At 44.2% G+C, this 265,946-nt stretch overlaps 1 protein-coding gene across 1 annotated transcript; it reads right to left on the bottom strand.

Annotated features, from left to right (window-relative positions):
* Positions 1 to 75,138: 75,138 nt before the first annotated feature.
* SVEP1 (sushi, von Willebrand factor type A, EGF and pentraxin domain containing 1) lies at positions 75,139 to 245,701 on the bottom strand. Its single transcript, XM_073345600.1, has 50 exons — positions 245,447 to 245,701; positions 228,787 to 229,042; positions 227,374 to 227,550; positions 195,880 to 196,038; positions 195,417 to 195,596; positions 190,561 to 190,740; positions 185,369 to 185,566; positions 179,280 to 179,398; positions 176,900 to 177,029; positions 174,472 to 174,579; positions 172,813 to 172,944; positions 170,624 to 170,818; positions 168,938 to 169,059; positions 165,220 to 165,328; positions 163,845 to 164,036; positions 163,275 to 163,508; positions 162,300 to 162,461; positions 161,225 to 161,386; positions 160,229 to 160,390; positions 159,558 to 159,649; positions 158,044 to 158,140; positions 157,191 to 157,304; positions 156,130 to 156,243; positions 154,440 to 154,641; positions 153,521 to 153,678; positions 146,240 to 146,441; positions 145,342 to 145,517; positions 143,727 to 143,851; positions 138,500 to 138,623; positions 137,794 to 137,964; positions 136,112 to 136,285; positions 133,934 to 134,053; positions 133,021 to 133,197; positions 127,956 to 128,040; positions 126,078 to 126,269; positions 123,907 to 124,074; positions 119,987 to 120,659; positions 115,494 to 118,279; positions 113,769 to 113,994; positions 112,443 to 112,598; positions 108,116 to 108,179; positions 104,477 to 104,671; positions 103,422 to 103,595; positions 100,787 to 100,960; positions 99,385 to 99,561; positions 98,627 to 98,797; positions 89,203 to 89,298; positions 83,173 to 83,268; positions 78,914 to 79,007; positions 75,139 to 78,441 (listed from the first exon to the last, which is right to left on the bottom strand). The coding sequence occupies exons 2-50, from the start codon at positions 228,872 to 228,874 to the stop codon at positions 78,411 to 78,413; spliced, it is 10,413 nt and encodes a 3,470-aa protein (XP_073201701.1). The 5' UTR covers positions 228,875 to 229,042; positions 245,447 to 245,701; the 3' UTR covers positions 75,139 to 78,410.
* Positions 245,702 to 265,946: the final 20,245 nt, after the last annotated feature.

The following is a 265,946-nucleotide window of genomic DNA, read 5'->3' as shown; positions in this document are numbered from 1 at the left end:
CAGCAACCAATATGTCAGAAATAAATAAATGTAAGATGTTCTTCTCTCTGTCCCTCTATTGGGAGTTGGCATTTTGGATGAAAATTTCAAAGCTGCCTAGGGGATGGAGACATTAATTTTAACGGGAAACAAGAAAATTCCTTTAGGCAACTTTGAAAATCTCAGCCTAAAAATTCAAACCTATGTTGGATTTGTAAAGTTTTTTGGTAAAGTGGATGAGCTCTGACCATAATGACTTATACTCTGTTGGCTAAGTTGTCTCACCTTGCTCATGCTGAGCAGTAGCATCTTTCTCTGGGAATAGTCCCACCAGGGAGGTGCTACTCGAGATATGCAAGGGTGTCAGAATCTGACCCCATGATTTTACATTTTAGATACTCACTGTGGTTCTTGTTGTAGGGCAGATCATATCCGTATGTGGAAATATCCATGTAGGCGGCAGGAAACGCTGAGCCAGATCCTGAGTTGGTGTCACTTTCTAAAACCCTATTAATCAGTTTACACCAGCTGCGGATCTGGCCCTCTAAGGTTTTCAGTGTGGATTATTTTCTTCATTCTTGCACTGGGGGAAGATAGGGAGGGTCTCCCCTCACTCCCTTGGAAGAAACTGAGCATGGCTTAGTGCAGGGAGCTGTCTGTGCACATGCTCTGTGTCTCTGGATCAGCTCTGGACCTTGCTGCTGAGCTCTCACTTCTTGACAGTCTGGCTCCATTGGAGCCCTCTTGCCATGGACTCCCCTGGGTGCAGGACCTGCCTGATGGGGGATCCCTACCATGGAGCTACAGATTGGCCGGGAGTCTACTGGAATCGGCATCAATCTCCTGGTGACTATTGAAAGCAATCCGGGAGATTTTAATAGGCCGCTAAAAGTCTGGTTGGCAATGCAGTGGGGCTAAGGCAGGCTCCCTACCTACCCTGGCTCTGCGTGACTCCCGGAAGCGGCTGGCATGTCAAGCTCCTAGGCGCAGGGGCGGCCAGGGGGTCTCCATGCACTGTCCCCACCCCGAGCACTGACTCCGCAGCTCCCATTGGCAGGGGACCGCGGCCAATGGGAGCTGCAGTGGCAGTGCCTGCAGGCTGGGGCAATGTGTGGAGCCACCTGGCTGCCCCTGAGTCGAGGAGCCGGAGGGACATGCCGGTCACTTCTGGGAGCTGCCTGAGGTACGTGTCGCCTGGCCAGAGCCCGCACCCCGAATCCCCTCCCGCACTCCAACTCCAGCCCTGAGCCCCCTCCTGCACCCCAAACCCCTCATCCCTGGCCCCACCCCAGAGTCTGCACCCCCCAGCCAGAGCCCTCATCTCCTCATGCACCCCAACCCCCTGCCCCAGCCTGAAGCCCCCTCCCACACCCTGAACCCCTCATTTCTGGCCCCACCCCAGAGCCTGACCCCCCAGCTGGAGCCCTCACCCCCTCCCGCACCCCAACTCCCTGCCCCAGCCCGGTGAAAGTGAGTGAGGGTGGGGAAGAGCGAGTGACCGAGGGAGGGGGGATGGAGTGAGAGGGGGCAGGGGCTCGGAGAAGGGGCAGGGGCGGGGCAAGGGTATTTGGGTTTGTGTGATTAGAAAGTTGGCAACCCTAGGTAGAGAATACAGCAATACAGGCACCTTAGAATAACCAAGGAGAACACTACTGAGGAGCACAGGAAGGGAGAAAAGATGAGGTTTAAAGTGAGATGGGCGGGGGGAGGTTGCACTGTATGTAAGAGATCAGTATGACTGCTCAGAGCTCAAGTATGAAACTGCAGAAAAACCTGAGAGTCTCTGGATTAAGTTTAGAAGTGTGAGCAACAAGGGTGATGTCGTGGGGGAGTCTACTATAGACCACCGGACCAGGGGGATGAGGTGGACAGAGCTCTCTTCCGGCAACTCACAGAAACTACTAGATTGCACACCCTGGTTCTCATGGGAGACTTCAATCACCCTGATATCTGCTGGGAGAGCAACACAGCGGTGCACAGACAATCCAGGAAGTTTTTGGAAAGGGTAGGGGACAATTTCCTGGTGCAAGGGCTGGAGGAACCAACTAGGGGCAGAGCTCTTCTTGACCTGCTGCTCACTAACTGGGAAGAATTAGTAGGGGAAGCTAAAGTGGATGGGAACCTGGGAAGCAGTGACCATGAGATGGTTGAGTTCAGGATCCTGACACAAGGAAGAAAGGAGAGCAGCAGAATACGGACCCTGGACTTCAGAAAAGCAGACTTTGACTCCCTCAGAGAACTGATGGGCAAGATCCCCTGGGAGAATAACATGAGGGGGAAAGGAGTCCAGGAGAGTTGGCTGTATTTTAAAGAATCCCTATTGAGGTTACAGGGACAAACCATCCTGATGTGTAGAAAGAATAGTAAATATGGCAGGTGACCAGCTTGGCTTCACAGTGAAATCCTTGCTGATCTTAAATACAAAAAAGAAGCTTACAAGAAGTGGAAGATTGGACAAATGACCAGGGATGAGTATAAAAATATTGCTCGGGCATGTAGGAGTGATATCAGGAAGGCCAAATCACACCTGGAGTTGCAGCTAGCAAGAGATGTTAAGAGTAACAAGAAGGGTTTCTTCAGGTATGTTAGCAACAAGAAGAAAGTCAAGGAAAGTGTGGGCCCCTTACTGAATGAGGGAGGCAACCTAGTGACAGAGGATGTGGAAAAAGCTAATGTACTTAATGCTTTTTTTGCCTCTGTCTTCACGAACAAGGTCAGCTCCCAGACTACTGCACTAGGCAGCACAGCATGGGGGGGAAGTGATCAGCCATCTGTGGAGAAAGATGTGGTTCGGGACTATTTAGAAAAGCTGGACATGCACAAGTCCATGGGGCCAGATGCATTGCATCCGAGAGTGCTAAAGGAGTTGGCGGATGTGATTGCAGAGCTATTGGCCATTATCTTTGAAAACTCATGACGATCGGGGGAAGTCCCGGACGACTGGAAAAGGCTAACGTAGTGCCCATCTTTAAAAAAGGGAAGAAGGAGGATCCTGGGAACTACAGGCCAGTCAGCCTCACCTCAGTCCCTGGAAAAATCAAGGAGCGGGTCCTCAAGGAATCAATTCTGAAGCACTTAGAGGAGAGGAAAGTGATCAGGAACAGTCAGCATGGATTCACCAAAGGCAAGTCATGCCTGACTAATCTAATTGCCTTCTATGACGAGATAACTGGTTCTGTGCATGAAGGGAAAGCAGTGGACGTGTTGTTCCTTGACTTTAGCAAAGCTTTTGACACTGTCTCCCACAGTATTCTTGTCAGCAAGTTAAGGAAGTATGGGCTGGATGAATGCACTATAAGGTGGGTAGAAAGCTGGCTAGATTGTCGGGCTCAGCGGGTAGTGATCAATGGCTCCATGTCTAGTTGGCAGCCGGTGTCAAGTGGAGTGCCCCTAGGGTCGGTCCTGGGGCCGGTTTTGTTCAATATCTTCATAAATGATCTGGAGGATGGTGTGGATTGCACCCTCAGCAAGTTTGCAGATGACACTAAACTGGGAGGAGAGGTAGATACGCTGGAGGGTAGGGATAGGATACAGAGGGACCTAGACAAATTGGAGGATTGGGCCAAAAGAAATCTGATGAGGTTCAACGAGGACAAGTGCAGAGTCCTGCACTTAGGATGGAAGAATCCCATGCACCGCTATAGACTAGGGACCGAATGGCTAGGCAGCAGTTCTGCAGAAAAGGACCTAGGGGTTACAGTGGACAAGAAGCTGGATATGAGTCAACAGTGTGCCCTTGTTGTCAAGAAGGCCAATGGCATTTTGGGATATATAAGTAGGGGCATTGCCAGCAGATCGAGGGACGTGATCGTTCCCCTCTATTCGTCACTGGTGAAGCCTCATCTGGAGTACTGTGTCCAGTTTTGGGCCCCACACTACAAGAAGGATGTGGATAAATTGGAAAGAGTCCAGCGGAGGGCAGCAAAAATGATTAGGGGACTGGAGCACATGAGTTATGAGGAGAGGCTGAGGGAACTGGGGATGTTTAGTCTATGGAAGAGAAGAATGAGAGGGGATTTGATAGCTGCTTTCAACTACCTGAAAGGGGGTTCCAAAGAGGATGGATCTAGACTGTTCTCAGTGGTAGCAGATGACAGAACAAGGGGTAATGGTCTCAAGTTGCAGTGGGGGAGGTTTAGGTTGGATATTAGGAAAAACTTTTTCACTAGGAGGGTGGTGAAACACTGGAATGCGTTACCTAGGGAGGTGATGGAATCTCCTTCCTTAGAAGTTTTTAAGGTCAGGCTTGACAAAGCCCTGGCTGGGATGATTTAATTGGGGATCGGTCCTGCTTTGAGCAGGGGGTTGGACTAGATGACCTCCTGAGGTCCCTTCCAACCCTGATATTCTATGATTCTATGAGATTTGAACAGAGGGAGCTGATGAAGCAGAGAGACTGGAAAAGCCAGATGGCAGAAGTCTCACATCAGCAGTGGCAAGACTGACTATGTCTACACTACAATGTTAAGTCGACTTAAGTTACATCACCGATCATCCACCACTGTAGTGAAACTGTTTTTGCACGTCCACACATAGCTTCTTGTGATGTCCACAGCTGGTGCTCTTGCATCGACAGAGAGAGCAGTGCACTGTAGGTAGCTATCCCACTGTGCAACTCACCACCATCTGCCATGGGATATACAGGGGAAGGGATCGGAGTGCCTCAGGGGGGTGGGCTCACCGTCCTATGATGCAGTTTTCTCTATCCCATCATTCCATGGGCTTCCGACCACGTTTCACACCACTTTTCAACACCCTCTCCCCCTCTCCCACTGAAACAGCTACTGCCGCTGGTTGGAGGTGGTTTACCTATGTCAAGGGGAGAGCTCTCTCCCATCAACATAGAACGGCTATACGAGCAGTCTTACAGCGGCACAGGGAGGGGAGGTCTGTTTGGGACTTGCTAATGCTGCTTATCTAGAAAACATGCTGATTCATAAACTTTATGTATAGGCTTCTGTCTTGTGCTTCTCATTGTAAAATCTGGGCCCCGCACAGTACCCCCGGGAGGCACTGAAGTGTTATTAACCCCCTTGTACAGATGAGGAAACTGGGGGATTAAGGGCCAGATTTTTACAGAAGTGCTCAATACCCATCGATGGGGCCAGGTTTTTAAACTCCCATTTCGGCACCGGAATAAATGGCTGCTTTTCCAAAGAGCTCAGCCCAGCAGGTATTGCTTAGGTATCACATTGGGAGCTGCTGTTTCCTTCCTGGGACATCCTCTTCCAACTGATTGAATTGAAGACCAGGTTTTCTAAAGAACTCAACTTCCACTTAGGCACCATTTATGCCAGATTGTTAACGAGTGGCCAGCAGCCAATGTGCTTTTTTGCAAAACTGGCCCCAATTTGGAACGCTGAGCACTTGCGAATTAGCCCCCCAGCTCTTTAGAAAATCTGGCTCTAAGTGACATGCCCCAGGTTACATAAAGGGTGGATTCTCACCCCACTGAAGTCAGTGGGAGCCAGGATTTCACGCAGAAAGTCTGTGGCAGAGCTAGGGTTGCCAACTTTCTGATTGCAGAAAACCAAACACCCTTGCCTCACCCCCTGCCCCAAGGCCCCACCCCGACTTGCCCCTTCTCCAAGGCCCTGCCCCCCACTCACTCCATGCTGCATCGTTCGCTCTTCCCCTCCCTTCGTTGCTCACTCATTTTCACTGGGCTGGGGCAGGAGGCGGTGAGGGCTCTGGTTCGGAGTGTGGGAGGGGACTCCGCGCTGCGGTAGGGGTTGTGGTGTGGGAGGGGGTATGGGCTCTGGGCTGGGCATGTGGGCTCCAGGGTGGGGCTAGAAATGAAGGGTCCAGGATGCGGGAGGGGACTCCAGGCTGGGGGTTAGGGTTCAGGTGGGAGCTCTGAGCTAGGGCCAAGGGGGCTCAGGGCTGGGGCAGGGGGTTGAGGATGCAGGCTCTGGGTGGGAATTTGAGTGTGAGAGGGAGCTCAGGGTGCGGGGGGTGGTGGTGAGGGCTCCAGCTGGGGGTGTGGGCTCTGGGCTGGGGCCGGGGATGAAGGGTTTGGGGTGCAGGAGGGGGCTCAGGTCTGGGGCCAAGAGGTTGGGGCATGGGAGGGGGTGCAGGCTTCTGGAGGGAGCTCAGGGATGAGGATGGGGTGCAGGAGTGGATGTGGAGTGTGGGCTCCAGGAGGGAGTTTGGGTGCAGGAGGGGGCTCAGGGCTGGGGCAGGGGGTTGGGGTGTGAGAGGGGGTGAGGGGTGCAGGTGCCGGGTGGCGCTTACCTCTGGTGGCTCCCGGAAGTGGCCAGCATGTCCCTCTGGCTCCTAGGTGGAGATATGGCCAGGGGGCTCCGTGCTACGCGCTGCTCCTGCCCTCAGGCGCTGTCCCACAGCTCTCATTGGCTGCAGGCTCCTGGCCAATGGGAGCTGTGGAGTCAGCACTCGGGCTAGCACATGGAGCTCCCTCACCACCCTTACATCTAGGAGCCGGAGGGACATGCTGGCCACTTCTGGGAGCCACTTGGAGTTGGGTAGAGAGCCTGCCACCACAGCGCCAACCGGACTTTTAATGGCCCGGTCAGCAGGACACTGGGCAACCCTAGGCAACTGTAGGCAGAGCCAAGAATGAACCCAGATCTCCTGAGTCCCATTCCTGTGCCTTAACCACACGATTCTCCTTCCTGTACAGGTGAGAATCTTTATACATTTTGATGCATCATTTCTGAAAAACTGTGTTGAAGGAAAATAGACACATGCGAGACTGCAAAAGGTGGATTTTACTGGAACTTCTGTTTTTGTTTTCTGCAGGAACTACATTAGTTCTTCAATCTTTGCTTCCAACTTCCCTGTGTCAGTACCAGTAATTTCCCAAATCTAGTTACAAATAAACAGACAAAACAAAACAACAAAAAAAGAAGGTTTATTTTTGCACAAACTTCTGATTTGATAAAGCAGTAAGTTGCAATTTAGAAAGTTCCTTTTTAAAAAAATGTTTGGGATAAAGAATAAAATTTCATAAGAATTGCATACTAAAGCTCTGATTCTGCAAACACTTACACACCTGCATAACCTTACACATGGGGAGATTCATATGCAAGGATTGTTCTAACACAGAGACAGATATTTGGGACTCCTTCTCTTACGCCCTGATTCAGCAAAGCATTTAAACATGTGCTTAACTTTAAACACATGCTTAAGTCCCATTGACTTTGAGGGAAAATAAGCACATCCTTAAATGTTTTGCTGAATCAGGCCCCTAAAAGCAAAACTACCTTGTCTTCACTTCTAGGAGGCCTGTCCATTGATCAGGACATATATCATATATATATATCACATATATCAGGATATATATCATTGATATATTTTTTCAGTCATCTGTAAATAAATGAAGTTATTTTATAAGTATTCAGTGAGTCTGATGCTTTACCTTTCACAAGAACACTTATATGAGCTCTCAGACCATTTTCAACCTAGCTGTGACAGTCCATCACATAAGGTTTTGCTGACTAAGCAAGTCAACTTACTAGTTCTTTTTACAAAGTTAAAGGGAAAGGGAAATAAGGGGGTAGGAGGAGATCTGTGGATTAAAAAGTGGACTGTATTTAATGCCACCTGTAAAGCAAGTCATTTTGGTTCTTTTTTAATAGTATTCAGTCTTCTAACAGAGGGGTCCACAACACAAAAGGATGTTACATAGACTACTAATAGGACAAACCATTGTGATGGGGATATTAGAAATAGACCAAACCTTGGCTGAACACGTGAATGGATGTGAACTATTTTGTGCATTACTTGTACTACAGTATAGTACATTGTAGCCCCAAAGGCAAATAATGTGTATGTTATATCACCTGGTATTCGGTGGGACCCTGAGGTAGAGCTCGTTGGGGTAATCTTCTGTGAGAAACTTAGCTCTAAGGGTACTGGAATCCCCAAACTGTACCGTGCATTCCCTGCAAGTCACCTACAGACTGTCCTCGTGCCTGTGATCACACCCAAATCACCACATCCAACCACTAGCATCTCGGAATAGCACTATGACATTTGGAGCAGATCAGTCGGAATTGCCATACAAGGACAGAGCATGATGCAGAAGGATGAAAGGACAAAATGGTCCATCTTGTTGGGGATCCTGTTTCTTATGGTCATCATAGAACTGGATGTTTCAGAAGAAAGTAAACACCTCCTTCCCCACACACACATATTTCATCTAGCTAATTGTGCAGTAATTTACCATGGATACAGATACAATTTCTCTGGTAAGCAGTTTATGCATTGTCAGGATATCATTGTGGCTTATTCACGTGAGCATATCACTATGCTATTTGCGTCACTAATATCCTGTGGCAGCAGTGTGTTCGACAGGTTAAAAGGATGAAAAAAGAATTCCCTTTTATACACTTCAAATGTGTTGCCTTTTTAGCCCAATTGTCTAAAGCTGCCTCAAAAGTATGCCCATAGTTTTTTGCAACCAAGTTTTTCCATGTTCATCCTTGCACCTAAGATTTGCATGTGCAAATTGCAACTGGTCTCACAAAATGGATAATTGCATATCTAGCTACTGCCCATCTGTCTCATGAGCCAAAGCCCACTGAAGTCAATGGGAGTCTTTCGAGTGACTTCAGTGGCCTTTGGATCAACCCTGTGTGCAAAAATGCAGTGTGCACACGTAACTGAGCATCTGTCCACACAAAATTTGGAGTGCAATTGCAAAGGGTAGGTTTGGCACTTTATTTCATTGATTGATCCCTTGACCCTGTATTTTATGACTGGAGCAAGAGAAGCACTCTAGTAGCCTTCACTCTACTCTTCATTATTTTCAATACTTCTAGCCTATCTTGTTTTATCAATGCCAACGCTAGTGTTTTGGCTGCCCTAAGCAAACAGGATTGAAAGGCAGCTTGTGAACTTTCCACTGGGCTGCGTAGTGCAGTGATTTAACCCACGCTACAGCCTCTCATTGCCATAGACCTGGCTTCTTTGCCTGTCTCAAAATCCGCGTAGGTTTGTGCTCTCCTTGTAGCTCCTCGACCTGTGCACGTTTTTCGAGGCTATAAGACCACCACACAATTCAACACAATTCTTCACAGTGCCTTCTGCATTGGAGAGAGACCCATGACCAGCAAAATGGGGATGCTGAATGCCAGGACTGCAGTGGCAGACCACAGTACTTGATGACTGTCCTAGGGCAGTCCCACTTGGAGCGCCCTCCCGCGGCAGGCACTGACATGACGTGTGCACCGTCTCAGATTAGCCTTTCAGAGTCCCCAGTCACTTCACTTTAGGCTCAAAGTGACAGAATAATACCCTGATTGCTTTATAATATACCAGTTCGATTATGCAAATGGTCCCAAGCAAGTTCCCATCCCAGGCGTGGTCTATTTCTCAGCCCAGTGCAAGTAGTCATTAAAACTTAAGGCATTTCATCGTTCGATGCCCCACACAGCACACAGTGGCACCTCTGATCCACACCTGGAGTCTCTGTCCATCCTCTCCTGTCCTTGTCCCAGGACAGCCACCACAGCGGATTTAAATCCCGCTCTTCCCAGCAAGAACCCCCTACAGTCTCTCTGCTGGGGAGCATTCTTGTTTGAGGTGCATCCTCACTTCCCCCGGGCCCTCTTCTGGTTCCTCTGGGTCCCTCGCCTTCTGAGCTCTCCAGCCCTGGACTGGGGATGCTCTCTTTGCATTCAGCCTTCCTGCAGGAAGTACCTTTGGCTTCCTCTGGGACCTCCTCCAGTGCTCCTGGTATCTGTCAGCTTTTGCCTACCCCTGACTGAATCCGACAACTCTGACTCCCTCCTATTGGGTCTCTCCTTGATCCTTTATAGACCTCAGCTGCTGCCCTGTTCTTTTAAGTGGCCAAATTGGGAGCACCTATTCTGGTACAGAGGAACAGGACCTGCTTCATTCACAGGGACCAGTCACCCTGTGACAATGACCCACTGGTCTGATCTAGAGATGGACCCAGAATAAAAACCCCACCTGGTTCTGAAATCTGCAGATGTTTGGTTCTAGATCCAAACTCTTTAATGGGTTGTATCAATACTCTGGAACGCAACGTCCCCAGATTTTTGGGAAATCAAGACTTAAACTTTGTGGCTCAAATCCCACAGCTGAGTTTTTTCTTTTGCAAAAGGTCTTATTTTCTTAGGCACTTGTTTCACACAAAAGCCTGAAATATTTAAAAATAGAAGCCTTTTTACACAGTGCAATTGTCATGGAGTGTGGCGGAGTCAGGACCTTGCACCCCCCACTTCCTGCGATTCACCATGACTCTCAGCCAGCCAGTGAAACAGAAGGTTTATTAGACAACAGGAACACAGTCTAAAACAGAGCTTGTAAGTACAGAAAACAGGACCCCTTAGTCAGGTCTATCTTGGGGGCTAGGGAGCCCAGACCCAGATTCTGGGCCTCCCTCTGTTTCCCCAGCCAGCTCCAAACTGGCACTCTCTCCAGCCCCTCCTCTGGCCTTTTGTAACTTTCCCGGGCCAGAAGGCCACCTGATCTCTTTGTTCTCCAACATCTTCAGTTGGCACCTTGCAGAGGAGGGCCCCAAGCCATCAGTTGCCAGGAGACAGGGTGTCGGCCATTCTCTGTGCAGACAGCATCACACCTGCCCTTTAGGGCTCTGCAACAATCACACACCCTTATCTCACCACCTAGATACTTAAGAAATGCATAGGGGAAACCGAGGCACCCACACAGTATTCAGAGACAACATTAAGAACATTCCCACCTCGTCACAGCAATGTGGGCAGGAGTTTCGGAGAAATCCTTCTGAACCAGGCCTAGTTGTCATTAGGGAGGGATACAGCAAGTTATTAGCCTTTGCTGCCATACTAATAAAACAAAGACCCACAATTACCATTTTATGTCACTAGCTATACAATACCTTTTCCGTTTTCTTGTACATCTGGAATGTCGGCATGGCTATAATTTTACAAGAATTAGCCACGTCCTAGAAAAGTCAGAAAAAATCACCTGTCATACTAGAGCTAGAACCATTCATTAAGATCCAGGGGCCTGCTTTCAGGCAAATAGCTATAATAATTATAAAGAATGAGCCATGAGAAATACAGGAAATTTACCTGTAAGATAGAAACCAGAAAAGCTGTTTGCACAGTACCATCGAGCTATTATATGGCAAGATAAAATCATAACACAGAGTACACAGAATTATTACTCACGAGAATGCCTTACAAAGCATTCAGCAAGGTGTCGTCACTGCTCGTCATTCGCACTGAATTGAGTCAGCGAGAGCTTTTGCACTCCTGTGCTGCTTGTACAACCTCTATAAGAACTTCATTATTCACAGTTTTACCTTGCCACTTGATATATTGCACAATAGCTTGAAGGTGCTGTTGAGATTTTTCTAGCTCTTTGATATGCTGATGTGAAAATGTCCATATTGCACAGCTGTAGACAAAGGTAGAGATTGCTATGGCATGGCAAAGAAAATGTCAGCTCCTTAAAAAGAGGCAATGGAATGTCCAGCTAATCCTTTATGGCTACTTGGTATCTCTGCTATTAGCTGGAGATCCTACGCTACTTGTAGTAAAATGATATGGACTTTGTTTGCTTTGGCTGCTAGGGTGACCAGAGGTCCCGATTTTATAGGGACAGTCCTGATATTTGAGGCTTTGTCTTATATAGGCACCAATTCCCCCCCTCACCCACTCCCCGTCCTGATTTTTCACACTTGCTATATGGTCACCCTATTGGCTGTACAGCGCCAGATTTGTAGCTGGTGTAAACTGGCAAAGTGCCATTAAGTTCAGCAGAACTATGCTGAACAACAGCTGCTGAGGCTATGACACTGCACGATCCAGCGCAAGTGACAGGGGTTGCTCTAAATTTAAGCACAACTGAGAATTAAAAATCCCAGGACAAAGATTGGTGAAAATTCAAAAAGCAGGCAGCTTGTTATCTCTTTACTATCTAAATCCGTATGGGTGACTCACAGTATCTGTATCAGGGATTTGGCCCTGAATCTGATCTAAATGACACCCATGTAAACCAGAAGTAATTGCATTGAAGTCAATGCCTGGTATGTCCTTCCAAAACCAGGACCTATTTGTACTGCTATGTTTGACAAAGCTGTGTTTGGGGTTGGCTTTTCAAAACAGGATCAATCAGGTTTTTGATTTGGCAAAGATCAAAACCAAAGGTGATTTGAATCTGGTTCCATTTTATATGAATGATCAACATTTGGGGAGTAGGCAGCCATTTCACACGGTTTTGGCTCATTTCTAATCTATATTAAATCACTAGCTACTAATGTCCTCTGTGGAAATGGATTGTGTTTTGATATTATCTGATTTCTTGAAAAAAGGGACATGGAAGGTAAGATCTTGCAATCTCTTGCAGTCAGTGAGACTTACTTCTTAGGTGAGTACTACTCACGTAGGGGCTACTTATTAAATGCACAGATCAAGGTCTAACATTAAAGACAGTGAAGTGTTTTGAGAGCTTCTGATGATAAAAGCCAGGTATTTATTAATTATTATTATACATTAACATGATTTCAATAGCATGATTTCAACTAACATGGTGTCAATAGCTTACCTCTGCCCGATCGATATCCACACTACAGAACATCACATTGTCATACCGAACAGCCAGGTCCTTTAGGAATAAATGGAATAAATACACTTGTTTGCGGAAGTAACATTAATAAGCATAACAATATGTCAGCATTACATCTCCAGTACAGAAGCTACATTATTAAAAATAGCTGGAGTTTCGTATTAAACCACAGATCTAGAAATAGCCAGAGAAGGCCTGTCGGATTCTCTCCAGATATGGTGTGTTCTGATGGAATGAGCATTCTGCTGAGATTACCCACTGGGTGCCCCTAATTGGTTTTATTTTCTGCTTTGGGCTGGGAACTGAACTCTGCTTGCACCGCTAGATCCCTCCAGATGTGATGCCTCCAGGTCATTGCTGAAGCAAATTGGCAGGGCAGCATTGGGAAGCTTCCTTAGCTGCTGCTGGTGCTGTACTTGTTATGGGGTAGGGAAGTTCAGGGGTCCAGGGCTGGCTTCTCTCACAAGCACTAGATTCAAGTCAGCAGCCTACCGTTTACCCAGAAATTCTGGGAAAATATTGGAAGAGATTCGAGGGGAGCCAGAACCAAACCCCGGGCCTTTAGGGATTTGCTCCCAGATCTAAATGTCACATTTGGCCACTAATTTTATACAAGGGTCCAGATCCAAACACCCCCATGCATGCTGGCTCACAGTAAGAGTCCATCTGTACACGAGATGTACACAGTCCTGAGATTAACAGAGACAGGACTGGGGCAAGTCCTGGCCCAGCAGCACACAGTCAGCACCATGTGCTGTGGATTTTTCTCCAGACTCTGGAGCCACTCCTCAGCCACTAGTGCGTTATTAGGGTTGAAGTTGCTTCCGCTGTGCCCCACTCCCCCACTTCCATCTGTCGGACTGTCCAGTATGGCCATGAAGTCACACAGCCATTGGTCACATCCGCACCCCTTCCCTGGCTCAGCCCCCTCTCACCCTAAACCCAACCCCTGCACTGGGAACACAGGGATCTTCTGTGGAGCAATCCACTACGTAGACTTCTGGGATCCTGCCTCTCCTCTGTGCAGAGGAACCAGAACAGAGGCATGAAGTCCAGGCACAGTGGGATGAAGAACAGTGTTTGCCTCTTAGCATTCATATGGTGTTTTACATCTCCTGAGCACCATCTAATCAATGGACTCGCCCTCCTCTTCTGTCTTTTTAGACCTCTGACAGGAGTGATAGGCTCTAGCTTTGCTCCATTGTCAACAACAGCACGACACCAGCAAAAAGCTGGAGTAAGGCAATGCTGCATCAGGCCCTCCATTTCCCAGGAAATACTAGAAGGTTCCAGGGAAACAGAGTCCCTGCAGGGGCTCTCTCATGTTATTAGCTACTCATTCTATGCTAATAGCTTGTGGGTCAAGCCTCTCATTAGACTCTGCCTGATTAAAACAGTTGCTGAGCAACAAATGAGCATGGCTGCAACACAGCACCTATCCGCAGGGAGCCAATTAGAACAACAGTTGTAGGGTGTGTGTGTGTTCTTAATTCTCCATCATGTGACATTTGCCTGCTGTCTTCCTAACAGGCACCACCAGATTCATCCTTCTTTAACCCTCCTTCCACGGGCAGTGATCCTGCCTGACAGGTCACAGACAGCAGCTTTCAAAGCAGTGTCCTTATGTTTTTCACTTGAAAGACACTGAGTCATCGGAACAAGTCCTGACACTGATTTTAACATAAGCCTATATCACTTGCTCACTCAGTTGTTTGTAATGCTGTGAAGGTGTCTCTTGCTTTCCCTTTTATGGAAAATCAGGAGCAACAGCATTGCCCTGTGTGAAGGTGAAAGATGGCAAGAAAATCCCCATTGTTTCAAAATACATTCTGCAGCTACCCTAGTCAGCTCTAGGGAAGCTGGAAATCCCTGACCCTGCATGGGAAGGGGAGATCAGGTGTCAGGGATCCTAGTTAATAAAGGGCTAGTGAGCTGTGTAAACCAGATTTATACTTCTTTGCATCGCTGAAGTGGTGCAAAGCAGCCAGAACACATGGGTGAATCTGCTCCCACCTGTTTGCAACTCATTTTGGGCCAGACTCTGATACACCAAGTCACGTTGAGTAGCCCCTCCCATCACAAGCAGGCCCCATGAAGCCAATGTGACTATTCGTAGTGAGAATAAGGATCAGAATAGACCCATTGTCAAACCAGAATCCATCAGCATTTTAATTCCAAGGGGATGACATGAGATAAAGCATTCTCCAAAGAATTCCCCATTGAAATCCCCAAAGAACATTGTTTTCATCCCTGTGCTAGCCGCACGGGTGAATCCATTTTCTTCAGTATTCACTGAAGAGTAAAATCCTGTCCTCAGGCTTGTGCATACTGAAAAAGTGGAATCTAAAACAAATATCCTGGCCTTCCCTGGGCAGACCTCAGTCCTGGCTATACTAGACAATTGCTGATAGTCCCTTTAGTGGGGTGGCTGCCCCACTCCTATCCTAGATGGGGCTTCAGCAGGCCAAGGAGGTGGTGCAGGTGAATGGCCAATCAGAGAAGGCCTGCTAGGGAGCCAATCAGAGGCTGAGTTAGAGACAGCCAATCAGAGCCAGACTCAGCCATATATAAAGGCTGCCCAGGAATGGAGTGGGCACTCTCTCCCTGGTGGTCAAGGGAGGAGGGCTGGCTCCTGGGCTGAAAGATAGCACCTTGGACAGAGAAGTGCTGGGGAAGGCCAGAAAGCCCTGGGGAGCTCCGACCAAGGAAAACCCCAGGCTGCTGGCCTAGGCGAGGCAGGGGCATAGGGCAGAAGGGGAAGTGGCCCAAGGACAATAGCAGGGCAAGGGGAGAGAAGGAGGTTAGAGAGGCTGCCGCTAGAGGGTCCCTGGGTCGGGACCCAGAGTAGCGGGTGGGCCTGGGTCCCCCCTTCCCCTTGTGCTACACCTGGCTGAAGAGGAGAGTGGCCTGATCCAGGCTGTGGCTGTTCCCTGCGATAAGGGGCTAGACTTAGAGGCTGCAGGCGGCTACTACAATAGGTGCAGATTGTGGACTGCTGGTAACACCAAACCCCCAGAAGGGGGTGAGACCGGAGCAGTGGGCACTGCCAGAGGGCAGTGTCCTGAAGAGGACGCTGCCGAGCGGGGAGCAATGAGGGTCCCCGAAGCAGCAGAGCAGACAAAGGGCAAGGCACCACGTGAAAAAGGTGCTCCATGACTGGATAGAGCTAATTCCCGGAGCAACCAGGGGGAGGCGCCAGCGGTGGTGGGTCCTAACCCTCTCACAGTCCCCAACAGCAAGTCTCTCAGCAGCAGTCCTGGCATGGATGCTTAGCCTGAAAAAGATATGTTTTGTTCCTGACCTCTGTGCAGTGGAGTACCCGAAATAGACCAGACTGGCCACCTATGCAGTAACTAGTGCACAGTGGGATAGTAGTGGAAAGACTCTCATCACCCCCTTTTATCTACAGAACAAGTACAGCATGGGCAGTGGCAGTGAAAGCTTCTATACTCTGACTTGCCAATGGCCCTGAGTGACCACTTCTAGGGCAGAGCACAGAATCAGAGAGGAGGGAGAAGCCTTATTAGATCCTCCTGTCCATTTCCCTGGCAATGTAGGACTCCTTTACAGGGAGGTATTGCAGAATCCTGCAGAAATGGCCTGCAGCGCGCTATGGTGATCATTTAGAGGCTATCATTGGAGAAAACAAAGTAAAGGAAGAGTTGTTCACTCTAGTACATTTCCCAGTGTTTTCTGGAGACTAGTATTAAAAGACCAAAGTGATGGGGCTTTTATAATTGCCCTTGCTGGAAACTATTCAACAATTTGATAGATCTCACTGTCCCAAGTTTGTTCAGGATAAGTTTTTCCTTAATCCCATGCCATCAGTCTTCGGGCATGTCCACACAGCAGCCGAGTGGTGAGATTCCCAACTCCTGCAGACACGTATACGTTAGCTTTCGTCGAGCTAGCCCCTAAACACAGCAGTGTGGCCATGGTGGCATGAGCAGCAGCTTGGGCTAGCTACCTGAGTACTTGCATAGGGTCTCCGCCAGGCTCAGACTTGGGGCAGCTAGCCCCTCCCACTAGCCACCGCCAGTACACGAGCTTGACTAGAGAGGGAATGTGTAAGTCTACATGAGCTTGGACTCACACCTCCCAACTGCTGTGTAGACATATCCATCGTCCATTCCCTGTGTAATTCTGTCTTCGTGCTGAATCAGTACGTCGCCTATCTTCTGAGAGACAGCAACGGTGCACGTGCAGTGATGGTCTTTGTGAAGGCTGGCAAGGAAAAGTTGGTCCGAGTGCAGGAAAAGCAGATGCTCAAGACCCCTTTCATGCACTGGCACAGTGATGTTTTTGTGCTTCCCAGTTGCGATATTCCTGACACCCAGCAGCAATGCAGCATAGTTGGAGGCTCCTTTGTCTGTCTGCTGAGCCCCAACTAATATCACAGCTGCATGCTCATCTGGGAGGGTCTTGCAAGGTGCACGCCTACTCATTGAGAACTGGACTGAGACTCTCGGCTCTTTCACACAGGGCACCAGCAGATGGGAATAAATATCAGTGACTGACCCCTTGGCTGAAATTTGAACCGTTGACCTGAGAGTGAGCATTCCTCTGTTCATTTTCATCTCACAGGCTGGCAAGGTGCAAAAGAGTGAAGGGTTGTCTTTTGGAAAAGTTTATGCTTCTCAGTCCCATAATTGTTTACATCATTGTTTTTTAAACATTAGCACATCTTGCAGCAAAACCACCAATGGGGCCTGATTTTGATTCATTAAGATGTTTCCATGCAGGGTGTCAGTTTAAGAGCTTTGCTAAAAGCCTGTTGTCTCTAATGGATTGAAACATTCTCCATCTAACTGTTACTGATTTCCAGTATTAGACATTTTCACTGTAGGTTATTATGAGCCCTTGGGTTCCTGGAGTCCTTAATGCACTTTCCAGTTGCTCTAAGTGATAAGAGTACTACACAGCTAAAACCAAGAGATTGATACAAGTGAGGGCCAAGTTCTTGCAATCAAATCTGTGTGAGAGGACGCCTGAACCAGTCTGTTGACTTCAGTGGGACTCTGCACAAGCACAGGGGTCTGCCTCTGCGGATCCTTTTGCAGAATCAGGGCATAGGATCAGAACAATTATATAGCACTGAAATGTAAATGTCACTAGAATAATATTACTATCTAGGATTTCATTTTCTGAGTTCTTGGTAAGCTCTGGTTAATTAATCCTCCCAGCACCCCAGAGAGATAGGCAAGTATGATTATCCCTGTTTGCCAGAGAAAGGGGTCCATGTCTCAACTGGATGTGGAACTCAGGAGTTCATAGATTTTTAAGGCCAGAAGGCACCAGGATGATTATCTAGTCTGACCTCCTGCATAGCACGGACCATACAATTCCACCCTGCATCAGGCCCACAACTTCCTGCCTTCCAGGTCTGCGCCTCTCTCTCATATTAAGGGCTATAAGCTACAACGTGCAGAAGGGTGTGTGCAAAGGTGCCCAGCTCCTGAAGGCATTGTGTCTGCAGGAGGCGTAGTACCTCTCCTCGGGGGGGAGGGGGGCACACAGCAGTGGTGGCTGCTGCTACACTCTTTTACCGTCTGACGCCATCCCAGCTGCGCTGGTCAGGACAGCAGGTGGGAGGTTCTACCTTTGTCCCACGATCCCTTACGGGATTTCTAGCACTGCTGTAGGCATTCAATTCCCCAGTCCTTGCTTGCACCGTGGGAACACAAGGCCAGAGACTGCACTTTGTCCCCATGCAGGGGCACAAGGAAAGTCAGGTTCATTTTGCACGCTTTCCCCATGTGTCGCCTATGCAGAACTAGGCACAATCTATCCCTAAGTGTTCCCTGGAAGAGAATTCCCCATGAATTCCGGTGGGAGACAGGGAATGCTGGTTCAAATTCAGAAATGGAGAGGACCCGGGAAGACAGTGAGGAGTGAGGATAGCAGCAGGTCTAGCCCCACTGCCCAAGTTTGACAGGACATAGTTTGAAGGAGAGCCAATCTTTTTACTTCCAGAAAGCAAGGTGGTTGTGCCTTTTCTCCTTATAAAAATTACTTGAAGACTCGGAGCATGTGTTTTATGTCCAAAGGATAATATAGGTGTCCCCTCCCCTGGATGTAGATCGTATATCCAGGATGCAATGGGGTGGCTAATGCCTTCCTTTCTAATTCAACACCTGGCCATTTCTGCAAAGAAAAGTAAAAGGGACACTCTATGAACTAGAGTTTCAGCTACACAGGTGTAAATCTTGAGTAACTTCATTAACCTCAATAGAATTGTTCTGGATTTACATTATTGTAACAAAGATCAGACTCTGACCTTGTGGGTTTTCCCCCATGCAATGTCAATTCCAGCACCCCATTCTGGGAGTGGCATGGGATGGCAACACTGTACTTACATGAATGACAGGACTGATCGTTTTGCAAGGTCCGCACCATTTTGCTGAAAAGTCAACAACAACGAGTTTGGAGCCTGCGGCCTTCAAAAAGTCATCAAATTCACTCTGAAATGAACACATTTGCGTGAAAAGGAAGAGTTCATGCATAGGCAGTGGCTAACATTTTAACAGCCTGAATATTGTTGGCAAATGCATGACAAACAAATATTTGCTCTACTGGAATCTTCTACTGTTTCACGAGAGAACTACACTTCAGCCCTGATTAACTTTAATTTGTGTTAAATTAAATTGAATAAATATATAAATACGGGAAGCGTCACAACAACACACTACATAATATGGTCGTGATAATCATAGAAACGCCTTTGTTTTCACAGACCATGGTGCAATGGTACAAGCTATGCTAATATAGATTGCAAACCATTATAAGAATTGGATGTTAGAAAGCCCCACTCATAGCAATGACATCACTGTTCCCATAGTAACTAGTACACTCCAAAGAGGAAAAAGCAGAGGGGGACTGCAAAAGAGGAAAAATATGAATGAAATAAGGCACATACAGCATGAAAATAAAAAGACATGATGGTCTGGGGTATTGCCAAGCTTTCATTGCCACATGTCTGGAAAAATCTATCTAACTTATTCAAAGCTCTTCCCTGTACACATGGCAATAAAGGCATTTTAGCTTTCCATAACCTCAACCAAGGAAAGAACCATATTCTCTGCTAGGGCAAACTGGTGCAATTCCAAAGATTCCAGCACAATTTACATCGGCAGAGAAATTGACTCAAAATCAATATATTAACAATGCATTACATTTTGCATTTCCGAACCATAGTAGGAACATTAACTGATTCAGTCCCACCACATTCATACAGTAAGATGAATCAAGCATTTTTATTCCCCGGAAATTTGGACAGAATGTTTAAGTGCTTTGATGAAGGTCATGCAACACAGCAGCAGCAGAAATTGGATGAGAACCTAGAAGAGCCTTGTCCCATGCCTCAATCTGCATCCCAATTACCAGTGGTCACAAAAAGATCATTTATTAAAGGGGTGGGTCATATGCCTGTTAAAGTCGGTGTTATTTTGCCATGCAAACTACAAATGGACAAACAAAATGGTACTGAACAGTAATATGCAAGTCAAGTTGGTTTTGGGGGGACTATCTCAATAAAAAACAGTTACTCATCTCTTGTAACTGTTGTTCTTCAAGATGAGTTGTTCATGTCCATTCCAATTAGGTGTGTGTGCGCCGCATGCATGGTCGTCGGAAAGTTTTTCCCCTAGCAGCACCCGTTGGGGTTGGCTGTGGAGCCCCCTGGAATGGTGCCTTCATGGCACTCAGTATATGACCCTGCTGACCTGGTGCCCCCTCAGTTCCTTCTTGCTGGTTACTCTGACAGAGGGGAAGGAGGGCAGGTTTGGAATGGGTATGAGCAACGCATCTTGAAGAACAACAGTTATGAGAGGTGAGTAACCGTTTTTTCTTCTTCGAGTGATCGCTCGTATCGATTCCAGTTAGGCGACTCCCAAGCCTTACCTAGGTGGAGGGGTGGGAGTTAAGGAAACGCTGATTGCAGTACTAGTCTGCAGAAAGCCGTGTCGTCTCTGGCGTGCTAGACGATGGTGTAGTACGAGGTGAAGGTATGCACCGAGGACCAAGTTGCTGCCCTGCAGATTTCTTGGATCAGGACTTGGGCCAGGAATGCTGCTGACAAGACCCAGGCCCTCGTGGAGTGTGCCATAAGAGCTGAGACCGGTACTTTGGCCAGCTCATAGCACGTGTGGATGCATGACGTGATCCAGGAGGATATTCTTTGAGATGAGACTGGGATGAGATGAGCCCACCGCTATGAACAACTGGTTCAATTTTCTGAACGGCTTAGAGTGCTCGATGTGGAAAGCTAGTGCTCGCCAAACATCGAGGGAGTGCAGCCTCTGCTCCCAGTTACTGGCATGAGGCTTAGGGTAAAAGACAGGCAGGAAAATGTCCTGGCTGGTGTGGAAGTGCGACACCACCTTGGGGAGAAAGGCTGGGTGTGGCCTGAGTTGCACCTTATTCTTGTGGAAAACCGTGTAAGGTGGATCAGAGGTCAGGGCCTTTAGCTCAGACACCCTCCCGCAGACGTAATGGCGATCAGGAAATCTACCTTCCAAGACAGATACAGGAGGGAGCAAGTTGCCAGTGGTTCAAATGGGGCTCCATGAGCCTGGAGAGGACGAGGTTAAGGTCCCACACAGGGACAGGCTGCTGGATCTGGGGATGTATGCAGTCCAGACCTTTGAGGAAGCAACCAAACCATAGGGTTGGCAAAGACGGATCTACCAGATGCTCCTGGGTGGAAGGCTGAGATAGAAACAAGGTGAACCCTTATGGAGGATGCTGCCAGGCTTTGCAGTTTCAGGTGTAGGAGGTACTCCAAAATGAGGGGTACTGGTGCCTGAGGGGGTGTGTGTATGATGCTGGTCACACCAGCACAAAAATCTCTTCCACTTTGCCAGATATGTGGCTCTAGTGGAGGGCTTCCTGCTGCCGCGGAGGACTTCCTTTACTTTACTTGTTCTGAGCACAGACGTTCCATGGGGTTCAGCCATGAAGCTTCCAAGCCGTGAGGTGGAGGAACCACAGGTTGGGGTGATGCAGGCAACCATGGTCCTGAGTGAGTAAGTTGGGGAGGAGAGGTAACGTGACCGGTCCATCCACCGACAGCTCCAGTAGGGTGGTGTACCAGTGCTGTCGAGGCCACACTGGAGCTATCAGAATTTGCCTACTTTGCCTTTGCCCACTCCCAGTGGACCTTGAGCAGGACCTTGTGCACGAGAGAGAATGGGGGAAAGGCGTAGAGCAGGCGACCTCTCCAGGGTAGCAGGAATGCGTCCGTGAGCGACTGGGCCTGTGACCCTGGAAGGAGCAGATCACTGGGCACTTCCTGTTGCATCAGGTGGCAAATAGGTCGACCTGGGGAAACCCACACCTTTGGAAAATGAGATGTATGACATCCGGCCGGATGGAGCACTCTTGTGTGTGGAAGGACCTGCTGAGGTGGTCTGCCAGCATGTTCTGAACTCCTGGTAGAAAGGATGCTTCCAGGTGAATGGAGTGGGCTCTGCAGAACTCCCACATAGGGGAGAGGAATGGGCTCCACCCTGCTTGTTGTTGTAAAACATGGCGGTGGCGTTGTCCATTAGAACTGCTATGCACTGGGCTTGTAGTCAGGCCTGGCAGGCTAGGCACACTGCCCTCAACTCCTTGATGTTGATATGTAAGGATATCTCATCTTGCAACCACAGGCCCTGTGTCTGGAGGTCCCCTAGATGCGCACGCCATCCCAGAGCCAATGCGTCAGTAACCAGGGACAAGGAAGGTTGAGGGTTGTGGAAGGGGACACCTCTGCACACCACTTGAGGGTTGAGCCACCAGAGGGAAGAGAGGACCTGCCCCGGCACCATGACTACTGAATTCAATCTGTTGTGTCCCGGGCGGTAGGCTGAGGCGAGCCATGCCTGCAAAGATCTGAGCTGCACCCTCGCATGCTGGGTCAAGTATGTGCAAGTAGCCATGTGGCCAAGGAGATTCAGGCACGCCCTTTCTGTTGTGGTTGGGAATTGTGGAGGCTTTGAATTATGTCCACGATGGCTTGGAATCGGGTCTCTGGCAGAAGAGCTCGTGCCTGAACTGAGTTTAACACTGCCCCAATGAATTCTATTCTTCGGGTTGGTTCCAAGGTTGACTTCCCCAAGTTGAGGAGGAGACCCGAACGTTCACCTGACCAAACGGCTTTGGGACTGCACCTGCCCGCTGGTGCGGCCCCTGAGCAGCCAGTTGTCGAGATAGGGGTATACTTGCACCTGCTGTCGATGGAGGAAAGCACCCACTACCAACATGCACTTGGGGGCTATTGGGAGGCTGAATGGTAGGACAGTGAATTGGTAATGCTTGTGGGTGACCACGAAGCATAGGAAGCGCCGGTGTACAGGACAAATCGCTATATGGAAGTACGCATCCTTCATGTTGAGGGCGGTGTACCAGTCTCCTGGATCCAGGGAGGGGATAATAGTGCCTGGGGAGACCATGCAGAATGTCAACTTTACCATGAATTTGTTGAGCCCATGCAGGTCAGGGATGGGTCTGAGACCCCCCTTGGCCTTGGGGATTAGGAAGTACTGGGAATAGAATCTCTTGCCCCTTAACTCCTTAGGAACCTCCTCCACCGCTCCCATGGTGAGGAGCACCTGCACCTCCTGGATAAGGAGTTGCTTGTGAGAGGGGTCGCTAAAGAGGGATGGGGAGGGTAGGAGCAGAACTAGAGAGAATATCCCACTTCCACCTTGCAGAAGACCCAGCGGTCTGAAATTATTTGGGACCAAGCACGGTAGAAGTGGGACAGATGATTAAAAAAAGACGGGGAAGGATCCGGAATCAAGGCTGGTGCACCATCCTTGGGTTCCCCCCCATCAAAAGGCCTGCTTGGAACCTGAAGATGGTTTAGTTGGGTCCTGGCCCTGTCTAGAAGCGGGCGTTGGAAGGCTTCCTTCTGGTGTTCCTGCCACTTCTCCTGTAGAAGTCCTGCCTTGGCCGAGGATAGGAGCGCTGCTGCTGTTGTTGGGGTTTGAAATGTTTGCGTTGGGTTGCCGGGGAGTGCATACCCAAGGATTTCATAGTAGCCCTTGAGTCTTTTAGGCTATGTAGCTGAGAGTCAGTCTGCTCCGTGAACAGGCCTGCTCCATCAAAAGGCGGGTCCTGCATTGTCTGTTGAACCTCAGGCGGAAGGCCTGAGGCCTGCAGCCATGAGCTATGCCTCATGGAGATACCAGAGGACAAGGTGCGCACTGCCACGTCCACAGCATCCAGTGAGGCCTGTTAAGAGGTCCGTGCCACCACTTTGCCCTCCTCCACTATGGCTCCAAACTCCTCCCTGGTCTTGATCAGGACCGCGATGGCCAGGGCGGTGCCGAGTGGAGCTATTGTGACGCCAGAGAGCGGTGCCATGAGGCTGGAGAGTGGTGCCATGACTTGGAGCGGTACTGCCATGTGGAGCTGCATGGGGTGGCTGAGAGGCGCCAGGACCGGTGCTGGGAGCGGGACCTGCTGAGCGACGGGGATTGACGGGCGGATTGGCGTCACGAGCAGGAGCCCTGGTGTGACCTTGAGCGGTGCCATGATTGCGAGTGGTGCTGGAACTCCAAGTGGTGCCGGGATGCTGAGTGGTGCCGCGATTCTATCAGCAGTGCCGAGGGACAGAGCATCGCCAGTTTGCCTTGAGATGGTGCCACACGATGCGGTACCGGAGGCTTGGCGTGAAGGGTGGGTGCCCTCAGCGCTGTCATGGTGATGAGGTCCCTCGCGGCCTCAAAGGTGTCCGGGGTGGATGGCAGTTCCACCTCCTCGATTACCTGGTCTGGGGAGTCCAATGACACGACGGTTCCCTTTGCGGGGGACGAAGTCAACAGTGCCATCTCCGCAGATTTGGGCGCATGGTGCTCCTCTCAAAGACGCGCCCAATTGGCCGGCTCCAGAGCGGTGGACCTCTGGGACAGAGAGCTACTTCTCCCTTGCTTCTGTGCCAGAGAGTGGGAGCGGTGCCAGGTTGATCCCACTGTTTTCAGCACCGGGGAGCGTCAGTACCGCGGGTCTCTGCCAGAGTCCTTCTGCAGTGCCGCTTCCACCACTGTCACCGGGGCACTACGCACCGATGAACTCGGGGCCGGGTCTTGCCACGCCGGCAGAGGCTGAGGTCTAAGGAGCTGCCTGAGGCGAAAGTCTCGCTCCTTTTTGGTTCTGGGGCGAAACCGCTTACAATTCCTGCACTGATCGACTTGGTGAGCCTCCCCCAGACACTTCAGACACGTGTCGTGGGGGTCGACTGTTGGCATGGGCTTGCTACAGGACTTGAACCCTTGGGACTTGGGCATGAAAGCCCTCCCAAGAAAAAGCGGTTGGGATGGAGGGTAAACCCCCCAGCCCGACTGCTAACTACCAACTACCAACTAAGAACTAACTAATAAGTAAAGAGAACGCAAACAAACGAAGCTCGGGAAATGTGGTAGAACTTGCTGAGCAAGACGCCACAGTTCCAACGACCGTCACTGGCGGTCAGAAGGGACTGAGGATGTGCCTGGGTCGGCAGGGTCATATACTCAGCGCCATGAAGGCGCCACTCCAGGGAACTCCACAGCTGCCCCGACCGGCGCTGCTAGGGAGAAAACTTTCCGACAGTTGTGTATGCGGTGCGTACACACCGAATTGGAGTCGACATGAGCAACACATTGTGAAGAAGAATCTGTAATTCTGCTGGGGCTGAAAGAAATCGTGACCTCTATTGGAAGTCCATTTAGTTTTTGTTTAGAAAAAACACATGGTGTTAAGCTGTTTCTTTCCATTTTGCCTCTTTGGAATGTACTAATAAACTTGCAAGCCATTGGTTAATCCTCTGTAACCTTATAAAGGACCCTACAGGCAATTAATGGCCTGATCCAGCTACCATTAAAATGAATGGGAGTCTTTCCAGTGACTAAAATGGGAGTTGGATCGAGTCATTAAGACACTGCTGTAGCCCACAAAAGCTTATGCTCTAATAAATGTGTTAGTCTCTAAGGTGCCACAAGTCCTCCTGTTCTTTTTGTGGATACAGACTAACACGGCTGCTACTCTGAAACCTGCTTCTTATTTAAGGGCTCGCTCCAGCTCCCACTGAAACTGGCTAAAAAACTCCCATGGACGAAGTGGGAGCAGGATTATACAATGCTTTGTTCGAAAGACGCCATATAAACATGCATGGTGGCTTGTGTTATATTTGTTTGATTAGTCCTTCTCTTTTTCATGAGGTCTTCTATTCTCTCCATGAACCAGCTGCAGCCATACAGGTCAGATGTGGAATAAGCAACCTATCAGACTAGCTGCAGATATGATCTGTTATTAGGAGCTGTGTAAAGGTACATGATGTTTGACAAAGACATAGGGCCAAATTATGCTCTCATTTACTCTGGATTTACACCAGTATAACCCTATTGGAGTTACTCTGGATTTACATCCGTGCAACAAAGCAGAATATGTTTCATGTACCCAATTTACTACAAACAGAGATGAAACAACCGCCTAGCAATTCAAACACAAATTGATTAGGGGACATCATTGGTGTCGAGATCAAACTGAGACGGGATCGGAAAAGAAATGGGTTTTGTGAGTGGTATCTTCCCATAATTCCAGCAATGCTCTCCCACCAGTCCAGAGATTTGCAGTACAATCACCCGACAGTGTGACCAGAAAATCAAACTGTCCTGTTGCCCTGAGAAGAAAGGTTTTACCTGCTGAAAGCCATGGCTGAGGAGTGATTAGGGTGACCAGCTGTCCCAATTTTATAGGGACAGTCCCGCTTTTGGGGGCTTTTTCTTATATAGGCACCTATTACCCCACACCCCGATTTTTTACACTTGCTGTCTGGTCAACCTAATAGGGATATTTCTTTATTTGGGTTATGGGTTTTTTTAGCTCTAATGAAAGCCCTGGAGAATTTTGACCTTGAGACCACCACTAAACCCCTCACTTGTGGAGTCCCACAAGGATCAATTTTCTCTACTCCTATTCAACATTTACACACAGCCCCTAGATTGGGGTGGGCAAACTACAGACTGTGAGCTGGATCTGCCCCGTGAGCCGTTTTAAGCTGGCCAGTGAGCTCTTGCTGGGGAGTGGGGTCTCGGGCTTGCCCTGCTCCAGCCAGGGCGCAGGGTCTGGGGCTGCACCATGCGGCTCCCGGAAGCTGCGGCATGGCCCCGCTCCGGCTCCTATGCGCTCCAATGGCCCCCTTAAGTGCTCCAGTGGGAGCTGCAGGGGTGGTGCCTGCAGACGGGGCAGAATGTAGAACTGCCTGGCTGTGCCTCAGCAAAGGAGCCAGAGAAGGGACATGCCACTGCTTCCGGGAGCCGCTTGAGGTAAGCGCCGCTCAGAGCCTGCTCCCCGAGCCTCTCCCCATGCCCCAACTCCCTGCCCCAGCCCTGATCCCCCTCCCGCCCTCCAAACCCCTCGATCCCAGCCCAGAGCACTCTCCTGCACCCCAAAACCTCTCATCCCCAGCCCCACCCCAGAGCCCGCACCCCCAACAGGAACCTGCACCCCTTCCCACACCCCTGCCCCAGCCCTGATCCCCCTCCCACCCTCCAAACCCCTTGCTCCCAGCCCAGAGCACCCTCCTAAACCCAAACTCCTCATCCCCAGCCCCACCCCAGAGTCTTCACCCCCTCCTGCACCCCAACCCCAATTCTATGAGCATTCATGGCCTGCCGTACAATTTCTATTCCCCGATGTGGCCCTCGGGCCAAAAAGTTTGCCCACCCCTGCCCTAGATGAACTGGTCAGATGACATAGACTCAAGTGCCAGCAATATGCGGAGGACATACGGCTCTACTTATTCTTCACCACATATGGTCATACCAGTACCACCAAGATGGCCCAGTGCTTGGAGTAGATCAGCCCATGCATAAAGAACAGTGGGTTGAGCTGAACCTGAGCAAGACAGATGTGACACTGGTGGGCAGGGGAAAGCATTTTGAAAAGTCCTCAGCGGCAATTCAGTCTCCTCTGGTTGAAGGCATACACTGAAAATGGATCAATTCAGTGGGAGTTTAGGGGCCCTGCTATATTCCACACTGATGCTAAGCTCTAACATAGCAGCACCCACTAGTAATGCCTTCTACTGTCCCCGTTTGGCTAGGCGACTCTGTAACATCACGACACATGATGAGCTGACCTCAGTTATTCATGGCTTTGTCACCTTTCAGCAGGACTATAGCAAAGCAAAACACCCGGGCACGAAGCTTTCAGTAGCTTACGAAATTCCGACAAGTTCAGAACTACAGTGCTTCTCCTCAGCAACACTGACTACCATGAGTACGTCACAGCTGTCCTCTGCTCGCTACACGGGCTCCCCATAGAAGATAGAATCAAGTTCAAGTTCTCGGTCCTTATCTTCAAGGTACTCAATGGCTGGGGCCCAGTGTCTCTAAAAGATTGACTAAAGCGCCAGGGTGAAGACCGTAGTCGTCAACTCTGTTCCTCTGGCACAATGGAGCTCCCAATAATAAGAGTAAAGTTAATCCATACAGGAGGTTGAGCTTTCTGGTCCGAGACTGTGGAACGAACTCCCCCGGGAACTGTAAGCCATCACAAACCTCACCACCTTCCGCTCCAAGTGCATGGAGCACTTCTTCGCCTTGCCCTCTCTAACATGAACACATAGCAACATGTATATTAATCAGAAAACCAAAAAACCCCACAAAAGCAAAACACTCTACTGCACACACAATTCTCTCCCTGGGGAGAGGATGAGAACAGACCACACGTGAGAGCTGTTAGTCACAATGCTTGATACCTGTCTGGGAGGCACTCAGTTACTACAGAGCATGGTATAAGAACCTATATAGAACAGAACAGAATAGAATAGAATAATCGTGCATTCAGAGAACAGGCAGTACTTATCCTTTATGCTACGTCAGCTATGTGCCTTGACCCAGAGGTAGAGTCCTTCCTACCAGGACTGAAGGGTTATTTCTACTCTTCTCCTCTCCTGAGATTACCCACCAAGTGGTGGTTTGTGTGAGGTGGACACTTGTCCACTAGGAACTGAACTTAACCCACCCAAGGTCGTGCTATTCAGGGGAAAAAGAAATGGCCAGGCCAACAGCTGGTGGAAATGGGTAGCTTTCATAAAAGCAAATGGAGCAACACTGATTCATATCAGCGGAGGATCTGGCCCAAAGGGTTTTAAAAAGAAGCGCTCCTGGCTTTAGCTTCCTACAGCACTTTGCCTTCCTCTTTAAGCCCTTAGCTACTTGCCTGATTTTGTATAGTCTGCAGCATAATGCATGGAAGTGCCTGGGAACCACTGTGGAAAACAAGCTTCAGGTTCCTGCTAGCATCTTCTCTCTTCCCTGCCCCACACAAGATTGTGCAGCTCTGGCCATGATGCTAGGGAGGCTTTGTGACATAGTGAAATGAGTCATCTGAGCTAGGAACAATTTTTATTAACTTATTTCATTTCCCCAGGGGGAGGAGCAGGGATCTTATATTACTTGCTTCATCAGGGAGCGCTGTTTGCCTTCTGCCATGCTGATTGTTGTGATGGGAAACAGCCTCTCACTGCCCCAAGGTCCATCCCTCTGTTTCCTTCAGATTCTCTTTAAAGCATTCGTCTGCCAGGAACCCTATGTTCTTTCCTTATTCTCCTCACTCTGCCTTCCAGTTGACCCACATCTTTGTCTTGTCTACACCAGAAGCCCTTTGGAGCGGAGAACATGTCTTTCTTATAGGGTTTGATTCTGATCTCACATGTGCTGGAGTGAAGCTAGAGTAAGCCTACTGATCTCAAGGCAATCACACTGGTATAAAATTGGTCAGAGATCAGAATTGGAGCCTTGGAGCTCCAATCCTGCAAGCTACTCGACACAGGCAGCTCCCTGGTCCTGTCTGGGTCTCCAATAAAGTCAATGCTGGATTATACTGGCAAAAGATTGGGGGATGGATTTTGGTCTCAGAACAACTTTACTTACGGTAACTTCTTTGACTTCAGTGCAGCTACTCCTCCTTTACACCTGTGTAAGTGAGACCAGAATCATGCCCTGCATAAACACAGAGGGGGATTTTATATGTGTGTGCATGCGAGATTAAGAAACAATATATAACAAATAGCATATGCAGAACATTTCCCTTGGCTTTATATTCTGTGGAAATATTGTGTCACAGAATGTTTTATCCAATTGTATCATTCCACATGAGCACCAGTAAGAGAGATTCAAGATCTGTGATTATCAGAAGGCTTAAAGGCAGCTGAATCCTTTCACACACTGTTTTGCAGCATCTCAGAAAACGTACCCAGGAGCAAGTTCACGTTAACTGCATTTTTCACAAAAAGTATTTTTGTCTTTGTGTTTTTATGAGAACCTTGGGAGTCAAATCTTGCAGCACTTATGCAGGCAAACTGCCACTGAAGAGAAGGCAGTGTGGCTAAGGAAGAAGTGCGTAAAAACAGAGTAAAATCTGACAGCAGGATTTAGCCCAGTGAATGGAAACTCTGTGATCTCTTACTTTCAGCACAGGTGAGATTTTTTATGACCACAGTCTCCCAAATCTTCTTGTTCCAATAGTGAATGCCAGGGGTGAAAGTAACTTAAAGGACTTACCGGTACGCCAGAGTCCTGAGCATGGGGACTGGGCCTCAACCGTAAGGGGGCGGGGCCTCAACCAGAAGAGGCGGGGCCTTTAAAGTGAGATTTAAAGGGCCTGGGGCTCCGGCTGCGGTAGTGGTGGCTGGGAGCCTCGGACCCTTTAAATCACCGCGGGAGCCCCATGGTAGCTGTAGCTGCAGTAGCGGCTGGGAGCCCCAGGGCTCGGACGGCAATTTAAAGGGCCTGGGGCTCCGGCCACTGCTACCGCAGCGGAGCCCTGGGCCCTTTAAATCGCTGGCCTGGGGAAGCTGTCCCCTGCTGATATGGTCGGCTGTGTACCAGCTCTTGCCAGTACGCCGTACCGGTGGTACCTGCTTTCATTGGCCTCTGGTGAATGCTCATATCTCTCTCTCCTTGTGTGTGTAGCACAAATATTTGGTAAGTAACAAGATAAAAAGAAAACATTGGACTAACATGGGGTGGGGGGAAGAGAAGAGAGAGAGAGAGAACAAGTCTTGTGAATGGCCTCTATTGAGCATAGTATAATCATGGCTCAAATGTGGCATCTCTGGGCCTGTCATTGAGTCAATGGAAAAACTTCCATTTACTTTATTGGAATTTGGATCAGGCTCTTGAGGTGCATAAAACTCCTCTTGCCTTGTGTGCGAGTTACATGTGTGAGGCAAGACCAGTCCCTGAGCTTGTTTTTGATGCCTTTTACTAAGCATTTCAATAGAACCAGAAAGGGACCTGAATCAGTGCCTTAGATAATTTCTAATCAGTAATGATACCATCTTCTAAAAGATCAGCTATCTGGATAACAGCCTATTCATTGCTTGCTTCCAGGCTTCTACTTTTCCCTGAATGGACAAACTTCATTTTCATTTAAATCTTTTCTTATGTTCCACCCAAAAAATAGATAAGTATCCATAGATGAAAAATGATGCTAGTTGATAAAAATGAGCCTGTATTAGTCACAGGGACTGATCTGAACTGCAGAGATGTGAGTTCTGGGGGGGGGGGGGGTAGGAAAAAACAAGGGGAAATAGGTTACCTTGCATAATGACTTAGCCACTCCCAGTCTCTATTCAAGCCTAAGTTAATTGTATCCAATTTGCAAATGAATTCCAATTCAGCAGTCTCTCGCTGGAGTCTGGATTTGAAGTTTTTTTGTTGTAATATCACAACTTTCATGTCTGTAATTGCGTGACCAGAGAGATTGAAGTGTTCTCCGACTGGTTTATGAATGTTATAATTCTTGACATCTGATTTGTGTCCATTTATTCTTTTACGTAGAGACTGTCCAGTTTGACCAATGTACATGGCAGAGGGGCATTGCTGCCACATGATGGCATATATCACATCGGTGGATGTGCAGGTGAACGAGCCTCTGATAGTGTGGCTGATGTTATTAGGCCCTGTGACGGTGTCCCCTGAATAGATATGTGGGCACAGTTGGCAACGGGCTTTGTTGCAAGGATAGGTTCCTGGGTTAGTGGTTCTGTTGTGTGGTATGTGGTTGCTGGTGAGTATTTGCTTCAGGCTTGGGGGCTGTCTGTAGGCAAGGACTGGCCTGTCTCCCAAGATTTGTGAGAGTGTCAGGTCATCCTTCAGGATAGGTTGTAGATCCTTAATAATGCGTTGGAGGGGTTTTAGTTGGGGGCTGAAGGTGACGGCTAGTGGCGTTCTGTTATTTTGTTTGTTAGGCCTGTCCTGTAGTAGGTGACTTCTGGGAATCTTCTGGCTCTATCAATCTGTTTCTTCACTTCCGCAGGTAGAGAGTGATCACTTTAGATAAGCTATTACCAGCAGGAGAGTGGGGTGGGGGGAGGTATTTTTTCATGCTTTGTGTGTATAAAAAGATCTTCTACACTTTCCACAGTATGCATCTGATGAAGTGAGCTCTAGCTCACGAAAGCTTATGCTCAAATAAATTGGTTAGTCTCTAAGGTGCCACAAGTACTCCTTTTCTTTTTGTGAATACAGACTAACACGGCTGTTACTCTGAAACCTGTCATTATGCAAGGCACTGCATTTAGCCGTATGGAGTGGAAATCTATCAACTGCATGAAAAAACTTGTACAGATACAGACAGACATCATCATCCTTTCCAAATGCAAACAGATGGACATCGTACCAAAAGGATTGAAGGTAAAAAATCCATTACAATCTACATACCACACAGACTATGCTGACAGCTTGTGCGACACGCTCTCAAAGAAACTGCGGAACCACCTGATCAACATCCTCTACAGCAAACAGGGAAAGATAAAGAATGAGCTCTCAAAACTGGATACTCTCATAAAAAACCAACCTTCCACACAAACTTCCTCATGGCTGGACTTTACTAAAACTAGACAAGCCATTTACAACACATACTTTGCTTCTCTACAAAAGAAAAAGGACACTAAACTTTCTAAACTACTACATGCCACAAGGGGCCACAGCAATGGTTCCCTCAACCCACCCAGCAATATTGTTAACCTATCCAACTATACTCTTAGCCCAGCAGAAGCAGCTGTCCTATCTCGGGGCCTCTCCTTCTGCCCCTCCACCCCCACGAACATGATACAGTTCTGTGGTGACCTAGAATCCTATTTTCAACATCTCCGACTCAAGGAATATTTCCAGCATACCTCTGAACAACATACTAATCCACAGAGACCTCCCTACTAACACTACAAAAAGAAGGATGCTAGGTGGACTCCTCCTGAAGGTCGAGACAGCAGACTGGACTTCTACATCGAGTGCTTCCGCTGACGTGAACGGGCTGAAATTGTGGAAAAGCAGCATCACTTGTCCCATAACCTCAGCCGTGCGGAACACAATGCCATCCACAGCCTCAGAAACAACTCTGACATCATAATCAAAAAGGCTGACAAAGGAGGTGCTGTTGTCATCATGAATAGGTCGGAATATGAACAAGAGGCTGCTTGGCAGCTCTCCAACACCACTTTCTACAAGCCATTACCCTCTGATCCCTCTGAGAGTTACCAAAAGAAACTGCAGCATTTGCTCAAGAAACTCCCTGAAAAAGCACAAGATCAAATCCGCACAGACACACCCCTGGAACCCCGACCTGGGATATTCTGTCTACTACCTAAGATCCATAAACCTGGAAATCCTGGGCGCCCCATCATCTCAGGCATTGGCACCCTGACAGCAGGATTGTCTGGCTATGTAGACTCCCTCCTCAGGCCCTACGCTACCAGCACTCCCAGCTACCTTCAAGACACCACTGACCTCCTGAGGAAACTACAATCCATCGGTGAGCTTCCTGATAACACCATCCTGGCCACTATGGATGTAGAAGCCCTCTACACCAACATTCCACACAAAGATGGACTACAAGCCGTCAAGAACACTATCCCCGATAATGTCACGGCTAACCTGGTGGCTGAACTTTGTGACTTTGTCCTTACCCATAACTATTTTACATTTGGGGACAATGTATACCTTAAAATCAGCAGCACTGCTATGGGTACCCGCATGGCCCCACAGTATGCCAACATTTTTATGGCTGTCTTAGAACAACACTTCCTCAGCTCTCGTCCCCTAACGTCCCTACTCTACTTGCACTATATTGATGACATCTTCATCATCTGGACCCATGGAAAAGAAGCCCTTGAGGAATTCCACCATGATTTCAACAATTTCCATCCCACCATCAACCTCAGCCTGGTTCAGTCCACACAAGAGATCCACTTCCTGGACACTACAGTGTTAATAAATGATGGTCACATAAACACCACCCTATACCGGAAACCTACTGACTGCTATTCCTACCTACATGCCTCCAGCTTTCACCCTGACCACACCACACGATCCATCATCTACAGCCAAGCTCTGCGATACAACCGCATTTGCTCCAACCCCTCAGACAGAGACAAACACCTACAAGATCTCTGTCAAGCTTTCTTACAACTACAATACCCACCTGTGGAAGTGAAGAAACAGATTGATAGAGCCAGAAGAGTTCCCGGAAATCACCTACTACAGGACAGGCCTAACAAAGAAAACAACAGAACGCCACTAGCCGTCACCTTCAGCCCCCAACTAAAACCCCTCCAACGCATTATTAAGGATCTACAACCTATCCTGAAGGATGACCCAACACTCTCACAAATCTTGGGAGACAGGCCAGTCCTTGCCTACAGACAGCCCCCCAGCCTGAAGCAAATACTCACCAGCAACCACATACCACACAACAGAACCACTAACCCAGGAACCTATCCTTGCAACAAAGCCCGTTGCCAACTGTGCCCACATATCTATTCAGGGGACACCGTCACAGGGCCTAATAACATCAGCCACACTATCAGAGGCTCGTTCACCTGCACATCCACCGATGTGATATATGCCATCATGTGGCAGCAATGCCCCTCTGCCATGTACATTGGTCAAACTGGACAGTCTCTACGTAAAAGAATAAATGGACACAAATCAGATGTCAAGAATTATAACATTCATAAACCAGTCGGAGAACACTTCAATCTCTCTGGTCACGCGATTACAGACATGAAAGTTGTGATATTACAACAAAAAAACTTCAAATCCAGACTCCAGCGAGAGACTGCTGAATTGGAATTCATTTGCAAATTGGATACAATTAACTTAGGCTTGAATAGAGACTGGGAGTGACTAAGTCATTATGCAAGGTAACCTATTTCCCCTTGTTTTTTCCTATCCCCCCCCCCAGACGTTCTTGTTAAACCCTGGATTTGTGCTGGAAATGGCCCACCTTGATTATCATACACATTGTAAGGAGAGTGGTCACTTTAGATAAGCTATTACCAACAGGAGAGTGGGTTTGTGTGTGGGGGCGGGGGTGGGGGGAAGAAAACCTGGATTTGTGCTGGAAATGGCCCAACTTGATTATCATACACATTGTAAGAAGAGTGATCACTTTAGATAAGCTATTACCAGCAGGAGAGTGGAGTGGGGGGAGGTATTTTTTCATGCTTTGTGTGTATAAAAAGATCTTCTACACTTTCCACAATATGCATCCGATGAAGTGAGCTGTAGGTCACGAAAGCTTATGCTCAAATAAATTGGTTAGTCCCTAAGGTGCCACAAGTACTCCTTTTCTTTTTGTGAATACAGACTAAAACGGCTGTTACTCTGAAACCTGAGAGCACAGTCAACTCCATGTACACAGATAATGAGAGAGAATGCCATGTGTTTGTTTTCAAAGCTAGAACTTCTTGGATTCTCAGGCCTATTATGAATGTAAAGAGATTAGAGCGAGGGACTCTTACATAGAAAACTCCTGGGCTAATACTTCTCTTCACGCGTTCCCAACAAGTTCAATGATAGCTACCCACAAACAGCCCTGGGAAGAATCTGACCCTTAGAATTTACACTGGGCAATTCAGCTTGCTCCACAAAGGTTCCTCACCGCTGACTCACATCCACAATAAGCCAAATAACCACTTCTCTAACTTCAGCTAATCTAAAATGGAAAGACACAGACAGTGTCTCTCTGCAGGAAGCTTTGATTAGTATCAGATGTATTCGGGATCTAGCCGACTTAATCACCAACAAATTAAACTGTCTCAGACGGATCCATGTAGAATTCCTGGAACTTTCCTTTCTGCTAGCAGGGACAGCCCGGGCCTACCAGGGTTTTGGTAACTGTCTTTCTCAGTCACATTTATTAATTCACACAGTGAAATATACTGGAGATAAGCCTAGTCAAAGATGTGGAAATGAGCTTTCTCAAAGCTTGGGGCTGCAGGTGCAGATCTGCAGGTTCAGTTCAGATTTAATCTAATTATAACATGATCATGAATATAAGAATAATATATTCGAGCTGGGTCTATGAAATATTCCACAAATATTCACTTGAATTTAAAAATTTATTGGTTTCATGCCCCTTTTGTATTTAATTTCTCTAAATATTGAGGCAACAGAGTTTTACTCACACAAACAGAAGAGGACAACAGGAGTTTCTGAGGAAGTGAAGGAGCTAGTCCCTAGATACAGATCTACTTACCCAGCTGTGATGGGCAGTGATAGACCAGTTATTGCAGCCCACAAAGGATGTGTCATGATCTATTTCTTGCCCAAAAAGAAAAGGAGTACTAGTGGCACCTTAGAGACTAGCCAATTTATTTGAGCATAAGCTTTCGTGAGCTACAGCTCACTTCATCGGATGCATTCAGTGGAAAATACAGTGAGGAGATTTATATACACACAGAACATGAAAAAATGGGTGTTACCATACACACTGTAAGGAGAGTGATTACTTAAGATGAGCTATTACCAGCAGGAGAGCGGGGGGGAGAAAACCTTCTTCCCATGAATGAAGTGCAAATTGACGGCTGCATTGGAGAAAAGGTTTTAGATCTTGAAGGGCTGCTATTGATCCTGCACAGCATCAGAGAGACTGAAGAGTATTTGGACAGCCAGACTTGGGTAGCACCACCACAGACCCAGCCAGAGAAGGAATTGATTTCAAGAGAACAAAAGAGAATAGAAATCAGAGAAGGACTGGCAATCTGTGACAGAGCAAAGAAAGAGAAGCAGAAGACAACCCCGCAACCTCACAATCACATAAGAAGGTATCTGTATTTTAAAAAGCCATCCTGGTTAAGAGGGGAAGTGGAAGTAGCAATTAAAAACAATATATAAGAAATGGAAAAATGGGGACATTGATAGGAAATACAGACAACTGATAAGGGAAACCAAATACATTAATAAAAAAATCTATAGCTAATAGGCATAAGGACAATAAGAAAGAATTATTTAAATATGCCAGGAACAAATGAATTCCTAACAATAGTATGGGTCTGATTCTAGATAAGGATGGTAAAATTGCCAATCGTGATTTAGAAATGACAGAAGTATGCACTACATATTTCTGTTCTCTATTTAGAAAGAAGCTGGATGATATATTTGTATCTTACAGAGATAAGGAAATATTTTCTATTCCAGCAGTAACATGGGAGGATGTTAAACAGCAACTACAAAAATTAAGCAGGGATATATCAAGTCAGAAGACTGAAGTGGTATTACCTCTGTCTACACCAACAGTGTGACATTCCCTTCTGGCGTTGTCTGGACCAGTGATCTGCTAGGTCATGCCAATCCTTGACTCTGGGAGTCAGCCTTACCCTGCTCTGCTATGAGAACCCCCACTCCTGTGCTGTTCACGCACAGCCTCTGGCATGTAAGCTGCTCCTAGCTACTTGCAAGAGAATGACACTAGCCAATATCTCCAGTCCCAGACACAACCCTAGGAACCTCCATCTTACAGTGTCCAGTTATGCCCGCTGGATGCTGCAAGCTTATATGAGTTCGTCAATTTAACAAAGAAATTGATATGTACCAGGCTTGTTCTCCCAAGGGGAGTCTCTGACACACTTCAAACCAAATGCATTGCTTCATGTAGAATAAACAAACAGATGTATTAACTAGATTTTAAGTGCTTGTAAGTGAAAGCATAACAAGTCAGATTTGGTCAAATGAAATAAAAGCAAAATGCATTCTAAGCTGATCTTAACACTTTCAATGCCCATACAAACGTAGATGTTTCTCACCACAGGCTGGCTGGTTGCTCTTCAGCCAGGCTCTCCCCTTTGATCAGTGCTTCAGTTGCTTGGTGGTGATGTCTGTAGATGGAGGTGGAAGAGAGAGGAAGAGCATGGCAAATGTCTTTCCCTTTTATCATGTCCTTTCTTCTCTCTTGGCTTTGTCGTCGTCCCCTCCCCGCATTCAGAGTCAGGTGAACATTACCTAATCACAGTTCCAAACTGGCCAAAGGAAGGGGGGTGACTCCTTCGAGAGTCCAACCGATTCTTTTGTTGCTGTCTAGGCAAACGTCCTTTGTTCCTGTGAGGCTGGGCTGGGTTTGTCCCATACATGCCCTGATGAGGTGTGAACTGCCTCTCAGCTCTTGGAGAGTTTTTGCCTGGGCTTATTTTAAGCCGTGAGGATAAATTTTCAGCCTCATAACTACATACATGAAATTATAACCTATAACCTTACTATAATATTACTGTAACCACAATGCTCAGTGCATCATGAGCCTTCCGAAGACACCCAACATGACAAACTTTGCATTGGATACCACACAATCATTTTACAAGGATGAACATGGGGGCGCTGGGTGTTCCTCTGAGGTACAGAGCATCACAATCAGTAAGCCTATTACTGGAATGCTGAGTCCAGTTTTGGTGTCCACATATCAAAAGCGATGTTGAAACATTGGAAAGGGTTCAGAAAAGAGCTACATAAATGACTTGAGGTCTGGAAAACATGACCAATTTACGAAGGACGATTTGAGCTTTGGAAAACATGAAAAAGTGAGTTTAGTTTACCCAAGAGTGGGTTAAGAGGAGACTAGATCATGTTCCACAAGTACTTACACAGGGAAGAGATTTTTAATCTAGTTTGCAGAAAAAGACACAATGAAATCCAGTGGTTGGAAACTGAAGCTAGACAAATTCAGACTAGAAATAAGGAGCAATTTTTTAACAGTGAGGGTAGTTAACCATTGGAAAGACTTACCTAGAGATGTGCTGAATTCTCCATTACTTGGAGTCTTTACATAAAGACTGGATATCTTCTGAAAGATCTGCTGTAGCTCACATAGAAGTTACTGGAAATTAGTGAGTGACATTCTGTGACCTATGTCATGTAGCTGGTCAGACTAGATGATTCTGGGCTCCAAATCTTTTAATCTATGGACATGCTCATGGAAAGGAAATGTTAAACTCGTACACATGAGATCGTACATTTTATGTGGGCTGAGACGCACTGTAGTATTATAGAGAGACACATGGTGAACAAACCCTCTAAGCAGCTCCCTGGCACAGGGACAATTCAGTGAGCCAGGCCAGGAACTGATCATGCCTTTCACAGCCAGGTCTGCACATGCTCGTGCAATTGCTGCATCTGTGGGTGTGGTGACAGGAATTAAATTACAGAGCAAGAAATACTATTGATGTCTATAGGATGAGACACCGCTTATTAACACAGCTGGAGGGCAGGGCCTCTGAAGCCTCCCCACTAGAACCCTGACCCAAAAGGGAAGAGATTTATTCCCCAGGTTGGTCCCCCCCGCAAGGCTGCTCCATTGCTCTGCAGAAATGGAAGATTGGGACAGGATCCAAACAAGTCATCACCCAGGTCAGCAGGTGGAGAGTTAATTTGTGGGTGCTTCCCACCTTTGTCAGTAGCCAGCCTTCCCAGGTCTGACCACCCTCAGGATTAGTTGGGCTGGCATGGAACCCCACCCAAAGGAGTAAATGGCTAACCTCTTGCTTGCTTTTGCATTCAAGAAGGAAACGATTGGCCCTGTGGTAAGACGATGTCCCTTGTGTTTCTAAAGCAGCAAGTAAAATCATACGACAGTTGTACAAATACTCTTTTAATTATTTAACTGCGTTTATCGTGGCTTCAGCAATTACATTCATTACATTAAAAAGGTCTACTGCATTGTATGCACTGTACTGAAATATTCATAACTGCACCCACTGATGCTGTAAAAGGCAAGGCTACATTTCACAGCGGTGTTGAAGGGAACAAAAATAAACTGCTTGGAAACTGGGACTTTTCCAGCTGACAGTAGCGAGCTCATTGCTGTCATGCCCATCTCTAGAGCAGATGAAGGCACTGTAATCAGGAGGAATCAGGTCTGTATTCTCAATTACAGTCATCACCCACTGGCTACATTGTGGCTGGCCCTGCCCTACCCAGAACCCTCATTGCACAACTGAAGAATCTAAGCTTTAATTTAAAAGCCAAACCACATTTCCAAACCTCATGGTTGTGGCGAAATGTGAACTGATGCAGTGATGTCCCCCAGAGTCTGCAAACAAACAGCTCAAAACAATAGCTCAGAGACCTGCCCTTCTGGTTGTAATTCTAAAGCCTAATGAAGATGCTTTAAAAGGCAACTTTATTTCACCGTTGATCATGTTAGTAGGTGAGATGAAGAAGGGGATGGGAGTGAAGAACTGAGAGTTGCTACAGGAATGGAAATATAGAAGGGAGAAAAGCAGGAAAATCACAAAGACAGGAAGGAGGAAGAAACAGAGAAAGCAGGATAATAAAGGAAGAAAAGCAAAGGGCAGTGATGGGCCTAAAGGGGAGAGGGCTTTCCCACGGATTGACAGTGGGTGAGACAATAGCAAATAACAGCATAGGGCCTAAATGGATTTGTAGAAGCTGAGCACCTGCAGGTCCTGAGGACTTTGGCTGAAGTCGTGGTCCTCAGCATCACAAAATCAGACCCTTACAAGTTAAATTATTACACAAGGGTGTGCAAATCTCCCATTGGAGATATGCTCTGGGTTGAGAGGAATATGTAGCCTTGAAAGTACATTTCAACCCACAGTTCATAGTTGAGCAGAATTTAGCCCCTTCCACAGAATGAGGTTGACACCCCTGTCCGATACAATCTATATATTCCCAGCATAAAGCCCTCCTGGGAAGGCTGATGCACACGGTTAATGCAACATCCTCCCTAGGGAAGCTGTAGGCTTACGCTGGCAGGCCTCAATGACTAACTCTGTTTTATGAATGGCAATATAATGGTTAATTTTAAGTATAATTTGGCAGGATGGGAAGGTGAATGGAATTTTGGACTTCAGTCAGTTCTGGGCACTAAGGAAGTAGGTGGCGTCATAAATTGTTCCCGATAAAGCTCCAGGTCTCAGGGCAAGTAATTATTTTGACAGGTGAATAAAACCTCATTAGTCTGGAATTATCATCAGCATCGTGGTGAAGGGCAGGCAAGTTATTTCTGGGGTAAATTTGCATGGCAATTTTTCCAAGACTGTGCTAAAATGGCATTGGCTTGCATATGTCTCAAGCCACCTATTTTTCCAGGGGAAACCGCCTGTGCTTTGTGCTGTAATAACAATTAGGTTGTGGTGAGCCAGGAGCTCTGATCAGTGCTATCAGACGTAGCACGTTTAGCACACAAGCTACCCGAGTGCACGACAGGAGAACGAGGCCCAGGGTTGAACCTATATCATGTGTTTCCTCTTCCTAGTTTCCTTTGGCAGTTATTTAGACTTATGTACATTTTTATACTTAACAAACGTCCTTGGTGCATATCTAATAGCACCTTTCATCCCTGGATCTCAAACTGCTACACATTGTCTCCATTTACACAGGCTCAGAAAGGTGACGCATCCTCTCTTATTATTACTCCTCATTTGTATTACAGCAGTGCCTGGGAGCCCCAGTTGTGGACTAGGACCCCATGTGCCAGGTGCTGTACAAACCCAGAACAAATCTGTTAATGATACGGTTGAAACTAGAGTTGGGTGAATACTGCAAAAACATTCTGTGAATTTCTGATTTTTTTAAATGAATTTGGTTTGAGGCAGGCACATGCCCCCTTTTATGGTCACTTCTGAGCAATCCATTTTGATTGCCATGAAGATTTGCAGAAAGTGAACCTTGGAGTCCGGTGAATGAGTAGCCAGAGGAAATCAAATTGGAAATGCGTATTCATAGAATCATAGAATATCAGAGTTGGAAGGGACCGCAGGAGGTCATCTAGTCCAATCCCAAGTATTCTGCCAGAATGGCTTGCTCACTCATCCAGTCAGGGCATATAAACAATGCCATGTGCTCTGTGTGACCCATCACAAGTAAACAACACAGCCTGCCTAGTGGATACTAGCAGATAATCCCTTACAATCAATCTGCAGGGCCATACCAAAATTCACAGATTAATGTTGACCAACAAGTAAATCTCAGGAAACACCAGTCTGCTCCTGGATAGCCTGAGCGCAGAAAGAGAAGCTGAATTCATTGAAAAAAAAAATGATTTGTAAGTAATTACTCACTCAGCTGCACCAGAAACGGTCATAGCAACAACTGTATTTAAACATGATTGTTGTTGGTAGGTTTCTCCCTGGTCACTTTATGTTTGGCCCCAACATTGAACTTTCTCTTTTCCTTGTATATTAAGAGAGCAGGGCTGAGGTTTTCAATTCACCTAGAGGATTTAGACTAACAATTCCCATTTAAACTATTGGGTTTTGGTATCTAATGCTCCTAGCCAGCTTTGAAAATCTCAGCACACTTCTATGTCTCTCCTGCAGGGGCAAATTTCCTCCCATTGTCACCGATGCAGTCCTTGGGCTTTGATTTCTTCCATGCGAGGACCAAGAAGTGCTTCACAGGCATTCACAAATTAAATCAGACAGCATCCCTGTCAGACAGGGATAGATTATCCCCATTTACCCCGAGGAGCGGGGCACAGTGATCCACACACTTGTTGCCTTCCAGCTGGGTTACTGTAATCCTCTGTATCTGAAACTGAATGTGAACACACTTCACAGGCTCTGGTACACTCCCTCCACCCCCACCAGGGTTTAGGCCTCTGTGAGCACATCAAGCTTGTGCCCCCACTTCTCCACTGGCTCCCAGTCAGCTTCCGCTACCATTTAAAGGCCTTAGTATTAATCTTCAAAGCAATTCATGGATCTAGCCCTGCTACATGAAAGACGGAGAGTCAATCTATGGACCACTGACAATCTGCTTCTCTGGGACAATACAGTCACAAAGCTGAGACTGAAACATGGTTTTAGCTTGGAAAGAAGTTATTGACTATTGCTTGGAAAGGAGCAAAGTGAAAAGGGAGAATGCAATGGGTCTGGCGCAGTGCGATCATGGATGAATTGTCTCCATTGCTGAGAAAGGTAAGACAGAAGAGAACACAGCATCCTATCGCTATTCCATAGTTATTCTGAGCAATCACATATTAGTGTTGCTACACCCACAGTCTGGAATATTCCTCCAATTCCCTGCAACCTGGGGTCCAGATCCCCTTCCTACTCCTGATTCCTCTCTCTTCCTCCCCTTTTATCTTTCTACCCACAATGTCTGTGAACTCCTGTGTTCCTCTCCACTTGTGCTCCCTCCTTATAGGAATGCTCTGTAGCTGTGCATAGTCACATCAGTTCTCACCAGCTCTCACTTTCTGCTGAAAGAAAAGGAGTACTTGTGGCACCTTAAACTAACAAATTTATTTGAGCATAAGCTTTCGTGAGCTACAGCTCACTTCATTGGATGCATTCCTTTCTGCTGGTATTTCCTGCACCTCCAGCCTAACCTCTGGGGGTTTTCCAGCTCCCCAGCCTGGATTCCTGGCTAGAGGCAGGAGTCATAAAAGGCAATCAGAAGCGGTTGTTTAAATACATTAGCAGCAAGAGAAAGCCCAAGGAAAGCATAGGTCCTCTACCCAGAGGGAAAGGAGAGCTGGTATCTGATGACTTCAAGGCGTGAGGTGTTTAATGCCTATTTTGCTTCAGTCTTCACTATAAAGGTTAATAATGATGTCATAAATATAAAGGGAAGGGTAAACCCCTTTGAAATCCCTCCTGGCCAGGGGAAAGCTCCTCTCACCTGTAAAGGGTTAAGAAGCTAAAGGTAACCTCGCTGGCACCTGACCAAAATGACCAATGAGGAGACAACATACTTTCAAAAGCTGGGAGGAGGGAGAGAAACAAAGGGTCTGTGTGTCTGTCTATATGCTGGTTTTCTGCCGGGGATAGACCAGGAATGGAGTCTTAGAACTTTTAGTAAGTAATCTAGCTAGGTATGTGTTAGATTATGATTTCTTTAAATGGCTGAGAAAAGAATTGTGCTGAATAGAATAACTATTTCTGTCTGTGTATCTTTTTTGTAACTTAAGGTTTTGCCTAGAGGGGTTCTCTATGTTTTTGAATCTAATTACCCTGTAAGATATCTACCATCCTGATTTTACAGGGGGGATTTCTTTATTTCTATTTACTTCTATTTTTATTAAAAGTCTTCTTGTAAGAAACTGAATGCTTTTTCTTTGTTCTCAGATCCAAGGGTTTGGGTCTGTGGTCACCTATGCAAATTGGTGAGGCTTTTTATCCAACATTTCCCAGGAAAGGGGAGGTGCAAGTGTTGGGAGGATTATTCATTGTTCTTAAGATCCAAGGGTCTGGGTCTGTAGCCACCTAGGCAAATTGGTAAGGCTTTTTACCAAACCTTGTCCAGGAAGTGGGGTGCAAGGTTTTGGGAAGTATTTTGGGGGGAAAGACGCGTCCAAACAACTCTTCCCCAGTAACCAGTATTAGTTTGGTGGTGGTAGCGGCCAATCCAAGGACAACGGGTGGAATATTTTGTACCTTGGGGAAGTTTTGACCTAAGCTGGTAAAGATAAGCTTAGGAGGTTTTTCATGCAGGTCCCCACATCTGTACCCTAGAGTTCAGAGTGGGGGAGGAACCTTGACAAATGATGACCAAATACTCATCACAATATTAAGAACAAGGGGGAAGAAACACTAGCCAGGATAGGGAAAGAACAGGTTAAAGAATTTAGATAAGTTAGATGTATTCAAGTTGGCAGGGGATTTACTCCTCAAGTATTTAAGGACCTAACTGAAGCAATCTCAGATCCGTTAGTGATTATCTTTGAGAACTCATGGAGGACAGGAGAGGTCCCAGAAGACTGGAGAAGGGCAAATATCGTACCTGTCTTTAAAAGGGGGAACAAAGAGGACCCAGGGAAGTATAGACCAATCAGCTTAACTTTGATACCTGGAAAGATACTGGAACAAATTATAAAACAATCAATTTGTGAGCATCTAGAGGATAATAGTGTTATAAGTGAATAGCCAGCATGGAGTTGTCAGAAACAAATCATGCCAAACCATTCTAATTTCCTTCTTTGACAGGATTACTGGTCTAATGGATGGGGGGGGGGGGGGGGGGAGGGAAGCAGGAGGTGGGATATATCTTGATTTTAATAAGGCTTTTGATATACTTCCATATGACATTCTCATAACCAAATTAGGGAAATGTGGTCTAGATTAAATTACTATAAGGTGGGTGCACAACTGGCTGAAAGGTTGTACTCAAAGAGTATCCATCAATGGTTCACTGTCAAACTAGGAAGGGTATAGCGATTGGTGTTCCACAGGGGTCAGTCTACTAGTCAACATTTTCATTAATGACTTGGAGAAGGCAGTGGAAAGTATGCTTATAAAATGTGTGGATGACACCATGCTGGAAGGGGCAGCAAGCATTTTGGAGGATGGGATTAGAATTCAAAATGCCCTTGACAAACTGGAGAATTGGTCTGAAATCAACAAGATGAAATTTTAAAAAGGCAAGTGCTTCATTTAGGAAGGAAAAATCAAATACAGAACTATAAAATGGGGAATAACTGGCTAGGTGGTGGTACTGCTGAACAGGGTCTGGGGGCTATAGCAGATCACAAACTGATGTAGATGTGAAAAAAGCTAATATCATCCGGGGCTGCATTAACATGAGCATTATATGTAAGAGACAGGAGGTAATTGTCCCACTTTACTCAGTACTGGTGAGACCTCAGCTGGAGTACTGTGTCCACAATTTAGGAAAGATGTGGGCAAATTGGAGAGAGTTCAGATGAGAGCAACACAAATGATCAAAGGCTTAGAAAACCTGAGCTATGAGGAAAGGCTGAAAGAATTGGGTATGTTTAGTTTAGAGACGAGACAGCTGAGGGGGAACATGACAACATCTTCAAATATGTAAAAGGCATTATAAAGATGGTGACCAATTGTTCTCTATGTCCATCGATGGTAGGACAAGATGTAACTGGGTTAGTTTGCAGCAAGGGAGATTTATGCTGGTTATTAGGAAAAACTTTCCAACTATATGGATCATAAAGCACAGGCATAGTTTACCTAGGAAGGTTGTGGAATCCCCGTCATCAAAGGTTTTTAAGAACAGGTTAGACAACATCTGTTAGGGATGGTCTAGATATACTTGGTTCTGCCTAAGTGTAGGGGGCTGGACTAGATGTCATTTTGACGTCCCTTCCAGCCCGACATGTCTATGGTTCTATGAAACTGCACCCTTATACAAACACATTTCACAAGACTTTCTTGAGCCTTGTGCAACCAAAGTGTACATTTAAGGAGTAAGAAAGGGCAGGCAGCATATTTTGGGAATGACTAGCTATAGAATGCCTCAGGCCTGGTGCACGTTCTCTTTTGTCCTTCCCATTTTATTTAAGGGTCAGCTGTATGCCAAGGAGAGATCCACTTTTGGTGGGAGTCATTCAAAAGAAATCGTTTCCCTGAATTGTCCGCATGTCACTTGGGCTATTGCTATAGACAGCACTAAATTCATCCACTGACATTTCAATGGGAACTCTTATGTTCAAGAAACACACAGAAGACTCATTAGATGACTAATGAGCAATTAAAAAACTGTACTGATAGGGGAAAAAACCCTTTAAAATAAAGTTTCTTGCTTTTTAATGCAAACAAGTAAATAAATAAATGCCCCCCTCCCCCCAGAGCTGTGTCCAATCGTGCTCCCATTGAAATCACTTGCAAACTTCCCTCCCCTCATTGATTCCAATAGGAGGATTGGACCCATCTGTCACCATCTCACTTGCCACCCCCGGTGATCAAGGCTCAGGCAACAATAGCGCATCAATAAAATAAAACTGCTGGTGAACAATATTGTGGAGTGGCCTGGGGAGATGGGGGAGTCTTGGGCCCTCTCTCTTCTAGCCACCGGGGGAGCTGTATGGGGACCTGCTTTTCCTACTGGTCTTGGAGATGACTAGGGTGACCAGACAGCAAGTATGAAAAATTGGGATGGGGGTGGGGTGTAATAGGTGCCTATATAGCACAAGCCCCAAATATCAGGACTGTCCCTATAAAATCGGGACATCTGGTAACCCTCGAGATGACCCCAGCGAATGGAACATGCTGGTCTCCCTCTGCTCAGAGAGATCACTGCCACAGATGAACAGGGCTCATCAGAGTCCATGTTCATCCATGTAAAAAATTTCACAGACCACTGCCCATTTATCTCTGAACACTTCTCTCCTTTGCCAGTCTGTGAGCTGTTCCAGGAACAGATGGGCTTCTATTAATATGGCCTCAACAGACAGCGTGGGAGCTGTTTGTTGCCTATTGATGTAAATTGCTCTTTATTTTCTTGGGCAAAACAAGTAAAAACAAAGAAAGGTCAGGTTTGAGAATGTCCTCTCCCCTCTCTGGCATTTTCCTAGCATGTAGGGAGGAAGAGGGGAAAAAAAAACAGAAACAGAGAAAGGAGAAGGGAAAATATTGCATGGGAATTTTAAAGAGACGTGTGAGAATGTGATGGTGACGAAGCTTAGTTAGAAGAAAGCTAGAAGAGAGACAGTGGGGGAATGTTTTAAAGGCTGGCAAATTGGTGTCACTGCCTGGAGGGGAGGGAGAAGGCAGTTCATGGAACCACAGTGAAAATCCTACCTGTACCCAGCAGCAAGAACCAGCAGAGGAGCATCCACTGTCTCAACCCGCCCGCCCCGCCTGTTTTCCCAGGGAAAAAAACACCTGTGCTTTGTGCTGTAATAACAATTAGGCTGTGGTGAGCCAGGAGCTCTGATCAGTGCTATCAGACGTAGCACGTTTAGGCTATGGGGGAACGACTGAGTACGGTTCTCAAAGAGCCAAAAGTCACTAGACAATCTGAACAGGAAGGACGGTTGGTTGGCTAAAGCCCTGGGGCCCAGGCAAGCTAGTTGTATCACCTGGCCCTGCCCCAGATGCTCTGTGAGACTTCAGGCAAGTCTCATTTTGCTTCTTTGTATGTAAAATGGGGATACTAATTGTGATGGGTTCTGTCACAGAGACCCCCTTGGGACTGTCACCTGATGTGCTGAGACTTCCTCGGAGCCCATTTTCCTTGCCAGCTTGGGACTCCAGAACCCTGCCTTGTTGAGCCAGACACGCTAGCCTGCTGCAACACAGACCCAGGGTCTGAACCACGTCTCCAAAGCTGCAGATTTAACTGAAAACAGCTTAAGAAGTGTTCCTGTCTCCAGCACCCAAACACTTAGCTCCCAATGGGATCCAAACCCCCAAAAAATCCACTTTACTCTGTATAAAGCTTATACAGGGTAAACTGATAAATTGTCCACACTCTATAACACTGATAGAGAGATATGTGTTTGCTCCCCCAGGTATTACTCTGGGTTAATTAATAAATAGAAGTGATTTTATTGAGTATAAAAAGTAGGATTTAAGTGGTTTCAAGTAATAACAGACAGAAGAAAGTAGGTCACCAAGTAAAATAAAGCAAAAACACGCAAGTCTAAGCCTAATACATTAGGAAACTGAATACGGGTAAATCTCACCCTCAGAGATGTTCCAATAAACTTCTTTCACAGACTAGAGTCATTCTTAGTCTGGGCCAAATCCTTTCCCCGATACAGTCCTCATTCCAGCTCAGGTGGTAGCAAGGGGATTTCTCATGACTGCCACCCCTTTGTTCTGTTCCACCCCCTTTTATAGCTTTGGCCTGGTCTACACTACGGGGTTAGGTCAAATTTAGGCACATTAGGTCAATTTAAAAATGACTGTGTCCACACAACCAACCCCGTTCCGTCAACCTAAAGGGCTCTTAAAATCTACTTCTGTACTCTTCCCCGACAAGGGGAGTAGCGCTAAAATTGACCTTGCTGGATCGAATCTGGGGTAGTGCGGACGCAAATCAACGGTATTGGCCTCCGGGAGCTATCCCAGAGTGCTCCATTGTGACCGGTCTGGACAGCACTTTGAACTCAGATGCACTAGCCAAGTACACAGGAAAAGCCTCGGAAACTTTTGAATTTCATTTCCTGTTTGGTCAGCGTGGCGAACTCAGCAGCACAGGTGATCATGCAGTCCTCCCAGAATCACAAACGAGCTCCAGCATGGACCAAAAGGGAGACACTGGATCTGATTGCTGTATGGGGAGAAGCATCTGTGCAGGCTGAACTCTGATCAAAAAGAAGAAATGCAAGTATATTTGCCAAAATCTCACAGGGCATGATGGAGAGAGGCTACACCAGGGACACACAGCAGTGTCGCATGAAAGTTAAGGAGCTCAGGCAAGCCTACCAAAAGACAAAGGAGGCAAATGGTTGCTCTGGGTCAGAGCCCTATACATGCTGCTTCTATGATCAGCTGCATGGCATTCAAGGCAGGGACCCTACCACTACCCCACCACTGTCCATGGACACCTGCAATGGGGGTGTCTCACACAATATGGAGGAGGATTGTGTGGATGAGGAAGAGGAAAAGGAGGAGGAGGAGAATGCGCAGCAGGCAAGCAGTGAATCCATTCTCCCTGGCAGCCACGACCTTTTCATCACCCTGGAGCCAATACCCTCCCAAGATGGGATCCCCGACCCTGAAGCTGGAAAAGGCACCTCTGGTGAGTGCACATTTGTAACTAGAGTACAGGGTTTAAAATCAATTGTGTTTAATGTTTGATTTGCCCTGAAGAATTGGGATGCTCTCCTGGAGGTACTCTGAAAGACTTTGCAGAAGGTTTCTGGGGAGGGCTGCCTTATTTCGTCCTCCACGGTAGGACACTTAACGTAGCTATGATGGATCCAGGAACCTTTACCTGCAAAGGAGTGGTGGCAGATGTTGGGAGTAATGTTTGTGGCTGTAAGGCATTGTTGGTATTTATACTTGCCTACAAGCACAGGTTCCAGCCTCTGGAATAAACCCACCCCACCACTTTACTTCACATTCCCAAGAATACATTTTGCAACTTTTTTTCTGCCAGTGTACAATGCTCCGTCTTTGCCATCAAGGCCAATTCTCAGTGTCTTTTGCAGTCAGGAATCCTTGGATTTTGGTAGTTTTAGCAGAGCAGGCGTTTCTTCTTTTTTTTTTTTTGGGAACAGTCATGGTTTTGCATTATACAGGGGAGAGGTTACTAGCACGTCACCCTGTAGTGCTTTGTTTTTTTTTTTTTTTTTAGCAAATACTGAATGCAGGTTAGCTTTGTCAGTGGACAAGGGAGAGGTTACTAGCACTTCACCTTGGTTTTTTTTTTTTTGCTGTTCAAAAGGAGGAAAGAAAAAAAAAAACCCAGAAGGAGGGACAGGCTGATCAGTAGTCGAAGTGAAGTCATCTCGAGGTGGAGGGGTCTTTTTGCAGTAAGAAGCATGGGTCTAGGCAGTTAGTCCTTGGCACTTCACAGCGGTGTTGGTAGTTAGCAGGACTTAATAAGGGCCTTTTCAGCATGGGGCCAGAGTAGTCTTTTGTTGATGGACCTTTATGTAGACCCAGTCACCTGGTTTTAACAAATGGCAGGTTTGCTCAGGATTCTTGAAGCAGGACTTCTTTTACCTGTAAATACAGAGACCTAACACATTTCATTAATGTCTGGCAGTGTGTTGCAGATCTCACAGCTGCTTGGGCACATTTAAGCCCCCCTCTTTCTTGGCTATTAGCCAAATCCTAGCTGTGAGTGGTGTCCTTGGGCTGGCCAGTGTCTTATCTTTGGACCGAGCCTGCCAGCTACAGCTTTGAATTAGCTTGTCCTCCGTTTTATTTTTTTTTCCTTCTTGGCTTTTATTAACCTGCAAAGGAAACTTTTACTTTTTACTTATACACCTTTGTTTAAAAAGGAGCACATGTACATTGCCCATTATACAGCACTTTAGTCTTATTGTATAATGTATGCCACATACACCCTTTTAGGAAAATGACTTTATTACAGAGCTTTGGAGCAACAAACCAGGACAAGCACACCCACTTTTGAGGAGTCCACTTGGTACAACCTCTGGTGTTCAATAGCTTTCTTCCCTTCCCAGCCCTCTGGCTAGAAATGTGAGGTAGCCAGAAGGATCTCATGTATAATATGGGGAGTGGGTTAACCTTTCATGTCCTTGCTTTCAAAGACTGTTGGTGTGCAAATTTTAACAACAACTTTTTCAATTAAAAGATCTGGCCAATGAAATTTTTTTTTTTACTTAAGCAAATGTATTAAAATTTTAGTATATCACATTTTTTGATATTATCCAAACACTTTGTATTCCAAGTTGAATAAAACAAGTATCTGCATTTTGATTTAACCCTTCTATTTAGTTTTAAACTAAACTGTTCTATGAAAAATTAAACACAGCAATTTTGGCCACAAGACAAACACCACAAGACAGGACATAGAACACAGAACAGAATTCCTATTGTGCCAGTAAATTCATGAGATGTTGAATTGCTTTTCAGCTGGCATCAGTTTTTTTTGATTTTCTGAAAGACAAAAAAAACCAAAAAACACAGATCTACCCCTTTTGGGCAGCCAGTCATTGCTTAAAATATTTCCGTTTTATACAAATACCTTTGTTAATTGCAGGCAAAACAGAGGAATTACCCATATTTTCTTGTATTTGTTTTATAGGCAGCCCAGGTTTCAGTGGCCTCTAGCTTATCAGTTAGGTAATTTACATTAAAACAAATGCTTTCTGGCTTGCTTTTGGATTCACAGATTAAAGATTCTTACTTTAAAAAGGGCACAATAAACTTTACCAGACTTTTGATTGCCTTTTACTTTTAACTCCTACTGTCAAACACACAGCGACCTGAAAAGGAAGACACCACCTATTGTAGCCCCTGGGAACCTAATAAGATATTAATTAAGTAGCACTGTATAATTGCATTTCTTTGGAAAAGGGCCCATTTTTTTTCCAAAATGGCTGCAAAGAAACCAAGAATTCTTTTTCTTTCCAGTATTTCACAAAGTTCAACTGCTTAATTCTTTCCAGCAACTAAAGAGTTAACTTCTTACTTTCCTTTCTTAAATCACTTGCTTATTTCCCAAAACGACACCCAATTAACTTAGATTTTACCATTTCAAGTATTATTCCGGGATTTACGTTTTCCATTCCTGTAATTATTTACTCCTCTTTTTTTACTATGACCTTCAAGTTTCCAACCTGTTTTCCAATCTCTTTATCTGTTGCCTGCCCGCTTGGGCCCGATTCTGTTTTTTTTTCTCTGAACTGTCCCTTCCATGAGCACCGGCTTTGTTTCACTACCAAATTAACAAGGAGGGTGGGCTTCTTAACTAACCCCCAGCCCTCCTGGTCTCTTTTCTTAAATATTTTCACTTACAAGGGCTACCTGAGTCCTCCCCACATGAGGCTTGTCACCTGGACAGAAAGCATGGCTAATTGGCAAGCAAGGAGGTGACGGGCATAAGTCAGAAAGCCAAGGGTAAGCCGGAGGAGGGGCAGAAGCAGGCATAGCACAGAGCGGGGCTGGAGACCCCTGAGATGAATAAGAAAAGGAGGAGGAAAGAGGATGTCCTTTCGCATGCGCATAAGCCCAGTTGTCCCATACATACCAATAATCCATCTGGGCTGGAGCTTTGTCCTCCAGCCTCCTTCTAAGCACTGTTAATGTATCCCCAGCAAAGGACCCATCCGGTGGCCATTTAACAGATGTTTGAGTTGTTAGTGCTGGCCACTCAACCTTACATAAAATAACAGCTTTCTTCCTACCTAACCCATGGGTGCCAGAAATATTCCCCCAATTCTTGAGAATTTCAGCCAAAGGGGTCCCCTTACTTACACTCTGCCCAGAACCCATAATGGGCTACCAAAAGAACACAAAATGTGCCACCTTATCGCCTAAGCGATGGCTCATCCCCCCCGCCCTCGGAGTTCTCAAAGGTGAACTCACCCTGTGCCGGCTGGAGCTGTCCAAAAGGAGGAGTGTAGTCTCGCTTGTTGGGGCGAGCCTAGAGTCCCTTCGTGGTCGCCAAAACTGTTACGAATTACACCTGGTAGGACACGCATACAACTGCTGCGAATTATACCTTGTAGGACACGCACACAAATGCTACAAATTACACCTGGTAGGACACGCACACAAATGCTACGAATTACACCTGGTAGGACAAGCACACCAGTGCTATGAATTACACCTGATAGGACACGCACACCAATGCTACGAATTACACCTGATAGGACACGCACAGTTCGAATCTAGGCTGAGGCACAGAAACAAAGTCCACAACTGCAGAGTTCCCAAAAGACACTAAGTTTATTATGCTCGAGCGTGGTGCCCCCCTGCTAGCCAGGGGGAGACCCTGAATACAGATTATACAAAGGTTATATACTTTTTAGCAAAGCATGTTGCCCTCGTGCATCAGAAACCTTAGCCAATAAACAAACCCTTGTCTTATCTACCACCTATCCCTGCTTGGTGCATTCCTCGTGCTATACCAGTATGTTAATTACACAGCATGGTCCTAAAGCCATGCATCAGTAACTTTTATTATCAGAATGGGAGGCCTCACATCAAGGCCAAGAGACAGGGAGTTAGAGACTGACAAAAACCAGATACTGGGAGTCAAGGCAGGCTGGAGACAAGGAGGAGGATTTTCACAGGGATTCAGTATCTAAGAATCACTCCTCCTGGTGTATGATGTGCTGGCATTTAAACAATGGTGGGCCCCAAACCAAAATGGAGTCACATGTGCTAACTTTTCCTTAACAATGCCCAAGAACATGGAGGGGGAGGCTCCGGGCATCCAGCCACTCCACTCCAGAGGATGGCCCAATCAACAGAAGGCTGTCATTCAAACAGTTTGATTTTTAGTGTGGCTACAATAAACAATGTGGCCTTGTCCTTTCCTCCTCCCCCACCCCACCTGGGCTACCTTGTCCATTATCTCATTTTTTTTTAATTAATAAAGAAAGAATGCATGGTTTCAAAACAACAGTTACTTTATTTTGAAGGGGGGAGGGTGGTTGGCTTACAGGCAATTAAAATCAACAAAAGGGGCAGGTTTGCATAAAGGAGAAACAGACGCAACTGTCACACCAAAGCCTGGCCAGTCATGAAACTGGTTTTCAAAGCCTCTCTGACGCGCAGCACGCCTTGCTGTGCTCTTCTAATTGCCCTGGTGTCTAGTTGCTCAAAATCGGATGCCAGGTGATTTGCCTCAACCTCCCACCCAGCCATAAACGTCTCCCCCTTACTCTCACAGATATTATGGAGCACACTGCAAGCAGCAATAACAATGGGAATGTTGGCTGTGCTGAGGTCTGACCTAGTCAGCAAGCAGCACCAGCGAGCTTTTAAACATCCAAATGCACATACTACCACCATTCTGCACTTGCTCAGCCTATAGTTGAACTGCTCCTTATTTACTGCCTGTGTAAGGCTTCATGAATCATGGGAGCAAGGGGTAGGCTGGGTCCCCAAGGATAACTATTGGCATTTCAGCATCCCCTATAGTAATTTTCTGGTCTGGGAAGTAAGTCCCTTCTTGCAGCTGCTTGAACAGGCCAGAGTTCCTAAATATGCGAATGTCATGCACCTTTCCTGGCCATCCCACATTGATGTCGGTGAAACGTCCCTTGTGACCCACCGGTGCTTGCAGCACCATTGAGAAGTACCGCTTGTGATTCACATACTGGTTGGCAAGGTGGTCCGGTGCCAAGATGGGGATATGCATTCTGTCTATCGCCCCTCCACAGTTAGGGAACCCCACTGCAGCAAAGCCATCCACTATGACCTGCACATTTCCCAGAGTCACTACCCTTGATAACAGAATGTCAATGATTGCATTGGCTGCTTGGATCACAGCAGCCCCCACAGTAGACTTGCCCACTCCAAACTGATTCCTGACTGACCGGTAGTCAAGCACTGCAAGCTTCCACAGGGCTATCACCACTCACTTCTCAACTGTCAGGGCAGCTCTCATCTTGGTATTCCTGCACTTCAGGGTGGGGGAAAGCAACTCGCAGAGTTCCAGGGAAGTGGCTTTATGCATGGAAAAGTTTTGCAGCCACTGTGACTCATTCCATACCTGCAACACTATGCAGTCCCACCAGTCTGTGCTTGTTTGCCTGGCCCAGAATCGGTGTTCCACTGTATCAACCAGCCCCACTGCCACCATGATGTCCCAATTGCCACAGCCCGTGCTTTCAGGAATGTCTGTGTCCATGTCCTCATCAAAATCCTCCTCATGCTGGCATCTCTTAGCCCGGTTCTGCATATGCTCCAGGATAATGCGTGAGGTGTTTACAATGCTCACAACAGCAGTGGTGTCGGTGAGCTGAGTGGGCTCCATGCTTGCTGTGGTATGGCGTTTGCATGGGTAACCCAGGAAAAAAGGCGCGAAACGATTGTCTGCCGTTGCTTTCACAGAGGGAGGGGCAACTGACGACATGTACCCGAAACCACCCGTGACAATATTTTTCACCCATCAGGCATTGGGAGCTTAATCCAGAATTCCAATGGGCAGTGAAGACTGTGGGAACTGTGGGATAGCTACCCACAGTGCACCACTCTGTAAGTCGATGCTAGCCACAGTAGTGAGGATGCACTCTGCCGGCTTAATGAGCTTAATGGGGACATATGCAATTGACTGTATAAAATCAATTTCTAAAAATCGACTTCTATAAAATTGACCTAATTTCGAGGTGTAGACATACCCTTTGGCGAGAATCCTTTGTCTCCCTCTGGGTTCTCCCCCCTACTTCTTAATGGAAAAGCACCAGGTTAAAGATGGATTCCAATTCAGGTGACATGATCACATGTCCTGTGAGACTTCATTACCCACTCACTGGCACACATGTATACAGGAAGTCTTACAAGTAACCAGAGCCATTTACAATCAGTTGTCCTGGTTAATGGGAGCCATCAAGAGTCCAAACCACCATTAACGGCTCACACTTTGCATAATTACAATAGGACCTCAGAGTTATATTTCATATTCCTAGTTTCAGATAAAAGAATGATACATTCACACAAATAGGATGACCACACTCAGTAGATTATAAGCTTTGTAATGATACCTTACAAGTGTCAAAGTTTGACTCAGACTCACAATTTATCAGACCACTCTGTTTTATTAGCAAAGCTGCTCTGCTAATACATTTAGAAGTGAGCCCCACGAGTGGGGCTTGTGTCTTTTAATTTATACAGTTTTTGGAGAACAAGTTACAGAGAAGTTACAGACAAAAGAAGAAAAAGATTTTAGTCACCACTCTTCGAGATCCCTGAGACCAGTCACGTATCTTCAATTACCTGCCACCCTTAACAATCTCCTTTAACAGCTTCCAGTTAACTTAACTAATTGCCCTTCACACCTTCCATTCTGATGCCTGCTTCTTAGACGTGCTGGCTCTATCTTAATTGCTTCTCCATTCAAAAGCTAACTGTCCCTACGTGTGCTCCCTCAGATACTTTGTAACATGTTTTGGCATGCCCTCTCATATACAATGTATCCAGCATGTCCCCTTATACAGTGTTATACTTCCACAATCCCCCCTTTTGGTCAAGGCTACGCCCATGACCAATGATTTACTGGATTCCATACATCAATTGTTCTTTTTCATTACTTTCACTGGTGACATTTAACAACATTAGATTAGCACTCTGGTTAGGGGTAACCTGATGGATACAACAAGAAATCAATTGAAAACACACAAAGATTATTAGAATTCCAAATAGGATAGTCAGGATTCCTTGAAACAACCAGTTTCCCAGACTAGAGAAATTGAATAAGTTACTTATCCATTTCCACAAAGAACTTGGTTCTTCGTGGGGAAGGTATGCAATTTGCTCCAGATGGCTAGCACGATTTATTACCTCATTAGTATTATCAGGTATTACACAGCATTCTGTTCCAATTAGAGCACAGGTCCCTCCTTTGGCTGTCAGTATTATATCTAATGTCTGACGGTTTTGGAGGGCCACTTGTCGGACCGCTCCTGCTTCTTTGGCTAGAGCTTTTAAGCTCTCTCCTGTTTCATTGGCCATGATCTCAACCACCGCTTGTAACCTTAAAAGCCTTTTTGCATGGTGGATTACCCCCCCTACTGGGACTAAAGAAATGCCAACAGCTTCTTCCCAAGTTAGGGGGCTTATGTTATCCACATACCATTTAGCATCTGGCAAGTCCCTCCTTTTTCGCCTGAAATTACGGAGGCGATTTCATGGGAGGGATTGAAGCACCCGGAATTGTGGGAAAAGCTGAGCAGGATAACAGATACCTGACCAATTTGTTGGTAACACAGTGTAAGCATTTTCCCCACAAACCCAATGATGTCCCATTAAAGCTGGGAAGGGTTGACTGCAACCCTTTGACATGTAAGAATTTACAAAGGAGGAATAGTATCCCCCAAAGGGCACAGGATGATTTTCACTGGGAGAAGAGGTAGCATTCACATGACATTTGTAGATGGTGCTGTTTTTCTCAGGGAGGCTGTAGGGGGAGCAAGAGATTGAATCTTTGGTTTGATCCCAGGCTGAGAGGAAGTTTATCTTTCCATACCTGGTTCGCCATTCTCCAACCTTGTTTGAATAGTCCCATACACCATGGGACACGATGTATTGGAGACAGCTGCTCCTCCCTAGATTCAGCCCTGTCCCATTACACACCCAGCACCAGTGGCCCTTTCCTTTCACCACACTTATAAGTTTAGGAACATATGTTTTTTCCCAGCCCCCAAGTGTCATTTTCCTTCCATGTCCTTTTAAGTGGATAGGGTTCTCCAGCAAGCTCTGAGGAATTCAAAGGGATTGCCATGGTGGGGATACTAGCTTGTGAGTGAGCTGGGATGTGGCTGCAGACTCAGCAATTAGAAATATTCAGGATCTGGGCTATCTGCACCTGTTGTTGGATGAAAGAATTGTCACTGTCACTCTGGATTCCCCAGACCCTCAGGACATAGTAGCTGAGGATTAAGCTTCTCAAAGGACACATGTTGGAAGCAGGACCCTTTCTGGTTCCGACAACCCCTTTCGAGGGAACCGCAGTCACGGTTTTACGTCCACCAGGCAGCAGGCGCTCGGCTCACTACTGCTTCTTGTTTGTTGGGTCCTGCTGTCTGCTTACCCTCTGCTTCTGGCAACCCTTATGAGAGCGCAGATTGTGAGGTATTGCAGGCTGTTCCTCTTTGTCTTCTGGGGTTGAAGCTGGTTCTGCGTGGTCTTGCAGAGGTGCTTGGTCCCCTTGAGGTGGCGTTGGCTTACACTGCGAGGCGTGGATCCAAGCAGCGATGCCGGATAATTTCACTGCTGTCTGGGTGGTGAGCAGTACCTGGTATGGACCCTCCCACCGGGGTTCCAAGGCGTGCTTCCGAAGGTGGTGCCGCAGGCAGACCCACTCACCAGGCTCAGGGGTGTGACAGGCAGCAGAGGTGGGTTCCGTCGGCCAAGCTGCTCGCACCTGCGAACGGAAGGAGCTCACAGCTTGCATTAACCCTTTGCAGTACTGGAGGAGCGTGCTGTGAGTTAGGTTTAGGTCTGGGGCTGGGGTAATAGTAGCCATTGTTCACATAGGGCATCCCATGATGATTTCAAGTGGACTCAATTTGTGTCTCTGGATGGGGATGACCGAATTTTCATAAGGGCCGGTGGTAAAGCAGCTGGCCAGTTTAACCCTGTGGAACTACAGATTTTTGCCAGCTTATTTTTAAGCACACCATTTCACCTTTCAACTGCCCCTGCACTCTGTGGATGGTAAGGGCAGTGCAACAGGTGGGTGACATGTAACACCTGGTTTAGATGTTGAACAATTTTTCCAGTAAAATGTGTTCCCCGGTCACTAGACAAAGTGGCAGGAATTCCCTTGGTAGGGATAATGTGGTTTAACAGACATTTTGCAACGGACAATGAATCAGCTTTGCGACAGGGAAAGGCTTCAATCCAACCCGAAAACAGACATATTATAACTAAAATGAATTCATATTTCTGACACTTTGGCATTTGTACAAAATCAAGTTGCCAGTGTAGGAAAGGTGCTTGAGGCAAACCCCGGAACCCTTGTGTTACTTTTACAGATTTGCCTACATTGTGGCTTTGACAAGTAACACAAGCGGCACAGTGGCGGGTTGTAAAGGAGCTGAAATGGGGAGCCCACCACCCCGCCTTACTCATAGCAGAGACCATCCCCTCCTTGCCGACATGCGAAACACCATGTAGCAGGGCGGCTAGAGACGGGTAGAGTGAGAGGGGGGCTACAAAGGTACCGGTGGGCGATCGCCAAAGGGAATCAGAATGCAAAGAGCAACCCAAAGCACTCCAGGAGTCTCTCTCTGTTTCTGGGGCAGAATCCTGGAGCTGAGTGAGATGAGACAGGGATGGTGGCATTACAGAGACAGAGAGGGGACCAAGAAACACTTCTGGTGAAGGTTTTATAGTGGCGGCATGTTTTGCAGCAGCATCAGCAAGTGCATTACCTTTTGCCACCTTGGTGTCTGCTGCTGAGTGGACAGTACACTTAACAATTGCCAAGGCAGACAGTAGTAAAACTGCATACAGGAGGGCGGCAATGTAGGGGCCATTCTTGATAGGGGTACCAGTAGAGGTAAGAAAATCTTGAGCTTGCCAGAGGGTGCCAAAGTCATGCACAACCCCAAAGGCATACCGAGAATCAGTAAAAATAGTGGCAGAGAGCCCCTCGGCTAGAAAGCAGGCACGGGTTAGAGCAATCAGTTCAGCCACCTGGGCAGAGGTCACAGAGGGTAAGGGTGCAGCTTCTATGGTCTCAGAGAGAGAGAGACCACAGCGTACCCTGCAAGAAGGTGGCCTTGGTCATTTCTATAACAGGACCCATCAGTGAATAATACCAGCTCAGAGTTAGGGAGAGGTACATCTGAAAGGTCGGGGCGCAGGACAGTGATAGCGGAGACAGTTGCAAGGCAGTAAGGAACCTGAGAGATTAGGTGCTCTAGGGACGGAGTTAAGGGACAGCAAGGGACTGGAGTGGAGAGGGAAGTTTCAGACAGCAGGGAGGCTACAGAATCACATAAGGAAGACTGAGGGATTTGCAGATAGACACCATCTGGGGAGCAGTAAATAGAACAGTCAAGTTTGCATAGCAAGTCCCGTCCCAGAAGGTTTGCAGGGATGGAATCAGAGAGGAGGAATGCATGCTCCTCAGAGAGGGGACCGACCTGAACAGACAAAGGTTTTGAGAGGGGAAAAGAGGTAGGGATCCCTGTAATGCCAACAGCAGACACAGATTTTCCAGATCGGGGAACCTCAGGCAAGTCAGTGGTGCGGATTGTAGAAAGAGAAGCTCCAGTATCAACAAGGAAAGGGAGAGAGAGATCATTTACAGTCAGGACACATTCTCCAGTAGGGGACAGAGGTAATAAGGGAGCTAAAACTTTGTGAGGTTCCCCAGCATCCCATCATTGTTGGGGTGAAAAATAGGGTTGGGGATCAGCTGGAGGAACCAGCGGGGGGTTCACTTGATTTCCCATACAATTATTAGGTCGTCTTGGACACTCTTTTTTCCAATGTCCAGGCTGTTTACAGTAGTTACAAACCCCAGTTAATCCAGCCCCCCGCCCCCTTCCGCAACCCCGTCCCTGTCCCCGGTGTGGTCTGCTTAGTCCTGAATAATGCTGTATCTGCAGAGCCATTAACTTTTGGGAGGACTGTTCCTCCTTTCCTTTTAAAGTGCGGTGGCAATGCTCTGCTACTGCCAGCAATTTGTCCATGGTTTCAGTCTCCCATCCCACACTTATTCGTTTTAACATGCTGCCTGTGGCAGGGAGAAGACCATCAACAAATGCATGTGCCAAGGCCCCCTGCCCATTTACATCAGGCTCTTGTATTCCTGAATGTTGTAGGAAAATATCAGTTAGCCGGGACCTAGAGTTGCCTGGGCTTTCTCCTTGCCCTTGCTTACAGCAACGTATTGCTGTCCAGTTTGTTTTAGGAGACCACACTTTGGGAATGGCTTGATGCAGGTGCTTCCAAAGAGCCATACACCGGTATCTGTATGCCGAATCTGGGCCAGTACTTTTTATGGTTGAGTGGCGTGCCTCAGCTGGCCAGTCTGTGGCAGCCAACCATTTTTCATAATAACTGGCAGGAGCTAACAATTTACACAGTTGGAGGAGATCTGTCTCAGAGGGTTCATAGGTTTCACAGATTAACAGAAACTCCTCAGCAAATTTGACAGAGTTTTCCTGTGGTTTGGGAAAACTTTTAACTATAGATAAAAGTTCCGTATGAGTCCAGGGCTTATAATCCCATATGAACTCACTTTCTCCCATTTTAAGGACTCGTAAGGGTGCCACAACAGTTTGATCAGAGTCTCTCATTAACCTCCCATCAGGTTCTCTTTTCCAAGAAGAGATGTCAATAGAATCTTTGCAGTCTGCTTTGGATTTCTTCTTCATAATATTTTGCAGAGCTGCGAGGCCAATGAGGGTATCTTCTTCACTTTCATTATCTGTAGTCACTGAAGATTTTTCCTTTTCTGATTTCTTATTTGCGCAGGAGTATGGTGGGGGTCGGGTTTGATCCGGATCATTGCACAGGACTGGGCAAAGGGGAGCGCTCAGACTAGTGGTGGGAGAGACTGCATCCAATTGAACTGTTAGTTTTTTGATAGAATTTTTAAGAGAGGTGAGTTTTGACTCAGTCCATCTACGATTTGCCTCTTCCCACCACTGCATGAAGCAGTCTACTTCTCCTCTCTCCAATTTGGTTTTTGGGAGGAGGAGTTTGCTTTTTAAAGCATCCACTCGATCCTTGTCCCAAGAACCTAACAGTGGCCACTGTAATTTGGGGTTCTCTAGAGCTAATTTGGACCATTTTTCAAGAAACCTACAAGAGTCCGGACCCCTCCTAAAATACATAAAATAAGCTGGAGTTCCCTTAGGGAACTGTTCTACCTTAGACTTCTGATTACCCATCCAGGAGGACTTCACATAGCACTCACACAAGAAGGAAATTCGGGCTCAGCAGAGCGGTACCCGGTGCAACTCACAGAAAGGAGCCCACAGGCTACTGCCTCAACTGCCCTTGCTTTCACACCAGGGGTTATACCCAAGGCGTGGTGCGGCTGCAGCTGTGCAGATTCCACTTATTCAGACTGTGGGGATGGGGACCCCTTGGTCAGCCAGTCTCCGGACAGAGATGGCTCCCAGATTCACACACACACCACGGGGAAGACGGATAGACACAAAGACAAGACAGTCCTCAAACCGGTTAAAGCACAAAAATAATAATTACCTGAGACGTCTGATTCCAGAAGCTGGATCCAAAGACCCCTACCCGAACAGAGTGGGAACCAACAAGTTCAATGGTGTAGACTGCGCTGCTGCTGTGTACCTTTGTGTCTTGTGGAGGATCGCTTGGACTAAGCGTCCAGGCGCCGGCTGCCACGATCGTCCTGCAAGGCAGTCAGGGATCACACAGCCTCAGTGAAGCCACTTGCCATCTCGGTGGAACCTCCAAATTGTCAAAGTTTGACTCAGACTCACAATTTATCAGACCACTCTGTTTTATTAGCAAAGCTGCTCTGCTAATACATTTAGAAGTGAGCCCCACGAGTGGGGCTTGTGTCTTTTAATTTATACAGTTTTTGGAGAACAAGTTACAGAGAAGTTACAGACAAAAGAAGAAAAAGATTTTAGTCACCACTCTTCGAGATCCCTGAGACCAGTCACGTATCTTCAATTACCTGCCACCCTTAACAATCTCCTTTAACAGCTTCCAGTTAACTTAACTAATTGCCCTTCACACCTTCCATTCTGATGCCTGCTTCTTAGACGTGCTGGCTCTATCTTAATTGCTTCTCCATTCAAAAGCTAACTGTCCCTACGTGTGCTCCCTCAGATACTTTGTAACATGTTTTGGCATGCCCTCTCGTATACAATGTATCCAGCATGTCCCCTTATACAATGTTATACTTCCACACAAGAGACCTTTTGCATAAAGCATATTCCAGTAACATCATAGCCACACTGATAAACATATTTGTATAAAAATATGGAGTGCAACGTCACACTAATATTTCCCCCATCCTCCAAGTCATGTGGTTAAACTCAAGGATGCTGAGCCCCTCTGAGGGAAGGTGTTCTTGGGGGTTGAGGGAATTGCTGTGATCACTACTTTCCCTTCCTGTTAATAGAATGGTGTGTCTGTGCTCAACGTGGGTAGGCAATGAATCCTGGCAGCTATTCCACAGGGCCTTGGCAGGAGACAGAGTGCCCGGAGGACACACACGCGGAGCAATGCTCAACAACACGTGAAGCACTGCAGTCTGGGATGACTACCTGAACAGCTCTAGTTCAAAGTTGTCACGCTGGCTGGGTCACAGGGCCAGCATGCTGCTGGCACGTGGATTATTGTCTAAATTCTGGTTTGTCCAGCTATGAGGCCAGCTGTCCCAGAATTCCCTTGTTTTATCACCATATATAAACCCCACCATTTTGCTGTGGAAAGCAAGGGGACTTTCACTTCTTCCTCACAATGGAAGTTTTGCAGGCAGGGTCCTGGGGGAGAAAGGAAATGGGCTTTTGGGCCTGGATCCTGTCCCACTGAAGTCAGAGGCAAAACTCCCACTGACTTCAACAGGTGCAGAAGCAGGGCCTCTAAGGAACGTTCGGCACAGGACAGCGAGAAGGCAATTTGAAATCTCACCTCTTCACTGCCCCGAGAGCCAAGTTTGATGGTGGACCGGCGTGGCAGGTGCCTGTGTGCTTTGTCTGTTGCTGCAAACATCCCGGGGGAGCTGGGTATTTGAGACAGCTGCCATGGAGATTCAGGCTTCCCAGGTGCTGAGGAATTAAACAGAAGGTTTAGACTTAGACCTAGGGGTTGATGCAAGAGATTGTAACTCCAGCTGAGCATCTCAGAGGGGACTTGGTTAAAATAGCAACAACCAAATAATAATAATACAATGTCACTGTAATACGAGAGCAAGGATCCCAGCAGGAATCCTCCCGGTGCCAACCCGCAAAGCCCTTTGTCAGGCTAACGTGAGCCCCTGTAGCACCAAGCTGCCAGCTTACAGCACAAAGCCAAGTCCCCACCTCTGCACAAGTACAGTGCTGGTTCAGTCAGAGATGAGGCCACATGCAAAGCCATCTGACTGGGCCCTGGCTGCAAGGCCCCCCACCCCCCCAGGATTCAGCGGACAATCTTCTCTCCTTGCCCCAAGCTGTTCTCCATGCTAGATGGGGAAGGCCAGTCTAATGGGCCATAACAGGAAGCATATGATGTGCCCCAGCCAGGGCAGTGATAAATGGGAAGTTAGCTAGATTCTCTTTGGGGACTCAATTGCGTATCACTCCACTGCTCAGCCACCATGGAGCAGCTTGTCCTCCAAAGCACGTGGGAGAGGTGCATGAGCAGTACACTTCACAGTGGCCCTTCAGGCCGTCCTGGGTGGGCTGGCGCCCTATGGATTGGGGGGACATGCCACTGCACGGTTGGGTGTATTGGCTCCATCAGCCCTGCAGCAGGACAAATGAGCTGCACCTACCATGTGAGTTTGAATGTAACCTTGCACCAGAATCACGCTATTGACGTCAGCGGGGTTAGTCCTGATCTATAAACTGACTTAAGTGAGCTTACATTTGGGCCCATATTTGTTGGAAGCCAGTGGATCAGCAGCCAGTTTAATGACACAACTCATGCTGTGCACCTTGCGGTCTCCTGCCTGCTGTCACATGGGAGTGTAGCATTATAGCTAGAGATGAGTGGAGAAAGACAGGTTTGGACTGGGATCCAGATTAGGATTAGGTTTGGAGTCAGGGTTAGGGTCCAGAATCCAGGGCACCGAAATTTCATAAATTTGTCTCCTTTGGTCAAATTTGACCAAATGGTCAAAATCCTGCAGGATCAGCTGGTCTCCAGAGATTTCCACCATCCATAAATTAGAGAAAGCCTACAGTGCCCAGTGTAATTAGCTAGCAACCATTGGTGTGTTGTGTGACTGGGGGTTGTGTCACAGGGGATGCAGAGCAGCACCGTCAGTGAGAGCTCCAAAAGTCATCATGCTACGGAGGCACTATTTCTCCCTGAACTCCCTGGTGCGCGGGGTAGCAGAGTACTTGCTGCATGCTCTTTGGATGGCCAGCCCCATAGACTTGTGCAGAGAGGGTAGGGCGATGGTCTCATGGTTTCCTTGCACTTGGGTGAGTGTGAGGACTATACACGTGACTGGCATCCTTGGGGATGCACAAGAAAACTCCTGGTGTCCTTCCCTGCTTGTGCACTGGCCACTTAGCAAATGTCCTGCTAAAACATGGACCAGGTTGTAAGTGGGGAAAATCAGAGGGCATCTAATGAAGCTTGAGGGCAGGGGAGAGAGAATGTGACCAGCTTCTTCTAACATGGGTGCCTAAAGTTAGGCAGCTCACTCCATATTTTGGACACCTAAATAAATGACAATGGTCAGAGGTGCTAAGCTTTCAGGAACCAGATGTACAAATTTTGCCCTGTGTCACCTCTATTTCGGATACTTAATGTGTGTTCTGTGGCTCAGGGGATTAATAAGAGGAAAAAAGGGCCTTTTACCTCCAGTCATTGCTTTGACTGTGGTGCAGGTTGGTTGTTAGTAAATGTTGTTACCATCTGAGTCTTCATGTGGCTAGGTGGGAGGAAGTGGGTTTAGTCTGACAAGGACATCTTCTCTGAAAAGGAGGGCACAAGGCATCTGATATAGGTTCTGTGTTGTCTGGAATGACCTATTGAAACAAACCTAGAAAGACTTTAAAGACTGGTTTCTCCAGCAGCTGTCTTCTCTAGCAGTGGTTACCAAGTTTCCTTGATTGTGATTCTTCCCTTCAGGTTGCAGCAGCATCACAAAACCAGCACACAGTGTGGCCGACTCAGCATGTCAAGGGAATGCTGAAGTGTGTAACATTTGGGCGTTGGCGGGCACTTCATGTCGTTCCGACCAGTTTTTTGAGCAGGTTGTTGCATGTTTTGACCTCAGTTGCTGTCTTTGTAAGATGGTTATGATATGTGAGAGTTCTATCCAATGTGATGCCTAGATCGACCGGGTGTGAATCATGCTTTATTCACTGATCATTGAGAACTAAGTTCAGTTCTCTGACCACTTGCGCATGATGTAAGTGGAAGACTTGCAACGACATGGTCTTACTTCCACTTGGTATTGGGTACCACCAACAACAATAATTGGCCATAGCTGCCATATCTGTGTTCAGAACACTATCAAGTGTGTCAAAGGAGTGTGATTGGGTGCCGAGGCATATGTCATCTGCATAAACAAACTTGTGAGACCCAGTATATGGTAGGTGATTGGAATATAAATTGAATAACATTGGAGATAATAGTGATCCTTGCATGAGGCCGTTTTTCTGGTGCCTCCAAACACTTGTTCTATCACCAATATGCACACGGAAATGGCAATTTCTCAAAAACAGAGCATTTGCACATACTAATCAACTTGGCAGAGTTCTAGATAATTTCACCAAAAGGCCTGTGTGCCAAACCATATTGTATGTCACGGTCAGGTCAAGGAAAATGGAACCAGTCTTCAAATTATGGTGCAATCCATTTTCGATGGAAGTTGTAAGTGCCTTTACTTGATCACATGCAGCAAAAACCAGCGTGCTCTGGTGCCAGCATGCCTTCCACCAGTGGTGAAATTCTTTGTGAAATCAGATGCTCAAGCACCTTAAAGCAGATGCTTAGAAGTGAAATTGGTCTGTAGCTTGAAGGCAAGTGTGGGTCTTTCCCAGGTTTCAGCAGGCAATGACCTTCGCTTGGAGCCAGATTCTAGGCAGTCTGGATTCCCGCAGAACTCCATTGAAAAACTGAAAGAGCCATTCCCGAGCACAAGAACCCAGATGTTTAATGAATTCCGGTGCAATTCTATCATATCTGGGAGCTGTACCCATTTTTAAATCATTTGGCACTTCATCCAATTCCAGATTAGTGAATGGCTCCACTCTGCTCAGGAAATGCGGCCACTCCCCAAGTACCTGTTGTTTGACAATGGCAGCAGGAACTTTGGCAACCTTCAACGGATGACTGGCAATCTGATTTGGAATAACTGCCAGGCTGCTTTGTGCGCATGGACATTGAACCACACCTAGTTGAAGAGTTAAGGAAGTATTTGGGAGGAGAGGCTTGAAAGCTCCCACCTATGGCTGCAGCCTTTGAAGCTTTGCCCTGAAGGGAGGACCTTTTGTCTGGGTGATTACCTGTTACCAGAGTGACTCACATCATCACGAGTGTGCTTGTTCTATGGAATTATGACCACAGGAAAACACCTTGGCTGGGGTTTGAAGGACTGTTCACCAGCCAGATCTCTGGTAAGCTTAGTCGTGTGTGGTCAGTTCTTTTATTGTTTTCTCTGTTGTGGTTTTACCATAAGACAAAATGTGCTTGTAATCTAAAAGCATGGGCAATCACAACAGTGTGTAACCTCTGATGAGAAAGCAAAGGGATGCTGGCCTGTTTAGGCAGTCTGACTCGCTAGGGAATAATACAGTGTGGGCAGGGAACTGTTCAACCTGGAAAAACCCCTGTCAGGAGGGAGAGAGATGTGGGTCTCCCCCAAGAGAGGGGACAGGGGTGGAGCCGGGAGCCTAGGGTGGATGCCCTTGCTAGACCGTGGAGGGAGAATACAGGTGCAGTTGCTCTGAGCTGTGACAAATGGAGTTCTTTCCTTCCTGTCCAATTATAGGGAACCTTGCTTATGTTCTCTGTGCCCTGGGGATGTAATGGCTGTGCAAGTGCCAATAAAGGAAATCAATCAAACCCATCAGTTGGAATGCAGATAATTAAGCACTCGTGGGGCTGAGGCCAACTCCCTTAGAGGATGTCTGCACAGCAAAGAAAACTCCTGGCCCGTGCCAGCTGGGCTCGTGGGGCGTGGGCTGCGGGGCTTTTTCATTGCTGTGTAGACTTCTGGGCTGGGGCTGGAATCCAGGCTCTGAGACCTCCTACCCTGCAGGGTCCTAGAGCCCAGGCTAAGTAGCCAGCACTCGGTTGACAGAAGAATTCTTCTGTCAACTTAGCTACCACCTACTGGGTAGGTGGATTACCTCCTCTGATCGCAGAATCCCTCCTGTAACATAATGCTGCTGTAACATTTTAAGTGTAGGTAAGCCCTGAAACGTTACTAAAATCACAAAGGTCTAAGCCAAAATCTCAGCTCTGAATACCCACTAACTCTGGAATGGTTTGGACCCAGTTCTGGATCTGAATGTAGTAATCAGAACCTTCCTGATGACAGGCCCAAAGCAAAACACCAAGTCTGATCAGTTTTTAACCGTGAGAAAGTTCTGATCCAGTTTTGGATCAGAACTGAAGTCTCGGGCCAGCACTAGTAAAATCAAGATAAAGTATAAATCTAGTTCGCTCAATTTCTCCTTTTACTTGTACCCATACTGTACATGAATCCCAATTCCTGACTTCCGCATGATCGCAGGGGAAGAGAGGCTGCAGCTACTTCTCATCCTATGCACAAGAACTGCCTTTAAAAAGATGGCACTGCCCAGAGTGACACCAATGGAGCTAGTCAAAACTCGGATTTTCCATTTTGCGGGAAATGTCGCCATTTCATAATTTCCTCTTGTTCCGATTCAGAACGAAAACAGATTTTCAGCAGTTCCCATGAAATGGAATATCCAACAAAAAAAGGTAACTCACCTTCTCGTCACTGTTGTTCTTCGAGCTGTGTTGTTCGTGTTCATTCCAAGCACACCCGCCAGAAGATTTTTCCCTTAGCAGCATCGGTAGGGTCGGCCTGGGTGCCCCCTGGAGTCGCACCTTCATGGCGCCCAATATAGCGCCCTGCCGACCTGCTACCCCCTCAGTTCCTTCTTGCCAGCTGCTCTGACAGAGGGGTAGGAGGGTGGGTATTGGAATGGACATGAACAACACATCTCGAAGAACAGTTACGAGAAGGTGAATAACCGTTTTTTCTTCTTCGAGTGCTTGTTCATGTCCATTCCAATCAGGTGACTCACAAGCCCAAGTTCAGGAGGTGGGGTTGGAGCTGTCCACCGATTAGAGCACAGCTCTTCTGAAGGCTGCATCATCTCTGGCCTGCTGGGTAATTGCATAGTGCGCATGGAAGTATGTATTGTGGACCACGTTGTTGCTTTGCAGATTTCCTGGGTGGGAACCTGTGGCAGGAATGCTGCTGAGGAGGCCCGAGTCCTGATGGAGCGTGTGGTGATCGGTGGACCGGGCACCTTTGCCAAGTTGTAGCACTCCCGAAGGCATGGCGTGATCCATGACGAGATACATTGGAGAGGAGACAGGAAGACCTTTCATTCTGTCTGCCACTGCCACAAATAACTGGACAGACTTTCGGAACGTCTTCGTTCTCTTGATATAGAAGGCTAGCGCCCTGCAGATATCCAATGAGTGAAGCCTTTGCTCCCTGGAGCGTGGCTGGAGTGAGGCTTAGGGTAGAATACCGGTAGGAAGATGTCCTGGTTGATGTGAAATTGGGAGACAACCTTTGGGAGAAAAGCTGAGTGAGGCCTGAGTTGAACCTTGGCTTTATGGACTATGGTGTAAGGGGGCTCTGATGTGAGGGCCCTGAGCTCAGACCCCCTCCTAGCTGAGGTTATTGCTACCAGAAACGTCACCTTGTATGAGAGATAGAGCAGGGAGCATGTCGCCAAAGGCTCAAATGGTGATCCTGTAAACCTGGAAAGGACCAGATTGAGGTTCCAAGCCGGGATAGGCTGTTGGACCTGCAGGTATAGCCTGTCGAGACCTTTAAGGAAACAGCTGACCATCGGATTCGCAAAGATCAAGCAGCCCTCTGCGCTGGGGTGGAAGGCGGAGATGGCGGCCAAGTGAACCCTGATTAACAACATGGACAGCCCCTGCTGCTTGAGATGGAGAAGATAGTCCAGTGTAAGTGGCACTGAGGAAAGCGTCGGGGATGGGAGGTGCTGCTCCGACCAGATTGAAAATCTCTTCTACTTGGCAAGGTATGTAGCTCTTGTGGGGGGTTTCCTGCTGCCAAGGAGAACTTGTCAGAGCAAGAGAGCAGCACTGCATTCAGCCACGGAGCTTCCACACTATGAGGTGGAGCGACATGAGGTTCGGATGCCAGAGGTGGCCATGATCCTGCATTATTAAGTCTGGGAAGACTGGCAGGGTGACTGGGGTTTCCATGGACATGTCCAGAAGTGATGTGTACCAGTGCTGGTGTGGCCAGGCCGGAGCTATCAATATCACCAAAGCTCGCTCCCTGCGAATCTTGAGGAGCACCTTGTGAACGAGAGGAACTGTCGGGAACACGTACAGGAGATGGCCTCCCCATGGGAGGAGGAATGCATCCACCATGGAGCCCGGGCTGTGACTCAGGAAGGAGCAGAATCGCTGACACTTCCTGTTGTGTTGTGTGGCAACCTAGTCTATTTGGGGAAAGCCCCAGTGTTGGAAGATTGAGTTTACTACGTCCGGGCGAAGAGACCACTCGTGGCTGTGAAAAGACCTGCTGAGATGGTCCGCCAGCTCGTTCTGTACCCCAGGGAGGTATGATGCCTGCAGGTGTATCGCGTGCTCTGCACAGAAGCCTCACTGCATGAGGAAAAGGAGGACTTGTGGCACCTTAGAGACTAACAAATTTATTTGAGCATGAGCTTTCGTGAGCTACAGCTCACTTCATCGGACGCATGTGTAACCCTTCTGCCTGTCAGAGTTGGCAGCAACAAGGGCCGGTTCAGTATCTAGGGGTTCCATTCCAATAACACAATGCAAACCGGCTCGAGCCCCCACCCAGTGACCTGGGACAAATATATACCACCCCCGCTGGGCGCCTCCAAGAGGCAATACTTCCCCTCTCGCAAGCACCTAGTCTGAGTGTAACAAAAAGCCTTTTAATAACAGAGAGAAACAATGTGGCATTATGTTGGGGAAACACCACCAACAGGATTCATAACACAACCCATGAGCAAAAGCCCACCCCAAGCAAATTGGGGCATGTCCTTTCCCTTTGGTTCTTGAGTCCAGCAACCCAAAATCACCCAAAGTCCCAAAAGTCTAACGACCCAAAAGTCTCTGTCCCTGATCAGGGCAGCCCCAGAGTCCAAAAGTTTATCTGCAGAGTTTTACTCCCCAGTCTGGATAAAAATGTGCCTGTGGGGAGAGGGGAAGAGGTAAGGGGCACCTTACGTGACCTGAAGCTGACTACCCCACAGCTCCACAGGGCTCCGCTCCGCTGTCTCACGAACGGCTTCGCTCCGCTCCACTCCGCTCCACACGGGATGGCTCTGCTCTCTCACGAACGGCTCTGCTCGCCGTCCCACGAACAGCTCCGCTCTGCTCCGCTCGCCGTCCCGCACACTGCCCCACCATATATTTCCAGGCTCCCCCACTACTTAACACAACACTCAGTGATTTCAGCTCTTAGTCAGTTCATGTATGTTGGTGAATTCAGCTCGTAGTAGGGGAGCCTCAATGCTGGTGCACCCTTAGCCCAAAAAGAAAAGGAGTACTTGTGGCACCTTAGAGACTAACCAATTTATTTGAGCATGAGCTTTCGTGAGCTACAGCTCACTTCATCAGATGTTTACCGTGGAAACTGCAGCAGACTTTATATACACACAGAAATCATGAAACAATACCTCCTCCCACCCCACTGTCCTGCTGGTAATAGCTTATCTAAAGTGATCAACAGGTGGGCCATTTCCAGCACAAATCCAGGTTTTCTCACCCTCCACCCCCCCACACAAATTCACTCTCCTGCTGGTGCTAGCCCATCCAAAGTGACAACTCTTTACATAATCAAGTCGGGCTATTTCTTGCATAGATCAAGGTTTTCTCACATCCCCCCCACCCCCATACACACACAAACTCACTCTCCTGCTGGTAATAGCTCATCTAAACTGACCATTCTCCAGGTTTAAATCCAAGTTAAACCAGAACATCTGGGGGGGGGGGGTAGGAAAAAACAAGAGGAAACAGGCTACCTTGCATAATGACTTAGCCACTCCCAGTCTCTATTTAAGCCTAAATTAATAGTATCCAATTTGCAAATGAATTCCAATTCAGCAGTTTCTCGCTGGAGTCTGGATTTGAAGTTTTTTTGTTTTAAGATAGCGACCTTCATGTCTGTGATTGCGTGACCAGAGAGATTGAAGTGTTCTCCGACTGGTTTATGAATGTTATAATTCTTGACATCTGATTTGTGTCCATTTATTCTTTTACGTAGAGACTGTCCAGTTTGACCAATGTACATGGCAGAGGGGCATTGCTGGCACATGATGGCATAGATCACATTGGTGGATGTGCAGGTGAACGAGCCTCTGATAGTGTGGCTGATGTTATTAGGCCCTGTGATGGTGTCTCCTGAATAGATATGTGGGCACAATTGGCAACGGGCTTTGTTGCAAGGATAAGTTCCTGGGTTAGTGGTTCTGTTGTGTGGTATGTGGTTGTTGGTGAGTATTTGCTTCAGGTTGCGGGGCTGTCTGTAGGCAAGGACTGGCCTGTCTCCCAAGACTTGTGAGAGTGTTGGGTCATCCTTTAGGATAGGTTGTAGATCCTTAATAATGCGTTGGAGGGGTTTTAGTTGGGGGCTGAAGGTGACGGCTAGTGGCGTTCTGTTATTTTCTTTGTTAGGCCTGTCCTGTAGTAGGTAACTTCTGGGAACTCTTCTGGCTCTATCAATCTGTTTCTTTACTTCTGCAGGTGGGTATTGTAGTTGTAAGAAAGCTTGACAGTGAGCTCAGCAGCCTGTAACTAGACTCCTAATGAAATCAAAATTAGCTCTGATATTCCACAGTGGAGAGAGGAGGAAGTGCAATTAGCATATAAGGCCCTCACCAGGGGGCCCATGCCACCAAGTATTAATACTTGTCCCCAGCCTCTCTCCATTCACAGAGTTTTGGAACCCATGTCCCTTGCCTAGATGTGCGAAAGAGATGACGAGAGAGCGTCTCGCTCTCGTGGTCATCTTAACGAACAGGGCAGGTGCTCAGAAACCACCTGGCGGGGTGCAGAGAGAGAACCTAGGCAGGAAGTGTAGCTAACAGAGGAACATTCATCTCAGTTACCTGCTCTGTAAAGCAGAGATGACAATGCAGAGGTCAGATAGGCGGCTACTGCCCACCAGTCCTTGAGGCTGCTGTGACACAGGCAGCATGACCTGGGTTCTGTTCTCATTGTGGCCGCAGGTGACTTTGGGCAAGTCATTTCCCAGCTCCCTTGCCTCAGTTTCCCCATCTGTAAAACAAGGACATATGATACTGGCCTTTGCAAAGTGATTTGAGATCCCTGGATGGAAAGTGCTATACAAGACCTGTTATGTTCTTGCAACCACAAGCTACAGACACTTCTACATATGCAGCAGCCCTGTAAAATCAGAAGTAAAAGTACGGGCAGTATGCAGGAGCTCACACAATCTGCATGATTCTTTCTGCAGATAAGAAGGTGATATAAAATTCCAGGGCTGTTGATTTAGCAGCTCATACCAGCGTTACATTCTCTAAAATCTAAAGGGAAAAAAACCTATAGGAAACAGCACCGGATTAAGGCACTGATGCTGTAAATCCATACCTGAAGAATCAGCTGCTGGAGTCATGTGATTACATCCACATCTCAGCTTTCATTTAAAAACAAGTCGGTGTTTATCCCTTGTGTTTGCATGAGGCAAATTAATGGATGGCTCTAAGTCTGCAGACAAGCTGAAACTCTTGCCCTGGTAGGGGTGACCTGCACCCCATGCACCTCGAGGAGTGCTAACTCCCCCTCCTCTGGGGGCCACCTGCAACACTACCTACCTCAGGACTCTTTGTCAGGAGGAGGAGAGTGTTGCAAGCCCAGCCCCTGCGCAGATACATCCCAGCTGCTGGGGTAAGTATTGGGGGTTCCCCTTGCTCCTGGTAGAGTTGGGGGAGAAGATGGCCCCCATGCTGCTTCCCCAGCCATCACCACTCCAAGTGGGGGTGGGGACGTAGATTGCCTGATGGGACATAACATTATGCATGGATGATATGAAAAGCACTATGGGACCCTCCCTCAGGGGCCCTGCTCCTGTTACTTTCCATGGAAGCAGGATCAGGCCCTCTCCTGTAGTAGCATCCCACTGTAAGAACATGAACAAGCAGATCCTAGAGTTCAAGTAGGGAACGGATTTGAGAACAGTGCACTGACCGGGAGGAGAGAGTTGCAATTGCTTTTGACACCCTGCAGTAAAAATTCAAAGGGCAGAAGGGTGAATCTAGGTGGGGCTGGTAACAGAAGGGTCAGGGCAGATGGCTCCTATTGCGAAGAAAGATGAATAGCCAGATGGGAATGGCAATGTTGTGCGTGGGTGGAGGGGTGTGCGTGTGTATGAAAAGGTTAATCGTCATCAAGGACACAGTCCTCTAGGCGAAATGGTGACCTTTCACTTTCAGTGTGGAAATGGTCTCTCTCTGGATGCTTTGGCCAATCCTCCCATTTAGTAATAATACTTCACTCATACTCTCATTTCCACCTGCAGAGCTCAAAACACTTCACAAAAGGAGGTTCGGCTCATTATCCTGGTTTTACAGATGGGGTTGCAAAGAGATGAAGGAACTTGCTCCAATCACCCAGCACTAGAATTCCAGGCTCTAGATAAAAAAGGGATGCAAAAGTGACCATACCCAGGAAGTTTAACAGCAAGGGTTGCCAGAAAACCTGCCGCAAACAAGCGCGATTGGTCTAAAAACGGATGGAAAAGGCAAGAAATAAGTGGGGAAAGGGATTGTATCTGTAGGTCATGCCACAGGGCACAGTTTGTGTCACAAGGCCATGTGGCTGGGCAGAGTTTGCATCACGATGCCATGCTGCTGGGTGGAGTTTGAGGAAAAAAAAACAGCATAGGGCATAATCCCCTTCCCCCCTAAAAAGCAGACTCCAGAGACAAGCAGAAAAAAACAGGCCACCACTGCATGAAAACAGCCGCTCAATACCACCAAACAAGCCAAATAATAAGCCCCATAATAAGCTTTCATCAAATCCAGTGCAATTTCTCATGTGACCTGCAACCAGTGGTGTGGTTTGCAAAAGATCGTTTGGCTGACCTGTTCTATACTTCCCTTGCATGGAATAGTGGTAACATCGGTTGTTGGGAATATCTTCTATTCTATCATATCTTCCATAATTTACTGGGATTTTCAAGAGAGTCTAAGGGAGTTTAGCTCCCAGCTCCCCTTCACTAGGGACCTGGATATCTTTGAAAATCCCCTCAGGGCTCCTCTGAAAATTATGCACTTACTCTCAGTGCATAATGCAAGGAGTCCAGATGAGCAGTTTGGGACAAATCCAGCTTGGTCACACGTAGCAAAGAGCAGATGTTGACTTTAATAGAGTTGTACTTGTTTACACCAGGCCTGAGTTTGGCCCACTCGCTTTTAACGTATCTTCAACCAGAGGAGAGGATTTTAAAAACACTGCTAATTGCACCTGCATCTAAAGCATGAAGTTTGGATGTACTGGATTAGTCCTTCAGAATGATTATTAATTATTTAAGTGGAGATCCACGTCTCTTAACAACCTGAAATCCTACATCAGGCCATGAAGAGCTGGGAGGAAACACAGGAAGCTGTTGTCAGGCATTAATGAAAGAGCGCAAAATTGTATTTACAGGTACTAAATAGGGTGCAACTTTATTTACAGTGTAAAGTGCATCACACAGAAGTCATTTAATACACACAACAAGCAGTGACATAAATGACAATACAGTATTTGCAAAAAGATTGTTCATCTGAGACTATATTATTGTAAATAGCAAAAGATCATTAACTAGAACAGCCTTTGTGCCTTGCCAGCAGCTCTGCTAATGACATGTTTTTTCCAGACTGGTCTTTGAGTCTTGTCTAACTCTTCATCCATGTGAATTTCCAGTGCTAGAGGCAGGCCATGTGGCTGTGCGGCTCCTCTTAAGCAGTCTCTTATCAACACAGAGTGCCTCCATACACAACATTGTTCTACTCCAAAGAGAGCATCAGGGCAAGACAGAATCAGGGCATCACGAGGAGAGAAAGTGCACACACTATACAGACACAGTAGAAAAGATACGGTTTGGTTTTTGTAAAGAAACAAGAACAATATATATATATATGTATGTATGTGTGTGTATATATATATGTGTGTGTGTATATATAAAAAGATAGCTCGGTTTTCTCCATCTACCCACTCCCTCTCCTGCAGTTTCTTGGTGGTGTACTGAAAACAGGTCATATGGACCAGAAAGCCTCCAGTAACACTCTGTGTGGGACAGCTAAGGCCCTTTGTTTTCAGTTTTACCAGATTTTTACTGAAAAATTCTTGGGTTTTAAAAAAGCAATTGTTCAGTTTTTACTGCTTTTCACCCAAATTTTGGACTCTCAAGTCCATGAAAATACGGATTGTGTTAAGCAAACCCAAGACATGACATTAGGTAGATGTGTTTATGTTAATAATGTTTGTCTAAGTGTAAATGTTAGGCTGCCTGTTAAAATAAGGTAACGTAGTGGAAGATACACTCATATGCAGATATGTAAGTGTTATTAATGTACAGTTCATGAAATTAACCACAGCATCAAAAAGCGTTTACTCTTCTCTATTTGTTGCTTTTTTCCTCCTATCCTCCCATCCCTCAGTATTTACCCACACAATTGTGAAGTTAATTTGTTGCACTGATTTTTACCAGTTTTTAAATGTTTGTAATAAACACTGCTAAATTCCCAGGACATTTTAAACAAAATAAAAAATGAAAATGAAGAGTTTTGCTGATAGCAAAGAGAAAGGCAAATTAAATGCGTATTGATAAATGGTGGTGACTCATTCCCCAGGACAGTATTTATTGACAGCATGCGCGCAACTATTTGGTGCAAACCTCTCCCAGACCTAAATTGCTATATCATTATTTCTTTCTGGGGAATTATAGTTCAGCACAATGTTATCATATTCTGATATTTTAGCAGTAATGATTAAATCAAAATGGTAAAGGAAACTCACTGTAGTGGAGTTGGGTGCTACAGTATAGTTGCCCTGTACTACCTCAGCTTGATAGGAAGAGAAGCTCCTTAACTCTTCTAATTGCTTTTGTTCAATTATAGCATGCTACAATCTGAATGGAAATCTCTATCAATTGGTTGCTGTGGTTGCAGGCTGAAGGCTGGAATTGAATTTGCATTAGAACTGAGATAAGAAAAGAAGACTCCGTTTTACAAAATTCCCTCCTTTTCTTCTCCAAGCCATGTTTTTTTTTTTAAATAGACAGTTGCTACCCTTACAGAATCCACTTGTCATTTTTCTCTGCCTCTATAGTTGGCACCATAATAATCAGATGTTTTCCTTTCACTGGTGCCCACAGCACACACATCATTAACTCCTCTTTGTTTCTGACTACATTTCCCTGGATGCGTTCCTAAGGGATACCTAAACATACAAGGGAAGGGTGGGGAACCAGAGTGTGCACACAGAGTGGTTTAAGAGTAAATAAAGCTCCATGAAATAAATTATTTCCTTCCTCTTCTTTCCTGACATTGATATTAATTTTACTTTATTACGTGAGCATTTTAACCTAGCAAGCACAGTGTTTGTAGAAAGGCGTGTCAGATAAGGTTTCTAAGCCAAATTCTTATACAGTAACTCCTTTCATACATCAGACGTTTGCTCTCTAATGCTAATACCAAACACACTCCGTCCCCCCCAAACATTCCTTTCACCCCCTGCTTTTACTTAGCAAGAGGTAAGCATCAGTGTCTTGAATCCCTAGTGTAAAATACTGAGGGGCATTTTTAACAAGGGCACTCAGGTGCATGTTTCGTAAGACGCTAATAAGTTCAGCAATAGGCGTGTCTGAGAGCACGCAACAGACTTTACGCATGACTTGGAATAGCTCACTCCTATGCAGATTGTGCACTTTGTAAGTTCTTAGTTGGCAAGGTGTATGTGTGTGAGAGCGACTATTTTTCTGGTTCACCGATGGTTCTGCATACTACAAATATCACCTGTTTCCATGGATGTGGCTACTGGAGTTGTCTGTCTATTTCATTCTGAGCTACACAACATTCTCCCACCTAGTCTACACTTTTGACTATTTCCCAAGTAAATCTATGGTAAATTTAACACAAACACCCTCTCAATAAAACATTTTCAAAGAAAATTAATTCCTTAGGGCAAAAACTATAGGGCTTGATTCTCCTCCTTCACCAGTTTGACACTGGTATAACTCCATTTTAGCAGAGCGTCAGCAGGTTGAGATTGATGTTAGTCAAATTACTCCCAGTTCTCATAGGTGTAAGTGAGATCAGGTGCAAAGTATCATGGAATGCTTCACAGCTCAGTTTAGCCTGCAGTAACTATTGTCTACAGTCTAATTGCTGAATTACAAAAAGAAAAGGAGTACTTGTGGCACCTTAGAGACTAACCAATTTATTAGAGCATAAGCTTTCGTGAGCTACAGCTCACTTCCTCAGACCAAGTACTCCTTTTCTTTTTGCAAATACAGACTAACACGGCTGTTACTCTGAAACCTGCTGAATTACAGTAAGGCTTTGGCAACTAGTACCCAGAAGTGCAACATCCTGTTTACTCTTGACTGGCAGTAAAGTGTATTTTAATTAACCAGTTGTATTCAAGGAATGGCAAGGACCAAAATGTACACAAGCTATTTCCTCACTGGACAGCAGAATTTGTAAATTTGTGTGTGTGTAGCAGCATATATTTGTTATACTTTTGTATATGAAAAAATACAGATGGTTTCTTTAAAAATGGAAAAGTAGAGGAAAAATATATCACAAAATAAAATACAAAGCAAAAACATCCTCCAGGGGAATAAAAGCACAGGGTTTGATTTACAATGCATTAGGTTTCAAGCCCCAGTGGCTATGCTGACGAAATATTTTCTTCTTATAAAATGGTTCCTCTGCTGTTAAAAGGGATAGAATCCAGCCTTCCTTTTCCTGCATTTACAAACAAACAAAACAACATTAGTGTTCTAGAATATGCAGAATGAACCAGCAGGGTGAGGCATCTCAAAATGAAAGCAGAAGTGATTACAGCCAGCAGGGCCGTCCCTAGACATTGTGGTGCCCTACGCAGCTCCCACAGGCTTCTGCAGGGAGTGGTGGGGGGTGTCTTTGCCCAAGGTCTGTGGGGGGCAGGCCAGGAGCAGGCTTGGGGCAAAACCGCCCCCCAGCACAAGCCGGTGGAGAGGAGCGCGTTAGAGCCGGGTCGTTCCACGTCCTGCTGCCCCATGAGTGCAGGGCGCGCCTGACCCCTGTCGCAGTCCCCTGGGCCGTAGCTCAGGGGAAGGGGTGGAGTGGGGGCGGGGTGCGAGCAGGGGCAGCTTTTTATTTAACTTTACCTTCCATTTAATGAGATCGTTAGAGTCAGACACAAACCTGATGTGAAAGATGGTTTGCCAGCACTTACCTCGTGCAGTCATGTCCAGTCCATGATGCGGGGCAATGGCACCGATTTGGTCGTATACATTTCCCACCATTTAAGCAGGGAGACTGGCACACAGCTGCATTCAAATACACACATGTATACATATGTACTCCAGTAGGGCTAGAATAGTTTTCATCTGGGAGATTAAGTTTTGAAAATCCATTTAGCCCTGTATGTATCATTCTGTTAGTCACAGAATGAGCCCAGTTAACCCCACCCAGCCATACTGAACCCAATAACCTGGTTTAGACAAAAGTACTAAAGCTCTTAGGAGACTAACCTCTTGTGTGCCACGGGCAGAGAACAGGAGGGGCCAAGGTGTTACATTTCCTTTTCTTAAAACCATAACATGAACCCCCACACAACCCTGAAAATGTGTTTGGATATGATTTGCTCTGGAAAGAATAAGCTCAGAAGTGGATCTTTGCTAAGTGTGAAGCCACCCTCTTCGCTATTTTTGCTAGCTGCTGTGATATGCCTAGCAGCATGAAACAGTCAATGAAATACTTTATGTTGGCTTTAAAACATGCGTTACTGCTCCAAGCTCAGGCAAGCAAAGTGGAAAGCAAATATAAGCAGTAGGAGGAGTTAACGTAGCACATCAAAGAGATCAATAGGAAAGAAGGCCTCATTTTCAGAGATGAAACAAGAGGTTTGCTCGGAATGGGAGACACAAACAACATCCAGAACTGAGTGTAGAAAAGCAGAAACTCAACATGGTCAGAAGTGGGGAAATACACCCGATGAAAAGGAGAAAGTGATGACAAAAGAGCCACTTAAAAACTAACTTCTGATGAGGAGTAATTCTCGGTAAAGCAACAGCTGAACATGGAAACAGGGGGGAAGCAGAGAATGACAACAGCTTCCTGAAAGAAACTTCACAGCCATGAGGTGTGTAAGTGAACGACACAGGGCACTTCAAGTCGTGAAGAAACACCAAGCCTATTTGGTGGAGTAGTGTCAGGACAGCATGATGCAGCTGCAGTTACTCTGCTGTGTCAGCCAAATGGACATCAGGCAAACAGAGAGAAAAAGACAAAACCCCAAGTCTTCCTGTCCACCCTGAGGCCATGAGATGAAGGGCGATACGATTACTAGGGTAGACTAGAAGACACAGTTAATGAGCTTCGTCTAATGGAAGAAATTTATAGCACAGGACAGCTGCAAAATGTGAAGTCTCTTAGGCAGGCGATACAGTCTTGGTGAGGAAAAGCAAACCACAGGGAGCAAGACAGCAGCTGGGGACAATACTTAGGCACCAAGAATGCCCCCCTATTCAGAAACCGATTAAAAAATGGAGCCACAGAAGACAGAAAGGGACTGCTTGGCAGGAATCGGCAAAAGCAGCTGGTGTTACACTACCCCAGTCCATTTAAAGGGAGGGATGGGGGTCAATACAGCACCAAAATTATGTCAGATGGTCACAGAAATGGACCATTCTCGGCACATTAAATATCATGAATGACATCACGCTGAAAACTACTTTAGATTCTTTAAAAAAATCCATGTAACTGTATTTAATTCTCTCTTTATCCACAGCACAGGTACAGTCAGGGCAGCGGTGGTACATACCGCCCCACACCTGACCTCACGTCACCCATGTGCCTCAAAACTCCAACCTTAACAGACTACTGAAAAGTGAGAGGCGAGTTCCGTATCTCCATAACGAATCTAACACTGGCCTTTCTGCTGAAAATGCCAATGAGGATGCCAGTTCTGATGATGGACTTTGTGATGGGCAGACCTGTCCACTAAAAATGACATATGGGTTGCAGAACAACCATTAGGTGATAACAATTTTGGGTTATTTCCAATCTGGCATGGATTCAAATGGCTGAAGAGAAATGCTGTGTATCCTGTCTCCAATCTCCTGAGTCATCCAGACATAACAGCAATAATTCCCACTGTGCTTTGTAAACTATCAGAGGGAATATTACTGCATACTGTCATACACAAATATCTCTTCAGAAAACATTACTTTTTTTTACTCTTAGATGTGTTGGAAATTTTTTACTTTAGCATCTTGATTTTCAGAAGAATGCTTAGGCCTGCAGCATATCACACGGCAATTCCCTCATATTTGCTGACCTGCTCTATTTATTAATTAATGGCGAAACACTGACTCTGACTTCCACCAGCACAAATTAGAGTAATGCTACTGCAGTCAGTCCAATTAACTGGTGTAACTATGTGGGGGCAGAATCAGGCCCTCTACTCCATTAAACTGTGTCACACTTAAGATTCCATTTAAAACCGTTTATAAAGGGATAAGTCATGATTAATACATCTTTTATTACAGGGCTAGTTGAGTGTTATCCAGTCCATCAAGTTACTTATAACCATCTATTACACCTTAAACTGATGATACTATAAACATTTACAACACATTCTGCTCACGTCTGCATTGTGTTCATGACAGCTCTCGTTTATTAAGCTTGGATAAATCATTTGTAAATAGAACATTCATATAAAGTGTGATCAACATGGCTATACAAACTGGGCCTGATTCTCCTTTCACTTACACTATTGGGTAACTCCACTGAAGTCTGAGTAATTATATCTAATTTACACCAGAGGGAGGGGATCGTCAGACTCACAATTCTTTAAAGTATTTCAAAAGTAGCAGTGCAGCTCAGTGAATCCAAGACATAGATTCCCCACCCCCTGAGCCGTTTGGAGGTTTAAAAATAGGGCCACTATTCTGTCCTTCGGATTGTCTAAACTAGATATTATGGGCTGGGATTCCGGGTATCCCTGCATGGGCACAAGCAAGGAGAGAAGCTGCAGGCGATGCTGCCTTCCTCTTGACACTCGCACAGGGCAGCCAGGATGGTAGCACGTATGCTCCTTGGATGACAGCGCAGGGGAGAGTGAGCAAGACCTGAGCTGCTGCACTCTAGAAGTACTCCAGAAGGCAAAGCTGGGGATATGGCCTGGTCCCAATACCATCCAAGCACCTCACTAGTGGCACAAGCTGAGGGGAGCTCATACTACATCATTTTAAAGAGGGCAGTTGTAGAGGTTTGTGCATATTGCTCCTCTGGGAAGGACTCTGACCTGAGCACCTAGCACACTGTTTGCATAATGAATAATAATTCAGTCTGCCTCTCTCCTCTGCCTTCCGAAGACAGAATGCCTCTGGCAACGTGCTGGACCTCTGCAGAGCACCGTTCGCTATCACAGCCAGAACACTGCTAAACATACCTTGGCCTACATACAGAACATGTAGTTAACACAGCTTACACCGAGAGGTGGGGATGGATGCTCAAGTATTCCAAAGGAATAAATAAACAAGAAGCAATAAGTATTGAAGGTCTGAGCTCTCTACTAATGTATTGTACACAAGGCACAAACTGCATCACTTGTGTTTAGAGTGTCTAACATACTAAGACACCCATCTCTTTTTCCCCAGACTCTTCTCCATGCTGTTAGTAGTCACCCACAAGTGACTACTGAATACTAAGTAACATGAAGGTCTTTAAAGGACCGAAACAACGAGGAGTCCGGTGGCACCTTAAAGACTAACAGATTTATTTGGGCATAAGCTTTCGTGGGTAAAACCTCACTTCTTCAGATGCAAAAATCTGTTAGTCTTTAAGGTGCCACCGGACTCCTCGTTGTTTTTGTGGATACAGACTAACACGGCGACCCCTCTGATTTAAAGGGCAGGTTCAAATTCTGCTCATAATTATTTGTTCTAGGTACAGTTTTCCTCACAAATGAACACTGGGCAGTGGGATAAATCAAAGTGACAAACACAAATGCAAAGGTTGGTGTTCACACAGATGTCTCAGCTAAAAGAGACGTGGAACACCAGCAGCCCCACGGAAGTCAGCGTGACCTGTGGATGCTCAGCAACTCTTACGCTCAGGCAATAGTTCAGATGCATGCTTTCTGCTCGTTCCTCGCTTGGGTGATATTGTAATATTACTTTCCTTGGAAATGGGCCGTGGGAATCCTCTCTTTTATCTGCATGTCCTTAACAGAAAGCTCCCTTGATAATGCTACATAATACTTTACGGGAGCAGGCTGCTTTGCAGACTAATCAAGAATAAGATTACTCTGAAAATGGCCGGCAGCAGTGGAGATCAAACCCTCCAGGAATATTAAGTAATTTTGTTTTTCCTGAGCCAGTCAGTGATTACCATAGAGCCCTGGGTAATGCCTCTATATTGCCTTGCTTGGCGCTGATGACAACAAACTCTGGAAAAGGAAACATAGGTGAGTAAAAGTAGTTTTACCCGTATGACAGCGTGATCCAGTCCACCCAGTTGGGCAATCACATTGGTATGGGGCCACACAGCGACCTCCGTTCAGGCAAGGCAGGATGCATATCGCTAAGAAAAAATAAAGGGAGAGGAAGGACAAAGAAGAAAACCATCAGTGCCAGAGAAGGAGGGAGGGAAGTTGCGATGAGCTGAACAAAACCTTCATTCCACCAAAAGCTCAGCTCATCTATTGTTTTGTACCCGCTATCAGGAGGTTTGCGTGTGGTCTGCTTACAAGGAGAATAAAACTCATCCATTGGCGGCAAATCTGCATTTGGCCTAACAGTGGGGAGTAAATCAAATACATCAGACCTATACTGGATCTTTCTTATCCTGTCCCCGCTGCAGGTTGCATTTGTGCACTGTGCACGGGAGGCCAAACGGAGTCAAAGAAATGTCGGACTGGAAGGGACCTCAGGAGGTCATCTAGTCCAGTCCCCTACGCTGAGGCAGGACCAAGTATTATCTAGACCATCCCTGACAGGTGTTTGTTTAACCCAGGGCTGGGCAAACTTTTTGGCCCGAGGGCCACATCTCAGTATGGAAATTGTATGGAGGGCTGGCTGGGGCAGGGGCGCGGGGGAGAAGGGGCATGAGGGCTCCGGCTGGGGCTGCAGACTCTGAGGTGGAGCTGGGGATGAGGGGTTTGGGGTGCAGGAGGGTGCTCTGGGCTGGGATCCCAGCCAATGGACGCTGCAGAGCTGGAGCTTGGGGCAGGGGCAGCATGCGTAACCCCGACTGCCCCTGCTTCTGGGAACTGCATGGAGTGAAGCACGGCAAGCCCCTGATCCCGCTCCCCGGTTGAAGCACCGGAGTGGGGAAAGCTCCTAACCCCGCTCCCTGGCAGGAGTTTGAGAGCTGGATTAAAAGGTCCAATGGGTGGATGCAGCCCGCGGGCAGTAGTTTGCCCACACCTGGTCTAACCCGTTCTTAAAAACCTCCAGTGATGGGGATTCCACAACCTCCCTAGGCAAGTACTTCCAGTGCTTAACTGCCCTTACTGTTAGGAAGTTTTCCCTAATGCCTAACCTAAATCTCCCTTGTTGTAATTTAAGCCCCTTGCTTCTTGTCCTGTCCTCAGTGGATAAGCTGAACAATTTATCACACTTCTCTTTATGTACCTTTTACATACTTGAAGACTATTACGTACAAGGGGAAGTGGGGAGAAGATGAGAGTGGAGGAGGAAGAGTAAAGGAGAAGGAAAAAACCTGAAGTAACAGTGGATAGATTAAAACAACAGATAGAGAGTGCTTTATGGAAAAACCTTTTGGTGATCAAGAGACACTGTATCTACACCTGCATACCACGGTGATAAGAAATAGATGATCGATCTATTATTGATCATCTATCCATTATCTTTTGAATGGTAGGTTGGTAGAAAGATACTGTCTGACATTATATCTATATACATATATCTACATCTATATGCAAGGGAAATTGCGGAAAATAATATGTACTTGTAACCATATACATATTAATAAAATATACACAATACAAGCTCCAAACCATAAAACAACAAACTAACCTGAAACCCCCAGTTTGGTTCAAGGGGAGTACACTCTAACAGCTGTCAGTGTGGTTTAAATCTCAGTTTGCTTGCTAATATCATGAGAGTAATATGAATGTCAGCAGAAGCAATTCAAGATGATGACTTTTAGGCAAAACCTGTGTTTGTTTGCAGTTGTCCAAAAAACGTTTTGCAAAAACGTGTTTGTTGCAGTTGTCCAAATAAGACACAGCAGAGAGCTGTATTTTGATGACAAATAGTCTGAATCCTTGGAGTGTGCATTAAAAACCGGACTGGATTCCCTGCCCCACTACTGTAAGCAAGTCTGCCGCTGTTGTGCCAACTTTTACTCACACCGCCAAGCACTTACGCACATGAGTAATGCCATTACAATCCTTGCACGAGTGCTCACCAACGGGGTAAAGACTATAATGAGGCCCCAAATAAAGTCCTGCTCTACAGACCCCTTGAGGAGGAGAGCTCTGCAAAATGTCCCTAACAATGGGAATTCCTGTGTCCTAACTGGGTGAAGATTGGAACTCAGCAAACGCTGGTCAGAGATTTTACGAAAAGAAAGATTTAAGGCACATTTTCAGAGATTCAGCAGGCGATGCATGTTTATGGGCACTGGAGGGGAAAGCTGATGGCAGAAGAACACGAGGCAGCAAAAGAAGATCTTGGATGGATGATGTGGATCAAAAGGACTACTCATACACAAAGAGATTAGCAGAGGATTGTAGAGAATGGACTACCATGCTTGCAAACCTCCACTAATGGAGATGCCACAAGAGAAGAAGAACTGGGTGAAACCTGGTGGGCTTGGCTGCTGTAAGGCTTCTCAGTTGGTTCGGACGACAAACCCAGTGAAACTCTGTGGTGGACACTTAATTGTAACACATTGAAATTAACAGGTCAAATTCAGCAGTTCTTCAGCTTTGGTGGCATTCTCAACTGGGTGCCATCCCTGAAGAGGGAGCCAAGTGCCCTATCTGGGGGCTGAAAGGTCTGATCCCGTGTCCTTTACTGCATAGCAGAAGCAAAGCTGAAAATAGGCATGAGAAGGAATGGGAATTCCATGCTGCCATTGGATTACTCTTTTGTTTATACGGTTAAATTAGGGTCCCTCCACATTTCTCAGGGCAGCAGAGCTAGTCTCAGGAGGCAGGGCCAGTCACGCTATAAGCTTTTTCCGCCCCTTGAGTCAAATGTACCATGAAATATTAGGTGAGTGAATCCTGTCACAAGTGAATCTTGTAACCTCAGTTTTGTAACCGTGAGAGGTGGCTCAGCACTGGCATCTGTTGCTGAAGCTGAGGGGAGGTGCAGGTACTCAGCACCGATCAAGATTAGGTCCTTATGTATTAATTACTGACTCTCTTTATATGGCAAACAATGCCACAAAATGAGGTAAGACCGTTTAAAACCCATTGTATGTGGCTCCCCCTTCAGTTACTGTTTTTGTATAAACAAGAGAGAGGGCGCATGTATGTGTGGGAACTCTAATCTAACTAGTCAGCGGTCCGTTCCTTTGTGTATACAGGGAGACTGGCTATGAATTGGGATGGCAGATCAAAATGACCAGGAGCCTAACATTAGTCTTCCAAAGCTGAGGACTGGGTTAAGCATCGTTGTTACCAGGAAGGTAAGGAAATCATTTCTGACGTTTCATCGATTTTGCAAGGTACTGGGCACACTCACCTCACCCTGAATCTCTGGAGTAGAGGAAGTAAGTGTGTGTGTGTGTCGGAAGGGACACAGAGATTGCAGAAGAGAGACAACGTTACATATGAAGGCACTATTCAGCTGGAGTTTATAACACCGAAGGCCAAACCATTTGTTTGCCAAATTTCTTCTCCTCACTTTCATGTAGCCAATTTGGTGGTGCCCAGCCCAGGCAGAGACTTAGCAGCAGCAGCTGCAGGAAGTAAGTGGATTTCATAGATTGTTTTTAAACATGGTGTACAGGCCATGACAAACAATATTCATACTTTAATCAAATTCACCTCTGTTAACTGTAAAGGGATCTGCCATTCTTTTCCATGGGTCTCCACTTACATGCAACACTCCTAAGTACAGTGACAATGTAATAACTAGAGATGGTCTCAAGCAGCAGGACTCAGATTGGGATTTCAAAACCCTGATGTCTGAGGGCGTTTGCCCTGGTTCAGGCTCATCTCTGAGTACTAACTGTAGATGGAAATATTTGCCTTTCTATCTATCCAGATATCTATGTATTCATGCAAAAAGAAAAGGAGGACTTGTGGCACCTTAGAGACTAACCAATTTATTTGAGCATAAGCTCAAAATGGGTGATTATCACTACAAAAGGTTTTCTCTCCCCCTACCCCACTCTCCTGCTGGTAATAGCTTATGTAAAGTGATTGTAAGGAGAGTGATCACTTTACATAAAATAGCTTATGTAAAGTGATTGTAAGGAGAGTGATCACTACCTTTTGTAGTGATAATCACCCATTTTTTCATGGTTTGTGCGTATAAAAACGTCTTCTGTACTTTCCACAGTATGCATCCGATGAAGTGAGCTGTAGCTCAGGAAAGCTTATGCTCAAATAAATTGGTTAGTCTCTAAGGTGCCACAAGTACTCCTTTTCTTTTTGCAAATACAGACTAACACGGCTGTTACTCTGAAACCTATGTATTTGTGGGCTCCAGAACTGTGTGTTTATCCTCCCAACACCCTTGTGAGGTTAGGCCGTGCTATTATCCCCATTTTACAGATGGGATACTGAGGCACGGAGAGACTAAGGCCCAGATCCACGAAGATATTAGGCTTCTAACTTCTACTGATTTTAATGGAAGTTAGGACCCTAAACACCTTTGTGGATCTGGGCCTAACTGACTTTCCCAAGGTCACACAGGGCGTGTGTGGCAGATCCAAAATTCGAACCCAGCCCCTGTCCAGCCCCTTACTCACAAAATGATCCTTTGTACCTATAGGGGAAATCCAGCACCAGCTCCCTTGGGCGTAGGGCATGGCAGGCTGCAGAAAATCAGGACGTGGGTGTGGGTGGCAAAGGAGCCAGAGAGTCATCGCTTTATTATCCGACCACCAACATCTAACTATGCAAACTACTTGATATATTCTGTGAGTATATTAGTAAATAAAGGTGTGCGCATAATCCAAAGCATAAATCTCAGTCTTTTACGGTTGTAACTCCAGCTCTTCCCACAACACACCCACTACTCCTGGGGGTTTACTGCTATCCCACACTGAGTCATGTTGAAATTAGCCTGTAAACCTCCTGGGGCAGCGATCTGTCTGTTTTCTGTGTCTGTATAGCACCATGCACACTCTATGACCCTGTATAAATAATAATTACGGACAAAGTCCTAAAATCCCTATGTAGCTTTTATTCAGTATTGTATTTGGGCAAAACTCTCATAGAGTCGCTAGGAATTATGCCTCACAATCTGTGGGTGCTCCGGGGCTGGAGCACCCACAGGGGAAAAATGGTGGGTCCTGAGCACCCATTGGCAGCCCCCCTATCAGCCCCTCCCTCCCTCCCTTCCCCAGCACCTTCTGCCTACCCTGCCGATCAGTGCCTCCCGCTCCCTCCCTCCCTGTGTCTCTCACCATCTGTGATCAGCTCTTTTGTGCCATGCAAGGGGCTCTGGGGGGAGAGGAGGCGGAATGGGAATGGCTGGGGGGGGAGAGGAGGCGGAATGCTAGCTTTCCATTGCCTACTGCGGATATAAATAAAGGACGCAGATCTCCATGGCCTTGTGCAGCTGTTTACACCCAGACAAAATGAGAAAAAACTGGGTTTTTGCTGCAACCAAATCAGAATGGCAGAATTTTAAACCTATTTTTCACAGGTGTATATGACTACACCAGCTGCAAGATACTGAAGAATTAGGTCCAAAATTTCCTCCAATGGCAAGATGAACTTTCATGACCTAGGGGCTAATCCGGACAGGTGCTGGGCCCTCACAACTTTCAAAGTCAGTTGGAGTTGTGGGTGCTTAGTAACTCTCAGTATACTAGGGCTTGTTTGCATGCAGACTTGCGCTGGTTTAATGTCAGGAGTGATTTTAAACCAATGGAGTTAAACTGGTGCAAAAGGTTGTGTGGACATACTTATTCTGGTTTGGATCAGGCATATTTCCTTTTACGAGGAAGGTTTAAATTAAACTGAAACGAGACCTTCTTAAACCAAAACGAGAGACTGTGCAAATAGCGCTTTACATTGGTTCAACTAAACCAGTGCACGTTTGTGTGTAGATTTGTCCCCTGGATCTACACTTGCATGTTGCTGTTTTCTGTTTGGAACACTTTTATTCCACACAACCGAGCAAGATCATTTATGTCCTCTGTTGCAGTTCATATCTAATTTGCCAAACAGAACAGGTTATGGCCTTTGCCATTTTGAAACTTTAAGTCAATAACTGTCCCAGCACATCCATTGTGACATCCTGTAAATCCACATCTCTTATCTACTGCATATCTTCAAGCTACATTGTGAGATCATGTACATACGCTCTTCGCAGAGACGGCCCATCCAGCCTTCTGGACAGGAGCATGCGTTTGGTCGCTCACAGACTCCACCATTCTGACACGGGAATCGACAAATGGCTGGAAAATAATAACACAGTCCAGTCAGGGTCAGTTAGTATTCAGAAACTGTTCTGCCCAGAGCTCTGCATCTTACACAGTCCTTGTTATTAAGACAAATGAATTCAGCAAAACTCAAAGACAAGCTTTGCCTTGATTGCAAGGAATATATAGTGAGCTTGTGTGTGTATAATACTGCCCCTCTAATAGATGACTTGTTCAAGTTATTAAGGACTGCAATTATTTTAAATTATTATATTTATACTGAGGTGTTAAACCAACCAGCCTTGCAAAATTTTACTTGCTCAAATGTCTGGGTCAAATATGATTTTTGACACGAGAGTAAAATATTTTTTTCCACTGTCATTATCATGGTAAGAATGGGTAAGTAAATTTTTTGCCGAAGCTGGTAATTTTTTTTTTTTTTTTTACAATTTTGCAAGATGTCTCTCACCTGAATTTTCCTTCTCATTTCGTAAAACAAAAACCGAACAGTTCCCCATCCCCTCACTCCTGTAAAAAAAATTAAGTCCAATACACGGGGAAAAGGAAAATCAAGTTTGGCATAAAAACAAGGCAAAGCTGTCAGGTATAATCTACCTTCTGTCACTAAAATAAGATAAAACAAAATAGCAGCACCAATGATTTATTGCAGGAACACGACAGAAGAATGAAGAGTACTTTGTGATAATTTGGGATAATCTGTTGTAACACTGTACCATGTGTCTGTCTATTTACAAACACCACTGTCTGCAAAACTGTGTAACAAAGTAAATATAAGTCACTTAGACTGTAAGTTCTTCAGGGCAGAGACTGTTTTTATCATGTGTGTGAACAACACCTACCATAGTGGGGCCCCAATCGGAGATCAAGGCCTGTGGGTATTACTACAATGCAAATACAGAATCACAAGAAATTTTAATTAGTGGCAATTATAAGCACACAATGCATTGTAAATGTATCTCATATTTAACCACTATTAGAGCAAGTGAAATGTAGGTTTCGGGTTGAGAGAGCCCCAGATCTGGTTCGTTATTAGTCTAAATATGACGAACCATTAAATATATTAAAATACTTATGCGTTGCATGTTTCAACCAATCCAAAACTACCACTGAAATAGTCAAGTTTAACCAGGTTTTGCTGCAAGTTTTACAGTTTCAATGTGAAACCACAGTTTGGACTCATAGGTGCTGGAACTAGGGCTGCTGCCGTACCTCTTGGCTTGAAGTGGTTTCCATTGTACACAGGGTTTACAGTTTGGTTCAATGGCTCTCAGCACCCCCACTTTACAAATTGTTCCAGCAGCGCTGTTTGGATTCCCCTGAAACTGGGCCAAACGTTGTAAACCTTTAGAGTCAAACCCTGAACTGCCTGTTGCGTTTCTGAAGAAACCTGAATCAGAGTGTTGCACAACCTGGGATCTCGTGAAAAAAAGTTTCACACAGCTATGGTTCTAAGGAAGTTAACAACACAGTGATTCACCACTGTGTGTATATTATTGTGAAACAACAGGCAACCTCCATTTTCTGAATACTAGTTAAGTTATAGTACTAGTATGAGGCAGCATAAACAAAAAACATTTAAAAACTGGGGCACAATTTTTTAAGGATTGTAACTAAAGCGTAAAGCTTTGAAACTGCCTGTGATCCACACTTCGCCTGAGCGATGTCCCAGGTGTATATCCTATGAGCAGGTAAATAAAATAGGATGACATAAACAAGGCTGGCTTTATGCTACCAGGAGTTCCAAACTACCAGTAAGAGTTGGCTATGAGACGTGTCCCCACTCTGCCACTGGAAAAGGAGATAAAGTTGGTCTGTGAAATAAAGAGCTTGTTTGGTATGCAATGCCCCAGGTAAGCTCTGCAATTCAGGGCCCCAAGTAGAGGTTTCCTTTTCTTGTTCCTGTGGCCAGCCCTGATTGTGAAATTCTATATGCACAATAAGACAGTATTATTCCCATGTGGACTTGTTATATATAGCTCCAGGGAATGAGAGACTGTGTGCCTATGGCCTGGGAGATTACTGAACAGTAGAGCAGGCAAGAGAAGAGAAAGGTAGTCTTGAGCTTCAGAGATGGGGCTGGATGTTAGAAGACCTACAGCTTTATTCTCCTTTCACACTAGTGTAAATGAGGACTAACTCCATTGAAGTCAAAGAAGTTATCCTGGTGTAAAGCTAATATAAATAAGAAGAGAGCTGGGGGCTTCTGGCTTCTCTTCTCAGCTCTGCCACAGACTTACCATGTGACCTTGAGCAAGCCACTTACCCTCTTTTTGCCTCAGATTTGACACCACGTAATGTTTTTGTTAGCTGGCTGGGTACAAACTGTTTGGCAGCTCTGCACCCAGGGATGAGCCCAGTCCAAAAGTCTTGTGCAGAGGGGGCCAAATTCACTGCACAGCTTTTTAAAAAGAAACACAACATTTCTCCATGTACTTATACAGTCAGTTAAGCAGAATTAGTAAAATTATCTGTAACAATGCTATCGGGTGACTCCCAGTAATGTTATGACTGTGAAACTGGGATAATGCATTGAGATCACGGAAGTAACGGAATCTGTGACTTCCAGAGACCTCTGTGACTTGAGCCCGCAGCCCCTGGGAGCTGCAGGGTTCCTCCATCACTTGTGGTGGCTGAGAACTGTGGGGCCTCGAGCTGCCTACCAGCCACTGCGGGCAGGGGAGGGAGTGCCTCGGGCGCCCAGGAGCTCGGAGCTGCCGTGGGCGGGGCACCTGGGAGCTCAGAGCCAAGGCAGGCGGCCGGGTGCCCGGGAGTTGCCATGAGCGCCTGGGGTGCCCCACATCTCCTAGCTTGGCCCCCCAGGAGTGGTGTGGGGACCCTGCAGCTTCCCATTTTGTCATGCATATTTTTAGCAAAAGTCATGGAGAGGTCACCGGCTTCCGTGATTTTTTTCTTTGCTGCCCGTGACCTGTCTGTGAATTCTACTAGAAGTTTGCGTGACAAAATCTTAGCCTTCACTATTGCTAATCAAAAGTGATATGTAAATGCAAAATGTTATGAGGCTACAGAACGTAAGAGATACTACAGTGATGAGCACGGTACAAGATGCAGAACAGAACAGACTACAACGATAGCTCTCCACGACCTTTTTGAAAGAAGTCCCTTTCTTTAGAGCCAAAGGAAGCTCTAAACCACATATTTTTGGTGTTCTCATTGTTTTCTTGCAAATTAGTTGCATGAGAAATGCTCGCGAGAAAAACAAAAGATACGTAACATTGTTTTTTGCTCAGGAAAATCAGCCCATGTCCTTTAAAACGACATGCAGTGCCCTCTGGTTTTTCTTTTGGCTCTCCTACCGGCTCTTTGTCCTACATTTGGTGGTGGGCAGATCGTAAGCTCCATGGATACTGTCGCTGGCTTCCCAACTGGGAGCTTGACTGTGATCTCACTCACATTAGTTTATGCTGGTGTAACTCCACTGAATTCAATGGAGTTACTCCAGATTTACACCAGCGTCACTGAGATCAGAACCAGGAGTGTGATCTTTAACTAGATACAGTTCAGACAAGCGCAGCTGTGCACTCCCAATTAATATGCAGTCTGTATTTTTAATTATAATATTCACATTAATTACTTTGTTTAGTTGGGTTAGACATTTCTTGCAGGCTTGGGAGATTAATAACTAACCACTGGTGTCAAAAGCTACGTGACTCATTATGCTTCTTGCTTTCATGTTGCTTCTGATGTAGATCACAAAGCTTTAGATACTGTAGGCCTTTTGTTAGGAAAATATTCTGCCTTGTTTATAAAGCAGTTCTAAAAGATCACTTTCACATATATCAGGGAAACATAGGCCTTTTCTCTCATGAACATCTTTGGTCCTTTTTATTCTCATTTTAGGGGAAGGAGGCAGGAAACTATTAACATACGGCATTAATATCTAGGGTTGCCAGGTCTGGGATAGTGCTTTGTGCGTTAGTACATTAACCCCCTCATCTCCAAGACCACCTCAAGCCACTGGTATTTGGAGAAGGGAGGGAAGGAAAGCTGAGAGGCAGGGGACTGCTAAACAGTGAGCTGTAGAGATCCATATTCTTCTGAAGCAGGACTTCTAGGCTTTATTTTTTTAAAATGTCGGAATGTATGTGGTTTACATTACATTAGAACCATTAACATTTATTAAAAAAAAAAAAAGCAGAATCACGGAACTAACAAAGTGCGTGTCAGCCAGTATTGTTCAATATCTGGTTTCGTTATTATATCCCTTTCCTCATCCTTTGACTTTCAATGAAACTGAGCCCGTGTCTACACTACACAGCTGCTACAGTGGCACAGCCATGGTGGTGGAGCTGTACCAGTGTAGCACAGAAGGTAGATGTTTTCCACATCAACTGACGGGGTTTTCCTGTTGTAGTTAGTTCACCTCTCTGAGAGGCTGTAGCTAGGTCAATGGAACACCTAGCTGCATCACTCAGTGGGGATTAGGGTTTTCACATCCCTGAGTGAGGACACAGCTGGATTGATCTAATTTTTCAGGGTAGATGAGGCCTCTGGCTCCTACGGCCAAGCCCACTTTTTAAAATGCATTGTAAACTTCTCAGTCACTGAGGCCTTTTGGAAAATTTTACCCATAGTGCTTCTGGCTATGAACAGTCCCAGCAACTTCAGGGAGACTACTCATGGTAGTAAGTGCCATGAGCCTCATCCAAAGCCTATTCAAGCCAATGCAAAGTGTCCACTTGCAGGGGCCTCTGGATCAGGCTGCACATTTGGTCGTAGAATGCAGAATCAGACCCTCAGGCTGTAAGCTCTTTGTGGTAAGGACCTGCCATATCAGACACCTCCAAAGCCTTAACACACTTCAGGGCTGTGTGTAAATAGCAAACATTAAAGAAGAATGAAAAGTAATAACAGCTTGCAGCACTACACTACAATCAGGCTAGAACCCAAAGCTTTTGTGACAGATCAACAGTAAGATGTTAACACCACAAACTTACCCAAAACATCTTTGCTAGTTGATTCCCTAACTAATTCCAGAAACCACACACAGAGATCACTTCTACATCCTCACACCCACAATGATGGCGTTAATGTGATAGTGGGAAAAATTCTCAAAAAAAAGCGCCTCAGTGACTTAGAAGCCTAAATCTTTTATTGGGACTTGGGCTCCTAAGTCATGTAAGGCACCTTGGAAAAGTCACCCATCATCTTCACTTTGCTGTTGAGTCCTCCACTCTAGCAACCGTGATGGTGCTCCATTGCGATCACAAGGCAGCATTGTGATCTACATGGAAGCCCAGGAGTGGCTTTTTTAATCTGTGAAGTGCTTAGAAGTCACAAACCTTTTAGATTTGGACCTTGTCAAAGTGCTCTATCTAGGGTGACCATGGCAAACCATTACTGGAGAGCAGGGCAACATGACTTTTCAAGGGCCTTGACTCATAAGATTCACCATCACTGACAGGAGTTTTTGTATTACATTAGTGACTAGAGGTCACAGCAGAAATTGAGGCCCCATGGGGTTTGGCATTGTACAGAATCCCTGCCCCACAGTGCTTGCAGTCTAAACAGAAAAGGATTGTGAGGAATATTTTACAGACGGGGAATGAGTTACTTAAGGTCTCATAGAAAGAGCTGGGAACAGAACTCACGTCTCTGGTGTCCCAGACCAGTACATTAGCAACTGTAGGATTCATGCAGGGTTCATGCACTTGGCAACATTCAGGGCACACCCCGAGTGTTGTGCAGGAGCAGTGCACACACGGCTCCTCTCAAGGGCATGAACCTTGGAAACTCACCCAGATGACATGAACCGTGGGAAGCCTCCCAGGACTGGGCTCAAGGCCCAAGAGCAAGGAATGCGGTAGATAGAAATTGGTAAATAAGAATATTAAACGAAGCCAGTGTATTCCTTTTATCTGTTGGAGTATGTAATGCGCAGGAGGAGGGAGAGAAATAAAAGAGAGGGTGGAAAGCTGACAGGCAGACCAGCCCGTCAGCAGACCAGCCTGCTTGCTTGCTTAAAGCCTTGTTCTGTCTTGTATTTGAACCGCAACAAGCAACAAAACTGTTCTTCCCTGTGATGCAGGAGCGCTTGGGTAACCCACACACCTTCTGGGTGTGGTGTTCTCTCCCATCTAGTGGCACTGAGACCATTTAAAGAGAGAGATAAAATGAGTCTGCTCAACAGCCAGTTGGCTTTTAGCTCATCCGGTAGAGGCTCATGCACTGAGCTCCAGAGGTTTGATCCCGCCCGCTGACAACCGGGGTCTGTCAGCGTTACACTTGTGCCTTGAGACCTGCACTGTTTGTGACTGTCAGTGGATGTGCCTCCAGCCTTTTTCTTTTAATAAATAAACCTCTAAATAACATAGCACTAGTTGTTCTGATGTATTGCTTGCTGCTCTGTATCCAGCTACAGAATCTGAGACAGGCTGAACTGGGCTTGCTAACTGTCAACATAAACGGCCTGATTCAGGTCTCCGTTATAGTCGTGTCCATCAGGATTAGTTCCATTGAGGTAAGAGGAGCCAAACTGGTGTATAAACTCGGGGCACTGAGATCATAATCAACGCCATAATTTTGAAATGGCAGGAGGTAGTGCCCTGCCCACTGTGGCCCTACGCTTTTGGATATGTCTGCCCCTGGGCTTTCTGCTATACTTCATCTCTGGCATTAAGAAAGTCCAGCAGAATCCCTCTTTATATCTTATTTTTAATGGTTTAGTTTACTGCTGTTTTTGTGTTTTGTGGGTGTTTTCCTCCCCTGTCTGCTCCAGATTTTTGGTTATTTGGCTGTTTTGGCTGAGTTGTTGATTTTGTAATACAGTCTTTGAGAATGTGGCACTCCAAACCAAAATGAACAGTATTTCTAATGCCTAGTAGATCACGGCTGTCTGGAGGTGTGCTTCGTCGATATACAGGATACATGTATAAGATAAACAATGTATCCCAGAATTGCAGACTACCTTGTGGAGAGCTGGATGCAGGCAAGTTAGTAGGGGAGAAACAACAGCTGGGAACCATCTGGCGGCAGAAGAAGAGCTATAGAAGTCCGGCCTGGAGAAGAGCATCCTGTCACATCTGGGAAGCTCAGCCTTTGGGCTGACGGAGGAGAAGCTACATTTTCAAAATGTGACATACTAGTTGCTCCTGCAACTAATAAACTGCATGCACAGATATGTACCTACACCTGCTAAACACACAGATGCCCAGATAAACAACTGCCTGTACTTGCAACTACCAGTCTGGGGTGCACAGGTGAGAGTTTGTGCACATGCATATTTTTCAGGAGCAATTTTGGTGCAGAGATGTGAAAAATTAGCATTCAAGATTCTACAGGAATTCCATCCAGCGAAGACTTGTTACAACCAAAATAGCACACATTGCCAAACCACATCATCATTTGTACTGCTATGTCAGGCTGCAGTAGTTTATATACACTTAGTGCTAGACATAAATACATACACTCACAAGCACAGTGATTGCCAATGAAGTATCAACATTTGCTAATAGCCACAACGCAGTTATTTCCATTCTAAATAAAGGGAAGAACCGTGACATCTCACGTACCACTTTGTAGTAATTGCTGGTGAAAGCTAGCTTTTCAGTGGTGACATACTTTTTGATGTATATATGTTTATATTGTATACACATCTCTCTCTCTCTCTCTCTCTCACACACACACACACACACACTCTGACAAGATAGCTCTGAGACCCTGTTTATCTTCAAAACCACTTCTCCGGCCATTTAGGGACAGGTTTAAAAATAGAGAGGGAGCAAGAAACAGACACACACAGACTCTAGGTCTACATGCAAAATATGTGAGTTTGTGCACCCATGTATGTATGATTAATCACTGCAATTGTTGTGCAAATGGATGCATAGGTGTTTAAATACTAACTTTCATATTTGCTACAATTAGGATATATTTCCATGCAAATGCAGCTATGTAAATACATGCCCATTTGTCAATCAAATCTTGGGGATTTTAGAAAAATATCAATCTAGTCTTTACAGTTCTGTACTTAAACTGGCTAACACAGATGCTGTGATGCTTCCTCAGTGTGTATTACTTCAGTACAGCTGTATCAGTTTATCTCTGCACATCTTACCGCAGACAGTTGTTTTCAGCAACACACAGAAGCTAAACAACGACAGAATAAGCACCAGTTGTATCAGCCACCTTCCTTTCCTGTCGTGCTCTGTCTTAACAGTAAAAAGCTAAATTTCTTTAAGCATACGAATGTAACAGGCTGGTAGTATTTGTTTAGCGGGTGTTGTTCTGCCTGGGAAAGGATTAAGTGTATTCTGTAGATTCATAACGGTAGGAAACTTGTTCCCCCTGCTGATTATAACTGATGTGTGAATGACTCTCTGGAGAGAGGGGATCTAGGGCAGGAGTTCTCACAATACATTTTTTGGTGGTCTCAGAGTGCGGCTACCAACTCTTGCTGGTGGCCGCGCTCACATTTTTTCCTAAAATACTTACTTAACTTTAGGAAAAACAAATAAATATGCCCATATACATGTCCAAATCATTGTAATTTATTTATGTAGGATTTTTTCAGACTCAATAATAAAAATAATGTACAGTTGTCTCTATTCTTTAGTGGACCTAAACAGAACAGAAACATAAATCAGGTGCTTTGCATGTTCTTATCTTTTTGTTGTTATTTCTTTTGCTTTTTTTTGGTTGCTTTTAAAAAAAATTGCTAGCTAGTAAGTCTGCTGCTGTGAAAAGTGATATTTGTATGTTTGTTAATAACACTTTTCACAGCAGACTTACTCAGCCCCAGCAAGCCCTGGGATAAATTAAGCCCTGGATGGGGAGGTGGCCAGGGAAGCGGTGGGATCCAGGAATGATGGCGGGGGTGATGAGCCTGGGACCAGAGCCTGGAAACAGAGCCTGCTACCACGGGGATGGAACCCGAAGCCCCACAGCCACCAAAGCCTGCTGCCCCATCCCTGGGAAAGCGTGGAATTCACCAGCTGCTGACACCTCCAACATTTGTATCTCCGGAGAGGGGCAGGGACCTGGGGCCACTGCTTCTCCCCCTTCCCCCCGATCACAGGAGGCTGTGGCTGCAAGAAAAGCCCCTGGTGGCCACATTTGAGAAATGCTGATCTAGGGTATGAGACATGTAGCCTTTGAAAGAGGAACCCTAGAAGCAGCCAAGGTTAGGGAGAAGGTTTAAGCTAGTCTTTATTTGTTTGTTTGTTTGGGTGTTTGTTTATTTTAAAGCAGAAAGGGCGTGAGTTTGTACTTTATGTGCTATGGGTTAAATTGTGGCTACAGTGAAGTCATATGGGAACTTCTCCTTGTGTGTTTGTACAGCAGGTTAGGAAAAGCACCAGCGCACAGTTAAGAAAATGACTCTGACCTTTGCAGGCAGGTGGTTTTGTCCAGGTTCCATTTTCTAAACACACACTTCTCAGCGACCCCTCCAGCACGTACCCGCTGTAGCACGAGTAGGTGATCATGTCTCCGTACTGATAAAATGTGCCACGGGCCAAGGCGTTTTCGATGTGAGCAGGGGGCCCACAAGAAATCTCTAAAGAAAAAGAAGAAGCCACCATGGGCTGATAAGCTGCAGCATCTGGGAACTCGTTGACAATACAGTACATAATGTCCCTGTCTGTTTAGGGGGCGAGCCTGCAGGATGCTGAGCACTGCCAAGAAGAGTGTGGGGAGCAAAGCTCTGCAGAGAGAGGCTTCTGCATGGTGAAAAGAAACGCACACAGTGTCCAGCAATGAAGACAGACCTCGCCACTAGCACCAAGTTTAACACTGGTGAGAAGGGGGAAACTCGGCATGATGGGGACAGAGAAAGGGGGTGACCAGGAGATAGGGCTTAATTGTAGCAGACACAACATTGTGCATAGCAAATCAAAGAATGAATGTGCATAACGTGCATGGCAGCCATTTCCAGGGCATTCCCCACACTCCTCTCCAACTGCCAGCCAGGGGCAATGGCGTACGTATTGGTGCTTAAAAGTTGTAAGTAGAAGAGAGTGACATTAGGCCTTGTTGTTAGGGCTGCCCACCAACAAAGAAATATGCTGGAAGGGTATAAGAACACGGTGCATCTCCCAGCCATCTTCTCACAACGGCCGCCCTGAATTCAGTTTGTACACTTACTTTCACATTTAGCTCTTGCTGGTGTCCAAGTCTCGTCAGGGTTACAGGTCATTGCAGCTTGTCCTTTAAGTTGATAGCCCTCCCTGCACTTGATTGATACTTTCTGGCCAACATAAAATTCTGTCTCAGACAGGCGGGCATTCTCTGGGATTATGAAAGGCACAGGACAAGGATTTGCTGTTCAAGTGGGGGAGAGGGGAGAAAAAATATTTGTAAAGCATGTCTGCAAACTCTCTCCTCTTTTCATCATCAAATTGCAAAACCAGCAGAAGGAATGGACTGATTGATCCCAATTTTAATCTTTAAACAGGTGTAAAGTTGTGAGGCTTGGGGTCACAAAATAAAGATAATGGGCCTGATTCTCATTTATACTAATGTTACTTTACACCATGTTCTGGGGATGAAAACCTGGCTCTGCTGAAACCAATGGCAAAACTCCCATTGCCCTCCATGGGTTCAGGATTTCACCCTGGCTGCAGAAGCGGGCATTGAAGAGGATGTCAATGTAATTTACGTTGCTTTAAGATCCCCTTCCACTGCTAGAGCAACGTGAAGAGGTTTTAGTGTAAACAAGAAGCAGAGCCTTTGGGTTCAGTCGGATTTACAGCGGCTTAACGGCTCCGGAACAGGGTAAAGAAGCAGCAGAGTGCCAGGAAATCTGTCCCTAAGGGTGTGCACCGTGAAGAGTATTAATATTCAACAATTTACAGGTTACCTATTGTTCCTGCACACTGTAATTTTGTGCTAAACCCTCCTGGCCTTCCTCATGGGAGCATTTCCATTGATTTAAATAGGACGGGTTGCATGACAAATGTGACGAGGATACAGCACCATGTGTACACCAGCAGAGGGGAGGCTTCTTCTATGAAGCTAGAGACACACTGGTCTCTTGTTTAAAAAAAAGAGATGATCCACCTAGTGCAATGCAAGACAGATCTAAGATCAGTTACAGCCAAATAAGATTAAATTGGGGGTAGAGGGGCAGATTTAAATCCTTTTAAAGCCCTTTTCCAAATAAAGTCACCTGCTACTGAACAGTTTAGTCTCTCATTTTCACAAACATTTGTAGGTGGATGTTGTTATTTTTAATGTGCCTCAGTACTACTCAGTTCTTTCCCATGCACATAGGTGTCTCCCAGAACCCGCAGAATAGCGGAAGATTAAATTTCGCTATGCAAGGGAAGTTTCACTTAAGTTACAGAATTTCACTAAGTGAGGAAAAACTGGGATAGGCAAATATATTTGATTTTGAACTTGACCAATTCTGCTCAGTCACACCAGTATAAAGCTGGGTTGGCTCCATCAAAGCCAATGGATTTACTCTCAATTAACAATGGTTTAAACAAAGAGCAGGACGTGTCCTTTAATGCTTAAAAATCTTCCTTATCGACCAAACACTCACGTTTGCACAGCGGTATCGGGTGACTCCAGCTTCCAGTTCCTGTGCACTCTGCTATGGGCTCCCCTTCCAAGCTGTACCCTCTGTCGCAGTAATACGCGGCTCGGCTGCCAACTGTATTATTTTCATACAGAGCCTTCCCATTTGCCAAGGAAACCAGAGCTTTGCATCTGGTCTCTGCAAGGAAATAAAGTCATTAATTTAAACTATATTAAGCCCATACCTTATTCTTTGATTATCGTGATGCGGTGTTTATAATAGCAACCGGAGAACAATAAAACCTAGTAAGCAGTAACAGAAAAATCGGTAGCTGGGTTGGTGGCTGAACTCCTCCTAGTGATGGAGAAAGGGCGAACATCCAGGCATGTTTTTAACAAATCACAGAGAGTTTAACAATGTTGGCCCTGGGGCTTTGGACCCCGGTTAGTTGCAGGGGATTGAGCTTCAGTGGTTCCTTCCTTTCCACTTAGAGAGATCCCAGAGCGTACTGTTCTGCCTCCGCAACAGCGGGTACTCGCCAGATGGGATACTGGACTAGAGGCATCACCGGCCTGATGGGGTGTGACCATTCCTGGCTTCCAAACGGCACACAGCCAGTGGGAGAAGCTGTCAGATGATCTGGGCTGCGCTGCCATCACTACTCAAATGACAGGCAGCCGCATGTCTCACCTTCCATTTGATTCAGATGGTGCAGCTTCCCTGCTACCCAAGAGTCTAGATGAGCTAGAGGCCCGGACAAGAGAAAGTTGATGGGACCTTAAGCCACGTAAGACAGAGGTGATGCCAGCTGACAGGCAGGAGAGAGCATCTAGAGCGGTGGTAGGGTTCATGTGGATACAGTAATATCTACTCCGTTACTGAGGGGCTATGCCCACTCTCTGTCAAGGAGGTTTGCAATTTTGGGGTGGTTCCGGGCCCTTGATTGTTCTTGCACCTTGTTCATCTCCATCTGGCTAGATGCCTGTGATCTTTTCTTTCTGATGTGGGTCATCCAGATCCCAGGCCAAATTATCACAATATGCTCCGCACGTCACTACCCTTGAGATCTGTGGGATGGATGGTTGCTAATGCAGCATCTGAATATCTTTTCCACCTGCCAATGAGCTGAAGGTCCTACTTCCTGTGCCTCAGGATGACCTGCCTGCAGCGGGGCTGTGAAGTGATCTCTCGGCCCTGCCCCTTCACACGGAAGGGAGTCACTGGCATGCCCTGAAGGCTTACCCTCCAGGTGCTGCTGTTTCACTGGCTCTGGGGAGGGCAGTCCCACACCGGTCTGAGTGGCAGACCATCAGCCTTGGCAGCCAAGTGAAACTCGTAGTCCTGTTGGTGGCACTGACCCCTGGGGATTGTGCCGCTGGGTGTGGAAAGGCATCAAAGAGATCAGTTAGCAAGCTGCCCTGGCTGCACTGCTGACACCTCCCTCTCTCATCTCCTCTGCCCTGTGTACACTAGCTGGCCTCTCTGTTCTGCTCCGCACCCAAGTATTCCTGGTGCAGCTGTGAAGGGGTCAGATCCTCCCTAAATCTGTGTGAGAGGCTGGATGTAGGGAAACTGGAATTTCCACTTCACAGGCGGGGAGGGTGAATGAGGATGTCAGCAGCAAATAATGAGGGTAAAGGCGGCTGAAGGGTGCTAGGGTCCAGTACAGAGGACAAAGGGTATCTGTGTCAGGGGCAGGAACTGTATGAAAAGAAGTGTCGGGGCAGGAACTGAGCTCAAGAGTGCGCCTCTGTGTGCGTCATGAGAAGGCGCTAAGGACACAAAGGGGCCAGAAAACACAGAGGGGCTTTTCCAAGGAAAAGAGGAGTACGGAAAGGGGAAAGTTTATATTTAAAGTTTAATGCACATTATAAAGTTTATAATGTACTTTTGTTTGATCTACTCCCATGTATGCTGATTTTGGCCAGTGTCATCTGAGGGAAAAAAACTGTATGTCCATACATATTTGGAATCTTGTCAATTACTTGTTCTGCTTTTTTGTTTACAGCTCTGCCTCCTGGTTATAAACACAAACAATTCATGCTTATAATTTATTCTGGTTTGGGGCAGGAATAACAGGACATATTTAAGCAGTCTTTGAATTGAGTAATTTGCAGAAAGGTGGTGTGTGTAAGCTAAATTTGTTGTGACAATTATTTTTAAGTTCTTACTGCGTGGTACCAACCTGACTAAAATAATAAAAAATAATTAATAAATAAACAAATAAATTAATAATAATTAAAAATGGCTCTTCAAATGGATTTTCTGAGCCACTGGGAGAAAAGTCATTTATTCTCATTGTCCATAGTCTTTGGTAAAATGGTGAGTGCCCTTAGCTCTCATTGATGTTTATAAAGCTATCATGGTATCTTGCAGATTCAGACCCTAAAGGAAAATCCTTCCTGTCTGATAAGCCTTCTGGTCTTAATAGCAACTCTCTACTCTAGGAACCATTTCCTGTAATACTTTTAGCTGATTGGGTACCAGTTACATAGCAATATAAAAAGAACTACTGTACCTCATTGTTCCATGGAAGAACATTTCCAGAAAGAGGTTTGATTCTCTGGCTGTAGGATATACATACTGGTATGCCAACAAGAACGATAACGATTGCTTTTCCTATATCAATAGGTATTGGGGCATAAAACTTAACAGTTACCTTCACATGATGGGAGGGGTTTACTCCAGGTCCCATTGGCAAGACATGTGATATTCTGGGGCCCAACGAGATGGTATCCAAAATTGCATACATAGGTAACGTTACTTCTGTAAGCACTTCCTGAGGTCACGGACACTGCATTTTCTATAGAGGGATGTGGCTCGCAAGTTATCCCTAGAAGAGAAGTCTCTGAGTTTATCATCTTTACAGTATTTATACAAAGCTGTTTGTTTTTATTTCTTCTCTTTTGTACACAGTATCATACCCTACTTCATAAAATGAGTTAAAGGAGGACAAAGGGGAGGAAACGGAGGCTGCAAAAGCAAGATAGAAAGAAACGTGACTATGTCTCAGAGGGAGAGAATCACAGATAGGTGGGGCAGCATTAGAGGACAGGCATTCACTCATTTTGTACAGTGATGAAGTGGAAAGGGGACCTAAAAATTAGCACACATTGCAGCAGCGCAATGTGGAGGTAGAGGAGTAAAAAGTGAGGGAGAAAGGCTGGACAGAATTCCTTGCAAGAGGCTATGATGCCCCTAGAACACGTTTATGAAATGCACAAAGCAATTACGTCTACTTTGTCCCCCACCCCAAAACAAGTCACACCTCACTGCTCTGACAGCAAAACAACCAGCCTGCAGTGATTTGAGTTCCACACCCTCAAACAACCCAGCTGGGTCAGCATTGGCACCCTTACGACAAATCACTGCAGTGTGATATTCAATGATACAATAAAATTCAGACATTACAGGCCAAGCTTTCCCGTCATTTACCCCTGGGCAGCCACAAGTCATGCCATTTCCATATGCAACTGGGTGGAGAATTTGCTGCAGCATCTTTCAGACCAAAGCCTCCATCAGAGTCAAAGAGGAAACGCAAACTATAACTCCTCATTTAGGCTTTGTCTGCAATGGCATTTTCCCTGATATTTCCCACCAATGCGCTCCTGCTGGTGCAGCTCCACGGGTGGCAGCACTGGGGGAGCGCTTGCGTAAACCACCAGTGGCTTTTTACCCCTAGGTGGTCTAGCCCTGCTCTAGAATGGCACTCACCTTGCTCTGGTCTGTACTTACGCATGCACGAAGGGGCTGAGGGACTCCACCGTCTGTTAACATGACAGATTCTTCGGCTGGGTCCCTGTAGTTCAAAGCCTTGATTACAGCTGTAGAGAACTTCATCCCCAAATAGGAACTCCTCCCCATGAACGGATCCATTCTCTATCGATTCTGGTGGTCCACAGGAGATCCCTATACCACAAAATATGCTGTTTTAATCAGATGCCTTTACAAACTGCCTGTCTCAGCCACAAGCCCTTCTCAATCTTCTCCTGAGAGTCCCCAGCAGAGCAATTAGAATGGAGGAAATGTAATTTTCATATATGCAGTATGTATGCAAATATTCCCAGATTATTCCATTCACTGGCAAAGACATCCTATAACAGCTAGCCCAGAATGCTGTCTGGGGCTTGCCAGGTACCCCTAAAAACAAATCTGATGTAGGTTGGCTTTAGCTGAAGGCATTAGAAAATCTTTTTATAGCCACATGAATGATGTTAAACTTGAAAAGGAAAACAAAAAGCAAAATTAAGATTCAGGGTAAGTGTCTCAGGGTTGGTTTACACTTAAAAGTTATGTCAGCATAGCTACATCAGTCAGGGATGTGAAAAAACCCACACCTTTGACTAATACAGCTATGCCAACAAAACCGCCAGTGTTCACACAGCTATGCGGATAGAAGAGTTGATGTAGCTAACTCTGTTTGGGAGGTGGTGTTCCTCCACTACCAGACAAACTCCTTCGGTTGGTGTATGCTGTATCTACAACAGGTAGCTACTAGGACTGTCAAATGATTAAAAAAAATAATTGTGAGAGATTAAAAAATAGTCACTGGTAATCACAGTTTTAATCGCACTGTTAAACAATAACAGACTGCCATTTATTGAAATATTTTTGGATGTCTTCTACATTTTCAAATATATTGATTTCAATTACAACACAGAATACGAAGTGCTCAGTGCTCACTTTATATTATTATTTTTGATTACAAATATTTGCACTGTAAAAAAGATAAACAAAAGAAATAGTATTTTTCAATTCACCTCATAAAACTTTATCGTGAAAGTGCAACTTACAAACATAGATTTTTTTCATAACTTTTTTATTTTTGAGTGCAATGTAAAACTTTAGAGCCTACCAGTCCACTCAGTCCTACTTCTTGTTCAGTCAATCACTAAGACAAACAAGTTTGTTCACATTTATGGGAGATAAAACTGCCTGCTTCTTCTTTACAATGTCACCTGAAAGTGAGAACAGGCATTCTCATGGCATCTTTGTAGCCGGCATTGCAAGGTATTTACATACCAGATATGCTAAACATTTGTATGCCCCTTCATGCTTTGACCATCATTGCAGAGCCCATGCTTCCATGCTGAAGACGGGTTCCACTCAATAACAATCGGAAGCAGTGCAGCCTGAAGCATGTTCATTTTCATCATCTGAGTCATGTCATCACCAGAAGGTTGATTTTCTTTTTTGGTGGTTCGGGTTCTGTAGTTTCCACGTTGGAGTGTTGCTCTTTTAAGACTGCTGACAGCATGTTCCACACCTCATCCCTCTCAGATTTTGGAAGGCACTTCAGATTCTTAAACCTTGGGTCGAGAGCTGTAGCTATCTTTAGAAATCTCACACTGGTACCTTCTCTGTGTTTTGTCAAATCTGCAGTGAAAGTGTTCTTAAAATGAACAACATGTGCTGTATCATCATCCGAGACTGCTATAACATGAAATATATGACTATGGAGCAGGAGACATACAATTCTCCTCCAAGGAGTTTAGTCACAAATTTAATTAACACATTTTTTTTTAAACAAGCGTTATCAGCGTGGAAGCATGTCTTCCAGAATGGTGGTCAAAGCATGAAGGGACAAATGAATGGTTAACATATCTGTCATGTAAATACCTTGCAATGCCAGCTATAACAGTGCCATGCGAACACCTGTTCTCACTTTCAGGTGACAATGTAAATAAGAAAGGGACAGCATTATCTCTTGTAAATGTAAACAAACTTGTTTGTCTTAGCGATTCACTGAACAAGAAGTAGGACTGAGTGGAATTGTAGGTGCTAAAGTTTTACATTGTTTTGGTTTTGAGTGCAGTTATGTAAAAAAAATAATTCTACGTTTGTAAGTTGCACTTTCTCGATAAAAAGTTAGCACTCCAGTACTTGTATGAGGTGAAATAAATAATACTATTTATTTTGTTTATCTTTTTTACAGTGCAAATATTTGCAATAAAAAATAATAATATAAAGCGAGCAGTGTACATTTTGTATGCTGTGTTGTAACTGAAATCAATATATTTGAAAATGTAGAAAAACATCCAAAAATATTTATAATAAATTTAAACTGGTATTCTATTATTGTTTAACAGTGCGATTAAAAGTGGGATTAATCACAACTAATTTTTTTAATCTAGTTAATTTGTTTTGCGTTAATCGCTTGAGTTAACTGAGACTAATTGATAGCCCTAGTAGCTAACTACAATAGTACAACAGCTATGCCGACACAGGCTCAGTAATGTAGACATAACCTTTGTAAATGAAAGACATTCAGGGCCTAATTTTCACACTGCTGAGCACCCACAATTCCCATTGACTTCATGTGACGCCACGAGGTCAGCAACTGCCCTGAATGTTGCCTTAAATTGTAAAAGTGTTTACGTTTGGGGCGTGCCCTTAAGATTGAACAGTTTCTGGTTACATTAACCCAAGCTTTATCCAAGCACACTGGTCTTCCTATCTATGATTGGATATCTTTTTCTTGGAGTTTTAGAAAGGGCCCTGGACTGGTCTCACGGTTAAATAATAGGTTTCAGAGTAACAGCCGTGTTAGTCTGTATTCGCAAAAAGAAAAGGAGTATTTGTGGCACCTTAGAGACTAACCAATTTATTTGAGCATGAGCTTTCGTGAGCTACAGCTCACTTCATTGGATACATACCGTGGAAACTGCAGCAGACTTTATATACACACAGAGATCATGAAACAATACCTCCTCCCACCCCACTGACCTGCTGGTAATAGCTTATCTAAAGTGATCATCAAGTTGGGCCATTTCCAGCACAAATCCAGGTTTTCTCACCCTCCACCCCCCCACACAAATTCACTCTCCTGCTGGTGATAGCCCATCCAAAGTGACAACTCTCTACACAATGTGCATGATAATCAAGTTGGGCCATTTCCTGCACAAATCCAGGTTCTCTCATCCTCTCACCCCCATACACACACAAACTCACTCTCCTTAAATAATAAATAATAGTTAAATAATAGTTACCCAAAGCTTCACTCAGTTAAACTGCAGAGAGGAGGTGTCAAAATATAACAATCAGGTCCCATTAACCAAACAAACCCTTTAAGGTGTCTCAAGTTGGGAACCCAAAAATTAAGGCACCAAAAATCACTGGTCACCTTTTGAAAAGCTTTGTCCAGAAGTACTGTTTTCTTGGAGAAAACAACCTCCTTATCTTCAGACGATAGCAATTTTGCAAGGAGATGTGTCATAATAGTCGCATTAAAGTTTTATGTGCGTTGTAACAGTTTAAGTAACAGACAAAGCAAACTGAACATTAATACTTATCTGCCATATAAAAATATTCCCAAGCCACACTAGACATATAACACACTAATTTAGAACTCACTTCTGCACACTGGTGCGGCTCCACTCCATAGTTTGTTTCCTTGGCAGATACGTTCTGCATCACCCTATCACACAAAAGGAAAAGGATCATGAAACAGCATAAAATCATTAGGATTATGTCATTACTGCACTGCAGGAGAAGAGCATCAAAGCTGCTCTCATTTTTTCAGGTTTCAGAGTAGCAGCCATGTTAGTCTGTATTCGCAAAAAGAAAAGGAGGACTTGTGGCACCTTAGAAACTAACATTTTTTTGAGCCTAAGCTTTCGTGAGCTACAGCTCACTTCATCAGATGCATTCAGTGTAAAATACAGTGGGGAGATTTATATACATAGAGAACATGAAACAATGGGTGTTACCATACACACTGTAACGAGAGTGATCACTTAAGGTGAGCTATTACCAGCAGGAGAGCGGGGGGAAGGAGGGGAGGAAGTGAAACCTTTTGTAGTGATAATCAAGGTGGGCCATTTTCAGCAGTTGACAAGAACGTCTGAGGAACAGTAGGGGGTGGTGGGGGGGAATAAACATGGGGAAATAGTTTTACTTTGTATAATGACCCATCCACTCCCAGTCTTTATTCAAGCCTAAGTTAATTGTATCCAGTTTGCAAATTAATTCCAATTCAGCAGTCTCTCGTTGGAGTCTGTTTTTGAAGTTTTTTGTTGAAGAATTGCCACTTTTAGGTCTGTAATCGAGTGACCAAAGAGATTGAAGTGTTCTCTGACTGGTTTTTGAATGTTATAATTCTTGATGTCTGATTTGTGTCCATTTATTCTTTTACGTAGAGGCTGTCCAGTCTGACCAATGTACATGGCAGAGGGGCATTGCTGGCACACGATGGCATATATCACACTGGTAGATGTGCAGGTGAACGAGCCTCTGATAGTGTGGCTGATGTGATTAGGCCCTGTGACGGTGTCCCCTGAATAGATGTGTGGTCTATTTTTTCATGACCAGTCTTGACTCCTTTATTCTGCTATCCCTGTACATGTTCCCTCCTATAGAAATCTGTGTACCGAGGGAGAGCAGAATGCTTTAAAATCTTTGTGCCTTGCTGCGACCCCTTGACTGCTCTACGCTTGCACTAGTTTGTCACCGTCCTCAAGGGGAAGAAATGGGGAAAAACAAATGTGCCATGACATTCTCAGCCCTGGAGAGAGGAATTCAGAAGATCAGCGGATGTTGCATCACTACCACCACCCGCCATGAACTGGGTAGGAATGCAGGATTTAGGGTGGGATCCAATATAGCTCCCACAGAAAGAAGCAGGTGAAATCCAATGAGCCGAGCATCCTGTGCACGTTCCGGGGTTCAGACCTTGGTAGATGAGAAGGGGCAGCAAGCACTTAGATTCCTGGGTTTCTTACGTCTAATAATTACAAAATAATTACAAAATACTACTTAGCACGTTAAAGCACTTTTCATCTTCAAAGCACTTTACAAACGTTCACTAATTAACTCTCACAAGACCCCTTAGAGCCAGGTCAGAATCTCCACTGTACGGATGGGGGAAACAGAGGCAGGGGATAAGTGTCTTTCTCAAATCCGTAGAGTGAGTCAATGTCAAAGACAGGATCAGGATTTAGTGTCTGATGTCTCCCAGACATGTACTGTGAGCAGTGGATAGTGTCCTGCTCTGTAGAGGTTATTTATGGTGAAAGAAACAAACTAGGAGAGTAAAATTGCCAGGTTGGTGGGCCTGAGTCTCTGCTCACACACACCTCATTTTACATCTGTGCTACTCTATTGAGTCCAGTGGACTTTCTCCTGGTTTACATCAGTGCAGCTGTGGTGAGAATCTGTGCCACAGTGTAGTCATTGCACCGGCTTCTCTCCCATTTTCACTCATTTTTGTGTAAATCAGGAGTAACTCCACTGAAGTTGATGGAACCACATTGGTGTAAAACCAGAGTGTCTGAGGGGAAAATCAGACCCTGTGAGTTCAGTCAGTCACTAGAAATTGGGGCAGACTCTACTCAGTTATACCAGCGTAAATTGGGAGTGACTCCAGTGGAATCAATGGAATTAATCCAGATTTGCACTTGTAACTGAGAGCAGACTTTGGCCCACACAGCTCTGGTTAAGGTCTTTAATAAAAAAGCACTGACCGAGATTGTATCTGTAATTGTTTATAAGCATTCCAACAGTGTTTATCGCCGTAGCAGCATTCCACAAACACTGACATAGTTAGCCAGCCAGCACCCCTGTGAAGCAGGGAAATGGTGTCCCCATTTTGCAGCGGAGGAAACTGGAGAACAGAGAGGTCAAATGACTTGCCCATGGCTACACAGGAAGTCAGTGGGAGAGCTAAAGTGAGACTCTAGATCTCTTGATTCCCAGTCCTGTGGTCTTTGTGCTCTAAACACAGGGTTGGGAATCCAAGACCATTCTGCATTCTCCTTGCCAGCAGTGTCTCACCTGTTTCCAAGAAGGTTTAGATGGGTCCTCACTCCAATACTCATTTTATGATGCAGGAAAAATGGCCTAACTTACTCCTTTCAAAAGCAGCTGGGCAGAGGTGAGCGCTGCAATTAAATAATACTGTACTTCTATCCCATCCCATTCACGTGTTCTAGGCTATGTCACTTGTCCTCTTGCCTACATACTGTAGTACACTCTAATAGTTACGAGCACTTTTTCAGGACATGGCAATTAAACAGTCTCTTTGGTCACAGGACATTAAGTCCACCCTCTAGGTTTGGGTTTTATTTCTTTCACAAGTTATGTCCATATGAACAGCCCCTATTACCAAGGGCAGGTGTTTACTTTAAAGTATGCTTGTAGTTAGGGCATCATGCCACGGCAGAGCATTTCAGAGGAGTGTAGGGGACTTCTGTTTTAACAGCAGGGAGGCAAGACTGACACTAGGGGGTGTCGGTGGAATAATTCCTAGGAGCTGTACTATTTTTCATTTGGAAGAATTTTACAGTGGGTTTCTTCTGTCTCTGTCAGAGAGGTAGCCTCTGTCTTAAAATCAGTCCATTACTGCAGTTTGATCCAACTATCACCATAAAATATGCCTTCAGTATTTACACGTTGTTATTGTAGGGTTCCATTTTTTGCTAGCCTCACAATATCTTGAACAGATTTACAAAAGCATCCTTGTCTATCTTCTCCAGATCAATGAGACTACTCACATCCTTAACGTAAAGCAGGTGTGTAAATATTTGGCTGGGGCAGGACTAGAATATTCAGCACCTTGCAGGATTGAGCCCTAGCAGGCTGACTTAAATATTGTATTATTTTCATCATTATTATTTGTATTGCAGTAAAGCCTAGGACCAGGACCCCTCTGTGCTAGGCGCTGTACAAATACAGAATGACGACGAAAAGGTCACTGCCTCACAACGTTCACAATCTAAGTATTTTCTGTTTCAGAACTGTTCCCTACCTTACCTTCGCTGTTCCTCACGTTACCATCACAACACCTGCCAGGCTCAGTGCAGGATTGGGCAAGGTTAAAAGGCCACTTTTCATAATTTATGGAAGAATCAGAAGGAGGTAAGTTTTCTAACTTGTGATAGGTTAAGACTTGCAATTATCTTTTCAGTAACTGTTCCTTTGTTAAGACAGAATGGGCTAATTATAAAAGCACAGGACAGAGCCAGAAGCATTGGACTCTGTGCCCTACCCTGCCCCGCCCCGAAGTAAATCCGAGCAAGCTGCTGCAACCACTTTGTCTTAGTTTCCTTATCTGTAAAACTGAGATACTATTTATCTCCATTGAGGAATATCTGAGGCTGAGATCACTAATGTTTGTGAAGTGCTTTGAGATAGTCAGGTGGAAGGTGCACGAAGGGAGCTGTGGAGTCATAGCAGGAGTGCTGAACTGAGCTGGGGTTGAGGAATCTGAGAAATAAGTCTATGCTTTCACTCAGTAGATCCAAGGGTGAGAAAATAACTCTCCATTCTGGTTTCTCTTTGCAACACCTTAATAGAATCCACCGATTAATAAAAAGCTGCATTTGCTGAGGGCCAAAACAAACTTGTCTTCTTACAACTCCCTCCCCTCCCTCCACCCACTTCTTGCATATGAATTGCTGACCAGTATTTTATATTTGTCTGAATTGTAACCTGCTCAAGAAAGGGCAGTGGTCTTTTGAAGTGTTTTGTAAAGCCCCATCCATATGTGCACCATTCTATAGGCAACAGCACCAACAGCAAGAAAAAGGCATAAATGTTCAGCAGAAGTTAAGAAAATAATCAGTAAGGAACTGCCATAATACATTCTACTAAACAAAGCGTATAAGCAAGAATAATAAAGATGATAATACAAGGGCTAAACTTAATAGTATTGGTACATATACTGTGGATTCAGTTGATTTACCTGTAATTCATAGCCAGCATTGCATTGATAAAGAACCGCATCCTTGTAGCTGTAACTAGCACCAACCACAGTTCCATGTTCTGGGGTTTCTGGTTTCCCACAAGACACAGGAACACAGATATCATCAGAAAATGATGGCGCCCAGCTGCCATTGTGCTAAAAAGCAAGAGAAAAAATATTTGTAGAGCTTGTTAGCAAATGTAAAAATAATGAAAAGAATTTATCATTTTATACGAGAAATAACTATTAAATGAGCAAATCAGAGAACATGTGGGAGAGAGATCTACCAGTACAGAGATGGGCAATAACTCTCATTTATTATTATTTGCACTAATGTAACATTCAGAGGCCCCAACCTAAACTGGGGACCCATTGTGCTAGGCACTGAACGCTCACATAGAGGTGCTTACAGAGAAAGGGCAGAAGGGGAAACAAGCTCAGCGAGGTGTGAAGGGAATTGCTCAAAGTCGCACAGCAGGTCTGTGACTGAACCAGGAATGGAACCCAGCTCTTTAGACTCCTAATCCAATGCACTACCCGCTAGACAACAATGCTGCCTCTCCAATGTACCGATCAACAGCTTCAGCTACGCATCTGAATGCCCAAAGAACTGTTCAGCAAACAGAGGGGAGTAGAATTGTTTTTTTCACCCGTTTACATTTTTATGTTAAGTTTTTGTCTGTTGTGGGATGGAAAGCAGGAGCGAATGGACCCTGCAAACTGACTCAACAGAAATACAAAAAAATAGCACAAGCAGGGAGAGTTTATAAATTCTTCCAGTTTTAACTCTGGAAGGCCCTGAACTTACACATGCCTGTAGGCATGCTGACCTTGGCTCACATGAGTAGTCTCCCTGACTCTAATGGAACTACTCCCAAGCCTGAAGTTAAACAGATGGGCAGATACTTGCAGGATTGAGGCCTGAGGTGTTATTGGCAACATAACTGAAGAAGTTTGTTTTTTACAAATACACCAAGGCTTGAGGCTTTTAAAGGTGCCAAGGGATTAAGATGCATGATCCCCATTAATTTCAGTGGGAGCTGAAACAGAATTAAGAGTTAAAACAGAATCAAGTAAGTGAAAAATAATGTTTAGTCACAGTACAGTACTGTGGTTAAGTAGTAATAGGAGAGGACTGTTTCCCAAATCTGGAAGTCTGTGTCTTTTTCTTAAGGGAGGAGCAGGACCTGCTGTATATTTTACAGTGCATTACACCTGTATTGTGTGCAATCAGGAAGCAGGGCCACATTCTACCCACAGATGAGTACACACCTCCAAGGATAGGGTTCTGCACCTATAAGAAAAGAAAAGGCCAACACTCTTTACCTGGCATGTAGATGTGCTTGCTCCCGACAAAGTAAAGCCTTCTGTGCATGACAACGTGATGCTCTTATTCACAGTAAACTCATCACCAGAAATAATTACATTGGTTATATTTGTGGGCACGGGACATTTTGTGAGGCAACAGGAAATGCTCTTCGGAGACCAGTGTCCATCTTCCTGACAAGTGCATGTATCCATTTCTGTTTCCATCACGTAGCCCTCCAGACATCTGCAATGTATCAGAATCACTGGACAGCTATGGTACACACGCGGACGATGTTTTAATCCTCAAGGTACAAAACCTATCATGTGGCTCAATAGTCAATATTTGTTTCTTATTAGCAGTGTTCTAGACTTCTGTATCAGTTCAGGGCATCCTGCTGTGATAGGGTTGAGGCATTTTTGTTGTGTGTTTATAAATCTGGTGGCAGAAGTTTGAATGCTCTGGCCAGATCCTGAGTCCATCCCTGGCTGCGTCACCCTGCTCCAGCAGGACAACGTAAACGGGGTGGATTCATCACCCTGATGATTCCTTGTGCCTAGGGGAATCCCCATGTGATATAAAGCCACAGGAACAGCTCCTACAGTTTGGGCAGAGAGAGTATGGCTGGGTGAAAGGGGTATGGTCACAGTGTTATGTTCTGGGGATTGCCAGCTGCTGGATCTGTCCCTGGGGGCCATTGGCAACCTTAGGGCTGCTCTTGCTTGCACCAGGAATTGGGCAAATCCCAGGCAGACCCCAAGATTGGGAGACTGCAAAGCTAACTTAAAGACATATTTGCTTTACCCCACACAGTCCTGCATTGAGTGCAATCCAATTGGACTGGAGAATTTGGCCCTCCATGGGGTCTGTCTGTATGTACACATGCACACAAACATACACACACCAGTTAAGTGTGCTTAAGTGAAAATCCATCCACCCAAACTCTTAAAAGTAGGGAAGCGACCTGTTCAGGTACCTTCATTTACACGCTGTCCCACCCACCCATCCGTCCCTCATTTTAGCCACTCTCACTGATCGAATCCACCCCTCTGCTAATACACTCACTTCAGCCTCATAGAAACACAGACACACACATACCTGGAAACTGTAACACAAAGTTTTTACCACAACCTCAATAATATTAACGTATACTGTGCACTCTCCATGGCTTAAATGCATGATAGGCTATGTGTTTGCGGGTAAAGTATGAGGCTGGAGTGAGGCGTTACATGGCAGCAGGAACCCCAAGAGTGTGTGTTAACCTCCCCGTGAGGTCCGCTCCACAGCCTTTCACTAATTGAATTTATTTGTTTGCTTTAAAGGTCCTCATAGACTTTAAGGTAGAAGGGACCATTTTGATCATCTAGTCTGACCTCCTGCACAACGCAGGCCACAGAATCTCACCCACCAACTCCTGCAATAAACCTCTCACCTATGTCTGAGCTACTGAAGTCCTCAAATCATGGTTTAAAGACTTCAAGGTGCAGAGAATCCTCCAGCAGGTGACCCATGTCCCACGCTGCAGGGGAAGGCGAAACCCCCCCCAGGGCCTCTACCAATCTGCCCTGGAGGAAAATTCCTTCCTGACTCCAAATATGGCGATCAGCTGAACCCTGAGCATGTGGGCAGACTCACCAGCCAGATACCCAGGAAAGAATTCTCTGTAGTAACTCAGATCCCACCCCATCTTCCTATGTTCATTCCATTGACATTTCAGGGAGATGTAATTACAGCAGCCTTCTTACCTGTACTGGACTCTGCTTCCATAGGTATGGGCCTCTCCGACAGCCACTGCATTAGGAATGGAAGGTGGGGGTCCACAGGACAACTGCTCGCAGAGTGGATACGGCTCACTCCAAACGCCCTTATCTGTACAAGTCAGCTCTGGCTTCCCTTGTATGACAAAGCCCGTTATGCAGTTATATATTACAGCGTTCTCATCCACAGAGCTGCTTCCACTGATAAAGGCATTGGGGATTGTTGGTGGGGAGCCACATGAAATCCCCCTGCAGTGTGGAAAAGCAGAACTCCATTTGCCGGCTGCCTCACAGGAGAGTTCAGAAGGTCCTAGCAGTTTAAAGCCCTCCAAGCACTGAAATTGTGCACTTTTCCCACAGCGGAAATCTTGCCCAATAACAACCCCGTTCTGGATCAGTGGCGTGGGGCATTCACAGGGGAGGCAAGAGGGGAGGCTTCCCCCCCATGAGCCGTTGGACAAACACTGCCGCAGTGGATTTCCACGTAACTCATAACCGGGAAAACACACGTACTGTGTGTATTCCCCATAACTGAAACCTGAACTATTCAGGAAGCCATGAGAGATGTCTTCTGGGGGTCCGCAATTGACTGGCTCACAGTATGGAGCTTCTCTATCCCAGGTGCCATCAGCCTGACAGGTAAGTATGGATGCTCCATGCAACGTGTAGCCTTCACTGCAGCGATACTGAATTTCCTTCCCAACGCCATATTCTGATCCAATAATTTCCCCATTGGGAAGAGGTAGTGGTATTGTGCACTTGATGGATTTACAAACTGGACTGATTCCACTCCAGCTTCCATTTGCAAGGCAGACTCTGCTCCTGTCCCCATGCAGCTGGAAACCTTCATTACAGCTGTACTCCATGTGTTTTTGGAATGTGTATTCGTCTCCAGACACTTGGCCATTTTCTAAAACTGCTGGTTGCCCACAAGAAACGGGGATGCAAATAGGCTCATTCCCATCCCATTTTTGGTTATCCTGGCATGTCCTCTTATCTGAGCCATTTAACTGGTACCCAGGATCACATTCATAATGGACCACACTCCTGTAAGTGTAGTTTTCTCCCTTTATATTTCCATTCATGAGTTTGTTAGGTGTGGTACACAATACCACCTCACAATATGGAGCAGCATTACTCCACTGTCGGTTAGGCAAACACAGCCTTGTGTCGGAACCAATTAGCTTATACCCTGGTTTACAGGCATATTGCACTACGCTACCAAGTGTATTCTCAGTAAAATGTAAAAAGCCATTCTCTAGGGGTGAGAGTAAGTCACATTCTATTGATATGCAGACAGGGGCACTACCATTCCACGTCCCATCCTCTTGGCAAGCTAGTATGGGGTTTCCCAATAGCTCATAACCAGAGCAGCATGTGTACATAACTGTGGTTCCATATAAAAAGTTTGTTAACTGTACTGCATTAGTTTCCTTCAAAGGACTTTTTATCTCTTTCCAGTTACTACCAACTAACGTGTGGGAAAGAGGAGGGCTCTCAGTAAGATGTATTCTTTCTTGGTCAAAATGTCCTTCTTCGCTTCTAACCTGCACATATTCCCCAAAGTCAATATGGGGAGGCAGGCCACAGTCTGTTGGTAGGCAGACTGGAGTAAAGCTAGACCATCCCAACTCTTCACAAGTCTGCATGGCAAGACCAGCCAGCTGGAAACCTGGAAAGCAGCTATAGATGATCATAGCACCATAGCTGTAGTCTGCACCTTCCACAAAACCGTTCTCAATGGGCCGAGGGGGGTCACAGTTTATGGCTTTGCAAGACGGAACATCGGCGTCCCAGTCTCCTGTCTCTAAGCAGCTCAGTACATTCAGCCCTTTGAGCTGGAATCCTCTGTCACACGAATATGTAACAGTATGCCCATAATGAAAGTTTGTGTATGAATATTTGCCATTCTGAATCTCCTTCGGTTTTGGGCATTCAACAGGCTTGCAAGCTGGCTTTCCACCTAGCCAATGACCATCTTCTCCACAGAGAATAGTCGTGTTCCCCAGTAATTCAAAGCCTGGTTTACAAGTGTACAGTGCTGTGCTGAGGTAAGTAAGACCCTGCACATCTACAATGCCATTCTGAATTTCTTCAGGCTGGGGGCATTCTACTGGAATACATTCTGGCAATGGAAAGCTCCAGGAGCCATCAGCTTGGCATCCAATTGTAGATTCTCCCTTCAGTAAAAACCCATCCATGCAGGTGTATGTCACGGTGCTACCAAAATGAAGAGATGATGCCACAGGCTCACCAAAGGGAATGTATGGAGGCCCATGGCACAGTACAACCTTGCAGACTGGAAAGGAATCATTCCACTGTTGTGATGGCAAACATTTCAGCACCGAGGAACCATGCAAGACATAGCCCTCTTTGCAGGAAAACTGTACAACGCCTACTTGGTGAACCATCTCTTTCAAGACGAGCTGATTTTCAATCAGTGGTGGTTCTGGGCACTTTGTTGGCACACACTTTTGGCTTTGTTTTTTGTTCCACTTCCCAGACTTCTGGCACGTCCAAGAGGCATCTCCCATCAGCTCATAGCCCTCATTGCAGAAAAACTCAACCTTGGATCCCACATCAAAGCTTTCTCCCTTGGCATATCCGTGCTGGATAGGAGGTGGTTTGCCACAACTGAGAGGAACACAAGAAGGTGGCGATTCACTATGCCACTGACGATTTGCTTGGCAGACTGCAACTGAACTGCCAACTAGCTTGTAGCCAGCATTACACTGGTAGTACACCTCGTTCTCAAAGAAACGGCCAGTCGTACTCTGTAAAATGGGTGAGACAAATGGTAAGTAGAATGTAAAAACTCTTGACCCTGGCAAATGAATTTTGATTTTATTAGTCCTTCTGTATCTAACTGCGAACCAGACACAAGGATTGATTGCAAAGAAATAAATGTCTGCACTAGAAATATAGGGGGGCAAGTTCTGCCTTGACTTGCACCCGCTGAAGTCAATGGAGTTGCACTGAATGAAACATTAAAAAGTTTTAAAACTTAATGTTCAAAATTTAAAGATAGAAAATCTTTTCCTGGCCATATATGCAAAAAAATCTGTACACAAAAAGGGAGAAGAGCAACAGAAGGTTGGAAGTAGCCAGAGGCGACCTCTGCAAATGACATGGCTCTTTAATTGAAAGCTTTATCCAGTGTAGAGCAGTGGTTCTCAAACTTTTTTTTCCCGCAGACCACTTGAAAATTGCTGAGGGTCTCGGTGGACCACTTAATAATCTTTCCAAATGTTGTTTGTACTGTTAGCTAACTATTGTAAAGTGCTTTGGATAAAATAATAACCATAATAATTAACACAGTCTGAGAACCTCTGCTGTAGAGCTAGAACACCTGAGATTGCAAGTACAATACTGCAAAGAAAACTTTATAGGTACAATGAATACTTATGATAGAAAAACAGTATACATGATAATACATAATAATAATTGAGCAAACGGAAATAAGAATGCACTAGTGAGGGAGTTTCATTTTTTCAGCTGATTTAGCCACTCTCTATAACTGGCCTTCATAAGAGAAAGAAAACAAGTAATTATAATAAGAAGAGTTTGTTCCCTTAAGGAAGCAGTTAAAATGGCTCCAGGTACATTATGCACTCTCAACTTCTCCTAGTGGAACTGTCCTACCATTATCAACCTAATTACATGGGAGCCACTGTGTTACAATCATAGTTCAGGGGTAAAAGGCAGTTTCATGTTTGGTTTCACTCTTGGAATCTTGAATCCCACACTTGGAATCCCACTCTTCCTATAACTTATTACTGCAGCCTCACCCCTTGAGAGAGGATGTTTGTTCCCCCTCTGGCCTCAATTCTAATTGAAGCTAGACCTTTAAAATAAAAAATAAATTTGATCTCGCCTCTCCCCTCCATACCCCATGAAGTTTAGCATGAAAACATTTCTTTGTACAGCAGAGTAGAGCACGGGTCCAGCAATAAGAGAAAAGCTGCATTCATTACACCTTTTAGCTCTGATGATGTTATTGACTTCTAGCTTTTATTCATTTCAATTTAATTCGACAGTTTGGCCAAATTCTACCCTCAGCGGGAGCGGTGTGTACAAGGAAGAATTCATCCCAGAGTTATCTGTTTATTTCAGATCAGACGTTTCTGGTAGTATGCACAAAAAGAGTAAGGTTTATGAGCTAGCTGTAGCAGCTGGATAGATCTCTAGGGAGCAGTGGGAACTGGCCCACAGACTGGAGAGGACAAACATGTAGCGAGACATTAGGAAAAGCAATTGGCAGAGTCTCCTACATGAAATCCTTGCTCATAATAGGAAATTCTGTTAATGGGCTTGTGTTTTTGAGAAGCCTAAGTCACAAGATACAAGGCCATCCCCATCATCCTTTTGATTATCAGTTCTAGTTGCATCCTACTTCAACTTTAGTGGGCTAGCCAGTTGGAATCTTTAAGACACCTCAACTTTGCCAGCGCAGCAAGCAGCTTGGAAAACCCTTATCATACCTCAATGACTCCATTTTCAAGCTTGGGTGGTTCTCCACAAGACACCGGATGGCAGGTAGGTAGGGTACCGCTCCAGTCTCCTGTGGCCTCACATGTCCTTTTCTTTTCTCCTTTGATATAGAACCCTTTGTTGCAGCTGTAAGCCACCACTGCTCCAAACCTGTAGTTGGCTCCACTCTTATAGCCATTTCTAATACTCGGCGGTTCCCCACAGCGAACTGGGATGCATTGGATGGTCAAAGGAGACGGAGTCCACTGGCCACCTCTGTTGCACTCAATCTTAGCAGATGTGTTTAGGACAAAACCTTCCATACACTTGAAGCTCACGGCTGAACCAGCAGGAAACTTTACTTTATTAACTGATTCCAGGATGGTGTACGACACCGTGGGCGGCCTCTCACAAAAATCAGCGACGCAGTGGGGCATCTTCATGCCAGCAGGAGGCACCCACTTCCCTTGAGCATTGCAAAACAGCTTGGAATTGTCCTCCAAGCTGTAGCCATCTGAGCAGTAGTAATAAGCTATATCGCCAAACAACCGATGGGCGCTCTCTGGAGAAGCATGTTCCACATGGGGAGGTTCATCACAGGAAACAGCCAGGCACTGCTGGCGACTCATGCTCCACTCACCACTGGCTAAGCATTCTACCGTGTCAGGGCCACTTAACGTGTAGCTGTGGATCAGGAAAAAACCAACGACATATGGAGTTAGACTGATAACTGAAGTGTTAAGCCACCCCACATCCCCCGGACAACTCTACAAGTGGAGCTTCCTAGAACGGTGAAGCGTCCACTTTAGACAATAGTCACAACTCTCGTGTGACTGTTTACTGCTTAGATACTATGCCAAAGGCTGCTATAGAAAAACCTATTATCTATGGAGAAACAGGTTAGGTAGTCTGGCTCTCTGGACACACAGCAAGACTTTACCTTTTGGTAAAGCTTTTCCACCACAGTCAGAACAACATTTACAATAACAATCAACCTTCCGCACCAAATGGAAACAAACCACAAACTTCTACCCAAAGCAGAGCTGCTTATAACTAGAGAAGGAAGAAGAGTTGAAGACTCTATGAAATCCAGTGGGTTTGCTATGCCAATCTAATTGACCTATGAAGTACTCAGATACTATGGAAAGAGATATCAGTACAAAATCCTAAGCTAGTTAGCTAAAAATATTGTTGTTAATGGATATATTGTCATTTGGTAATGACTCCTCCATAAGAAACCACCAACATATATAAAAAGAAATACTTTTAAAATTCAGTATGACATGTAATTTGTTCCCAATCCTTCACAAATACTGCAATTTTAATATGTAGTCAGTGGGTAATATTATATTTAGCAAATCTGTCTCTGGGATTTGATCATAAGCAGCACGTCATGCTGCCAAATATCCCACTTAAACTGCAGTTGTTTCAACACAAAATGTGTTGTTTGTTTATTTAAAGCCTTACATTTTCTGTGGTGTGTTCATACAAAAAGACAATGAACAACAACCCACTGTGAAAGTCTCTGATGAATCTTTGCAGCTGAGGGCTGGAAATGAACTGTTTAGATTTTGTTGGCCACATCTGTAAAAGTACTCTTGACTTTCTGCAGTATTTATTTTCAGACACTGTTGGCTGGGATTCCATGAAAAAAAAGCATATATAAGTGCCAGTTTTTAATATGACCCATCATTAGATTCATTGCTATAGAGGTGACAGCTGTTTTCTCCAAATGCTTTTAAGCCGACCTGTTTAAAATACTTGTACCATAAGTACCAAAGCATTTTGAGTCGAAGCACATTTAAGAAAACGAAGAATTTAATGTAATGATATCAGACACAATGTTGAAGATTTCAGCTTGGAAGGAGAATGATTGTACATTTATTTTGTTCCTTTCATCAGGAAGGAGAACAAAATGCTTTATGAACTTAGACCCTGACCTTGCAAAGACTTAACGTGTGTGCTTAACTTTATGCACTGAGTAGCTCTAATGACTTCCGCAGGACTACTCCCAGTGTGTAAAATTAAGCAAGTGTGAGAACGTCTTTGCAGGACTTTGCAACCTCCTCTGGGATGAAATATGGCGTAAAGTACAGACCCCTTTACGCGCGAAGCCGCTTAATGTGCAGTAGTGCCAGGCCTCCCTGTGCTACCTATTTAACATGTGAGACTCGTTAACACACAGTACAGGAACTTGCTCTGTTGTGCTACAGATTTGCTCACTAACTCGCTGACATAGAAATCAACGGGAAGTGCGGAGTGGAAACATGTTGTACGTCTTTTCCGCCGATGGTGGGGGAAGGGGCAGCACTGTTAAAGCGCTGCTGCGGCAAGGGACTGTCCTTTAACGTTGCTGCCCCTTTCCCCCGGCGGCCCTGCCGGTAGGGACCCTGCCAGCAGGCTGCCGACGTGGCAGGTAGCGCTTTAAGGATGGTCCTTTGCCGCGGCAGAGCTGGACCACTGACGGGGGGACACAGCAACGTTAACGCACTGCCACAGCAAAGGAGCCTGCAGCACTTTAAGGTCCCTGCCCCTTTTGCCCCCCCATGGCGGCCGACGGGTGGGGGGGTGGGTGGGGCGCCGGCGACCTAAAACGGCCCGGGGCTCCGGACGCCGCTACCACAGCAGCAGCATCCAGAGCTCTGGGCCCTTTAAATTGCCACGGGAACCCCGGGTGGTGCAGACCAGGCGGCCTGGAAGGGCTGGCTGGGGCGTGCTGACCCCCCTAGCCCCACCCCTTCCGGGGGCCAGAGCCACCCCAGCCCTGTACTGGTAAGTGTCGAGTTACTTTCACCCCTGTGTAGTAATAATAATGTTTGATTAGATTACACATTTGAATTGATATTCTTGCAAAGCGCCGTTAACAGATAGGCCTGCAGTATTTGGGACACTGTGAATACGTATGTAATCCTAGATAATTATACATGTATATATAGATATCTTAAGATATTTCAGCATGGCCCTCTTAACCTGCAGTCCGTTAACACGCGGTCCTGATGGCTTGATTCCTAACATCTGCGCGCAAACAGGTCTGTACTGTATGTTTAAAAATGCACAGAAGTACTACACAGACAGAAAATGAAGGACACTGCATAGCTGAAACTGCAGATAGATGTTCATGAAGGCAGAATGTAATTCACCCAAATTAGAATCTGGCCTTGACACCAGGATTAATATCTCTGTTCTCTAGTGGGAGGAAGGAGGTCCAGTGGTTAGGGCACAGCCTAGGATGTGGGAGACCTGAGTACAATTCCCTGCTCCACCATGGACTTCCTGTGTGACTTTGGGCAAGTCACTTAGCATCTCTGAGCCTCAGTTCCCCATCTGTTAAATGAGGACAATAGCACTGCCCTGCCTCCCAGGGTGTTGAGAGGATAAACACATTAAAAGATTGTGAAGCGCCTTGAGATCTACTGATGAAATAGTCACTATTCATTTTATTATTACTCTAATGAAAAGAGCCATGGGATCCTTGATTTTACAAAATGTCTCCTCTCAAATATGGCACGGCCAGCATCACACCATGCTGGGGCTCTGTTTCAACAGTGACTAGAGGGAAAGGGGCTCCAATTGAATTATCAGTATCACTGCCTTCAGCAACTGGACTTCCCTGTAGCTCTCCCATTCAAGTATGTATCCCATCTAACTTTAGCTGGCTTGTGAAACCTGACAAATGGCCTGGGGAAATGGGCTATTTGTAACATATACAAACTTTCCATGTCACAAAAACTGTCAAATCACCTTTCATTTCCATCTAGTTACAACCGAACCAATAATTAATGATTGAGCATCAACAAAACAGTCATGTTCTTACGAGCATGTGACATCAAAGCATAGCATTAAGACACAGCCTTACAGCGAGCGAGCGGCTGTGTGGCTTGACAATTTTCACTCATCGTGGGCTTTATTCTAATCGTGCTAATGTACATACCCTTCCTTACACGTGTAAGTGACTGTGCTGCCGAAAGTAAAGTTATTCCCACTGATCATGGCATCTTTGATGGCAGGAGGGGATCCACAAGAGACAATTTTGCAGACTGGTGGTGTGCTGTTCCAGTTAGCCGAAGCTTCACACACAAGTACTGGGGGACCCTGTAGGCTAAGAGAATTAAAGGTTATTATTAATCTGTAACCACAGTTTGTATGGGGGTGGGGACAGAAGCTGGGAGCTCCTTGAAAATACCTTCTAGCTATAATCCTAGCCCCAGTGAAGTCATGGGGAAGTTTGCCATTAATTTAATTGGGGCCAGGATTTTACCCTCTGTTCACAAAATATATGGCTAACTTCGTCAGAACAGCAGTTGATCAGAACTACTAGAGGAGAAAGCTGACAGAGTCTGTTCTGGCCTAGATCGCTCTACTGACCCATATAAAACTCCCATTGAAGAAAATGGAACTTTTGCCCACCTATGGACTGCAAGATTGGGCCATCAGTGTTTGAATTAGGTTATTCATTTATACACCACCACAATGTGCATCTGTAGAACTCTGAAACTTGATTCACCCAAAAGGCTAAGGGACATGTTGATGTTTAGATTACTTTTCAAAAAGTCATTCATTCCCTGTAGGATGTTAAAGGTTTTTGCTGGCTGAGGAAAGGCCTAAGCTATTAGAAGTTAGCTGATCTTTTGGTTTCTTTAGCTACAGTGACACCAAGGGATATGCACAAAATGGCAGGGTATAATTCACCGGTGAAAGGCCATCTCCAGTGCTGAGCCATGGCACATAAGGGATGTGGCACTGCCAAGGAGGTGGGCTCTGCACGGGCTTGGAACATGCCGGTGTGAAAAAGAGCATGTGGGGTGGACTACAGAAGGGACTGGATCCATGCTTGCACAGATGCCACGACACTCAGCGGAGTGGTGACTACCAAAAGGGATGGTGGAGTTCATCTCCCAAACATCCAGGGAGGATGGCCCCAAAAAGCTCAATTATTTAGGCATTGTGCAGGAATTAAAAAAAAAAAAAAATTAACCCATACTATTCAAAAGAGCCTTCAAAATACATTGATGCAACTGGTATTTGTGAAACAACACTATACATTAACTGTAATTTTCATGTAATAGATTTCATCTATAAAAGAAGCCATGATCTATATGATATGTATTGTCTGGTTGGCCTAATTCTGCAGTCGTACACAAAGCTTCCATTTACTTTAGTAGGAATTATGCCCAAATTAGGAGTGCAGGATTGAGCCTGGACTGTAGCTATAGGGCCCAATTCAACCCTGCCTTGTAGTTTAAGTAGTCATTTACACCAATTGAAAGTGAGCACAAAGTATGTGTAAAAACACTACTAAATCAGAATCCTCCATTCACTTACACCTGTGTTATCATTTCACACCGCTTTGCGCTCATTTGGACAGATGTGAATAATTGCACAAGGTAAACGGCAGAGGAGAATTAGGCCTAGAGTATGTATATATGTCAGTATAGGTGTGTGTTTGCAATGGATATAGATAATATTAAGGATTTTTTAATTTGCACAGTAGGTAACATGATTAAAACTATTTCTTTTAATATAATGGGGGTTATTTATTTTTAATTGTCTGCTAAAAATCTGTTTACAAAAGGCTCAATCCACAAATGTAAAATGAAAACGCCAGCTTAAAATAAATCACTATTTTACTGATTTTATTCATTCATTAGAATGGCTATAAAGGTCACTTTAATTTACAGAACATCCTTTTTAGCTGGCATTTTAAGAGCACTGCAAAATAATAATAAAAATAATTTTGCATAAACAGATAAAAGCTAATTAAGTGTACTGCAGCCTTTCAGATGTAAAGAAGAACTTTTAAATATGGTTCTGATATTGGGTTAATTTCCATATGTTTGAAATGTGCTTCACAGCTTGGTGATAAAGAGAATGAATTAAACATTAATAGGATGACTGATGCTACATGAGCGCCCCCCAAATGTTGGCATGTTGTGTGAAACACAGAAAGTATCTCAAAGATGAAAAAAATCCTTAAATCTATTATTGTGTTCCTCTGACACTCTCTACATCAGATATGAATTAGCCATTCCAGCAAGTCTTTACGTTTTATCAGCATCTTCACAGCACTTAAGAGTGCCTGTGACTTGATTCTACAGCTTTTACCTGTATCCACTGTTACATTTATATGATGCAGTAGAAAGGTATGTCATGCCGCTCAGTGTGTATTTTCCATTGTTTATGTCCTGTGGGCTAGGACATGTTACTATTTCACAGGCAGGAGGAGCATGATTCCAAGCACCACTAGCAAGGCACGATGTTTCCTTTTCACCCATCAGATTGTATCCTTTGTTACATCTGCATTAAAAGAAGAAAATCAGTATAAAATACATACATCTTGTTTGTATAGGATTCTCCCCAAGCAACCCTTTCATCCCCCCCACCCACATACATTACAGAGTGCACAGGATTAGTGCCATTACAAAAATTTGGCTCCACTGATGAACAGCCAAGTTTTCACCAGATTTATGCAAAGGAGAATACTTGTGGCTTCAACTTAAATATTCTCAGAGATCTAAAACGGCTTTGTAGGCTCAGGATTTCTCGCCCCCCTGTAGCTAGGGAAATGCTCTCTCACCCCACTAAAAATCAATGCGATTCCGAGGCATCAAATTTTCAACAGCACCTAAGTGACTTAGGAGCCCAAGTCCCATTTACAAAAGTGACCGAGACACTGAGGAGCCCAAGTCCCATATGCTTCCAATGAGATTTAGGCTCTGAAGTGCTCAGCTCATTTTTCAAAATAGGACTTAGACTCCTAAGTCGCCTGGCCTCTTTTGAGAAATTGAGCCTAGGTCCGTTAGGTCAGGTAGGCTCAGGCCTGAACAGAATGCAAAGGCCAAAACCACAGAGGGACATTGTGGCTTCAGTCTTTAACTAGCCCCTATGTTGTGGATGTGTCCTCAAGTCCCTTCACCATCCTTCTGGCCAGTGGGTGGAAGGATAGAGTTATACTGCATACCCCAGGAGACAGTATGGATGGAATAGTATTTGAGCTAGGGCTGAATATTTTATTCAGAATTTGAAGAAATGCCAAACAAAGAGATTTCACTAAAAAAAGCTGTTTCTTTGGGAAAACAGAAAAAATTTACCTGGGCCCAACTTGCCAAATTTTCACAAAAAATGTAGGTTTTTGTACCCAGCTCTGCAAAGCAAAAGGGACTATTCCACAGGTCTGGTTAGTATTTATGTGTCTTTTACAGTATGCACAGTGGACACCATTAAAAACGCAACATTTCCTACTCTGCAGTGACTTCTGTGATATCCTGGCTATTCAAAGACCCTCTTAAACTCTTCTTTGACATGATGCTGAGAAAATACTTGGCAATCATTAGGCAGCTAGTGTGCTGAGACCACAGCCTATCATGCTGGCTAGTATTGTCTCGTTGTTTCCTCTTGCTCTCCCATCTGTCTGACTGTATTCACCTGTCGATTTTTGTCTTATACTTAGACTATAAGCACTTTGAGGCAGGGCCCTATTTTTGTTCGGTGTTTGTACTGCACCTAGAGCAATGAGGTCTAGGTCTGTGACCAGGGATCATAGGTGCTACCTCGATACATATAAAAATAATAATACAGGCTGATACCGGGGTAACTGGGTTTTTGGGGTGATGAATGGGGAGAGAGTAATAGGCCCACTACACTGTACTAGCATTATTTCAAGGGTTTTGTTAATATACAGCCCATTACGTGGAATAAGTAAAACATCATATGCTAACTACAGAATGATTGTCCAGGTACAGTGCTCTGCAATATTCGTTTTCTACCCTGTATATTAAAATAAATGCAACCTAGTATTGTATAATTTGTGAACCCATGAAAGGATTAATGGGTGAGGTTTTGGGTGGATTCTGTTCATTGTTCCATTACTTTCCCCCCACTTTGTGCAGGTCAATTACTCTCTTATTAAATCCAGTTGTTGTTTTTCTCATTTGCTTCCAGACTCTTACTACAGTACTGCTCCAAATACAATGAATCTCCTACCTGTACAGCACCTTCTTGCCATATGTAAAATTTGAGCCCTCAATGGCACCATTTTCTGGAATAACTGGACTACCACAGGATACAGCTTTAAAAAGAGAACATCAAAAATAATTGTTTAGACAGCACAGGTCCAAGTTGCAAACAAGAAAATTCCGTTTTCTGTGGAAATGCCAACTAGGGCTGAATCCCGTTGGCCTTACTCACACAAGTACTTGCAATGAGGACATAGTGGGGACTTGCCTGAGTCAGGGAAGCGGGATTTGCTCTTCCAGGAGTAACTGATTTTGCTACAGCTTTATTTGTTAATTATTGGAAACATCTTGGTTGCTTTCATGTCACACTTTTCTCCTAATTGAGGAACAAGGAGCTGGGAGGACCTTTGTCGTCCTATGAGAAGATATCATCTAGGCAAGCAGATGCTTCATTGCCTAAAATGGAACCTTGCTATGTGCTACTGTCCAGAGTGTCTGCTTTGGCACACTAACAGACTTTTGTAGTCAGCAGTTTGGGCGACAATTCAGAAAAGCACTTTGTCTCTATTAAGCAAAATGCTTACACATGTGCTTAACTTCAAATACATGCTCTGCCGGATAAGGATGGGACTAATCAGCTGCTTAAAGTTAATACATGCTTACATGCTTTGCTGAATTAGGGCCCTAGTATCTGTGAAACGTCTGATCAAGATAAATTATTTTTAAAAGGGTAAATCTTTTGTGTCAAGGGGCACGATCGCTTAACAATGAAACTGCACATCCCTTTACCGATTTTACTAATATCACTGTCTAGTATAACAGGTGAGAGAATTTTAGACTGTCTACTCTACTCATCACTATTTATGCTCTTTGAGTTTTGGACAGCTTGGACAATGAAAATCAATGAAGTCAGTTTCACCTTTGTTTATAGTTAGTTTCATGCAGAGGTTTTCAGGGTTAGGATTAGGGTTAAAAGCACTGCAGGGGAATGTTCATTTAAAGACAGCCATTTCCACTGGATTTTTTATTTTATTTTAAAATTTGCATCAAATTCAATTTGACAATGTCGTTTTACAAAACAACATTTCAGAAAAAGTAGCAAGCCCTTAGGGATGTGGAAGCAGAGGAGGAATGGTACACGGATGCTTCACATTGCTCAAGAGGTCCCTTGGATAAAGGTAAAGCACTGATGGGCTTCTTTGTGCTAGTTGGTCACTGCGCCACGGGACCTCCAGGAGTACAGTGTGGGGGTGGGGGTTAAAACAAGGGAAAAAATGACCAGAAAAGCAGGCATCTTTTCATAGAAGCTTTGTGCCTACTGTGTCATAACGAGCTTGCTCTTTTGTTGAAATAGGGGGGTAATTGCCATTTTAGCAACCAGAAGAAGATGGTTAGTAGTTGCCAAAGTTTCTGCACCTCTGTAAATCCAATATGATTATGCTGTACTACAATTCTGGACCAATATATGATCCAGCTCCTTCCACATCCAGCCATCATTGTATATCCAGGTTTCCCAATGGATGTCCCAGTGCTTGAACCAACTGCCAGTGATGGTCATATTATGAGAAGCACAACAGGAGAGAAATATAACAGAGCTATCATTACTGTTCCAGAGCAAAATAGCCTGAGAATAAGCTCAAAGCCATTTCTGGGACAACTTGGTGTGGCATCCATATCTGAAAGTATAATTTCATTGTGTGGCAGAACAGATTGCATCTCTGCTGCTAGGTGCTGAGAAAATGTGTCTTTATTAGCATCTGTTGTTTCCTCAGTGGGAGTGTAGGCTACAGCGATGCACAGTTGCCCATGGCAATGCATCAGCCTTGCATATAGTGGTCGATCAGAAATATGGAGCCACATTGTGAGTGCACATGGCGTTCTCCTGGATAATGTAGAATAAACTTGGACTGTCATAAGTACAGTCATTTGAGAAGCCGTAGATGTCATTCCAAAACTGAAATGCTACATCTGATGAGACATTTCAAATTTTGCCAAAGAAATCTGAGGCCAGAGTGTGCCATGACAACACTGTATGTAAATGTTTACCAGTTATTTTTCAGGTGAGAGCAAAAGGGGACTGTGAAGCTTAGTTTGAGAACTTGGCAAAAGAGGCAAATGAGGGAATAAGATCTAATAAATTACAACCTGCATTCAAAGCTATGAAATAACTTTGATCCAAAATTGGACTTTGGGCAGAGTTTATGCTGCTAAATAAGTCTGATGGTAAAACATGCTCAACCAAGGAAGAAGTCCTCAAAGACAGAAAGAATACTCAGAAGAAACATGGAAAATTATAGACAAAAGAAGAAAACAAAAGGCTCTAGTACTACAACATGTGACTGAAGAAACAAAACACACCTACAGGAACTTTGACAAAGTAGTAAAGAAATGATGCAAAAAAGAGAAGCAAAGTTGGCTAGAATGTAAGGCTAGTGAAGCTGAAGAAGCAGGGGAAAGAAACGATGCAAGAACAGTCTACACGATCCTGAAACAGTTAACAGGATATGGATCAAAATTGAGAAGTGTCCCAGTGAAAGGGAAACCAGGAGAAATGTTGAAAACACAGGAGGAATAAGAAAATAGATGGGTGCAACACTTCAAAGAAGTGCTAAACCAACCAGAAACAACTACAAGACTCATTTCAGAGGAACAGCCGTGTTAGTCTGTATTCGCAAAAAGAAAAGGAGTACTTGTGGCACCTTAGAGACTAACCAATTTATTTGAGCATGAGCTTTCGTGAGCTACAGCTCACTTCATCAGATGAAGTGAGCTGTAGCTCACGAAAGCTCATGCTCAAATAAATTGGTTAGTCTCTAAGGTGCCACAAGTACTCCTTTTCTAACTACAAGACTGGAATTTAACAATGATAAATCATTAGATCTAGATATAGATGTACTGAGGTAAAAATGTAGATGTATCTATGACGGAAGAGGTCCACTCTGCCATAAAGAAACTGGGAAGTGGGCATGCTACTGGACTATGATGAAAACACAGGAGGAATAAGAAAATAGATGGGTGCAACACTTCAAAGAAGTGCTAAACCAACCAGAAACAACTACAAGACTGGAATTTAACAATGATAAATCATTAGATCTAGATATAGATGTACTGAGGTAAAAATGTAGATGTATCTATGACGGAAGAGGTCCACTCTGCCATAAAGAAACTGGGAAGTGGGCATGCTACTGGACTATGATGAAAACACAGGAGGAATAAGAAAATAGATGGGTGCAACACTTCAAAGAAGTGCTAAACCAACCAGAAACAACTACAAGACTGGAATTTAACAATGATAAATCATTAGATCTAGATATAGATGTACTGAGGTAAAAATGTAGATGTATCTATGACGGAAGAGGTCCACTCTGCCAAAAAGAAACTGGGAAGTGGGCATGCTACTGGACTATGATGGCATAACACCCAAACTCCTCAGGTGCACCACAGAGCCCGTAAGTGTAACATTATACCAACCTTTTGTCTGGGCTTTGACTACTGGGCAGATATCAGCAGAGTAGATGAAAAGGATTGTCATCCCACTGGGGAAAGGCACTGAGTGCTATCACTACATGCCAATAACTCTGCTTGCTGTTCCCAGAAAAGTTTTTACACTTGTCCTACTTGTCCCAGCCCCAGCCTCTTCTTGTGAAATGCCACTGCCCCGAGCAATCAGGTTTCACTGCTGGACGATCTACAATGGTATACTTGCTCTTCATCTTTTATCTGAGATCCATTGCAAATTCAATTGTCCTTTGACAGCAGCATATGTAGACCTAAAGGCAGCCTTCGATCCTGTTGACAGAGCTACCCGGTGGAAGGCCCTAGTGGCATTCCTGACATCCACATGAAGTTAATTTAAGACCTACATAATGACTATGGGGCATGGATGTGATGGGAGACCCATAGATCTAACAGGTCTTATTCTAGATCTGGGATGAAGCAGGGCTGTGTCCTCGCCCTAGGCCTATTCTGCCGCACAGCACATTGGCTCCTTGAACATGTCTCTGCAAATACCAGTGTAATTGCCGGTTCAACTTCTTTTACAGACTTGGACTATGCAGATGATCTCGCCCTCTTCGACCAGGATGCAAATGACCTTAAAGATGCACGAGGGAGCTTCCAGCTCATGGCAGCTGCCCTTGGACTAAGGATTTATTGGGTAAAAACAAAAATTCAGAGTATCAGCACAAAAGTTGTGAGACAAGACATCTGTGCTGCCAGACAAACTGTGTAAGTAGTGGATGATTTCATCTATTGAGGCAGTAACATTGTCATTGATTGATGGACATGCTAAGAAGAATCAGTTCAGAAACCTCAGCCATAAAGGACCTGCATAGTGTTTGGAGCCAAAAGAAGGTGAAATTACATATAAAGTATGGATTTATCAAACCTCCATGCTTCCGATCCTCTTATATGGATCTGAAACATGGATATGGCTTAAACAAGACATCCGGAGGCTGGAGGCATTTCATATGCACTGCCAGTGGCAACTACTGTGCATAAGATGGTTTTATTTTATCAGTAATAGGGATGTATCATTGAGAACGGGCCTCGAGAGGACTGAAGTCATCATCAGTCACTGCCAGTTGGCACTTGTTGGACATATAGCCCGCTGTGGAGATAAAGTCTCTACACATCAAGCCCTAGATCAGACTTGAGATCAGGTGGGGACACCGGCCAGCCACAGATTAGTGTCAGCCACACAGTCTTCCGCACACAGTCTTCCTGGTTGCACTGGATCAGTAATAACCCTGTGGAGCTTTCAGATGCCTGAAATAAAACCATACAATGTGGCCATGAATGTTCAACGCTATGGACCTTTGCTGTATAAGCGTATTGTTGTCGTAGTTAAGCAGAAATAGACATATTGCTTCTGGGGACACCACCCACCTTCAGTTAACCAAAAGTTTGATTAACTGGAGGTAAATAATTGGGACTGTGCCCCATAGATATGCCTGATGTGAAGTGGTTTTTCTGGTGCTCCATCCATCTCTACATAGAAAGCCATTTCGATTCCTTCTTTTCCTCCACTGTGCTTTAACATCAACTGTTGAATTTCCTTTCAGTAAACACACAGTAGCGCTCCAAGACAATACCTTCACAGTATGGTATAAGGTGGCTCCATCCTCCAGACTGCAAACATGTGACTCTAGTTGCTCCTATCAACTGGAAACCCTCTTCACAGGAGAAAGTAACTTCACTACCAACACTGTAATTGTCACCATAAGAATGACCATGTTCTGGATTTCCTGGATTCTTGCATTTTACTGGTTCTGTGAAAGCAGGCATACCATCAACAGAGCGTACTAACAACAGGCAGTGTGACATCACTAAATGTGAGTGCTTACAAACAAGCTGAGTGACATTTGTCTAGGCATTTTGTGAAAATCAGACAAAAAAAGAATGGGGAAAAATATCTGTATGTATTTTTAAGAATCTCCTCAGCTTTTCTCTGTTTCTCATGTAAGCTGGGTCCACTATAAGCTTGTGCAACTGAATTAATTTCAGTGCAGTTGACCCTTCTCGCACTGGGACTGAACTAGTATCATTAACCAGCTCCAACCTCATGTTTTCCCTCCACGGGATACAGTGTGGTCCAGGCATATAGGGCACTGGACTGCGAGTCAGGTGACATATCTATTTCCAAATCTTCCACTGTGCTGGCATTTGACCATAGCAAGTTAGTTTGGTCAAAATTTTCAAACTTCAGTGCCTAATGTTAGGCATCCCGATCCATATTTAGGCACTTACATTTTACATATTTCTTTGTGCATTTGAAAGCGCAGGTCTACTTTGAAGAGTGATGCTACAAAAATGGCAATGTGGGGGATCCAAATTTACTGTCTCGTGATTTCTAAAGTAAATGTGCTCAGGTTACAAGAAAGAAGTTTGTTGTTGGTTTTCTTTTTACCCGCTATCCCTTTACCACAAAGAGGCACTTAATCTACGAAGCGAGAGTAGGCCTCCTTTGCCATCCCTGTATGGTAGCTGAAAATTTGATCTCATTACCTGCACATTTTTTGCCATCGCCTGTATGAGGAGGGATACAAGTACATACATAGGACCCATTTGTATTAAGGCAAGAAGCATGCTCATCGCAATCTGATCCAACAGCACATTCATCGACATCTGCAAAAATACATGTCCTGAGGGCAGTGTTTGTAAAGAACATTGTTTTCAATTTACATCACTCGAAATGTCTGGCAGAATCATTTTAAAAGGTATCCTTAAAAACCCACCATTAACTGAATCACTTCTCTGATGCATTGTAACAGTGGAAATAAAAACAGAATAATAAAATGGAATATCTATACGAACAGTTAATTTAGTGTAAAATAAAAGATTGCCAACATTAGGGGAAACTGGAAACAGTCTGTTACTCCACATTCAGGGAATATTCTCATTGAGCCCAGGAAATGTCCTATTATGCCAGTTATTTTGTTTCCAGGAAGGCAAATGAATAGGTGTTTTAGTTCATACTGAGAGAGGGGTGTACCCTAGTGGTTTGGGCAAAAGGATAGGAGTGAGGACTCTTTCACTCTAAACTCTACTCAGATCCTCTTTATGTCTCAGCTTTCTCATCTGTAAAATGGGGGACATGACTGCTTAGCTCACAAGGTAAGCACTTTGATCAGAAAACACAGAAACAGCCCTTTCTGTGCTGAGCAGACTGTTACTACATTAGAAGCCTGCTAAGATGTTTGGAGTTGTCTGATATTGGAAAGGTTAAAATGAGGTAGAAATCTATAATTACTATTATTAATTATGTGAATGACGCTAGTGCCTAAGAACCTCTACCAAAGATCTAGGCCCCCTTATGCTAGGTGCTCTACTGACAATTCAACAAAAGAGACCGTCCCTGCCCCGTTTGTTTCATTTCATATTCTAATCACTGGCTTTCTACTGTGGAGAAGCAAGCTCGGTATGTATACGAGTTACCTATTGTAGGGAACGGTTCAAAACTATCTCATTGAAAAATCCCAGCATCAGGGATTATTTCTTATATAACCAGATCCTTTTGGGGCAGGAAAATTCTTCATTAAGAACTACTCAACAGAACGATGTTGTACGGGCTCCATAATGCAAACACACTGCTGTGGTTATTGTCAGCAAAGCATTTATCCCAGTCTCTGCAAACAATGCAGAAATACTGGAGTGACTGGGCAAACAAACAAACAAACGTAGTCTACTCCTTAGGCAAGTAGTGTCTACTCCTTAGGAGTGTGTACTTATTCTCAACCATATAACCAAACAATCCAATACAAACAATAATTCTAAAGGGAAAAGGTTTTTCACATTGGTGCATGGCGACGAAAAATGTTAAGAGATAAAACATATGGGGAGTCTAATTCCCCACTGCCTTGCACGCACTTTAACCAGCTTACACCTGTTTCAAGAGAGCTCAAAGTGATATAAAATGCTATCAAATCAGAATGGTAGGGACTGACCCTCCAACGCTCTGCACTTTGTGCAGTCATTTACGCTATAGCAAGGGGCATGTAAATCATTACTATTCTGATCTTGTCACATTTTACATCCACTTTAGACTGGTGTAAATAACTGCATAAAGTGCAGGGCCATGAGGAATCAGGCACGTTGTGTTTCCCACCCAATGCACACTCACTTTTCACCCGTGTAAATGACTACACAATGTGCTAGGCAGTGGAGACTCAGGCTCCTGGCATATAGTGCAAGGTCTTGGCTTCTAACATCCTATGGCTTGGGTTCCGAGTCCTCCAGAAACCATGCAAGGTTTGGCAGGGCCCAGATATGGTGAACTTAAGACCTGTTATAAAATGGACCTGTTTTTACAAGCTTTTTCTGTGAGGGAGAGAATAGTGAGAAGGTAGAACAACAGATGGGGTGAGATCAGCTTTGAGGTTGTAACGGAGACTGTTGGAGGCTGTGCTATGCAATGGAGGTCATGTATAAAGGGAGATTATGTTGGATTGGAAGATCTTCGGCTTCATGTTTTCTGATGACTTAATGAGCCTAGAGTGTGAGATGAGCGCTACAAAAGTTAAAATAAAATAAACACAATTCAAATGCAAATCACATTGGGCCCTATCTTGCAAGTCTTACCAATGTCACTCTCCCACTGGAGTCAATGGGAGTTTTGGGAGAGGAAGAGGAGCAGGATTTAGCCTGTAACATCAATAATACAGCCACGTAAGTGACATATCTCACCAAGGCAAGACGGCGAGATGCCATTCCAGCTTCCATTGTCAGTGCAGAACATCCTTGAATCCCCCAACAAATAATAGCCATTATTGCACTGGTAGCTAACCGTGCTACCCGCAAAGAAGTCCTCAGCAGAATAAAATCCATTTTCTAAAGGTGGAGGGACTCCACAGCTGATTCCTACACACCAGAGACAAGGAGAGTAAAAACACGTTAGCCGATCAGACACATTCCGTGAATCACCTCCTGGCACCAGTGCAGTTAGCGCGAGATTGAACTCCTGAAGAAATCTCAGAGCCAACTACATGCCTGGTGTAGCTCCACTGAAGTCAAAGAAGCTTTATCAGGGATGATTTTGGCCCTTAAAGTTTAGCTTTTACAGCTAGGATTTTCTAATGATGGGCTCTGAATGGAAATGCACAGTGAAGACTGCAGTGAAAGAGCCTCTGAGGATTAATACACTGTCTCTGCAGCTGAAAACATGTGTATGTGAATAGACTGTTCATAAAGGTGAAGGCCTGACAGCCCTAGAGACTGACGCCCTCTGTTTGTCCACAGAAAAGGTTCAGCACCACCAGCAAAAAGGCAAGTTTCTCCACACATCCCTAGTCAATGTGTCTCAACTCAGGTGCACAAGGGACATGTCTCAAAGTGAGCGGGAATCTCAGGCTCTATGCCTCAGGCTGCCAACAAGGCTGCTAATCAGTTTCAGGTATGGGGATGGTTTTTTTTTTACCTGAATTCAATTCCCTGCTCTGCCACAGACTGTGTGACCTCGGACAAGACACGTAGGACCAGAGTGCAATGGGAGCTAAGTGCCTATAAATACCTTTAAAAATCTGGCACATAAGTCTCTCTATGGTTCAGTTCCCCACCTGTAAAATGGGCATAACAGCACTTCCCTACCTCACAGGGATATCGTGAGGATAAAAACACCACAGATTGCGAGATGCTTGATATCATGGTAATGGAGGCCATATAACTACCAGTTAGACAGAACTACTGTCAATTTCATGAATGACAATACCAACGGATAAATGTCAGGGGAAGAAGACACAAACCCTTGACAGCAGTATGGAAGGAAAGACTCCCAATGGATCAAGCTAATAGTAATAACCCAGCACTCATAGACCCTGATTCAAAGCTCACTGAAGTCAGTAGAAAGCTCCTTATGGACTCCTATAGGTTTTGGATCAGGGCTATATTGTGCTTTTCATCCATAGATCTCAAAGTATTTTACAAAGAAAGGAAGTATAATTATCCCCATCTTACAGATGGGGAAAATCGAGGTCACACAGTAAGTCAGTGACAGGGCTGGGAATCAAACCCACGCTGCTGAGTACCAGTCCAATGCCCTATCTACTGCACCACACCACCTCCCTAAATAGTATGAAATCAGAAGGAGCTGGAGGAGAATTTTGCTACCTGGCTGCCTCAATCTCACCATTGCTGAAAGAAAAGTCAGATACAGTCGATTTTTTAAGCTTTTCTCCAGATTTGCTTATGATCTAAGGGGCAAGACTTGGGAGGCTGTGAGGCGCTGGATAAATCATCAGGTCTGTGTTACGTTCTCAGGAGTCCTTGTTTTAATTGCATCCAAACAAAGAAACCAAGATTTCCTAAGCGTGGCTTGTGACTGATACAGCAGCCTGCAAATGCAGGCTGCTACGCTAACACAGTCTACTCACTTTCACAGCGGGGAAGAGGTCGAGTCCATTGTCCCAAATTTAGACAGTGCTGGACAGAGTTCCCCACTATTTGGAAGCCTGGATCACAGGAAAGGCTCACTTTTGACCCTGGCTTTAAATTGGTTGATGAGGTCCGCAGATGAGGTATGGATCCTTCTAAGGACTGGCAATCTGAGGACAAAACGCACACACAACAGACTTAGCCCTGAATCAAAACAAATGTATTTGTTTTTAAATATCCGTGATGCTGTGCATGTTTATCTGGGAATGATATTACTGGAAAGTGTTATACTATAAGATGTATATATTATTTCCAGATTCAAAGAGCTTCCCTATATCAACATATATGAACTAAAATATATTTCCAAGCAAAAGGAGGAAACAAAAAGATACCACAATATATTCAAACTATTGTGAGCATGAATGAGTAGAAAAATCCTCCATTTGATCCAATATCATCAATCATCACTCTTTCAACATCTCAATACAGGAAGCCATAAATCTCTGTTTGAGATTCCAATGAACTTTTGTTACAAAACACTGGAATTTTAGGAATGAAGACTGAATGTACCAACCATTAAATTATCAAAATAGCGTATTCAAGGCTAGTAGGACAGGGGTCACATTATACCACATTTAACCTTATAAAAAGTCTTACTGTGTTATTACTCGGAACAAAAACACTTCTAGGAGATAAAGTTCTAACCGGCACAAAATATGCTCCTGTAATCTATCTTCACTCTTCCAATAACCCCAGGCAGGAAATCTGGCCAGGCCAATACATTTCCTTTTCGCAATTCTTCTGGACAGGAAGTAGCTAGGGATTTTACCTAAGGTTCAAAACACATGGTTAGATAGAGTTTGCTAACTAACAGACATCTTTGTAAGAAAAGATCACAAACAAAATTTTCCTCTCACATCTGCAGTACTGAACCTAGAATCTGATTCAAAGCCCATTGAGTCAGTGAGAGTCTTACCATGACTTTAGTGGGCTTTTTGAGCAAGCTCATAGGTATTCTGCTCTTCTTATTTGTCTGGATCACTTATTGTCATCAGTGCAATGGTGGAACACTGAAGCAATTTACTACTGGGTGGATCTGACAGAAGAGTATTGTCCTACAGGTGATGTAGGAAACATGCTAATTTAAAACCCTCTATGTATGCCTATTTGGCAGAACAGTGTATTTACCCCACAGATTAAAAACAGGTGAGGGGAAAGAATCTGAGCAGATTCTCAAGTATTTGTAAAGGGAAACTTTTACCACTAGAAATAATGAAATATGAATTTAGAAGAGCAATAGTTCTGAAATAGTTTTATTTCTTGATACCTAATTTTAAGGACAGTAAACACAACATGAAGCTTTAAAAAAAGATGTATCCTGGAAACCAGGAATTAAGTTTTCTGAATTCCTTAAATAAACCAGGCTGTTATGTGACTTTGCAAAACATGATAGGCCAGATTTTGGACACACCACAGTTAACGGGAATTAACTAGAAGCAGGATTGGGCCCTATTATAAGTGAGCACTGAATGTGAAATTGGGATGCATGAGGATAGGATAAAAGAACTGCTATGTTGTTAGATTAATGGATGGCTAGATAGCCTGAACTGGATGAAACTTGTTTGATGGAATAGTTTTTCCATACAAAAATGCAGTTTAGTCAAAATTGCAATCTTTTGTGGGACCATGTCGATTTTTACAAAATTTTCAATGGGAAAAAGTCAAATCATTTTGACTTTCTCATTTAATTTTGACAAGATTAAAAACATTTAGATTTTCTCCCTTTGAAACCTTTTATTTAGACTTTCAGATTCTATTAACATACTGATCTTATTATATGTATTATTATATTTTATATTACATTATGTTCACTACATTTAATATTTTACAATATATTATGTTCTGACAAGTATTAACACTTAACATTTTGATAGTTCTGAATCAAAATGATGGGAAACTGCAGTATTTCTTTCTGATCTAGAATGAAAACTAATTTTGAAATGTCAGATTTTCCAGTTCCAAGCATTTGTACCTGAGGGCAGCAAAGTCATGTACCATAACTCAATCACACAATGAGACAATAACTCATTGTATATCCAGAATGTATATCCAATAGATTAAACCTCATTAATGAGAATCAGTCATCGTTTTCCTGAGGAAGATGTAGCCATGACAGTATTTTGAGCCATATACTATAGTTATGACCATCAGGAAATATGGGATGGAGATATATAGAAAGAATGCACAGATGGTGCACTTCAGTATTCCCACCATCACTCAGCAATGGGAGCGTGCGGTTCACAGTGTCAAGCCAAAAAGCATAAAAAAACGAGTAGTGGACTGCTTTTGATGGGAAGATTTGTTATGCAACAGCAATGGAATGTAGAAGACCTTTACGCCTCACCGTGGTAGAGTTGCCATAACTGCAGTGGTGCATTGCAAACCTGAGCAAATTGCCTTTCTGCAGGAGATGGCAAGACATCGCAACTGGGTGATACAAGGGGGAAATCACAATGCTTTCCTGTGCACAGTGAAATGGAGTGGATTGTCTCATTTGTCTCAAATGGAGTGGATTGTCTGATTGTCTCAAAAACTCTTCATGCAAGTTTTGTTCTCTTCATTGATGGATTTACGTTAATAACGCACTAATACTAGACATTTATTTTCTCCTCGCAGTTCAAGTAGAAATATACAGCCCTGAGTAAAGCCCTGTGTCAGTACCTGAGCCCTGCATCCTTGTACTGTGTGGGAGAAGGATATATGTTGGTTTAATGGGGGTTTTCCTCAAGAGACATGGACACTCAAAAAAGTTAAAATTTGCTGCTGTGACCTGTCCATGCCTGGTAAATGTTGGACAGGGGACTGATTTATTTTCTGTGTCCTTTCCTTTCAATAAAATTCTAAATACAGGGCGTTAGTCACCAAGCAGAAGTGATCTGGGGCAAAAGCCGAGGTTGCACAGTATGCAGTCCCTGAGCTTAAATGTTCAGTAGAAAAAAATGTAGATAGGTTTGTGACCGCGGGATGTCACATTAGACATTGAGCAATGACCCCAAGCATGGTCCTAGTGCGCTGACTGCATCATCTTGCAGGAGAGGCTAAGGTTCTGTTGGACACACAGAAAGATTTTTAACTCTCTTGAAAAGTGAGGGTATTTATGGGCTTTTTTAAAAAATACATAAAACCTGGGATGATTAGACAGTTGAGTGAAGAAAGTGGAAAGGAAGGTCTTGGAATCAGCCTTCCCCAATTTTGCAGGAAAAGAAAGTAAAAGAGCTCCTGGAATAGAGTCCAAAAGCTCTTATATAAACTGTAATGCCATAACCTCACTGCAAAGGTCCTATTGAGTATATTACAGCTCTCCCTAGCTGGCCTAAGACAGAAGCATTGCTCTCAGCCAAGCAACTGCTTAAAGTGATAAATGCCCTACAGAAGACAAATGTGCAGTAAAAGAAGATTAAGGGCTTCCATCCCTCTAATAGGAAGGGCAGAAGTACCCCTCTGAAGGAAAATGGTTATTTAATTAAAAAAACATGTTGATATCTGAACTAGTGCATTCCATGGCTGTGCTGAAGAGCGACTCTAGTAATTCCCCGGTGCAAAAAGGAATGTTTTCTATGGCCACATGCAAAGTTGGATTAAAAATTGCGAAGAATAAGGAAGAGCAGCCCAAGGAGGAAAGCGTTGGTGTGGTTTAACCCCCTCTCTCATCGCACACAGCAATTTGCCTGGAAGGGGATTGGCCTGGTTAGGAGAACAGATATGCAAATCTGTGCGGAAGCTGTGGAATATTTCATGCGGGATGGAAAAAAAAAAAAAGCAGTGGCCTGCATGAAATGGGTGGCTGGTCTCTGTCCTGTTTCTGATGGATAAGTATCCATATCACAAACACATGTCACAGGTAGCATCTTGTTGTCAGCCTCAGTGAGGAGGGCAGGTATTTAATGATTATTGCAACCAAACTACTCTCACCTCCTCCCACCCTGTTTGGCCTGATCTACACGGAAGTATAAAAGATTGTACAACTGGATGGAGCTGGTACATGGACCAGGCACCAGCAGCCTGACCTATTTTTACTGAAGCATCTTCAAAAAAAACTCCTTCCTGCAGCCCGGGCTGCTGAAAAATGGTCCAGGCTAAGGCACCCAACTGTTTTAAACCATTTGGAATTGTGGGGGAGATCTCCCTAGTGCAGACACAAGGTAAGAGGATATTGGATGGGGAAAGGGAAGGGACCTTCCCCCGACTGACGTACAGAGAACTTCATTTTCCACTGCTGTCAAGTCAGCATCTTTTATTGAGTGTTAAGCTCACTCACAAACCAAAACAAATCAAACCAAAAAAAAACCCCAACCCAGACTACAGCAAAAATGAAAGAGCACTGGGTTTGACCTGAAGATGATGAACATGTCAATGGACAGCTAATAGTACATCTAAAGAAGTCTTAAAGAATTTATTTAGTCTCTCTTTTATTCAATTGGCAACGTATTCTGTACATCATTATTCCGTTCCGTTTCATGGAGGCTTGTAGGAAGAAAAGGCTTACCAATAATCTCAGTGGGCTAAAGCTCTAGCGTATAAAATAACTTTGAAATAAACACAGACAAAGAAGATGATTTACTATTTCAAGCTCTAATAACAAGAGAGGTAAAAAGTTTATGGGAAATTTACTTGGCTAGTTTTCCTGTTGTGGTCTCACATCTGTTTTTTAGCATTAAGACCATGGATTATGGGACATACCATAATTGAAGGATAGGATTTTCAAAAGCACTTTTCATTGGATTAACTCTGCTCCTGTTGAAGTTAGTGGGGGGAGGGTGTTCTGCATTCTTAGCAATGGGACTGGAGTTAGGCCAGGGCTGAGAGTGCTTTTGGAAATCCCACTTGAATGGCACAGCAGTGAAGACTTCAAGCACAGGAAATGAGCACTTCTTCAAACTCACATCCACATTATCGTGATGCACCAAAATCCCTGTGATTCAAGATGAGAATACAACTCTCAGCAACACACAAAGTGCAGAAAATCTGTGGCAGAACTTATGGGTAATGTTGAATAAAGGACAACAGAAGAAAGGCATAAGGTAAAGCAGACATGAACACTCTGTCAGAACAGGGTCAGTCAGATGCTGGATTGAAAGATTTCTTTTCTTATCTCTTGAACCTTTAAAATGTATTATTGTTTTTTAAAAAACAAAATGGAGAAAATTAAAAAAAGTACTATCAGATGAAGAGCAGGTACTTGTTTTCTTCTGAGGGGAAAAACAGCCAGAAATCTGTTCTTGTGAGTCCCAGCTCATGTTGAGCACTGATCCTTCGACTTTACTTTCCAACAGCAAGATCTACATTTCTGAACCTCGGGGCCTAAAATCAGGCACCTAAATCCATATTTTTGGTAGCTAAATAAAAGTGGCCTGGTTGTCAGAGGTACTGAGCATTCACAGCTTCCATTCTATCTACTTACCTGGGGGTTTCCATGCACCTAGCACTGTAGTTCTTTGACTTGGATCATCTGCCACTGAAGTTAACTGGTGTTTTGTCAATGACTTCAGTAGAAGCAGGATCAAGCCCTTAGCGCTTCCCACGTAAATGAGACCTGCCGAGCAAATTCTCTAGTAGATTTCATGGAGTTTCCTCCCTTCTCTGGTAGAGAGGGCTCTACTATGGTCACAATATATTTTGTGTATGTTTTCTCCTTCCCTTTTGCTCTCCTGCATCGAGTTGGTTATTGAGGAATGGCCAAAAGCTTCAGTTTTAATCTTACTCCATATACATTGACATACAGCTATAAAAGTATCACCTCAACACAGGGCCCAATGAGATTCCCATTAACTTCAGTGGGAGTTGGATCATGCCCATTTGGCAAAAATGCATTAAAACTAGTTTAAGTTTGGAAACTGAGCAAATGAATGAAAACTATTAAGTAAATATTCACCTCCTGTGGGGATAGGACATGGTCCCAGATGTTGAGCTGGCTAAGAGAGCCCACAAAAGATTCTGCTGGATTGAATCCTTCTCCTCTCTGGTCTTGCTCTTGTCCAAGTATTAGTGCACCACCACCTAAACACAAAGTAAAATGAAGATGTTACTGCTCTGTACAGTTGTTGATGATGGTAAATACCTTAGAGCAAAAACTGTCAAATACCCAAAGTACCCACAAAAATTGGTTACCTAGTAGCAGTGATCTTTAAAGGTTAAGCTAACCTTGACTGGAAACTGGGGATACTTTTAAGTGGTTGTTTAAGAAAGGCCTTTTCTTTTTAGAGTTACCCTTAAACTAGGTTTTATTGTGAATCATATTACAACATAACTAATAATGTAATTATGAATTATTAATTGGCATAGCATATTTCACAGTAACAGTTGGTTAACTGTTGCTTTAAATTATCCCTTATCAATGTTTCAAAACTTATACAAAGAGTTAAAATACCATGTAGAAAAAAGGAGCATTTGATTCCAAACAACGGAACCACTTGGAAGACTTGATGGTAAACACTGTAACACCCCACACAAGTAAATTCTGTTTTATCTCATCTAATATTAGCAGTAACATTGGAGACCAGTTTGTGCCTGGCACCACATGAGGCCAGAGGTGCCAGATGCCTTCCTGCCTTGTGCCCAGGTTTTGGAGAGAGCCACAGTGTGGTTGGGAATGGAGGGAGGGAGCACAGAACCCTGCAGGAACTTCACCATTAAAAACAGAAACCATGCTATGTTTCTGAAAAGACTGTTCTAAAATGGTATATTCATTAAAGATTTTAAATGACCAGTACTCGTCTCTGGAAAGCATGGACCTTCCACTGCTCTTCGGCTCTCCCATGAAATAACATATTGCATGTCTTCTTTTAACACTACAATGCAACAGTTGCTCTGAATGGAAAACACTCCAAATACTGTATGTCATGCAACCTGTTAAGTGTCCTTCATTTTCAAGCAGGTAGTTAAGGGCTTGATCATCCTCCCGTTGCAATCATGGGGGGTTTTGCCACTGATTTCAGGGGGAAAGTGTCAAGTTCTAACAATAAACGAATCTTAATTTCTTCCTCATATCAAAGGAAACAATGAAAGAAGTGGACATAAAACAGTTCTGTCATTCATATTCTAGTGGATGTAAAAACATGTCATATACTGTGAGGAAGAGGTGTTCCTGAAACTAAACTCCAAAAATAGGCCTGAAAATTATGAGAAAAAAACCCTCTAAGTACATGCTTCCAAACCAAAATCGCTCCTGAGTTTAACACAGGCATCCAGCTGTGAGATCAATTCTTACTAAAATATTCTCTAGTCAATTTAGTCAATGCATTTCTTCTATGGGCAGGATTCTGCCATCCTTAAGCAGCTTCTATGAGACCTTACTCCATGATATTCCCATTGTTTGAGTGAGAGACTACTCATGAACTAAGGTACTACCCAGCCTGACGAAGGATGAAATAATTCAGTTCTACATAAATGTTGAACACAGAAATAAACAAAACCTTCCAAACCTTGCAAGCCCTACAATAACAAGAGAAAAGAGAAAACAGAGCCAAACAAATGTTAACAAGATATACCAGGGATTTTTGATCCTACAGATAGACCTCTGCCTCCATCAGACAACTTCCCATCAATATACACATTCCAGGCTCCATTCATGCATGTCCAGGTGACTGCAATGTGATGCCAGTTGCCGTCGTTCACAGAGGGACAATCCGTGATCCTCTCTTTCCCATTCACATAAAGAACCCAGCTGCATAAAAAGCAAATACCAAGGCACATTCAATCACATGCAGAGTTTTAATAAATATAACATTCTCTTTCAAGAAAATAAAGTTTTCTTTCTGCTTGCTACTCCCTACACAGGAAAAGTAATTTACTGAAGGAGGTTAAGTTTCCCCAGCTCACACAGGAAGTCCCTGCTGCCATACTTGTTCCCAAAGAGAAGACTTGGGAGTCATCATGATCATACTCACAGACAGTGAGATAAGGGGCTATTTCCACATGTTTAGCTCTGTAAATACTACCAAAAAAAAAAAAAAGGGAATTTCAGTCATGTTTTTCAGTGGATTCCTAAACTTGAGTTGTTCTTGGTGTCTCACAGCCCATTGGCCAGAGGGTCACAGCAATCAATATGCCTGCTGATAAGCTCCTTTTTTATGTACATGTTACTTTAAATACATCTTTTTTATTCTGTGTAAAAAAAGACAGGAAGAAATATTCTGCCTTCTGAGCATTGCTACTTTGTTGCAGACACCAATGCCCCAAAATTTTGGGGGTTTTGGAATTAATCACAGGGAAAAAATCAGCAAGAAAGGGCAACTCCAGCTACACAGTTTTGATTCAGATTCAGCTATGAACTTCCCCAAAGACAGGCGTCATTGGAATTTGGTGTTTTAGTTTAGACTCCTCTCTATCAATTAAAATGCAGTTATAATCTAGGAAGAAAGATAATAAGACTGTTGATTGATTTACCCATTGTAATCTGTTAGCAGAAATGAATTGTCACTTCCATTCTCCACTGCGTAAGAAATTGGAGTCCCATAATTAGTAGTGTCAGTTGATCTCATCCAGAATGCACAGGTGATGTCACCAAGTGACGGGAAAATATTGTCAAGCATGACATAGCCATAGATACCAGACACTTCAAAATCCAGGTTAAAACCAGAGGACTGTTCTGTAACAAACAAGAATAATTTTCAGATCTACATTCTTGCAACTGTATCAACAAATTAAATGAAGCTTAATCAAATGCAATAAAACATAACCAGGCTAAAAGTATTTGCTTTCAACTGGACTGAACTAGAAATATTCTATTTCTAGCCTACAAGGTGTTCACATACCTAGAAGAGATGCAGGGTTTAAGAAGCACAACAAAAAAAAATTGTAATTTTCTGGTAGATAATGAACATGAACCTTTCACAACATTGGATGTGCCTTTCAGCCCTCTGTCAGACAACTAACATGTCCATCTGGCCATCCTAAATCCAAAAGTGCCTGATTGGACCTGTGTATAAAATGGGACCAAATGGAGACATGGTTCTTTATGGAATTAAGATATTGTACATTTATGGAATAGAATTGGTGTCTTTCATGTTCAAGGTATTGCAAGGTGCTTTACAAAGAAGTAAAATGCATGTTCTGTGCAAATGCAGCAACCATTATGCATTCAGTAGTAGTTCTCATAAAGCCCTGGACATTAGAATCTGTTCTACTGAGAGAGGGGATGATGCATAGATGACCAGCACATCTCCTGCCCCTTCATAAAAATTGCCAGTGGATCTTTAACTTCCATCTGAAGATCCACCACATATGAACAGAAGGTATCACAGATTAACATCTTGTTTAAAACAGAAATGTTATTGAGACAAATTTATCTCTGCTGTAACCTCGCTGAAGTCAAAGGAATCTCACCAGGTTGGAATTTGACCAGTCATCTTTAAGACTGTATAGCCCTTTGTTACCACAATATCTGTGACTTTCTGATGACAGCATCACGAGTAGTATGTGAAGTTGTGACGATGTGACGCAGCAGGGAGGGGGGAGTGTTGACCTGGGAATGTGCCCTGGGGATGGGAGACCTGAGAGCCTGTCACCTGAGCCAGGAGGGGGAGGTAACACCTCTGCCCAGGAATGTGGACGGAGGCTGCGGCAGGGAACCTGCTGGGTTTAGTTTCAGTTTGGGGCTGGGTGGAGGAACGCAGGGAACCCCAGGGCTGGGGTCTAAGCTCCCTGCTCCCCCAGAAGGACTTGACTGAGGGGTCCTGGGTGCACCCACAAACTCCGTTTTGGACTGTGTTCCTGTTGTCCAATAAACCTTCTGTTTTACTGGCTGGCTGAGAGTCTCAGTGAATCCCAGGAAGAGGAGTGCAGGGCCTGGACTCCCCCACACTCCGTGACAACTGGTGGCAGAGGTGGGATGTACTGCACCCTGTGAACGGCGCTTCCTGCAGTAAGTGACTGGGGAACAGTAAAATGAAGGGGGATTGACGGGGACCAGGCGTGCTGAAGATTCAGAGAGAGAGAGAGTTTCAGGAGGCGGTTAACCCCTGGGAGCGTGTGACCAGAGAGAAGGACTTTTGCAGTAACAGGGCCCCCCGGGGGATTGCAGCGAGCGGTCCCGGGGTGGAGGAGTCTGCAGCTCGACCCTGGTAAAGAGGTGGTGACCTCAAGAAGGACTGGCACCCTAGGGGTTTTTCCTGGAAACCGTGGAAAGCTGCCCGGCCTGTGCGTGGCCAGCAGGGAGATGTACGCTAAATGCCTTAAGAGTGACCTGGTGGAGCTGTGCAGGCAGAGGGGGCTGCGCATCGGGAGGTCCACCAAGGAACAGCTGATTGCCCAGTAGGAGGAGAGGGATCGCTTGGATGACCCAATCGCTGTCCCTGAGCGAAGCTGCCCGGCGGATGCAGCGTGGGCCCTGGGGCCTAACCGGGCTGGGAGGGGTCAGACTGCTGTAGAGGACATCCCGAGACCCTTCCTACCTAGGCCTGGGGGAGGGGTTGGGAGAAGCCCAGCGAATACCGAGGGCACCCTGACCCCGGCAGCCAGCAGGGGATCCTCCCGGCAGAGCTCCCCATCCCTGGAGCGGATGCGGCTGGAATGGGAGAGGGAGATGAAAATGAGGGAGCTGGAGGATCATGAAAAACAACATCAACATGAACATCAGAAGAAGGAGAGGGAACGTCAGGAGAAGGAGAAACAAAGACAGCACGAACTGGAGCTGGCCAGGCTGAGGAGCAGTGGGGCCCCGGCTGCGGTGAGTGCAGGGGGATCCAAGACTGCAAGGAACTTTGATAAGTGCTTCCTGGCCCAGCGGAAGAAGGGGGAGGACATAGATAGCTTCCTGACGGCCTTTGAGAATGCCTGCAAGCTGCACAGGGTTGACTCTGCAGACAGGCTCCAGTTTCTCACCCCCTTACTGGACCCCAAGGCCACGGAGGTGTACAGCCGAATGACAGGGGCGGAGGCAGGGGACTATGAACTGTTCAAACAGGCCCTGCTCCGTGAGTTTGGGCTGACCCCCGAGATGTACCGGAGAAGGTTCCGGAGTCAGCATAAAACTCCTGAGGTTACCTACCTACAACTGGCCAACCGGATGCAGGGATATGCCCACAAGTGGACAGCTGGGGCCCAAGCTAAAGAGAACCTGCTTGACCTAATCGTACTGGAGCAACTGTATGAACAGTGCCCATCCGACCTGAGGCTGTGGTTGGTGGACAAAAAGCTAGAGAACCCCCAGCACGCAGGGCAGCTGGCCGACGAGTTTGTGAACAGTCGGTCAGCGGGTAGCAGGGAGGAGTCCCAAAAGAACAGGCCCCCCCGATGCAGAGAGAGAGTCACCAGGGGACCTCCCAGCGGGGAAATAGGGAGAACCCCCTCCAAAGGGGAACGGCTGGCATCGGGCCCCTCTGACCCGCTCGAGGGGACCAACGTGACCTGAGCTGCTATCACTGTGGCCAGAGAGGCCACGTACGGACCCAGTGCCCCAGGCTCAGGGACAGACTGAGCAGACCCAACCTACCCAGGGTTAACTGGGTAGGGACCCAGGTGGACGAGGGGCAGACGACCCAGGCAAGGGGGGCTGCCAGTTTACCACCTGCCCAGGAGGGAAGAGTACCCCCGGCCAGCCCCGCCAGAGGGCTGGAGGCTCTGGGCTCAGGGTGCTCGGTTTACAGGGTGGGCGCGGGGCTGTCCCTCCGGAGAGAGTGCCTTGTTCCCCTGGAGGTGGATGGGAGGAAGGTCAATGGATACTGGGATACGGGCGCGGAGGTGACACTGGCCCGGCCCGAGGTGGTGGCCCCAGATCGGGTGGTGCCCAACACCTACCTGACCCTGACGGGGGTGGGCAGGACCCCATTTAAGGTGCCCGTGGCAAGGGTACACCTGAAATGGGGGGCCAGGGAGGGCCCCAAGGATGTGGGGATACACCACCATTTGCCCACTGAGGTTTTGATGGGGGGGGACCTAGAGGACTGGCCAAGCAACCCCCAGACCGCCCTGGTTGTGACCCGTAGCCAGAGCCAGCGAGGGGCACTGCGCCCTGACCTTGGGGAGGGTACCACACCAGAGGTGCAGGACCCTACCCTGGTGGGGAGGGAGCGCCGAGGGGCACGGCTTGGAGAGGCTGTGGCCTCAGACCCGGCCAGTGAGAGGGAACCGGTCCCCATCCCTTCCCCAGCCGCTGAATTCCAGGCCGAGTTGAGGAAAGATCCCTCCTTGCGGAAGCTCAGGGACCTGGCCGACCTCAGTGTGGGACGGACCACGAGGAGAGGTTGCCAGGAGAGGTTCCTGTGGGAGAAGGGGTTCCTGTACCGAGAATGGGCTCCCACAAGGGAAGTAGAGTCCTGTGGGATCAGGAGGCAGCTGGTGGTCCCCCAGAAGTATCGCCTCAAGCTCCTGTACCTGGCCCATGATGTCCCCCTCGCAGGGCACCAGGGAATCCGGTGCACCCAGCAGAGGTTGCTACAGAACTTTTACTGGCCCGGGGTCTTTACCACGGTCCGGCAGTATTGCCGATCCTGTGACCCCTGTCAGAGGGTGGGGAAGGCCCGGGACAAGGGGAAAGCGGCTTTGAGACCTTTGCCCATCATAGAAGAACCTTTCCAGAAGGTGGCCATGGACATAGTGGGACCTCTCAGCAAGACGATCCGGTCGGGGAAGAAATACATTCTGGTGGCGGTAGATTTTGCCACCCGCTACCCCGAGGCAGTGCCATTAGCTTCCATTGAAGCAGACACCGTGGCAGATGTGCTCCTGACCATTTTCAGCCGAGTGGGGTTCCCCAAGGAAGTCTTGACAGACCAAGGGTCCAACTTCATGTCGGCCCTGCTCCGGTGCTTGTGGGAGAAATGTGGGGTCCGGCACAACTGGGCCTCAGCTTATCACCCCCAGTCCAATGGGCTGGTGGACAGGTTCAATGGGACATTAAAGATGATGCTGAAAACCTTTATGAACCAGCACCCGCAGGATTGGGACAAGTACTTACCTCACCTGCTGCTCGCATACAGGGAGGTGCCCCAGGAGTCTACCGGATTTTCGCCTTTCGAACTGTTATATGGAAGGAGGGTAAGGGGCCCCCTGGACCTGATGAGAGACGAGTGGGAGGGGAAGGCCACTCCCGATGGAGAGTCAGTGGTGGAGTATGTCCTGATCTTCCGAGAGAGACTAGCTGAACTCATGGGCCAGGCCAGGGAGAATCTGGCCAGAGCCCAGAAGAAGCAGAAGATCTGGTATGACCGCACGGCGCGGGCCCGCGCCTACGCCACCGGGGATCAGGTGATGGTTCTCATCCCCGTGAGAAAGAACAAACTACAGGCCGTCTGAGATGGCCCTTTCAAGGTTGTCAAGCAGCTCAATGAGGTAAACTATGTGGTGGAGCTGTCTAACCGGGCGCACCACCGCCGGGTGTACCATGTGAATATGATGAAGCCATATCATACCGGGGGAATGTGGTGTTGGCCGTGTGTGGACAGTGGGAGGAGCAGGGAGATGACCCTTTAGTAGATCTATTCCCTGGGACCAGAGCTGGTTCCCACCTGGAAACAATTCCCCTCTCGGATCAGCTAACCCCTGCCCAGCAAGCTGAGGTCAGGGGGGTACTGCATCCGTACCGACAGCTGTTTTCCATCCAGCCTGGACACACTAATCTGACTGTCCACCGGGTGCAGACAGGGTCGCACCCGCCGATAAGATGCTCCCCCTTCCGAGTCACAGGGAAAACTGCTCAGGACCTGGAAAGAGAAGTCCGGGACATGCTGGCTTTGGGGGTGATCCAGCCATCTGCCAGCCCTTGGGCCTCGCCGGTGGTGCTGGTCCCCAAAAAGGATGGGTCGGTCCGGTTCTGTGTGGACTATCAGAAGCTCAATGCCATCACAGTATCTGATGCCTACCCCATGCCCAGGCCTGACGAGCTCCTAGACAAGCTGGGAGGAGCTCAGTACCTTACCACCATGGACCTTACAAAGGGCTACTGGCAAGTGCCGCTGGATGCAGATGCCCAGCTGAAATCGGCCTTTATCACCCCTCTGGGGCTCTATGAGTTCCTGACCCTGCCTTTCGGTTTCAAGGGAGCACCGGCCACCTTCCAACACCTGGTGGACCAGCTACTGAGGGGGATGGAGAGTTTTGCTGTGGCGTATATTGATGACATCTGTGTCTTTAGCCAGACCTGGGAAGACCACGTGTCCCAGGTTAGACAAGTGCTGGACCAACTCCAGGGGGCTGGGCTGACTGTAAAAGCAGAGAAGTGCAAGGTGGGGATGGCTGAAGTATCTTACCTGGGCCATCGGGTGGGGAGTGGCCGCCTAAAGCCAGAACCAGCCAAGGTGGAGGTGATCAGAGACTGACCCGCTCCCCACACCAAAAAGCAGGTCCAAGCCTTTATTGGGATGGCAGGATACTACCGAAGATTTGTGCCCCACTTTAGCGCCATAGCCACCCCCATCACTGAGCTATGCAAGAAGAGGAAGCGAGACAAGGTGGTCTGGACCGAGCAGTGCCAGGAGGCTTTCCGGGAGCTGAAGGAGGCTCTGGTCAGTGGCCCAGTTCTGGCAAACCCAGACTTTGACAAGCCCTTTATGGTGTTCACCGACGCCTCAGACACAGGACTGGGGGCGGTGTTAATGCAGGAGGATGGAAAGGGGGAGAGACACCCCATCGTGTACCTGAGCAAGAAGTTGCTACCCCGGGAGCAACACTACGGGGCCATCGAGAAGGAGTGCCTGGCCATGGTGTGGGCCCTCAAGAAACTAGAGCCCTATCTCTTCGGGCAACACTTCACCGTCTACACCGACCACTCTCCCCTGACCTGGCTGCATCAGATGAAAGGAGCAAATGCCAAGCTCCTGAGATGGAGCCTGCTCCTGCAGGATTATGACGTGGACGTGGTCAACGTGAAGGGAAGTGCCAACCCGATAGCGGATGCGCTGTCCCGGAGAGGGGGCCCCGAACTTCCCCAGGTCACTGGTCAGAGTGACCCCGCTCAGTTCAGTCTCGAAGGGGGGAGAGATGTGACAATGTGACGCAGCAGGGAGGGGGGAGTGTTGACCTGGGAATGTGCCCTGGGGATGGGAGACCTGAGAGCCTGTCACCTGAGCCAGGAGGGGGAGGGGGAGGTAACACCTCTGCCCAGGAACGTGGACGGAGGCTGCGGCAGGGAACCAGTTGGGTGGGTTTAGTTTCAGTTTGGGGCTGGGTGGAGGAATGCAGGGAACTCCAGGGCTGGGGTCTAAGCTCCCTGCTCCCCCAGAAGAACTTGACTGAGGGGTCCTGGGTGCACCCACAAGCTCTGTTTTGGACTGTGTTCCTGTTGTCCAATAAACCTGCTGTTTTACTGGCTGGCTGAGAGTCTCAGTGAATCCTAGGAAGAGGGGTGCAGGGCCAGGACTCCCCCACACTCCGTGACAGAAGTACAAAGAGCTAAATAACTAGGACATGTGAAAGAGGCTGAAATTGAACTTCACAGGTCTATAGTGCATGACAAAAAGGGTAGTGTGCTTTTAAGCAAAGAAAAACATTTACCAAAATATCGTTTGCTAGCATGCATGCTGTTACTTGGTATTTACAGGCTACATTTGAAATTAATTATTATTATATTATTATTTGAACTGCTGTAGCTCGCAACGGCTTTGCTCAGGGTTGAGACCCCACCCTGCCAGCCGCTGTGCAGAGAAACCATACGGTATTAATTCAGCTAGCATAATTCTTGCCCGGAGGCTTTGTCAAGCCACCTTTTGCTGACACTCTGGTCCCGTGTACCTGTTTCACACCTGCTGCCCGTAAAGCCAGGGGGACATTTACAAACGTACGAGTTCAAGGCATCCACACAGGCTGCTTGGTTTAAACAAGGATTGGGTTCACACTCATTGATGTTCACTTCACAGTGCAGTCCCGTGTACCCTGTCACACACTGACACCTGAGGATGAAAACAAAAACACTCTTCTATTGTGGCCACTTTTAAAGCTCACACATCTGTGGACTGGAGGCACTCTTTGTTTCCGCTAGAGATCCAGTTACATTACAAAAAGCCAGAACATTAGAGAGGCACCCCAATATTATGGAACCTCGAAATTCACAACTGGTCCTTTTCTGTAAAATGGGCCAGAGCAGAGCACCCCATAAACATCAGAGAAGTTCTGATCTGGATCCAGAAATAAACTTTTTGGTCCAAGTTCATCTTGATGAAACATAAAAATAGAAGACAGGAGGAAGGGCTGAGGTCCATCAATGCCCATATCTTCCCCCGGGCCCAACAATCACAGGAAACTTGGTCATGTGGGATACACAAATGGATGAAAATTGTTCAATGCTATAATAGAAGGCTAAAAAATACCAAGGGTCCCCCCTCCTTCCCCATGACTGGGGAAAACTGATTCAGGAAAACAGTACTCTGTAGGTTTCTGCCCACTGTAAGGGTGGCAACCCTACCGCACTCTCACTTTCTACCCCTCCCCCGCCACATTCTCCTCACTATCTATCACGCCCTTAACAAAAGCTAAAATAACACCATCACGGTTTTTTTTCTTTTTAAATATCCACCTTTCTCCCACACTGGGGTGCGTGTTGAGATCACTTGACAGATTAGCCTACCGCCTTTGCTAAAATCTTTGGGGAAACCCAGACACTGCAGCACATCTGGCTTTGTGTATTACAGGAAGTCCGTCAGCAGTTTTTCACCTGAAGTTGTTGATACCATCTTTGCATTTGGCCCCATTCTTACAGGGTCTGCTGAGACACTCATCAATGTTTTTTTCACACAAGACACCAGTAAACCCAGGAAGGCACTTGCAGTGGAAACTCCTGAGCCGATCCTCACAAATGCCCTTGTTTAGACACGGGTTTGAAAGGCATTCATTCACCTCTGTTTCACAGCGAGTGCCTGGGAAGAGAGAGACCAAAGCAAAGGTTTACATTCAATTTTAAAAGATTCAAAATCTGTTAGGAACAATCAGGAACCAATTTCTATGATTTGGTGTCTCTGACAAATCCAGAAGACAATTAAAATTATACAGAATTCTTTGGGGAATGGCAAACAACAGATTAGCTGAATGGCTGGCTTTTTTCCTCAGCATAAAATATATTGCATTGATTGGATGCAACTGTAGAGGAGATGCAGGAATCAGCTTCACAGTTATAGAAATAAAACCCTCATTACACGTTTGTCAACATTTGAAAAAAACAAACTTTTACTGGGAATGTACAGAAGTGAGTGTTACCAACTTTGTTAGTAAGTTGGGCTCTTCAAATAAGAAGTACGTCTCATCTGTCAGGGCTTGTCTACATTACCCGCTGGATCAGCGGGCAGTGATAGATCCAGCAGGGGTTGATTTATCGTGTCTAGTCTAGAGACGATAAATTGACCGCCAAGTGCTCTCCCATCGAGTCCGGTACTCCACCAGGGCAAGAGGCGCAGGCGGAGTCGACAGGAGAGCATCAGCCGTTCACTTACCGCAGTGAAGACACCGTGGTAAGTAGATCTAAGTACACTGACTTCAGCTACGTTATTCGCGTAGCTGAAGTTGCATAACTTAGATCGATACCCGCCCCGGGGTAGACCAGGCCTCAGTTTGTAAGTGGTAAAGTAATGATATTCAGGTGTCAATATGGGTTAAGGGCTGGATCTTTCATCACGAACTTTCCCATGAACTCATACATTCTCAGAAAGTTGTGTGTGTGAAGAGTGCAGGATGGGCCCCAAGGATATATTAGAAACACACACACAATCAGAAGCTGAGACACCATTCTGAGTAAATGATGAGAGATACAAAGGAGAGAAAGTATTGCTACAATAGAAGTGAGGTTGGAACCTTTTCATTTTTTAAGAAAACCATCCAGGAGTTTAGTTGTGCATAAAGTTCCACGTTGTGAGATATGCAAAGTTGCAGAAACTGCATAAGATTTAAAGTCAAAGCTTTGCGGCAATCTGGAAACCCAGGAGAAGAAAATCATTCTTTAACATGACGCAAAACAACAGAAAGCTGCAGAGCTAAATGGGATGGGAAGCAACTTCTAATAGCGATGGGGAGGATTTGGCCCATGGATATGCTCTAAAAATAATAAATAAAACAACAACAATAGCATTTAACACTCGTATATCAACTCTGAAATATTTCATCAAGGTGAATATTATTATTCTTTGCTCAAGGTCATACAAAGTTGGGAATAGACCCCAGATCTCCTGACTCCCAGTCATGTGCTTGAAGCCACCAGACCACACCTTCTCATCTAAATATTACACATGCCTAGATCAATGCATACCTATAGCAAATATATGAAGATAATCTTGAATTACACTTAGTGAGCATAAAGGTACATATTTTCTGGTTAATATAAATAAAAACTAAATCAATCAAGAAATACAGCTTACCTGTGAATCCTTCTGCACATGTGCAGTGATAAGCATTGATGCCATCAACACAAAGTGCTCCGTTCACACATGGGTTGGACCTGCATTCATTTATATCTTCCTCACACAGTAAACCTTCAAGCAAGAATAGTTACAAGCCATGATTTACACAGTATTTTAAAACATACATGGTACGTATCCTGTAGTGATTGGTTTTGAAGGCCATAATGGCAAAATATTTCTTGTGTCATAAAAGGTTATTGAGAGCAGGAGATAAAATCTCTCAAGGATGCAATTCAGTGTGAACTGTTGCCCATCCATACACGTAGTTACTGAGACTTTGGAGCTCAACGTTTAAAAAGTAGTCAGCCGCACATGTATAATTTTAATTCATATTGATATAAAAAGCTTTTATAGGGCTAATGTGATATAGGGTAGGGACTGCTTAGGTGGAAAGATCTGGGCATAGGAGTAGGAGGGTACCTATTCAATAATCAACAATTTAATGATAAAATAAGTGAAGACCTCGATTCAGCAAGGTACAAAAGCAGGTGCCAGACTTTAAGCATGTGAAGAGTGCCGTTCAGAGAGAGAGAGAGAGAGTGGGTGTGTGTACGCGCGTGCACGTCTGTATGTGTGTGTATTTTCAATAACGTTTCTGTTCGAAGAGAAAAGATGAAAAAATATCAATTAGGCATCCATAGGATTACTCACATGCTTGAAGTTAGGCATCTGTCTTGCTGAAACAAGGCCTTACAATATTAGGTTTCATTAGCATTTTTCCACAAAAGTGCCTCGTTAATATTTCTTCACTGTTATTCCTTTTTTTTTTTAAGAACAGAAGTGTTACTACCCACACACAGACACAGAGTACATCTTGAATATTGATCCTTTTACTTCACAAAGTATTCACCTACACCAAAAGTTTTCTCTGTCTAACGGGCCAGATTCACCACTGTTATAATTCCATGGAAGTCACTGAAGAAATAAGCGTAACCCTAATAGGTCTGTTTTATTTATGCAACATGTAACTGATACCCTTATGAAGAGGAGTTATAAAGCAATTAAATCACTTCTGTCACCTGTATAGCCTGGTTGGCACTGGCAAATGAACACCCCAATACCATCTTTGCAAACTCCATTGTTGAGGCAAGGGGTTGACTTGCACTCATCAATCTCCTTTTCACACTTTAAGCCTAAATTGAAAAACAAAGCAGGATCACAACTAAGAACACAGAAAGAAAGTATAATTAAATCACTCAGAAACAGGGAGGGCATTACAGACCATTATCTTTGCTTTAAAACACAGCAGTTTACCAGAGACCTGTGACAATTGCTATCAGAAAGGTACAGTGCAGATCAGGAAATAATAAAATACAAGCTGATCAGCTCCAGATCTTCAAACTTAGTACATGTCTATCCTTAAAAAAAAACAATCATTGGGGAATATAACATACCCAGTTGCTCTGGAGCAACTGCAGAGCTCACAATGGATACATGCAAAGGCAGACCTACTGGGATTAATGGACTGCAGTGTGAGTTTCTCGGTCCTTGCTGATCACAGTTGTGGTCAAGGGGTGGGATTTTCAAATATATTCAGTCTTGGTCTGATGCTGCTCCCATTAAAGTCAATGGGGATGTTACCATTAACTCCAATAGGAGCATAGTATAGGCCAACATGAGCTTTTTGAAAATCTCTCTTAGAGAACAAACACTGAGATAAACCATACAACAAGAAAGGGAACAGTTCTTCATTTTTTTAAAAAATGTGAAGAATAATGAATAACCTGTGTCAGCAATAGTGATTTCCATTAATTATATTATGTGCTTTTTCTGCTGGGAGTGTCAAGTTCTTTTATAATTTCTCCTCGGAACAGAACTTTCTAACTACCTCATACGATGAAACAATGTCCTCCCAACATACACACACTTTACCTGTGTATCCAGGTGGGCACATGCAAATGTACCCACTTCCAAGTTGTTTGCATGTGCCATTATTATGGCATGGTTCCAGGAAACACTCATGAAAAACCTGTCACAGATCAGAACAGTAGAGTTATCAAAGAGGTGGAGAGACAACCATGTGTATTACACAGACAAATATCAAACAGTGACTGACATGTAACAGCATTTTTAAAAAATGTCTTTATGCCACAGTTCTCTAGCATTTCTTTTCCACTCCATTCCTCTCCACAGAGGCTGGTAATGTATCCCTGCCATCAGCCATCTGCAATGGCTGGGAGAGGTGAGTCAGGGCACACTGTGGAGTGCATTAGGCCTACAGGCTGTATTTTAGGCACCCCAATCTAAAGAATACAGAAATAAATACCCAGAGCTAGTGACATGAAAGGGACTTTTTCAGAGGTTAGTATTCTAGTTATTGTTATTTATTTGTACTTTGATAGCAGGCCGCACTTCAGCAAAGCACTCAAGCATGTGCTTAACTAAGTACATGAATAGTCCTATTGACTTAAATGGGAAAACTCAGCTGCTTGCTGTACTGGGGCCTGAGTTTGTGGACTGCACGTATTATAAGCTAATAGTTCAGGTCTAATTTATCACTTACCAACTTTATTCATGTAATGTAGATTCTCACAACCTGATTCTGAGACTGAGTGCTCTTTTCTGAGTTACAACAATGGGGGCCTTTCATGCAAACCCATAGTCCTGGGAATAGTCTCCACTCACGTGAGTGATCCCATGTATTTTGAGGGCTAATCACAGGAGAAAGGATTTGCAGAATTGGGTCATACCTGACTAGTCTGACATCTCTTCTTAAATTTATATAAATCAAAACAAATAAATGAAAATAAATACTTCAGAACCAGAACCTGGAAGCCAGAAGTAATCTCCTAGAAGACTAAAATGAAAAAGAAACCAAATAAAAGAGACACTGATCGACAGTATAGGAGCTACTGATCAGATGAGGAGTTGGGGGTTTTATGCAAGGAGTTGGGGGTTTTATGTTTTTTTAAAAATAAAAGTTTAGTGACATTTTTATGTCAGGCTAATGTTATCATGCTTCCAAATCTAAGACTGCCTTTTACTGGATCAAATCTCCTTCTCCCAAATACTACTGTTCTATTATTGTAGTAGAATTTTAAAATACAATATTTTAGTGAATCACTATTAAATTACCCTTGAGTGGAAGAGCTTATTAGAAAACGCAAACACAGTTTTTTTATTTCTGCTGCATAAGGCCGTTAATTAAGGACTTATATATATATATATATATATATGCCAGCTATGGAGTTATAAGGCACGATGTTTGATCACTTTAATCAAATAAAGGTAGCCCCCATGGTAACTACAGCTGCCTAGTTTGGCAAATAAACTCATTATCACAATTATATTATGGAAGGCATTAGCCATTTAATATTGGCATCCGACACTCTGTGTCTTCCATTAGAGCTAGCATCATTAAAAAAATAAATAAATCTTGTCCTTGCCTGACTGCTGACTTTGTATTGCTTGCTGATATTTTCTGGAGAGACTGGTACCATTACACTCTCCTCGGCCGCTGTGAAAGTAGAGCCAAAACCTAAACAGGATTATTATGAAAGCAGCTGTTAATGCAGCTTGACAAGACCCTAACTGCATTGCATTGATGCATTTAAAAAATGCTATGAGGGAAGTGGATTTGTGGGAATAAATACCACACTTACAGTAAAAACTTATTCAATTCCAAAACACGAACATCAATAATAAATGAAGAAAGGGTGGGGCACTGTGGTGAATTCACTCTTTAGACTTATTCCTCTCCAGTCCTGACTTAGAGCTTAGATGGTCACGTAAATCATGTTAGTCTGTCTACTGCAAGGTAGTTTTTATAGGCCAAAGGCAAAACTTTCATTGTTTCCAGTGGGGTTACTATCTAGGCTCTGTCAGGGAACCTTAATCCATATTACACAGTCATCCACAATTTTGTGTGACTGGCAGCGTCTGGTAACTCAGAGATAATCCAGGAAAGGAATAGCAGGAGTGATGCATTGGTAGAAATGTGCGGCGAACATTGTGGAAGGAGAATGGTGTATTCTTCCTTTGAATGGACCCAATTTTCACTAAGGGCCAGATCCTGCCCCCCTCAGTCACATTCTCTGGAGGAAATTAATCAACTTACTTGAACAGTCTGTGATGGATCTGGCGCCAATGATCGTAGTTGTCCCATAAAAGGGACAAGATAAGCAGTAGGACTTTCCTGGGTCGGGCTGATAGTAGTCCCGGGGGCAGGGGTAGCAAGGCATTAAGCCAGAGCGAGAGAATTCCCCTGCTGCACAAGGTACTGCAAAGTGCAAAACAAACTCTAATGACTGCTGGCTCCCAGTGCATGGTCTTTTCCCCACCATCATAGGGCAGTTTTTGCCTCAGTCCTACAAGACTAGGCCAATAATCACGAGAATTTCACAACCAAAGTGTGTGCTTATTTAAAGGGTCACTCAGGTTAACTCTGGCCCCAAATAAGCTCTTTTTCAAACCTAAGACCAGAGAAATGTTTCCATGTAATCTTTGTCCTATGGAGACAGTTCTCAAATTCAACCAAACACCCCACACTGCAGTCCTTGCAATGCACAAACATATTTTCAACAAGGTCAGCACCTGGAGACAGATTCTCTTCCCTGATCCACTCTCACTGTGGACTGTTCTCCCCATCAGCCCTTGGGGTGCAATTGCCCCAAAGGGGTCTGTGCCAAGACAGAACCCATTGACGGTAGTTTATTTTGAAAGCAGACTCAGTAAAAACTGAGCAAGGACCTCAGGATTTTGACCCACAAAAATGATTGGCTATTGCCTGGATGATTGTTACAAAACATCGAGTAGTGCTTTCTATAAATAAAAAAAGGAAGTTTTTATTATCACATAACCATCTGGATATCTGACATAGGGCCTACAATAGAATTCTATGTGCATACAGCACAGCTTCGTCTCTGAAATCTTTCAGAAAAACTGGTGTTTGATATGCAGCAAAAAATTATGTACACTGCTGCTGGGTGACATAACTTCACTGCAGTCAGCCAGGAGCTGCAGGTTACCTGAGGTCAGATAAATGGGGCAATAGTGGATGGTATTTAGCAACATTTTGTTTTCAGGAATTTCACTGGCCTTAGTCCTCACAAACCTCCACATGCTGAGATATCCACAGCTCCTCTTTTCACTGTTGACAGGTTTTCTGGACAGGCGATGCAGTTCTTAGATCCAAACATAGGTTGATATGTGCCAAGAGGACATGACTCACAGGTTTCAAGACCATTAGGTGAATACGTTCCCTGCTGGCACTGAGCTAAAAGGCAAAATAATACATAAAGATTAGGCATAAGGCTAAGCGATATCTAACAGAAAGTATGTCTCCTGTCCCCTAAAAATAAAGGTAACACTTTATAATATATTGACAAGCAACCCTTGAAAGAAAGAGCTACCAGGACATTTGTAAACCAGAAGATAGTGCTCTATGTAACGTTTCGCAAAGTACAGACAGCACATAGCATCCATCCCCTCTCCAAATGCATTTAATTTATTCTGAGGGTTGTTTATTTCACTATAATTTCATGGACACATCTAAACCACAGGCTGTACAATGAAATGTGCAAGGCACAGAATAAAAAAATGCAATTCTATTGCAGCCCACTGGCTATCAATTACTGATAGTGTATTTACAAGACATAAACTCGCTATAGTTTATTATATTCCAATCGGCTGCAGATTGTTTATTGTTAGCAATTCATATTTTAACTAACAAAGCCAATTAAACAACAGTAACTAGAAAATACCAATCCTTATAATCATAAACAAGCTGCAAAGTGAGAGCTCTCTTCCGGCTTCGAGGCAGAACGGTGCAAGGTGGGACACAAAAGTGACAGTGGCAAGAGGTAGAGGATGTTGGCAGGGAGAAGTACTAAGATGTGGCACTATGTGTACACTTCCCTTTCAGTGCTGCAACATACACTCTCTCTGGCCTTAACAGCCTGTTCCACTGACACTTCAGAGGTACAAGCAATGGCATTCTAGATATCTTCTCCCCTCTCCACATGTACCCACACAGAGGCAGCCAGGATCTAGGCAAAAGCCGTAAAGTAACACAGCCATCCATTTAATTTTCTATGGTGCTATTCTAGTTACATTTTGCAGTGCTCAGTAGTTTCAAGCACTAGAAGTAAACTTTAAAGGTGATTATTTTCTGAATGCTGAGCTCGCACCTTTACACTCAGAGATACTCCTGGAGTGGAGGTATTCGGTATAGCTGCCAGATGGGCAACTTTTGCATTCCAGCTGCCCTTCCTCATCTTGATAGGATCCAGTCCAGCAGCTTTCACAAGTGCGATGCTCCAGAGAATAATAGGTACCCAAAGGGCAGTTAACTGGGATTTCAGAGAAGGAAAAATAAAACACACGTTAACCATGGAATACCTGACAATAAGCAGATGCTCTTCTTGGTATTTCAGGGCAACTCCATTTAGCCTAACTCACTTTATCTCAATCTTGGCTATGTGGATTCAGTGACATCTGTGCAACCTCACTGACCTGACTGGGTTTGCATAGGGGGAACTGATTGGAACTTTGTAAACATTTGTATTCATGATGAATAGGAAGGAATGGACTGTCTCCCTCTGCCTGAGGAAAGAGCGGGTGATTCCCTGACTCCATCTCCATCCTCAGAGGATTTTAAGGCCTGGCTTGACCAAGCCCTGGCTGGGATGATTTAGCTGGGGTTGGTCCTGCTTTGAGCAGGGGGTTGGACTAGATGACCTCCCGAGGTCCCTTCCAATCCTGATCGTCTATGATTCTTCTATGATTCTATGAATAGCATCCAGCTCATGCTCTCTCTCTCAGCTATGCTGGAATGGCAGGGCTGACAGTAGATAGGCTGTGAGTTACCTTTTCATCAGCAGTGAAAGTCAATGTGACCAAGTTCATATAGGGAGCAGAACTGTTAGGTAAGGTGTACTTTTTACATAGCCATTTTTTGGAGCAGCCCACCCTTCAGAAAGCAGACTGCACAAAGCATTAGACAATAAATTGCTTTGGCAGGTCTCAGCTACTGCAACCCTGTGATGCCTGTGCCAATAGCCCACCCGAAACAAATATCTCCCCCAAACCTTTTTTTTTTTTTTTTTTTTTAAAGTCACATATACAGGATATAAGGCCCAGGAGGTACAGAACTTTTGGCTTACCACACATTCGCCCTCTCAGAACTGAACCAGGTCTGCAGAACAGAAAGGCTTTCTCAGTTTCCAGTGAGTTGCTGTCAGCTACAACCAGTTCTGATGCAAACTGAAAAGAATACATGGGTTCCTTATTGAGTGTCCTTTTCAGCCTGTTTGTGATAGTCTCTAGAGTTTTAAGAAGTCGCTGCTGGTTTTCTGATTCCACAGTATCATTCCTTTCACTGGGCAATGGCACACTAGCTAGAATATAAAAAGAAAACACATGCATACACAGTGTGTTACAGATTTTATTGCTATTCAGGCCGCAGTAGTCTATACGAGTGGACCAAAAAAGCAGTGATCATTGTTACTATGGTCAACGGGAATTGACCACACAAACCCATGCTGTACCAAATACAGTGCTGACCACACAAATCTGCTACCCAAGAAATGAGCTAGTGAGAAACTGTGGCTATAAACTCAGTGAGAAACCTGTGATCTGCATTTCCTGCTGGCTTCATGAACTGCAAACAATGTAATATTTTGTTAAGAATAAATTTTAAAAAGGAGGCACAGGAAGGGGAAGTTTTTCCTCACCAGTGATGTTAAATATTAACTTAATTTTGTGATCTGTCATTGGAATGTTGAGTTTTTTGTGTCTCTTGACCCGGGACGGTGCTGTTTTCACAGAGCCAGAGAGAGGCGTTTGTAGCTGTTCTTCCTGCACTATGTCAAGGAAGTCATCGTAGGAATAATCCAGACGGTTTGCTGCACTCCAGCCACCGGGTCCTGCAAGAAAAAGCAAAAGTGGTAGGAAGGGAGTTCTGTCTGTATGCTCACTCAGGCCTGTGGTTCATTCCCAAGAGTGCTAACAAGTACTATCCCATAGTAGTTTCTGAGATGTGGGCATCTGTCCAGGAGGAACTAGACTCTCACACTCATTTTATGTAGCAGCCTGAACAGCTGGGAGATTAACACATTTGGTCACTGCTGAACTGGGTCTCACGCATATAAATCCTCTAGTGGCAATAGGCCCACATCCAATCCCCTTACCTATCCAGTCCATATTAAGCATATTGGGTCAAATTTATACCTGGTGTTACACCCCTAAAGTTATAAATTGTACCATGTATTCATTTGGCCTGGACTGTTTAAATAAGTGTTTCTGTACGTAATGTGTCTTTGTATAATGATTGGAATTGAAGAACTTTTGCCTGTTCCATTCAACATCTCTTTTTAGAAAAAAATGGAAGTATAAATAATCTTTGCATATAACTGAGCATCTTTATTTAGATTTTAAATAACTAATGGCAAATTAACCCCAGAACCTTGGAATTATGTTCTCTGAAACTATCATCTCTAAAGAACATGAGCCAAATTCTGATCTCAGCTACACAGACGTAAATTTGGAGAAATTCCAGAGACATCAGTGGAGATTTCATCATTGTTTCCTCCTAACCACTTTCAGTCACTAACCAAGGCTCCAACCATGCAGTCTTAAGCACATGGTTATCCTTACTCACTGCTAATATGTAAACTTGTGCACATATCTCAGGCTCGATTTAAACCAGTGACAAAAATGAAAGACTCCCTCAGTTACATTAACAATTCCCAGAGTCATCCTGTCTCCTTCGTCACTGTTTTGGTTTCAAAACGTATGTTTTTTGAAAACCCCTTTGCTTTCAAGACTAGCCAAACAGTTTCATAGTTTTATTGTTCTTGTATACTGAGACACCTTAGTCATCTTTTCCCCTACAGGTGCAGTGTATGAGACAGGCAGGCAGGCTAGTGTAATATGTTTAATTGTTTAGTATCTCAAGGGCTCTGTAATTATTTTCTTTAAATCTTCCACACAGCATACTTAAATCTACCAGAGCTAAATGTACCCACCATATTATGACTTAGCAGAGCTAAATGTATTTAAACCACACTAAACCTCTATGGCTAGCAAGCTACACCGTAATTAAATTACCAATTGCAAATCCATTTTCATAGTCATAATTATATTCTAGGCAATGTTTCAGTGGCAAATCCTCCAATCTGCAGTCAATGTCATCGACATCATTACAGAACGATGGGACCTGTAAATAGAAATAGACAAGCCATTAAACAAACAAACAAATATATAATCTAATCTCAGGACAAAGCACCCAGCCTTGCCTGCTCTCTGACATCAGATTTCATCCTGCATAGCTATTACAATCAAACCGTTCAAATATTGTGCATTCAGGATTTCCTTCCACCTTTGTGGGAACTTGTGCAGTGTCAGAATTCTTGCAACAGTATATGCACAATAAGGAAAATCACTTGAGAGGAAGGATAGTTTTGTATTAAAGCACAAAATGGAATGTCAGCGATCGAGGTCCCAGTCCCAGCTCTAGCACTGTGCGTCTTTGGATAATTCATTTAACTTCACTGTGCCTCTATTTTACAAAATAAGGATAACAGTACTTTCCAATGCCACCCTGGTGCAGGTGCTTAACTCGTTAATGTTTGTAAAGCTCTGTAAGATCCTCAGAAGGAAGGTGCTATAAAAGTGCAGAACTATTTGCTTTTAGACTGGGCAACTGATTGTTCAAAAGCTTCATTTCCCCACTGGAGTCTGTTTAAGTGGGTTTATAAGATTATAGACAGAGGTCTTACTGAAATCCTGCTGAACATAGTAGGTTGCAGATGAAGAAAGCTTTCCTGTGAAACCAATGGAAATTTACAGTAATTTGATCCTACTGGGAGATTTTATTAGTCCTAAACAAAACCGTAAGTCTCTCCTCAATAAAACCTGACAATAAAAGATGGTGTTACAGGGAAAGTAGATTGTAACATGTGATATCATCAGACTGTACAAAAGAAAATAGGCTATAAAAGTAAAGAGGAAAATATTTTCTGCGCTACAGTGAATTCACTGTACCCATTTGGTATAATTCCACAGCAGGGTAACAGATGGGAGAAGAACGGAGATGATATGATATATCTCCATAGTTTACATGCAGTCTGAAGCCTGACTATTTGGACTGAATGTGGATTGAGCATGGAGGGGACGCAGAGGTAAAATCCACCTGCACTGTGAGGCCAAGTCTGAGCTGCTCTGCAGCTTTTCCGGTTGGTTTAGCAGCCGTAGCCTCTTCAGGCGAGTTGCCTGGGTATTGTATCGGTCTAAGCCCCACCGAAAGACACAGAAGAGGCAAAGGCCTCATTGCACAGCTGTTCCACCTGCAATCCCCTTGTGCAACTCCTACCTGGTGCTGAAGCAGTGCAGAGAACTTGGCACAGCACTCCCATGGCTAAGGGAGAATTGCCCCCTCAGTGAAGGGAGCGGTGACCACATCAGAGCTGAATAAAGGGGCAGTCGAGCTTTCTTTGATTTAACCCAGTCTGTTGTTTTTCAGGATATCCTTCCTGCAGGATGTGTTCTAGGAAGTGGCTTTTGTTAGCGTTTACTTTCTCCCCCTCGCCTCTCCCTTGGAGTTTATCCCTGTGTCTTGTGTGTTTGGAAGCTGGTGATTTTTTTTCCGTTGGATCACTGCTGGGATTCCAAGAGTCTTTGGAAATGGACTGGACATATTTAATTGGACTTTTGGATTTGCTTTTTCCAGCTTATTGCACTTTAATATAAATGCTTGGGCAGATCTTCAAGTGTTTTTCACCAGTAAACTTATGTTCTTATGTTCAGTATTCAATGCATATCATTTTTGCTAATGTTTTTACTCTGCACTTTGGGCTCACTCACAATTGATAATATGCTATCAAAGAGAAGGAATGGAAGGAAAACCAGCCAGGATCTTCCACAGAAAGAAAATAAAGCTGAGCCAATAGGAGGGAAAGACACAGATGTCTTCAATCAGAAAATGACTCTGAAGTCTTGTGTCTGTCCTGCACCATTCAGAGTGTAGCATAAGGTGACTGCAGTGACTCAGAAGTCTTTGCGGTTTGTGATCCAAATAAAATTGTATGACAATGAGGGCTGCTGGGCTGGGGGGGTTGATGATGCTTCTGTGGGGAGAAGATATTTTTGTTGGTGATGCTTTTCTCTTCTCCCCTCTGTGTTGTCCTCTGCCTGCACAGCACAGCCCTCAGTTCTGGGACAGCACTGCTTCAATAGGCAGGGAAGCTGATTCCAAAGCCCCTCGAAGTACTGCTTCTTCTGCCCTGGAGCCATGCAGTGGACAAGTGTGGGGAAGAAAGGGGCTGAGGATCTGCTCTGGGTTGATGGCTGGGAGGGAGGCAGGAGCCACAGAGGGATAAAGGGAGCATGCTACTCCTTTGCATCCAGCATACCACTGGGTCCTAATGAGTTTGCTGCTTTTTCAGATGGTACAGTGCAACTTGCAACCCTCTCATAACCCGCTTCAAGACTGTGTCCCACTGGTTGTGAGCTACTGGCCTGAGCACAGATCAGGACCCAGCAGCACCAGACCTGACAACAGTGTGCTCTGTGGCTTGAGCAGGTCACCCAGGCATTCAGTATACAAGTTCAAAGAAAGTTCAGTAGCTAAATTGGTCTTTAGGTGGCCAGGTTTTCAAAGGCATTGAGCACCGGGAGCTCTTATTGATTATAATATCAGCGATCAGGATGCCACAACTCGGAACAGAAGGTTAATAATTTAGGTACCGACTTATAGGTTTAGGTGCCTAAATTTAGGCTCCAGATTTGAATATTTTGCCATAGTCCCTGAATGTCAAGAAACGTGCTATAGTGGGGGTGCAGGGTGAGGTTTGCAAAAGCATCAAAGGGTGCATCAACACAGCCCAGGGCAGCGCGCCTCCCAGCCTGGGTCAACAAATGTGGGTTAGCGGGGCTAGCGGCCTACTGTGCAGACGGCCCTTTGAAGTTGTGGCTTAGGCTGGGCTAAGGTTCTCAAGCCCACCCCCCTCCCTACACTTCAGAGCCCAAGTGGCAACTTTAAAGCACTATCTACCAAGCTGTTTTCAGAACCCCATTGAGTTATTCCTGCGTGCTGTGCAGACACCCTAAATGACTTAGGAGCACAAATCCCATTGTAAATCCATAGGATTTGGGCTCCTAAGGGCTCATCTATTCAAACACTTAGTATGCAGCAATCTGGGGTTTAAAGAGGAGTAGATCAAAGCGCACAGGAGCTCAAAGTGGAGCCTTTATCATGCAGCAGCAGGATCCACACGGACACTTAGTGCAGGGTAGACATACGCCCAGGGTTCAAACAGACAAGCCCTAAGTCACAAGGCACTTTTGAAAATCTTACCACAACTCCAAGACAAAGACTGCAGTTAACTCCCCGATTTATGGATACAAACAACGGTACAAGGGTTTGCACAGCAACCCCTACAATAACAAACCAGTGTACTTTGCCTATAATGGAGACATTTCATATTTTGAAATGGAACAGACTTCCCTTTCAAGTTTCTAAGGTATATAGTAAAAGAACAAAAAGAAAAGGAGTTCTTGTGGCACCTTAGAGACTAACAAATTTATTTGAGCATAAGCTTTCGTGAGCTACTGAATGCATCTGATGAAGTGAGCTGTAGCTCACAAAAGTTTATGCTCAAATAAATTGGTTAGTCTCTAAGGTGCCACAAGTACTCCTTTTCTTTTTGCAAATACAGACTAACACGGCTGCTACTCTGAAACAAGTAAAAGAACAGTTAGGGAAAAAATGACAACATATTGGTAAAGAAAAAGGTTTATGAAAAGTGAAAGAGTATTACTAACCTACCATTTTACCAAGCGCACTCTGAAAAGCCTCAGCAAAGCTTTTTAGAAGGTTGTTGTCATCACATCGCGTTGCTTTGTAGAGCATCTCAAAAGACTTGAACCCATGATTTGCAAAACGATTTACTGAAAAGAGTTGGGGAAGGACGCTTTTATGGTTTGTGATTTTAGAGTAACAGTTTCAAAAGAAATACTATGGACAGGATTATACTAAAATTATCTGAACTCAACAGGATATCTTTAAATATAGATCACAACAAAAGAATATAAGGAAGAAGCAAAAGCTGGTAAACTTGACTGTTACAATAAAAATATATCCAACTACTTCAATCAGATAGAGCACAGTGTGGCAACAACTAAAATCCATGGATAGTAATTACATTTCCAATACACACACAGTATTGAACAACTTAGTATAGAAGATCCCAGCTATTAAATATCTGTTGTTGACCTAATTCAGCATTTTCTTAATGGAAAAGAACCTGTTAGTTTCATGGCATTTTTTTTTAAACCATCAAATCTTTTAGCATGTATTTTTGAATACATCTGAGAGGGAGAAATTAATGCTTATTACTAATACAGCTTGGCTCCAAATGCAAAATTCTGATTCAGATTTCAAGCAACCCCAAACTCTGGGGTACTCAGATCAAGAATCTTGGGTTGACCCATAATGAGAACACCCTGACTTGTGTTGATGTTTATGGGGGCTACTTGTGTGAGAAAGGTCTACTCAGGGAGTGTACAATCTATCACAAATATGGGCTTCATTTGAAGTATCTGGATCTATATTCAGATTTGGATTTCCTATGACCCCAGAGTTTGGGGCTGTCCAAGCTGAGGTTTTGACTGGACACGTCTCAGATTAGAAACTTCTAATAAATGCTGGTTGGATCACAATTGGTTATGTTCAAGGGACTATTTTTTGTGAAGTTATTTTGCACAATTGCACTGGAATTTTGGCTGGGTTTAGAGAGTCTGGCTTGCGATACATCAAAAAACTTTTGAGAACAGCTTACTAAAGCTTTGTTATCCATTCCTCCAGTTGTAACAACACTGGTCGTCTAGACCAGGGGTTCTCAAACTGTGGGTCGGGACCCCAAAGTGGGTCACAGGGTCGCCATGGCTGGTGTTAGACTTGTTAGGGTTCAGGTCTGAAGCCAAAGCCTGAGCCCCACCGCCCAGGGCTGAAGCTGAAACCCAAGGTTTTCAGCCTTGAGCAGCGGCCCTCAGGAGCTCAGGTTACAGGCCCCCCGCCAGGGGCTGAAGCCCTTGGGCTTTGGCCCCCCAACACAGAGTGGAGGGGCTTGGGTGGGCTCAGGCTTCGGTGCCCCAACCTGGGGTTATGTGGTAATTGTTGCTGTCAGAAGGGAGTCACGATGCAATGAAGTTTGAGAACCACTGGTCTAGACAAATTATTTCAACCTGCTTTTTTTAACCAACATGCCATACAGATTTTGTTTCCATTGCTATTTTGTAAATCCCAAGGACTCAAATTTTTTATTATATTTTATCCAGTTTATGAAACAATATATTGTAATCCTAAAACCCTTTTTGTACAAGGCCCTTAACAGTTCAGGGGAAGGGACAATAGAAAATCTATAATGTAAAATGGTTATAATTGCTAGTTATTGAATCATGTTCCTAGCTATACAGCAGAAAAACAAAGGTTAATAATCAAAGTAAAACTCACAAGAGCAGTCAGGCCATTCAGTAGAATATGGTGGTTTCCAGATACCATCCTCATAGGCACAATAGTAGTTTTCAGTTGATGCTGCTGTAAAGTTATAACCATCCATGCAGCGTAATGTGCAGTTAACACCTGCTTCGTCTTCTATGCATATAAAATCCCCATGCACTGGGGTGAAGGAAATTTCACAGGGAGAACCTGTGAAAAAATATATTCAGTTCACATATGGATAGCTTGTAGATTAATATAAACAAGTACACAGGAAACCCTGAGGGATAGGATTTTCAAAGCACTTGGTCTAATTCTGCTTCCCCTGAAAGCAACAGCAGTATGACTATTGACTTCAATGGAAGGAAAATTAGGCTAATGTTAAGCACTTTTGAAAATCCCAACCTGGGAGTTTAAAATCCAGAAATGCAAAGGTTGAGAAAAAAAAATGAAGCACCAAAAGTGTGGAAATGCAAAACTGAAAGCCCTGTATGCTTTTGCTTAAAACTGGGGTCTCTCTTTAGAGCATGCTAAATTATTCATCTATTAATATAATATTAACTAGAACTTTTTACACAACCTTATACACAGTAAGTTACAGTACATTACATACAGTACCTGATTCTGATGCCAATCAGCTTTACACTAGTGGAATTCTATTGACTTCAGTGGAGTCACTCCTGATTTATGATGGTGTATAAGTGATCAAAATTAGGCCTATAATCTTCAGACTTGGGCAGACAAGTGTGAAGAAAATAGGATCATGGTAATTTTAAAATTGTTAGTGTTTGACGTTCAGTGGCCCAGAGTTTGCGATGATATTGAGTTTGAAATATCCAAGAACTTGAAATAAAGCCAAGTCAGAGAACAAGTAAGCCTAATGTTCTAAATCCCAGTATCTTTGAATCAATTTAAAAATTGAATTAAGTTCACCTTGAAGTTTCTCAATATTTATAATTTTAAAACAACCAAAATTGTATTATTCAAACTTGTCTTGTTCTGTAGATCTCATTGAGACTTAAAAATCATGCCAAATCTGACGACTGTATCTACTCCTGTAACTTACTGTTTCTAAGGATATGCACAAAATTCCAGTTTATACAATATTAAATATTGTATTAATTAAATAAATTTACCATGATGTAAAAGCAGGGGTAGGCAACCTATGGCACACGTGCTAAAGGCGGCACGTGAGCTGATTTTCAGTGGCACTCACACTGCCCAGGTCCTGGCCACTGGTCCGGGGGGCTCTGCATTTTAATTTAATTTTAAATGAAGCTTCTTAAACATTTTAAAAACCTTATTTACCTTACATACAACAATAGTTTAGTTATATATTATAGACTCATAGAAAGAGACTTTCTAAAAACGTTAAAATATATTACTGGCAAGTAAAACCTTAAATTAGAGTGAATAAATGAAGACTCGACACACCACTTCTGAAAGGTTGTCGACCCCTGTGTAAAAGTTAGACCCTGTTTTAAGGCATAACCAGTAGGGGGCAGAGTTAAAGTTGAATGTTCAACCATAAATCTGTATTTACTAACTTCTGAGTGACTGATTTTCCTAACTAATTGTTAGCCTGCTGGTTGGGACATTCTTTTTCCTCCTTCCCCGCCTCTTTTTTTTTTTTTTTAAATATAATACATACCCCCATACTTATGTACATCTAGATATGTGTAAACCCAATTGTAAAGGGTAGAAAGTGTTCCATTTCCTGTTAGGATATTAGCAGTTTATTAAAAAATCTCTCCAGAGAAATCTTCCATTCCGGTGAACAGAAAGTAGACCACATTTTAGGCTATGCTTCTTGTTGACGAATAATTGGACAATTGTCTGAAGTTTTATTGGACTACTGAGTAAAACCTTTAGTGCTTTTTATACCTATTTTGGATGTACGGAGTACACTACTCGGTTACTCCAGAGTTTTGCCATATAACTCAGCTGATTTTATTGATGGACCTGATTTCACTGGAGTTACACTGGTGTAAAACAGTGACACTGAAATGCAAAAGCACATTGGTGCTGTATACATATACGCATTTATAACAAGTATTATATTACACACACACTTGTTACTTATCAGTGAATTATTCATAGCACTGAACATTAAACTGACTGATGGTGACCGATATGTATAACTGCATTTTTATTAGTACTAAATAATTTTGTGTCTATGGCCAGAAGATGATCAAATAACAAACCTTTGATGACAATGTGGATCTCACATGTCCTGTTATTTCCTGAGGAGTCGGTAGCAGTATATTGAACTGTTGTCTCTCCTTTGAGGAAGAGATCTCCAGGTGAATGACTTTTAGTGATTGTCAGGGCAGCTCCTAGAGTAGTTTTAAAAAAAAATAAATGAAAAGGTTTTTCTGGCCTTGTGTATTGCAGCTATCCCTACAGAGGCTGACTACACAATGGACAATTTAGGCTTATTAATTTTCTTGGTAACAGATGTGCTCAACCATGGTAAGCACTGAATCATAGAAGATTAGGGTTGGAAGAGACCTCAGGAGGTCCTCTAGTCCAACCTCCTACTCAAAGCAGGGCCAACACCAACTAAATCATCCCAGCCAGGGCTTTGTCAAGCCTGACCTTAAAAATCTCTAAGGAAGGAGATTCCACCACCTCCTAGGTAACCCATTCCAGTGCTTCACCACCCTCCTAGTGAAATAGTATTTCCTAATATCCAACCTAGACCTCCCCATACTGCAACTTGAGACCATTGCTCCTTGTTCTGTCATCTGCCACCACTGAGAACAGCCGAGCTCCATCCTCTTCGGAACCCCCCTTCAGGTAGTTGAAGGCTGCTATCAAATCATAGAATCATAGAATATCAGGGTTGGAAGGGACCTCAGCAGGTCATCTAGTCCAACCCCCTGCTCAAAGCAGGACCGATCCCCAATTAAATCACCCCAGCCAGGGCTTTGTCAAGCCTGACCTTAAAAACTTCTAAGGAAGGAGATTCTACCACCTCCCTAGGTAATGCATTCCAGTGTTTCACCACCCTCCTAGTGAAGAAGTTTTTCCTAATATCCAACCTAAACCTCCCCCACTGCAACTTGAGACCATTACTCCTTGTCCTGTCCTCTTCCACCACTGAGAATAGTCTAGAACCATCCTCTCTGGAACCATCTCTCAGGTAGTTGAAAGCAGCTATCAAATCCTCTCTCATTCTTCTCTTCTGCAGACTAAACAATCCCAGTTCCCTCAGCCTCTCCTCATAAGTCATGTGTTCCAGACCCCTAATCATTTTTGTTGCCCTTTGCTGGACTCTCTCCAATTTATCCACATCATTCTTGTAGTGTGGGGCCCAAAACTGGACACAGTACTCCAGATGAGGCCTCACCAATGTCGAATAGAGGGGAACGATCACGTCCCTTGATCTGCTCGCTATGCCCCTACTTATATATCCCAAAATGCCATTGGCCTTCTTGGCAACATGGGCACACTGCTGACTCATATCCAGCTTCTCGTCGACTGTAACCCCCAGGTCCTTTTCTGCAGAACTGCTGCCTAGCCATTCGGCCCCTAGTCTGTAGTGGTGCATGGGATTCTTCCATCCTAAGTGCAGGATTCTGCACTTGTCCTTATTGAACCTCATCAAATTTCTTTTGGCCGAATCCTCCAATTTGTCTGGGTTGCTCTGGACCCTATCTCTACCCTCCAGCTTATCTACTTCTGTCCCCAGTTTAGTGTAATCTGCGAACTTGCTGAGGGTGCAATCCATCCCATCAAACCTGTTCAAAGTGGTAAGTTGCTAAAAAATGATATCCTCATCCCAGGGGTGCCATGTAGGAACTGTATGGACGTAACCACTCTTTGGCTGGTTCATCTATACATGAGCTGCATTATCTCACCTGAGTTGTCCGAGAACTGAGGCTCCTCCCATGTTGCTCTGTACTCGTTCTCCGATACGTGAATTGGAGGCGGAGATCTGCATCTATCGATTACAGGGGATTCTACATCTAGAGAAGTTGAAGAGACAGCATGAAATTTGATCACAGAACAATAGACAAGTTGTGGGTCAAACTCAGAGGTGATGTGAAGGGTGTTTTAGGTTTCACATCTGTAAATCTGTATAAGTGGGTGTGCGTTTGAGAGTAAGTTGCTGTAATATATATGCCAAAAGAATGGAAGTGCAGGGTTACAGCAGGAAAAGCACCAGAAGATAAATTATGGAGAGTGGCTTTATTTTAAACTCTCGGGTTGGTTATCTTTCTTGCACAGTCCCACACATGGGCCTCCTTGTTGAGCAATGTAAACTAACTTACGCCCACTAAATAATGTATAATTTACTCCACTGTTTATTGTGCCTCTGAGGTTGGTCCATTGTCATGAAAATTTACCAACAGTCTCCAATTGACCAACAAGACTTTGGCTCAAGCGACATAAACAGCCACTTAAGTTTCCTAAAGCAGTGGTTTTCAACCTGTGGATCAGGGACACCAGGAGGTCCGCAGACCCCCTGTCTAAAATTTCCAAAGGGTCCATACCCCCATTTAAAATTTTTTAGGGGTCGGCAAATGAAAAAAGCTTGAAAACCCATTGTCCTAAAACAACTGAGCTATCCTTGGTAAAACACAGATAGCCACCAATTCATAATACCTAACTCACTGAATTTAACTGAGCGCTGGCTCTGACTGAGTTTAGTGATTAAAAATAACAGCAGACAACAAGGTATCAAGCCAATGCATACCAGAATGAGCAGATGCCATTCCAATAGAACGGTGGGCAAAATTCAGGAAGTGCCATAAATATCATTTAAGTTTGACATCAGGTATGTATCCCAGAAAATGGGTGTAAGTGGGAAAGCAGTGTAATTTATGCTGATTTGGCACTGAGCCAATATATGAAGTAAATGTAATTCATATGTAGAAGTGGCAGGAGAGAGTGGTGTATCAGAAAAAGCAATGAACAGGACGGGTGTTATATAAACAGCCACCCTTTTACTGTAGCTTACATTGAAGTATCCCCATCACAATGAAGACTAAATCCAGTCCAGGTCTAACAGGAACAATACCCACTCAAGTCAATGGGAAAGGAGTTACATACACTGATGGAAGTCTGAATCTGGTCCCCAGAATAATAAACTGGTATAAGTAACACTTGCTTTGCATACAACTAAATGTCAAATTGGTACAAGTTGCATACATCTGCTAACCAACAGGCATCGGATGTGTAACTTAAACTATCGCCTACATTATCATTGCTAAATATATCCCACCAAGTTTGAATTGCCTAAGTATATGACTACAAAAGTGAACAAGAAATACATCAGTCAGATTGCTCGTTAAATGCATAATTACAAATACAAGGGCTAGACTCTACTGTCACGTGCGGTTGTGTGTTTCAGGTGTAACTCTGCTTGAACTTGGTGGAAAACTGGTGTGAGAGAAGAATTAGGCTCAACAGAGAACAACACTGCCATCACAACATGCCTCACCTCATATTTATCCATCAAAACCATCTAATGTTATGTACTTATCCAACAATTTCTTTAAACTCATCAACCAAGCCATATTGCAGAAGGCAGAAAGTTGCCTTTCCCTTTATAAAGCTAAGATAGGGTCCTGCCACCGATAACCTCCCAGCTAACTCGACAGAGAAATATACCCTCTCACCTCTATGCAGCAGCATCACTAGAACTAAGTTGATACTGCAAAAAAGGATTCAAGGACATTTTCTCAAATACAAAAATTGCACATTGGCGTCAACTGTATTCACCATCCATTTTATTTGCATTCTGTAAACTTTTCAAAGAGTGAATTTTGTTCATAAGACAGTTCACTGAAAGAGACAGCATGTCTCAAATACTTGGACAAACAAATACTTGCATGATTTATCTCATTGGAAATATGTGGTCATCTTGAAAGCTCTTTGTGGGTTTGGGAAGACATTCAGTCAGGAATTAAAACCAATGGTCTGTGAGTAAACACAGCACGCATGCCATATAACTAACCCTAATGCTTGTTTATGTTTTGACAGATTAATGCGCTTTATTTACGAAATGTGGGGAAGCCCCAAAAAAAGAACAAATGCTTTAGCTGCAGCCAATCCAAATAGAGCATTTGACAATCCAGGATCTGACAGCAAATACCATATATTATGCAAATGATGGCTTCCATTCAGCCAGGCACTTATGCATGTGAATTCAACAGGACTATTCACATGCTTAAAATTAGGTGTGTGCTTAAATGCCATGGTGAATCAGAACCGCCTCCTGCACAAATGAAACAGTTTTATCTTTGTCAGAATCGTTCCCAGGTACTTCTGAAAAGCACTTACCAATAACCTTGACACTGAATGTGCAGCTTGCTTGATTGTCGGACTTGTCCACTGCTATGTAAGTGATTGCAACTTCTCCAATGGGGAAAAGAGAAGGTGGTATGAAGGCTGGAGTAACGTGAATGGAGACCTTTTAGAGGAACAGATGTTTGTTATTTAAATGCAAACATGGGTCTGTAATCACATATCTGTATTTTACAAAATGTGCACGTAATGTAATGCTTTAAAATTAAACCTCTACGTGTTTGGATGCATGTAGATTTGATTCTTATTTACATTAAGAATTCTTTATACCCTTTAGCTGTTTAGAAGAGCCACAAATTGGGCATAAATTACATTTACACCCTCTTATAGGCTTCTTTATATGGCCAAAGTAATGGAAGGGACCTTAGTATAAATGAGAATCAGGCCCACACGAATGTAAGTGACTCAGCTGGGAATCAAAGTTTTCACAGGCCAGACTTGTAACTCAAAGAACATTACTCTTTACAAAACAGTTTGGGGAAAAATTCTGTCATTGGATACGCACATAGACCTCCCATTGTTGTAATCATTGGGCTACAAATTTACCCCAATTGTGAGCTCAACTGTAAAAAGCACACAAAAGTTCATAAATTGTTACAATAATCCCTAATAACAAACATTGATGGGAAAAGGTATGAAAGGGAGACAAAAAAGACTGAGTTAGTCCCAACAAAAAGACCTACTGATATAATTCAAGGACTGTGCTAAGAGCATGCTTGGTAAACAAGAAAAGCATAGAACCAGAAATCAGTGAACCAAAATTATTGTGTCTGAAAGTAGGCCTAATTGGTGGACAAAATAATGAGGAGATGATCTATTCCTCCCACCATTCCCTTGTGGGGTCCTTAAAGAAAGAGACTTGGGGAGAAAAATTGGCTACTGGAGTGAGCTTCACGCTCATGGCAGCCACCCTCACCATCTCCATGAAGACCCCAGGCCTTTGTCATCCTCATCCTGACCAGATTGGGCTAGAGAGAGGGACCCAGATGAAATCGCCACCTCCCCTAGCTACAGCTGAATTCCACCCAGGATGAAACAGGATCAGACTTTAAGAACAGCTCCAGCCCATCTCAACTAACTTCTTCTCTTGACTCCAAAAGGACAGTTATCACCATCTTTGAGACCACCTAAGACAGTGATTCTCAACCAGGGGTGTGGGTACCAATGGGGCTACGCAGAGGTCTTCCAGTGGGTACATCAACTCATCTAGATATTTGCCTAGTTTTACAACAGGTACATAAAAAGCACTAGTGAAGTCAGTACAAACTAAAATTTCATATAGACAACAACTTGTTTATACTGCTCTATACACTATACATAGAAATGCAAGTACAATATTTATATTTCAATTTATTTTATAATTATATGGTAAAAATGAAAAAAAGCAATTTTTCATTAATAGCGTGCTGTGACACTTTTGTATTTTTGTGTCTGTTTTTGTAAATAAGTGGTTTTCAAGCAAGGTGAAACTTGGGGGTACGCAAGACAAATCGGACTCCTGAAAGGGAGTACAGTAGTCTGGAAAGGTTGAGAGCCACTGAATAAGAGACTGTCAGACAAAGGGGTTTTTCCTTCTAAAAACTCTCCCCAGCGAAAGGGAACAAGGGATGTTGTTAAAACTAAAGCCTTACTTAATACTTCACATTTCAAATGCTTTTTCCTTCTTTTCTTTACCTTCAATAAAAAAGTCAAAAGGATTTTAATGGTGTGTTTGCCATGTTACTAAGCAGGCTGAAATCTCAGTTTACCAGCCTTGGTCCTTGTTTAAATCTGTTTAACATTGGACAGTGATTCAACTATGTTAGCACCTTTGGCCTATACATTCCATCAAAATTAATACACCACCAACTACTTCAGCGGAAGTCACTGGCCTGTATCTGAAGCTTGATCATGAGAATAAGAAATGGGATCATATTATTTCTTGTATGGTGCTGTGGTGAGTTTTCACTTATCACATTGGGCTCCTTTTAGCCTTTGAACGTTATGAGTTGGTTTACTTCCTTGAGGAAGGACTGGATTTTATGGAAGGCAGATCACTAAACTCCTTCATAGTCTGAGATCTCCTTTTTAAAGTGCCATTCTGTATTTTATAAACAAGGACGCATTCTTTCTTTTGACTGCATAAATTAACTGTACAGAACTGTATGCATATAAAACACCATACAGGGTATTCAGTAACCACATAAATCGAACAGAGAAAATGCTGAATTCTGAAGACTCTGGTTTACAACAGATCTCTCTGCTTCTTCTCACCAAGAAACAAGACATTCTAATGGCTTAGACACATTTCAGAGCTCTAAAACAGCTACCTGAAAAGGGATTGCATCAAAATAAAATGTATATGTTTTAGCTCTACCTCATCTCCAGAGTTATCCTTTGTTATTGGAACCTGCCAGCTAATATTAGCAGAGTTATGATGTTCCAGAGTCCTGGCCTCAATATTGTCTGGACAGCTGATTTGAGGAGCTTCAATATCTAATTGAGAGAGAGAAAAAATCATAATGGTTACTCAGCTGGCTTGCTGTGTGCACTGTTCATCAAGGTGACTAGTATCATCTCATTATTTCATTTTGCACCTGTTTGCTTTCTCCACCTCTTACCTATATTCTTACACTTTGATTGCAAGCTCTTCAGGGTAAGGACTCTCTCTTCATTATACTTTTGTACAGTGCCCAGCACAGTGGGCCCTTGGCCTCTAGGAGTTATACTACAAATAATACTAATAGAATGAGTGTTTATTTTAACACTGCAGTTGCCTTTTATTAAAACAACACATCTATTCTTCCATGAGGAATGGCTACTTTATTCCCCTACTTCTTGACAACAAGTGTAACCCATACAGTTAGGAACTCATAGCAAAAGTTACTGACCTTTAATTACCCTGAAAATACACAATTTTTTAATGCCATGGCACAAAAATGTGATTTATGTGGATTCTGGTGGGAAGGTGGGACAATCAAAATGACACCTACAGTTTTGCTTACAATCATTTGCAAAGTCAGTGTAATTCTTTGCGTGTTTTTTGTTTATAAATACTATGGGAAGCGGCGGCCAGCACATCCCTGTGGCCCGCCGCTTCCCGCAGCTCCCGTTGGCTGGGAATGGCGAACCACAGCCACTGGGAGCTGCGGGGCCGTGCCTGCGGACGGTCAATGTAAACAACATGTCTCGTGGCCCGCCACTGGATTATCCTGATGGGCTGCGTGCCGAAGGTTGCTGACCTCTGATCTGGCCTACTGTCATCAAGAGTTCTTTCACATGATCCTGAAAAATCAAGTGAAACTCCAGTAAATCCTGTTGAAACTTGCCTATTTCATCACTAAATCAGTGACTCATCCCAGCTATTCCCCACTCAAAAATCTCCTATTCCCACCACAGGTCCCACCTTTTATTCCAATAGCTCTCAGGAGTTCCCTATTAGTGAGGAGCATTCTAGAGACTCTCAGTTTAAGAATGAGGAAAACTACCTAAAACGGCAGCATTGAGACCAGAATAGTCTCCATCCTGCTGATGTGGAATGCAAGGGGTGGGTTTTCTGCATCATCACCAAAGACATTTCATTTGGATGCAGAGGTGGGTGGAAAACTAGCTCGGGGTCTGCCTCCACAATCTGAACCACCAAAAAAAGTGGATGAGGAAATAGGTCAGCAGGCCATCCCTGAACACATTAGTAGGGAAGAAGCAATGCAGGTGTAATACTGACAGACCCCGGTCATCAGCGGGTGGGATTGAACCTGGGACCTCGAGCTAAATGTAGGAGCCTCTACTGCATGAGGTAAAAGCCACAAGGCCATTAGCGAAGGCTGGAGAGCAGACTCATTAATCTCTCTCGAAGTGATCTCAGTGCCACGACCTGGGACCGAGCACCAAACCCAGGAGGTGTGGGGATTACACGGGGTCTCCCGTGAGCTAAGGTCCCAGGATATGTTATAGAGAGTGTGTGTGCATGCACGTGTATATGTTTGTGAGCGAGTGTGCATGCATGAGGGAGATGGTGGGATTGCTACTGGAGAGGGAAATAATTCAGACCAGCACAAGTCTTCTCTGAGGTTTGCCAGACCTTGACATGTTTCACAGTATGAATTAATATGCGCCATAATTAGGTCCCCTCTAAAGAGAAGGTAGCCAAAGACAAGGGGAAAGAACTGGAGGCATGTTGGGAATGGGCTGGTGGAGATGAGAGAGTGAGAGGTGGACAGAAATAATTTGGTATTCCAACTATTTATTATAATAACTTTTCATCTGAAAAACTCGCGCATCTTTATAAAAATGGCTTCCAATCCCTGTTCCCACTGAAGTCAATGACTAAACTCCAATGGAGTTCTGCATGACAAGGATGGAGTCTATTAACTAGTTAAGCTCACAACATCCCTGAGAGACAGATCACTTAAGCTACCACTGAAAGGCAGCACCCTCTTGGCCAGAACTTGAAAAGTTGTTTAATATTATTAACAGTACACAACAACATTATTTTAAGATAGGAGCGTAGAAGAACATTGTGCCTAACTGAAACTGCATGAGGCAACTTAAACAGACAGAATGTAAATACCAAAGTAAAAATTTGATTAATGTAAAAGATCAACACCTCTCCTCTTACAACAAGTGCCATGGGATCTTTCATGTCCACAGGTGTGAGAGACCTTAACTTTACATCTAATCAGCGCAAGAGAACAGTGCTTTCTAGCGCCATGCTGGGGCATGGTCTAGAACTGACTCCAAGGGAAGAGTGCTTTGACTGAACGACTGCTCTGACTGACTTATTTCTGCTGCTAAACAAAGGTTCTACATGTGACAAATGGTCTCCTCCAGTTTCAAAGAGTTTCTGTTTCACTAGCATGGGGTACAATCTGTGCTGCATGGCCAACAACAGTTAAGCCTCCAGTTATTCTGACAAAACCTAAAGCACTTTGTTATCCCCCCAGCATAGAGCCTTTCCAAACACTGCAGCAGGATTATTTCATTATTGGAGTGCTCTTTGATAAATAGTCTTCAGTCTCACTAGGAAAGGACAACAACATTCACCTCTGAACTCTTTTATGCCCAAGAGGCCTTAAACCAGCTAAAGAACTGACACCATTTATTACTTTGCTAGAGATATTTACATTTCAAAATATAACTGCGGTAATTAAAATTCCATGATGAAGACTGCATGAACAATAAATACAAGCCACTTTGCCTTCCTCGGAAGTAAGTTTTCATAGCAAGCACACTCTTTGAAACAACTTCCAATTGTGTTTCATACTCCCGGGACCATGGACTTTCAGCTGTAGCAAGTTCCAGTTAAAAGTGAAGTTCTGAAGAAAGGCTAATCATTGGCAGTGAGCGAACAGATTATTTTGGATAAGTGAAGTATTTTGGCTACATAATACATATAAACAACAAAGAGAACTAAGCAGGGACTTGTTTTCTTTATATAAAATTCAACAGATTGCAACCACCCTCATTAGAGACATGCAGCCTTCAGAGACTACAGATATCTCTTATTTTAGGGTTTTATATTGTTGCCCATCACAGTAGACCCTGGGTGCCTGGTCTCAATACATACAGCTTCATCTTGATCCAAACAGCTTGGCCTGCAGCCTTATCACCTTGTGGTGTGATTCCATCAGATATTATAAGTAGGGCTGTCAAGCAATTAAAAAAATGAATTGTGATTAATCATGCAATTTAATTGCATTATTAAATAATAATACAATACCATTTATTTAAATATTTTTGGATGTTTTCTACATTTTCCAATATATTGATTTCAATTACAACACAGAAAAAGAAGTGTACCGTGCTCATTTTATATTCATTTTTTATTACAAGTATTTGCACTGTAGAAAAACAAAAGAAATAGTATTTTTCTATTAACCTAATACAAGTACTATAGTGCAATCTCTTTATCATGAAAGTTGATCTTGCAAATGAAGAATTATGTACAAAAAACTGCATTCAAAAATAAAACAACGTAGAATTTTTGAACCTGCAGGTCCACTCAGTCCTACTTCTTGGTCAGCCAGTCGCTCAGACAAAAAAGTTGGTTTACATTTGCAGGAGATAATGCTGTCTGCTTCTTGTTTATAATGTCACCTGAAAGTGAGAACAGGCATTCTCATGGTACTGTTGTAGCCGGCATTGCAAGATATTTACTTGCCAGATGTGTTAAAGATTCATATGTCCCTTCATACTTCAGCCACCATTCCAGGGGACATGCGTCCATGCTGATGACAGGTTCTGCTTGATAACAATCCAAAGCAGTGCGGACCGACGCACGTTCATTTTCATTAACTGAGTCAGATGCCACCAGCAGAAGGTTGATTTTATTTTTTGGTGGTTTGGGTTCTGTAGTTTCCGCATCAGAGCATTCCTCTTTAAGACTTCTGAAAGTATGCTCCGCACCTCATCCCTCTCAGATTTTGGAGAGCACTTCACATTTTTAAACGTTGAGTCAAGTGCTGTAGCTATCTTTAGAAATCTCATATTGGTGCTGTTTTTGCATTTTATGAAATCGGCTATGAAAGCGTTCTTAAAATGAACAACATGTGCTGAGTCATCATGCGAAACTTCTATAACATGAAATATATGGCAGAATGTGGGTAAAACAGAGGAGGAGACATACAATTCTCCCCCAAGGAGTTCAGTCACAAATTTAATGAACGCGTTATTTTTTTAACGAGCGTCATCACCATGGAAGCACGTCCTCTGGAATAGTGGCCGAAGCATGAAGGGGCATGCAAATGTTTAGCATATCTGGCACGTAAATACCTTGCAATGCCGGCTACAAAAGTACCATGCAAATGCCTGTTCTCACTTTCTGGTGACATTGTAAATAAGAAGAGGGCACCATTATCTCCTGTAAATGTGAACAAACTTGTTTGTCCTAGCGAGTGGCTGAACAAGAAGTAGGACTGAGTGGACTTGTAGGCTCTGAAGTTTTACATTGTTTTGTTTTTGAGCGCAGTTATGTAACGAACAAAAGCCCCCCTACATTTGTAAATTGCACTTTCACGACAAAGATATTGCACTACGGTACCTGTATGAGGTGAATTTAAAAACATTATTTCTTTTGTTTATCATTTTTACAGTGCAAATATTTGTAATAAAAATAATATTCACTTTGATTTCAATTACAACACAGAATACAATATATACGAAAAAGTAGAAAATCATCCAAAATATTTAATAAATTTAAATTGGTATTCTATTGTTTAACAGTGCGATTAAAACTGTGATTAATTGCGATTAATTTTTTAAATAGTGATTAATTTTTTTGAGTGTGAGTTAACTGTGATTAATCGACAGCCCTAATTATAAATTATGCCTCATCCATATTTGCATAGAAGAACTTCCACGAGCAGGGAGGCTGCTGCTGATTCAGTAGGGGGGACTCTACCCTCCAAGTCAATACAGAAATAATGCACTAGGGATCATTATGCTGCTGGAGGTGCTGTGTTTAGGATAAGTAGTAATATGGAGGTCCTCACAACAGAAATCCTGTGGCACTTTCTGTAGTGATGTGCTAAATAACTTATAATTCTGTTTTTCGTAACGCACCTTTTCATTTCTAAAGAGTCTGCCTGCCTCTCTGCTGTGAGGCCCTCCATTCTGTTTCAGGTGCAGAATGTCATAGAGAAATATACCCTATGCTTTCTCAATGAGACTTTACTTTTGTTCTTTCTTGGGGTTTTCCCTTAATCTAGAGTTAAAGGCATTCAAACTGAAAGTATATTTGTGTACGAAAAAATTTAATATCCTATGAAAGAGTTGGGTGTTCATACCAGAGCTCTGGCCAAACTCAAACGAATGTAATTACGTTTTCCCCATCTACACTTCCTGTGCAGCTTCAGTTAATTGCGGCATTCTTCATTGTGTGCCCTAAAGTTTTGAGTAGAAAGCTGTTAAACAGAGTTAGTTCCTCTCCCCGGAGGGTGCTGTGAAAAACTGGGATAAAACACCTTAATATATCTTGCATATTAGTATAAGTTTCCATAGCACTTAAGGAACCTTGAGATAAAAGGAACTATATAAATGCATGATATACCATTGATATTATTACTGTTATTATATTGTTTGGTTTCTCTTTGGCCACCTCTACAGCCTAGGTTTTTCTCACCTTCATTCCTCAAATTTATAATTTAACTTTTTCTCCCAGGCCTTAAAGTCACACAGTACCGTGAACCCCAACAAAACAGGACACCTGGGAGGGGTCTCCAGAGGGCTGACTGATGGTGAGGTGCATCATAAATGTACTGGAACAATCTTGCTGAGCCACAAAATTGTAATGAACTAATAAATATTAAATTCTATTGTCAGGCAACGGTAGAAGCAGTACATTTTGGAAATCACTTTAATCAGGCTTTGCCTCAGGTTCCAACACATCTTTATCTCTCTCTCTCTGCAATCCCCTTCCCTCGGAACCCACATCTACTTGCAAGTGGAAATTATTGTTCAGGTCTATACCTTTACATAGAGACTTCTGGACATTTTCACTCCATTTCCCAGAAGGAGTGCATCTCAGTTCTTCTCTAACACCAGACAAGGTGAATCCCTGGGGGCAGCTCAACTGGCACACTGTTCCAGATTTTGATGGTTCCTTTCCACAACTTGATGGATGTACTGTCACACTCTCAGGTTTCTGGAAGATGGGGCAATGCACCTCTACATGAAGTAAACACACAAATGTCAGCTGACACAGAAAATATACACTTCCAAAGTTATCAGCAATTAAGAACCTTTTGAAATGGGTGCTGGAAGTCAGGTGAGTTCTTATGGTTGCAGGAGTTCTCTTTCAGTAAATTACAACCATTGGCAATATCCTCATGAGACAAATCAGGTTTGGCCCCACCCCCTTGTATCAGATCTGCTCCTTTTTCTTAAATTCACTAGTTACCATTTTTTTTTGTTGCTGCTGGAATCACACCACAGCTTTGTACAAGAACCTATTAATTTCACCTGCTCCTATTTTGTTGTCTCATTGTCACAATACAGATATTGGAGTGGCACTGTGAGCAGTTTGCTGCATGCTAACTACAAAGAACTGTTTATACAATGCCATGAAATGAGAACTAAGAGGTACAACAATTTTACTAAAACAAAAAAGTCATTACAATTTGTTTATTTCAGGGTTCATTACATGCTCAATCACCTTCTGTTTGTGAAATGGCTCGTAAGTGAACCTACATCCAGTTTCAAATTATTATAGGCTGATATCTGATTTTGTTCAAACCTAAAATACGAACCAGAACTCAGGGAACTATACATGGCAACCAAAAGAACAATTTGCTGGTTTCCATGTAAACCTAAACTTCCAAGTTTAGCAAATGTTGACTGTGGATTTGCAGGGACCAAAAATGTACCTTAATGTTATGAAATGTTTTATGACTAGGGCAGGTCAAATATTTTCAAATTGTGAAGAAAAACTTAATCAAAATTTGAAATTTCTAAAACTACAATGGGATGGGAGGAAGGAGAGAGGGAGGGAAATGACTACATTTTTACCAACACTTTATCCTGTTTTTCAACCAGCCATATTTATTATTTCGGGCAGTTACTGCAAATTTTTACTGTTGTCATGTAGAGCTGAGCAAATACGGTAAAAGGTGGATACCGAATTTGTACAATAAATGTATTTTCAATAATGTGCCTTGAAATATTAATATGCTTTCCAAAGCAAATGCCTCAGGAAAATGTTAAGTATTAAATGGAATGAATGTATAGCACCGAGATTCATCATAGAGTTCAACAACTTATCATCGCCAAAGCTATCCAGAAAAGAAGATGGAAATATCTGGGACATGTGTTAAGACATGTATGCAGCAAGAGTTTGCCATGGCAGGTCTCTCATTAGGTAGTTGGTCAAACACGTAAAAAGAGCTGACTGAAAGACTCCGTCTGTTAAACACTACTCAGAGAGGGAAAACCTATGATACTTAACATAGCGGATATGTAAAAAGCTTCCAGGACAGATTGGGATGGTGGAGCCTTGTTCATTCCTTACCTGATGTTTCAGGGTGTAGAAAAGATTCAGATTCAGAACAGTTAATATTGAGACAAAAATTTTTTTTTGTAAAGTACTTGAAAAGCTGGCAGTTCTACAAAACTTATTTTAAAGAAAGAATCTAAGTATTATAAATATTTCCTCCCCTTGAAAGTCTTGCTTTTGAAAAATTAAGAGTAAAGCTTAAACTATTAATAATAATACTTCATATCTTGTCGTTATTTTGACAGTCTGCAGAGGCCTTGAGTGTATACACATTCATTTTAGACAGAATAATTGTCTTAAAACTTAAAACTATTTCCATTAGTTAAAAATGGTGTTCATTTCTGGACACCTCTTTATGGGAAAGCTATTGACAAATTGGAGGGAGTTCAGAGAGCAGCAACAAAAATGATTAGGGAATCAAAATTAAAAGACCTAATTATGAGCTCGTTGGATAAGTGACAATTTAGGGAAAAAGAAAAGGAGGACTTGTGGCACCTTAGAGACTAACAAATTTATTTGCGCATAAGCTTTCGTGAGCTACAGCTCACTTCATCGGATGTAATGACAGGCACAAACACAAAGAGAAGAAGAACTATGTAGGGTGGTACAAAGGGATATATAACTAGGAGTGAAGAGAAGAAACTGAGAAAGGGAAAATTTAGGTTGAATACAAGGAAAAGTGGAATAGTCTTCTGGGGAAGTGGTGATAGTCCAAGCACTTAGGACATATATTACTGAACCAGACAAAACACTAGACTGTACAAGGAGCAGCCTTGCATTATTAGAGAAAAGGTCTGGATGGCCTAATAGAATTTTTTCATCTCTGACTCCTACAAATCTACAGGTCTTCTGCTCTCAGTGGGCCAGATCCTCAGCTGGTATAAACTGTCGTAGCTCCATTGACTTCAGCTGAGCTACAATGATTTACACAGGTTTAGGATCTGACCCAATAAGTCTGGATTTAAAAGGGTGTATACAGGAGAGGAATTCCGTCCCATCAATCTCTGATTCTGTAAATGTATATAAATATTAGACAAATTAGCACTGGATGGGTCAGAATTTGATCTCAGTTACTCATGCCAATGGAAATACAGGGTGAAAATCCAGCATGAGAGAAAGCAAAATCTGTCCCATGTCTGTAAAACAGTGCATCACATGAAGCTGACTGAAACCAAGGGAGTAGGAGTATAGTACGCAGTTCATAAACTAACAAGTGAATCTCAGTCTAATGGACAAAAAGAATACTGCACAGCAGGGCACTAATTGACCTCTCTCTCTCTCTCGCCTCTTCCTTTTAAACATAAACTTTGGGGACGAAGCCTGACCAAAATACATTTAAAAAGTGGGCACACTAATTCTTTCAACACTAGATGGCATCAGTGCCCTTGGCATTAATGCCAATGAATTATGTACTCCTGCAGTAATCATGTGCACTGTACAGAGCATTGTAATACGAGGAGACTAACATTTCCTGATGTATACTAAATCTAAGATGTTGGCTATAAACCAGTCTTCAGTGGAATACAAAAGGGAAAGAGATAAAAGAGTTTAGCGGTGGGGAAATATTAACTTTTTTTTTTGCAAGTTAGAAAAAAAAGAAAGACGTTTTCATGCCTATCAAATATTTTAATTTTAGACAACAGAATATAATGTAACAATAATACAAGACAATTCATTACAACAGCATCTTCAATGAAAAGTTGTTTGAATTAAAAATACACGTAACATACATCCCCTTGTAGGAAAAAAACCTAAAGCATGTGGCAGGTAAAACTAATTGGGCCCTACCTAACTACGCAGATCCGATGAAGTGAGCTGTAGCTCACGAAAGCTTATGCTCAAATAAATTGGTTAGTCTCTAAGGTGCCACAAGTACTCCTTTTCTTTTTGCGAATACAGACTAACACGGCTGTTACTCTGAAACATGTTTTATAGCGAAAGACATAGGAGCAAAATCTTTTTAATTTACTAAGAGAAGGTTAACAGATCACAGCCTACAAGTACCTACACTGGGAAGCATTTGGTGTGGCTGTCCCAGGAGCCAGCTGCTTTGGGTGGCCTCTGAGCCTGCCGGACCATCCCCTGCAGAAGTTGTGGAAAGTCACGGAATCCATGACTTTCGCGACCTCTGTGACAGACACGGAGCCCTACCGATAGTACATGCTTCTTTCATCTAGCGGTAAAAAGCATAATGAGACCTAATGGTTGGAAACTGAAGCTAGACAAATTCAGACTAGAAGCGAGGTGCGCATTTTTAACAGAGAGAGTAATAATTTAGAACATCTGTAAGGAGAACCATTTTTTTAAATGTGCTATTAGGACTCCGGTTAGCATTTTCATGATCCTGCAATCATTCCATGAGTGGAATTTCACATCTGCTTTCCTTGCGTGGGGGTGGGGTGTCTATACAAGTTACTTTTGTGTGCAGTCATGGCAAGAGCGAGTCCAGATTTTTCAGCTACTGCTTTTTGCAATGGGACAATCAAAGGAAATTCTTACACTGGATTTTTGGAACCAACAAGAACAAAGCCTTGCCATGGGTGACTCAGAAATCCAGCAACAACTCTCATATAACCTACTTGATTATGAAAAAAGAATCAAATAATAATATCAAACAGCATGAGGCAGCCTTTTGATATATAATGGAACTGAATTATAATAATTAAAAATTAAGAAATGACAGACTAAAGTAAATCCTCCAATAATAATCCTCCAATGGCATTTCAGGGCCCAGGCTTGCTCTTTTGAAGTTAAATAAAATGTTCCCATTGATCTGGGAGCAAGATCGGGCTCTTAATGTACTTAGTGTAAATAATCCAAAATTTATGAATTTATCTTCATGATGTTTTTAAAGCATGTATCTATATCAAGGGCTGAATGTTCAGCCTTGCCCTCACAGGGTCCCCATTTTTGTCCCCGTAGTTTTTGAATTACAAATAATTATAGGCATAATGTAGGTCATTTGGACATGTAGGTACAAAATTTACCAATGACATTAACTGCACCCACAATTTTCAGGAGCATCAAACCAGCCCAGCTTCTGAAAAGTCAGGCCCTATGTTCACGATTTCTGTATTTCACTGGGTTTTAAAAATTATTATTATTATTAACAACATTTTCCAGTGAAGTCAGCACACTCATGAAAAGTGCTGGACTGGTCATCCTGGAGTCTAAAGTCCTCTACTTATTCACATAGCAGCTTCTGTGCAGGCATCAGCAGTGGATGCTTCCCCGCACTGCTCCACCGATGTGCTTCACATATGACCAGCAAGTTTCCTTCCTCAGCATCAACCCTTTCAAGCCTTGGCCTCTGTGCTGGGAATTCCAACAAAGGAGTCAGCGGTAGTTTAAGCTTCCTCCACACTGCCAACATGCCTCAATCTTTGCTGGAGGGAGCATCTCTAGCTCCGAAAGGGTAATTGAGACTCCCCAGAGATTCACTCTTGCCTCTGCTGTCTGAAAGCCATGTTTACCAGGAACTGGACTGTGATCACTAATTCATTTCATACAGGTTACCAAACAGCCACAGGAGAGGAGTGACTTTTAGATATTACCTATGGGGGCTGGATTTCAACCAGCAATCTAGAGGTCAAGGTTTTCTTATCCCATTACCAATCCCTCCTCAAGATATGGTTCTATATGAACAGTCATGTAACGACAAAAAACATACCCACACAGGTTGGCTCCTTTCCATCCCACTGAGAGTTTCCTTGACAGGTAAGTTTGGAGTTTCCTTCCAGTTCATAGCCCTCATCACAGGTCACAAAACACACTGTCTTGTATGAGATATCACCGGATGAACAATTCATTTGTCCATTTTCAGGTGCGTGAAGTTTTGGACACGTTCGAACTGCAAATGGTAAAACAATCATGTTACGTTTTCACGATAAACAAGAGGAACAACAGACTGTTTAAAGGTCACTTCTAAAACCCTTTGTCATTCAAATGGATATAGTGAAAATAACATTCTGGTAATCTGGGTTTATAAATAAAGCTAATATTTTCAAAACTGACCAGTGATTTTGGGTGCTCATATTAAGACACCTTACAGGGGCCTAATTTTCACAGGGTGGGTGCTTACCCCTTTCTGAAAACCAGGCCTCTTTAAGATGTCACACTGGGAAATCTGGGTCCATTATCTAGTCAATGAACTTAAAGGAAGTGTAACTAAGAAGATTTGTTTAGTTAGCTCTGGGAGGAGTTGCGGAATGATGCTGAATGGGAAGACAGGGTTAGCTTTGGCTGAGAATACAGGGTATATTTTTTTTTTAAACTTGCTGAATTCCTAATGCTGCATCTTGACACCAATTTATTACATAACTAAAATCAACTCCAGAAGAACATGGAATTAAATGTAATCTTGTGCATCAGTTTGTCTAACAAATTAAGCAGTAGCACAACTGAATAGTAATAAAAAAAAAAGGGGGGGGGGAAGCTGCAGTTCTCCAATCTACTGTCTTTTTAAGAGCTAGATCCTGCTTCCATGCCTTCCATCAACTTGGTTGGAGAAGGGTCAAGGCCTGAATGAGTCATGACTGCAGTGGCCTGGGTAACTTCTATGTTGTGGTTAAGAATGTAGATTTTACGAAGTGACCCCCTGCCAATGTAGGAGTCAAACTACTAGCTTTCTTTCCAAATAAGTTCAAAGTTAAGCAAACTTGGCAGCTTTCTTTCCTTTTTCCAGTAGTCTATTGCACATACTGATGAGAAAACATGCGTGTATAATTGTACATATTGACCCAACAGACTACATGTCTTCCGAAAGATAGTAAGAGAACAAAGTTAATCAGTTATCAATCAAATGAAATCCAGCTGTACCAACAGCCAGGATTACAAGTCTTGAGTAATTAAAAAAAATTAGTTCCTTTCGGATGGAGTTTGATATAAACACATCAGGAAAAAACCTGCATGATTTGTATCAACCATTGACCAAAAAACAAGGAGTGGCAACCCAGTTAGCTGCCTAACATCTAGGCATTATGACGGCCTTGTGTTCACTCAGGTCCAGAGCTCTGCCACTCCTCCCTGCCGCCCCCAATTCATGTGTATGCACAGGCTTTTCTAGAATGAGAGAGATCAGGAAACTTACTTTCGACTAGAGTCACTAGACTCTTAATGAATTAAAGGAAGTGTTGCTCTTCAGACTCGTTTTGTATTATTCTTTACCTTAACTGCACTAAGAAAAACATATTACAACTCTAATGCAAATTTGTCATGCAAAGGAGAATAGGCTCCTAGGGTATTATGATTTCTACTGTGGCCTTTAATGCCACAGCTGTGGTAGTGTGTGTAGTGGGAATTGCAAACTATTAGGTCCTGGAGGCATTATGGAGGCAGCGGGAATAAATCTGGAAGCACTGGGGAAATGCTCAGCAGGTGACCACTGCTACACACCTTCACAGGTGGTAGCATGTGCCTCTTTGCACCTGTTATTAGGTCCTGCTCACCTGCAGGCATGGAAAGAATGCATGGCCATTGTTCTGTTCCTTTCAGGGTGATGGAGCTATGATTCACTATCAGCAACACTGCTAACCGTGTGTTCCAGGGTGGAAGGACCGGAACCACGGCTACTTCTCCCACTGGTGTCCTAGGCAGGAGGGAGGGAGCTCCATCTGAAACATCATCCCAGGGAGCAGCAAAGCACGGGGATTTGCCACTGCTGAACTTCTAGCCCTCACCCCTCTAAGGGGGCACACTTGGGAAGTGGAGACCTCTGTTTCCATCCCAGTGAGTATGAGCACGAGCATAGAAGATCTATTGGTCTTCAGGGCTATAGCCCACCTAACATTTGGACTTACTGCTCATACATATGCCAAAACCTGAACAAAACACTTATGTCAGTCTCCCCATGAACACTAAGCTTTTGAATAAAATGGGATCCAGACAAAACCCCAAACCAAAACCCAGCCGACAAGATTTGACAAAACTTAAATAAACTATCCCCCGTCCCTAGTCTCTCTCTCTCTCTCTCTCTCTCTCTCTCTCACACACACACACACACAGAATGCTTAAAGGCCCAGAGACCTGATCCCACATTTCTTGAGCACCCCACTGAAGTCAGAGGGAGTACTGGGTGTGTAGGCCATGCAGGATCTAGGCTTCTCAAAGGCTAATGGATTACTTACTCTTCACAAGACCCCTGTGAGGTAGGGAAATACTGTTAGCTCCATCAGCAGATGGGGAACTGAGGCACAGGCAAGTAACTTAGCCTCTGTAAATTTACAGCAGGAATGTGTAGAAGAACCAGAAATAGAATCCAGACCTTCCAAATTGTAGCCTAGTGCCTTAACCACAAGACCATCCTCTTGACTTGAGGACTATCAATCTAGCACTTTCCACAATCACTAAAAGTTCCCATAAATGTACATTAAAATATATTCTGTTGGCCTTTATAATTTTGTTATAGTATATTTTTCTGGATTAAATGGGTGTTTTGCAGTTGGACAGTATTTAGCTTAATTCTATATTAGCTGCTGCTAACTGCAGAAGGTACGCTGATGGGTCTAAGCATCACTTATCACAGCCATGACACATTTTAGCTAAGTAGTGCAAAAATGATAAAACATTGAATGTTTAATGTCGAAACCTAAAGCAGTGTGAAGGGATTAAAATCCTTTGGGGTCCTTTCATAATTGATGTGATAAAATACTGTTGGGATTAATGAGACAGCCCCATAAACTGTGCCTTTGATCTTGCTCTCTTCTACAGCATTGTTTCTTGTATGAATGGAGAACAGCAGACACAGCGTATGCTAAGGTTGGATTTTTTTTTTATTAGGAACTTCAACATGATGTATTATGAGAGGGAAAAAAAGAAAGGATCTCCTCTAGATGCTTCAAAGAAAAATTAATACCACATGAAGATAACAGCTCAAAGCAGAGGGCTAACTTCTTTTTCCATGTTAAAGCCAAATGCTTCATTAAAAGGAAAACTGCGAAACTTTGCAGAAAAAAGAAACCATCCCTCACCAAAAAACCAGAAGACAGAGTAGCTTCTCCCCTAAAAGTGTGTGTGGGGAGGGGGGCCGGACTCTCTAAATTTTACATGCTTAAAATTGTTCCACTTCTCTGTGTGGAGACTATAATACTGTAGATGATTAGAGTGGAAACTGATCAGTCCTTCCTTTATGCTCCAGTGCAGGGGCTCTCCAGCCTTTTCATTCTGGAGGACCCCTTTGTAAGAGAGAGAGTCTCATGGAGACCTGCTCTCCCAATAATCCAATCAGCCTGCAGTTGGTTTTTCAAACTATTTCACTCTGTAGCCTGCCTAGGGGAATGACCTGGCCAAATCCCACGGATCTTGCTTCTCTGTCCCAAAGTACTAGCAACATATTTTTTCCATTGCAAGCTCTCACCCGTTCCAGGGTCACTGGGAGTTGCAGAGGGACAGTAAATTCAGCAACATTCAGCATTAGACTATGCAGCAATTTGTTATGCACATTCAGGTGGGTTGCCAGGTGAGCATGTCTCAAAGAGTGACTGTTCTCTGGCTCTGTCCATTCCCCTTGTCTCCATCACGCATCCTTTCCCTAAGTGAAACCTGACCTGCATACCAGCCAGTGTGTGGCTGCAAGCTTCCTTTCTCCAAACGGGCTGTGAAAGGTGGAAGAGGAGCCTCAGTCCATAAGTGCCTGTAGGAGGTCAGAAAGGAATCCCACATCCCTTGTAGAACTGCACAACTGGTTAAGGTGTCCTGCCAGCGCACTGGTAGAACTGGAAGGTGGATACCTTCTTCTGAAACATCATGTTCTAAGCCAGAGGCAAGATGGAATTGTGATCTGATCCACTAAAGCAATATTCAAATGTAGTTATTAGGACGCCAGGAGGCCCTCTTTGGATAAATACTTTTTTTCAGCCCCTCTCCCTATTCCCAGTCGTGTCATCTTCGATCACTCCTTCTGATTATCTCCTTTCTAGTTAATATATCCTCACATTCAGCCTCCAGGAAATAGTCACTGTCCAATGGAATCACACTCAAAACTCTTCTGAGATTATACATGTGGCCTGGAACTTTCCATTTTTTTTTCATTCACATGATAAACCCAAGGATCATACATCAGAAATTTGGAAGCAATATTCTTTGTTGAAGTTTATGCCCCCGGGTTCCAATGCCAACGTGCATCTAATCCACCAGATGGATCCCTCATGGGTATTCTGAAACCCCCATCCTGCAAATCCTTATTTACTAACCATAACTTTATTTACAACCCTAACTTTACTCTAGCAATTCCACTGGTGTCTCGTGAATAAAGTTAGTAATCGACAGGATAGGTGTGTAAAAGAGGACAATGCGGAATGTTTACCAGGGTTTGGCTCTCTAACAGATGATACCCACTCTGCATTTCTTACTGAAGGTTTTCTTCCTCCATTTTAGTAAACCAGGAGATAAAATACTCATCATGGGGTTTTCCTTTTGAATGTTCCTTCATTTGGAATTTACTCTCAGCAAAACCAACAAATCTCAAACCATCATTAACAACTAAACAACTTGTGTCAAAAGCTTTTTCCAAAGAAATGGCTTTCATACCTCTGCACGTGGTCTCTGAACCAGACCAGAGGCCATTTGGCTGACAGAGCCGTATGCTGCTTCCCACTAGATCAAATCCTGCTTTACATCGGATTCCACAGGCAGCGTTGAAGTAGTTGTTGCAGATGTTCTGGATAAAGTAACCATTTTCAGGGGGCTGCAGCTCAGGGCAGTGGACAACTAATTAATCATACAACAACAAAAGGGTTAGAGATTCCAGAAGCATGATTTTCATTTCATTTCCCACCCAGTTAGTTTATGTCTTTAATTTGGCAGGTTTGAGTTTTTAATTTATAGCATCTATACTTTTGCGGGCATGCATATGAAACACTATAATAAACCCCACAGATGCGTGACCATCTCATTTACAGCGAAACAGTCCAAGAAGGGCTAAGGTTACACTGCCTATGCATCCTAATGTGCCTTTCATCTCTATACATCTTCGCTGTTTGGAAAGACTTACGTTCACAAGCCTGTCCTGCAGCACGATACCCATCCTTGCAGACACAGTCCTCGATGGAGGTACTTCCAGGGGGAGAGGTGTGGTTGTCATCAGGACAAGAGATGCAAGTGCTGATACCACCAGGCGAACCTTCAGGTTTATATGTTCCTGATGGGCAAGCTATCAAATGAAAAAGAGGACTTTTAGAAGAAGAAAAGGCGAGACTCCATCCTTTCTGAAAGTTCACTGGATTACCAATTTTTGTAAGGATTTTTTAATGCACACTTCTTTTTTAGTGTACCTTGAGGCGTGGGGATGACCAAGTTGCGTGTTTAATTGCTGTGCTTTAGTTGCTCCCCTTCCTCCATTTATATGTCATTTATTCAAATTCAAAGCAGGACCCAGGTGTGTCTATAAAGTTATTAGTGAGTATAGGGTCTGAACCAAAGCCCACTGAACTCAGTGGAGGTCTTTCCATTGACTTCAGTGGGTTTTGGATCAATGCCATAATTTACTTTCTACATAAGGAGCCTCACTCTGGTTTTACATTTGTGTAACTCCACTGACATTATGGAGTTATTCGTGGATTATACTTGTATAAATGAGATCCGAATCAAGCCAAAGATTTTCAAAACATGCGAAAATTAGGATCAGGCTCAATAAATAAAAATTCTTGGCATACTGAATTCGCAGAATCCAGCATCTGACTTCATGATTTAGAAGCTATGCTATATATAGGTGTGAATCATAGCACATGGAGCAATTAATCAAAACAATTACTCCCCAAAGCCTTTAAAGTAGTTTATACCCTACTCTAGAATTTTAACTCTGTGTGCGCGTGAATGTGTGTGAGGAATATTTAAGAGATGTTGTCAAGAGACAGAGAATAGACACAGAAAATATGGGCTAACAGAGGCAGAAACAGGAGACAGGATAGTCCAATTATTAGGGCATTAGTCTGGGACTTAGGAGACCAGGATTTAATTCCTTACTCTACCATAGACTACTTGTGTGACATTGGACAAGTCACTTAATCTTTCTCTCTCTCTCTGTCTCAATTCACCAATCTGTAAAATGGGGTAACAGCACTGCCCTACGTCACAAGGATGTTGTGAGGATGAATACACTAAAGATTGTGAGGCACCCACAACTACGGTAATGGGGGGCCATAAGTACCTTAGACTGCATTCCCTCTAAGATGCTGATGCCTAAGTAATTATTTCCTGAGCTATGAGACTCATGAAATTTGCAACAAGCCTAAAGAAAGCTGAAGTTCAGACAGAAGTCTGTTAGTTTAAATGCTTACTACTTATTATTCTGTTTAAACTTCTCTTATAGACTGTGGGCCAGATTCTCCATTGTCCTGCATTATGTGCAGTCATTACATCAGTGCAAAGTGGATGCAAAACATACCAGTCTGATTTAGTAGTGTTTTACAGCCCCTTTGCACTGATGTAAATGGCTGCATACAGTACAGGACAATGGAGAATCCGGCTCTGTAGCTTCCAGAGAACTGTGTCCAGAAAACTCTGTCCAATCTTAAATTCTTTAAAATGTCCTTTGTTTCCAGCACCAAATATTTCCTAGCTCTTTCAAGTATTAGAGGTCTAATTCCTGAAGGTCTCAGATTATGACTATATCTTTCTTTTTTATTTTGACAGAATTGGACCAATTCTATATTTTGTGTGAGTTTAAAAGTAAATACTTTGACATTTGTCTTATTAAGACAAATAGATTTCTATTCTCCCCTGGCCCGCCCCACAAAGCCCATCACCATCCAGTCAGCCATATCTGGTGAATTATGCATTGAAAAATATAGTTTAGGATATTTAGAGCTTTATTTTCTTGAACATGGTCGCGTCTTGAATATTTTCCACAGATCATATTTTTTCTGTCTCTCTTTGGAAGTTCGCAGCTTCAGTTTCAAACTAGGTGATAAAATGATTGAATGGTGCAAAATATTAAGTGATGTAACACAGTGTGTTGGAAGCTGGCTTGCTGGTTCTACATTGTAGAATGGCTCTTTAAAATTCCAAATGAAAGCTCCTAAATAAGAAAGGAAGTAATTAAAGATCAAAACATTTTAGAAGGTCAATTTGTGTCTTGCTAAGGGAAGACCGGAAGGCAAATTTATTCACAACTACAGCAGGAATTCTTTTTTAAGTGACTTTTAAAAAAAACACTTGCAAAAATGCCATTTAATTACACCATATTTTTGCAGTCAGCTGCTTCTAGTCCTCTTGTGACTTCATTAAAAGTAACATGCTCTTTTATGAGAGCATAAAAATAAGTGAGAAAGTGCCAACCACTCTATATTCAGGATTCTTATTGATATTGCATAGAAATAGTTTTAATAAACATTAAACTGTTTTTTCTCCTGAATGACAAAGGATACCTGCCCAGATTAAGCTTTTAAGAACAATGAAATCTTTATCACTGAAAGTGAACAATTTTGTAGTACAATTACCCACAACTGTGAAAGTCACTTCAATTAAACTGCCTTTACTGCAGTATTCATGGCACAGTCAACCTATTGTAATGGAAATTGCACTACTTTGTGCAATAACAACAGCAACACAACGATTCTCTTAATAGGCTTCCTGGCAGGTGCAAGTGAATAGCCCAATATCCAGATGATTTTTGTACTTTGGAGTTTTAACAGACCCAAATTTTTAACAGTGAGAGAAGTTAACCCATTGGAACAGATCATGGAGGGATGTGGTAGCTTCTCCATAAGTGGGAGTCTCTAAATCAAGACTGGAGGACTTTCTAAAAGATATGTTCTAGTCTAGTTCCACCACATCCTTGACTGGACTCCATGCAGGATTCGCTGGGTGACGTTCTCTGGCCTGTGTTCTACAGGAGGTCAGACTAGATGCTCATAATGGTCCTTTCTGGCCTTGAATCTATAAACAACATTCCAATCTGAATGTCTTTAAAAGGATCCTCCTTTTACAATCTCTGGGCAACCCCCTTTTACACTTTGGGTGGGGGCGTGTTGTTCCAGTGACTGTTTTATTATTCTCTAATGTCTTCAGAAGGCAGCCATCTGGCCTGAGCAATTCAGGGGACGGCTTGTTAGCTGGCTCTCCCACCCAGTTTGTTTGAATGGCTGGCCAATATATCTATCTGGACAGTGACCTCCAAGTTGGTGACCTACCCTTCCCCTTAATCTTAGAGTAGAACACTCCTCCTGTGCCCCTTACTGATTCTTTCCATCCCCATTAAGCTGGAGATAAGACTTGAGAATACCAGATCACTGGGAAACCTGTTCTCCCATGATTCAGATGATGGTATCCAGTCAGGCTAAGTACGGCTACTGCTGCTTCACCTCTGGGTTCAAAGCGAATTGTGTTTTGTAGCTGGTAATTTCAGTTCAGTCCTAGCTCTGTAACTATCTAAGGATTCTGTTACTTTTGCAGCTGTCACCCACAGCAACTAGATAGGTGAAATGATGAATATCTGCCAATTTGTGTGTGTGTGTGTACATGGGCCTGCATGTATGTATGTATTTAAACCCATCCTTGGGAATAACCTATTATTACAATAGCCATAGCACCATTACTGTGAAAAGAGTTATGGAAAAACATCAGCCAGACTGGCCTCTGCATTCTCCCCCTCACATATTCTTTCCTTGGATAAACAACTCCCACAAAGAAAGTCCCATATGCCTCTTATGTTCGTGAATCCCCTACATCTTGCTGATGACATTCAAGGTCATAAATGGACTGCCTACTTTTATTCCACATCCATCTGTGGGTTTTTTCCTGGTAAAGAAATTACTAGAAAGCAACTTTGACATAGGATTGCGAGACAGAAGCATACACTTAAGTAGGCAGAATTATAGGCTAAAACACTGCCTGAACCTGAACTAGAGACAAAGAAACCTAGTAAGGTCTGCAAAAACCAAAGGGAAGACTTTAATATAAACTATCCTTCTCTGGCTGCATGCAGAGATCTGCTATAATTACTAACTTAATATTTTAAATCATCCATCTGGAACAATTTAACACGGTCAAGTGAAAATATAAAATTACATAGATTTCACAGATTTCACTGAATATTTAAGGATGCAGTATTGAGTCACTTTTTATTACCTATGAAAAATAAAAATAGTGACAAATTAAAGCCAATTTGTAAAAGGTAACATTCCAGCACGCACAGGATAGTATGGAAGCTTGTCTGGATTTTAATGCACAAGACTATAGGGGAGAATATATCTTCTCTATTTATTAGCATCAAAGTTTTCCATTTGCATATACGAATAAAAATTGTAGATGAGTAATTTTGCTTTAAAAATTCAAATCTACTCAACTCCTGAGAGAGACAGGGCCTTATTTCCTTCTCAGTAACACCAGTGTAATTTAGCAATTTCAGTGAGTTAGTCGTGATTTACTCCAGTGTAAGAGAGGAAAATCAGATTCAGTGATTAAAAGATTAATTTAATACATTTCACATGGTTAAAATGCATAATTTCTTCAGTTAACTAAATTACATTTCGTAAGTAATCCCTATAACTAACTACTTTCCACATTTGATGCTAATAATGGATCAAATTAAAGGCTTATCTATTAGTGGGTTTGACATCTGCTTTGCGCTATCCTATAGGAACTGAGGAACTTACTAATATACACTCATCTGTCAAGAATGAACCTGAGCCATGTAGACACTGAAATGGGAATGCTCTGCATACATGATGTAGCTCCAACCACTTTTAGTTCTCGACTCCACTGCGCTGAGCTGAGAATCAGTGGGCAATGTAAAAACTCGCTTTTGCCCAAAGACCTGAATTAAAGGAATGAAATTATTTTGATCATTGCGGGTCCAAATCTGCAACCTTAATTCATTCTGGGATTCCCTACGTTACATCTGTGCAATTCCACTACCTTCAGTTGAGTTACTCCTGATTTACACCAATGTAAGTGAGAGCAGAATCAGGCCCATCGAGTACAACCTTTCTGTCACAAGTAGTATAATAAAACCAGTGGGACTAAGAATTACTAATATTAATTTGTGACAGCAAATAATCGTAAGAATTGCACCATCCAGCCTTATGTGAGTAGTTAGTTTGCTGTCTCACCCCAAAATTCTCCTTGTGCCTTGGCATCAGCAAATTAAAGGCAAAAACTTCTAGAACAATAAATCTCACTGTCACGCCATCTGGAATGGTTCACAACCATGAATGCCAGCCTCAGGGCAAACTGCTGAAAAGCAGGGTAGAGACCTCAAACTGATTGTATGTTCTAGAATTAGATTTCACCAACCCAGTAACAAATGTGAACTCCTGAAGCACTGTAACAGTCTTACCAGGGAGTCACAGACAGTCCCCTTGGGCATTCCAGTCTATCTTGCCACCCAGACAAACTGGACTTAGTGATAGCTGGCTGCCATACACCAAAGATCATAAAAGATTTGGGTTGTTCCCAGTCTCAAGGGACCAGTCACTTACCCCAGGTCAATTTGTACCTCAGATCTCACACCAAAGATAATACTTGTAGCCAAACCTATAGTAAAACTAACTAAAGATTTTATTAAATAGGAAAAAGAAAAGAGAGTTCTTTAGAGGTTAAAGCAGGTAATATATGTTAGGATATAGATATTCAGGCCTGTCTGTAAAGGCCTATACTCTAAGAATTTAGGTGTATTCTTATCACTTGGCTAGTGATAGAGGTATAAAAGAAAGAATCAAAATCACTGTCTGCTGGTGTAAGGGCCTTCTCCTACTGTGACAGCCTGAGGCCCTCTTCTTAGGCTAAGGCCTTTGGCTAAGCAGCAGAGGCAGCCATAAGCTGGGAAGCGAACAGTCACATCCTCACATTCCAAACTAGTCACATTGAAATAAGGTGCTATTGGGCTGTTAGGCACTATCAGGACAGGATTGTATTCCTATCACCTCCAGAGAAAGGGAAGTGCCTAGAAAATGTAAAAGGAAACTTAGTTTGATAGCATCCTGTCTGGCAAGAACTCACTTATCAATAGCTGGGATGTGAAATCCTCACTTCTGTATTGTTTTGTCATTATAGTTCCCACTTTGCTGTTGTTTGTCTGTATAATCTCTGTCTGGTTCTGTGATTGTTCCTGTCTGCTGTATAATTAATTTTGCTGGGTGTAAACTAATTGAGGTGGTGGGATATAATTGGTTACACAATCATGTTACAATATGTTAGGATTGGTTAGTTAAATTTCAGGAAAATGATTGGTTAAGGTATAGCTAAGCAGAACTCAAGTTTTACTATATAATCTGTAGTCAATGAGGAAGTGACTGGGGTGTGGGTGGGGGTGGGCATGTGGGTGTGTGAGATGGGAACAGGGAATGGGGGTAAGAAAATTGGAATCATGTTTTGCTAAAGGGGGAGATGGGAACAGGGAATGGGGGTAAGAAAATTGGAATCATGTTTTGCTAAAGGGGGAAATGGGAACAGGGAATGGGAGTAAGGAAGTTGGGATCATGTTTGGCTAAGGGTAGGAATGGGAACAGGGACACAGGTGTAAGGCTCTGTGGTGTCAGAGCTGGGAAGGAGGATACTAAGGAAGGAAACTGGAATCATGCTTGCTGGAAGTTCACCCCAATAAACATCGAATTGTTTGCACCTTTGGACTTCGGGTATTGTTGCTCTCTGTTCATGCGAGAAGGACCAGGGAAGTAAGTGGGTGAAGGAATAAGCCCCCTAACAATATATACACACAAATGAATTACATACAGTCTACGGTTTGAAAAGGTGACAGAGTTGTAGCAATCTGTCGGCAATTAATGCCTTTTAGGGCTAACCCAGGTTGACCCTTGTGACCTCTGCTTCTGTTTCCTAACTCCAGCTCTGTGAGAGTCCAAACAGCAAGAGAAAGAAAAAATTTCCATGTCCCTATTTTATCCCTCTTCTTCCAGCATTCAAGCTCATGGGATACATGTGCTTTCTTTCACATAGCACCTCCATGGCTGTGAGAGGGCCATTAACCAAGTCTTTGTATCATAATGTTCCACAAAAGCCCATTTAATTTTGATAGTTGTTCTTAATGGGCAGTGGACCATTCCCTTCCTGATAGGGTTCACAGGTTCAGAGCAGGCATTTTTGCAGTAAAAAACCAAAACTTACATATCACCTTATTGCATGGGATACAGGCATTCCAAGTAAGATTACAACTTACAGCAACTTACAAGCATTCCATAGAGTCTAAACACCAGAACACATTCTTACAAGTCTAACATCTATGTTGAACAATACTAGCATACCAGGTGAGCTGGGCTGGTTTCCAGCTATGAATTTGTTAGTGCTCAGCTGACACTTACAGCTTTGGCAAGAACTGGCACTTGGTCTGCCAGTGTCATACTCATCATGACCTCGCTGCTAGTAAAAGTTGGCAAGTATTGGCAGGTTTAGTCTTTTTAGCTGCTCTGTTTTGAAATCATTCACATTTTAAATGGCATTTGGACATTATTTTGGACCTGACTTCCTACTTTAAACTGAGTGATTGTACTAAGTGGAAAGCAAAACCTTCATTAGAAAGAGAATATTAATAAATTACAGTATATTATGATTTGCTAGCATTTCCATATTTACATTTGTATTCCTAGCTGTTACAAAGTCTGGCTTTAGAATTTTAGAAGCCAAATTCAGGCCCTCAGTAAGCTTAACACAGACAAGAGCAAAAGCAGTACTAAATATGGGGCCTTAGGCATATTAGCAATGGTCCCAAATACTATATTTTGTCTGCCACACAAAATACTCTTGTCAGGGATCTGAATCATTTGCATCAGATGTGGAGCACCCAGGGCAGTGGGCATGTTTGTTAAACCACACGTACCAAACTCCCTGACCCCAAGCCTTCCCCATGACTTCTGGTGAGGACATGGCTTTCAGGAGGCATAGCTTTTGTATTTCAGCTGTGTGCCCAGGGCGCAGCCTGAGTACATGAAAATTCTAGGAAATCCCTAATATGAAGGCCTATCCCACAGGTCCTTGTTAAATAAATAAAGAAAGAAAGAAAGAAACAAACCAACAATCTGCAGCCTGGCTCCCTAAAAGTGTAATGAATTAGCAGAGCTAGTAAAACTGACAGGAGATTGGCTGTGCATGTGTGCCTCAAGGACCATTTTCTACATGGTTTCTTACACCTTGTCACCCTGCTCTCCCTTCCCTTCCATTGGTCCTCGTTTTTATATTTTCATTTATGGCTTCTGTTTTTTGTCTCCTAAAAGGCCGTTTGTAGGAATGGAATTATGCTTCATCAAAATTTGAAATATTATAATGTTAGAAAAAAAATCCTTGTCATATTTTGTAACCTACCTTTCCGCACTATGGAAAATATACAGTACTGTAAAGAAAATACCACATAGGCACATACTAGGATTGCAAGAACGTGGATTTAGTTAAAGATTTGATATATAGGAGTTGCAGAAAGATTGCAAAGGAAAACATCTAGCATGTCTATAAGTGCAAGAATCAGAAGAGGATTTATGCTAAGTCCCAGCATGTGGTGTAACTCTTCAATATTTCCCGTCATACCCAGCATGTGTTTTGCATTAATTTCAGACAGAAATGAATTTGCTCACCAGTCTGTCTTTTATCATTTTTTCTTGAAATAACTCCTCATTCAGCATTATTATGAGTGACTTAAAAAGCCAGATGTATGTTACAGTCTTATTTACTATATTTACACATTACGTCCCAATAAGAGGCATTGGCTGAACTGAAACAGAAGTTTAGATAATTCCATACATAGAAGCACCCATCTACCCTTCCACGATACACAGACACCACACCAACTATCAACCGCTAACAAGTGAACTGCAGCACTTTGAATAACCCCTCCACAGATCAAACTAGTTGTCATTTTTCTCAATGCGGCTGAAATGGTAAAAATCAACTTTCAACGTATTTAAATTGTTCATCATTAAAATGCAGGTCAAGATACCCTCCCCACCACTCCCATGGTGCAGAGGGGCTAGAGTGGGGTAGATTCCCCATCTGGTTCAGAAGCAGATAGGACAGCTATAGCCCACCAAGTCCTGGTGTCCCAGGCATAAGGGGTGTGGATGGAGCTCCTTGCTCTCTAGTGATTGTGGACTGGCAGAATGGGCCCAGAGAACATTAGAGCTGGTGTAAATTAGAGCAACCTAAGGGTTGCTCTAACCTATGCTAGGGATTGAACTAGCTTTTGGCTGCCCCTGGATTGAGGAGGTGGCCTTAAGTCATATTTGAGCTGAGTGTAATTTGACTAGCACTAGCATGTATTTAGTTGCAGTTAGTATTATTGAAAAGCTGAAAGTGAAAACATTATTAATATTAACAATATAGGGAATACAGCCAAACCCATTTGTATTCTGTATTAATACTAATTTAAAAATCAGAAGAGTATTAATGCAGTACTTGACTTAAAAGTATAAATACTTTAATAATAAAAACACTTTGTGGAGATGACAGGTTTCAGAATAGCAGCCGTGTTAGTCTGTATCCGCAAAAAGAAAAGGAGGACTTGTGGCACCTTAGAGATTAACAAATTTATTTGAGTATAAGCTTTCCTGAGCTACAGCTCACTTAATCGGATGCATTCACTGAATTTTTCCACTGAGTGCATCCGATGAAGTGAGCTGTAGCTCAGGAAAGCTTATACTCAAATAAATTTGTTAATCTCTAAGGTGCCACAAGTCCTCCTTTTCTTTTTGTGGAGATGTAGAACCTCTAATCAGGATGTAAAAGAATTTGAAAAACATTAAGACTCACAATCCCACTGGGTTAGGAAAATAAATACTATTATAGCCATGTTATAGCTAGGTATACTGAGGCACAGATAAAATAAGGTAAGTGTGTTGTTTGCCAGGAGCTAGGATTCACGATGTGATGGAGAGACTGCCGAAACTCATCAAGCCCTCGGATCGCTACCCCTTCCTGCTTCTCCAAGTGGGCGCCAATGATACTGCCAAGAATGACCTTGAGCGGATCACTGCAGACTACGTAGCTCTGGGAAGAAGAATAAAGGAGTTTGAGGAGCAAGTGGTGTTCTCATCCATCCTCCCTGTGGAAGGAAAAGGCCCAGGTAGAGACTGTCAAATCGTGGAAGTCAATGAATGGCTATGCAGGTGGTGTCGGAGAAAAGGCTTTGGATTCTTTGATCATAGGATGGTGTTCCAAGAAGAAGGATTGCTAGGCAGAGATGGGCTCCACCTAACTAAGAGAGGGAAGAGCATCTTCGCAAGCAGGCTGGCTAACCTAGTGAGGAGGGCTTTAAACTAGGTTCACCGGGGGAAGGAGACCAAAGCCCTGAGGTAAGTGGGGAAGTGGGATACCAGGAGGAAGCCTCACCAATGCTGAATTGAGGGGAAAGATCATGTCCCTCGATCTGCTGGCAATGCTCCTACTTATACAGCCCAAAATGCTGTTAGCCTTCTTGGCAACAAGGGCATACTGTTGACTCATATCCTGCTTCTCGTCGACTGTAACCCCTAGGTCCTTTTCTGCAGAACTGCTGCCTAGCCACTCGGTCCCTAGTCTGTAGCAGTGCATGGGATTCTTCCATCCTAAGTGCAGGACTCTGCACTTGTCCTTGTTGAACCTCATCAGATTTATTTTGGCCCAATCCTCTAATTTTGGGCCCCACATTACAAGAAGGATGTGGAAAAATTGAAAAGAGTCCAGCGGAGGGCAACAAAATGATTAGGGGGCTGGAGCACATGATTTATAAGAAGAGGCTGAGGGAGCTGGGATTATTTAGTCTGCAGAAGAGAAGAATGAGGGAGGATTTGATAGCTGCTTTCAACTACCTGAAGGGAGGTTCCAAAGAAGATGGATCTAGACTGTTCTCAGTGGTAGCAGATGACAGAACGAGGAGTAATGGTCTCAAGTTGCAGTGGGGGAGGTTAAGGTTGGATATTAAAAAAAAAAAACATTTTCACAAGGAGCGTGGAGAAGCACTGGAATGGGTTACCTAGAGAGGTGGTAGAATCTCCTTTCTTAGAGGTTTTTAAGGTTAGGCTTGACAAAGCCCTAGCTGTGATGATTTAGTTGGGGATTGGTCCTGCTTTGAGCAGGGGCTTGGACTAGATGACCTCCTGAGGTCCCTTCCAGCTCTGATATTCTAGGATTCTATGACTGCCCACAGTCAGAAATGGAAAACAGAAATCCTGATTCCTGTTGTCATTGCTAGACAGCATAATATTAAAAAGTTTATCATTCAAAAGGACCCTATATGTCACTTTATTGTTGTGAAGAAAAGTCCTAAATACAAGCTGATATCAGCAAATATGTACATTTTACTTTGCACAATATTCCACTTGCATACTTTAGTTGTTCACAAAAACAAAGGTGTATTCCAGCTGTTTTTTGGAAATATACAGTAGGGAAGGGCAAAGAAAGCAACAGAGACTGTTAGAAATATCCATATTTTGATATAATAGCGTATTTGTGCACTTATGTTCAGTAATACAAGGATTTAGCTACCACTTTGGTACACATTTAAACCAAAAGTGAATAAGGCATGGCACTGCAGAAAAATTAGCCCTTATTTAAGGCCTAAACTAACAAATGGGGGAAAAATCCTGATCACAATGAAAATAATGACAAAACTCCCATTGACTTCAATGGAGCCAGAATGTCACTTCTGGACTTCATGGAGGTCTAACCTGTGGGGATTAATATAAAGCACATCAAATCAGGTCCTCAACTGGTGTATACTGGGATAGCCTAATTGACTTTTATGGAGCAACATCAATTTACACTAGCTGAGGAACAGGAATATGCCGTTTTCCCAATTCATACCGTAGTCTGATTTCAGTAACATCTCTTTGTGTCCTAATTCCATGGTTTCCCACACATTCTTATGGCACGGAAATTGTGCATAGCAAATTCTGAGCTTATCAAATGGTCACGCTAGGAAATTACATCATTTTAGTGTGTAAAGTCATTGTTTTAGGTAAGTTTGGCTATTCTGACATATAAAAAGCCTTTTCAAAAACAGGCATTTGTGTTCAAATCCTTGCTTACTGTTCAATCCTTACTCATCAGTGGTGAACAGAAACAATGCTGCTTTTGCTTCAGATGTGTAGCTGTTAGAGAAGGTTTTTCTGGTCATGAGTCTTTACATAATTACACACTTTAGTTCCTTACTAAATCTTGCATCATTCATGGTATGACAGCACTTGGCACTAAGCACTGTAAATAATCCTGTTTTAAGAGCACTGGATCTGTGGGCTGCTTCCTGGAATTTAAATATATAAACATGCAAAAGGAACATCTCTACGTCCCCTATGTGCACTCAGTTCCCACTTTGCTGTTCCTGTAGTAAAATAAAATGTTTGCTCTGTTATCCTGTCTGTTGTTTTATATTTTTGTACCTTAAACAGATTCAATAAATACAAAACTTCCCATGTATTAACACTTACAGAAGGATGAATTGAGACAGGAAACCCAGTTCTTTTCAGAACTGGTCTAACAGCTGTATAGTGCATCAACCAACTCTACTTTTCTTTTTTTGTTTACGGAAAGAGCCCTGGGTTGGGAGTGAACAGGTAGGAAGGAGAGGGGGGCAGCTGCAAAGGAGATGCAGATCAGAAACAGCAAACTCACGGAGTACCACTCGTCACCAGCAACATGTGGCTTTTCCAGCTGTACATCAAGAAATCTATCAATAAGTAAGCTAACAAGACAGCTTGAAAAATAACTAGAAACCTACCAGTGGACAAATTCATCCTTGGAGTAACTCCACTGACTTTCAGTGAATTAAACCAAAGATAAATTTGGTCAAAAATTCCGAATTGGGGATCAAGCTTTACCTCTGGATGGATGATAATCATCTCCCATTAACTTGCATTACCTTAGTGAAAGCCACATGAATACATATGAAGGAAGAATTTGGCTGTTTATTACACACAACCAACCCCCCACAACTTCTCACAAAACTGTGCTGAGGCTCAGGAAGGGGCAATGAAACATAGGCTCCATAAGCAAACCCGATTAGCTGTCAGTTGGATGCCGCAGAGAATCTGTCCCACAGTCTAGAACCCTCACTGCAAACAGTATGGTCACCATCATGTAACTCAGACATGCATTCTGAGACACTTCTTTCAAGCCTTGAAATTCAAGGGAGCTGAATTTAAGGTTCAAAGCATGTACCACAAACTCTCCCGTTAACCCAAGTTAGGAAATTGGCATTGATGGCCACTTCACCAACAGCACAGAAGATCCACAATAGCTTAAGGGATTCCTGATTTGGGGGTTTCCTGCTCCTTCCTTGGGCAAATGTTCCACTGATGTCACTGAGAATTTTGCATGAATAATGAATTGCAGGCCACCATTATTCCATTCCTTTGGGATATTTCTCCTTTCTGCATTCTCTGTAAATCCCATGGACAATTACAGAAGTTATGCACCACAAAAATTGAAGAAAAAAAAACAACAACCCAGACCCTCTTAGTTTGCAGATCAGAGAAGCTCCAGCTGCTGAATCACAATTTGGGAATGTAACAACTTAAACTATTAGCAGGACAGTTAAAGTCACTAAGTCATTTCTGCCAGATCCTCAACAAACTGCTACTCCAAATTAGCGCCAAACTTGGCCTCCCCGCAATGTCCATTATTTTTGTTTTATCACTTAGATATACTTTTCAACAATAATGTTTATAACCCTATGAAGCAATATCTCCAAGCACTAGAGACCTAGCACATGACTCTGCAGATTGAGAACATATGCCATTATTTCCATGTTTATTTACTAAGCAGCTGAGGACAGGAGTCAGACAGTTTTTGGTTAACTCGAGAGCACTGAGGCACATGCAGCAGGTTTAGGCCAGTAATTATAAAATAGAAGTGGTGCCTTTGCCAATTGTTTTGCACAATACCGTGAAACTGTTTTGATTCATTTTAAGTTTTTCCTCTGTGCAGAGTTCAATAAACTTCTGTAATCCTGATTTTACAGCCTTCTCTAGATTTTCTGAATATTTGCCATCCCCTGTTGATTATGGTGACTATATACCATACTCGCCCTTGTCTGCTAGCTATGAAAAAAATTCTGTGGAATCCGGTAGCACTGAGTTCTTTTTAAATGATCGGAATAATGCAGTTCCAAAAAAAAAATTGGGGATTTTGTTTTATAAAGGGACCTGGAGGGAGCAATGAGACCCACTACTGTCTGAAGTAATGGTGGGTTGGTTAGAAAATATTTGAGAGAGGCCACCACCTTCTTAGCACCAAAAGAGGTTCTAGCTTCTAGTTTTGTTTGTCATTCTTGTTTTTTCTCAATTTTTGTTTGTAAAATATCGATCTAAGGAAGGATCTGGCTATCAGTAAAGCAATGTGAATTGCATGACAACACAATGATTGACTGGGATTTGAACTCACTTCGCCTAGCCCTGTGACATTCTGCTAGCCTACATTACCCTCACCACAACGAGGCTTAATTAATTCAGACAAGTTTTAGACAGAACAATGCGGGCTTGATACTTGGCCTCGCCAATCTATGCACCATGGAGAACCAGCAGAGGGTACACACAGAAAAAGAGTAGCATGACCTTAATACTCTCACAGCCCTAAGGACAGTACTGACCCCATGGGGTTGATACACTAGTTAGAAATCATCAGGATATAGCAACAACTGCCAGAACCTATGAACTAAAGATATCCCAATGCAATTGTAATGTCCAGAGTATTAAATCCCCAAACACAGATTTTAAAATGGAAATTAATAGACTGATGCCTCAAAAAGCTAAGCAGCCAAGCAGAAGATAGTGAAGATTTTATAAGACTTTTTGATGTTCGCTATCTCATGCTGTACATGGTGAAACGATACACTGTCTCCCTTAACCCCAATCCTACCCTTTGGCTTTAAGGGGGATTTTGCCTATTTAAAGACTCCAGGATCAGGCACTCGGCATGTCCTCTTTTCAAATGAGAGCTGTACATTACTGAAGGCAGCAGGCTCATCACACTTCTGTCTGCATCCGCCTATCTGAATGACCTCCTCTTTATGAGATCTTTCCCTACAGAGATGGACAAATAAGGGTATGTCTACATTGCACACTCCTTAGAGTGGTGTGTAGAGTACACACATTACATGTCCCCCTAGCTTGGGTATAAATATCAGTGTAGACGCTGCTTAGGAGAATAAAGACACGTCTGAACCCTGTGGGTATGTTCCCTACATGGCTCTCTACATGCCCAAGCAGTGCCTGCCCTGTCTACTTGTAGCTTCCTGCTGCTGGAGCCTTGTCCCTGCTGCAGCAGCTCCCCAGTGACACCTATAGCTACACAACACAGTGTGGGCATAGCCTGCCTTTCACTGCAATGTGTAGCTACACGTACACACTGGTGCAAGAACATTTTTGCATGGCCCATAGTATACACTCTCTGAGCATTAGTCACGATTAAATGTCAATTTAATGCCTTTACTAGTGCTTATAATTATTCAGTCTTTGATTCTGAGCCAAAATGTCTGTTACTAAGAAACACTTTCTTCCAATTAGTTAGGTTCATGAGGCAATTAATTAATGCTGTCCTTGTGTGCTGGAAGCGTGCCACTGTTATTTCTGAGCAGGGTCCAAATATTTCTGCACTACTCTGGACCATAAATTAGTAAAGGATGCAAGCAAAAGTTTGCTAAACTGCCTCAGAGACCTACAGGCAGATGAAGTGCTGTGTGTTGTGTCTCATTATATGACAGTAGACTGCAGAAGTTCTGTAAAAGTAGTAAGAATAAATCAATTTACAACATCATTAATGGGGAAAGTTAAGAATTTATAGACTGTTTTGTACAAGTAGAACATTAGCACATAATATCTTTAATACTTGAGTATGCTTTGTCCTAATGTGCAAAAGGTTATTGGCAAGATTACAGCTTTAAACCACTACTTGTGTTGGGGAAATGGGTAGTAAGAGATTATGTGCACCAGCGAAGGACTCCACAACTCAGAACACTGCAGGAACAAACAACAGGGCCTGATACATTTTCTAAAGGGTGTAGGGAGTACTCTCACCCCACTAGCTGGTGTGGAGAGGACAGGGATGTTAATTTCTTTCCCACTGGAGCATAAGGACTTCCCCTCCAGAGGTCTGGAACCCCTTTAGCTCTTAAATTCCTGTTAAGAGGTAGGTAAGGTAATCCAGGACCACCTACTCCACTGGGTGCCAGCTCAGGGTCCTTAACCCAGGCAGACAGAATCAATCCTCCCTCAGTCCCTGGGGAGCTTAGCCTAAGCAGAGACTGCAAAATTTGACCCTCAAAGTGTTGTGAAAGTGAAAGGCTTGACCTCTGAGGGTAAAGAATTGGAGTATTCACATTTCAGTATTTCCTCTGTTATGCAGGTCAGACCAGAGGATTGTAAGGCAGCCAGGCAGCGGCACAGACAGCCGCAGCGGCACAGGAGCCAGCAAACAGAGCTGTAAACAAGGGAGTTTGAGGGGGGAGTTCGAAAAGGGAGTTTGTGTTGCGGTGCTTGTTTGGTTTTTTGTTTTGCTGTGGAGGGTGGTGTTTTGGGTGTGGTTTGTGTTTCCCAGATTAACAGGTCTAGGTGGGAAGGCTGTGACAGATACAGAGGCAGCAGTGGGAGTGACCCATGTCGTGGAAGACACACTGAGGATGACTGGATGTGGAAGCTGTGGTATGTACATGATCCTGGAGGGGGCACCTGGTAAGAGTTTTGTCTGTATGAAATGCCGTCTGATAGAGCTGATGGAGGAAAATATCCGAGGTTTGGAGATGCAGGTGGAAAGTCTGGTTGAGTTTAGGAAGGGGTTTGAGCAGATTATGGAGCAAAGACATGAGGTATCTGAAGGGAAAAGCTCAGACTTGCAGATGGAAGCAGGGCTGGGGAATTCTGAGGTGAGACTGGGTGAGGAAAGTGGTCAGTGGAAGCATGTGACTAAAAGAACAAGGCAGAGGAAAAGATGGGCTAGTGAAGGAGAAATAGAGCTCAAGAATAGGTTTGCAGAGTTGGAAAATGAAGAAGGGGCTCAGCAGGTAGTCACTGAAGGTGGAAGGACAAGGAAGAAGAGCGGCTAGTCCTATAGGAAAAGGGGAAGAGTCAATGGAGACTACACCAAATATGAGCCCCAGGAGGATATAGGATGGGTTGAAGAGGATTACAAGGGAGAATAGGAATGGAAAGAACTTGCAGCCAGATGGAACAGGGGATAGACTGGAGAATAGCACCATCACCAGAAAAAGGCAGGTGTATGTGATTGGGGACTCTTTACTGAGAAGAATAGACAGGCCTGTAACCAGAGCTGATCCAGAGAATAGGAGGGTGTGCTATCTTCCAGGTGCTAAGATACGGGATGTAGACCTGAGGTTGAAAAGGATCCTAAAGGGAGCAGGAAAGAATCCCCTAATTATCCTTCATGTGAGAACAAATGATACGGCTAGATTCTTGCTGGAAAGTATTAAGGGAGACTATGCTAGGCTGGGGAAGACGCTTAAGGAAATCGAGGCTCAGGCAATCTTTAGTGGGATTCTAGAGAAGGGCAACGAAGATGTGACAAGATTATGACTCTCAACAGATGGCTTAGGCAGTGGTGCTATAAGGAGGGTTTTGGGATGTATGGCCACTGGGAGGCATTCATGGACAGAGGACAGTTCTCTGAGGACAGAGGGATGGAGTTCATCTGAGTAGGGAAGGAAATAGACTTCAGGATGGAGGCTGGCACAACTGATTAAGAGAGCTTTAAACTAGGAATTGGGGGGAGATGGTTGGGAGATGTCCAGGTAATCTCCACACTGGATTTTAGCATTGAGAGGGAAGAAAACAAAGTAAGAAAGGATACAGCCGTGGGTAGGAGAATGTATATAAGGAGGAAGGGCAGTGTGGATACCAGTCTAATAGGTCATACTGGCTGTAGAATGACCGTGCCTCATAGGGTACAGAATGTGAGCGAGGCCAAACAGCAAAAATTAAGATGTTTGTACACCAATGCGAGGAGCCTGGGTAACAAAATGGAGGAACTAGAGCTACTGGTGCAGGAAGTGAAACCAGGGATAACAGAAACATGGCGGAATAGTCGTCATGACTGGACTACAGGGATTGAAGGGTCTGTGCTGTTTAGGAAAGACCGAAATAAAGGTAAAGGTGGTGGAGTAGCACTGTATATCAATGATGAGATAGAATGTAAAGAAATAAGAAGCGATGAAATGGATATGACTGAGTCTGTCTGGGAAATAATTAAATTGGGGAAGAAAACTATTAGAGCCTCCCCTGGGATAGTGCTTGGCGTGTGCTATAGACCGCCGGGATCTAATTTGGGTATGGATAGAGCCCTTTTTAATGTTTTTAATAAATACTAATGGAAACTGTGTGATCATGGGAGACTTTAACTTCCCAGATATAGACTGGAGGACGAGTGCTAGTAATAATAATAGGGCTCAGATTTTCCTAGATGCGATAGCTGATGGATTCCTTCATCAAGTAGTTGCTGAACCGACTAGAGGGGATGCCATTTTAGATTTGGTTTTGATGAGTAGTGAGGACCTCATAGAAGAAATGGTTGCAGGGGATAACCTTGGTTCAAGTGATCATGAGCTAATTCAGTTCAAACTGAACAGAAGGATTAACAAAAATAAATCTGCAACTAGGATTTTTGATTTCAAAAGGGCTGACTTTCAAAAATTAAGGAAATTAGTTAGGGAAGTGAATTGGACTGAAGAATTTATGGATCTAAAGGTAGAGGAGGCCTGGGATTACTTTAAATCAAAGCTGCAGAAGCTATCGGAAGCCTGCATCCCAAGAAAGGGGAAAAAATTCATAGGCAGGAGTTGTAGACCAAGCTGGATGAGCAAGCATCTCAGAGAGGTGATTAAGAAAAAGCAGAAAGCATACAGGGAGTGGAAGATGGGAGGGATCAGCAAGGAAAGCTACCTTATTGAGGTCAGAACATGTAGGGATAAAGTGAGACAGGCTAAAAGTCAAGTAGAGTTGGACCTTGCAAAGGGAATTAAAACCAATAGTAAAAGGTTCTATAGCCATATAAATAAGAAGAAAACAAAGAAAGAAGAAGTGGGACCGCTAAACACTGAAGATGGAGTGGAGGTCAAGGATAATCTAGGCATGGCCCAATATCTAAACAAATACTTTGCCTCAGTCTTTAATAAGGCTAAAGAGGATCTTAGGGATAATGGTTGCATGACAAATGGGAATGAGGATATGGAGGTAGATATTACCATATCTGAGGTAGAAGTGAAACTCAAACAGCTTAATTGGACTAAATCGGGGGGGCCAGATAATCTTCATCCAAGAATATTAAAGGAATTGGCATCTAAAATTGCAAGTCCATTAGCAGGAATTTTTAATGAATCTGTAAACTCAGGGGTTGTACCGTATGATTGGAGAATTGCTAACATAGTTCCTATTTTTAAGAAAGGGAAAAAAAGTGATCCGGGTAACTACAGGCCTGTCAGTTTGACATCTGTAGTATGCAAGGTCTTGGGAAAAATTTTGAAGGAGAAAGTAGTTAAGGACACTGAAGTCAATGGCAAATGGGACAAAATACAACATGGTTTTACAAAGGGTAGATCGTGCCCAACCAACCTAATCTCCTTCTTTGAGAAAGTAACAGATTTTTTAGACAAAGGAAACGCAGTGGATCTAATTTACCTAGATTTCAGTAAGGCGTTTGATACCGTGCCACATGGGGAATTATGAGTTAAATTGGAATAAGATGGGGATCAATATGAACATTGAAAGGTGGATAAGGAATTGGTTAAAGGGGAGACTACAACAGATCCTACTGAAAGGTGAACTGTCAGGCTGGAAGGAGGTTACCAGTGGAGTTCCTCAAGGATCAGTTTTGGGACCAATCTTTTTATTACTGACCTTGGCACAAAAAGTGAGAGTGTGCTAATAAAGTTTGTGGATGATACAAAGCAGGGAGGTATTGCCAATTTAGAGAAGGACCAGGAAATCATACAGGAGGATCTGGATGACCTTGTAAACTGGAGTAATAGTAACAGGATTTAATAGCGAGAAGTGTAAGGTTATGCATTTAGGGATTAATAACAAGAATTTTAGTTATAAGCTGGGGACGCATCAATTAGAAGTAACGGAGGAGGAGAAGGACCTTGGAGTATTGGTTGATCATAGGATGACTATGAGCCACCAATGTGATATGGCTGTGAAAAAGCTAATGCGGTCTTGGGATGCATCAGGAGAGGTATTTCCAGTAGGGATAAGGAGGTTTTAGTACCGTTATACAAGGCACTGGTGAGACCTCACCTGGAATACTGTGTGCAGGTCTGGTCTCCCATGTTTAAGAAGGATGAATTCAAACTGGAACAGGTACAGAGAAGGGCTACTAAGATGATCTGAGGAATGGAAAACGTGTCTTATGAAAGGAGACTCAAGGAGCTTGGCTTGTTTAGCCTAACTAAAAGAAGGTTGAGCGGAGATATGATTGCTCTCTATAAATATATCAGAGGGATAAATTCCGGAGAGGGAGAGGAATTCTTTAAGCTCAGTACCAATGTGGACACAAGAACAAATGGATATAAACTGGCCACCAGGAAGTTTAGACTTGAAATTAGACAAAGGTTTCTAACCATCAGAGGAGTGAAGTTTTGGAATAGCCTTCCAAGGGAAGCAGTGGGGGCAAAAGATCTATCTGGCTTTAAGATTAAACTTGATAAGTTTATGGAGGAGATGGTATGATAGGATAACATGGTTTTGGTAATTAACTGATCTTTAAATATTCATGGTAAATAGGCCTAATGGCCTGTGATGGGATGTTAGATGGGGTGGGATCTGAGTTACTAAGGAAAGAATTTTCTGTAGTATCTGGCTGGTGAATCTTGCCCATATGCTCAGGGTTTAGCTGATCGCCATATTTGGGGTCGGGAAGGAATTTTCCTCCAGGGCAGATTGGGAGAGGCCATGGAGGTTTTTTGCCTTCCTCTGTAGCATGGGGCACGGGTCACTTGCTGGAGGATTCTGTGCTCCTTGAAGTCTTTAAACCACGATTTGAGGACTTCAATAGCTCAGATATAGGTGAGGTTTTTCGCAGGAGTGGGTGGGTGAGATTCTGTGGCCTGCATTGTGCAGGAGGTCAGACTAGATGATCATAATGGTCCCTTCTGACCTTAGTATCTATGAATTTATGAATAATGGTCCCTTCTGGCATTAAAACTATGAAAGACAGCTGGAAGTGCAGAAAAAGCCACTCATCTAATTTTCTCCAAAGACCCAGTTAAAATGTACCTACCTTCCACAGTGTGGAATCACAGAGGTGATGGTTTTCCCCAGTTTCTGTCACAATGAACCATTCCTCTCAACTGCCCCTCATTCTAGAACAATAAGGTATGTCACTCATTCTGGTCCTCATATTGCCCATGTTCCACAAAAATCTGGTGTCCTCTCACTTTCATTCTTGAAAATTATTTACACCAGAAATACAGGATCATATTATGCACACTAAAAGAATTAATCTCACAGCATTTTAAGCTTCCTGCATGAAGAACTTTCGTGTGTCTCTTGTTTTAACTCTGGGCCTGGGTGGGTTGAGAGGTCTGGTTATTACAATGGATTTTAACAAAGAGAAGGTTCCAGAGTTACATAGGTTTGATGGGATAGAGTGAGGGGCAGTGGCTAGGAGAGGAAAACGTAGTAAGTGGTCAGTTATGTTTTCCAGAAAGGATGTGGACAAACTGGAGAGTCCAACAGAGAGCAACAAAAATGATTAGAGGACTGGGGCACGACTTACGAGGAGAGGCTGAGGGAACTGGGCTTATTTAGTCTGCAAAAGAGAAGTGTGAAGGGGGATTTGATATCAGCCTTCAACTATCTGAATGGGGGGTTCCAAAGAGGATGGAGCTCGGCTGTTCTCAGTGGTACCAGATGACAGAACAAGAAGCGATGGTCTCAAGTTGCAGTGCGGGAGGTCTAGGTTGGATATTAGGAAACACTATTTCACTATGCGGGTGGTGAAGCACTGGAATGGGTTACCTAGGGAGGTGGTGGAATCTCTGTCCTTAGAGGTTTTTAAGGCCAGGCTTGACAAAGCCCTGGCTGGGATGATTTAGTTGGAGCTGGTCCTGCTTTGAGCAGGGGGTTGGACTAGATGACCTCCTGAGATCCCTTCCAACCCTGATCTTCTATGATTCTATGAAGCTGGGCACTTCTACTCAGAAATTAAAAACAGAAGTCTTTAAAATATCATGGCAGTCCTATTAATTTAAAGTACCCACATGCTATGTGTGTAGGTGTTTCTATGTTCCACCCACAACTGTGACTTTTCCTGCTTTTATTTTTTTATTAGTGCTACTGAACATTTCTGTTTATATAGCATTTTGTGGCATCGATACACCTAAATCATGATAATAAAATAAAATAAAGTAAAAATAAAAGTGCTCTGTTGTTATTGTCCACACAGACATGAACCTGAGAGGAAGTCTGGAGTATTGCCCTGACAATGCAGATGGAAATGCAACCCCCAACCGCAAGGCAAGAAGGCTTTGTCTGGACTGGTGGGAACACAAGGATCATAGCTCCCTGAAGAGCCTCCCCCCACTGGGAATTGAGAGGGGATTAACCAGGAGGAAGGAATGGGAGGTTTCACCTGAGCCGGTGGGCAGGCCAATGTGGCTCAGGGTAAGCCATTGGCCCTTGTGCACCTGAGAGAGGTTTATTAACCCCCTTTCAGGCCTGTCTTTCTTTCCGTGCATCTGGGGCAATGTTATGCTGCTTGCTGCTTTGTATTGATCCCTCCAACAATCACCTATGCAAAAAATCAGTTTGAAAAGGGAGACATCTGCAAAATTAACAGCCAGAATAATGAAGGAAAATCCTCGTTCTTTATCTTCTCACATTGTTGTTGCAGAAGCAAACTGCACACTAAATTAATATGGAAATTTTGCATGGATGTTTATCGTGGCATTTATAAGGGAACACCCTTTGCTTGAACTTTATGGGCCTTATAACCAATTTTTTTTTTTTAGTTATTCTCAGTAGGTTTCTTTCGAGCTCATGGAAAAATATGCGAATTGCCTGGTGGTGAAAACAGTGAGCCAAACCCTTAGCTGCTGTAAGTAGGTGCAGCTCCATATAAATCAATGGAGCTACACCCATTTACGCCAGCTGAGGATTTGACCTCGTCCCTCTAATCTCCACACATGTTAACCAAACACTCTCTCCTTGTGAGTAAAGATGTTGACTTTTGTTTTAAAGGGGACAAGTTCAAATTGTAATAAGGTTCTATACAGTTCCACAAAAAATATCTGTCCATTCTTAACTTTTCCTATCAATGGTGACACATATACACTTATTTTTACAGAGCAAAAACATTTCACAGTTAATAAAAGTCATGGGAGGGGGAGGAGAGAAGGGGAATATAGAACAGTTGTGTTTTAAACATTAAAGAAGCCAAGTGCTGCAGTGTACAATTAGAGAAAGAAGGGGAATGAGTCACTCATTTCAAAGGGCCTGATCCAAAGCCCATTAAAGTTAACAGAAAGATTATCGCTGACTTCTAATCAGGCCTAATATCTCTATCATAACAAGGCCATGGACAAAAACATGGCTCAATTGTTCTACTAAAAATAAAGGTGGGGCACAGAATGGGGACCACAGCAGATGGACATGATATCTAATTTCTCTCTTTACATTCATGCAGGCCAAGTACTAAGCTGTGTTTAAACTATCACATTGCCAGTTTATGGCGTTAATTCATTATCTGGTTCCAGAGGTTGTTATTTTAGTGTGTCTAAAGAACTGAGTCTGGATATAAATTCTGTTTTGAAGATGATGAGATCCGCATGTCTTTCTCTTCTGCATGGAGTCTGTGTGGCCAACCCCACCTCTGAGTTGTGGTAATCACATCACTAATAAAAAAACCAACAACCTTCCATTCCTTCTTAAATCTGTATTCATACAAAGCTTTAGTTTTGCTACAGTCTTCTTTTCACAAAGTTTATGCGGCAATGTCTGATCACTTGGGATTTATTTTGGCATAAGCAACTTTTCCCAGAAATCTGTCAAACCCTCCCCTTTAACCACCACACATACACAGTGCCATATGAACCTCCTTTTGTATTACTGGGTAAATATAAGGAGGCAGGACTCAAGAGAAAATAAGCTTTCATCAAGAACTCCCCATCTTCGTGAAAGAAGTGACACGTGTGGCTCATAATTTACTTCAATGCCAGGAACCATTTATAATATATGCAAAATCATTACTGTAATAGAGTACAAGATACCACTCATCTGACTTCATAATCTGAATCAGAGCCATTCCTGCCATATCAAAGCATACAATAATGAAAAACATAATTAAGGCTCCCACACTGTTGCTTTAAACTAATATTTACTAGTAAATGATCTCCTGAAATCAAGGATTTACCGGCATATATTTGTTATTGCCAAAACAAAGGAATATTTCTAATATTTGCTACATTACAGTAAACCTGGTAGCATTCCACACCAGTTCAGTGTGGCCTTTCCTTTGCTTCCTAATCTGACAAGTAGTGTGAAGCATTATTAAATGAGTTTCCAAAGACAAATCAGGAAAAGTTGGGTTTATATGGGCAAGTGTTTCTTTAAAACAAAAATACCTCTATATTTTTTAGCACATAAGTCGAAAAAAACCAACCTCCCCCAAACAAATATCGTATAACTTTTATCTCTATCCCTTTCAAGCCAAAATGGCTATCACCTTATTATTTTCAAACATAACAGTAAAGATTATAAATATTTTTCTAATTCTCTTTTAAATTCCTAAAATTATTATTTTTAAATGGAAATTACCTTTCTATTATCTAAGCCAAATCCATGCATACCCTTGTCTGCATCGTTTGTCAATTTCCCACACATGTCTTCCCTTCAGTTTATCAGTGTCTCTGTGCTTAATCTTCAATATCCTCAGGATTTCACACCTCCATTTACATCTTTCTGCACTTTAATTCATAATGCCATGTTCAAACCACTGTCTTGAAAATGTCAGACAGTATAAAGAACCAAAGAATGATGACAATGAACATTTGTGCTGATGAAAAGCAGGCACGGATCCCTAGCTGATTAGCTGGGGAAATCCTACATCCCTCTCTCATTTAGGTCAGTATATTTCTCTCCTCTCTTTCTGTTACAGTTGGTCATTTAGTATAGTATATTAATGTGTAAGCCAAAGTGCACTATTATAAAATGTATAAACCGAAAAGCTAAAGAAAATAATCCATAGCATGATAAAATTCCACTACAGAGGAGCATTTTTAAATAAGTAAATGCACCCAGAATTTATTGCCAAGGATGCTGGGAAGTTAAATTCACTGTTTGTAAAACTGTCTGAGCCAATTTGAGCGTCCAAGTGTAGAATTTGGATGTCAAAGCACAGAACTGGATGTAGACATTTTTCAGCTCTTTTTGATTTATTAAAACTGATTTACTGCATTTTTTTGTTACCAAGAATTACAGCACAAGATAACACACCACCATTTGTAGCACTCAGGCATTTAAAATTTTTCCTAAACAGATTTTCCTTTTTCCATCTACCAATTCGTGTCCTCAGCAGAAATTCTTTTTTTACCAAGGTCCAAACTAGAGATGACCAAACCATTTGGACAAAACAGGAATCAAGTCACACCTTTGTCCAACCAGCAAAATGAGCCAGAAATTTCACTGAGATGAAGGCAAAGTATCTTACAATCCATTTCTCCACTCTCCCCTTCTTGAACCTCTTTCCTCACCCACCTTTTACTGGTGGGATCTCAGCCAGCTGCTGATGCTTCTCCAGTGTGATTTTCATGGTTGTCACAAAGCAAAATGCACAGCACACCTTGGAGGCCTCAAATCCCATGCACTCTCTGACTTCCCAAGCATACGGTACACTCTGGGACGTTACTCCAGAGTATGAAAAAACGGACAGTGGCTGGCCCAGCCCCACCACTTGCTACCACTGCAGGGAGAAATGTTACAGAACCTCTTCCTGAAAACTACAGTGGTCAGAGAAAGGGCTACCTAGATTCCAAAGAGGAGCAGAATCCTCCCTACAGCAAAAGATACCAGAGTAGCTGCCCTAGCATTCTTTGGATAGCTTATTGGAATCTTGATTGGTATCAAGGTTCTTCCTGTCCTACTGAGTAAACAATTAGTAATAGGACATATACATTAAATTTCGTAAAAATCACCAGGAGCCCCACAAAAAAAAAGTTGTTTTTTTTTTAAATCTTGTTCACCGCCCCCAGCTCCCACACACCCACACCAAGTTTTCCTTTGTATTTCCAAGTTAGAACAACCTTGAAAATCTCATAACAAAGCTCAGTTGAAATCACCACATTTGGGTCCAAACCTTGAAAAACCAAGAGTTTTGCCCACTGACAACACAAAGTTATAACTCTGCTCAAGCTCACTCATGCTGGGCCCAGATGTTCTCAAAAAACTCTCACAAATCTTTCAACAGACTTGGTCTGGATTTCAAGCTTGTAATAAAGCCAAAATTTCATGAGGTTTCGTGTTTCATTGCAAAGGCTTTGCACAGCTCTAATTAACATACTATTTGCTTGCAAAACTGATCTGTCATATAGTCGGATGATAATGGCTTTATTGCATCCCTGTTAGAAATATGTTAGAAGCCTGGACAGCTTCTTAAACTGTTCATCCAGATGGTACTATTTAAATTCCACACTGCCGCAATTATTCACATTCCATTCTCATGCAGCAAAGTTAAAAAAAACAAAACAAAAAACCATCATGTCTACATTTAACATATGCACTTAAATTAGCATTGTTATAAAATCTTCTGTATACTAATTTGTGCTTTGCCAACCACACATTTTCTTCATAAATGGCATGTGCTGTAAAAAATGAAGTCCATATTTTTCAATTAAAGAAACCATAGAAGGAATTTGTCTTATTGATGGAAGACGACTGTCATGTCAGAGACAACAGGACAATGTTTAGGGGCATGATTAGATTTAACTGGTAAAGTGGCCACCTAGGGCACCACATTTCAGGCGGCATCATGTCTTTGAGAGGAGATCCAATCCATGAAGAGCTCGGTTGCCAAAGAACTCTGCTTCTGAGAGCCTAACCTTAAAGAACATCATTACAGGTGAAGGCAGGCTGTGAAGAAGATGCATTCCCTAACCTAGCAAGAAAGAGAGGCTGAAGCAGATAAAGAGGTTATATTTTAGCATTCTGTGTGGTTTGGAATAGAATGAACTTTAACAGGCTATCTTAAAAATGACAGAATGGCGGCAACATCTTAGGTCTATCTCTGTACAACGGCAGAGTATAAAGGCAGTTTTTTTTTTTTGCTGACCGGCAGCTGCTGTGTTTTCGTCTGAGAGTCTACATAAGTTTGAAATGTGATAGGTGCACCCAATGGAAGAGGAAGGAAACATAAAATATCTGCTTTGTTCATCTGGGGATGTTTGTAGGGGAGAAACCAAAATATTCTTCACTGGGCTGCACAACACGTAGGGCCACCCATGATATTAGCAGCTTCCCATGTATGTACATCTCCAAGTACAATTTAACACTCTGATATTTCTCCGAGTACCTCTTTCTTCCATCATTCTGTCTCATATTTTGCTTTCCATGGACTTCCTTTGTCACAGCTGCCATGGAAATCTCTGAATGTGTGTGATTCCTGTGTGGGCAATGACTCACTTAACTTTGTTTGTTTTTATAAAGCAGAGAACACTTGGTCTGCTCCTCTTTATATGGCAAATCATTCACAATACTGGAGGAGGTTTAGGGCCAATTTCTACTGTCTGATGTTGAGCATGTGGCTCTCATTTTATTTTATGGAGACTTTCTAGAGGCCATTTTTGGGTAATTAGGGAAGTAACTGACTTTACACAGTTATTTTGTTGCTTCATATATAATGCTATAAACCACGTGTCTAACCACGGGCATAAATAGAATAATTTTAATTAAAAGAGCACGTTGTTACCAAAAGCACTCCTGTATTCACACCCTACACACTACTGTAATAATCTTTGTACAAAATACGTGAGCTATTTGTGAGATATCATTCGAAATTTGTGAGATATCTTAAAACTAATAACTCACTGGTCAATATTATCACGGTGAAATGTAGGTAGCAACATTATATGTAAAGTTAGAAAATCCTGCTATGATGTTGTTAGCACATGTTCAGAACCACTCAGCCCTGCCTAGGCAAAGGTTATTAAACAGATCTATCCTATCCAGAGAAATGTGTGTTTACCTCAATTTACAGGTAAGTAGTAAACAGGTCCTCAAGACAGCAAGGGGAGGAAGTGAGAGGAGACAAATCAAATTTGCATTTCAGCAAACACAGGTGAGAAGAAAAAGCATAGAGACTCCATCACCACCAGACTCCATGTCACCTCCTTTACAGTTTGAATAATCTTTGCTTTGAAGAGGTAACCTTCAGAAGAACCCACTTTCAAAGTTCACTGGACTATAAAAGAAAGGGGGCAGATAACCCCAAGTTCTCTCTCTTGCTCTTTCACCTAAGACGACAAATGCACCAGCAACCTCTGGGAAAGATCCTGACCAAGGAAAGGGTCACTCACCATCTTGCTGGAAGACTGCAGGTGAGAAAGACCATCTTGAACAAAAGCCCAGAACCAAAACTTGGCAGATTAAGTTTTAGACTTTTAAATGCTTTCACTTTTATTTACTCGTAACCATTTCTAACTTTCTCACTTACACCTGAACTCACTTAAAATACCATCTTCTTTTGTTAATAAACTTGTTTTATTTTTTAATATAAACCAATCCAATGCTATGTTTAGGCTGAACTATTTGGTGACTCCAGTCAAAGTAGCAAACTGTTGAATATTGACTCTTTACAGGAACAACAAACCTTTAATATCTGAACTTTCCAAGAGAAGGCTGGACAGCACAGAACACATGTTTTTGGGATAATCTGGGACTGGGAGTGTGTTGGGGTCCTGCTGCAAGTAGTAACCAAGGCTGGTGGAAGCCAGAGTGTGGCTGGTGTGTTGCTGACAGGCTGCTGGGGTCAGAGTGGCTAAACAAGGCTGCAGCTATACAGAGACACTGAGCGTGCAACCTGCACGCTGGTAGGCTGTTTGTGAGGAGCCCACATTGGGAACTACAACAGCAAACCATTGTGAGGCACCCAATGTTGTGGGGCAGGTAGTGACACAGTCTGTCACTGGTCTGGATTGCATCCCGGAATGTGACATGTATATACATTAGAGGAGGAGAACAATTTCCTTTCTTGATGAAAACTCTATGCGCAAGTCATATTCTTTGAATTACAATGGTATCCACAAGCTTAAAAAATTGAAAACTAAAGACAGCACAATTAATCACAGTCCATCATTAAGTCCCACCAAAGCAAACTTGCCAGCAGCATTCCCGCGCGTTATACCATGAATAAGAGCTAGCATGCAGTCTGCAAATTCCTCATGCTTTACAAAACCATACTTATGCTCACCAGGGGAAAGTTCAATAAAAAATGCTGGAATCTATTTCGGAAAACAAGATTTCGAAATACGTTTTTCTTTTAAGGAATACATGTGGCCTTTTGTCTCTCTCTCTTTCCTAAGAGGCAATACAACACTTCAGCAGATTAAGTTTTATTTGCAAGAATAGGCCAATTCTATCCAAAAATACAAGTGTGCAACTTTCATTAACTTTGCCAGATGATGCACATGAAAAGCAGATGGCAGAACTTCGCTTCACTGGCATTGCATATAATACAGGATATCTTGTAAAACTTCGATTTAACAGATGATTGCTGATGTACTATTGAAATAACACTTTGTTCTTCAGTTGCCAAATGCACATTTAAAGAAGTTATGGGTTTACACTGTTTTTGTTCAGGGGCATGTTCATGCTAGAGCAGACCCTTTTTAACAGAAGAGACGAAGTGCAGGATCTGGTGATAGTTCTGTAATGACAGGTCAACTGGAAAACGCATTTGACTTCTGCAGTAGTTAATAAAAAACAATATTTAACTATACAAACTACTGAGAGGTATCAATGTTGAATACATTTGCCATATTTTGCCATAGGAATGCTCCTTCTTGCGAAGCTGAGCCCGAAGAAATCAGATGAAAAAAAACAACACCTTTTTAAATTGAGTTAGGATTGAGAATATATTTCACTTAAAATAACTGGTAGAATGAAATATTCTTGAAAGCAAAGAAATTTGAAGTTAAAGCGTGACATGCTCAGCTCCCTGCAGCTCCCATTGACTGGGAACGGCGAACCACGGCCATTGGGAGCTGTGGGGGGCCGTGCCGGCAGACGGTCAACGTAAACACAATGTCTCGCAGCCCGCCAGCGGATTACCCTGATGGGCCACGTGCTGAAGGTTGCCGACCCCTGCGCTATACCTTACTCATCCTTCTCACAGAGATCTGAGAAGATACCCTCCACGCTTAGGTCCCAGATCTATCGGTGTCCTTTCCACTCTACCCTTTGAGCAAATAGCCTGAGAACAGTTACAAATGATAGTGAACAACCACATAACCTTATTTTAAAAAACAAAAATTATGAAACATCATGAAAGGCCATAATGTTGTTGTAATTCATACACTCAGCAGAGCAGGCTTACATTTCATGAGGCAGCTGGTGAAAATTTTGATTACACATGTGAGAGCTTGGAGACAGAATTAAGATTGGTATAAATCAGTATTAACTTTATCTTACATTTCTTTTTCTGGTGATATTTCATTACAACAATTTCTTTTAACTATCTTATAAACTAAGTAGAAAAAAAGTGAAGAAGTGTTTTGATTATTGTGATATTTCTCTCCCATAAAAGTTAATGCAATTGGACACAACTTGTATATCCTTTTTACAAGCATATTTTCCCTTCACTTATTGTAATCATTCCATTATGTTTAAAAAGCATTTCCTTCGATGATCTTCCAATGGCAAGAAAACTTTAATTTGAATTTGGTTTTGTTTGTAAAAAGGGATTTTATAGTGACAAAATGGCTGATATCCATCCATCCATATTTTCATAATAGCTCTTATCACTGTAGCATCTAGTGCTTCCCAGAATTGAAAGCCAATTCCACAAAAGACCAGTGTAATCATTTCCCTCCTTATTTCCCTTCAAGCAGTTCAGGCTATATACGTGAAAATTAAGTAATAAATGAATGTCTACTGTGAAGCTGTATATTGAATCTGACTATTTCATCGTTGTTCATGGACAATGCTATATGGAATCCAGGAATTCAAAAATACGGCCGTCAATAAATGTCTCTATTTCAGTTGGAGGACTGTCTTTCTATCAGCACTACTAAGGGGCAGTTCACAAAAACAGTCACACAAAAGTCTTACTGAAATGTGATACGTTTCTGCTTAGCATCTGGAACTTTTTTCTTCTCTAGCAAGTGAAAGCCAATTTGGGAGAATCCAAGAACATTCAGTCTATCATGAGTTTAATGTAAGAACCGCTTGCATTAAGATTAATGTACAAGGGCCGGATCCAAAACGGACTAAGGCAGTGGGAGTTTTTCCATTGACTTTGGATCAGGCCCATAGTCGTACATCTGCAAGCAGAACAGCATATTACTTCGTGTGAGCTGAATTAGATTTACATTTAGGATATGTAGATAAATCGGGGGATCTGAAAAATGGAGACTGACCTGTGCACTCATGCTGTAGTCCTTTACCATAGTACCCTTTTTCACAGATACACTCGAACTGCCCTGTGTGAGTGCCACATTTGCAGCTTGCCATGATGTCACAGCAGTTCTCATTTGCCTCGCAGAGATATGAACAATAGGATATATCTTCTTGAATGTAACTGCCAGAAGGCAGATCTGTAATACAAATTAATTACAAAGGCCGCAAAAGTTAATAATTAGTGAAATGTTGCCGAAAACCTTACAGTTCCAATATTCACTTGTGGTGGTAACGATGTGAAGCAATGCTTCAGTTCTTTGAAATGTACGGCTCAAATTCTGAAGTTCTTAACTCGGGAAACACTGAAGTCTACGAAGCAAAAATCCTGAAGTCTTTACTCAGTTTCTTTTTAGTTCTTACTAAGGCAAAATTATCATTGACCTCAAAGCAAGAATTAAAAGGAAAACAAGGGCCTAAATTAGGTTCCACCAAAATCACAGGACTGAATTTGAGTTTGATGACCCTATGAGATCAATCTGTCATTGAACATGTAACTGTTAAAATAAGTAGATTCTCCGCCTCCACAAAAAAAGGTCTAATTAAACATCCTTCATAATAGAAAAAAACATCATGCACCAAAAGAATTTGGTGGTACATATGTACCATATTCATGTTAAATCAGAATGTTTACTTAAATCAAAACTACAAAAATACTCATGGATAGATCCTTAGTTGATGTGCAGCTGCATAGCTCCCGCTTCAAGCAAGTGTAGATACACTTATTTACACCAGGTGAAGATTCAGCCCTACATTCTTAACAGCTACTCTCATCCTGTTTTTTTTTTTGTTCAGTGACAATTCTTCATAAAGGTAAACATCAGAAACCAGTTCCGTTTTATAGAATTTTTATACCTAAAGAAATGTCACATTTACAAGAGGTAGTTTTAGGAATTTCTGAAATATTCTAAATCTGTGTTATGTGCCCACAGCGTATAAAGGCTTTTATTAATACTGAGACAAATCCTGAAGTCCTTCTTAGGGCCGGTCTGCCTCTTTAGGTGCCTAAATACCTTTGAAAACTAGACCAAAGTTCTTATTTAGGCAAAATCTCCATTGGGTCAACGCTGACATTCTTACCCAGTTCTTACTCAGGTAAAATGAAGCCTTGAAACTGGTCCAAAGGGCAATGTACATGCACACCAAAGAGAAGAATTTGGCTCAATCTGTTGACTTTGAAAGAGCTACTATTTACCTTAATTCCTGAAATCTGCAGGTTTCTGTTGAATGTAATACAAATGAATGCAAGAAAAATACAGAAGGAAAGAGACTACAACACACATATGAAACATTTCACAAGGCCTGTTATTTCCAGCCAGGCCCTATGCTCTCTCTGGCATCTGAAATGATACTTCCAGGGTTACTAAATGTAATACCTTCATGAAGAGCTCTGCGAGCTAAAGCCTCAAACTCGGCAAAGCTGTGAAGCAGGTAACAGTGTTCCTCCTTTGGATGGGAAGACATGTCATTCAGTTCTCGGATGTTGCCCTGCCATATTCCAAATGTGAAGATCTCTACTCCAGATTCACGTAAGGATGCTGCGATGGGTCTAGGATCACCTCCATTGGAATATCCATCAGTAATTAGAAATATCACTTTTGTAGCATTTTCACGGGAGTGATGAAGTATTTGCTGCAATAGATTATAAAACAGTACATCTCAGGCAAAGGGTTAACAGTGGCTGACCTGCATGTAGTACTTTCTTCCACAGTGCATCTCCTTTTATTTGACTTGTTTTCTGACTTAATCCAGTTTTGCTGGACCACCCAGTACTAACACAAGAAGATCAACAATCTTTAATCAGAGACTGTGGTTATCAAGCCAAATATTGACTCATTTTTATATGCTCAGACTCCTGGCATGATACAGATACTGTGAATTTGTGATGCTGGGCCAATGAGCCACTTTTCACAGCGATGAATAAAATCATCTGCTCTGGCAGAGGGCAAAAATAAAAATAAAATTCAAACACACAGTTCTTATGGTGGTGAAAAGACCTTCATTAGTGTTTCATCAACTCTGACTAGGTAACAATTAGGATGGATAGTACACTGTAGATGCAACTTAAGACCCATTGGTCCAGATTCTCAGATGGTGTAAACTAGGAAAGTGGCAACGGAGTTATGGTGACTTACAGCAACTGAGGATCTGGCCCTTGTCCTTTGCAGTTTATCATAGTGGGCCACACGTTTTACAACTGAAATCATTGTCCAGAGCAAAACCGTTTACCTGATCCCTTTAACACAGTGGTGGGCAATGGCCCGTCAAGGTAATCTACTGGTGGACCGCGAGACAATTTGTTTACATTGACCGTCCGCAGGCATGTCTGCCTGCAGCTCCCAGTGGCCGCGGTTCACTGTTCCCAGCCAATGGGAGCTGCAGGAAGTGGTGGCACTGAGTACGTCAGTAAAGCTGGCAAAAAAAAGCATTGAGTACTTCAGCTTTTGCACATAATCTGTCACTAGGTTGCCTCCCCCATTCCCTGACCACCTTCTTGTTGCTAACATACCTGTAAAAACCCTTTCTTGTTACCTTCACATCCCTTGCTAGCTGCAACTCCTTTACTGGAATGGTCCAGGGAAACTGTACTTGGAAGTATCCAAGGGGACAATCCTCAAAATTATAATTTCAAGTGTGTAAAAATAAAAACTTAACTTCTACAAATACCGCGAAAGCTACAGTTTTAAATGTCACTGCATCACCCATTCAATGATTGTGAACCTGCTAGCTCACCTGCTGTCAACACACAGATGTCAAAGCTAACCAGGAGTAGTAATACCCAGTGTGGGATAGGACATTAGTGAGCATTTTGCCTGAGCAAAGATTGCAGGATCAGGCCTCATATCAGTTACACATATAGCACAGACTGATTGAGGGTGCAAGTATACTGGTCGTTACCTCTGACAGAGCCTAATCCAAAACTCATTAAAATCAGTAGAAAGCCTCTGATTGATTGTGGTGGGGTTTGGATCAGGTCCATGCTGAATTGTGGTTTGTGAAGCATTATGGCATGATTATGCTTTCTTTTGGAATTCATAAATTTCAGATCACAAATTAATTACCATGGAAGCAGCACATCATATTTTATATGTGTAGTGTATGTGTATATATATGCATTAAATAAGCATGCTTTTAGCATCATGATTTTAGTGTCAGAAAGAAAATGTAAAATCTTTTTTTGAAGGAAAGTGGGCATCATGGCCACCTGCTGTCATTAGCACATTTAATGGAAACCTAGAAAACACACAGTTAGTTACACAAGATCATTCTCCAAGATCACCCTTTAAAATTATTACACACTGATCTAGCACTTTACTGAAAAACAGTTGATCAAGATCTAATCTCCAAAAATGATTTTCTGGATAAAGAGCATTTCATTAAAAGGAAAGTGACACCAATCGTATGCCAGCCTAACAAACAGCTGCTTCAGACAAGAGATCATGAAGTTACCTGGTGTGCATTCAAAACATGCAGGCAACAGTGGAAACTGCCAAAGAGATAATCAGACAGCTAAATGTTGCTCCTGGAACAACAAAATTTAATAGCTTGGCCCTTAAGTCTTGCAGCTGTAATCTTAGATATAGAATCCCTGTTGTATAAGGAAGAAGACTAAAAGAACAAAATGGAGAGACATGAAGCGTTTGAGCAAAGAAAGTAGACAAGTCTATTTTTAAATTATATGCATATGGTAGACACTCCAATTAGTTGCTTTGCTTCTTTTTATGAACATAGCATTAAATACAGGCTACTTGAAGGAATGCTTGATATTCCAGTGTGGGTCTACAACTGTTGGATGTTTTCTGGTAAATTGTACCCTAATCTATGGTCACTAATGGAGCTGAGGCCAAATGGATTCCATTTTTCCCCACAAACATTTGTCAGACATTTTTCATCAGTTTTATTTAATGAAAATCTGTATCACCTTCCTCTCCCTGCAACCCTCCCAGAAAACTCTTGTAAAAGCCACTTTTGTTCTAAACATTTCAACCTTAATTTATATAAGTAGAATGACTCAAACCCCACCCCTCACCCTACGAATATTTATGTACAAGTAACTTTATTCGTGTCACTAGTCCCCATTAACTCAATGGGGCTACCCACATGCGTAAAGTTAAGTATGAGTATTTTTTCAGGATCAGGTCTTGAGTTTTTATGGACTGAGCATAAGAACCCATGAGTTATACTGGAGATTTGGATAGGACCTATTTCTCAGAGGCACTGAAAACACACAGCTGCCCGGGACTTCACACTCAGCATTACTGAAAATTAGGCCCTGAATTACTTGTTTAATTGAAAATGAGGTCCATACCATAATTACAGTAAAGTAATTTTAATAACAGACCAACCGAAAATACAATTAAATGGTCACAGTGCTGGTTAGCTATTGTAGAGGGTCAGTAGTAAGCTTTTCTCTTTATCCCTCTTTCAGGTTTTAAGCATTGATTGGATGCGTTAGACTGTTTCAACATACAATCCTTTTACTCCTACGACAAAATTCAACATTCTTTTCACATTAGCAAAAAGTTATAACCATCTGCATTGTATTCAGTCTCAGTTCAGTGTGTACAAGTATCTGGCAGACTAGCCATCTCCCCTGTGCCAGGAATAGCCCTCAGAATTATAAAAATGTAGTCTTGTGTAACAAAGTTAGTACACAAAATCCAGCTCGAGAAATTCAGCAGTTAGGACAGATAATTCTTATAAGAATTCCAGGGCTAGTTGCCTTTCTATGTTTTCAATATTAATTTAGGGTTTGTGAAAGGTATGGGATTGGCAGCATCTGAGACTGAAGACTCCTTATCCACTGAACAGGTACAGCACAGGAACTGCTGTTATTATTTGCCTTGCCTCTGAAGAGAGAGAGTAGCTTAGTGTCTGTGCCCGTTCAATATTTGGCCTTTGGAGAGGCTGCCAACTAAAATGCCATTTGTGATTAAAAAGAAAAGGAGGACCTGTGGCACCTTACAGACTAACACATTTATATGAGCATAAGCTTTTGTGAGCTACACGAAAGCTTATGCTCAAATAAATTTGTTAGTCTCTAAGGTGCCACAAGTCCTCCTTTTCGTTTTGCGGATACAGACTAACACGGCTGCTACTCTGAAATTTGTGATTAAGACACCCTGTCCATGAAGAACTGAACTGAGATGGACTAATTCAGCTCAGATAATCATCAGATAACATCTCTCAGCCCCTGACATTCCAGGATGAAGTCATGCTAGCACAGTGGTCATCCTTAAAAAGTTTCAGTGTTATTTTAGATGCCAAAATAATGTTACCGCAGCATTTAAAGCATTCCCTGAGTATTCTCTTATGACAACATTTACAGGACTCCTTAAAGGTAGTGTAAGGAATACCTAGGAAATACTGAGCTAGCACTATCAGCTGCAGTAACTGTGAAGCGTTTTAGAGAGTGATCACTATAACTTCTTTCAGAGTAGCAGCCGCGTTAGTCTGTATCCACAAAAAGAACAGGAGGACTTGTGGCAAGTGGGCTGTAGCCCACGAAAGCTTATGCTCAAATAAATTTGTTAGTCTCTAAGGTGCCACAAATACTTCTCCTCTTATAACTTCTTTGCATTTCATTACCAACCCACAGAGCCATTTGTCCTTTCTGTACCAACAGCTTGTTTATGTTTACCTAGTTTGTAACCTGTGCGCAATGAGAAGATGCAAAAACCCTTGGTCTAATTCAGAGTAGTCTCAAAATCCCTATCATGAGAGACATTAATGCCACTGCCTTATGTGTGGAGGGGGTGGAGGGGTAGAGCCTAACCTTTCTGTGACTCAGCTATTCATCCTTGAATTAGGAATAATACTTCTGAACCTCACAAGATGGCCAGGAGGCTCAAGGATGTTTGCTGAAGTGCTCTGAAGCTGTTAGATGGAAGAGGCAATAAAAGCTCAAAGTATTATCACCTGATTTTACCACCTCTTCTTTGGTTCCCTCCTCACTGTTGTTTTGCCCGTTACATTCAGATGCATCCTCTACTCTTTTAGGTTTTTCCCATTCAAAAGAGGAGCTAATGTTGATAGCTAGCGGTTCTGACCTCTGGTTGAAATTTTGTTTTAAGACCTCAGACAGACTGCTGCTCTTCACACATGTGGGTGGACAGGAATGGTGGGAATAAATGCAATCAGCAAGTCTGTTTTATTTTGATTTTCTCGAGATATTTTCCCTGAATTATCCAGGGAGAGATTTACTCTAATGAATACCGTTCCTTTCCAATACGTAATTGCAGACACACTGCTCCGTTTCCACAATGAGAGCTGCATGCACAAAATTAAGGACGTTACATTGCTCTAAATGCCCACAGATTAGAACATCAGTGCCATAAGAAACAGGCTCTTGCTACTACATAAAAGCCAAGCACGACTATTACTTTCAGAGCAGGACAGGCTAATCCTGTTGCAGTGTTCTATTACAGGGATGTTATTTCAGTTAAACCAAATCACTTATGTAGATTTAATCAATTGATCTGACACATGTTGTTACAGTAATTCTGAATGACTGAATTTTCAGAAGTACGTGCTTACCATATGCAGGCAAAATGCGTACCTACACATGCATTGTCCTTCATCATTCTATTTTCGTCTTTTTGCTTTCTTCCATGTCATCTCATCTCCCTCTCTTCAGTCAAATCTCTTCTTAAAACACACTTCTGCACTGTTTTCAGCTTGTAATCATATTTGGGGCTGGAAAGAAATATTGCCCCAGGTAAGATTGGCGGAGACCCTGGAGAGTTTTCGCCTTCACCTGGACGGACCAAATGGGATGGATCAAACTAGAAATGGCCTCTGTACTACACATGAAAAGTGAACTTCAGGCAACTAGATGGCTAATTTCCAATACCTCAGCAAGATGTCTAGTGCAGTGGTTCTCAAAGCCGGTCTGCCGCTTGTTCAGGGAAAGCCCCTGGCGGGCCGAACTGTTTGTTTACCTGCTGCATCCACAGGTTCGGCTGATCGCAGCTCCCACTGAACGTGGTTCGCTGCTCCAGGCCAATGGGGGCTGTGGGAAGCGGTGCGGGCCAAGGGACGTGCTGGCCGCCCTTCCCGCAGCCCCCATTGGCCTGGAACCGCGAACTGCGGCCAGTGGGAGCTGCGATCGGCTGAACCTGCGGACGCGACAGGTAAACAAACTGGTCTGGCCTGCCAGGGACTTTCCCTGAACAAGCAACGGACCGGCTATGAGAACCACTGGTCTAGTGTATTAAAATCTTTGGCAATATTCCAGAAACCCAAACACACATTTTAGGTATGATGTTTATTGTAATGATCTCTCATTTTCAAATGCTGGAAGTGCAGATAGCACTCCTTATCCCGGCAGTGCAAAGCAAGTGGAAAATCAGCTTAGTCACGAAAGCCCAAGCCTGAACATTATTTTTAGCCCTGTAGCATGAGCCCTGGTCAATTGACCAGGGCGCTGAGACCCGCTGCCATGTGGGGTTTTTTGCTGTGCACACATACCCATAGACCCTCAACTCGGTTTGCGTGGTCTACGAGTATGTCTGGGGACATACCAGGGGATGTGACTGTAGCATACACAGGAATACCTGAGAACTTAATTTAGCTAGCCTGGGTACCAACAGTAGTGAAACCACAATACCACCTTCAGTGCAGGCTGTTCAAGCCTACCTGGGGCCCTGGTTACTTACTCTGGCAACAAGCCCACACTAAATACTGAGCTGTTATAGCTTCAGTGCTCCTGGTATTGTTACCTGGGCTTCTTTCAACCAAAACTCTTGGTAACTTTTACTCTGTGCGAGGTGGTGTCGGGAAATAAATCAGGGGAGACACAGCCATCCGAGCGAAAGATGGCTGGCACAAGCAGGTCAACACGAGAGGCACTTTACTGGTTTGCCAAAATCTCCCCATACAGTATCTGAGCTAGCTAGATTAAACTTAGTTCAGATATCTCTACATGTGCTATAATCACAACCCAGACTGCAGCATAGATGTACCTGGTATGTCTACACTACAGCTAAAAGATGTAGATTCCAGTTTGAGGAGACATACCCATTCTAGCTCTGATTGAACTAGCGTTCTAAAAATAGAAGTGTAGCCACGGTGGCATGAATGGCGGGAGAGACTAACCACCCCAAGTACAATCCCATCTGGGACACAGGTATATATTCAGGACAGTTAGCAGCTCACTCCACCATGGCTACACTGCTATTTTTATGGAATAGCTTAATCAGACCGAGTGTGAGTAAGTCTCCTCGAGCTGGAATTTACATCTTCCAGCTCCAGTGCAGACATGCCCTAGGAGAGGACCAGGCAATGTGAGCCAAGCACCTATCAGCTTCAAGTTTTGCATGTGCTGAAAGGGAAGCTTCTGAGCATCTGGCTGGCCCTGCAATGTATGTGAAGTGTGTGGGAGGGCAGCTGCTAAATTTGCATATTTGTTGTATTATGCAAATTTTGGCATTTTAAGTTATTCACAAACCAAAAGGAACTTTAAAAAAGTGGATGATGCTAAATACCTGATTTTTCTTCTTCTGAACCAAATGCTTGTGATAGATATATAATATCAGGGCGTTAACACACTGATTCCTAATGAACGGGTGTCCACATTACACAATCTAGCCTCACAAAGGATGCTGAACAGCTCACTTGTTGCCAGTCTCAGCAGGAAGGTTAAGGATCTGAATTGACAAGAAGCCCGAATTACCCTTTCACTCCTAGAGTCGGTCCCTCCATCACAGTACTTAGGATCATTAATGAATAGCGTGGAGACGTGTGAGTGGCCACTGATCACGCTGTATGTATTTTGTGAATAGGTACCACAGAGAACTTCAGTATCCAGGGCTCTCAATCACAGCACTAAATTAACTTTGCGTGTGGTTGTATTCTGAAAAGTGACTCTGTAATGGTGGCATTGTGAGCGCATTGTAGGGTTCCTTGCTTATTGTCTCTCAAGGATTCCGTATAAAATTTGCTCGGTTCACAAGTAAACAAATATGTACTTTTAAAAACTGCTAGCCCTGCAATCTGAACCTGGAGTTAAACTGGGTTCCCTCTCCCACTTTTTCTATCACAACCATCATAAGACATTCTCCTAGCCAAGTAAGGCTCACAGTGAGATCTGTGCAGCCTTCAGAGAGTTTGCACAGTTGTAACCGATGGGAGGTTTTAGTGAACATCCTGTTGATGATACACAAGATGGAAAAGAATCCACTCGCTCATTCTATATTAGCTATGTTAATTCTGCAGGAATAAAAAAAGAGATTACTCATCTGCTGTCAATAAAGTCCACAAATATGACTCTAAATGCACACAGGGAGCAGATCTGATGAATAAGAGTGCACCATTTTTTAAGTTGTCAATTTTCAGAGCAGAACTGCACTTTAAAAATACAATACAAAAATGTTTGAAACTAAACTGGAAAAGAATTATCTTTATAATGTGCTGTAATTGAAATCAGATCATCAAGGATAGCCCAATGGATAATAATTCTGTACTTTGTAAGTTTATGCTTTTGACATCAAGAAGAAACAAAAGCAGCATAACTTATTTAAACAAACACTAAATAAGCATTAAAATTGTTTACGCTAATATATGTGCTTACATTCTTTTGTAAGCCACTGTTTGTCATGTTTGTTAATTGGGTAACAACAGAACACTGGATCTGACATACTGGCTTGTTATACACTATCAAGATCAGGGTAGAAGATAAAAGCCAGATTAAAAAAAAAAAAGACCAGATGCATTTAAAAATAGATAGGGTGCGTTGTCTAATTCTGCAGATTTGGGGCCAGATCTTCAACTGGTGTAAAGCTGCGTATCTCCATTGAAGTCAAGGGAGCTATACTGATTGACCACAGCTGAGGATCCGACCTTTTTTAGTTTAATAATTAGTAGCATAAAATACTTCTAAATAACTCCCTTAACTATTGTTGTACAATGCCCCTTGTAATAGTCTGACCTGCCTTTTAAAGTCGACCTTTACATTAACTCTTACTTTAACTCAGCAACAGTGCACAGCTACATTTCTTTCTTCCATTTTCGACAGTAATTAATTGCACCTTCATGTGAAGAGGAAAAAAACCACCTGTGCCTATCACTATTTCTAATGAATGATTTCTCAAGTGGCTACTGCCAACGAGTCTTTCAATTAATCCGTAACTTCAGAGTGTTTTATCCGTAATGATTAATTGCTCACACTATTTTCTATAAATAAATCTTTGCAGCATAACTTCAAGACAAACAAAAACGATCACAAATTGTTCACTGCTTAGCACTGACAAAGAGGAAGCACTGTTTCCTTGTGTGTCAGTGCTCCCTTCACCGCACGTGTTTAGCGTCCATTAACGTTTCTATGTATGCACAATGAGAAGAGAATATACCTCTGACCCTTTCACATGGTTACCATGCTAACATGTCAGGAGCTGTATAATTTTTCATGAGTCATGTACCAGAGTATTCAGATTCTAATATCTAAATTTCAGTTACTGAGAGTCAGGAAGGTTATGTTGTCTAGACAAAGTTTTAAGATTTAAAAACTATATTTTCGTAAAAATAGATCATCAGCGCATGGAATGTGCTTTCATCAACACAACTTGAAACATGTTTCAATATACAAAAAACCCCAACTAACTAAATACTATCAAAGATGATTGTCATAAGCTGACCTTGAAAAAATCCTCTCATTTGTGGAAAGGGTTCCCTGGCAAACATGGCAGCCTAAATCATCAATTTCTTCAGATTTTAGACTATCATTTAAAACACAAAAGAAGTTTCTAGCCCATACGGTTGCAAAGAACACCTTCTGAAAGTAATGTGAATGTAAGATGATGGTGTTATCTTCCTGAGTCTGCAGTCACTGTCAGCTTCAGTACCTCCCTCTCTGAATGCCCAAAGTGTTATCTAGTGAAATAAACAAAACTGGTTATTTCTGTCACAGGCTAGATTCACCTCAGTTTCACATGGTGACTGCTTGACAAAGTAGCACCAAGAGGCTCTTGGGCCCTTTCCTTTTCAGCAGCTAGAGGGTATGGATCTTCAAATGTACCAAACACTTGCTAGATAAGGGCGGATATGAAACAGACTCAGACTCATAGACTTTAAGGCCAGAAGGGACCATCATGATCATGTAGTCTAATCTCCTGCACATTGCAGGCCATTGAACCTCGCTCACCCACTCTTGTAACAGACCCAGAACCTCTGGCTGAGTTACTGATGTCCTCAAATCATGATATAAAGACTTCAAGTTACAGAGAACCTACCATTTAAACACTAGTTTAAACCTGCAAGTGACCCGTGCCCCACACTGCAGAGGAAGGTGAAAACCCTCCAGGGTCTCTGCCAAACTGACCTGAGGAGAAATTCCTTCCCCACCCCAAATATGGCAATCAATTAGACCTGGAGCATATGGGCAAGACCCACCAGCCACACACCTGGCAAATATGGACCAGGATCCAGAAACAGCACTTTAGTAGAAATCCCAGCAGCTGAGGATGATGATAGGGGTGAACTTCTCACCAGGGCTTTGTCCCAGGACCTCACTGGTGGCTCACGCTAATACACATCTTTCATATTTCCATATGTCTAGAAGGCTGAGTCCTCCATCTGCTAGATGTCTAGTAAATGTTTCTTAAGTCATTTTAAACATGCAGGAGGATAGCACTGAGGAGAGACAGGAACTCTGCAGTAACAATCTTCCAAAGATCCTTCCATAGATAGTGCTAATCTTTAAGGAGCAGAAGAGAACCCTTTCACTTTTAGTATGAGGAAGAGTCAGCATCTGTGGATGCAGCATTACATAACATACAGTATATTAAAAGGTGCAGCACTCCTTACAGGGGATTGTAAAGCAATGCTTCAGTTACTGTACTTGTTGGGGCAGACAAGTGAAGTTAGTGACAATTATGTCATGCCATGGTTCATTTATCTTCTAATCTAGAGTATTTACACATAATACCACACATGACTTGTAACTATTACAGTGAGCCTGGAATGGTTTACCTGGGACTCATCAATTATTTCAAGGGCTCTTGGTTTTATTTGTTTAATATACTCTGCAAACTGGAAAAGAAGATGAGGATTCTGGATTTTGTTTTATTAAACTTATTGGGAATAGAAGAAATTGGGCCAACAAGGGGAAAAAAAAAGAAAAAAAAATCAAAGCTATAAAAAAAAAAAGCAGTTAAAAATAGAGAACAGGAGCACAATAGTTCAGAGAAAGAAAAGAAAGCTGATTGTTACACTGATCTGTATTTTGTTAAGTTCCCTTCCACAGCGGTATTCTAAACATAGTAAAGTCTTCTTTTTCAAGTTCTCGGAAAAGAGAGTATTCCCAAACTTGTAATTTGTCTGACAAAAAGACATACAATACAGAACCTCAGCACAGTCCCGACGTTTTTAACTGAGAGAGGGGATGCTGCTAATTCAGTGAACATGTAGTAGTGTCATTCCTTCTCAGTACCCTGCCATAACATGAAGTGATACTTCCCAAGTTATCAAACCCCAATAAAGAAAACGTAGATGACAGCAATACTATTGTGCCCACGGGATACATTATTTAGCTGTGCTTGTACAACTAAATCATCTATGTCTAACCTTGCTTGTTTTTAAAAGTAGATTTAGTCAGGATTACATGTCAAGGAAAACTTACTACATCATTTCTGTGGAGTTGTAACCGACTTACATTTTGTTTATAACACAATTACTTCAAGATTAATTCTTTAAACTTTTTAGAAAATTCTCATGATATTGAGCCTATAACAGAGCTTAATTTCACAACCACAGAATTACCGAACGGATTTGTCTTTTTAAAGGGTGATTTCCATATACAACACTAAAGCACACTAGAAAGTGAACATCATTTTTGGTTATCAAACATGGGGAGCAGGAGGAGGGAATAATTTAACCTGTCCTGAGTCCTGAGCCCCACCCTGGGTGAAATCCTTATTCATTTCCTATTAAAGCAAAACTCCTACTGAAATCACTAAGAATTCTGTCTAAATACAGAATGCATATGATCTATTTAGAGAATCTGTCAAATGTCCAGGTGCAGGAAACAGAGCAGCTATTAAGTCTTACCTGCTCTTCAATAATGAAAGTATTTACCTACATACAGTATAGAAATATGTTTTGCTTTATGTATCTAGACAGATATAGATATAGGACAAATTCTTCGGAGCATCCAAGTCCCATTTTCAAAAATAACGTAGACAACTTAGGCACTTAGCATACTTCTACACTGCAAAACAAACAAAAACACACCGTGGCAGTTGTTTGGGTGGGTGTGCATGTGTGCATATAGGTGGGAGCCCGGTAGGTGTGAGCCTGCTGGCTGTGTTCACAGGGGTGCGCCCAGTAGGTGGGTCCCCGGTGAGGTAGGAGGGTCTCAGATCTCGGGCACTAGCCAAGAGGGAATGTCCACACAACTATTTTTCACTCTGTAGACTGAGTCAGTTGACTCAGACTCTGAGACTCACTGCCCTGGGGGATTTTTTTCCCCCAGTGTAGATGTATCCTTAGATGCCTAAGTCACCTCCTAAATGGGACTTAGAAGCCTAAGGTGCTCAGCTAGGTGCTTTTGAAAATTTTATTCATGATGTGTATTTAAACATAACAGAAAATCAGAGTTATGTACGTGTAAATGGTAATATACATATGTAGATATATGTAATTATGGATACTATTTACACAGTATGCTGTATTATTTATTTTGCAGTAGTATCTATGAGCCCCAGTTATGGTCCAGAGCCCCTTACACAAATGATAGCACATGCTTCAAATCAATGAGTTAATACACACAGAGACATTCATACTTGTGCAAACCATATCGTGATTAGTCCGAAATGAGGGCAGAATTACTGTCATGGTGGGTATATATATATATATATATATATATATATATACACACACACACACCCATGTTCACTCATGCATGCACACACATGGGAAATCGTAGCCCTACTGAAGCCCACGAGAGTTTTGCCATTCCCTTCAGTGGGTCAAAGATTTCATCCATAACATTTTAGATAGTTTACAAACATGACGAGTTATATGAACAAGTTATATTTTACATAAGAATAAATTAGTTCTATGTATAATAACACATGAACAGCATCTTCTGAGGAAGAAAACATGTACCTATGTTAACTGATGGTAGATTTCCTAGGGTGTGGAGGTGCATAATGACAGGTTTCAGAGTAGCAGCTGTGTTAGTCTGTAGCTGAAGCGAGCTGTAGCTCAGGAAAGCTCACGCTCAGATAAATTTGTTAGTCTCTAAGGTGCCACAAGTCCTCCTTTTCGATGTGCACAATGTATCTGTGTATATACAACCTCCAATGAGTTTATATTGAATATAGTGTCTGCAGCGTGTGCAGGTGTGTACACATTGAAGGTGGGTGGGCCCAAAAGAGATGCGCCCAGTACCTATGTGCACAGGTGGGTGGATGTAGGTGTGTCTAGTGGGGGTGCACACAGGTAAGTGGGTGAGCGTGTACCCGTGAGTGGGTGCCTGCTGGCTGTGCGCCCAGGGGGTGGGTGCCTGGTAGGTGCGCCCAGGGGGTGGATGCCCACTGGCTGTGCGCCCAGGGGGCGGGTGCCCGCCCGGCGGGTATGCGCCCAGGGGGCGGGCGGGTGGGTGCCCGGCGGGTGTGCGCCCAGGGGGCGGGCGGGTGGGTGCCCGGCGGGTTTGCGCCCAGGGGGCGGGCGGGTGGGTGCCCGGCGGGTGTGCGCCCAGGGGGCGGGCGGGTGGGTGCCCGGCGGGTGTGCGCCCAGGGGGTGGGTGCCCGGCGGGTGTGCGCCCAGGGGGTGGGTGCCCGGCGGGTGTGCGCCCAGGGGGCGGGCGGGTGAGTGCCCGGTGGGTGTGCGCCCAGGGGGGCGGGCGGGTGAGTGCCCGGCGGGTGTGCGCCCAGGGGGCGGGCGGGTGAGTGCCCGGCGGGTGTGCGCCCAGGGGGCGGGCGGGTGCCTGGCGGGTGTGCGCCCAGGGGAGGGTGGGTGCCTGGTAGGTGCGCCCAGGGGGCGGGCGGGTGCCCGGCGGGTGTGCGCCCAGGGGGCGGGTGGGTGGTAGGTGTGCCCAGGGGCGGGTGAGTGCCCGGCGGGTGTGCGCCCAGGGGGTGGGTGCCCGGCGGGTGTGCGCCCAGGGGGCGGGCGTGCGCCCAGGGGGCGGGTGGGTGGTAGGTGCGCCCAGGGGGTGGGTGCCCGGCGGGTGTGCGCCCAGGGGGCGGGCGGGTGGGTGCCCGGCGGGTGTGCGCCCAGGGGGCGGGCGGGTGCCCGGCGGGTGTGCGCCCAGGGGGCGGGCGGGTGGGTGCCCGGCGGGTGTGCGCCCAGGGGGCGGGCGGGTGGTAGGTGTGCCCAGGGGCGGGTGAGTGCCCGGCGGGTGTGCGCCCAGGGGGCGGGCGTGCGCCCAGGGGGCGGGTGGGTGGTAGGTGCGCCCAGGGGGTGGGTGCCCGGCGGGTGTGCGCCCAGGGGGCGGGCGGGTGGGTGCCCGGCGGGTGTGCGCCCAGGGGGCGGGCGGGTGAGTGCCCGGCGGGTGTGCGCCCAGGGGGCGGGCGGGTGGTAGGTGTGCCCAGGGGCGGGTGAGTGCCCGGCGGGTGTGCGCCCAGGGGGGCGGGCGTGCGCCCAGGGGGCGGGTGGGTGGTAGGTGCGCCCAGGGGGTGGGTGCCCGGCGGGTGTGCGCCCAGGGGGCGGGCGGGTGCCCGGCGGGTGTGCGCCCAGGGGGCGGGCGGGTGAGTGCCCGGCGGGTGTGCGCCCAGGGGGCGGGCGGGTGAGTGCCCGGCGGGTGGGTGGGTGCCCGGCGGGTGTGCGCCCAGGGGGCGGGCGGGTGCCCGGCGGGTGTGCGCCCAGGGGGCGGGTGGGTGGTAGGTGTGCCCAGGGGCGGGTGGGTGCCCGGCGGGTGTGCGCCCAGGGGGCGGGCGGGGGCGTGCCCGGCGGGTGTGCGCCCAGGGGGCGGGTGCCTGGTAGGTGTGCCCAGGGGGTGGGTGCCCGGCGGGTGTGCGCCCAGGGGGCGGGTGCCTGGTAGGTGTGCCCAGGGGGTGGGTGCCCGGCGGGTGTGCGCCCAGGGGGCGGGCGGGTGCCCGGCGGGTGTGCGCCCGGCGGGTGTGCGCCCAGGGGGCGGGCGGGTGGGTGCCCGGCGGGTGTGCGCCCAGGGGGCGGGTGCCTGGTAGGTGTGCCCGGCGGGTGAGTGCCCGGCGGGTGTGCGCCCAGGGGGCGGGTGCCTGGTAGGTGTGCCCGGCGGGTGAGTGCCCGGCGGGTGTGCGCCCAGGGGGCGGGTGCCTGGTAGGTGTGCCCGGCGGGTGAGTGCCCGGCGGGTGTGCGCCCAGGGGGCGGGTGCCTGGTAGGTGTGCCCGGCGGGTGAGTGCCCGGCGGGTGTGCGCCCAGGGGGCGGGTGCCTGGTAGGTGTGCCCGGCGGGTGAGTGCCCGGCGGGTGTGCGCCCAGGGGGCGGGTGCCTGGTAGGTGTGCCCGGCGGGTGAGTGCCCGGCGGGTGTGCGCCCAGGGGGCGGGTGGGTGGTAGGTGTGCCCAGGGGCGGGTGGGTGCCCGGCGGGTGTGCGCCCAGGGGGCGGGCGGGTGCGTGCCCGGCGGGTGTGCGCCCAGGGGGCGGGTGCCTGGTAGGTGTGCCCAGGGGGTGGGTGCCCGGCGGGTGTGCGCCCAGGGGGCGGGCGGGTGAGTGCCCGGCGGGTGTGCGCCCAGGGGGCGGGTGCCTGGTAGGTGTGCCCGGCGGGTGAGTGCCCGGCGGGTGTGCGCCCAGGGGGCGGGTGCCTGGTAGGTGTGCCCGGCGGGTGAGTGCCCGGCGGGTGTGCGCCCAGGGGGCGGGTGCCTGGTAGGTGTGCCCGGCGGGTGAGTGCCCGGCGGGTGTGCGCCCAGGGGGCGGGTGCCTGGTAGGTGTGCCCGGCGGGTGAGTGCCCGGCGGGTGTGCGCCCAGGGGGCGGGTGCCTGGTAGGTGTGCCCGGCGGGTGAGTGCCCGGCGGGTGTGCGCCCAGGGGGCGGGTGCCTGGTAGGTGTGCCCGGCGGGTGAGTGCCCGGCGGGTGTGCGCCCAGGGGGCGGGTGCCTGGTAGGTGTGCCCGGCGGGCGGGTGCCCGGCAGGTGTGCGCCCAGGGGGCAGGTGGGTGGTAGGTGTGCCCAGGGGCGGGTGGGTGCCCGGCGGGTGTGGGCCCAGGGGGCGGGCGGGTGCGTGCCCGGCGGGTGTGCGCCCAGGGGGCGGGTGCCTGGTAGGTGTGCCCAGGGGGTGGGTGCCCGGCGGGTGTGCGCCCAGGGGGCGGGCGGGTGAGTGCCCGGCGGGTGTGCGCCCAGGGGGCGGGTGCCTGGTAGGTGTGCCCAGGGGGTGGGTGCCCGGCGGGTGTGCGCCCAGGGGGCGGGCGGGTGCCCGGCGGGTGTGCGCCCGGCGGGTGTGCGCCCAGGGGGCGGGCGGGTGGGTGCCCGGCGGGTGTGCGCCCAGGGGGCGGGTGCCTGGTAGGTGTGCCCGGCGGGTGAGCGCCCGGCGGGTGTGCGCCCAGGGGGCGGGTGCCTGGTAGGTGTGCCCAGGGGCGGGTGAGTGCCCGGCGGGTGTGCGCCCAGGGGGCGGGCGGGTGCCCGGCGGGTGTGCGCCCGGCGGGTGTGCGCCCAGGGGGCGGGTGCCTGGTAGGTGTGCCCGGCGGGTGAGTGCCCGGCGGGTGTGCGCCCAGGGGGCGGGTGCCCGGCGGGTGTGCGCCCGGCGGGTGTGCGCCCACGGGGCGGGCGGGTGGGTGCCCGGCGGGTGTGCGCCCAGGGGGCGGGTGCCTGGTAGGTGTGCCCGGCGGGTGAGTGCCCGGCGGGTGTGCGCCCAGGGGGCGGGTGCCTGGTAGGTGTGCCCGGCGGGTGAGTGCCCGGCGGGTGTGCGCCCAGGGGGCGGGTGCCTGGTAGGTGTGCCCGGCGGGTGAGTGCCCGGCGGGTGTGCGCCCAGGGGGCGGGTGCCTGGTAGGTGTGCCCGGCGGGTGAGTGCCCGGCGGGTGTGCGCCCAGGGGGCGGGTGCCTGGTAGGTGTGCCCGGCGGGTGAGTGCCCGGCGGGTGTGCGCCCAGGGGGCGGGCGAGTGCCCGGCGCCGCGCGCGCGCGCCCCTTACCGCCGCCTGCTGGAAGGCGCCCTTGGTGTAGGTGCCGCCGCCGCGGTAGGCGATGGCCGGGATCTCGCGGCCGAGCAGCGCGCACTTGTGCTGGCGCGCCCGGCGCCGGGAGATGTAGTCCACGCGCGGCACCACGCTGCTCTTGGAGGCGAAGGTGACGATGGCCACGCGCGTGGCGGCCGGCACCACGGGGAAGTCGGAGAGCAGCTTCTTGACGAAGCGCAGCTCGCTGAGGAAGTTGGCGGGCCCCACGCTCGAGGACTCGTCCACCAGGAAGACCAGCTCCAGCCGCCCGCCGCGCTCCCGCAGCCGCCGCACCTGGCGCTTGAAGGAGCGGCCCAGCCGCTCCACCTTGGCGGCCGCGGCGGGCGGGGGCGGCGGGGCCCCCCGCGCGGCGGCCAGGGCCAGGGCGGTGAAGTTGAGCGGGGGCGGCGGGGCGCCCGCCCAGCCCAGCGCCAGGCCCCCCCAGCAGCAGAGCGCCAGCAGCGGCCACATGGCCCCGGGCAGAGCGCCGCGGCTCGCCCCTCCGCCGGCGGAGACTCCGCGCTCAAGCCCGCGGGGCTGCGGGCGCCGCGCCCTGGCCGGGGATCAGCGCCCCGCGCGCTGCCCCATTCACCGCGGGACGCGCGGCTGCCCAGGGACCGCTCCCGCGGCGGTGCTCGCTCGCCGCCGCTCGCCGCCTACTGCGGGGTGGAAGGGAAAGGGGCAGGCGAGAGCAGCGGCTCCTCTCCGGTCTCTCCCCTCCCCTGGGCTCAAGTTCTTGCTGACTGGATTCCAGGGCACCAGAGCCCCCAGCGCGCTCAGCCTGTCCGCCTTCCCAAAGCAAACACAGCGGCACCGAGAGCCCTGATTGATCCCATCTGTCTGGCGTGCAGCGGCGCAGGCAGGCGCGGGGGGGGTGGGGATGAATCCGGATCCCAGGAGTGCCACGCTAATTGGAAACACGGTGTGGAGAAATAACGCCCAGCCAGCGGGACGGGAGGGAACACGTTTCAGGCAGCCTTCAGGCTTTCAACCCTTTACAGGCAGGAGCGCTGCTGTTGGCACCCGTTCAGAAAATGTGTTGTGAAAGGTGGATGGTTGGCCAGCCGCTGGACTTGAACCTAGACCTCCTAAATCCAGTTCTTGGCACTGCTACAGCTACTCTTTGACCTTGAGCAAGTCATTTAAATCGGTCTGTGACTCAGTTTCCCCATCAATACTATGGGAATAAATACTCCATTTATGGTTGTGGGGTCCTCAGATACTAGGGGTTATGGGACCAAAAACATACCTAGACAGACATACCTTCAGAACATCATCTTAATCTATTTGAAGTGGAAAAGATTGCCATGGGGTAAGCAGGAAGCCAATAACAGGTTGCAGGGGTTTTGCAGCTTTTCTAGTCTGTGGACCAGTTTGTTAGAGAGAGACACTCCCTCTACTGCCCCTGCCAGACCCAATACCCCACTGCACAGATTTCATTCTTGGGACCGCCTGTGGGCACAGATTAGTTTTAAAACCACTGACTCAGAGAATTGTTCTTTGCTACATCCAATAAGCTTCCATAGATTGTTGGAATCTTGCGTTGGTTCTCATGGTTCATTTATTTAGTCTCCTCACTTTCACTTTCCATTAGGTGCAATTAAATATGAGCATGGACCTGGTTCTTTTACAACTCAACTTCCTCATTTAAATTTAGACATTATCGACTGCAGTATTCTAGTGGTAATACTGTCCAGTCCCTGGTGGCTCTACTGATGGGAAATGGATGCCACTGATGCTCTCTTGAGATTGGATTGGACAAATTCTTTTGCAAATGGGAAGGGAGACTGCACTGACAGAGGTTATCACTGGATTAGAAAAACTTATTGGAATAAAAGTGCCCCATACATGCAAATATGTGTTACTCTTAAATTCATACAGTGCTTTTCAACCTAAAATGCTTCACAAACACACAGTTTGTACATACAGCCACCTCTGTAACAGCTACCAGACAGACATTTGCCATACAGCATGCTATATACCAAAAGTATTGGCTTCTAGCAGTGTTTGTTGACTTGCTTCAGCAGGCAGAGGTCCGCACTGCCTGAAAACTCACAATGGGCAATAAGGGCTTGTCTATACAGTATGGTTAATCTACAGGTTTTTGAGTTAATCCACTTTTAAAAGACTTATCTACACACAATGAAATTAATTGTAGTGCATGGACTCTGCATTTATCACAAACTATGGCATTCTCTTTCAAAGTGAACTAACTTTGCTGCAAAGCGAGTTAGTCTGTTCTACCATTTGTGTGTACACAATGCTGCTGTGAACTACTTTGGCAGTCTTCCAGCAGTTCCCCCCCAACTGCTTTGCAGGAGACTGTTACTGACCTGTTTGTTTACCTGTGTGCCCTCCCCTACTCAGGGGTCAAGTTGACTGAATATCCCCCTCCCCCGTTTATAAGCAGGCACACAAGCCAGATTTTGTCCATTCACTCCTGAATTCCAGATGATCACAATAGCTGTACTAATACTCCAGAAGTCCTACAAAGTGCCTCAAGCAGCCACTTGGAGCCATGCCGAGAACCTGGATCTTATCACTATCTGGAGAGAAGCATTAGTGCAAGAAGCTCTTGGGGTGAGCCCCTGGAATAAAGACCTTTTGTGGACATTGCTAGGCAGATGTCTGGTAAGGGCTGAGACTGGGATACTGAACAGTGCTGGATAAAGAGCAAACTGCTCAGGAGCATCTACATTAAAGTAAGGGACAACCAGAAAAAAATCCCTCAGGGGACATGTATTTGATGCATCTTCCCAGGAACTGGACAGGATTTTACACAACTACATGACCACCCAACCCAGGCACTTGTGGCTGCCTTCCACACCCAAGGATGAGCAGCAAGATCCATCAAGGGATGAGCACAAGTTGGCCAGTGAAGACACCTCCCCAAAAGGCCAGGATCTCTTTGAGACTCTGGCCCCTGATGGTGGTGACGTAGAAGGCAAGTTGGATTTCTGCCCTGCAGCAACCAACCACAATTCCCAGACCAGTATGGCTTAGCCAGTCGGTCCCCAGCCTGTAGCGATGCATGGGATTCTTCCATCCTAAGTGCAGGATTCTGCACTTGTCCTTGTTGAACCTCATCAGATTTCTTTTGGCCCAATCCTCCAATTTGTCTAGGTCACTCTGGACCCTATCCCTACCCACCAGTTTATCTACCTCTCCCCCCAGCTTAGTATCATCTGTGAACTTGCTGAGGGTGCAATCCATCCCATCATCCAGCTCATCAATAAAGATATTGAATAAAACCGGCCACAGAGGTACTCCGATTGATACCAGCTGCCAACTAGACATTGAGCCGTTGATCACTACCTGTTGAGCTCGACAATCTAGCCAGCTTTCTATTCACCTTATAGTCCATTTATCCAATCCATACTTTTTTAACTTGCTCGCAAGAATACTGTGGGAGACCGTATCAAAAGCTTTGCTAAAGTTAAGATATATCACCTCCCCATATCCACAGAGCCAGTTGTCTCATCATAGAAGGCAATCAGGTTGGTCAGGCATGACTTGCCCTTGGTGAATCCATGTTGACTGTTCCTGATCACCTTCTACTTTGTTGTTGCCTAGGCCACTGTCCTTTGTTCCTGTGAGGCTGGGCTGGGTTTGTCCCATACATGCCCTGATGAGGTGTGAGCTGCCCCTCTGCTTCTGGAGAGTTTTTGCCTGGGCTTGCTTTAAGCCATGAGGACACATTTTCAGCCTCATAACTATATACAACAAATTACAACCTGTGACATTACTATAACAACAATGCTCAGTACATCATGAGCCTTCCAAAGACACCCGACATGACAAACTTTGCATTGGATACCACACAATCATAAGGATGAACATGGGGATGTAGGGTATTCCCCCGAGGTACAGAGCGTCACATGAGCGTTCTGACTTTACATGAGGTAGAGAGACTCTGCAGGCACATAAAGCCACAGAGAGTACAGCACCCGATAAATGCCCTGTAACATGGATTCTTGCAGATGGTAACAGCGAATGCTTCAGGCAATCATTACAGACCCCTATCTATTTTTCTCTGCAATTTAAATATGTCTGCAGGGGAGATAAAGCAAAATCGAAGGCTGAGAAATTGTTCAATTTTTGTTTGAAGATCATGAGGAATATCTGCCTGGCCTTCCTCACTGGCAGAGCTGGCAACTCCCTTCTACTCCTGCAACACTGGGGGCGGGGGGGGGGAGGGGGACCATGTTGGTGAAGAACTTCACAGTGTATCTCATTGGTCTGCCCTTTGCCTTTTTGAATAAAGCTGTTCTGTGTCTCCTAGTCACCAACCTCAGTGTATCATCCAGAGTTAGGACAGTCTAAAGGGGATGAAAAAGGAATTACTACCTAGATTTCCCCCAATTAACTCTGCTATCCCCTCCAGCATCATATAAGCATCTCCAAGGCAAAGAAAACTTCAAAGCGAGACTGGGAATGTAATTCCCAACCCTATCTCCACCCCCAACCTCCCAGGCACAATGACAAAGCCACACAGCTGATACTGCACAGACAAAAATCCCAGTGCGCACACCACTTATCTCAAAGGTTTCCCAACACTGGGAAGAATCTCAGTGAGGTAAAGCCAGAAATGCATGTCAAAAAAAAATAAAAATAATCAGCCTCCCAAGAACATGAACAACTGCTTGTTATTTTTTAATATACCCCTACAGCACCGGCACTGGCCAGACCCTCGATGACAGGGCCCTTATCAATGGCCAAGTGACTGGCAGACCCAAGGGAGAGAAAACGCAAGATCTGTGATGAAATGTTTGCGGTCACCATTACGAAGTCCCCAAACCCCCTCAAAAATATGGAGAGGTGGAGGCGATATCTGAGGACAGAGGGAAATCTGACAAGGAGCTCTCTGGGGAGATCATTGCACTGGCAAAGGACAGTGTGGCAGTTGCCAGGGAAAGCATTACCATGGCCAAAGATAGTACGGAAAAAGTCAGGGAGATGCAGAGGCAACTCCTGGAGGCAATACAAAGCCAAAATGCCCTGTAGCAGCACGTTACTATTAGGGCAGCAGCCAGCCATACTATGCAGCCCCTAGGCTACTGGGAACAACTCCTCCTCCTCCCTGCTGTACTCCCAGATGCCATTCCTCTCCCAGAGCACAGCTCAGGACCCTGAGAACAGTGGTACCTGGGACCACGGCTCTTTTGAGCCCTCTGTAGCTCCTCTTATCTTTGACCGCCTCAGCACTAAGTGCCAAAATGCCCATGAACCAAGAGAGGCAGAGCAGAGCCAAGACACACCTCACCTGACTTTAAGCCCCCCCCACCCCTTTCATGGTGTCCTGCACTATTGCACTTTGCTGTTTTGTTTCACCGCTGGTTTAATGGAAGAGTTCGTTGTAGTTCGAGAGCAGATTTGAAATATGTTGTATGCTAATTAAAAGCCATTTTTTCATGTTCATTTCAGTTGAAGGGTTTTTCTGTTTTTTACATCATAGATTAAGAATAAAAGCCTTTAAAAGGGTCATAAGGAGTTGACAATTCATTTTTAACAGAAAATATTTACATTTGCTCTAATTCAGAACACATGTAGGCAAAGACAAGATGCAGTAGGGATTGCCAGTACCCAACGATTGGCACCACCACCAGTTAAACGACACTGAAAAGCACAAAAAACTCCCCCCCATCTCCTCTCCACAGATTAATAGCTGGATGAACAGCTGCCCAATTTCAGACCTGAGACGCAGAATAGGCATCCCTGACAACCTTGCCCCAGCGGTTTGCATTTTGTATTGAACACCTTGTGGGCTGCTCAAACCGCTGAACAAGTCTCAGCACCTCAGTCTTCCACCCATCACTAAAGCTCTCTCTCTTTCTCTCTCAAATATTGTGCAAAACACAACATACTGCTATAACCTTTGGGGTGTCTTTTTCTGCTGCTTCCAACCTATTCCACAAACAGTCCATCGCCCTTTCAAACAGCCACATGCACACTCCACTGTCATTCTGCAGCTATGGAAGCAGTAGTTAGACAGTTTCTTCCCTCTGTTCAAGAGGACTGAGAATGGCTTCATTAATCAGGGAAGCAGAGGTTAAGCCAGGTCCCCCAGGATAACTGGAGCAATGTCTGCACCATTAATATCTGGTGTCCCTGGGGGCAAACAGTCCTTTCTCCATTCATTCAAACAGAGCTCAGTTCCAAACGATCCTAGCATCATGGACCCTTCCAGAGCACCAGCATTTATGTCCATAAATTTGCCATGGTGGTGTACAAACTGTCGGAGCACCGTGGAGAAACATCCCGTTCTGTTTATGAATTCTGAGCCCTCGTGTTGGGGAGGGAGGAACTGAACAGTAGGCACATGACTGGCATCGGTTGCCCCAGTACAGTAGGGGAATCCCATGCGTGCAAAGCCGTCGATCACCTCCTCAGAATTACCAAATTTTAAAAACTGGCGCAATGGTACCTTTTCCATGGCATCGCAGGCCTGCATGCCAATGGCCCGATGGTCTGTTGATCTCATGCCAAATCTGCACTGGTTTCCCAAGCCCAGAAGTGGCATTGCATGCCGTGAAGCTGATCCAGCAACCAGTCCTCTACGATCAGTTGCTCGGAGTTCTCCTCCTCCTCCCCCTCTGTATTCTGGTTCTCCCATTGCTAGAGGAGCTGCTGTTGCTGCCAAGCCATCTGTGCAATGGTGCAGCAGGCAAAGTCCCAAACCAAAACCACCCAGCTCTCAGAGCTCAAACACAGCCCAAGTAGCCCCTGCATGTTCGAGGTTGCCAATATAGTGGCGCTGAACATTGCTGAGTCCACGCTGTCCGACAGCAATTCAAAAATGGCCCAAGCCCGCCCAAAAAGGATATACTGGATGGAAACAGATAATCGTGATTTTGTAAAAAATTTGAACTAGCTTGGCTTCCGCTATGTGTCCCCATGATGCTCAGCCAGAAAAATCCCAGAATGCACACTGCTCAGCAGCGAAGCAAAGGAGCATGGGATGTTGTACCAATAAAATAAAAACCAGCAGGATCTTATTAAAGGGAAAAGGCAAAATACCACATTTATTGTAAATACAGAAAGAATCATAGTAAGCAGTTAGTTATAGCTATAACATTCCATTCAATCTCATATTTATTCACACATTCATTCATACAAACACACACCCACACACATACAGGTTCTGCAAGGTTGTTATCATAGTTACCAGCCTTAGAGTTGCTCATGCCAAGCCACTGGCCAGGTGGCCTGGACATGAGGAGGGAGCAGGGCCTTGTCAGATGCTCATCTGATGCTCCTGGAAGTTGGTTTGCAGAATCAGACCCCAAAGTTCTCACTTTTTAGAGTCTATTTTTATAGGAATTTCTTCCTATGCCAGTCTATGGGAATTGCTTCATCATGCTGTTGCTGAATCAATCAGCAGATAGCACATTCCTGACAGCTCCAAGATGTTATCTTGTTCTTTGGTTCTCCCATCCTTGAGGCTGTTGGGTGGATTCCAGTCTGCCCTCCGGGGGGTCCTCTGGTTATTTCCACTTGACGCCTTCTTCAGCCGATGGACACTGGATTCTTAGGCTGGCACCTCCCTGATCATTCAGTTATTATCCACACCAAGCATCCATCCACATACATCCTCTATCTCTATTTTAATCACAATTGTTAATACAACAAAAGGGCATGAAAGTCTCTGGGTGCTGTTTCTGTTGTTAGAGTATTGCTTTGAGTCTCTCTCTGTGAATTGCTTTGAGAACAGACTCTGTCTTAGAATGTACTAACACAATTAGCAGCTTGCAAGTTTCACACATAGAGGGAGAGAAACAGTACCAAAAACCAAGAGACCTCTTAATCAGTAATACCCTGGAATTTAAACTCTGGGGAATCAAACTCATTTGTGATTTTAATACAGAACTTCTTTAATATGATCCAACATAATACCCTCTGAGAACACCACACCCTCAGTTCACAGCAAGTGATGCGTGTTGACAAATGGCACACCAACCCATGTGCACGCTATTACCGCGGCTTGCATAATGTGCATTATTGGACATGTAGAAAAAAGCTGTGGGTTAACTCCTCCACTCCCCCCAGACCTAAGGCCCTGATTCAACAAAGCACATTTATGTGCCATACTTAAAGTACTGTACTTAACTCTCTTAAGTGTTTTGCTGAATAGGGATGGACATAAACCACATGCTTAAAAGTGCTTTGCTGAATCGGGTTTTATTGCTGAAATTCTCAGCAGAGGCCAAAGACTGAATGGCAAAGGAGAGCAAGTTTCCTTCTGACTCTCTGGTAGGTAGTCTGGAGATCGTCCTTCCAGATCACACTGGTAGAGCACTGCACCTGTTCTCTGTGGATGGAGAGGGCTCCACTTCCAGGACTGTAATTTTCAAATTTGTTTTTAAATAGATAAAAACTTTAGCATCTGACATAAGTGTCAAAAGTACCAAATATGTTAGATGCATTTGGAGAAGCATGAAATTCATGTAAAAACGTATTGTCTCCCTCATGTAACAGGATTGTTGCACATATTTGTTTTGGAAACAAAGCAAAGTGGAACCCACTGGTCAGTGTGTGTTACAAATCCTCCTCTGTGCTGATCCACAGAAGATATGAGTTGTTATGGGGCCCAACTAGGGAGGTTTGACTTTTTAGCGTGTGTTTTTAGCTCTGCAGGTCCCCTGTTCAATTCTCAGTGGCAATGTCTACACCGCACACCATTGGCAGCAGTCTGTAGGGTATGTGCAGCTACATGCATAGTGACAAGCAGGCTGCATCCACACTGTGGTGTGTAGTTACATGACTCAGTGAAAGGCTCTGGCAGGGCCTCTGCCAAAGCCTTTCCGCTGCCAGAATCTTTCACTGTGGTGGGAGAAAGTTCCAGGAGCAGGGAGCTGCCAGAATCTTTCCCCACGGCTTCAGTCTTTTCCTGTGGCAGGGAAAGACTTCAGCTGCTGGCAGGCAGCAGTACATGACACACTAAAAATAGCAGCCATTGCTTGGGTATGTAGGGTGCCATATAGGGTTCAAACCCTAAGTGTCCAGGTGTATCTCTACTTGCCTAAACAGTGCCTCATCAGCTACACTTGTATTTATACCCATGCTGGCAGCCATGCAATGTATATAATCACATTGCTGTAGGGAGTGTGCAGTGTAGACGTACCCAATGTGTTGCCCAAGAGGATGGCAATCAGCAAAGCAACACCGACAAAAAGAGGATAGGGAGGTATCAGGCAAGTAGAAATGCTTTCAGAATTACTTTGACAAACTTTTCTGCAAAAATGCAGGACCAAAGGGAGATGGCAGGCCAGATCTCAATCCCATTGAAGAAAGTGGCAGTTTTCTCCCTTATTTCAAGGGGAGCAGGAGCAGGTACACAGCATGTGCTTTCACCTCCCTCAATAGAGTTCTGAACTACTCTGAGATTAAATCAGTTCACATTACAGAACAAACTAGTCTACCCCGTCATAATCTCTCCCACACAGGACAGGTCTACACTGCAATCGGGTGGTGTCTTCTTCTTTCGTATGGCTGGTGTAGAGCACCACCTGCAATTTCACCTGAAGTTGATTGAGCCAAATGGCTACATCAGGAGCAGCCAAATTGACTGCAGTAATGCCTCCTTCATATTTACAAATTGGGCAGTAGGTAGTAATATGTTCGATGGTCTGTGATGGGGAACCACACTTGCACGCCGGGGAGTCCTTGATTTTGCATTTGTGCATTAGATGTCTGTATCTACCAGGGTTGGTTTGAATTCAGCTCAGAGTTGACCAAGATGACCGTGGAAGGTCAAACCCAGGAACCTTCTGTGTGGGATCTGGCACAAGGTGCTTATTTTTAAAGTCTTGTTTAGCCCAATCTGCTTTCCGAACCTCCTTCTGGAGTGGAAGATGGCAGCCTTCACGGCGCCCACTCTGTTAAGTGAGAATTCACAACAAATGCCATCAACTCAGCGACTAAACATTGCTCGGCAATCTCCCAGTCATCAGAGTAACAACTCAACAAATCGGGTGGTGTGACTGCAGCACATAGATGTACCTGAGCTTGCTAAAAATAACAGGGAAGCTGTAGAAGCATAGGCTGGCTGCTCAAGTTCAAGCCTGCTCGGGACTCTGGGGACATATTCAAGCAACTGGCCCATGCCAAGCTAGCTCACATGCTGCAATCACACCTCCCAATTGCAGTGTAGACGTAACCACAGTGACATGCTATAGGTCTGGTCCTCCCATTCTCCTGTCTGTAGGTAGCCTGATATACCAGGTACAATATAAACGTCTATGTAGCCTCTGAAAGAGAGAGAACCCCTCAGATAGCTGTCAGAAGTTGTGAAGACCTAGGACAGGAACATAAACTGTGTTGGTTCAGTGTCTGTTTGTCAGCAGTGTTGCACACATTTGAAATCAAGCTAAAAGTTTGTTTTGTTTTTAATAGGAAAGTTGGAAAATTATTGTAAAGAAACAGTAACTCTCAAGGCAGGGGACTTGTCAATTTGACCCCTTTATTTTGTGTGTCTTCTCTCTCCCTCCATTTCTGTCTGAACTTACACTTGTTTGAAAGATGTGCAGTTATCACATGTACAGCCTGAAGTGTCTCCTTTTCATGCACAATTAACTATAGCTAAATAACATTAAGATTTCAACAAAAAACAAGTGTCAGAAATTCAAACCTGAGATTGAACATATGGCCCAGCTCTGCAGGGCATACTCACAAAATTCCCATTCTTATCAAATGGGAGTTGTCAAGGTTCCTTCCCCACTCTGATCTCTGCATACAGATGTGGGGACCTGCATAAAACCCCCCCTAAGCTTATTTTTACCAGCTTAGGCTAAAACTTCCCCAAGGTACAAACTATTTTACCTTTTGTCCCTGGACTTTATTGCTGCCACCACCAAGCATCTACAAATATAACAGGGAAAGAGCCCACCTGGAAACATCTTTCCCCCCAAAATCCCCCCAAGCCCTACACCCCCTTTCCTGGGGAAGGCTTGATAAAAATCCTCACCAATTTGCATAGGTGAACACAGACCCAAACCCTTGGATCTTAAGAACAATGAAAAAGCAATCAGGTTCTTAAAAGAAGAATTTTAATTGAAGAAAAAGTAAAAGAATCACCTCTGTAAAATCAGGATGGTAAATACCTTACAGGGTAATCAGATTCAAAACCTAGAGAATCCCTCTAGGCAAAACCTTAAGTTACAAAAAGACAAAAACAGGAATATACATTCCATTCAGCACAACTTATTTCATCAGCCATTTAAACAAAACAGAATCTAATGCATATCTAACTAGATTGCTTACTGACTTTTTACAGGAGTTCTGACCTGCATTCCTGCTCTGGTCCCGGCAAAAGCAACACACAGACAGAGAGAACCTTTGTTCCCCCGCCCACTCCAGCTTTGAAAGTACCTTGTCTCCTCATTGGTCCCTTTGGTCAGGTGCCAGTGAGGTTGTCTTAGCTTCTTAACCCTTTACAGGTGAAAGGGTTTTTCCTCTGGTCAGGAGGGATTTAAAGGTGTTTACCCTTCCCTTTATATTTATGACAGGAGTTTTGCCAGAGTAAGGACTCCATGTGAACCCTTTTTTAAAAAAGAGGGCCAGTATTCATTCAGGACCAAGTCTCCATTTGGTGGAAATGGATGAAGCCAATGAAGCCATGTCAATTTACACTACCTGAGGATCTGGTCTTTGATTATGAATCCAAATTTTGTACTTATATTCCTCTAGCTATACCACTAAGAGTAACCTCTCTTTATACACACACAAAACACCTTGTATGTGTTCCTACCACTCAGATAGTCAATGAATATGGCGATTTCCCCTCTATGGCCTTGTTTAAACCTATTTGTTTCACTGGCATCTGAAGAATGTCCTTATGCTCTTTATCTTTCCTCGTGATCTTGATTTTTCAGGATTCATGAACCTATTTTCATCCCTTCTCATTAGAATGCAGGGAATTAGGGGTATTACAGCCAGGAAAGCAAACAAACAATTTTAATATTCACCAGTACGTCTTCAGAAGATAACATAAGTGCTGCAAAGCTAAACAGCTATTAATGTCAAAGAGCATCTCATAGCTAAAACCTCATGCATTCCTTTGAAAATTTAGGATAATTGTGAAACAAACAGTAACCTATATAAAAGGTAAGGAAAAAATAATCCAGAATAAATATGGTGTCTAATTTGACTGTATTCAGTCTATCAAATGCTTTCCTCATGCACATGGAAATAAATCAAGAGTCTCTGCATTGAACTGAGTGGAGTTACATAGATATTAAATTAGTGTGGAAAATCAGGTCTACGGGTTCCTGTGTTTTTGAAGCATTTACACTATTGTTTCACAAAGCAGTGCTACCTAAATATATCGTGATACTCACCCAAGCCGGTCACTGTTCGGGGCACCGTGAGCAAAACAGCTTTTGAGGAACTACATTTTCATTTTGGGCCCAGCCCTGTTCTCGCTGAAATCCATCAGAGTTTAGCCACTGATTTCCATGGGAGTAGGAACAGGCCCTATAAAGCAGATTTAGTTTGAGTATTTACACAAGTGCTATGACAGCGAGGTGTTATGTCACATAGCATATGCCTGAATTATGTAATTTATCTAGAACCTATTGTACTTAAAGATATGTAAGAATATTATTGGGGTTATACAACTCCATCTGAACATAACAAGATGTAATACCATCCATGCAGAATTCTGGAGACAAAGTTCATTGGTTTCAGTGGGTGTCTTTCCACTGACTTCAAATGGGCTTTGGATCAGACCCACCTAAACTATAAGAATGAAGTTTAAGCGTATGCCTGTATTAGCAAGACCCCAAGATTGAGACAGAGCCTCAAGTAATGTAGAGTGGTTGTATGCTATTTACTATAACAAATGATTTATCAAATCTACTCAAATTTTGGGAGTGGGAAGAAAGTAGAGTTATTATTCTGATTGGTATTAGGCGTGATAGCATTGCAGTAAAGGTTAGGCACCCCAGTCATGGACCAGACCCCATTGTACTAAACACAGAACTAAGAGACCATTGTCCCGTGTCTTCGTCCCCACCCTCCCATCATCCTTCACATACATTTGCAGTTTGACTTTTTTTCTTTCAGCTACACAAATTTATAATACACACATTACATATAAACATAACTCTGCCATTTTTTGGACACTCATGTTGAACCCTGACATCAGCATTGAATAATTAGAATGTGAATGCACCTATTTTAGAAGCTTGTTGCAGACTCCTAGATATTAGATGGACAGAAAATCTACTAGTAAGTTCAAATCAGAAAAAAAAAACCAAACTATGTTTAATTTATACCAAGCAACTTTGAATTTAACTTTGTGGTATTTTGGCAGGATGGCATCACCATACATTAAACAGAAGATACATCAAAGTAGTAACATACAGTATTAACTGCTGTTGCTCTAAAGTCTTATTGGAAGTCAATATAAACAAATATATTGTGAAAGACTAACAGGTTTAAATCAGGTTTCATTCATCTTCATGAGTGAGAACAAATGTTTATTTCATCTTGATTTAAACTATGCATCACAATCACACCTGTTTATAGACTAAAGGTTTTGTATAAGTTTTGTTTCATTTTTTTGAAAAATTACTTAACAAGGAACAGATTTCAGAGTATTACTAAGAGTGGCTAAGTCATTATGCAAGGTAACCTATTTCCCCTTGTTTTTTCCTACCCCGCCCCCCCTCCCCCAGACGTTCTTGTTAAACCCTGGATTTGTGCTGGAAATGGCCCACCTTGATTATCATACACATTGTAAGGAGAGCGATCACTTTAGATAAGCTATTACCAGCAGGAGAGTGGGGTGGGGGGAGGTATTTTTTCATGCTTTGTGTGCATATAAAAAGATCTTCTACATTTTCCACAGTACGCATCCGATGAAGTGAGCTGTAGCTCACGAAAGCTCATGCTCAAATAAATTGGTTAGTCTCTAAGGTGCCACAAGTCCTCCTTTTCTTTTAACAAGGAACATTTTTTCTTCTGTGCTGCTGCTATTGCTGTTGCTATGTTGTTTGTTGTGTGTTTGTGCATGTGCCAGGACATGAGTCTTTGTCCACCACTCTTTCTGGTTGAGATGTTCGCATGGCGAATCACATAATGGCATTGCCCTGGTGGATTTCAGAAGCAATTATTTATCTTTACATTTGTAACCAGGCTGGCTCCAGTCAAGCACCCCTCATGGCCAGGGGAACTTCTGCAGTGCCCTGCCCCTGTCTTCCCTTCTTCAGGCTCCTTCAACAGACTCCACACAGTCTCTCTTCCAATCACAGCCCTTCTTGGGGTCTGGCTTTTTTATTAAATTAACAAAGTTCTCAAAGTACTCACAAAAACAATCTTCCATCCAGGCTTCAGCTGAGCTGAGCACAGCCCCTCCATGCCTCCCTCCCTCCCTGAGGGGCCATTCCTTCTTCCAGGACTCACTGCAGCTTCATTCTGCCGTCCCTTTCTGGGTCTGCCTTCATTGAACGCCCTCTGACCATTTATAGCCCAGCCCCACCCCCATAACTTGCTGTACTCAGAGCATCTGATCCAGGTGTGGCTCTTCCTGAAATGAAGGGACATGCTTAAGTCCCTTTGACTTCAGTTGGAAGTAATAATGTATGAGCCTAAAGTTAAGCATGTTCTTAAATATTTTGCTGAATTGGAGCCTGGCAGGATAAGCTCTTTGCCATTAGTCTCTAGCATATCCTTATCTTTCAGCAGTGACATGTCCGCTTACCTCTCTGCACTGGGCCTGATGGGGAGCTCAGGAATCAGCTGCTTCTGGGGAAATCTCTGTTTACAAGGCATGAAGGAAATAAACAAATACCAAGGAAGTTAAATATATGTATATCAAATCAGGCACAATTCACACTCCTAGACCCATTTCTGCAACACCTGCAAGTCTTTCCTTTCCCAGACTGACTTTCCCCTAGTTACTTGTTTGGTTCCCTGAAAAATGTTCTTAACCTGCCTTGCTCTTGGTGGGAGAGCAGCCTGTCATATTTCCATGAGTAAATCCAATTCCCCCGCTGAGGAGAATTTACCACAACTTCTCTGATCAGGAACTCACTGGGCTTCCTGCCTCTAATGCCGTAGAGAATTAGATGCATAACATTAAGATATTGAAACAAACGTATAGGAATAGAAAATACTACACATTTTGCAACATAGCAAAGATGGTGTAGCTTTAGGAACTTTCAACTTTTGTGCGCTTAATTTTTTAACATTAACATTACATTCACATACTTGTTTTGTGTTTAAGTGTACCTGGTCTTTAAAGAAAAAGAAAAAACGAAAGAAAGTTTAGCTCCGAGTCAGCTTTGAAAGCACAGTTTACCAATTTGGTGGCCTTGAAACAGAGGCATTCTACTGCATTGTAGTTTTTCTTAAACCTTCTATATATAATTTTATAAATACAAACACCATATATCCTTTTTTCCATGTTGCTTCTTCCATGAGGACTAGAACCATGGACATCTCAAACTGACAGCTTCAGGATTTTGTTTATTAATTTTTGAGTTAGAGAGATACATTATATATAAATTCTTCCCAGCTTTTTGTGTGCGCGCACCCTTTTCTTCCCCCACTTTTCTCTCTTAAGGAAAGCCTCCTTATTCAGGACGGGCGCTAAAGCATATGCTTAAATTTAAGCACTTGATGAAGTGATTTCCTGAATCAGGGCCCAATTCAGTGACAGCTGAGCATATTTATCCTGAACTTTCAGAAAAAGTTACCCCAAGAATGGAAAATTTCATCCCCTAAGCAACATTCTGTGCCACTGAAAAATGGAGGCTATAATGGAAACTGTTTTTCAACCTTAATAAAAGCAGTCAGTAATACAGTAATGTGCCCTTGAACAAAGTTTTAGTTTGATGGTTAATTTGTGCAATTTTTTTAAAGTAATGAAAACAAGAAGTTTTTATCAGCTGCAGTCTGTACAAAGTACGGAACAGCAGCCATTTAAAATAAAAAGATTAGCTCAAACAAACATCTGGCAGTAGTGCAAGCTTTATTATTTCTTTCCACATATGTCCTTTATTTTTCTTTCATTCTTTGCTTTTATTTTATTTTATGTTCACCAGTGGGAAAACTGAAGGCAAGAGAGCTTAAGCAGAGTGTGTACTAACTTACAAAGTCAGCTCAGAGAACAGCACCTGTAGAAGGTTAAAACTTGGGGTGTGGCGGAGATTTCCACAAAAGGAGGAGTGGGAAAATAATGAATAAAAGAGACCTGATGAAATCTTAAGAAAACAGACGAGGAAGAATGGAAACAGTAACCTGCTGGGTTTGGGGTTGAGCATCTTACTACAGAAAACAAGAGTAGCGAGGTAGCGTTTCAGTTTTAAGTGCTAGCTTCTGCCAACTTTATTTGTGTTGAATAGTACCATTTTTGTGACCTTTTCTGCTGAAATCAAAGGGCCCAATCGTGGACTGAAATCAGTGGGACCAATCACAAATACGGGTGGCAGAATAAGAACCTGAGAATCTATAAAAAAAAGTATTGGCACATTTGAAAAATGGGTTTACACATTTGTTCTCTTGCAGTTTCATCTGCAGGTCTCACTGGATAAAGTCCTCTCCACAGCCCTCGACAGGAGTAAATAGCCTGTGCACAATGGAATGGAATTCTTCCTCGACAGCCTCAGTAGACCCAGGACCACTACACCCACCTACCTTGCAGGTGGGGGAATGGCAGTGTCACCAATTCATTGGCTAGACTCCCTCGAAGTGATTGTGAGGCAATCAGTACGGAACTACACAGTGTCATTTTTCAGAGTGGTGCCACGCTTTAAAGGAGTCTAAAAAACAGTGTGAAGGGCACTAGTAAAAGAAGAAGTAATACTACATGTAAGTCACAGGCAGTTGGGAGAAAGGAGTGGAATTTCCCAAGTGCAGAGGCAATAAATGCAATAGAAGAGGCCTCCTTGTAAGCTTAGCCAAACTAGACTAATTACCAATACAATACATGACTTCAGTTATCTGAACGAATGAATGGGAGACAGGTAATTTATCAGGATAAATAGGATTCTGATGTGCATCACTTAAATCTACATTTGGATAAAGGGGGCTTTGGATAGAAGGAGTTATTTACAGACATCATGATCTAACGGATAGAACATTGGCCTTTCTTATGCTTAGCTCAGACAGTAAGATGCTATGTGATCTTGTCAAATCACTTCACTTCACTGTGCCCGTTTCTCCTTTAGCTCTGTGTCTGTCTTGTCTATGTGGATTGTTAGCTTTTTGGGACAGGGATGGTCTCTTATTAAGTATATCTTGCCCTAAATCTTTAGGTGCTACTCTCATACATGTAATAATCCTAATACACATAAGAATTCTAAATACTCATGAGGCCTGATGGAAAGAGTCACTGAGTTCAGTGGGCTATGTATTAAGGTCCACTTAGCATTTTTTCTACATAAAGTTGATCACTTTCACCACATACCACTAGAAAGTTTAGAAAAATTTAAGTTGCACATACCACAATAGACAATTCTATGGGACAATTGTGTCATAAAGGAAATGGAGGCTGGCTAAGGATCTGGCCCAGTTTGAATATTTATGGACACAGACACAATACATACATTTATCGTTCATCATATATTCAAAGAGGCGCATACATTCATACAGAGCAGCATGTGTTTCATCTTCTCACATGACTGTCCCATCTGATGGTCTATTACTGGTATGCAGTATACATTTTTTCTAAACTTCCTAGCTGTGTGATTAGTTTTATTTAGGAAAAATCCTGTATGGACCTTAATCCATAGCCCACTGAAGTCAGTAGGTGTCTTTCCATTGACTCCAGTGGCCGTTGGATCAGGCCTTATGTGAAAAGGAATGTTACGGATCAATCCATCAGCTCACACCAGCTGAAAATCTAGTGCATTGTGTTTATAAAGTAAAAGTGCTATAGTAAAGAACAAAACTGTAAGACACATAGATGAACATAATTTCTTGGGGAAGAGTCAACATGGTTTCTGTAAAGGAAAATCATGCCTCACCAATCTTCTAGAATTCTTTGAAGGGATCAACAAGCATGTGGACAAGGGGAATCCAGTGGATATACTCAGAAAGCCTTTGTGATAAATGAAAGGGAGGCAGATAGCTCCCTTCTATGGACACCCAGCCAGCCAGTAGCTATAAAATCCCTCTTAGTAGCTGTTCTCTAATTGCGCTACCTGTAAAGGGTTAAAAAGTCTCACTGCTATGCATAGGTAAAAGGAAGTGAGTGGGCATCTGGCCAAAAGAGCCAATGGGAAGGCTAGAACTTTTAAAAATTGAAAAAAGACTCCCCTTTTGTCTGTCTGTTGTTGTTCTCCCAGGGAGAGGCAGACAGGACAGCAACCATGCTGTAAGAAGTTTGGGCCAGGTATGAAAAAATCATCAATATCATACCTAGAAACTACTCTTTTAAAACCCCAGAGATGTAAGTAGATCAGGAAATGTCTAGGAAGACACGATTAAGTTTATCCCTTTTATTTCGTTATGGCTTGTGGATTCCTCTGTGCTAACCCCAGGTGCCTTTGTTTTCCTTGTAACCTTTGTAACCCAAGAAAGCTATTCTTGGTGCTTAATCCTTGTAGTTGTTCTTTTAAAATCTAGCAATAGCCTGAGTTCCCAGATGTATTTTCTGTCTTTTTTTTATTAATAAAATTTTACCTTTTTAAAGAACCAAATTGGATTTTTGTGTCTTAAGAGGTCTGGGCACATGTTTAATTAGCTGGTGGCAACAGCTGATTTTCTTTCTGTTTTCTTTCTCAGCTCTTCCCCAGAGGGAGCAGGGGGTGAAGGACTTGAGGGTACCCCACAGGAAGGAATTCCCAAGTGCACCTTCCTAGTCTCTCAAAGGGGTTCTGCACTTGGGTGGTGGCAGCATCTACCAATACAAGGTCAGAGAAAAGCTGTAACCTTCGGAGTTTAATACAAGCCTGGACTGGCCAGTATAAATTTTTAGAATCCTTGCGCTCCCCCTCCTTCTGCACTCGAAGTGCCAGAGTGGGGAATTAGCCTGGGACAGCCGTTGACAAGGTCCCTCACCAAATGCTCTTAAGCAAAGTAAGCTGTCATGGGGTAAGAGAGAAGCTCCTTTCATGGATTGGTAACTGGTTAAAAGATAGGAAACAAAGAGTGGAACAAATGGTCAGTTTTCAGAATGGAGAGAGGTAAATAGTGGTGTCCCCCAGGGGTCTGTACTGGGCCCAGTCCTATTCAACATATTCATAAATGATCTGGAAAAAGGGGTAAAGGGTGAGGTGGAATAATTTGCAGACCATACAAAACTACTCAAGATAGTTAAGTCCCAGGAAGACTGCAAAAAGCTACAAAAGGATCTCCCAAAACTGGGAGACTGGGCAACAAAATGGCAGATGAAAATCAAGGTTGATAAATGCAAATTAATGCACATTGGAAAACATAATCCTAAGTATACATATAAAATGATGGGGTCTAAATTAGCTGTTACCGCTCAAGAAAGATCTTGGAGTCATTGTGGATAGTTCTCTGAAAACATGCACTCAATGTGCAGCAACAGTCAAAAAAGCGAACAGAATGTTGGGAATCATTAAGGGAGGGACAGAGAATAAGACCAAAAATATCATATTGCCTCGATATAAATCCATGGTACGCCCACATCTTGAATACTGTGTGCAGATGAGGTCGCCCCATCTCAAAGAAGATATATTGGAATTGGTAAAGGTTCAGAAAAGGGCAACCAAAATGATACGGGTATGGAACGGCTTGAGGACTAAGATGACTAAGGGGGGATATAATTGAGGTCCATAAAATCATGACTGGTGTGGAGAAAGTGAATAAGGAAATGTTATTTACTCCTTCTCATAACACAAGAACTAGAGGCCACCAAATGAAATTAATAGGCAACAGGTTTAAAACAAACAAAAGGAAGTATTTCTTCACTCAACGCAAAGTCAACCTGTGGAACTCTTTGCCAGAGGATGTTGTGAAGGCCAAGATTATAACAGGGTTCAAAAAAAGAACTAGATAAATTCATGGAGTCTAGGTCCATCAATGGCTATTAGCCAGGATGAGCGGGATGGTGTTCCGTTTGCCAGAAGCTGTGAATGCGTGACAGGGGATGGATCGCTTAATGATTACCTGTTCTGTTCATTCCCTCTGGGGCACCTGGCATTGGCCACTGTTGGAAGACAGGATACTGGGCTAGATGGACCTTTGGTCTGACCAGTATGGCTGTTCTTATGAAAACAAGTTACAATGAGAAGGATATCCAATCAAAAGAAACCACCCAAATCTAAAAAATAGAATGTGTTTTTTAAAAAACATATCTTGCATGAAAGCAGCCATATGGATAACTTCAAAACACACAACTAATTCTGTATGATATCTTGTGTGTGTAGAGCCTTCCATTTAGTATTTAGTACATTATTAGGGTCAACTGCAATCACGTAAATAATTCACACATCCCTTTCCCCCATACAAGCTAAATGCATTCAAATCCAACAGAAGAAATATGCACCGGGAGGTCTAGAGCCAT

Source organism: Lepidochelys kempii, chromosome 5 (genome assembly GCF_965140265.1).
Source record: "Lepidochelys kempii isolate rLepKem1 chromosome 5, rLepKem1.hap2, whole genome shotgun sequence".
Taxonomy (NCBI): domain Eukaryota; kingdom Metazoa; phylum Chordata; order Testudines; family Cheloniidae; genus Lepidochelys; species Lepidochelys kempii.
This window is presented reverse-complemented; position numbering and strand designations above follow the sequence as displayed.

Bases quoted from the DNA above. Each gene is read 5' to 3' on its own strand.
- SVEP1 (XM_073345600.1), bottom strand. From the start codon at position 228,874: ATGTCTTCCCATCCAAAGGAGGAACACTGTTACCTGCTTCACAGCTTT. The intron at 177,030-179,279 runs GTAGAGCTAAAA...TTCCTCTAAAAG, and splicing joins AGGATAACTCTGGAGATGAG to GTCTCCATTCACGTTACTCC. The intron at 83,269-89,202 runs GTATGTACATGA...ATTTTTTCTTAG, and splicing joins GGGCCGTCTCTGCGAAGAGC to CGATATGCATCCTGCCTTGC.